This window comes from Haliotis rubra, unplaced genomic scaffold (assembly GCF_003918875.1).
Source record: "Haliotis rubra isolate DU_JTF1 unplaced genomic scaffold, ASM391887v1 Scf196, whole genome shotgun sequence".
Classification (NCBI taxonomy): Eukaryota; Metazoa; Mollusca; class Gastropoda; order Lepetellida; family Haliotidae; genus Haliotis; species Haliotis rubra.
In genome coordinates this window covers 1186587-1474944 of record NW_025765958.1, presented here as the reverse complement: position 1 = coordinate 1474944, position 288358 = coordinate 1186587, and the positions used below count along the sequence as shown (strand labels likewise).

Genomic DNA, 288358 nt, shown 5'->3' with positions numbered 1-288358 from the left:
TCACGTTTGGGGCTGATAGGGCATTACATGTAGCCCTGATCGTGCACACAATATTGTACATTTCTATGCAACTGTACTTAATATTGTTCCGTTACAAGGATTATTGTGGCTTGTTTTGAGAGACACAATTGCATGTCCCATGTGTATGAGATTGTGAAGTGATATTACAAAGGATATATGGCAGCGTGTAGCGACATATCGCAGTGTTGGAGGTAAACAGTCATGCTGAAATTATAACGCTTCAGTTGCATTGACAGTGCTGTCAATGAACTGTTACGCACATCGGTGGCAGATATCTCCTACGACGTGACGTCTTTTCCAGAGAGTGGTAATACTGAGCCGATTCTACGAATCCTGCATACGCCATGGACAGGGGACGTGGGAGGATCCTCTAGTGAAGGAGCTGATTATGATCAGGTTGAAGTGATGAATTCTCTCATATCTAGTGACTGTTCACGAGGGAATTGTCCTGGAACCTTCACACGTGGACTCGCGCTTTCACCGCTACACGTGGCATGTACAGGAGGCCACCTCACCGTCGTGAAGTCGCTAGTGGAGGATCATGGAGTGGATGTACGGCAAGGGGATGCTTTCAACAGGACTCCGCTCTACATGGCTGTAGTAAAGGGACATCTGAATATCACCAAATTTCTCATTGAAGCAGGTGCGCCAGCATACTCTGTGAATATTTTCAACAGAGCTTCTCTCATCCACACCGCAGTACAGAGCAAGAACGTTGAAGTATGTGAGTACCTGCTGACGTTACATCCAAACGTGGACGTCCGTGACAACAGTGGTAATACTCCTCTTCATCTGGCAGCCAGACTTGGATGTCTGGACGTATGTACGTTACTGTTGGACAAAGGAGCCAATATTAACACTGTGAATAATTTTGGGAACAGTCCATTCCTGGAGGCTACCTCCCACTGTAAGTTGGATGTCATTGAATACCTTAATACCCGGGGTGCAGATACCCGTGTGAGAGACAGGTTCGGCAATGGTGTTCTCCACGTGGCCGTACGTAGCAGATCATACGCAATTACACGTTATGTTCTTGTAGACATGAATCTGCCATTAAATGTCACCAACTATGATGGTCAATCGGTTTTAAAACTCGCAACCAACTTACAACTATGGGATATTGTCTGTCTTCTTCTCCAGGCTGGCTACAACCCAGGAGCAGAGACTGTGATACCAGATGAGGATGTGTCATTGAATCAAGGAAACATGACCGTCAGTTATATGAGACACATCGCATCAAATCCCAGAACTCTTCAAAATCTGTGCTGCTTCAGGATTAGACACTTACTTGGTACACGTCTATCACAAACAGTGGGTTGTCTACCTCTGCCAGAGAGAATAAAAGATATGATTAGACTGAAGCATATTTTGCTTCATCACTGACTTTATCAGCTCATTTTGAGAACGATGTGTCGCGTTTGACACACTGAAAATATTAATACCAGAAGTTCTGAAAGATGTGATTGGAAAAGATTATATAATTATGTATATGTACATAAATTAGTAAGTCTCAGGGTTTCTAAAGTGTAACCAGATCCGTCACAATGCCGTGTTGTATAAGCATTGTTACATACTGGTCCTTCGTTGAATACGACATGGGTATGAACTGACGTTGTATACAAAGACCCTCTTGGAGTGTCAACGAGTGGTCTACACACCTACATGTATGTTTGTGAATGAATGCTTCACCTGTCATGTATAATGCATGTGTGGGTGGTGATTTCTTTCATGAGAGTTCAAACAAATAGAACCCTAGTCATGTTACCCTGTTTACGACCAAGCCCTGTATTTGTGTACACTTTCTATGACAGCTGACACACCTGTCAACGTAGTTGTTCACAAGAGGAATGCCAGTAGCATGCAGGGACTTGACCGTTTCCTGAATCTGTCGTTATGTTGGGTAATGTAATTCTAGGTCCTGGTATGAATGACAACCTACTCTGCCCAACGCATCTTTGACAAGTCCCAACCAATTGTGTGCCATATGTTTAATTTAAATATATATGAACATGTAAATATAGATGAACACTGATACTGAATATACTATAATATATACATATCTTAATATACTGTTTATATGGACGTTATTATAAAATTAAAGTCGATAACTTCCATTGTTTTTGTTAGTCTTTGACATCACTCGGGGACACTCGTAACAGGTCATATTCCACTAGATGGAGTGCATTAGTGCATATTATTGTTGCCATATCCTGCCCAATGTGTAATAACCGTTGAGTTTGAAGACTACTGTTATTGTGTTCGCAACTAATCAATAGCACAGATGAACTGTTAACATTTCACGGTCTCCATATCCGTCAGGTTGTGTTATGTCATACGATAGTAAAAGTACGGAACAGGTTCAAATATGCCGAGATAGCTTAGGTAGGGAGTGTTTGTTTCTGTTGGGGACGGAACGGTTTGGATAGATATTTGTTTCTGAATAGTTTGTTCAGAAATATACCCCAAGTGAACTGCTGACGATGTTGTGGAAACATAAATATGATTTATATTGTTGAAAATATCCGCATGGTTGTGTTAAAAGTAAAAAAGAATAGATTGTTTGTTGATGCGCAAGAAATAAAAAAAATGTGTGTCAACTGGAAAAATAAATCGATCTACAAAAAGTCTCTTCTTCCCATACAATTTAAAGCGATGCTCCCTCATGGAATGTGGCGAGCTGAATGTCTAGAACAAGACATATTTTATAACTAATACAAACTAAGACGTCACCTGTGCTAGTCATTGCTCGAGTAGCGTATATTGCAGATCACACTGCACTGATTTGTCTTGTCCAGGGTTGATTATCTGCACCCTGGGTGATAAATATGTCACTCATTGTGACTGCTTAATTCCCAGTTGAGTTAACCCATGAAGTGCTAGTGATCTGTTTGGCCATGTCAGTCAATAAACACACCCTAAGGCCTTTCAAAAGCATGTATAAACAGGTCTCATATTTTCCATTTAAAAAAATAAAATAATTTAAATCCTGATTACTACAGTACATTACAAAGTACAATTAGAAGGAAAATGTGAAAACTTCCTCCACTCTATCAATGGCTATTGAGCATGCGTATCCCTATAATATTCACTATACCTGTATGAATACGTTTTTCCTCCTGATTCACTGTCAGGTGAACCTAATAGATACGCTGACTGTTCAACTGATATTTTAGACACAGTGACCCGACAACTTATTCTTTAAACAGAGTTACTCGACAACCGATCTTTTACAAACAGTGACATGACAACCAATCCTTTACGCATGGTGACAAGACAACTGATGCTCTAGACACCGTGACTCCACAACCGATTTTTTAGACAGAGACGACTGATTATTTTTTTATTATGCTAACGTTTGTATAGCGCCGATATCCAGCTCAGCTGCTCAAAGGCGCTTTGTTTTTTCCCCTCGAACACTGGATGTCAATCCCAACTCCCAGGGGATGAGAGTTTTTGTGTGAGTGGGTTTGTGTTCACATCTATGAGTTTGTGAATGTTTGTTTGTATGTGTGTTTTGTGTGCGTTATGTGTTTGTGTGTAGGTGTGTGCGTTATGTGTTTGTGTGTAGGTGTGTGCGTTATGTGTTTGTGTGTTTTGTGTTTGTGTGTAGGTGTGTGCGTTATGTGTTTGTGTGTATGTGTGTGCGTTATGTGTTTGTGTGTAGGTGTATGCGTTATGTGTTTGTGTGTGCGTTATGTGTTTGTGTGTAGGTGTGTGCGTTATGTGTTTGTGTGTAGGTGTGTGCGTTATGTGTTTGTGTGTAGGTTTGTGTGTAGGTGTGTGCGTTATGTGTTTGTGTGTAGGTGTGTGCGTTCATAAAATATCCTGTATATTTCCTTATATGTCATACACTGTGATGGTAAATAAATGTTTCATCCACCACACGTTGTCCACGGTGAAATTTCAACGCAACCAACATACATATATTATTACGTCCTGACTGACTGACTGACTGACTGACTGAGTTTGGTTTTACGCCGCTTTTTCAATATTCCAGCAACATCACGGCGGGGGACACCAGAAATGGGCTTCACACATTGTGCCCATGTGGGGATTCGAACCCGGGTCTTCGGCATGACGAGCCAACGCTTTAACCATTAGGCTAACCCACCGCCTAATTACGTCCTGAACGTTGACGGATTAGAAATTTAATCCTGAGCATTTCAAACCGGTCGCTGGAAGGTGGCCGTATTCGCATCTTTTCGTAACACTCGGCGTGTGAAAAGGACAGTTGTCAGGAACGATTAGCGTCATTTTTGGTTGAAGGCAAGCAGCCCCACTGGTTACAGGCACACGAGCATGCAGTATCTTGTAACACTAACAGCTGGCCATGGTGTGTGACATCAAGTCACACGTCTTTCAGCCTCACACACTGACGACAGCGGTCACGTACCAGACTCACCATACTACGGTGTACGTGATCGTCCACTGTGACCATTCTCCAGACACACATTCATGATTCATACGTACAAAACTAATCAATTGATAAGATCGTCTCTGCATGGCAGGGAGATTATCTCGTTATTACATCTATCAGCAAGGTGTCGGTAATCTGCAGTAGTCCACAGTCTATAGTTTCACTTTGAAGGTTTTTCAGTGTTTTGTGGTTTGACGGCCTTTGTAACGTTTAAGACAAAAGATGATGATGAACTTTGAAGCGGCAGTAAAATATTTTACTTACCCCTGCCTGCCTCTTGCTGGGATCACCTGTGAAGATCCGGTTACAATTGTTAACGCCATACTTATTTGTTTATAACCTGTGATGATCAGGGTTTTAATTGGTCTTCAGTAACCCATGCTTGTCGTAACAGGCGACTAACGTGATCGGGTGGTCAGGTTCGCTGACTTGGATGACACATGTCATCGTATCCCATTTGCGAAGATCGATGCTCATGCTGTTGATCACTGCATTGTCTGGTCCAGACTTAATTATTTACTGACGGTCGTGATACAGCTGGACTATTGCTGAGTGTGGCGTTAACAACTAACCAAAGTGCTGGGATAGTAAGAGGCTGTCGCGGTCTCAACAGCACCTCAACCACTACCCAACATGTCGGGCGGTGGGGTAGCCTAGTGGTTAAAGCGTTGGCTCGTCACGCCGAAGACCCGGGTTCGATTCCCCACATGGGCACAATGTGTGAAGCCCATTTCTGGTGTCCCCCGCCGTGATATTGCTGGAATATTGCTAAAAGCGGCGTAAAACTAAAAACTCAGTCAGACTCAGTCCAAACATGTCAGTTTGACATGGAGGGCAAGCCCCATAATATAGCGCCCAGAATGTTTTCACTTTGTTGATGAAGCCCATGAATCCGGGATGCTGCCGATGAACAAGAATACAACATTACGAATAGTACGTCTCTCGACCCATACATGTAGGCTTTTTACGCGCACAAGCGTTTGTTTCCAAATGGTTGGCCTCCAGGTTACCTTACTGACAAACCTACTCTATTGTGTGACTCAGAAGTTGTATTTCGTTTCAGTTTCAAAATACTAATTCACAGCTTTTAGTGTATCCCACCGATGGCATTCGATAATTCGGTTAAATAACAAACAGTGAGTGACTTTAGTTTTACGCCGCACTCAGCAATATTCCAGCTATATGGCGACGGTCTGTAAATAATCAAGTCTGGACCAGACAATCCAGTGATCAACAACATGAGCATCGATCTAGGCAATTGGGAACCGATGACATGTGTCAACCAAGTCAGCGAGCCTGACCGCCCGATCCCGTTAGTCGCCTCTTACGACAAGCATGGGTTACTGAAGGTTCATTCTAACCCGGATGTTCATGGGTCTAAATACAAACAGAAAAGGGGTCGTATATATTCCCGTAGGTACGTACCAGACACTTTTTATGTGTTGATTGCACGAAGTGTGTGTGCATGAACTGGGGTTTAACGCCTCCTTGACCAGTATTTCTGTACATTACTACTTCGATGTTGCAAGAAGCCCAAAGTGATATAGGTTTATAGTATACTAGTATTAGGAATGGTAAAGTTCCTGGGGATTTTCGCAGCTGCAACTCGGCGTATGTTTTACCACTAATGGTTTGGATTGGTTCTTGTTCAACGCCGCACACAGCAATATTCCAGCTATATGGCGGCGGTCTGTTAATAATGTGGAGTCCGGACCAGGCATTTCAGTGACCAACAGCAATTGGGGATACGATTTCATTTGTCAACCAAGTCAGTGAGCCTGACCACCCGATCCCGTTTGTCGCCTCTTACGACAAGCATGGGTTACTGAAGATCAATTCTAACCCGGACCCTCACGGGTCTCACCACTGATTGCGTGGACGCAGTGATACCAATATAGTGTTTAGATTGGTATGGCTGGAATATAGGATGGAGTCGCAGAACATTGAACTGAAAGTCAGCAGTGGAGTCGATAAGTTTGAGTAGTCCAGTCACTGTGTCTAAACATAATTTGTGGAGAGTCTCTGTGTCTACAGTTGTGGAGTCTCTGTGTACAGTTGTGGAGTCTCTGTGTCTCCAGTTGTGGAGTCTCTGTGCCTACAGTTGTGTCTCTACAGTTGTGGAGTCTCTGTGTCTCCAGTTGTGGAGTCTCTGTGTCTACAGTGTCGGAGTCTCTGTGTCTACAGTTGTGGATTCTCTGTGTCTACAGTTGTGGAGTCTCTGTGTCTACAGTTGTGGAGTCTCTGTGTCTACAGTTGTGGAGTCTCTGTGTCTACAGTTGTGGAGTCCCTGTGTCTACAGTTGTGGAGTCTCTGTGTCTACAGTTGTGGAGTGTGCCTTGTTGATTCAGTACCCCATAGGGAATAGGTGATCGGAAAAAAGTCATAGGAAAAAAAAGTCATGGAAAAAATGTCGTCTGAAAAACAACTATTATAGAACATCCTGTTTTCCAAATATTTACTTTGTTTATACTGTATTTTCATCTTCAAATAATCCTCAGTATTAAAAACATCCTGTTCTCCATTATTTGCAAAAACTCAACAACTGGTATAAAAACGTCCTGTTCTCCAGGTATTTATAAAAACTATTTCACTTTCAAGTTAATTATTATGATTATGTTCGCTCAGGCTTCACTGAACTGTTTTGTTCAGTACAGATGCTAAACAATACACAGTTGTACGTACAGAGCACCCAGTCGTGTTGGCTTCGCAACGCGCTGTGCAGAGTTACGCACATGGGTCGTGTCTTTGAAACCCGATTCGTCCTGATAATGATTTTGTAACTTGAGCTCGTGCGTTTCACTGAAGGCGTAACAGTCTCATTACAACTGGTGTTACTTCGGACTCTCCTCCCAAATCAACCAGCACGCCGCGCTATTTCTGAAATACCCTCAAACCAGCGATATACCAAACTCACTCACTCACAAATCCACCTTATTACCCACTCACTTGCTTCTTCAGACACTCACGCACCCACTCACTCACGCACGCACGCGATCACTCTCGCTTAATCACCAACCACACATTTTCAGGCACTGCTTACTGTACTAAACGTTGTTATGACGAACCTAAGTGTGCTTGTAAGCAAACTGCCGAAAGCTGAAAACGTTTAATCAAATCTTATTAACACATTCCGAGCCTACGTGAGGTATTCCCTTTTAAGTGAAAGCAATAGCTTCCATTTCATTGCTGAAATTGACCACGTCTTTGGGTGGTATTTTCGGATAGTCTCATCATTGATGCTTATGAGCCATTGTAAGGCGTAAGCTGCACGTCGATAATGGAACCAGGGCTATTGACCTTCGAAGGTCAGGGCCACGTTTCCGTCTTTTCAGGAAAGGCCTATTCTCCAAACCCACACATAGTTGTTATCAGATGAAAGCAGTTGAAATGATAAACGTAACAAAGAGATGAGTTATTATTATTAATAATATTATTATTATAGGATATATATATATAGCGCACATATCCAGGCAACTAGTGAATGCTCAAGGCGCTGGTATATTTCTCTCGATCATTGGATGACAATCACAACGGCACTGCGTATTATCAATCTCAACTCCATGGGGAGTATACAACTCTTGCAGCCACTAGGCGCACCGAGTTATTGTCGCTTTCTCATTCTAACGAGGTACCCATTCACAGCTGGGCGGACTGGGACACATAGTCACAGTACTTTGTCCAAGTTCACTGCACGTTGTTATACCCGCAACTAGGCGTTTGCACGTAATCATGTGGCCAACATCTGGTCATATACCAACGGATTCGTGGGTTCTTTTAAGTGCACGTGGTTGTGTACTGTACACTAGGGGTTGTGACAACACTGAAAGAGTCTGCACACAAAGTTGACTCCAAGGTTTTTACACCCGGTCACAGGTGGGCTCGATCCCGACACCTCAACCTCGCTGGATCACTAGCCACCGCGCCCCCACGCGAGTTACGTTTCTAGTGACGTGCACTATTTCTCCACAAATGTCCTTTTTTCGTTGTTAAGTTCACAAAGTAATTATTCAACACCTACAAAAAACCACATGTACAGCACCTTGATTAATTGTGCCATGCGGCCGTACACTAATGTGTTCATCATTATATGTTTTACCTTCACTAGCTTTACATCTCATAGACAAAAGTTATATTCATAAAGTGAAATGCTATTGGCGGTATGGTGTGGCTGAGTAGCCAGTGTGTCTGTCCTTCAGGTCCCATATATCAGTCATTACTTCTTTAAATGATTTAATCACGAGGTACAGGGGTGTGTATGTGTACATATAACACTGCCTGGTGGTTGTTTGGCAGAACACGGTGCGGTGGGGTAGCCTAGTGGTTAAAGCGTTTGCTCGTCACGCCAAAGACCCGGGTTCGATTCCCCACATGGGTACATTGTGTGAAGCCCATTTCTGGTGTCCCCCGCCGTGATATTGCTGGAATATTGCTATACATTATCGGACAAATATATGACAAACATGAGATGTTACCTGTCCTAGAACTCATCACAGGCCAAGAATAATTAATTCTTTAACCCAAATATATTTACTATTCTGAACACAAACATGTTGAATAAAATAAGTACTTTATTATGTCAAATATAATATGTACTTTGATATGTTTCATCACTGTTTCATCTTTACTGTTGTCACATCACATCACCGTGCTAATTATCACCACTGTTCTATGTATTTCTGATGACTTAGCTCACACCTGCTGATATGAGGTAAAAGACATCTTCACCCTTACTGTTGATAACTTGAGGCATTCGGAACGCTGAATTGCAGTCGTATACGACAACGCAACCGCCTCCTTGGTGTAGTGGACAGAGCGTCTGCCCGCAGAACAGAAAGTCGGTGGTTCGATCTGCTGGTCGTGATGTACCCGAATACGTGAAGAGATGGTACTCACATTGTCAGTAAGTCTGGTGCTTCAACAATACGGGGATTAAACAAGAACTGGGCGTCTTGGAGTCAGTATGCATGTTGGTCTGTCTGCGTCATGCTATGTCAGTGGTCTAACGCCCATGAATTTCCAGAATCCAATCATCACCACCTGAAAAAAGAATCACGAAATATCGCAAAGATTAATCAACGTAGTTGATCAGACGAAACAGATGCAATTGAGCGGAAAAAGAAATATTGTAAAAACCGGATCAAAGAAGCACTTATAATCAGTGAAGGCAGCAGGAGTTTGCGAAACACCTCGAGCAATGTTACATGCTACACCACTAACGCATCCTTGTTGATGCTCTTGGACAGCTTACAGCCTTTACTTTATTCCTTTTTTCAAGGAAAGGTTATAAATACCAATACATGCGCATCATTTGTCTTGGTGATTAATACTCTTCCGTGATTTGTGAGTTGACCCGATGGTGGTCGGAATCCTGCTGGAAATATGTCAAACACTAAAATACAGATGGTGATTGCTGTGTTGGCGCTGTTGGGTAACAGGTAACTGTTTGAAATCCTGAAATAGCTGAAAGGCCATCAGACATTTATCTTCTGATGCCTTAATCTGAGAAAGTGAAGTTCGATTGATGACAACCTGTATCTGAGCTGGGCTTTATAGAAATATTTCATGTGAGATTGTACATCATCAAGATGAGTGACTAAACAAATTTCTGTCCCTTGTCGTTACTTACTTTAGAGGAAAAAAGTGCTTCAGGGACTAGGTCATTCAGTGAAGATAATTTGATCCATTTCAAAAGGAACTGAATGTTAACAATATTTCATTTTCATTGGTTATAAGTCCGCAGGGGCTTCTTTTTTGTGTGTAATCTGAAAAACAGGAACTGACTGAGTGATCTTGTTAAAATAATCCATAGCATTGGCGATATGAACACCAGCTGACACTGATGTTCAAATGTGGGTGCGGTAGGAAGAGCAGACCTACTTTTGGCTGGCTTTATCTGCGCAATTTAGCACCTAATAGGACTTTTAAAGGACGTTAGACTGGCCCTTTTTGTACCAAGTATAATCAAACTGGAATATTAAGGGGACACTGGGTTGGCTTTATCTGTACCGTTTATCATGGAACAAGAATATTTAAATGCACGCCTTATCTGTACAATTATCACCTCAATGGACGATTTAAAAGGCATTTGGTAGGCATCATCTGTATCAGTTATCATCGACCAAATGTCACTGAACAGGACTATTTAAGGGACTTTTGTCTTGTCTTAACTGAGCCAATTGTAGGATCATTTATAATCCTTTAATTACCGTTGCGACCCTTAGACGTACCAGTCTTGATTAATTTCCTCCCGTGAAGGTTGATAGTGGATTTCTCCAAGGGGTAAAGCATTTAGATAACAAAGGGCTTTCCTCTCAAACCTAAAGCTGATGCTTCCTGACACCACTGTACTTGCCTGAACGGTGTTGAACCAGTGTCAGTGAGTCAACCATAGCCATCAAATGTTCAGGCGCAACCACGTTAAGATGTATTAATTAGCACTGAAAAACATAAACGATAAAGAATCAGTGGCAACATAGGTCAGTATCATAGCCTAATTATGAATACTAAGGGGATGGTCATATCAATATACATACTCGTACTTGTCACAAGAATCAGAATTCAGAAAAAATATCAACTCTTCAGGTGAACTTTCAGAAGTCTACTTAGAAAAAGGTGTATATGAGAGCAAAATTGCAGTTAACAAAATCTTACACCAAATAAAAACATTGACTTTATTTCTAATAATAAACACATTATTGTACACATTTCTGAAATATAGATTCATCACATGCCAATTACATAATCTGCAATGTTCTTCAAATATTTGTTTGCATAAATCTAACTCCTACCGTTTTTTAAGGGAAGGTGGGGTAGTCTAGTGGTTAAAGCGTTGGCTCGTCAAGCCGAAAAAGACCCAGGTTCGATTACCCACATGGGTACAATGTGTGAACCCATTTCTGGTGTCCTGCACTGTGATATTGCTGGAATATTGCTAAAAGCGGCGTAAAACCATAATCACTGACTTACTCAGACCGATTTTAGTTTTGGCAAATTCGTCTTGGCTCGAAATGAGCAAGAAATGGCTTATTTTACAATTTCCCATATAATTTGACATTCGGTTGTCACTATGTGACAATAGTCATTTATTTATTTCAGAATATTCAAAGATCATACCATCTTTTGGATAATGAATCGTCAACTACTGTATAGTGCTTCAATAACTAACAGATAAGGATCAGTTTGTAACATTGTGTATACTTGTACTGTGGACCTGTGGCCTTTAAATATTCTGAATAAAAGATTGATGCTATTCTTCTCAACGGTTACACAACACAATACTTATCGTCATTGTCCGCTGAAAAACATGTACCGTTACCCAAGCAGTCGACTAGTGAAGCACTCTTGGACTACGATCCATCTCGAACCACCGACATTCCTGTGCGTGGATGAAGTGCCACAGACTGCGTGTTATCAGTGGCCACCTATCTAGGCAGCATCTCCAGTGATAAAGGCGGTGAAAGCCAAAAGTGGATTAATAATTTAACACGGACTGTGATTTGCTATTTTTTGGGGACGAAACACGACGGTGGGACTATCTATCAAAATCTCACTTCTTTTATTGTGAAAATAAAATGCTTATGCTCCAAACTCCCACGATGATTCGGGCAGCAAGTAGTCTTGACAATGGTTACGAATAAATTCAGGGTGTTCTTTTCCATTGTGTCAAGCAGTCAAGTGCTGAGACTGTTTCACAATTTGATAAAAACAAATTCACTCATAGATCAAACAACGAACAAAGATTAGTGGACATTATCTTCAAATGTCGGAAAGCGATGTTGACATACGGCACAAGTGAGATAAAGTATTAATTTCCCCCGAGTTTCGACAAAACGAAACTTTAGCATTCTTAAGCATTTCTAATGATAGGAGGTGTTTTTGATGCATCAAAAATGCATAGCTTTTGAAAAGAATATTGTCAGCAACAGAGAAGCATAGGTTTAAAGCATTGCCCACATTGTAGCTGTACTGTTTAAGTTGCCGTATTGCCCAAACTTCCAAATGACCATTTTGTGTAATAGAAAAGAGATAAAGTGTAGAAATCATTTTTTTTCGAAGCAAATGGAGCTGAGATGAATGTCTATTGACAAAATTGCTGCCGCCTCAACAGAGCCAAATAATCTACCTTTATACATATCCGAAACAGCATAGTCACCAACCTTTGAGAAACAGTTTGTCGGATATGGCAGAATACATCACAACATGTCAGATATAACAGCAGACTCCACGCTCTACACGCAGAGTATAACAGACTATATTGCAAACCTTATGGTGAACTTTGTAATTGACACTGTCGATGTAAGTGAGCAACAATGAAGACACGTTATGGATGATAACGTCTATTTTATGTTTTCGGCACTTCCTTGACAATGGTTTGTGTAACTCTTCCGAGGGTTGTTATATGAAATATAATTTGCCTAACTGACAGAAGACGTAAAAAAGCGACAAAATATAATAGTCATATGCAGGGTCCGCCAAAAAGTACCTCCGTAATAATGTGAGAGAAAGGTGGAGAATAATCCCATCACTACATAAGGGGGAGAATAGCAGACGACATTGGTTTTGCTTGACTTCTAAATCAAGACAGACCAAACTGCATAGAAGCTTAAATGCCTCACTTACAAGACATAACAGCATGCCAAACTTCTTGGCAAAGGGCATGCCTTTCTACAAGGAAGAAAACACATATACACATATGAAGTCTTATACTCGGCGTTATTAATTGAAGGGTGAAGCTATTGGTAAAACTATTTCTTACAAATTGTAACATCTTCGTTTTTGTTTGAATGTTTAACAAACGTTTTTAACAGTATGGAAAAACACATCAGGCCGTTGAAATGTCATTATTATGTACGATACATTCTGTTACAAATGGCACATTATTTATTCAAATTGTCAATATGGAAATCCACTTGTCACTTAATGCCATTGATTTGCACGTGCAAGTCGCTCTATCCATGGAAAGTGGAGGTCAATACACATGCACTGATGCTTTTTCACTGTCGTTCACTGTTCAGGTACCTGTTGGAAAACGCAGCTTAAATTGAGACGTCTTTTTGACACTTGCTGAAAGGGGTCAGGCTAAAGGCCTTTTGGAATCTGGTCAAACGCAGCGGCAGGTTACTGTCCGCTTTAGTGTGAGTGAGAGTGCTATTGGTAGACTGTGGCAGAGATTTCAAGACAAGCTGGTCATGGTTTGGGCAGGGATAACTCCTACTGGACATACTCCACGTCTTACCGGACAGCGTTATCAGGACGGGATTCTGGCTCCTATAGCAGTACCATTCCTGCAAGCTATTCATGGCTTTTATGGTCGACACTCCAAACTGCAGGACGACAACGCCAGGCCCCACAGGGCCAGGATTGTCACGGAATTCCTTAGGCAGCAGGGTGTAGAGCTGATGGAGTGGCCAGCACGCTCTCCAGACCTCAACCCAATTGAGCATGCCTGTGATGAACTCGGTCGACGTGTGTACACACGTCACCCAGCACCAGTGGATCTCCTAGGACTCAGCATAGCTCTAGTAGAGGAATGGAATGCGATTCCGCAAGCTTTCTTCATGTACTTGATAAGGATCATGAGAACAAGGTGCACCGGTCTTGGAAATCCGAGGAGGGTACAAAAGATATTGAATGACCGAGTGCTTCGTGTTTGTCATTTTCATTTTGGGGGGGTTGGTCTATACAACTGATTTTTGCCAGTGCTGTTTGAACCTTTTGTCTGTGTGTCACGATGTGTCACGTTTGTCAACACATTAGTGAGTGAGTGAGTTAAGATTTAGAGTCACATCGACAGTATTGCAGCCATATCGTGACTATAACAATATATACAGTAATAATAAATAAAAGTTATTTTGTAAAATCTGTCAACAAAGGACAGTAAAACAACTAGGTTATCACAGATAGAAAGTTAAAACTAGCATGTAAGCATAAAACATGCATTACAATACAGGACAATGCAATATAAAAACCGGGCTATAGATCACCAACAACTGTTGGTAGATCACCATACTAGGGACCATGGGGACTTACAGCACGTTTGCTACCTACATGGACCCTAACTTGATTTATATCATTCCTTCAGTTGTTGGTGATTTGTGCACAATTTAACCATACTTTAAAAAATACACATATACTACGATTAAAATCACGGACAATGAAATGACACTGTGAATGAAATGGGACTTACATACCCTCTCCGGGGGGTCAACACATTAAACATTATGATGACAACAAGATGGAATCCCATTGCCGGTAGGTTGAGAAGGGAGGTCATTCTGCTCGACTAATCGAAAGTGCAATGTGAGGCCCACATTCGAAACAAGTATAACCATTTACCGTGGGGTCTTTTACGAATTCCTTGACTTTGAAATACACAATGCCATTTTAGAAAGTGGTCAAATGTAACATATGTTATATTTGGGATTACACTTTCTTAGTAAAGTACAGATTCTAGTACTTTTTGGGTTGAGTCCCATCCGGGATTCGAACCCACACCCTCAGAGTCAGGGTAAGAAAGTGTAATCCCAAATATAACATATGTTCCTTGACTTTGTCAGTATAAAGGGGATTTCCTGATATTGGCATATAGAATATAGAAATATGCAGAAATAACAACACCTCACTTCTACAAAAAATTAAAAGTCAGCCCGCAGAGTTATTCCTTGTTAAAGAACAAGGCTCGGGAAAACTATGTGATCATCGGACACAGGCTTGTCTCATCCCCGAGTTCCATTAGAGGGTTTGGATTTTATTAGATTAGTTGACAAAGCTGTGCTCTTAAAATCTAATTTGATGTAAGTTTCCTGCTTGGAGCTATTCTTGCCCAACTCTCGAATGAGAGCGATCTGCCATTGGGACGATTCAAGCTGAAATTTATTAGATTTTGTGTACCTTTCGTGGAGGTCAGGTCACACTTACTATTCTAAATTCCCCATCAATACGGATAAATGAGAATATATCTAGTGCTAAATATCCATTCAATTCCCTTCACAAACATCGGCCCCAAATGAAGGTTACACGTTATATGTAATCTGGTTTTGACCTTAGAAAGCCAAAGCGAAAGATTCAGTACTGAAGGATCGTTTTCTGGAAAGATTTACCATTCAAGCCAACGCTTGATTGCCACCAAGTAAAGTCTGTTAGAGTTAAAACCCTAACAAAGAATATTTTTTAAGAATGCCGTAAACGTCTTTCTAAAAATAGAAATACTTCTATGATTACATAGACAATTTGTCAACACGTCCAGTAGGACCCACAAATTAAATCAATGTCTTTGTGTTATTGGTCACTGTATATTACGCTATCTAACGCTTTAGCCTCTCTAAAGTTAATTTTCACAAAATATATGAGCTGCCACAATACCTAAGTTTCTGAATCGGCAAATGTTGTGGTTAAATGGTCAACTGTCACTGGCAATGTAAGTGTCCCTAAGTCTGCAGCGTGCCCATGCTTCAAGTTATGTATATACGTGTACATGTATGTCTTGGCTGGAGTCCTATAAAGGCTTCAGTTGTTGGCAATATATAGCCTGCTTTTATATTCTGTTGTCCCAATAGCTAAAATGTTTTAGATTTGATTACTGGTTTTACGTGTCTATCTGTGATACTTTAGTTATTTTACTGTCCTTCGTCAACAGGTTTTATTGTCAATTTATGACATTTAAGTCACGATATGGCTGAAATATTGCTGATGTGACTATAAATCTTAACTCACTCACTCGTTGACAGTTTAAATTTTTTTTTTTTACCTCTATTTTTAGAATTATTACTTGTGTTTTATGTATTCTAGAATTATTACCTTTATGTATTCTAGAATTATTACTTGTTTTTAGTCACAATATGGCTGAAATAGTGCCGATGTGACTTTAAATCTTAACTCACTCACTCACTCTCCTTTATAAAGGGCCTGGCTGATTGCCTGACAGAACTTACACGAGTGTTGTTTTATATGGCCAGGCAGATGATATCTTGTCATATAAAACAACAAACACAGTCTTCAGTCAGCCCAGCTACCAAGAAAGCTTTATATGATCATGAAGTTCACAAGCAGCACCTTTGAGCACGTTCGTAAACAGACAGCCAGGCTACACATTGTCACACACTGTCACCCACTGTGACCACACATTGTAATCCTCTCTTGTGACGAAAAAGTATATATTGAACAATGTGATCTAGAAGTAAGTGTGTTACTCAGGTTTGAATTCGATGAGCCGTGGGGCGGTGTGGGAGCCTAGTGGTTAAATCGTTCGATCGTCACGTCAAAGACTCGGGTTCGATTCCCGCATGGGTAAAATGTGTGAAGCCCATTTCTGGTGTCCCCCGCCGTGATATTGCTGAAATATTGCGTAAAGCTAAACTCACTCACTCGATGAGACGTACATGCATATTTCTATGTTACTTCACTGTTTTATGTTCATAGTTTACGTCATCCATAACTGCTGATTTGACAGTTACAACTGTTGCCATGATTTGAACGATGTCTTCAACCCCTACGTCAATCGCCTGATTTATGCAAAACACATGAGTTCCAGTCGGATAAGGCGCCGCAACCGCTTCCACAGTGTAGTGGATACCCGCAGAACGGAATGTTGACTTCACATACGTCAAAAGATGGTACTTGCTGTTACCCCGCCTGCTGCTTACAGGGTGATGAAGCAAGGAGCGATCATTTTGTAGTCAGAGTTTTGTATTTAGTAGTTATACTGCGTCCATGTTAAACTGTGGCATAGTAACAGACTGGGTCCAACATCGACGTAAGTATTAACAAATATGGGCAGCCACACAGACACGTTGTACGGTTTAAACACTCTTTATAAACACCGTTTCACTTCATCACACCACAAGGCGCATGTGTGTGTTGAGGAGGGATGTGTCCCACTGCATGCCAAACCCAAGGTCTGGGTTTCAGTTGATGGTGTCCAGGTTTAGTATGTCCAGCCCTGGCGATAGAGCCTTCCTCACACCATAATGCTTCTGATCTAAATGTTGTGTCACACAGGCAATATCTCACCTAGGAAGCGACTTTTCATGAAATACGTTACTTGAATATTGGTCATTAGTAATGCAACATTACTGTGTTGGATGACAACACAAATATAGAACCGTGCAATTCAACTGTCATGTTTCAGAACCTACGCTGTCTGTTCCTCACGCACATAAATGTTATTTTCTACAAATAATATGTTAACGATGCTTTTGTGACATTCTCTTGTACAACCAAATTCGAAACACCGTCGGCCAACTAGATACGTCTATACGTATACGTATTTGGATAAAATAATGTTTTAGAGGGTGGTATTCGTTCTGTGTATAAAATGTGTTGCTCATGAGTATCACGGCTTTAAATGTTAACTATGTTATATATTTAATTACTGACATGACAATGTTGATACCCATTGGCTGATTATAACCTCAACTTTATTTTTGTTTTCCAAGTAAAGGTCATCAGTACTATTTGATGGTCTTATCTCTGTCTATTATCACCAAATGGGGCTATTAAAAGGACATTTAAGAAGCCTTATCTGAGCCAATTAGTGCTGATAGTTACCACCGAAATAGTGAACGTCTACATCAACACAACGTCTCTAATCTCTCTCACCAATAAATAAGACACCCCTATATTCACGTGTTATTCCTCACCAAATTCAGTCAGCCATAACCAAAATGTGTGTTTTGGCGCAATAACACCAATTGTCCAGATTAATTAAGATTGAATCAATGGTAGTGATTAAGAGGCAATACTGGTTATCCTCATAGATTTCTGATGAAGACGAGGAGGATGGACATGATGTTGATAGCATAGCACTAGATATACACGTTTGAAGAATCCTTAGCAATACAGAAAGGGTACACTTGATGTCAATATGTATCTGTCTGTTAATTTCAAAATGTGTGTCAGAGCATTACGTTCAACAAAATGTTATTCGTAAAGATGTACATTTCTAATTTGAACAAAATGCGTTTTGTTTATTTTCGCTGAAATAAGAGAAATGTCACCTTCCAGTTGCAAATCTGTTGGCGTTTCTTCAGGTTTTGTATGTTTCAAACACATAAATGCCTTTAATATTTTACTCGGTATAATCGGTACAGTTCCAATATATTAAACACTTAGAAGTCGAATATATCTTACGCATCTTTCGTCCAAAGTCGTTCGATAGGACGTAGGCAACACTATCATTGCTATAATTATCATTTAAAATATATCTGAGCACTCATCAAGGAGCTAAAATAATACTGTGAGCCATGGGTGTGATAGGAGCACTTCATTCACGTTCATTGTCCATGAATCCAATATTGCTGAGTGCGGCGTAAACCTAAACTCACTCACTCACTCCATGAATCCATGAGTTGATATGGTGTGGTTACAACTGGGAAACCAAACGCATAATTTTATGATCATGGTTCTTATCATTGGATGAATTACCATCACGTGTAAAATACGCAACTGTATTAATTTAACATATGTTCATAATACAGATATAGTAAACATCCACATGCATCATTTTGACACGAGGGGTAGGATCACCGAATCGATTTAGGACGGCAGTTTTCCATGCAGAATTGATCTCGTTACGCAAGTATTGGCATCGCTTTCCAACCACATCCACACTTGTAAGCGTGACGGAAATACTGTTGAAAGCGGTATTATACCCACGTCACTCACATACTCTATTAGCATCACCAAGGCAATACTACATGGTACCGATTACTATACTTAACGCTGTCATGCCGAAATTAAGTCTGCGTGTAAGTGAATTGTGGAAAGCTTCAAACGTTTAATGAAAATTTGATTGAGCCATTCTTTATTGGAACACGTGAGAGATCCCCTCTCTCACAACTAAAACTGACTACCTCTTTGATTGGTATTTTTAGATAGCCCCATCACGGATGGTTATGAGACCCTGAAAGGCGCTGACTGACGGTCGATATTAACACCAATTATTGACCTTCTGTGGTCAGTGCTGAAAGAGCCATATATTTTCCCAACCCACACTTGCTTGGTATGGGATGAACACTGTTGAAATGATATATACGTAACGAAGAAGAGCTAGTTTATGTCTAGCCGATGTTTATAACCCACAGGTATTTTGTGAACACTCACAAGTACAGCACAATTATTTCTGTTAGAGGAACGTGCACTTTCATGTTGTTAATGGTCCCCCATTAAGATGTTAATGTGATGTTTTACATTGACCAACTTTACATTTCACAAAATTGTATCAACTGCTTCAATATATATAGGCTAATAAACTAACATCGTGCTATTTAGTGAAATGAGATACCTATAATCACAGAGCCTTCACATGAAAAGATTTGTGAAAGCTCGGTCAAATGGTATTCAGTGATGTGTAACAAATCCATTAACATATATCTTTACACGTGGTGTCCAGAGAGAAGAGCAGATTGACTTTTGGCTAACAAAATATTTTTAAAGGACATTTGTCTTTTACATTAACCCGCGCCAATCACCAAATAGGACTATTTTGAGGACTGTAGTCTTGACTTATCTGAGCCAATTAGCCTTGAATAAGAATGTTTCATTGGTTTTCGACTGACCGAACCTATGCGAATTATCACCGGATAGAGACATTCAAGGGACACTCAAGGGACATTCAAGGGGCTTGTTTTATCTACGTCAATGACATTATCTGTGTCGATTATCACCGTATCGGACAATTCAAAGCACTTGGATGAGCAGCATATTACCGAATAGAACTTTTCTTAGGCCTTTAGGCTTATCTCGTTTGAGCCATTTACATTCGAGTAGGATTATACAAAGGACATTTGGTTGACCGTATTCGTACCAATTATCACCGAAATAGACTATTTAAAGGACTTTTGCTTGGCCTTATTTGTGCAAGTTGTCACATTGCAGAATTACCCAAAGAAGATCCGAGGACCTTTCGCTGGCCTTATCTGAGCTAATTAAAGGACTATGTCATGGATTCAAATTCGGGGATGTTGTGTCCCATAGGTGGCGAGACACCAGTGATTGTGTCTTCGAATCCCACATCTAGTCAGCACCATGCAAGTATTCGTTTATTTCATTAAAGAGTTTTATCTCTCACATCAGAAGTTGATGCTCCCAAACACGAATATGCTTTTCAAAACGGCGTTTAATCAGACGCTTTGGGTCGGCCATTACCATCAGCTATTTCTCAACGCATAGAGGATAACGAAGAGGCTGTTACAGAGATCACCATCATCAGGCGCGCAGCAAGCCATTTTTGTGTGTGTAAGCCCGATAGGTTGCAAAGCTTTATATACAGATAGTATTGAGGGCTTGCCCAACCTTTTTAGCAACTATCATGTATAAGCTCGTGTATTTTTTATATAACGGTAGCTAGGCCCGTGATGATGGTTTAATAATTCCGTGATTGTTTCGGATCTCGTTTCCAAATGGATTAACAACCTTCTACTTGAGTAAAATTTGTAGTCGACTTGCAAACCAAACTTCATTAAATGCGGTTAGCTGCATATCCACTCATATAGTACACTCCGAATGAGAATTATATCCTAAATGGTCGATCAGAGTGATCCAACTTTGATAAGAAGTTCGTTAATGTTACAAAACAAATTACGTGTTGAGGTTTTACACCCTTTTCAATCAACCATTGTCATGGATCTTGCCCTCTGAACCAATGAACTTAGCTTTTAAATGTAACATCTAGAAGCAACTAAGCTTTTATCCAAATTAAACATGTGCTGAACACATTATTGACATTACACATCCTGCCAAAAACGTTTTCTCGTGTTGTAATAGTCTGACATGAGGTGACAACACGTAATGTTCGAGCTCTCAATGATTCTTCCCCTGAGATACGAAAGAGCATTACAGGCCAGTAGTTAAGCAGAACCAGCCAAATATATTCAGTCCATTATTCAAATATGTAAGAGGTTTTAACTTGAATACACAAATACCAAAGATGTCGTGTTGATTGTCATAGAACTGGTAGCGTGGGTGAATCGTCTTAACCGTCGTGGCCTCTTCAGCTTTGTCAAGACACAGATGAAACAAATTTTAACTCATTACAATAAGACGACATGATAGAAAAGGAAAAGTCCACTTCCTGCCAACTTCAAGTCAATATCAGAAGCTTGTGAATGAGTCCACACGGACAAGTTATAAAATAGATAATATTTCTGTTACGCTGTAATACTGACACGAGTCAGGGTGTCACATAAGACCTGCAAATTAAAAAAATATATCGGGAGAATACATATCGAGAAGATATCGAAAAAAACTTTATTAGACGATGTGGTGAGAAGAATTGTGAAGAAAAATGTGAGCGTAAGAGCATTTGCGTGGGAATGAAACCTGCCGAGCTGAAAATAACATGCTGAAAAGAATTAGTGAGAGGTGTGAAGCCCACATGGTGGCAAGGAGAAAAGGTAAGGAGACCTTGGCGACATTTTGTGAAGACGTGGTGATAAGAAATGAACTGTGAAAAGAGAATATCACAATAACATACCGTTTCTGATAGTTATGCAGCAGATCTATAAGACATGTGGATTTAAATGTCAAAAGTCGGATACGCAATTAAGATCATGGACTATGAAGGATATATCCAATTTGAGATTGAATTATATAACGTATGGGACACAGTTCACCGAAATATGTGCAAGTCTTATCCACTTTTAAACAGGTAATAGTACAATCCCTTACACTGCTCTTCATATTTCCTTTGAAGAGTATTCCCTTATGCCTGCTTGACGTCTTCATGTAAGAGTTGAACGTTCCAAAATCACTCAGTCGTGTATTATGCGATCTCGAATTTGCCCACGTTTCCTTGTATCTAACTCTACTGGAGTTTACTAACTCATGCAAGAGTATCCAAATTACCCTTATAATTGGAACAATCAGACAACTCACCGACATTCTAGAAATGCCACTCATAACAGGCCACCCCTTCTCTATTTAGCAGTGTCCTTTAGCTCGACAAATCAGATCATACAGTGAAGCATATTTCAAGTCAACAGCACTGTGTTGAGATGATAGTTCAGAAAGGTTTTCACCTTTTATGAAAGAAAGGCGAGAGGGATCTTTGTGATGAAATTAAGAGTACATCGAGCTGGCAGCACGGCAAGGATGGTACTGATCAGGTACGATGCTGAGAACAGCAGCAATTACAGCCATCCTGTTTCATGATTATTTAGAAACTGGGGTTTCTGAGAATGGTAACACATAAAGTTAAAAGGTTAAGGACTATAGAACGAGAACACGTAGTTACGTATAGTCCTGTATAGAGTTGATCGCCTGCAACCACCTGGTCAACATTGTGTACAACAGATCCCCATATCAGTGCTCGGTATTTGGGTGGATTGCATGTCATGGTAACCGAAGGTGTGGCCCGTTGCTAATGATATCCGTCACTGGTTTGCCCGGTCAAGATTTGATGACTTATAGCCGATATAATAGGGCTAGGAGATTCCTTCTTAGAGTAATAATGATTTATATATATCATATCAGGCACTAAGTGAAATTTGTTATACTTTAGCAACGTCACAACTGCTATATGTAATGAAACCAGAAACAACAACATGATGACAGATGTGTGTTTGTAACCTTTTCTTTGTCTGTTGTTTAACGCCGCACTCAACAATATTCCAGATACAATGAATATGGCGGTGGTTTGTAAATAGTTGGATGATGAGATGGCTCTCTCATTAAATGCATAAACTGTACGACTCAGTAATCATTGTCACCATGTTTTCCTCAGTGGATTTTCTCTAAGTTTATAGCCACAAAGCAAGAGAATATTCAGTCACCGTTATATGCCGATACCAATGGGCATAAAGTACAAAATAACATTTAAACCTAACATTGGTGTGTGTGTGTTTGAAGAATTTGAAACTAGGTTCACACACTTACACGTTGATATTATCTGTGCCATCTGTGTGTAAAAACTCATGAAAGTTTGTAGTGGAATTGTCTTTCGCCGGATCAAATACCATATTTGTCTGCCTCAGACGGAAATATCAAATTGTATCACTAGTCTCTTTTCTTCTGATATCAATTTAAAAGTTAGAAGAATTCTGACTTTCCATAAATTTGATGTTGTGGTATTTACTGTCGATCAAAATAAAGTTCACACGTCTGGCTGAAATGTAAATGGAATATGCAATCTGATTAAGACTCACAGAAGTCTGTCGCTAACATCTTCAGTAACCCTGGCACGTAGACGGAATCGACCAACATGTCAACCAGCTCTGGAAATTGTCAAATTATTATTAATACCTATCCAAACTGCCATGTCCCCCGTTACATTCTGATATACACTTTAGATTAGTGTCTTCAAGTGTGGAAAAGTTCACAATAATGTCCTCGTCCATCAAGGTATTTCCTCAACACGACTATCTACCTGAGTTCATTTGATGTTGTCTTGCTCCCTTTTGTCATGCGTTATGTCATGACAACCTGCAATACCTGGTGACAAAAAACAGCTGAAATATTGATATCGTAAACTTGGTTGTCTGTTGTAATCGAATATGTCACAGAAAGCATAGCTGGAATATTGCTGAGTGTGACGTGAACAAACAAGCAAACACACAAACAAACAAACCGTGCAGAATAGTGGCACAGTCAGATAGACTTTATGTGCTACGCTTGTTTATTGTTCATGGTAACTGCACATTACACATTCTAAAAATTGGGGAAAGTCTATCAACAATTTATGCTATCCATCATGGACAGATATCCTATTGAAGCCTGCTGATGCTTCATTTGATCGAAAATATTTTGTTGAGCCTACAATTTTACAGGATCGACTGCAAGAACACACTTGTGCCATCGTGGACCTTGACCATTGCTATGTAGTCAACCACTTAAAAACTCGTGGGTTATCTATCTACAGAACTATTTATGTACACTCTTATCGTATAGTAGGAACGCTAAAGCAGCTTCTCCTGTGTTGAAGACTGTAAAAGCTGAAAGTTAAGTAATATTTTGGCACTGACTGAGATGTACTATTTTTGTACCAAACAAGACCATAGCTTCATTTGAGTATCTTGTATTCTGAAAATATACGTTCCTGCTCAAAACTCCCACTATGATTTGGATGTCTGTTATTCTTAGATAGTGGCCACAATTAATTTTGAGTAGAGTGTTAATAGGAAATTCTTCCAGTGTGTCAAGAATCTCCCGCTGAAAAAAATCCACATTGCGATAATACATTATTACTAATAGATACAAAATGAAGAATACGATTACTTTGACATCTCAGAATGTGACGCTCACACACGCAAAAGTGAGACAAATTACTATTTTTGGAAAAGGAAAAACAAAAAACCACCAAAAACCCAAACGGTTAGGGGTAAGAGGATTTCGATAAGAGGATATTGTGAGCGTCGGAGAAGCCATAGCATTAATAGGATCTACAGACAGATGTTTCATTTCAGTCTCAACCCAATTCATCACAAAAACCTTACCTTGAACATACGCACATGGGGAATAAGGAGCTACACTTCTGAAATGATTTCACATGTTTACAAACAAAACAGAACAAAAATGTATTGTCTCATTGTGCTGTTTTGTTTGGGGTATTGCAGTAAATGCATAAACATTGTTTTCAGACAAAATCAGCGTAGAATCAACTCTGGAGGCAGACACAGTGGATATGCTTAATATGAACTTCGATTGAATAAACGGCGGATGTCTCAAGAGCGCTGAATGATTTATCTCATCTCAAACAGGCAGCTACCAGCCTCATGATAATGTCGCACAACATGGCGGAAGACAAACAACATGACTAAATGATGAACGACGTCAGACTACACGAGAGACGACAGACGCCGTGACGTAAAATAGACACGATAGGCCACACTGTAATATAGATAGCAGTTCATACTACATGGCAAACAGGAGGTCATGGACAGGGCAGACGACAGGTCATACTAAAGGGCAGGCAACAGGGAATGACAAACTACAGATCGTTAACAGGGCAGAGAACAAGAGGTCACACTACATGGCAGACGGCAGGTCATGCTACATGGCAGACCCCAGATCATATTACCTGACAGACGACAGGTCACATTACATGACAGACGGAAGGTCATACTATATGACAGACAGAAGGTCACACTACATGGCAGACGGCAGGTCATACTACATGGCAGACGACAGGTCATTAACAGGGCCGACGACACGCCAAGCTACATGACAGGCGCCGTGCCATGAAATAGACAAGAGTACAGAGCATGTTATGGCCTATTCGACAGCAGGCAAACATCATACTCGTAGCAAACGAGTTTTCTGACTAGAGAAGACAGACAACTTGCCTGAGTACACAGAAAAACATGCTCCGTACAGGTGGATGCTTGACAACCAGCCAACTTACGCTCGTGCCACTATCAAAATTCATAGATCGCCAGTGAAGACCAGGGTGCCGTTGTACAAAGCGATCTTTGCGCTAAGGTGACCGTAACTCCCATACCTTAACATAGACTTACGGTAGTCTTAGCGCTATGGTTGTTATGTACAACGCTTAGTGTGCTGCCAATACTGCCCAGTTCCTGTCGAACCTTTTAGCACCTTTAGGAAAAATGGTAAATCCTTCACCAGTGATTCATCATCGTTTGATAACAGACTTAAGGGTTACCAAACTAGTGGCACCATGGTCAGTTATGACGTGGTAGACTTATTCACTAACATTCCCCTAGAAGAATCCCTAGCAATCCTGCCATTAGAGTCCTGTATAGACCAGATCGACACAAAACTATCCATCGACAGCATCATCAGCCTGTTTTGAAACATCCTTCTTTACACGGTAAGATCAGATATATCATCAGATTCATGGTCTACCCATGGGATCTCCACTCTCACCTCTCATAACTGAGATATTCATGACCAACTTTGAGGAAATTTCTCTGGCTACTTCACCATTCCAACCACTATGTTGGCACAGGAAGGTTGATGATACGTTCTTAATCCTAGACAACCATCATGACCCCAATGCACTTCTAGACCACCTGAACAATCAACACCCTAGAAGTAAGTGTACGATGGAAACAGAGCAGCAGAACAAACTCCCTTTCTTGGACATCGCCGTTGACAACTCCAACAACCAGCTCACCACGTCGGTTTATTGCAAACCTACCCACACAGACAAAAGTATTCATCACCACTCAAACCACCATCCCAAATCAAGAGAGCAATTGTTGCCACACTTGCGAGATGCGCGAAAACAATTTGCACCCCTGACCTACTGCAACAAGAAGTAGACCACCTGAAGACAACATTCATCACATACCATGGTTATCCTAAGAACCTTGTAGAAACCACTATAAAGAAAACAATACAAGATCACGGTCAGCGACCTCCAAAACCTGAACCATCTCCCGTATGTTGGGCCCATCAGCCACCGAGTCAGCAGACTTCCAAGGAAAACGGCCAGCATTGACACAACTTTCTTGTCTGGCAAAACCAATAAAACTTTGTTACATGCAAATGGTAAGGGCTGCAATCAGGCTATCTCTAACCCCAAAGGCCGTGTAAACTGTAATGTGTACATTGGTGAGATAGGCAGACCAGTAGCAACACGTGTGAAAGAACGAAACCTTCAGTCGACAAATCGGATCTGAAATATGCAGTTTCTCAGCACATTGAATAATCCTAATCATGAAATTGACTGGGAAACTGAAATCCTCGCAAAAAACATTAGTGACTGGCAGAAACGCAAGTTGATTAAAGCTATCCACATCAAACATACAAAACCAGCAATAAACAGGGATCAGGGTGTGTACCTCCCGAATGCAGGGTACATAAAACAATAGACAATATTCTACCTTCGTCACTGTTTCATAAACACACTGTACCCATGTATAAACTATAATTTCTATGTATACACTGTAATTACTTTACATTCTAAACATGTATAAATGTATAAATATTTGTACATTTCTAAATCAATCCAGTAATTTTAGAGTAAACAATATTTTATATATTCATAATAACATGTATTACTATTAGCCCTGTTATAATTAGCGTCGTCATAGCATTGTGACGTCATAAGCATGGTGACGTCCCGGTCACAGTTAGCTGTTTATTAGTTTTACCTGATGATGGGACCGGAACAGTCCCCGAAACGTTGTATCGAAGAATAAAAGAAGATGAAATCCAGAAAAGTCTTTTTGTTCACCATTACGACAAATCACGTGAAGTTGCTTGTCTCCGCAAAGCAAAATATAAGGCATACCTGACTACATGTCAGAACCGCATGTCAGACAGCATGGCAGTTTTAATAGCAGGTGATACGTCTGAGTCTTAGAATAGAATATGCCAGACAACACGCCAGACAGCACGTCAGAAACAACATTGGGGATGGCACGAGAAGCGAACTAACTCAGCTTGACTAATCGAAAGTGCCAGGTTGTCCTCCATCTAAACTAAAAGCATTTGCTGTGGCGAATAAGAATTATGTAGAAAACACTATTAAAATGTCCTTGGCAAAACAAACATGGTTTCCTGACTGAATTGGATTGTGTAAATGTGTAGAAACTACCACAGAACTCATTCCCAAAAGCCTGGTTCTGGGTCTGAGTTCTATTCTTGTTTAGACATAATTTGCCTGTTCATATGACTCACGACTTCGATTATTAGGTTATACTGATGTATTATAACTGATAAAATATAATAATGCTTTTGGCTCTCAAAATTTAATTTGAAGTAATTGTTTTCCTTTGCAAATGTTTCTCTAATTCTGTTAGCGTCGTGACCACAGTTCAAGGTAGACAAAGGTAGGCATTTCCCACAATTTCCTTTCTTTTCCGAGATACATTGTGGCCCGACAATAGAGGATCAACTGATATTCACTGCTCTTTCCTTCATTTACACAATGCACTTTTGTTCCGCTGCAAGTTACGGACGGAAAGATGAAAATATAATAGTGTTTGTGTTCGAATTGTGTTTGTAATATTCTGTAAGGATTAGATGGCAAACATTGATTTTGAACATTGACAGCATGCAGCGTGACTAATACGAAAACAACGGAGACTGGAGCAGTTTGTAAGTAGAGTCATCCCCTTTCTTAAAATAAGCCACCAATAATGAGATTTCGCCGATAAAAAGAGTGACACGAGACTACATGGAAGATGACATTACTTTCGGTATGGCAGATTACATGGACCGTTTCTCCTTAAGTAAATATGGATCATTAAATGAGAGATTGTCAGGTCATTATATTTGAAATGCTATATTTCGTTTCCTACCTCAGATCTTTGGGTTGCATGTGTGAGCAGCGTTTGTCACAGAACGCACCGGAAGCAGTCTCTGCAGGTCGCCATTGTGTTATGAAAAATGTGAAGTTAATGAATGCATATCCATCAACAATGACTGATATTCAACTCTGATAGCTATATATGACGTCCACAATCACAAGAAATCTTTGCTAAATGCAGGTAATAATTGTGTTAACGAACGTGTGTATGAACCACTTTCAGGGAATTACGTCTGACATGATTTTGGACACTGGCGTCTGGAATATAGAAAGGCCTTCGACTCATTTAACATACAACTGTTTGAGGTCATTTCTGAGGCCTTGAATGTTGATCATTATAAAAGCAGGGTGGCTGGTTATAATTGTTTCTCGACCTTTGGTTATCACCTATGCATCCGTGATGGATAATGGCAGACTACGGTACTTCACTTTCGTTCAGGTTTTCAAGGTTTTCAAGGAAAAAAGAATGCCGATCGAGTTTCTTTTTTTTTCACCTGAAACAGAGGTGGCATACTCCAAATTAAAGCACGCCATTTGCCCCAAGTCCAATGTATGTTCATGTTTTCTAAAACTCAGACATTCTCTTTTTTTGCACGTATTAACAATGACATTTCGTTTCAACTTCCAATTAGACTCTGACAAGAAAACATCATTTCGATTTTTTGTCACTCCACTCGTCTCTTCTCACGAATCCTCATCAGTAAAGTTAAATTACTGTAATCCACAAAACGGAAACCAGGAGTTTACACTACAGGGACTCCTCCAGGACAAATATAGGTGTTTGACGGGGTAAGGTATATTTAGGAACTGGTAGCGTGTTTAAGCCAGGCCAACCCTATTCGTGATAAGATCTTCACATCGGTTGTAGAGTGACTGAAAGGCACGCCAGCACACGCAATCCACTGGAACCTCTAACTTAAAAAGCTCGGAAATGACACCTTTAAATCGCAATCGACCTTCAGGCTTATCGAGCGCATGAGCACAGAACTGCTTATCTTTAGCAGGAGTTGAGTTTGTACATGTATCAATAACACCAGACAAACCCAATGTCCTATGTGCCCATTATACAACGGTTCTGCTCACCAGGTGCAGTAGTTTCTAACGAATTCTGACATTGTGCACACAGGATCAATACGTTTTGTCATGCAAAAGGTTTGTCGACTAAATGATCCTTATTCTTTGTCAAAGCATAATCTGTATAGAACTTAAAGGAAATAATGTTTCACAAAACAATGGCCCCGGAACTAATCTCCACTGATGGAGTTAACTATTTTCCTTTCTTTATATAATCCGTTGGCCTTAACCTTTTAAAGCCACCGGTTAAGGCGGAATGACAATGATGTCTGATCAGGCTGTATAAAAACGTAGATTATAGGGTTTAATAGTTGGGCTCATATAATTACTCCAGGGGAAACTCCACGAAACAGTTTATGTTCTGAAAACACATTCATGCTTACTTTGAATATGCTACCAGAATACATGAACGCAACAAACATATAATTTCAATAACTCATATCTGTCGTAAATCAAACGTTAAATAGCCATATACCTATAATTGTCTTGTTTCATGAAAGACAATACGTTGTAATAGCAGCATCATTTCGTGCTTGACGTTCATATTTTTTATCACGTTCATTACAGTGACAGCACTCAAACATTTCTCTTTAAGTGTAAGCTCAGATTGCACTGGGAATGCCATAATTATCTGTACCCAGGGAATGAATATTTCGACCTGGCAAATTGCTTCTAAGACAGCACATATGTTTTGTCGAACAGGCTTGGATTCGAACCCACATTCATTGATTCCTGAAACCCCTAATGTCCGCAACTCTGTACAGCGACATGCAACTCGTACATTGAAAGAAAGACCATATTGAAAGAAAACCCTAAAGTTTAAGTTACATTCATGTGTGTTGAGAGATCAGTTACACCCATCCCGTTGCAATGACCACATTGATATCTAGTTCATTTCACTAATCTCTCATGGCAGTATGTAATACAGTGACCTCCTTTTGTGTTTTCAGTCCAAACACCGTGTCAGAGAAAAAAGAAGAAAGATCGCTGTATCTGTAAACGAGGGAGACGAGCGCAAGTCGACACTTTCTACACCCTGAAGTGCTAATTATCATCTTTTCCAGTGGGGGTGGTGTAGCAAGAATAAGACTTTTTGTTAGCTCCCAACAAGAATGGGACACGTGGCTCACTGACGAGAGTCCACATTTATGGACTTTCACAATTCTGGACATGTTTGAGTTCACTGACTTGTGAAATGGACCTGTGTTATCGTCATTGCTGCTGCCAGGTATTTCATGAGCGGGCGCTCTAACCGGCGGTAGGATTGCTTGGTAGAATATCTACATTAGGAACAAATTGTATTCTTTCATGTATAATATATTTTTAATAAATACAAATGCCGGGCAAGGAACAAGCAACAACCCATGCCTTCAGAACATGTTGTCACACAGGGCTGCACATTGTCACATACTGTCACACAGTCGTAAGGTGACCTACCTTCAGTTGCTGGTGATCTATGCATTATAGTATAAGTTTTAAATTACGTGTTAGTTTTATATCTCTATCTGTGATACCCTTCTAGTTTTACTGTTCATCGTCAACAGGTTTTTAATCTCTAATTGTATTGATCGTTAATGTAATGATTAATTGTTATCGTCATATTGCCGATGTGACGATAAATATTAACTCACTCACCCACTACTGTCAGACAGTGTCAGACAGTGTCACACAGTGTCACACATTGTAACCACTAATGTTAATCAGTTGACAAACATAAAATCTTACCAGCCCGGGAAACTAACGGAGGCAAAGAATAATTATATTCTTTAATCCGAATCTATTTATTACTCAGAACGCAAACATGTTGAATAAAATAAGTACTGTTATATTAAATTAAATATGTACTTTGATATGTTCCATCACTGTTTCATCTTCACTATTTTCACATGAGTGTGCTAATCATCACCACTGTTTACATCTTCTATGCATCTTCTATTACACCTGCTTATATGACTGAACGACGTCTTCAACCTTATTGCTGATAACTTGATGCATTCTGAACACAATGTTGCAGACGTAACAGACAACGCATCCGTCTCCTTGTATTGATGGTTCGATCTGGTGATCTGTAGGTACGTGCTCGCAACGCCAACATGTTGAATGAAATAAGTAATTTGTTATGCTAAATACAATATGTCCTTTGATATGTTCCATCACTGTTTCATAGTGACTATGTGCACATGACCATGCTAATTATCACTACAGTTTACATGTTCTATGTATTGCTGAGGACCTATCTTACACCTGCTGATATGAGGTTCAGCCACATCTTCAGCCTCACTGACTTGCAGTCGTATGAGACAATACAACCGCCTCCATGGTGTAGTGGATAGAGCAGCTGCCCGCAGAACGGAAAGTCGGTGGTTCGATCTGTTGGTCGTGATGTACCCGAATACGTGAAAGATGGTACTTGTATTGTCAGGCATTGTGGGGATTAAACAAGGTCTGGGTATCTTGGAGTCAGTATCCCCGTTAGTCTGCTACATGCTGTGTCAGTGGGCTAACGCCAGTAAGTTTCCGTAATCTATTCCTCATCACTTGAAAAATAATCACTAAATATCGCAAAGATAAGCTAACGTATAGTTTATCTAAACAGATTCAATTGTAAAAACTGTATCAAAGGAACACTTTATTATCAGTGATGACAGCTGGTTTGGGGCGAAACATCTCGAGGATATTCTTCTGTATTGGTAGTGTTCGCCACACACAATAAAGTCTTCTCACCTGAGAAAACATTTGATATCAAATCAGCAATTTCCAACATTTGTAAAGAATTTAAGTGGGAATTGAACTTTTGATAAGGGACATAACATGCTACTACCTTTGCTGACAACAGAAATATACATCCTGGCAATTTATCTGTCATGTTTCTGCTGCTGCTGAACATCTGACTCAGATAATTACCGCTCTGACATAGAATTGGACGTGTAAACTAAAAATATAGTCGACTAGATAACAGCATAAGAATAAACATCTGGCTTAAACGAGGTTTCAGGTGGTGGTTCTTGCGTTGTTTATCGAATTAATTATTCTTGATATCCACCGACTTCGGTATCACAGGTTAACGTAAAATATGTAGCTCTGTAACCCACGGCACCACTAACGCATCCTTGTTGATGCTCTTGGACAGCTTACAACATTCAATGTACCTCCGTTTTTCAGGGAAAAGTTATAAATACCAAACCATGCGCGTCTTGTGTCTTGTTGATTAATACTGTTCACGTGATTTGTGAGTTGACCCGACGAAGGTCGCAATCCGGCTTGAAATAGTTGAAACACTAAAAAATATGGTGATTTCTGATTGGCGTTGGTAAGTAACACGCAGCTGTTTGAAATCCTAAAAATTGCTGAAAGTTCATCAGACATTTATCTCATGACGCCTCGATCTGGGAAAGTGAAGTTTGCTAAATTGGTGACATTTGAAATTGTACATTGTAGATTTTCCACTTGAGACTGTGTGCATCAAGATCAGTGACTTAATCAATTTAGTTTCTGCCCCATGTCATTAGTTCCTTTGGAAGAGAAACGTGCTGCAGTCACTAGTTAATTCAGTGAAAAGCTAATTTGCACCATTTCAAAGGGAGCTGTGTTGAAAATATATCAATTTCCTCGATTATAGTCCGCAGGGGGTCGTCTTTGTGTGTATTCTGAAAAAACAGGAACTGAGTGATTGTAAAAAAACAACCTTGCATTGCCGATATCAACACAAGATGACACTGATTCAAATGTGGTTTCCGGTTAGACGTGCAGACCTACTCTTGGCTGACTTTATCTGTGCAAATTATCCCCTTATAGGACTTTTTAAAGGGCTTTCCTCTCAAACGTACAGCTGATATGTCCTAATGCCAATGTACTATGTAAAGCTGTGTTGAACCAGTCTCAGTCAGCCACAGCAATCTGATGTGTAGACGGGACCACATTAAGATAAATATTTTTTATCGGTGAACTACAAAGCCAATAAAGAATAAGTGGCAACATGAGTAATGCAGACTAATTAGACGATCATATTAACAATAGCATTTCAATATACATACTCGTACATGTAATTGTAAGAATCATTGGTAAAAGACAAAAAGATTACCTCTTCAGGTGAACATTCAGAAGTCTACTTAGTGAAAAGAGCAGTGAAAATGTTAAATATTTGTTTGAATGAATTCATCTCCCACTGATTTTCGACCACTTCGTTTTGGCTTGAAATGGTCATGTTGAAAGAAATGGTGTATTTTACCATGGACAATTTGACATTTGAATATCACTATCCTTGACAGTAGTCATGTATTTCATTCAGAATACCCTAAGATCAAATCTCTTGAACAACGACGGTGAATCGTTAACTAATGTATCGGGCGTCTGTTTCCACTGACAACATGCTCCTGTGTTCATGCAGTCGACTATTGGGCTACGTAACGTGCAATTTATCTTAAACCTTTGTACATTATGCTTGTATGGTTGAAACGCCACAGAATGTCAGTTATCAGTGGCCACCAAGGCAGCATCTCAAGGGACGAAGGCGGTGAAAGCTAAAAGTGCAGTAATAAGTTAACACTGACTGGGATTTGCTTTTTTTGTACAAAACACCATGATATGGCTGTCTATTAAAATCTCACCTCTTTTATTCTCAAAATATAAGTTTATGCTTCAAACTCCCAAAATCGTTCGGATATAAATTATTTTTAGATAATGGCTTCGAATAAATTCTTTTAGTGTGTTAAGGATTTCATGCTGAGAATATTTCACAATTTGATCAAGCAAATTCACTCATAGATCAAACAACGAAAAGGATTAGTGAACGGTTACTTTCAAATGCCTGAAAGCATACGGTACAAGTGAAATAAAGTATTAATCCCCCGATTATTACGAAACGAAACTATTCTAAAGCATGACTTAATAATAGAAGGTAATTTCAAGATACTTGATGCATCAAAATCAATTTTATTATGGCCATAGGTTTTCAAAAGAATATTGTCAGTAACAGAACAGCAGAGGTTCGAGGCATCTCCTACATTGTAGCTGTGCTGTTTAGTTGGGCATATTGCCAAAACTTCAAAATGATCAGTTTGTTTATTATAATGGAGATTAAATGTAGAAATTCTATTTTCGAGGCAGATGCAGCTGAGTTTTGACATTGACAAACTTGCTGCCGTCTCAACAGCGACAAATAAAACGCATCCAAACAGCATAGTCACCATAGTCAACTTTTGAGAAAACGGTGTGACGGCTATGGCAGAATACATCACGCAGCATGTTAGATATAACAGCAGACTACGCTCCACTCTCTACACGCAGAGTATATAACAGATTAAATTGCAAACGTTATAGTGAACTTTGTTGTCGACGATTTCAAAGTTAGTGAGTAGTGAGTGAGTGAATTAATATTTATCGTCAAATCGGCAATATTTCGGCCATATCGTGACGGGAATAATTAATTATCATTAAAGATCAATATAATTAGAAGTTAAAAAACTCTTTACGAGGAACAGTAAAGCTATATATCATATATAGACATATGAAATTAGCCTGTAGCTAAAAAAACGTATACTATAATGCAAGACAATACAATAGATCACCAACAACTGAAGGCAGATCACCTTACTAGAGACCACCGAGAATGAGACATATATATGCTAAAGAACTCTTTTATGAATCCCTAGACTTTGACAGTATCAAGAGGATTTCCTGATATTAACTTGACTGGAATATATAAATGTGCAGAAACAACAGCACCTCACTTCTGCCAAGATTAGTTTAAAAATCCTGGGTTCAAGAATATTCATGAGTTTCTCATTTCATAGAAAAAGGCTCGGAAAAAGTCACCGCACACAGGTTTGTCTCATCTCCGACAAGAATGGTTATTTAATAATGCCTTGAACGTCTTTATGATATTACGATGTTTAGTTCACATAGATATTTTGTCAACACGTACAGAAGGAACCACAAATACAAAATACATCAATGTATTTGTTCTATTGGTTACTGTATTTATCCTTGTTTGATGCTTTACCTTCACTAATGTAAATTTTCAATAAAAATATGTGAGCTTCCACAAGTTTCTGAATCAGCAAACGTTTGCTTTAAAACCAGGTTCAGTCAGGGAGAGCAGAGCTGCCAGGAGAGTATTTATATTATCGTGAAGTTCACAAGCATCTATTTCTGACCACGTCCGTAAACAAGCCTGTCCACACATTGTCACACACTGTCACACATTGTAACCACACATTTTATCATCTCTTATCATTAAATTTTAGATGCCCCGGAGGTAAAGAATAGTTTTTTCCAGTCCTGGTTGAATTAAAATATATTTAGGTTTCGGAACACAAACAGGTGAAATAATACACTTAGTGATGAATGTGAGTGAGTATTGTTTTACGTCGCTTTTACCAATAGTCCACCAACATAATCATAACAACACAATACTTAGATACTAGCCACAAACATACCTTAAGGAGAGTGTTATGGAGGATCTGAGGAAGACCACATGTTGATGAACGATTACTTTGAGAAGAGACGACTTGATATACATGGCAGACGATGCGATATTCTACATGTCAATGCAACTAAACATTCCACACGATGATGATAGCCTAGTGGTGAAAGCATCCGCCCGTCACATTGAAGTCCCAGGTTTGATTCCACGCATTCGAACAATGTGTAAAGCCCATTTCTGGTATTCCCCGTCGTAATATTGCTCGAATATTGCTAATGAGGGCGAAAAACTCAATCACCCATGGTGGGCCGCGGGTCCTTGATAGTAATTGTTCCTATTCTGCAGTTTCCGTCAACATTTATTGATAAATCATTGACATCATGACGTTTGTCATGACACATGTTCTAGTGAATTTAGAAGACACTGAAACAACACACGATATATAATAGATATGTATTTTAAAAATATATTTGAGCACTCACCAGGTTGTAATCTAATATTGTGAGCCAAGGGCCTGGTAGGCATAAATCATTACTATTCATTATGATTTGTGTTGCTTATGGTCCAACATTGAGACTCATGTGATGCTTTACATTCACCAACTTTTCACAAGATGTATGAACAGGCGTGCGATACCAGTGAGTTCGAATCCCGCCTCTTGGCAGCATTATACACGTACTCTTGGATTAGACTAAAAGCAATACGCGGGCTTTTCTCTCACATCAGGAGTTGATGCTCCCTAACACCAACATACCTTTCAACACAACGTTTAATCAAACTCAGTCAGCTGGCCATTACCATCAGGCATTCGATGATAAACACGGGCCACTGCCATGGATAAATAACTCTATGATTGTCTCGGCTCCCGTTTCTGAAAGGATTAACGTTCCACTTGAGTAATATTTGTAGTCGACTCGTGCAAACCAAACTTCATTAAACACTGGATGCCCACTCATAAAATACATTCCGAATGAGAATTATATCCTACATGGAGAGATCAAATTTAGATAAGAAGTTCGTTAATGTAACAAAAATATTACATTTTGAGGTTTTACAACCTTTAGTTCAATCAACCATTTTCATTGATCTTGCATTTTAAACCAAATGAAGTTAGCATTTTAATGGAACATCCAGAAGCATCGAAGCTTTTATCCAAATTAAACATGTGCTAACACATTATTGACATTACACATCCTGCCTAAAATGATTTCTCGTGTTGCAATAGTCTGACATGAGGTGGCAACACGTAATGTTCGAGTGCTGAATGACTCTTCCTCTGAGATACAAAAGAACATAATATCCCTTCAGTGTTCATACAGTCAGCAAAATATATCCGGTCGAGTATTCAAAGTTGTAAGAGGTTTTTACTTTAATACATTACAACACAAATGATCTTCGTGTTGATTGTGACAGCAGTGGTAGTGTGGGTGAATCATACTATCTTCTGTGGTCTCTTCAGTTTGGTCAAAAGGCAGACGAACCATTGCTTAACGCCTTACAATAAAACGACATGGTAGAGAAAGACCGATCCATTTCCTGTCCAATACAGGTCGATACCAGAAGCTTGTAAATGGGATAACTAGGCCACACAGGCATATAAAGTAATAGATAATATTTCTGTTGCACTGTAATACTGAGAGGAGGCAGTGAGTCACATTGTGATATAAACACAATATGGGTCTGCTAATAAGAAGATCGGAAGAAGACATATCGAGAAGATTCGGGAAGAAGGCTTATAAGACCATGTGGTGACAAGAAGTGTGCAGAAAACAGTGAGCGTAACAGCATTTTTGTGGCTATGGAACGTGATGAGCTGAAGATAATGTGCTGAAAAGATTTAGTGAGAGGTGTTAAGCCGACATGGTGGCAAGAAGATAACAAACGGATATGTGATGCTGTGACGAGAATATCAGAATAGCATACCGGTCCTGAAAGTTCACCAAATAATGGGCCAATCTTAAATTTTCAATGTTATTTTGGATAATCCTATTCTGCAAGTAGTAATATCCCTAACACTGCACTCCATATTCCCTTTGAGGTGCATTCTTGCACACCTGCCTGACGTCTTCATGTAAGAGTTGAACATTCCCAAATCACCCAATCGTGTTTCACATGATCTGAAAATTGCCCATCTTACCCTGTATCTAAATCCAGATGCACTTTACTAATTTCTGCAAGCTTATCCAAATTACCCTTATAATTGGAATAATTACCCCTCTCGTTTTTGCAGTGTCGTTTAGGGCACTAACCTGGATCATACAGTGAAGCGTATTCCAAGTGAACACCATCTTCTGTGATGGCATGATGGTCCAGGATGGTTTTTGCTTTTGTCGAAAAGGATCAAGGATGATAAGAGTACATCGAGCCGGCGGCAAAACAAGGGGATCATTGTGATTAAGTACGATGCCGAGGACAACGGTAACCACAGCTATCATATTTCATGATTTAGAAATGTGGTGGCACATTAAACTAACATGTTAGGAAAGCAAGAAAACGAACATCATAATCATTGTTATAAGGATTTTTACTTAGGTTCTCTTGGGATTCCTTTATGGAGTTGATCACCTTCAACCTTTGCACGTCAACATTGTGTACAACAGATCCAATATTAAGGCTAATTAATTTGGTGGATTGCATGCCATCGTAACCGAAGGGGTGGCTCATGATATGGGTGACTAGTTTGTCTGGTGCAAATTTGATGACTTAGTCCTTCCTTCATAGAGTAGGTATATAATAATGATTTACATATACATAGGTCGATATATCTATGATTACTCCAGCCAAGATCACAACTGCACCACTGTTGAACACGCAAAAGATGTTATGGAGAGCTGTATCGCTAACATCAAGATATGGATGACAAACAACTTTCTGAAACTCAACGACGACAAATCTGAGTTCATGATCATTTGAACTAGGCAGCAGCTTCGCAAAATAGGCGAGTGTAGTCTCACAGTTGGAGATCAGTCTATCTGCCCTGTGCCCCAGGTGAAGAATCTTGGTGTTGTTTTCCGTTCTTCAATGTCACCAGAATCACAAGCCCTAACAGCAGCAAGATCAGCAACCTTTCATCTCCGCCGAATAGGAAAAATCCGCCGCTATTTGGACATTGACACAACCAAACTTTTAGTACAGTCATACGTCATTTCACGCCTAGACTACTGTAACTCCCTCGTGTCAGGAGCAGCAGCAATCCAACATCTCCAGTTTGTACAAAACAGAGCTGCCAGGATCATAACCAGGACAAAATGTCAGGAACACATCACCCCTGTGCTGAGGTCGTTGCACTGGCTCCCAGTAAAGAGGAGAATACAGTACAAAATAATTTGCATCACCTACTCAACCCTCTATGACATCAATTCACCAGCTTACCTCAAAGACATCATCGAAATCTATCGTCCAACTCGTGTCTTGAGGTCTGAGAAAAGAGGCAGCCTGAAAATGCCAGCTACAAAAACATCCATGGGAGACAGAGCTTTCAGTGCTGCTGCACCAGCTTTGTGGAACTCTCTGCCAGTTGAACTGAGATCAGTATCTTCCCTGGAAGCATTTAGGAGCCAACTAAAAACTCATCTCTTTCTAGCTACCTACTAGTTTCTCCACTTTCTCTGCGCAGCGCCACTGAGCAGCACTGGTTGGACATTAGGCGCTTAAACAAATGCATTATTATTATTATTATTATTATTATTATTATTATTATTATTATTGCCGAGTCGGATCGGTGAGACCAGTAACGATCTAGGGCATGATTATATACATGTGATTTTGCAACATGAAAATGCTAATTCAGTTGGTTTGAAGGTCACATATCAGACAGTTCTTTCATAAACTACTGAAAATATGCGACTCAGTAATCATTGACACCATGCTTAAAATATAATGTAGCCATGTAATTATAGCATTTGATTACTATCAGTGGCATAAATAATCAAAACCTAATTTCACACCCTTACACGTCGATAGTATCAACTGAAAGATGCACATCCTTTGAACACATGGCATCTGTGTGTAAAAACAACTCAATAATGTGTAGAGAAATTGTCATTTGCCGAATGAAATATCCTCTTTGTCTGACTCAGACGGAAATATCAATCTGTATCACTGGTCTCTTTACTTCTTCATGCCGATATAAGGTTAGAAGAATTCTTACTTTCCATTAACTTGATGTTGTGGTATTTTCTGTGGATCGTTATAAAGTTAATGCGTCATATTAAGTTGACATATTACGATAACTCACGTAGACGGAATCGACCGATATGTGAACCTGCTCTGACATTTGTCAAATTGTATGCGAGAGTTTGAATATTAATATCTGTCAAAACTGTAATGTCACCAGTTACATTCTGACATACACTTTAGATGGGTGTCTTCAAATGTGGAATATTGCTCAGATGAATACTTTCTTCGTACATCAAGGAATTCAGCATTTCGAATTTGTCACATACCACATAGCTGTAATATTGGTAAGTGCGACGTGAATACACAAACAAACTGTGTTTCTCTGTGTTTATCTGATTATATGATAGGTATTGTCATCCATTGATTGTGATTTATATACATACTCGTATGCTTACGATAGTTTCGGAATCATACCCCTGATGTTGCTTTTGCCATAGATATATTGTGAATATCGAAAAGGTGTCCTTTAACACGTTTACTCTAATGCATGTTAGACAGTTTATTTGATGTTCTGTGTTAGTTTGATGTTGTGTGTAACTAGAACAATGTGAGTAACTTGGCCTCTGTGTGTCATTTGTTGTGTGAAACAAGAACAATGTGCGTAACTTGGCCTCTGTGTGTCATGTTGTGTGTAACAAGAACAATGTGCGTAACTTGGCCTCTGTATGTCATGTTGTGTGTAACTAGAACAATGTGCGTAACTTGGCCTCTGTGTGTCATGTTGTGTGTAACTAGAACAATGTGCGTAACTTGGCCTCTGTGTGTCATGTTGTGTGTAACTAGAACAATGTGCGTAACTTGGCCTCTGTGTGTCATGTTGTGTGTAACTAGACCAGTGTGCGTAACTTGGCCCCTGTGTGTCAAGTTGTGTGATTTTGTGATCTGGTAGCACATGCAGGAATTACAGGCCCGGTACTCCAGTGCATAATAGTGATACAGCCAGACAGGCATTATGTGATACTCTTGTTTATTGTTCAGGGCAACTGCACTTTACACATTCATTGGACAAATATTTCCTTGATGCCACCTGACACCTCTTTCATCTGAAACGATTGTGTTGAGCCTGCAGGATCGACTGCAAGAAAATGTTTTGTTTCATCGTCCGCCTTTACCATCGCTGTCCATGCAGTCATCCACTTAAGGACTCTTAGGCTGTCGATCCATGTACAGTACTTTCTGTGTACATTCTCATCGTATGTTTAGAATGCCACAACAGCTTCTTCTGTGTCGAGGCTGTGGAGGCTGAAAGTTGAGTAATATGTTGGCACTGACTGGGATGTACTATTGTACCAAACAAGACCATAGGCTCATTTGAAAATCTTTCATTATGAAAACATACCTTTATTCTCGAAACTCCCGAAACATCCACAATTCAGATGTCTGTTACTCTTAGATAATGGCCAGGAATTAATTTAGAAGAAAGTGTTGATTGGAAATTCTTACTGTGTGTGGCAAATTGCTACACTTTTCAGAGTTTTCAAAATAGAAAGCATTCTTGAACCACACTGTGTGTTGTTTTCTCCATATTTTATATCAAGTGAACATTATCATTATGTTTTCGATACGAGGATATTGTGAGCGCCAGGGAAGCCATATCATTAATCTAGGATATACAAACGGACAGATGTTTCATTTCACCCAATACATTTCAAAAACGTTACCTTAAACATACGCACATGGGGAATAAGGATATACATTTCTGAAATTTATTCACGTGCTTACAAACAAAACAGAACAAACTGTTTTATTGGGGATATTGCAAAAAAATCAAAAGGATTGTTTTTCAGACAAACGTCAGAATCACCTGGGAAGGCAGACACAGTGGATATGCTCTAATAATACGAATTTCGATTTCATAAACGGCGGATGTTCCAAGAGCGCTGAATGAAATATCTTATCTCAAACACGCAGCTACCAACTTCATGACAATGTCGCACAACATGGCAGATGACGAACATGACTAAATGAAGAACGACGTGCAGACTGCGCGATATACCACTCTACATGACAGACACAAGGTCACACTACATGGCAGACGCCAGGTCACATTATATGACAGACGGCAGGTCACACTACATGGCAGACGCCAGGTCACACTACATGACAGACTACTACATGACAGACGACAGGTCACACTACATGGCAGACGACAGGTCACACTACATGGCAGACGACAGGTCATACTGCATGACAGACCGCAGGTCACACTACATAGCAGACGACAGGTCACATTACATGACAGACGACAGGTCACATTACATGACAGACGGCAGGTCATACTACATGACAGACCGCAGGTCACACTACATAGCAGACGACAGGTCACATTACATGACAGACGACAGGTCACACTACATGACAGACGACAGGTCACACTACATGGCAGACGACAGGTCACAGTACATGACAGACACAAGGTCACACTACATGACAGACGACAGGTCACACTACATGACAGACGACAGGTCACATTAGATGACAGACGACAAGTCACACTACATGACAGACGACAGGTCATACTACATGGCAGACGACAGGTCACATTAGATGACAGACCAGTTCACATTACATGGCAGACGCCAGGTCACAGTACATGACAGACGACAGGTCACACTACATGGCAGACGCCAGGTCACACTACATGACAGACGACAGGTCACACTACATGACAGACGACAGGTCACACTACATGACAGACGACAGGTCACACTACATGACAGACGACAGGTCATGCTACATGACAGTTGGCAGGTCGTTTTACTTTACAGACAATATATCAAACAGTAACAGCATGACAGCACTATAGCATTAGTATTAGACAGGTGAATCACCATGCTACTGACAGATGACTCGCAATGCAAAATGGCATACGATAGGCCACACTACATGAAAACCGACACAGCATTCTACATGACGGACACAGTGCCATAAAATACACACGATAGAGCACAAAGCACGTTATGCGCAGAAGACTAAATGGCAGAAGACATCGAAGCCATGTCATTTTTTTATGGCAGACATAGACGAGGTTCCTGACTACATAGAAGATAACAGGCAAAACGGTACATTGGATATCAGACTAATTGCTCGAGTACAAGGAAACATGCATGCTCGGTTACAGGTGAGGTTGCCTTACAAATATCATGGCAGATCACATCAATTTGTGACAAACCAAAACATACCGTATACCTGGCTACATGTGGAATATATGCCCTACCACATGGAAGAAAACACACTAACCTGTATGTCAGACTGCATGATAACAGGCGATACGACTGTCTCAGAATAAGACATACCAGACAACATGCCAGATTGTACCCAGAAACACCATAGGCGATGGTACGACAAGGGAGCCAACTCTGCTAGACTAATCGAAATTGCAAGGTTGGCCCACATTCGAAACTAAACGCATTTGCTATGGAGAATAAGAGTTATGTAGAAAACACTAATATTAAGAATTACCTTGTGAATACAAACAAAGTTTCCTGACGTTCTTGACTGAATCGGAATGTGTACAGGTTCAGAAACTACAACAGACTCATTAATATCACAAAACCTGGTTCTGGATCCAGATGTAATTATTCCAACTCACATCCGAGTTCCGTTCTTGTTGAGACATAATTTTCCTGTTCATGTTGCCCACAACTTCGATTATTAAAGTACTGTCGGAAATAGAAAAAAGACTGTTTTGTCACATTTATATCTACAATTTATGAAGTTAATATGTGAAAGTGTGAAATATCTGTTAAACTAAGTTCGGCCCAACTACAATCTCAATGGTAGGGAGATAGGAAACGTCAAAAAAGAACTTTACTGAGGAGAGATTAGTGCAGAAATGAGCAATGCGGTTTAAAGCGACTTAAATTAGAAAGCGACGTAATTAGAACAGACAATGGCTTTATGCAAATTAGTGTGCGATGATACTGTATTCCAAAGGACACTTTTTAAATGCCTATTTTGAAACTAGACTTAGCTTCATTATAAACGATAGCTGACGTAAAAAAGTACTAACTTTAATACTGAAACTATTAAGGATGTAGCTACCATGGAGCATCACTATCACTACAAAAAGAAACAGGTAGGAGGGGTCGTCTCAAAAGCAAAACCAGGACAAGTGTCACAGACGGAGGTTGGGGTCGTACTGGGGAATAGAGATATCAGCTGAGATAAGATGATCCTTTAGGGAAATTAAACTGGGGGAAGTAAACGGCATGTATTAACAATTAACAAATAATATCCAGTCCTATCGATCTTGGGGTGGTCTTGCCACCTATATATTTTGAGACATTTAATACGATAGTTGATTTAAGCTTTTCTATGGGGATCATATTCTTTTACATATCTCAACATAAACGTTATAAAAGACACGTAAGATGATAATCAATAGATGAGACATATTCAACACACATGAAAAAAGCATAAGATATCTTTGAGATGACCCCTTGTGCCTGTAGGCAGCACGTGCATTTCATGCCAGGTGAGTCGACGATCCGTCGTCATACCTGGCTGAGCGACGAAATTGCCATCTATAGTCTGATCTATTGTTTTCAGCAGCTATTCGTATTTTTTCTAAGTTTTGACCGATTTTACGAGTAAACATGCATTTCTAGATATCCTATTACACATCCCACTGAACGCCCAGTTAGGCCGATGTGGGTTATTTCAACATATGCTACTTGAAGTTGTGTAAAGTTTAGGGATACAGAGTAACAGCCTAAAAACAGTTTTTGCCTATTCCGACAGTACTTTAGATTATACTGATGCATTATTATCGACAAAACACTGCTTTGGTTCTCGAAATTTAATTGAAGTAATTGTTTTTCCTTTGTAATTATTTGCCTAATTCTGTCAGCGTATGAGAGTCATCTGCTGGTGACGCTGTTCAAGGTGCATGTTGCATTGTCTTTTCTTTCCCGAAACATATTGTGCCTCCATAATTGAGGAAACTGATATTCATTCCTCTTTCTTTCATATACATAATTCATTGTTGTTCCGCTGCAAGTTACTGTTTGAAAGATGAAATGAAATTCGAGCATTTGACTTCGAATAGATTTTGTAATTTTCTGTAAAGATTAGATAGTGAACAATGATTTTGATCAGCGAAAAATGGAAAATGTCACCAACACCATTTTCCGTAAATACGAAAACAACAGCGATATGAGCAGATTGTAATTATGAGTGACCTCCTTTTCATTTGAATAAGCCACCAATAATACGATTTTGCCTATAAAATGAGTGACACGAGACTACGTGGAAGATGGCATTACTGTCAGTTAGGCATGGTGCATGACGGTTTCTCCTTAAATAAATATGGATCATTAAAAGAGAAATTGTTAGGTCAGGCATTAATTATTTGCACGTATTCACAGTAGCAAACGAGATTAAAAAACACCATTTGCCCCAAGTCAAGTATCCAATGCATGTTTATGTTTTCTAAAAGTCAGACATTCCCTTTTATTGCACCTATTAACAATGACATTTCTTTTCCGCTTCCAATTAGGCTTGGACAAGAAAACATCCTTTTTCGATTTTTCCTCACTCCACGTGTGTCTTCTCACGAATCCTCATCAGTAAAGTTAAATTACTGTAATCCACAAAACGGAAACTAGGATTTTACACAACAGGAACTCCTCCAGGACAAACATAGGTATTGGATGGAGAAGGGTATATTTAGGAACTGGTAGCGTGTTCAAGCCTGACCAACCCCAGCAGCGACAAGATCTTCCCATCGGTTGTAGAGTGACTGAAAGGCACTCGCAGTTCTTAAATCGCAATCACCCTCCAGGTTTAGCACAGAACTGTTCATCTTTAGCATGAGCTGAGTGTGTACATGCATCAATAACACCAGCCAATCCGTGCTGGTGAATAACAATGTCCTGTATGTGCCTATTACTCAACGGTCCTGCTCAACAGGTGCAGTAGTTTCTAACGAATTCTGACAATGTGCACACACGACCAATACGTTTTGTCATGCAGGTGATTTTTGTTCGGTGAATACTCGTTTTCTTTTGACAAAGCATAATCTGTATAGATCTTAAAGGAAATAATATTTCACAAAACAATGGTGCTGGAACTAATCACCACTGATCGAGTTAACTATTTTCTTCCTTTATGTAACCTGTTGGCCTTTGAAAGCCAAGGATAAAGGCGGATGTCAGATCAGGCTGTACAAATGCGTGGACTATAGGGTTTATCTTTAATGTTTGGGCTCATTACTCTTGGGGAAAGTCGACGCAAATGTGTATGTTCTGAAAATGCATTCATATTGATTGGATATGCTACCTGCTTACACGAACGCAACGAACAATATTTTCAGATGATACAACTTTCATAACTCACATCCGTTGTAAATCAAACGCTACATAGCCAGAGACATATAATTGTCTGGTTACATGAAAGACAATACGTTGTAATAGCAACATCATTTCGTGGTCGACGTTCATATTTCTAATGGACTTTCATTACCGTGACAGCACCAAAGAAAATTTCTCTTAAAGTGTAACCTCAGATTTGCACTGGGAATGATCAGGTTCTCTATACCAAGAGAATGAATACTTCGACCTCACAAAGTACTTCTGCTACTTAAGACAGCAAATATGTGTTGTCAAACAGGCCGCACACACCTTACTCATGGATCGTGATACTCCCTCTGCCCTGCACACTGACACTGTGTCACAATCTGCATTGCCGTCCAAATCACTGGACAAGTTAACATCTCTCATGCCTTTTTGTATCGACCTTTCATATTACATAACACAAAGGATGTATGTCATATTTCGGACATTTTAATGTAAGTAAGATTAAAATCCGACGCGATGACTCTTGATACTTTTTGAGTGAGTGTGTGTGTTGTGGTGGAGGACACGGGAAATATGCATTGTGCGCATACGGAGAATCGAACCTGGGTCTTCGCATGAAGGGTGAATACTTAAAACATTAGGGTTCCCCACCGCCCCTTACTTTCGTGAAATCCAAGACAAACTTGCAGATATCATCAGAGTGAGTCTGGGTTCGAACACACTATCATAGATTGCTGGAACCCCAAAGGGAAGCAACTCTGTACAGCGATACATTCTGGGCAACATTGAAAAGCCCTAAAATTGGAGTTCATCTTCACTATTTTCACATCACTGTACTAATGTGTTTACATCTTTTATGCATTGCTGATGAGTTATCTTACTCTTGCGTATATGAGTTAAATGACATCTTCAACCTTACTGTTGATAACTTGATGCATTCTGAAACTTTGTTGCAGTGGTAAAAGATAACGCAACCAACGCAACCTGCGGGTCTGCTGGTACTTGCATTTTCAGGATGTCTGGTGCTTCGACATTAAACGGGATTAAATAAGGACATGCTGTGTCAGTGGGCTAACGCCAGTAAGTTTCCGTAATCTATTCCTCGTCACTTGAAAAAGAATCACTAAATATCGCAAAGATAAACTAACGAAACAGATTCAATTGTAAAAACGTGATCAAAGGAACACTTATAATCAGTGATGACTGCGGGTTTTGGGCGAAACATCTAGAGGATGTTCTTGTCTATTGGTAGTGTCCCCCACACATAACGAATTCTTCTAATCTGAATAAATATTTGATATCAAATCATCAATTTCCAACATTGGTAAACACTTTATGTGTAAATTGGACTTTGGTTTAGGGACATAACATGCTACTACCTTTGCTTACAACACAAATGTACGAGCAATTTAGCTGACTGTGATATTTCTGCTGCCTCTGAACATCTGATTCACATGAAAACCTCTCTGACATAGAACTGAACGTATAAACTAAATATATAGTCGACTAGATAACAGCATAAGAATAAACATCTGGCTTAAGCGAGGTTTCAGGTGGTGGTTCTTGTGTTGTTTATCGAATTCACTATTCTTGATATCCACCGACTTCGGTATCACAGGTTAACGTAGATATGTAGCTCTGTAACCCACAGCATTAATAACTCATCCTTGTTGATGCTCTTGGACAGCTTACAACATTCACTGTACCTCCGTTTTTCAGGGAAAAGTTATAAATACGAAACCATGCGCGTCTTGTGTCTTGTCGATTAATACTGTTCACGTGATTTGTGAGTTGACCCGATGAAGGTCGCAATCCGCTTGAAATACGCGAAACACTAAAAAGATATGGTGATTTCTGATTGGCGCTGGGAAGTAACACGTAGCTTTTTGAAATCCTAAAATTGCTGAAAGTTCATCAGATATTTATCTCATGACGCCTCAATCTGAGAAAGTGAAGTTTGCTAAATTGATGACAACGTGGACGTGTGTCTGAACTGGACACTTGTAGATTTTCCGATTGCGAGTGTACGTCATAAATCTCAAATCAATTTAGTCCCTGTCACATGTCATTACACCTTTTGGAAGGAAAAAATGTGCTTCAGTGACTGGGTCATTCCGCGAGTAGCTAATTTGACCATTTGAAAAGGAATTGAATGTTGACAATACATCAATTTCATTGATTTTAAGTCCGCAGGGAGTTCTTCTTGTGTGTATTCTGAAAAACAGGAACTGACTGAATGATTTTACAAAAAAATACGTTACATTGGCGATATCAACACAAGTTGACACTGATATTCAAATGTGGTTTCCGGTGGGAAGAGCAGACCTACTTTTGGCTGACTTTTCTGTGGAAATCATCCCCCTTATAGGACTTTTTAAAGGGCTTTCCTATCAAACGTACAGCTGATACGTCCTGATACCAATGTACTATTGAGAGCGCTGTTGAGTCAGTCTCAGTCACCCACAGCAATCTGATGTGCAGACGGAATCACATTAAGATATATATTATCAGTGAACTACATAGGCGATAAAGAATAAGTGGCAACGTGTGTCAGTATCATGGCCTAGTTATGAAGACGAAGGGCATGACAATATTAACAATAGTACGTCAATATGCATCCTCGTAATTGTAAGAATAATTAGTAATGCAGACAAAAGATCACCTCTTCACGTGAACATTCCGAAGTCTACTATGTGAAAGGTTATGTGAATATATGAGGGAAAAGGTGAAGTGAACATAATCGTATTCCAAATTAAAAACAATTCGTCACTTTTATCGAAAAATTAACAAAGTCTTTATATATTTTTCTGAAATATATGTAAAGAGATAAATCATGTACTAATTACAAAATCTGTAATGTCTTTCAAATGTTTGTTTGAATAAATTCAACTCACACTGAGTTTAGTATCAACAATTTCGTTTTGGCTCGAAATTGTCATTTTGAAAGAAATGGAGTATTTTACCATTTCCCACATTCGAATATTACTGTCCTTGACAGTAGTCATGTATTGCATTCAGAATACTAAAAGATCAAGTCTCTTGGACAGCCATGCAGAATGTATGGGCGTCATTGTGCTCATAAAGTCGACCAGTGAAGGACTATTTGGCTACGTAATGTGCAATCAATCTCGAACCTCCGTAATTCTCGTTGTATGGTTGAAACGCCAGAGACTGAGATCTGTGCTTGGTATGCCACAGAATGTTAGTTATCAGTGGTCACCTGGGCAGCATCTCCAGCGATGAAGGCACTGAAAGCTAAATGTGCAGTAATATTTTAACACTGATTTTTGTACAAAACACAACGATAGGGCTATTTATCAAAATCGTCTTCTATTCTCAAAGTAAATGTTTATGCTTCAAACTCCTACCATGGTTCGGATACTAATTATTCTTAGATAATGGCCACAAATATATTTAGTGTGTTCTTCTTGTGTGTTAAGGATCTCGCGCTAAAACAATTTCACAATTTAACAAAACCAGATTCATTCATGGATCAAACAAGGAAAAGGATTTGTGAATAGTTTCTTTGAAATGCCTGAAAGTGATGTTGGCATACGGCACAAGTGAGATGAAGTATTAATTTCCCCCCGAATATGGACAAAAACAAACTATTCTAAAGCATGGCTTAATAATAGGGGGTACCTTCTAGATGCTGGATGCATCAATATCAATTTTATTATTGCCATAGGTTTTCAAAAGAATATCGTCAGCAACAGAACAGCAGAGGTTTGAGGCATCGCCCACATTGTAGCTGTGCTGTTTAGTTGGGCATATTGGCAAAGCTTCAAAATGATCATTTTGTGTATTAGAATGGAGACTAAACGTAGAGATTATTTTTTCGAGGCAGATGCAGCTGAGCTTTGACATTGACAAAATTGCTGCCGTCTCAACAGCGCCAAATAAAACGCATCCGAAACAGCATAGTCACCTTAGTCAACTTATGAGAAAACCGTATGTCGGGTACGCAGCTGGTCAGATATAACAGCGGAATACACTCCACCCTCTACACGCAGAGTATATAGCAGACTAAATTGCAAACGTTATAGTGAACTTTGTTGTCGACGTTTTCAAAGTTAGTGAGTAGTGAGTGAGTGAGCTAATATTTATCGTCACATCGGCAATATTCCAGCCATATCGTGACGAGAACAAGTAATTATCATTGAAGATGGATATAACTAGAAGTTGAAAACTGTTTACGGATAGGAAAACTACTAGTGTATCACAGATAGAGATATTAAACTAGCCTGTAGCTAAACACACGTATGCTTTTGCAAGACAATACAACAGATCACCAACAACTGAAGGCAGAGACCGTCGAGAGTGAGACACATGCTAAAGAACTCTTTTACGAATCCCTAGACTTTGTCAGTATAAAGAGGATTTGCTGATATTGACTTGACTGGAATATATTAACGTGCAGAAACAACAGCACCCCACTTCGACAAAGATTTTAACAATAGCTCCTGGATTCTTGAGTATTCATGAGTTATTCAGTTTATAGAACAAGGCTCGGGGAAAATGTGTAGTCATCGGACACAGGCTTGTCTCATCTCCGAGTTGCATTAATGTTTTGGCTTAATTAGACTGGTTTTAGTGGACAAAGCTGTCGCTTAAAATATAATTTGAAGTAGGTTTCCTGCTTGTAGCTATTCTTGGAAAACGCTGTTATCGAGTGAGAGTGATCAGACAGTGAGGCAATTCAAGTTGAAATTTTACAGATTTTGTGTACAATATTAATATTGTAATTTCACGATCAATACAGCTAAACATGAACATATCTAGTGTTATATATGGATTCACAAATGTTGGCCCCCAAGCAAAACAAATGAAGGTTACACATTTATATGTAATCTGGTTTTGACCTTAGAAAGCCAAGGCAAAAGAATCAGGAGCGTTTTCTTGAAAGATTTATTAATCAAGCCCACACTCGATTGCCACCAAATAAGCCCGTTTAAGTTATAACCCTAACAAGAATGGGTATTTCACAATGCCTTGAACGTTTGTATGATATTACGATGTTTAGTTCACATAGACATTTTGTCAACACGTACAGAAAGAAAAAAATAAATCAATGTATTTGTTATATTGGTTACTGTATTTATTCTTGTCTGATGCTTTACTTTCACTAATGTTAATTTTCAATAAAAATATGTGAGCTTCCACAATTCCTAAGTTTCTGAATCACCAACCGTTGGCGTCAAACATTGCAATATTGTGTCCCTAAGTCAGCAGGTGACATGTTTCATGTTATATATGTGATAAACTTTACTTAATGCATGGAAGGGTCTTGTCAAGAATCCCGTATAATCACGAGACATGGGTCTATCTACATATATTTATGGACGTTTGCCTGACAAAACCTTCACGGGTTGAATTTTACATGTTCGGTCGGCTGGTATTCAGTCATGTAAAACATAACAATCACATGGTTCAGTCAGGGACACGAGATATATGATCGTGAAGTTCAAAGGCATCCACTTCTGACCACGTCCGTAAACCAACCGGTGTCAACACATTATCACACACTGTCACACATTGTAACCACACATTTTATGATTTTTATGACAATCATTAAATTTTAGATGTCCCGGAGGTAAAGAATAATTTCATCCAGTCCTGGTTGAATTAAAACATATTTAGGTTTCTGAACACAAACAGGTTAAATAATACACAACTTAGTGATGAATGTGAGTGAGTGAGTGGGTATGGTTTTACGTCGTTTTAAGAAACACTCCATAAACATCGGGGACACCAGAAATTGGCTTCAAACATTGTATCCATATAGGGAATCGAACCCAGGTGTCTTCGGCGTGACGAGCGAACGCTTTAACTACAAGGCTACCCTCCGCTCCTGTTCAATGTGTATTTCGTTTATTTTCGAAAACGTATATATTCAACAATGTTATCTTGAAGTATGTGTATTACTGGAGTTTGAATACAATGAGTCATACATGCACATTTGTATGTTACTTAACTTTTTTATCCTCATAGTTTACATCGTCCATACATTACTGATAATTTGTCGCTTGCAACTGTTGCCAATGTGTCAATGACGTCTTAAATACCAATGTCGATCACTTGATAATAATAAAGTTCATATTTGTAGTGCGCCTAAATCCAAAATTTGCTCAAAGGCGCAGGTCATAGGCTCGTTTGAACAGGAGGGTCTTTGAATTCACTTTGAAATATGTCACAGTCATCACTTGATGCATGAAGAACACGTGAATTCCAGCTGAATAAGGCACCGCAACCGCTTCCACAGTGTAGTGGAGAGTAGAATGGGAAGTTTGACTTCGCAGCAATAGACGTCAAGAGATGGTACTTGTTGTTACCATGCCTGCTGCTTGAAATTAGGGTGATGAAATGGTCGATTTGTTGTCTGTATACTGCATTTAGGAGTTATACGCGACCATGTTAAACTGCGGCATGGTATCAGAGTGGGTTAAATTAAGTAGCCACTCAAACATGTGTGTACACTCGGCGATCTTTAAAAATAAGACTTTAAGCACTGATTCACTTCAACCCACCTAGCTCGCATATCTTTGTTGAGGAGGGACGTTTCCCATAGCGCGTCAATCTGACATAGGCTGGGTTTCAGGTGATGGTGATCATGTTTGTCGACCGGTGAAGTACATTTTAAATATGTGCCGATCCATGTAAAACATGTACATTCTCCTTGTGTGACTGGAACGAGATGGGCTGTCAGGCATCAACTGTGAGCTATCTAGACATCATCTCCTACCATAAACTTTCCGAAACAAAACAAGATGATAACACTTACCATCAAAATGTCATCTGCTTTATTGTAAAATATATGTTTCTGCTCTATATTCCCACAATAATTCGGAAGTAAATAATACTTAGATACTGGCCAAAAAACACAGTGTCACCTTCAAGAGAGCGTAAGGGTGTCGTGATCTGAGGAAGACCACATGTTGATGAACGATTACTTTGAGAAGAGACGACTTGATTTAAATGGCAGATGACGCTTTATTCTACATGTTAATGCAACTATTCATTCCACACGACTCGAAGGACGGTAGTCAAGTGGTGAAAGCGTCCGCCCGTCACACCGAAGACCCCGGTTTGATTTCCCACATTGGTACAATGTGTAAAGTCCATTTCTGGTATTTCCCGTCGTGATATTGCTTGAATATTGCTAAAGAGGGCGAAAAACTCACGTGGTAGGCCGCGGGTCCTTGAAAGTAATTGTTCCTATTCTACAGTTTCCGTCAACATTTATTGATAAATCATTGATTGACGGCACACTGGTGAAAAAACCCAAACATGTTCCAGCGAATTTAGAAGACACTGAAACAACACGAGGTATATAATATCTATGTATTTTAAAAATATATCTGACCAGGTTCTAAATTAATATAGTGAGCCAAGGGCCTGGTAGGCAAACATTATTACTAGTCATTATCGTTTATGCTGCTTATGGTCCTCCATTAAGACTTATATGATGCTCTACATTCACCAACTTTACATTTCACAAAATCTATGAACGGGCGTGTGAGATACCAGTGTGGGTTCGAACCCCGTCTCTTGGCAGCATTATGCACTTCCTCTTGGATTAGACTAAAAGCAATACGCAGGCTTTTCTCTCACATCAGGAGTTGATGCTCCCTAACACCAATATACCTTTCAACACAACGTTTAATCAAACTCAGTCAGCTGGCCATTACCATCAGGCATTCGATGATAAACACGGGCCACTGCCATGGATAAATAACTCTATGATTGTCTCGGCTCACGTTTCTGAAAGGATTAACGTTCCACTTGAGTGATATTTGTAGTCGACTCGTGCAAAGCAAACTTCATTAAACACTGGATGCCCACTCATAAAATACACACCGAATGAGAATTATATCCTAAATGGAGAGATCAAACTTAGATACGAATTCGTTAATGTAACAAAAATATTACATTTTGAGGTTTTACACCCTTTAGTTGAAACAACCATTTTCATTGATCTTGCATTTTAAACCACATGAAGTTAGCATTTTAATGGAACATCTAGAAGCATCGAAGCTTTTATCCAAATTAAACATGTTCTAAACACATTATTGACATTACACATCCTGCCTAAAATGATTTCTCGTGTTGCAATAGTTTGACATGAGGTGACAACACGTAATGTTCGAGCGCTGAATGATTCTTCCTCTGAGATACAAAAGAAAATAATATCAGTTCATACAGTCAGCAAAATATATCCAGTCGAGTATTCAAATAAGTAAGAGGTTTTTACTTTAATACATTACAACCCAAATTATCTTCGTGTTGATTGTGACAGCAGTGGTAGTGTGGGTGAATCATGCCGTCTTATGTCGTGGCCTCTTCAGTTTGGTCAAGAAGCAGATGAAACAATGTTTAACTCCTTACAATAAAACGACATGGTAGAGAAAGACCGATCCATTCCCTGCCAAATACAGGTCGATACCAGAAGCTTGTAAATGGGATAACGAGGCCACACAGGCCTATAAAGTAATAGATAATATGTCTGTTGCACTGTAATACTGAGAGGAGACAGTGAGTCATATTGTGATGTAAACACAATATGGGTCTGCTAATAAAAAGATCGGAAGAAGACATATCCAGAAGATACGGGAAGAAGGCTTATAAGACGATGTGGTGACAAGAATTGTGCAGAAAACAGTGAGCGTAAGAGCATTTTCGTAACCATGAAACGTGATGAGCTGAAGATAATATGCTAAAAAGATTTAGTGAGAGGTGTTAAGCCGACATGGTGGCAAGAAGATAAGGTGACATTTTGGAAGACGTGGTGATAACAAACGGATATGTGGTGCTGTGAGGAGAATATCAGAATAACATACCGGTTCTGATAGTTATGCAGCAGATTCCATATCAGAAGACATATGAGGCATGTGGATTTAAATGTGTTTATGTCGGATACACAATTAAGATCATGGGCTATCTGGGATATATCCAAATTGGGATTTAATTATCTAGCGCATGGGACACAGTTCACCAAATAATGGGCCAATCTTAAATTTTCAATGTTATTTTGGATAATCCTATTCTGCAAGTAGTAATATCCCTAACACTGCACTTCATATTTCCTTTGAGGCGCATTCCTGTACACCTGTATGGCGTCTTCATGTAAGAGTTAAACATTCCAAAATCACCCAATCGTGTTTAACGTAATCTGAAAATTGCCCATGTTCCCCTGTATCTAAATCCGGATGCACTTTACCAACTTCTGCAAGCTTATCCAAATTACCCTTATAATTGGAATAATCAGACAGCTCACCGACATTCTAGAAATGCCACTGATAACAGGTTACCCCTCTCGTTTTGCAGTGTCTCTTAGCGCACTAAACGAGGTCGTACAGTGAAGCGTATTCCAAGTGAACACCATCTTCTGTGATGGCATGATGGTCCAGGAAGGTGTTTGCTTTATGAAAGAAAGGCGAGAAGAATCAAGGATGATAAGAGTACACCAAGCCGGCGGCAAGACAAGGGGATCATTGTGATTAAGTACGATGCCGAGAATAGCGGTAACCACAGCTATCCTGTTTCATGGTTTAGAAATGTCGTGGCAAATTAAATTAACATGTTAGGAAAGAAAACTTAAGAATCATTCCTTGATTCCTGGGATTCCTTCATAGAGTTCACCAACTTCAACCTATGCACATCAACATTGTGTACAACAGATCCAATATTAAAGCTAGGTAATTTGGGGGATTACATGTCATCGTAACCGAGGGCGTGGCTCATGATATCGGCCACTGGTTTGTCCGGTTCAGATTTGATGACTCAGAGGCCGCTTTAAGGCTGTAGTTTACTAGCCATGTTTTTCCCATTGAAATAAATGTCTCTGAATTTAAAACGACAAAACAAAAGAATATTCAGTCACAATTATGTGCCAATATCAATGGGCTTAAAATATAAAATAACCGCGCAATTATAACATTTAATGACTATCAGAGATATGAATGATCAAAACCTAAATGCACACCCTTGCACGTTGAAAGCATCAACTGAAAGATGCAGATCCTTTGAATACATGTCATATGTGTGTAAAAACAACTCAATACTTTGTAGAGAAATTGTCAATTGCCAGATCAAACATATTTTTTGTCTGAAACAGACGGAAATATCAACCTGTATCACTTGTCTCTTTACTTCTTCACACCAATTTAAAGGTAAGAAGAATTCTTACTTTCCATTAACTTGATGTTATGGTATTCACTGTGGATCAATATGAAGTTAATGTGTCTGGCTGATTTCTGAATGAAATATGCAATCAGATCAAGACTCACAGAAGTCTAAAGCTAACATGTTACGATGACCCCGTCACAGAGACGAAATCTACCGAAGTGCCAACTTGCTCTGGATATTGTCAAATACTATACGAGAGTTTGAATAATCTATACATTTATCTATATATTTATCTATGGAAATGTCCCTATTACATTCTGACATACACTTTAGATGGGTGTCTTCAATTGTGGAATATTACCCAGATGAATAATTTCTTCGTAAATCAAAGCGTTCACCACTTTCTCCATATTAAAGCCGCCATATAGCTGGAATATTGCTGGGTGCGGCGTAAAACTAAACTCACTCACTCACTTTCCATATTAAGAACGACCTACCTTAGTATGATTTGATGGCGTGGTTCCCCTTTTCATGCGTAATGTCATGACAACCTGGGATACCTGGAGACAACATTCAGCTGAAAGTTTGATATCGTAAACTTTTGTCTGTTCTCCTGTTGAATATGTCACATACCGCATAGCTGTAATATTGCTGAGTGAATACACAAACAAACAAACAAATTAAACAAACAATCAAACAAACAAACAAACAAACAAACTGTGTTTCTCTGATCATATGACAGGTACTGTCATCTATTGATTGTGAATTATATACATCCTCGTATGCTTACGATAGAGTCCGAATCATACACTGACTCCTGATGTATTGTGAATATCGAAAAGGTGACCTTTCATATGTCTACTCTTATGAATGAGGTTATATAATTTATTGGATGTTCTGTGTTAGTTTGATGTTGTGTGTAACGAGATCATGTGAGTAACTTGGCTCTTGTGTGTCATATTGTGTGATTTTGTGATCTGGTAGCAAATGCAGGAATTACGTGCGTGGTACCCAGATGCAGAGTTCCTGATGGTGTCTCTTTCGTCTGAACAGATTTTGTTGAGCCTACAATTTTACAAGATCGAAAGCAATAAAATACATTGTGTCATCGAGCATTTTTAGCTATCCATGCAGTCAACCACTTGAGCTCTCTTGGCCTAATGTACGGGCCATCTACAGTGCTATATATATCTATGTACATACTTATCGTATGGTTGGAATGTCATAGCAGCTTCCCGTGCGTTGAAGGCTGTGAAAGCGCAAAGGTGAGTAATAGTTTTGCACTGACTGGAATGTACTACATCTGGACCAAGCAAGACCATAACTTCATTTGAAACTCTTGTATTCTGAAAATTAACGTTCCTGCTCGAAACTCCCACGATGATTCGGATGTCTGTTTCTCTTAGATTATGTACACGAACATTTTTTAGGAGAGTGTGTTAATAGGAAATTCTTCCTATGTGTTAAGAATCTTTGGCTGAAGAAATTCCTTAATGCGATAAATACATTATTACTCACAGATAAAAGAATGAAGAATACGATTACTTTGACATCTCAGAATGTGATGACTTAGGTGTTGTTCTCTAGATATTTGATATCAAATGGCCCTTATCATGCCACATGCTTTCGATACGAGGATATTGTAAGCATCAGAGAAGCCATAGCATTAATTTAGGATCTACAGACAGATGTTTCATTTCAGTCTTAACCAAATTCATTACAAAAACGTTACCTTAAAATACACACATGGACAATACGGAGCTACAATTCTGGAATGAATTCACATTCACAAAACAGAACGAAAATGTATTGCCTCCCTGTGCTGTTGCCTTTAGGATATTGTAAAAATCAAAAAGATCGTTTTTCAGACAAACGACAGAATCAATGTAGGTATCATCTAGAGGCAGACACACTACACATGCTTAATTTGAATTTCGTTTGAATAAACTGCATGTGTCGATCTCCAATGATTTATCTCATCTCAAACAGTAAGGTAACAACTTCATGTGACAATGTCGCACATGACAGACGACAGACATTACTGAATGATGAACGGTGGATGTCTCAAGAGCGCTGAATGAAATATCTCATCACCAACAGGCAGCTAATAACTTCATGACAATGTCGCGCAAGATGGCAGATGTCAAACATGACTAAATGATGAACGGTGTGCAGACTACACGAGAGGCGACACGCAACACCACATGACAGACGTCTTGCCATAAAATGGACACGATAGACCACACTACATGGCAGAAGACAGGTCACACTACATGGCAGACGGCAGGTCACACTACATGACAGACGGCAGGTCGCACTACATGGCAGACGGAAGGTCATTTACATGGCAGACGGCAGGTTATGTTACATGGCAGACGTAAGGTCATACTGCATAGCAGACGGCAGATCACACTACATGACTGACGTCAGGTCACACTACATGGCAGACGGAAGGTCACACTACATGGCACACGGCAGGTCAGACTACATGGCAGACGGAAGGTCATACTATATGGCAAACGACAGGTCGTTTTAATTTGCAGACAGTATATCGAATAGTAACTGCATGATATACAGAGCACTATAGTATTAGTTACACAGACAGGTGAAACATAGTATTAGGCAGGTGAAACATCATGATACATGACAGACGATACGCAATGCAACATGGCAGACGATCGGCCACACTACATGAAAAAGACATATCAATCCACATGATGGATTGTATTCTGTTCTATGTAAAATGACACCACATGATATATGACGGAAGCCGTGCAATAAAATACGCAGGATAGAGCACTGAGCACGTTACGCGCAAAAGACTAAATGGCAGAAGACTTCGAAGCCATATTATTTTTCATGGGAGACATAGACGAGTTTCCTAACTACATAGAAGAAAACACACAAAACGGCACATTGCATAGCAGACAACTTGCCCGTGTACAAAGAAAAACACATGCTCTGTTACAGTTGAGGCTGCGTGACAAATATTACGGCAGCCCATGTGAACTTGCTTGTCTGGACAAAACAAAACATATTGCATACCTGACTACATGGCGGATTATATGACCCGCATCGAACAAAACACACTAACCTGTATGTCAGACTGCATGATAGCAGGCGATACGTGTCAGTCTTAGAATAAAACATTACATGCCAGATTGCACGTTAGAAACACCATAGCCAACTCTGCTAGACTAATCGAAAGTGCAAGGTAGTCCCACATTCGAAGCTAAACGCACTTGCTGTGGAGAATACAAATTATGTAGCAAAAACACTATTAAGAACTACCTTGTCAATACAAACAATGTTTCCTGACGTTCTTGACTGAATCGGAAAGGGTACATGTGCAGAAACTACAACAGAACTAATTAATATCACAAAAATTGGTTCTGGGTCCAGGTTTAATTACTAGTGTTCCAACTCATCTCCGAGTTTCATTCTTGCTGAGACATAATTTTCCTGTTTATGATGCCCACAACTTCTATTATTAGATTAAACTGATGCATTATAATTGACAAAACATTGCTGTCAAATTGGCTCTCGAGATTTCATTGAAGTGATTGTTTTCCTTGGCAACTATTTTCCTAATTCTGTCAGCGAATGAGAGTGATCTGGTGACGCCGTTTAAGGTACATAACACATTAATTGAGGAAACTGATATTCACGACTCTTCCCTTCATGTACACTACAAGTTACGGAAGGAAAGATGAAATGAAATGAAATAGGAGCAGATTGCAAGTATGAGTGATGTCCCTTTCATTTTAATAAGCCACCAATAATACGATTTCGCCGATAAAAAGAGTGACACGAGACTACATGGAAGATGACATTACCTTACATGACGATTTCTCCTTAAATAAACGTGGATCATTGAAAGAGAGATTATTAGGTCATTACATTAGTGCTGTTCTTCGTTTCCTACCTCAGATGCTCAGGTTGCATTTGTGAGCAGCGTTCTAATCAGACAGTAATATGACGTCTATAATTACAATAATTTTTTGCTAAACAAGCAGGTAAACAGGATCATGAACATGTGTAAATGAACCATTTTCAAATTGTCAAACCAGGGAATTACTTTGCACATGATTTTGGTCACTGATTTAACATAAAACTGTTTGAAGGCATTTCTAAGGCCTTGAAGGCTGATCAGGACAAAAGCAGGATGACTGGATCTTTGCTCATTCTTTGAGTCACTGGTATGTCCGTGAAGGAAAATGGCAGACTACTGTACTTTGCTTTTGCTCACTTAAGAATCGTTTTAACGGTTTTCACAATAATAAGGAAAGAAGAGTGCCGATCGATTTTCTGGGGTTTGTTTTCACATGAGAAACGGAGGTGATATGCTCCAAATTAAAACATGCCGTTTACCCTTTTTCAAGTATCCAATGTTTGTTCTTGTCTGCTAAAGGCCAGACATTCTTTTCTTTTGCATGTATTCACAGTGACATATCTTTCAACTTCCAATTAGACTCTGACCAGAAAGCATCCTTTTCGATTTCTCTCTCACTCCACTCGTCTCTTCACTCGATGCCTCATCGCTAATGTTAAATTACTGTAATCCACAAAACGGAAACCAGGAGGTTACACTACAGGAACTTCCCGGGACCAATATTGGTGTTTGATGGGAAAAGGTATTTTTAGGAACTGGTAGCGCGTTCAGACCAGGCCAACCCCAACCGTGACAAGATCTTCACACTGGTTGTAGAGTGACTGAAAGGCACATCAGCACTCGCAATTCATACAAATCTCGGACGTAAAAGGCGCGGAGATTACACCTTTAAATCGTTTCAATAACACCAGCCAGTCCTTACTGATGAATATCAGTGTCCTGTATGTGCCTATTATACAACAGCCCGGCTCAGCAGGTGCATACATGTACGTTTCTAACTAATTCTGACATTGTGTACACACGATCAATACGTTTTGTCATGCAGGTGATTTTTGTTGAGCTAATAATCCTGTTCTTTTGTCAAAGTATAATCTGTATAGAGCTTAAAGGAAATAATATTTCACAAAACAATGGTCCTGGTACTAATCACCACTGATTTTCTTTCTTTATGTAATCTGTTGGATAAAGGGTAAAGACGGAATTGCAATGATGTCAGATCAGGCTGTACAAATGCGTGGACTATAGGATTTATCTTTAATGTTTGGGCTCATTACTCTTGGGGAAAGTCGACGCAAATGTGTATGTTCTGAAAATGCATTCATATTTGATAGGGATATGCTACCTGCTTACACGAACGCAATGAAAAATATTTTCAGATGATATAACTTGCAAATTAAACGTTAAATAGCCATAAACGTATAATTATCTTGTTACATGAAAGACAATACGTTGTAATAGCAACATCATTTCGTTGTCGACGTTCATATTTCTTGTTGACTTTCATTGCAGCGATAGCGCCAAAGAAAATGTCTCTTAAAGTGTAACCTCAGATTTGCACTGGGAATGATTAGGTTCTCTGTACCAAGGGAATGAATACTTCGACCTCACAAATTGCTTCTTAAGACAGCAAATATGTGTTGTCGAACAGGCCGCACTCACCTCATTCATTGATCGTGATAGTCCCACTGCTCTGCACACTGTGTCACAATCTGCATTACCGCCCAATACATTGGACAAGTTAACATCTCTGTGACTTCATGAGCATTGGAATGCCTTTTGTATCAACCTCTCATTTTTACATAACAGAAACGCTATATGTCATATTTCGGACATTTTAATGTAAGTGGAAATGTGATCAGAGATGAATGTTTAGTAGGAGTTAAATAGCAATATCATGGCGGAGGTCACGTGAAATGGGCATTGTACGCATGTGGAAAATCGAACCTTGGCGTTCGCATGACGGGGTAAATGCTTCAAAGATTTGGGTTCCCCACCGCCCCTTAATTTTGTTAAAAGAAGGAGGAAGGACACGGTGTTGCCAAATTTGCAAATATCATCATGGTGAGTCTTGGGTTCGAACCCACTATCATATATTACTGGAACCCCACAGGGAATCAACTCATACTAATGGGCAACATTGAAAAACCCTAAAATCGGAGTTCATCTTCAATATTTTCACATCACTGTACTAATTATCACCACTGTGTACCCCTTGTATGTGTTGCTAATGTCTTAGCTTACACCTTCTGATATGAGGTAAACGACATCTTCAACCTTATTGTTGATAACTTGATGCATTCTGAACACTGAGTTGTGTCGGTGGTTTCATCTGCTTATCTGCTGGTTCGTGCATTGTCAGGATGTCTGGTGCTTCGACATTAAGAGGATTAAACAAGGACTGGGTATCTTGGAGTCACAAGCTTTTCAAGGAACGGTTATAAATACCAATACATGCGCATCATGTGTCTTGTTGATTAATACTCAGCTTCATGTGATTTGTGAGTTGACAAGATGAATCCTGCTGGAAATATGTGTGAAACACTAAAAATATGGTGATCAGACATTTATCTCCTGACGTGTATCTGAGCTGGACTTTGTGGATATTCCACTTGAGATTGTATGCCTTAAAGGTCAGTGACTAGATACTCATATTCAAATGTAGTTTCCAGTGGGAAGTGCAGGCCTACGTTTGGCTGACGTTTCCTGAGTATACAATGGGATTTGTTAAAGGACGTTATACTGGCCCTTTTTTGGACCAAGTACAATTCAACTGGAATATTAAGGGGGCACTTGGTTGGCCTTATCTGTAGCATTTATCATGGAACAAGATTATTTAGAGGCAAACCTTATCCGCACCAATTATCACCTCAGTGGACGATTTAATAGGCATTTGACCTGCTTCATCTGTATCAGATATCACCGAACGAGTCTGAAAGAAATTTGGCTGGACTTATCTGTTTAAACTGTCATTGCACACGACTGTTTAAGGGACTTTTGTCTGGCCTTAACTGTGCAAGTAATATGACCACTTATATGGGTGAAATCTCCCCTAGCCATCGGAAGTGGTCGCTGCAATTTACTGTGTAGAATTGTGGCCCTTAGGCGTATCAGTCGCTTACAATTGTGGGTTCTGATCTCAGATTCGCTGTAATACTATTCTCACCCATGAAGGCACCATACACGTGATCGTAGATCTCACCAAGGTGTAATTAATGTTTACAATATAGGGCTTTACTCAAAACCTTAACCTAAAGCTGACGCATTCTAATACCAATGTACTATTCTAAGTGGCTTTGAATCAGTCTCAGTCAGTCAGCCATAACCATCAAATGTTTACACGCACTAACATTAAAGTACACACGTATATTAATTGCCAATGAACCATATAGACAATAAAGAATAAGTAACAACATAGGTCAGTATCACGGCCTAGTCATGAAGACGAAGGGGTGACCACATTCTACTCGTAGTTGTACTCTTCACCCCAAAATTAAACACATTTTCTGACTATTTTTTCGACTGATAAACCATGTGCTTTTAGTTTTCGTTCTGAAATACGTGCAAAGAGAGAAATCACATGCTCATAAAAATCTACCATGTCTTTAAAATCTTTTTTGGCTCACCGTGAGCATTTTGTAATGGCATATTTTACAATTTCCCACGGCATTTGGCTTTTGAATGTCACAATCCTTTACTATAGTCATTTACTTCTTTCAGAGATTCAGATCAAACCGTCTGTTGGACAACAACGCAGAATCGTCAACTGATCTATCGGGTGTCATTGTCCGCTGACAACATGCGCCGTTGATCATGCAATCGACCATGGAACCCTCTAGGGGTACATAATGTGCGATCTATCCAGAACATTTGTACATTCTCCTTGAATGGCTGAAACGCCACAGACTGTGTGTTATCAGTGGCCACCTAGTCTGCATCTAAAGCAATGAGGGCGGTGAAAGCTAAAAGTAGAGTAATATTTTAACCGGGACTGGGATGTGCTATTTTAGTTCAAAACACGATGATTGGGCTTTCCATCAAAATCTCACTTCTTTTATTCTGAAAATAAAGTGTTTACACTCCAAACTCCCACGATGATTCAGATAGCAATTATTCTTAGGTGATGGCCACGAATAAATTTAGGGTGTTCTTCTGGTGTGTCAACGATCTTATGCTGAGAATATTTCACAATTTGATAGAAACAAATTCACTCATAGATCAAACATTGAACAAAGATTAGTGGACGGTTACTGTTGGACAGCGATGTTGGCATACGGCATAAGTGAGATGAAGTATTAAATGTCCCCTGAATACTGAAAAAAGCATTCTAAAGCATGGATTAACAATAGGAGGTGCTTTTTAGATGCTTGATGCATCAAAATGCATTTTATTATTGCCATAGGTTTTCAATAGAATATTGTCAGCAACAGACATGCATACGCTTGAGACATCGCCCACATTGTAGCTGCGCTGTTGAGTTGGGCATATTGCCAAAAATTCAAAATGTTAATTTTGTTTAAAAGAAGGGAAAATAATGTAGAAATCATTTTTTTCCAAGGCAGATGGAGCTGAGATGAAGTCTATTGACACAATTGCTGCCTTCTCAACAGCGTCAAATAACTTAACTCAGTCGTAACAGCATAGTTAAACGCCGCATCATACAAGACTGAAGAAGTTTTTATCCCATGAAAACGCCAAATCATACAAGACTGAAAAAGTTGTTATCCCATAAAAACCCCGCATTATGCCAGACTGAAGAAGTTGTTATCCCATAAAAACGCCGCATTATGCCAGACAGACGCCGCATTATCCTGAAAAGTTGTTATCCCATAAAACGCCGCAATATACCAGACTGAAGAAGTTGTTATCCCATAAAACGTCATACAAGACTGAAGAAGTTGTTATCATACGCCGCATTAAGACTGATCCCAGAAGTACAAGACTGAAGAAGTTGTTATCCCATGAAAAACGCCGCATCATACAAGACTGAAGAAGTTGTTATCCCATGAAAACGCCGCGTCATACAAGACTGAAGAAGTTGTTATCCCATAAAAACGCCGCATTATGCCAGACTGAAGAAGTTGTTATCCAGACTGAAGAAGTTGTTATCCCATAAAAACGCCGCATTATGCCAGACTGAAGAAGTTGTTATCCCATGAAAACGCCGCGTCATACAAGACTGAAGAAGTTGTTATATAAAAACGCCGCCACTGAAGAAGTTGTTATCACATGAAAACGCCGCGTCATACAAGACTGAAGAAGTTGTTATCCCATGAAAACGCCGCGTCATATAAGACTGAAGAAGTTGTTATCACATAAAAACGCCGCATTATGCCAGACTGAAGAAGTTGTTATCCCACAAAATAATGTACAGAAAAGCACCCCAAAATTCGCTAGTCATATGTAGGATCCGCTAAATACTATGAACCAAACGACACAGACACATGTACGTGAGGATGTAAGTTGGTCATCTAACAATACGGGAACATATGGTATAAGTCAAGTTATGGAATTGCATCTGACATCACTTTTACCACTGATGTGTCAAATTTGGTGATGTCCTTCACATGTCTTCCCTGATCCAAACAGCACGAAAAGTGATGTCCCGCTTTGCTGTGAGATATTTTCAAACTGACACTTAAAGCAAAGATAAAAATATGAAACTGATGAGGCTTATATTCCTTTTCCCAGCGCATGTGAGGGAAAATGCAAAGACTACATAAGGGGTTGAATAGCAGATTACATGTTTTGGTGTGAGTTTCTAAAGCAAGACGTACCACGTACCAAACTGCAGGGAGGCCTCTTTCTACACAACATGAATTGTCAGAACCGTGTGCCACACTACTTGAAAAGGACAAGTCTCGCCACTAAGAAGAACGCACCAGCCTGTATGTCTCACTACACGACAGTGTCTGCCGAGCCATCTGCCTGAGAACATAATACAAACATATCAGACAAATAGGATATACCACGTGTCAGATAACAAGACGAAGTCCCATCACCGGTAGTTTGACAAGGGAGGTTACTCTTCTTGACTAATCGATAGTGCAATGTGGGACCCACATCCCAAACAAGACACATTTGCCGACGAGAATAAGACGTACACTAAAGAAGTATTTTCCGAATCCGTATACATTATCAGTGTAAAGAGGATTGACTAGACTGGAATATATCATGTACAGCAACAACAGCACTTTACTTCTACAAACATCCTTTAGTTATTCCTGTTATAGAACAAGGTTCGGGAAAAGTAGGTAGTCATCGCACTTGCCCATGTCTGAGTTCCCTCAAAGTTTTGACTTTCATTAGATTGTTCTTAGTGGACAAAGTAAAATCTTGTTTGAAGTAATTTCCGGCTTGTAGCTATTCTTGCAAAACTCTGTTATTGAATGAGAGTGATCTGTAGTGAGGCTATAGAAGTGGAAAATGTATAGATTGTGTGTACCTATCGTGGAGGCTAGGCCACACTAACTATTTCAAATTCCCGATCGATACAGCTACGCGAGAAAATATCTTATGCTAAATATCCATTCAATTCCCTCCATAAATGTCTGCACCCCTAGCAAACCAATTGTAGTTTCGGGATACATTTATATGTAACCTGGGCTTGGCCTCAGGCAAGGGGTAAGAATTAGGAATGAAGGCAAGTTTTCTATAAATATAATTACATCCCGTATTTATTGTCTCCCATAATTATAATGGTGATATTTAATATCTTTAACGTCTTTCTAAACAGACCGCCACCGTGGTGTAGTGGTTAGAGCGTCCGCCCGTAGAGCGGAAGGTCGCGGGTTCGACGTTAAAATATGGTACTTGTTGGTCCCTGCCTGGCACTCGGCATTAATGGGTAGAACAAGGACTGGTCGGATCGGTTGCGAAGTTTTCCGAATGCAATTCGAAATACCGGTTTTTGATCAGCGTATCGCAATACGTATCGTTTTCATGTCTGTACCGGTAAATACCGGTAAACCGGTTATATTGCAGAGCCCTAATATATTGCAATACATATGGCAATATATGCTTTTTCGCATCGCAATATATCGCAATATGAAAATTCTCTGCCATATCCACCCCTATTGTTTACATCGTCCATATATTGCTGATGATTTGTCTCTTACAACTGTTGCCAAGATGTGAATGACGTCTTCAATCCCAATGAATACACAATGTTATTTAGAAAGTGGTCAAATGTAGCATTTGTTATATTTGGGATTACAAGTAAAGTACAGATTCTAGTACTTTTGATACCTACGTCAGTCACTTGATGCATGCAGAACACAGAGTTGAAGTTGTATAGGCACTGCAACCGCTTCCACAGTGTAGTGGATACATGTACAACGGGAAAAAGACGTTAACAGATGGAACTTGTTGTTTCCCTGCCTGTCGCCTGAAGTTAGGGTGATGAAGCAAGGAGTAGTTGTTTCCTAGTCACTATATTGTGTGTAGCAGTTATACTGCTACTGTTAAACTGTGGTCTGGTATCAGAGTGGGATAGCATCGACGTAAGTCCTAACCAATATAGGAAGCCACACAAACACGTGCATGCACTCCGTTGTATGGCTTAAACACTCTTTAAAAAACCCGTTTCACTTCATCCCACCACACCCAAGGCGCATTTGTGTGTTGAGGAGGGATGTGTCTCACTGTATGCCCAAGCCACAGGCTGGGTTTCAGGTGATGGTGATCATACGTTTGTCTGCACTGTGCCTGTGGTCTTGTGTTCCAATGATAAACACAATAATTGATACATATCTAATTGCATCACACCCAACTTTTCTCCCACATTAAACGTACATGACCAGACTGTTCGAAGCGGCGTACAGCAAAGTGGGATCTGTGTGTATATGTATGACACATAATGGGTCGTTACTGGCATCACTGAACGGGTGTTCAAACTACAATGAAGTTATGATGGAAATATGAAAAATATACTATCATCACCAAAGAATAATCAAGTTTCAATTGCCAGATTATTCATGACATCAGATGTACGATGAACGTGAAAAGGTTAAGCTTGTCCAGCTCTGGCGATAGCGACCGCCACTCACACCCTAATGCGTCTGATAAAAACCCCCAAAACATGTTATGTCACATAGTCAATATCTGACCTATAACGCGATTGTTAATGAAATACATTGATTAGATATTGGTCATTGGTAATGACACATTAATGTGTGTGATGACAACACAAATATATACATCCCCGCAATTCAGCTGTCATGTTTCAGAACCTACGCCGTATCTAACTCTATTCCTCACATAAGTGGTATTTTCTAAAACTATTTTTTTTACGATGCTTTTGTGACATTTCTCTTGTACAATCAAATTTGAAACACCGTTGGTCAACTAGATACGTCTGTGTTTGGTGGAAATAATGTTTGAGCTGGTGGTATTCGTTCTGTTTATAAAATCTCCTTGAGTATCATGGCTTAAAATATTAACCGTGTTATATATTTAAGGATGGGCAATATGATGATGACATGACAACAGATATACACGTTTAAAGAATCCTTAGCAATACAGAAAGGATACTCTTAATGTGAACTTTTACCTGTTTGTTAATTGGAACTGTATGTCTGAGTTCCACTGTCAACAAAATGTTACTAGTAAGTATGCACAATTCTAATTTAAACAAAATTCTTTTCGCTTTTTACCGCAGAAATTGGAGAAATGTCACCTACAAATTACAATTAATGTCAACTGACAGTGTGATGCCACTGTCTCTGATTTGTTTCCACCCAGTGAAGATTCAGCTGCAAAACTTTAGGTTTTAAACAGAGAAACCCTAAAATGTCATACGTGAAACACATATAAAAATATGATGCCCTGTCATTGCTGTTCATCTATGTATTTATTGCAGAATCAGCTCGCTTGGCAAGAGGTTCCACAAGAAGACTTTGCGGATTTCACTAAAAGCGTTAACCGTCTGAAACCTGCATCACTTCAGATTTTCCAAGCAAATACTGTCGAAAGCAGCCTCAAACCGAACTCACTCACACACTCTAATTGCATCACCGACCTAATATTATATAGTACATTTTACTGTACTTAACGCTGTCATGCCGAAAGCAAGTGTGCGTGTAAGTGAATTGTGGAAAGCTTCAAACGTTTAATGAAAATTTGATTGGCGCATTCTTTATTGGAACACGTGAGTGATCCCCTCTTTCACAGCTAAATTTGACCAATTGACAATTGGTATTTTCGGACAGCCTTATCACTGATGGTTATGAGACCCTGAAAGGCGCTGACTGACAGTCGATACTAACACCATTTATTGACCATCTGCCTTCAATGCTGAAAGAGCCATACACTATGCCAACCCGCACATTCTTGGTATCAGATAGAAACTGTTGAAATGATACACGTAACAAGGAATAGCTATTTTATGTCTTGTCGATGTTTAAATCTTAAAGGAATTTTGTCAACACGCACTAGTACAAAACAATTATTTTACTAGTGGATCATGCACGTTTGTGTTGCTAACGGTCTTGCATTAAGAAATGTGATGTTTTCAGCAACTTTACATTTCACAAAGTGTATCAACCGCTACAACATATATATGTTGTTAAACTAACAACCTGTCTGCGCTTTACGGTATATATATCTTATCAGTGTTATTTAGTGTAAATAGGCCAAATTGCTTTTTGCACGAGAAGCCAATAATCAAAGATCGGTCAAATGGTGTTCAGTGATGTGCAGCAATACCATCTAACACTTATATTTACACGTGGTTTCCCGTTGGAAGAGCAGATATACTTTTGACTAACTATCAATACAAATTATAGTCCATTTTAAGGCCATTTGGCTGTTACCAGTTATCACATTACAGAACTACCCAAAGGATATCTGGCATGTCGTATCTGTCCCAATTGTCACAGAGGTCATTATGAGGAAACTGGCCTTACCCGAGCTACCGTAAGGACTATGTAAAGGATTCAAATTCGAGGGTGCTGCAATTCGCTAGGCGTGGGAAATATCAGTGATTGTGTGTTCAAAGCCCGCCTCTAGTCAGCAACATACATGTACTCGTCGATTTCCCTAAAACTAGAATAAGTGCCCTGGGCTTTTCTCTCACATCTTAGGTTATGCTCTCTAACGCGAATATGCTTTTTAAAATGGCGTTTTATCAAACTCAGTGGTGGATTTCACTAAGAATATAATAAGTGGACTTTTCTCTCACATCTGAAGTTGATGCTCCCTAACATGAATATACTTTTCAAAACGTTTTAGGAAACCCAGTTAGTCGGCCATTACAATCACTTATTTTGTTTACAGGAAAGTGAAGAAGTCGCAACATGGGTCATTATCATGGTTTGATAAGTCTATGATGGTTTCGGAAGCCGTTTCCAAGAGGGTTAATGTTCCACAAGAGTAATATTGCCGTCGACTCGTTTAACCAAAAGTCATTAAACGCGGTTAGCTGGATCTCGACTCATACTGTACACTCTGAATGAGAATAATAACCTAAATAATCGAACAGAGAGATCAACCTTAGATAAGAAGTTTGTTAATGTTACAAAAAATATTACGTATTGAGGTTTACACCCTTTAGTTCAATCAACCATTTTCATGGATCTTGCCTTTAAACCAATAACGTTTCCATTTAAATGGAACAACTAAAAGCATTAAAGCTTTTATCTAAATTAAACATGTGCTAAACACATTATTGACATTAGACATCCTGCCTAAAATGATTTCTCGTGTTGCAGTAGTTTGGCACGGGATGACAACATGTACTGACTGATTCTTCCCCTGGGATATAACAGAACATTATATTCCTTCAGTTCTTAGAGCCAGACAAATATATTTAGTCCATTATGCAAAGTTGTAAGGTTTATATTTTCATACACAAATACCCTGAATGTCATTGTGCTGATTACCAAAGAGGTGAGGTGAGGGTAGGTGAGGTGAGGTGAGGTGAGGTGGGGTGAGGTGAAATTGGGTTTAACGTCGTGCTTGAGAATTTTTCGCTCATATAACGACGTGCATGCGTATGTATGTGAATGTGTGGCTGCTTGTACTAGCCCAGACTTAAGCTGGTTTTACAGTGCTAGCCCACTGAGATACCATGTCGCAGTGAAGCATGAATAACCCACTCAGACACAGTATACTGACTCCGAGCCGACCAGTCCTTGTTGTACCCATTAATGCCGAGCGCCAGACAGGGACCAACAAGTACCATATTTTAACGTCTTTTGGTATGACGCGGTCGGGGATCGAACCCGCGACCTTCTGCTCTCCGGGCGGACGCTCTAACCACTACACCATGAAGGCGGATGATTACCAAAGAAGTGGTAGTCTTGGTGAATCATACCGTCTTGTGTCGTGGTCTCTTCAGTTTTGTCAAGAGTGCGTGAGTTTAGTTTAGTTTTACGCCGCATTCAGCAATATTCCAGCTATATGGCGGCGGTCTGTAAATAATTGAGTCTAGACCAGATAATCCAGTGATCAACAGCATGATCATCGATCTGTGCAATTTGGGAACCGATGACATGTGTCAACCAAGTCAGCGAGCCTGACCACCCGATCCCGTTAGTCGTCTCTTACGACATTTATAATGTCAAGCATGGGTTACTGAAGATAATTTTTCTAGCCCGGACCTTCACGGGTCCGTTTTGTCAAGAAGCAAATAAATCAATGTTTAATTGTTTACAATAAAACGACATGACAGAGAATGAAAGACCCACTTCCTGTCAACTGCTGGTCGATATCAGAAGCTTACGAGAAATGAGTTGGACCACGCAGACCTGTAGGCCTGCTAATAAACAGATCGGAAGAAGAAGATATGGGACGAATACTAATAAGACTAATGGTGACAAGAATTGTGGAGAAAACAGTGAGCGTAAGAGCATTTCGTGGCAATGAAACGTGCCTAGCTGAAGATAAAATTCTGAAAAGAATTAGTGAGAGGTATGAAGCCCGCATGGTGGCAAGGAGAAATGGTAAGGAGACCTTGGCGACATTTTGATAAGACGTGATGATAGCAAACCAAGACGTGATGATACTGAGACGACAATATAAAAAAAGCATACCGTTTCTAATAGTTCTACAGCAGATTCGACATCAGTAGATCATAGACATCTGGATTTAAATGTCAAAAGTCGCACACACAATTAAGATCATGGACTTATAGAATGAAATTATATATCGAAATTGAAATCGAATCATCTAACGCAAAGGATACAGTTTAAATAATGGACCCGTGAAGGTTCGGGTTAGAATTGATCATCAGTAACCCATGCTTGTCGTAAGAGGCGACTAACGGGATCGGGTGGTCAGGCTCGCTGACTTGGTTGAGACATGACATGGTATCTCAGTTGTGTAGATCGATCCAGATTCGAATATTTACAGACCGCCGCCATATAGCTGGAATATTGCTGAGTGCGGCGTAAAACTAAACTCACTCACTCACTCATTAAATAATGTGCATTTTAGTCCCATTTTAAAATACTAGTAGTAATATATTTCAAAATACGTCAATCGTGTTTTACGCAACCCCAAAATGTCCTGTGTTTCCTTGTATCTACTCCTGCGAACTTATCCAAATTGCAATATAATCACCAACATTCCAGAAATGTCACTGATGACAGGTTCCCCCCCTTTCAGTGTCGTTTAGCGCACCAAACCAGATCATACAGTGAAGCGTATTGCAAGTGAACAGCACCTTCTGTGATTACTTGATAGTTCCCTTTTATGAAAGAATGATCAAGGATGATAAGAGTACATGGTGCCCGCGGCAAGGCAAGGAGATCATTGTGATTAGGCACGATAAGTCTATGATGAACCGCGGTAACTACAGCCATCCTGTTTCATGATCATTTAGAAACTGGGGTCAGTATATCCACGAATGGTAACACATAACAAGGGTTGTTCAATAAGTAGTCGGCCTCATTTAGAAAATGATATAATGCAGTTTTGTTTATGTTTTGTTCTACATATGATCTGTCAACTTCAAGCAAATTGGTTTTGCTAGGTGCCCGCCTCACGATCCCCATTTTGTTTGACTTTATATATTGGTACCCCCAAAAACGAAAAATTTGCATCACAAACTTCAGGAAACAAAATATGCAAGAACGATGTTGTGTGTTTGAAATGGGTAGAAGCCCGCTAGAATCAAGCGTAGATATTACTATGCATAAAAAAACCAATTTCATGTTTACTGAAAGAGTTTGTTTTGGAGACACAACCCGACCCTTTCAGATAACGTAATTGTAAGGACATAACTTATTCTAATGATTTCACTTATTCATACATGAGGGTTCAAACTAAGTACTGAATGATCACACAAGTGTCAGCTCTCAATATATAGTGTAAACAGGGGCAGCTGGAATATCTGGACACAGTGGTTTTGAAAGACTAAAATGGCGATGTCTTTCAAAAACAGTCCCTGTCTAAATATACATCAAGCTAGCCAAATCTTTGTTGATTATGACGGGAAGTCATCCAATACTACACTGAACATATCTTATATGATATTATCCAAGGGCATACCATTATCCAAGAGGTACCAATTGACAGATCGGTTTTCATTTTCTGCAATTTGTTTAGACTGACTGAGTTTGGTTTTACGCCGCTTTTAGCAATATTCCAGCAACATCACGGCGGGGGACACCAGAAATGGGCTTCACACATTGTACCCATGTGGGGATTCGAACCCGGGTCTTCGGCGTGACGAGCCAATGCTTTGACCACTAGGCTACCCCACCGCCCTCATATTTTTTAGAAATATTATTATTGTGATGACTAATACCTCGTTAACCACATTACCCACATATGTGACATTTTGGATATCGCTTTGTTAATGATTCCTTCAAAATAAAATGGGATCTTTTAAAACATAGGACATTGAGAATATAGTTAGGCCGACTACTTTTGATCGACCCTCGTAAATCAAAACACAAAACCAATACCAGTATCATTATCATAAGGATTTTTATGTAGGTTTCGGTGGATTCCTGTACACGAGTTGTACACAAAACAAAATAATTTCCAGTCACAATTATCTGCCAATACCTATGGTCGTGAAATAACTATAACATTTAATGTACATTGGTATGCATAATCTAAAACTAATATCATACACTTGCACGTCGACAGTATTGACTGAAGGATGCACATCCTTTGAAAAAATATGTCAGCTGTGCCCTCGATCATCTGTATGTTAAAACAACTCAGGACAATTATCATCTTTGTCTGCCTCAGACGGAAATATCAATCTGCATCCCTTGTCTCTTTGCTTCTTCATATCAATTCAAAGTTAAGAAGAATTCTTACTTTCCATTAACTTGATGTTGTGGTATTTACTGTGGATCAATATAACGTTAATGCGTCTGGCTGATTTGTGAATGAAATATGCAATCTGATCAAGACTCACAGAAGTCTAAAACTAACAAGTTACGATGACCCCGTCGCGGAGACGGAATCGACCGAAATGCCAACTTGCTCTCGCCTTTGTCAAATACCATTCGAGACTTTGAATATCAAAACCTATCGAAACTGCCATTATTCCTGTTACATTCTGATATACTCGTTAGTGTGGTATCTTCAACAGTGGAATATAGCACAGATGAATAGTTTCTTCGGACATCAAACCATTCACCACTTTCTCAAAAGGTGTCAATATATATATATATATATATATATATATATATATATATATAATTGCTTCTTCCTCCTCTTTTCATGATTCGGATGTCTGTTACTCTTCGACGATATTAATTTAGACGAGGGTGTTAATAGGAAATTATTCCTATGAATTAGGAATCTCAGGCTGAAGAATTTTAACATTACGATAAATACATTATTACATATGGTTAAAGGAATGAGTACTTTGAAATCTCGGAATGTGATGCTGACACACAGTTAAAGTAAAACAAATTACTATATTTGTCAAAATGGGAAACATTCTTGAATCACACTTAGTTGTTGTTTTCTCGATGTTTTCGATGCTAGGATATTGTGAGCGTCAGAGAACCTATACCATTAATCTGTGATACACAGACGGTCACATATTTCATTTTAGTCTCAACCCAGTTCATCATAAAAACGTTGCCTTACAAATACACACACGGGGAAAGCAAAACAGAAAAGGATTGGATCCAAAAGGAATGTTTTTCAGACAAACGTCAGAATCAGTGCAGGAATCATCTCATAAGGCAGACACGGTGGTTATACGTAATAAAGCGCGGATGTCTGAAGAGCGCTGAATGATTTATCTCATCTCGAACAGTAAGCTACCAACTGAAGGAGACAATGTTGCACACCATGGCAGATGCCGAACATTACTAAACTGAGAACTGCATGAGAAACAGCACACAATGCCACATGAGCGACGTCGTGCCTTTAACATCGACACTATAGACCACACTCATGGCAGACAACAGGTCATTCCACATGACAGACTGCAGGTCATTCTTCATGGCAGACGACATATCATACAGTAACTACACGACATTCGCAACACTATATAGCGGTGAACAGGCGGCACTATATGGAAAACGGCATATCATTCTGCACGACAGACGACACGCCATTCTATGATGGAAGACATCCCGTCCTGCGTCCGGCGACACGCCACACTACATGACAGACCTCGTGCCGACTCGATAGACCACACTACATGGCAGACGAAAGGTCATTCTAGATGGCAGACGACAGGTCATACTATATGGCAGACGACATATCATACAGTAATTACATGACATACGCAACACTATGGTGGTAGACAGACGACACACCATGCTACAAGACAGACGACAAGCCACACTACATGAAAAAATGCATATCATCATCCTGCATGACACACGACAGGACATACTACATGACAGACGCCGTGCCATGAAATCGACACGATAGAGCACAAATCATTTATGGGCTGTACGACAACTTAAAGGTAGAAGGCATCCAGGCCAGCCATTTTCCATGGCAAATAACATAGCTGACGAGTTTTCTGACTACATAGAAAAAACATACCAGACGTGACAAAACAATGTGCCTAGTACAAAGAAAAAAGGCATGGGCTATTACTAGGCAGCCATTTCGGCAGATCACATGAACTTGCTTGTCTCCACAACATACCTGACAACATGGCGGAACATATTCACTACTGCATGTCAGACTGCACGACAACTTTAATACCAGGCTTAGAATAGTCTGAGTCTTAGAACAGAATATGCCGGACAACACGTTAGATTGCTCGTCCGAAACACCACTGGCGATGGTACGGCAAGGGAGCTAACTCTGCTTGACTAGTCGAAAGTGCAAGGTAGTCCTTCATTCGGAAATAAAGGCACTTGCTGCGGAGAATAAGAATTATGTAGAAAAAAATTATTCATAATTACAATGTCAATACAAACAAGGTTTCCTGGCGTTCTTGACTGAACTGGAATGTGTAAATGTACAGTGACTACCACAGAACTCATTAATAAAACATGGTTCTGGGTCCTTGGTCAATTACAATAACTCATTAAATTCTTGTTTAGATATATAGTCCTGTTAATGTGGCCCACGATTTCAATCATTAGATCATATTGATGCATTATAATTGGCACAATATTACTGTTTTGCTCTCGAAATTTAATTTGAAGTAATTGTTTTCTTTTGCAACTATTTTTAAATTTTGTCAGCAAATTAGAGTGATCTGCGAGTGACGATGTTCAAGGGACATATCGCATTTCCCACATTTTCCTTTTTTGAAATATATTGCGGGCCCACAATAAAGGAGACTGATGTTCACTTCGCTTTCCTTCATTTACACAATTCATGTTTGTTCCTCAGCAAGTTACGGATGGGAAGATGAAGACATAATTCGAGCTTTTGACTTCGAATAGTGTTTGCAATTTTCTGTAAAGATTAGATGGCAAAGGGTGATTTTGAACAGCGACAGCATGCAGCGTGACTAACACCATTTTCCGCAAATACGAAAACAAAGCAGACAGGAGCAGATTGTAATTATGAGTGACCTCCCTTTCTTAATTCTATAAGCTATTAATAATGCTATAAAAAGAGTGACACGAGACTACATGGAAGATGACATTACTTTCAGTATGGCAGATTACATGGAACGTTTCTCCTTAAATAGATATGGATCATTAAAAGAGAGATTGTTGGGTCATTACATTTGCAATGTTATATTTCGTTTCCTACCTCAGAGTGAGTGAGTGACTTAAAATTTAACGTCACCCCGGCAATATTTCAGCCATATAGTGACGAGAAATGTTGTACATACACAATAAATACAAGTAATTAAATACCCAGTCATCGACGCCTACCTCAGATGCACGAGTTGCATGTGTGAGCAACTTTAGTCACACAACTTACCGGAAGCAGTCTCCAAAGGTCGCCATTGTGTTGTGAAAAATGTGAAGCTAATGAATGCATGTCCGTCATCAGTGACTGATACTCAACTCTGACAATTCTATTGGCTCGGTGATATGATGTCCACAATCACAAGAAATCTTTGCTAAAAGCAGGTAATAGTTCCGACAGTATCAGCTTGTCAAACCAGGAAATTACTTCGGACAATTCTATGGGCATTATTTTGTTCACTGATGTGTCAAATTTAGAAATGCCTTCGACACATTTATCATGAAACTGTTTGAGGTCAATTAATATTCTGAGGCCTTGAATGTTGATCATGGCAAAAGCAGGATGACTGGGTATCATTGTTTCACGATCTTTGCACATGCTTTCAGTCACTGGTTAGTCCGTGATGGATAATGGCACACTACGGTACTATACTTTGATCACTAAAGAATCATTTCAAGGTTTTCAAGGAAAAAAAGAGTGCCGATCAATTTTCTGTTTTTCACATTCGAAACATATATGACATACAATTAAAAAACATGTCGATTGCCCCAATGTATGTTCATGTTTGTTAAAAGTCACACAGTCTTTTTTTAGGCATTTATTAACAGTGACACATCGTTTCAACTTCCACTTAGACTCTTACAAGAAAACATCCTTTTCCTATATATTCTCACTCCTCTCGTCTCTTCTCACGAATCCTCAATTACTGTAATCCACAAAACGGAAAGCAGGAGTTCACACTACAGGAACTCCTCCGGCACAAATATAGGTGTTGGATGGTGAAAGGTATATTTAGGAACTGCTAGCGTGTTCAGGCCAGGCCAACCCCGGCCGTGACAAGGTCTTCCCATCGGTTGCACGATGGCTGAAAGGCACATCAGCACTCGCAATCCATTCCAACGTAAAAGGTTCGGAAATTATACCTTTAAATCGCAATCGAACCCAGGATTAGCTTGCGCATGAGAACAGAACTGTTCGTCTTTAGCATGGGTTGAGTTTGTACATGTATCAATGACACCAGACAATTCCGGCTGATGAAGAACAATGGCAATTCTGACATTGTGCACCAAAGTCAGCCGCCTAACCCGCTCAGCCACCGCCACTTCCACAAAAAAAGTCGGACAACTGGTAGTCTAGACTGCTGACTTTGTGTAGCCCTCTGATAAGTGTTAATTGGCACGGCTCCCACGACCGAAAGCTATGATTGTGTGCTGGCGATTAGGTACCTGACTCTGAGGGTGTGGGTTCGAATCCCGGATGGGACTCAACTACAAAAAGTACTAGAATTCGTACTTTACTAATAAAGTGTAATCCCAAATATAACAATGTTACATTTGTCCACTTTCTAAATGGCATTATGTAATCATAGCTTTCGGCCATGGGAGCCGTGCCAATTAACCCTTATCAGAGGGGTAGTACGTTTTCCTTTTCGACGATAAACAAATTGTCTGTCATCAGAATGGAACATGCAGAACCTGTTCTCGCCCATCTCAGTCTTTGGCGACGACGTTACTTGGTCAACAGCGAGCCTTTGTAGGGTCTGTAGGCTCTGATACCGACTGCCCTTGGTCGTCTTGCTACTGTCTGTTTGCTGACCACACGACCCAACGCATACGACGCCGATGACAGTCAGAGGCAAGAATCCGTTACGTAGGTAGCAATATCTTCATGGGCCGTGGTCACTCTTGGTCTGCCTGTTTCTAGCCTGTCTGTTGTCCGACCTGTTATTCTGAATCGCTGGACCAAGTTGCCTATAGTTTTACGGTAGAATTTCAAAGTTATCGCAACATGGGTTTGTAGTGCTCACATTTGATGCATTCCTATGGCCCACTCACACTGTTCTTGTGCTAACGTGGGCATTTCTTTTCTGTTTTTTCTTAACATTGCACGTCTAACATGTGAACTGAACAGTTTTTAATCCGTTTGTGCATGTGCAATTTCTACGCACGCTAATAGCATGTTTGTTTGGCCAAAAGTTATTTTGTTCAAAACACCCGTGTTAAAAACTTCATTCATTACACGGATTCATATATTGTGGGGTTTGGGGATTGGATTTGGCTTAGTTACGTTTAGGTGAGAGTATATATCTTTCAAAAATGTATCTTTTTTAGTTGCCAAGGTTTTTTTTGACGTTAGTTTAGTTCTGTGCATACCAATGTCAGGGTTAACTTAACCATCGCGTTTCACCCTGAAAACAATTCGTAACAACAGTTAGTGCAAAGAACAATCAATTAATATGCCCATTGTTCCACACGCAGCTGAGTTGTTCATTTATCCGGGGCACGAATGTTTACAGCCATTATACAAAGCGAACGGTTCCCTACATCTATTTCAGGTCGTCGTCCAGACGGGGACTTGACTCTCTACATAATACATAGCATGACTCGCAGAACACTTGACATAAAGCCACTCTGTAGGCGACAACCCGTGAATAATCCTCAAAAAGGAAACCGGAAAATACACATGGCACTGGACACTGGAAGCCCTACTGGCCTTTACATTGGTGTTCAGACGGTTTCCGGCAGTCGGAAATCTATTTTGTCTGTGTCGTTAATCAACATTTCGTAAGATGTATTTTTCATGAGCGTATTTTCTCTTCTTAAATGAAATAGCATAAGTCTTCATGAAACGTTAATTGGAGGTAGTAAAACGTCTGGTTGTAGGACCATGTTTCAAGTTAACTTTAATGATTCATACAATGTAATTAAGATGAAGTAGAGGGAGACATCTGTTTCACGCCGTCTTGAACAGTATTTCCTTTATATCACTGTTTGTCCGCTAAATGAGGGAGGGAAGCTGGAAGCAATGCAAATCTTGGATGTTTACCACTCCTCAAACACGAGTATCGTGCTGACAAACAGACACAATCAGGACAAACCCACGATCTTGGGTTTCGAGCACGACGATTGTAACCACTGCACGGTAGTGTTAACAGCATGCAATATGCGCTCGTTAACTAATGCACAATATAATAGACCTTGTCCGCTCAAACTCCGAGTCGATATTTGGCTTTCTTCACATTTCCCAAAGGTTAATGACGTCATGCAGTTTCTTAACAGATTTATGAGGCAGTTTGATGTTTTTCTCGTTTTGGGACGTGGCTATTCCTCTGTCGTTGTGACCTACATGATCATGATGCTTTCAAAGATTAACAGTGAAATCACGTTTTTCCGGAAAGCCCATCCTCAGCGACAATTGCTGTTTGAAACGTGTTTATTAATGCTCCCACGTAATCAGGACCCCTCTAATAAGCTAATGCGGACATCGGTTAAACTGGTAATCCGAAAAACGTTGTTCGGTTTTTATGGTATTTCACTTCATAGATTATAACACTTTAATGATAAAACGTCACGTGCGAAATGCTTTTTGATCCATGTTTTCAGAAGCAGAGGAAAACTCAAAATATTCATTAAATGAAAACGTGACATCATAATTCTGCACAAAACTAATATATTATGTAAGGTGTACATTACAAAGACATGACAGTGATAAATACCTCCATTTTCAATCCAGAAAATTACCTACAATCTGATAGTCAAAAATACAACCTGATTCATGAAACTTTTAACCTCAGGGTCCATTCAGTTTGAGGAATACTTGTTGGATTAGAAAGGTCGCAGCCCGCAGCGACATTTTAAAATACAAACACATTAACGCAGCAGAACGTTTATCAACATTTTTATCTCAAAAATTAACTTTGTGGCTTTAAGAGCGGTGTTGAGTGCTTCACCCCGAGGGGACTAGTTAACACGAAGCACGCCTTCCTCCACGTTACCTTGCCAAGTAGGCAGACAGGAATAGGTCAGTGGGACTGAAATCTTCTTGGACAGCTGTGCCCAAGTATCACCAACTTTTCGGAAGAGTTGTGTTAACTCAGTAACTTTGGATGAAGAGGTTCTTTGAGGACTTCGGAGATGACGACTGTGCTGTGAGTACATACATACGACGTATTTCTGTCGCCTTTATGTCATTTGCGCTGACAGACAGAGCTATATACAGATGATGTGTGTTTTTAGACGATTACATAGGCACACAAATAATGTTTGTCAGACGTAATCACATTAGGGGAAGTTCTTAATATGAGTACTGTTTGGATGTCAGCATGTACTGTTTGTAAATTGATGAATCTGATGCCCCGTTCACCGTGACCCTGTGCCTGGGGGTTTGGGATAGTGATTGTGGGGAGGGGTGTGTTGTGTGAATATTTAGGGGGACTTGTATTACAAGTTCTGTACATATAGAATCTCGTGATCATAGCTCCGTATGTAACTGACAGACACCGACAATGTGAGCAGCTTTAATTAACAGTTTTCATTTCCTTACACGAGGTAGATGATTTATAATTCATCATTTGTTTTTGGTTAACATTCCACATTCCAAGTTGATTAACGTTTTAGGGCATGTCGACATTGATCCTGTCTGGAACGAACCGGCAGCCATCTGCAACGTTATACTGACATGTTATTTAATAGGGTTTTTTGTCCCATGAGAAATACAGATCATCCAACAGCCTAAGGAAAAGAACCCACTGCCTGTAGTTTTGGTGTAATGGTGACTTGTTTGAATATCAAGAGATCCCTTCAAAATGATACTTGATGGTTTTGTTTCTGAGTGGCCTCCGGCAACAAACACGTAATTTGTGCATTTTGTGTGTTAGTGGAAAGTTCTATCGGTAAGGCAGCACATACTTATCATATGGTGTTATCGTTGGTTGAGTAATCAGGTCATAATTGTTATAATTTTGCTATTGATGCACAGTTGAATTTGCTTCGGCAGAGGTTCGAGGGTTATATCATCCTCTGGGATTGACGGGTGTTTTTGCATCTGTTGAATATGAATACATTAAGGGACAAGGGTGCAGAATTACTTCCCTTATACGTACCGGGATCTTATGATCTTTGATCCCACATTTTCCTTGATTATATTTTGAGTTTGTCAACATCTTCGAGCTAAGTGTTTTCACCAAACTTGAAAGTATCGTCACCTGCAGCAGTTCGGTTTTGTCTGTGATATTAGAGAAAACAAAACGTATATAATTATTATTATATATTAAACCTACAGCGATCTCTTACAGTCCAACCTCACTAACTGTGTCTCCTCGTGCCACCCCTAGTATCCTTGGTTATAACCGGTCCAAGTCTCTCCCTTGCTTCTCGTCACAGCATATAAAATTCCCCATTAATGCATTACGACTCGATGCATAGCGATGCGAAGTATATAAAAGCGTTTAATGTCATCACAGCGACTAGTGTCAGTAGTAATGCGTTGTACCCATCGACCCGTTGAGAAAAACGTAAAAGAGTAAATAAGTCAACCTTTTTCATGTGAATGAAATAACTGAGGACATAATCTACTGAATTAGAGAACAACATAGAAATGTTCAGTCACGCCAGATATCCATGGATAATGTCGACCTCGAATGATTGAAAAGATGCCCGAAATACGTGAAGTCGAAAGTTTCTCTCAGCGTAGATGAATGACATAACCTTTAATTTCGTTCGGTCCACTCTGGTATTTTAGTTTAAACATCGCGTGAAAAATACAGATAAACGCCATTTCAACTAGACAGCGTCACGCCTCCTTAACTAAACATTAGTTTTAGAAGCTGTGTAAGAATCACATCAGGATGTAGATATCATTATCGTATAAAAATGACAGGGACATAAATATAAAAGTATAAAATAATGTACAAGAATATTTAATTAAGTTGACAGCTCGTGATAAACGAGTTTGTTGGAACAATACGATTTGGAGTACAACAACAAACAACAGCTGAAGTGTGTGTAATATATTTTGACGCTTGAAGCGACATGTATATACACGCCAGGCTTGTTGCCATCTCAGTGGGACATATCTATCATATCTGTTAATACATGTACATACTGTAGTTGAAATGGACAGCTGCCTTTGGGATGAAAAAACATGTTTATTCCATTTCTGTGTGTTTGGATATTATGCTGTTTATGTTTATAATGCATAAAAGGTCTGGGGAATCATTATTAAAAATAATGCCCATCAACTATTATTTCCGCCTTTTAGTAGGGCCTTTATTATAACCCTGGGGGATAGGAAACTACTGGCAAAATATCATGAATAACATATTACTCAAATCATCAGCTTAAACTCACATATACAAAACATGACATTACTTTTATTAAATGATGCAACGATTTAGAAAAATGTAACATTAACGAATTGCGCTTCCCATGATAGTGTCAGTATAAGTTATGAATCACGTGACTTTGCTGGATCCAAGCGAAATGAAAACAACACTTAGTAAAGGTTTTATTAAAAATAATTGCAAACCGGATTGCAACACACATCTATACAGTTTTTATTAACACGACGTACATATTTCCATATTTAGAATCGTTTCGGATACCAATTTATTTTGCATTATATAAATGCGCATGACGTTAATACCTTGTCTAGCGCTTCAAATGAACATTTGTTGGAGACTCGGGCCGTGTGTGAATACATACACTGATTGCGTGAACGAGTGCAAACTTTTGACACACCATCTAAACACATGTACGTCAAACCATGACGTATATGGTATATATGATTGATGTGACCCTCCAGGGACTCTAGTTCCTTCCCTGATGCTAATTTGCTAAAAGCATTCATTTGTGGGATGTCACAAACACCCGTTATCTTGATGAAATAGGATCCGCGGTGTTCACAGTGACTCTTAAATCGTAAGCTGTGGAGCGATAAACACATTTGTCATGCAACCCATGTATGTAGAGTTGGCTCAAATTACAAAGCTGACGTTTGTGTACAATCATCAGGATTTATACCCAAACTTTAAAATACAATTGAATTTAAAATTAGTTTCACAAGACGACATGTGTTGTTTAAAACGTTGTATACACATCACGAGAATTTAAGTAACGCCTATGCATATGCCTCTTGTACAATACAAGTATGTTTCTTTAGATGACTGCATATACCGGTTTAGAGATTTGTTTGAAGACCAATCTAATGCATTATACCGTACCCACGTTCCAGTTATATGCCTTAAGGTAACGAGCACCATCAATTTTAAGTGGACGTATTAGGGTTTACAAAGAGAGTGAACAATTTGACTGCAGGCTGATGTAGAGCGAATATATCCTGTGACCTAAATTAAAGCTCAATTTATGATGAGCTGCGGTTTACAGCACAACATGTTACGCTTGCTCAGGTCGTGATTTCGACACAGGGTTGATCGACAAATGTATCCTGGGGCAATATTGGCCCAGTCGTCTAAGGTCCCAACAATTTGAGTTGCGTCCCCTGGACACACCTGAAACTTATGCTAATGCGTGAAGGTCCGGGTTAGAATATTGATCTTCAGTAACCTATGCGTGTCGTAGGTTCTTCCAAAGGGGTAAAGGTCTCATTGCTACATCACTTCCGGCAATCCTTCGACACTGAGTTGACAGGCTGTGATATATCTGGAATACTGTAACAATCGGTATTAAATGTTACCTACTCTCTCACATTCGGTTTCTGGTATCCTGAAATCGGGTACACATAGGCTAACATGCAAGGGGTGGAGGAGAGGGGACAGCGGTATATAGCTAGTCCATTCGTAATAATAAGATTCTTAAGATATTTATCATCCCTAACACATACGAGTGTTCACTTTTCACATCTTCCGGTAAATGTGGCGTCATCTTATTACATCGTGATGTCTAATACTAAGATTCCTAAGATATTTACCATTCCTAACACACACGAATGTTTACTTTTCACATCTTTCGGTATATATGGCGTCACCTTATTATATCTTGATGTCTAATACTAAGATTCCTAAGATATGTATCAATTCTAACACACACGAGTGTTTACTTTTCACATCTTTCGGTATATATGGCGTCAGCTTATTATATCGTGATGTCTAATACTAAGATTCCTAAGATATTTATCATTCCTAACACACACGAGTGTTTACTTTTCACATCTTTCGGTATATATGGCGTCACCTTATCTTATCGTGATGTCTAATTCTAAGATTCCTAAGATATGTATCATTTCTGACACACACGAGTGTTTACTTTTCACATCGTTCGGTATATATGGCGTCAGCTTATTACATCTTGATGTCTAATACTAAGATTCCTAAGATATTTATCATTCCTAACACACACGAGTGTTTACTTTTCACATCTTTCGGTATATATGGCGTCACCTTATTATATCGTGATGTCTAATACTAAGATTCCTAAGATATGTATCATTTCCAACACACACGAGTGTTTACTTTTCACATATTTCGGTACATATGGCGTCAACTTATTACATCTTGATGTCTAATACTAAGATTCCTAAGATATTTATCATTCCTAACACACACGAGTGTTTACTTTCACATCTTTCGGTATATATGGCGTCACCTTATTATATCGTGATGTCTAATACTAATATTCCTAAGATATGTATCATTCCTAACACATACGAGTGATAACATATCACAACATTCAGTATGTAAGACGTCATCTGTTATGTCATGATGTCTAATACTAAGATTCCTAAGAGATGTAAATTCCTAACACATTACGTCATGATTTCAGTGACGAGCCTCACGTACAGTGACAACAGGCAATACGCTATTTGCCAGAGAGTGGCGTAACTACGTATACGCCAACAGGATAACGTTGAGTTTTACACATACTGGTATGAGAACTGACAGAGTTACGTTACTCGCTTAACTGTTTCGTAATACATGTATATATCTTTAATGACGTCTAGACTTGTAACATGCTTCATCGCTACGCCCCTGTTACACACTGACGTTTGGTATCTATAGACTATGATAACAATTAACCCAGTGAAGAATTGCCTTGCCTTTGCATGTGTTTTACAAGATGGGGCGAACCCCTGTCATTCTCATTTGATCATTAATCCATAAAACATGCTTATGATATTGTATGATTATGGAAATTTACAGTGATCAAGAATTTGTTTTCGAGATACTCGATCGTCAGTTCTGTCTCGATGGGCGATAATCATCGCAGATACTTGAAGAAGTACCCAGCTTATCTTGGTATTTGCATATGTAACACTAATGGCTCCAACAGATCCCGGTGTCAACCGTCAGCTTCATCCTGTCGTTATGGGATAAATGAAAGCAGATGGCTTCAAATAAGAAACATTTGAAATCATGCTCGGCTGAGACAGAATGTGAAAATAATCAGACGTGAGTGGTTTAAAATTCCTAGTATACATTTCCATAGGTTTATAATTCCGTGTAGGGTTGAAATGTGCAAAAAATAAATTTGCCCATGAAATCTTGATGTTTAAAATTGAATGCAAACCACGAACCATTCGCTGATGGGAAACAGATACACAGCGTAGGTTATCGGGTGAATAATATATCACTAGACTAATGCTTAGTCTCTGAATATACATAATTTGATAGTAACAAACAAGCCCATTTAAATTGAAAAGGAGCCCTAGAGAGACCAGAGATTCAGAACCTGAGGAAATCTAGACTTGCTTAATTTAGGGCTTTAGCACTGCAGAGAGGGCTTGGCAGTAGGGAAAATAATGTGGTTCGGGGACTGTGAGACAGACAATATATCACCGTGCAGACTTTGAAATATGAGACAAACATCAACGTGCGCAAGAGAAGTCATCAGATTTCACAGTGACAGAATGGGCTGTTAATTGCGTGAATCTGAACAAGCAAATAGGCACCTCCACTCCCAATAGTCATCGACGGGCTGTAAAGACCCATTTGACGCTGTCAATCTGTCTACTGACTTAATGACACGAATATCCGGCTCGCTTATGTGACACTAAATCAAGGTCCGACAAAGCATATTATTTCTGCCTGGGCTGAACCGAATTGGACTTGACCTATTAAGATACCGACGTATATTAGCTGTAAATGAAATCCCATGGGGATGAAATGCTAGTTTTATGTCCAATTTCGACTTCAGAATTATTGCATGGTTTCATGTATTTAGACCTGTACAGGATAGTTTGTGTCGATAATGATTGTCCACAATTTATGTTACCGAGGATGCTAATTTATCGCTCGCAGTAACACAGAGTAAATGTGGTGTGATAAAACGTACCTTAAATCCGGATGTGTTAACATTAGCGATTTTATTGTTGAAACCCAACTACTGAACTGTAGGTTTACAAGATGACAACACGCTGAGATGGAATGAGCCATCCGGTATTAATTGATACTGAAAGTCTACTTGAATACAGTATCTCTCATTCGCAAATACCAATCATAGAATATTCCGTCTGACATTTACAAGCAGATAGAGATGAATAGAGTGTTCATAAATTGTAAAGTAGAAAAGTATTTTGCGAATACCAGTCATAGAAACAAATGTGAATACAACCTTTAGACTATGAAATGTTTACAATTTTAAATATCAATGTCAATGTAAAACGCTCAGAATACACAGCAAATACCAAATCAACATTTGAAAATTTAATATAAATAACTCTTTCACAGAGAAATCGTTCAGATTTTGCGAAAACAAGAATCAGTCAACAATTTTCAAATGCCAATAGTAGTTAAGATTGTATACAATATGCGAATACTAATAATGGTTTATAATTACAATTTGAGGATATCTATAGCAGAAGATACTCAGATATTAACATATATCAAATATTGTATTAAGCACCCAAAACATATTGCATTAATCATCCCATATTGGCCAATTGCCACAACAGAATATATAGCAGCAGCCACCCCATATCAGCAATAGATCAATATTAGAAATTATCAGCAGTAAGGTACCTGTCCAATATTCTCGATAATGGCATACTAATCTGTCCTAATTTGGTGAATACCAGTGAATTTTTGAGGGTATACATTTATCGCAAAACCTACACCCCAAAACGAATGATGTTTGCAACGAGCCATGTGGTAATCAAGAAGACCCCACGTGGGTACAATGTGTGAAGCCCATTTCTGGTGTCCCCCGCCGTGATATTGCTGGAATATTGCTAAAAGCGGCGTAAAACTAAACTCACTCACTAATCAAGACGATCAATACCTGCATCAGTTATACAGTTTCAGGGTGTATATACAAACGCAGTGGCAGAAGTTTGGCCAGTTGCGTTGATAGAAGTTCATGGTGTCAATCACTTTAATGTTTGGCCCAGACACGATAAATTACAAACTGCCGTCTTGTCGCTGCTCTGCGTTAAAAGAACAAACGAAACATTCAAGCAGTGGTAAGCAACTTCATTCATCGTTGACGCTATAACAGTCTGTGTTAAACCCACTACTTATGAAGAGTACCTAAAATATCTCCAAATATGTATTTCACCAGCACCAGCACTTCATACTGGCCGTAAGAGTATTCTCAGCATCAGCCTGTTATAGTCATCCGTTCCTTATCCATGTGCATCGTGATTCAAAGAAGAATGAATCTGTGATCGAAGTCCCTACCTATTACCCACATCAGCCAACTAATAACTGAGTTAGTAGGTGATTTTGGTTTTGCCCCGCTTTTATAAAAATTCCAGCGATATCACAGCAGGGGACACATGAAATGGGCTTCACACTTTGTACCTGTGGACGAAATCGAAACGTCCTTTGGCGTGACGAACGAACGCTTTAACCACTAGGCTACCCCACCGCCCCTTACAGCTGCTAGAATGGGTTTGCCGGCCACTGGGGACCAAGAGGGGATACCTTCTGTTGCTTCTGCCTGGGGCGGTCCTTTCATTCTCACAACCTGATTTGATTACTTATCGCTCGACGCCATGTCCAGTTGTGCTAAAGTTATTACTGAGAACAGAGTCACAGCATAATGGCCAATCCTGACAATTGATGGTAGGACGGCATTAGTATAGCTTCTGGCAGGTGAATGTGGCTTTAACACTGCTTAATGGTGTTTCAGCTGAACATTTACATGTAGCACGGTCTATCAGCTTAATAAGGGAAAAGTGACTCAGGTATAAGACGTTAATCTTCTGGATGAGACCCATGAGCACTGGTATGACGATGGCAGAACAGGATTCTTAGATAGGAAGAACCTTAATCTACTTGGACTCAAACCTACAACCACAGAGTTCTGGAAGGTAGTGGAGGTAACTGATTCGGCCACATCAATACTATAGTTCAGTATATGACACAACAGTAAACTACGGTTATAGCGAACTCAGATGGACCACTAATTTTAGTGACCCGTGAAGATCCGGGTTACAATATTGATCTTCAGTAACCCATGCTTGTCGTAAGAGGCGACTAACGGGATCGGGTGGTCAGGCTCGCTGACTTGGTTGGCACATGTCATCGGTTCCCAGTTGCGTAGATCGATGCTCATGATGTTGATCACTGGGCTGTCTGATCCAGAATCGATTATTTACAGAGCGCCGCCATATAGCTGGAATATTGCTGAGTGTGGCGTAAAGCTAAACTCACTCACTCATTCACTCACTCACTAATCTTAGTTCGTTCGTACTGTAGTCCTTCAGATGAATTTCTAAAATACCTAAACTAAACTAAAACATACAGCCAGTGGTTGGACCATAAACAGTTCGTTATAGCCTTCAGTTTGTTATAAACGAGTTCGTTATAAAAGTAGTTTACTTTATTTCTTTTGGGTTAAAATAATCAACCAAGTCATCGAGCCACATCGGTGTAGTTGTTTTTGTTGACGACAAGCATATATTACGTGAGATGTAACCCTTATTATGTTTAACAATATACCCTTAAATAATGCCCAAAAGCATAACCCCCCACTCTCATGAATTATAGGTCCACTCTGGTTGTGATACACGTTTCTTGTCTTACAACATTATTTATTGTTCAGAAAATCTCTCATCACACTGAAGATTTTTTTATCTAGATGTGTATGTGTGGTGTTTGTTCTGTCAGACTGGAAACTTGAATAAGTGTCATTTCATTTTCTCCTCGAGTAACAACACAGATGACCTTAAATTCAGACTGTCTGGCTCGTGCACAGACTGTATGTGTGTAATGTTATCGCTTCCTCGATTAATTTGAATTCACTGCAGATATATAGGTGAATGCGGGCTTGTCTGTGCTTCTAAGAGTTAAATCGATTTTCATTCCAAGAAATTTGAAATCGATTTCCACAAGAAACTTTTTTCTCCAAATAGAAAGAATTTATTACGTCCTTTGAATAAGTTAACGTGTAGTCTTGCGTAAAATGGCGTCCCAGCTCTTGATTCCATTATTTATGCATGCCTCAGTCCTATCAAATTGGAATCGTGCTTAAGAATAACTTTCGATTTTATCGTGCCCACATACGTTCAAAAATGTTCTCCGATAAAGGAATATGCAGTCATGAATGTATCAAAATAGCGTTGGAAACGTCATTAGTTAACGTCATTTCGCCTTAAGCTGTCGTAACTAAATACGTATGATTTGATTCTTGGTAATTACATGTAATGGCAGAGAAATATTAATTGGAATCTTGGACCGCAATAATTGCAAGATCAGAATCTGACACTGTGCACAATGAATGGGTGCAATTAACAGTTTCTCTTCTGGAATCGTCTTCTTGGGACCAGCCGTTGACCAATGAACTCCTTAATTTGTTTTGTACGTGACACAGATAAGACGGAGAGAATCACGATAAAACTCAGAAGAAGATTCAATCAGCAACATAACCTATTATTCGCAGTAGCGCATGAATCATACAGAAGATGAATATTATAGTGTATTGATTTTTCGATGTACCTACGGCGATCTGTATTGCAATCGTGATTCTGAAAACGATTGGCAGTAATGAAGTCGTACGGATGACACCATTTGCAGGGTGTTCTCACATTCAAATTAACTCCCTGTGTTACGATGACATGGCAGCCCTAGGGGAAACACGTCATTAGGTGTTAACAATAAATAGGTAAGGGTTTCAATTCTCCTTCAAGTTTAGCAAAAGTACTGTAAGTCCCCATGGTCCCTAGCATGGAGATCAACCTCCTGTTCCTGGTGATCTCCAGCCCGTCTTCATATTGTATTGTCTGTACTATTTGTCTAATTTTAAAAGTGACTTGCTTGTATTAATTCTCTAACTGTGATAATCTAGTTATTTTACTGTCCTTTGTCGACAGGCTTTTATAATTGAATTGTGTTTATTGTTAATTTATAACTTTTTAAGTCACAATATGGCTGAAATATTGCCAATGTGACTGTAACTCTTAACGCACTCACTCACTCACTCCTTCAAGTTTGTTATACATGTACTTATGAAGTGACGTACATGTACGTGTTAGCCGCTGGTTTCTTCTAATGTTGGCTTCATAGCGCCAGCTCACGGATATACCATTCCGCAGTTTTACATTGATATCTCTCGTGGACTCCGACCGGTCTTTACTGAGCGCATGCTAAGGAGTGAATGAGTGAGTTAAAATTTAACGTCACAGCATGCTAAGGATAACACTAACCATCTTTAATGTCTTTATCGTCTAACGGCTAAATCCTTGATGCATACAATATCAGTAACCCATTATAGCGAATTCCTCAAGGATCCAGATCAGCGTATGAGGTCCCCATCGGCTCAATCTATGGCCAGTTTTGAAGCTGCGAGAGTTTAGTGGGCGAGTGAGTGTTTTTGGTTTGATGTCACTTTAGACAGTGATATGCTTATATTAAGGCATATACGTTTGGTGTGTGAGAAAAAACCCTAAGTGGCGAAGGTCCTAACTTTTATCACTTTTGGAACCAATGAGCACGGGTAAAGTACGGACAATACGGTACGGTACGGAAAATAATTTGGGCTCATCCAGGACTCGTACTAATCATATATGTTTCTAACACACTTAAGACGTCTTCAGAGTTGTCGCCGCGTCCAATTGTTAGATTGTTTCCGATTAAAAGGCGATGTATTTGAGATCTACCTGGCTACCCTGCATGACAGTTTTGAATGCATGTCTTGGTTTTTTTGTCAATGAACATTCAAAAAGCAAAACAGTGTATTGAGGTGAGGTGAGGTGAAAGTGGGTTTAACGTCGTGCTTGAGAATATTTCGCTTCATATGACGACGTGCATGCGTGTGTATGTGTAAGTGCGGCTGCTTGTACTAGCCCAGACTTAAGCTGGGTTTATAGTGCTAGCCCACTGAGATACCATGCCGCAGTGAAGTATGAATACCCCACTCAGACACATTATACTGACTCCGAGCCGACCAGTCCTTGTTGTACCCATTAATGCCGAACGCCAAGCAGGGACCAACAAGTACCATATTTTAACGTCTCTTGGGATGACGCGGTCGGGGATCGAACCCGCGACCTTCCGCTCTCCGGGCGGACGCTCTAACCACTACCACGGAGGCGGTCAGTGTATTGAGAAATTAAAGAGTTTATTATGTTGCTTTTGAGAGACGGATGTGTTGTATTTTACACGATTTGACCAAACCATGTTTATATTGCATGTGTATTTTCTGTTATAATGCAACTTAGTCATGAATAGTAATGAATGAGTGTAATAAAAAAATATTATGGTCTTACTCAGCTTTTAGCATTATTCCAGCAACATCACAGTGTGCATCACAGTGTGCCTACTTCTGGAAGTGAACTCACTGACATATTTGTTATCTGCTCTGGTGTATTAGTTACAAATGAAAGAGCAAATGACAAAGCAACGCGGTGGACAACAGAATATCCGTGTTTATTGCAAGTATGTATATGTTACAGGGAATGTGTGAAATCAGGGATTTCATGTAATCCCTAAAAGAGTCAATGATTTCGTGAAATCACTGTGACCCCCAGGGATTTCATGTATTCCCTAAAATTTCAAGTGACTTCATGAAATTACTGAAATATTGGCTCAGGGATTTCATGAAACCCCTACCAGCTTTTATTAAAATAGAGAACACCAAATGTGTGTAATGGAACACCATGAACATCAGTAATTTTCATGAAATCCCTTGGAATTTTAGGGAATACATGAAATCCCTGGGGTTCACAGTGATTTCACAAAATCATCCTCGGATAGAGTATTGCAACACAATAAACGTTTCTGGCGAAATCATTTGAAACAACATGTTATACACACTCACATATCGATAACCACAAGAAAACCTGTTTAATTTAGATACACGATTAGGAGTTTGTGCATGGAAAATTTGAATGCTAATTTAATTGGTTTGAAAGGCAAGATCCATTCAAGTGATTGATTGAACAACGTAAACACTCAACACTCTATTTTTTTGTACTCATTACGCACTTTTCAGCTAAGTTTAATCACTATGTTCGAGCATATAAATATGGTTCCAATTCGTGTTGGACTGTGTTATGTGAGTGCACAGCCTGCTAATTGTGTGTAATGAAGTTTAGTTTCCACGAATCAACAACGAGTAAAACTTAAGTAGAACGTAAATCCTTTTATAAACGGAAGCTATCACCTTGTATTTCAGTGTATTTCAATTTATTTTGAAACAGCGAACGGATATGTTATGGCAGCAACCACAGCACCAAAAGCCGGATAGTAAACCATTGAAATAAACGTAAATACAGTAGGAAATACATGCCATGACCGGATTTACGTATGTTTTCAGATATTTCCTAACTTCATATGAATCTATACCTTGAAACATACGCTCATCGGCACTTATTGTCTGACCGCTACTACTTTGCACTTGCATGTCGGGCATGGATTTGCGCGCGCGTGAGAGAGAGATATGTTTATTTGAGTCTCATTTTCTGTACATTGTCATATAATACAAACGTTTGGGTGGAGTTAAAAAGTACAGAAACCACCCGTTAGGTTATGAGAGACTATTAAAACCAATGGAAACATTGTAAACATATAGTATGTACACATATACAAACGTATACATTTGAAGTTAACAAGTACAAGTATGCATACATGCATAACATACATACATACAACAAACATACATACAAACATATAAACATACTTACACAGACATAAATACTAACATACATAAACACAAACACATGAACAAACAGCCATACAAACTCACATATTGCACGCACACACATACCTACCTACACTCATATACACATGCACACGTACACGTACGCACACACGCATATACACATACACTCGAAAATATATGCACACCTACATACAAACTTGCATATAACACGCGCACACATGCGTGTACCAACACAGACACACACACACATACATACACACACACGCGCATACAAAGACGCATACTACACGCGCGGACATACGCGTACCTACGTATATATACATACACACGCACACATGCACACACACAACACGCGCACACACACACACACACACACACACACACACACACACACACACACACAACACCACGTTCATCCCAGCAGTTTTACCCCAGGCTGTTTCACCCGGGTTGTTTTACCCCATTTAGAGTGAATGAGGGAGTTTAGTTTTACGCCGCTTTTAGCAATATTCCAGCTATATCACGGAGGGGACACCAGAAATGGGCTTCACATATTGTACCCATGTGGGGAATCGAACCCGGGTCTTCGGCGTGACGAACGAACGCTTGAACCACTACGCTACACCCCCACCCACCCACCCCGCGGCCCCCCATTTAGAGGTTGCTTGGGCAAATAATTATTATCATTATCAACTATAAATTAGTTTCAATATTATATTCATCTGTGTATAGTGTCGAAACAGCATATTCAGATTGTTTGAATAATTGTATCAGTTCATATTGCCTGTGTTGGATCGGGTGAAGTCCTTCAGTTTCAGTGACGATAGCAAGTAGCTGCCTTGGACAGAAATGAACTTGTGGAGAGTTAGTTGTCTGTGTACTGTGTCCAGAGGTTGAGAAGCTTCTCGTGGATCTTCTTGAATTTCTGCCTGTTGTCTCTTGATAGAACCAGGCGTACTTGGTCAGCCTCACTTTTCAAGAGTGACACAAGTACATAAAATGGCAATACAGCACCACCACACTTCTTGTTTAGCACTTACCTGATTGTTGTAAAATCATTGCCTAATTAGGATTAACAGATTTTAACATTGATACTATTCTCCATGTATACTCAATTATTTGGTGAAACAACTCTTGATTAAGGGTGAAACAACCCCTAATATGGCATGAATTGACCTAACTTGGAATTGGGATGAAACAACCCGGGTGAAACTACTTGGGGTGAAACGACCCGGGTGAAACTACTTGGGGTGAAACGACCCGGGTGAAACTACTTGGGGTGAAACGACCCGGGTGAAACTACTTGGGGTGAAACGACCCGGAATCCACTAAAATGTAGTTGCACCACCATAGCAATATTCCTGCTGTATGTCGATCAGCTTTTCGTAAATAATTTAGTCTATATCAGACATTTTAGTGATTCATCTAATGAGCATCGATCTACACGACAGGATAGAATCGGGACAGGATGACATTCATTAACGACGTCCTCGAACCTGGCCACTCGATCCCGTTAGTCTCCTCCAACGACCAGTATCGTTTATTTTAAAACCAGTTCAAAAAGGATCTTCATGGAAGAATCACATAGCAACACATAACACTTGGCGTAAAACTATCACACAGTCATATATTTCCGTTGTAGCAGGAATTCACAAGGCGCCAGATTGTCTAGCATACATGCAAAATGCTAAATTTTACTATTAAGATTTCATTTGACAAAATTAAGTTTTTAGCTATCTGTTTTTGACTGGTCGTTTTTACTGAAGAATCCTACAGAGGGTGTCATGACACAGCGTATGAAAAAGGGAATAGGTGCCATCAAATAAATCTTAGGGTATTAATATTCAAATCCTAGTATATCATTTGACTTACACATCTCGCCACACATTGGCCAGGGCACGTTGGCCTGTCGGTAGATGCAGTCTCTGTAACGGGGTTATCGTGACATGTCAGCTTCCGACTTCTGTGAGTCTTCATTCACATACAAACGTATACATTTGAAGTTAACAAGTACAAGTATGCATACATGCATAACATATATACATACAACAAACATACATACAAACATATAAACATACTTACACAGACATAAATACTAACATACATAAACACAAACACATGAACAAACAGCCATACAAACTCACATATTGCACGCACACACATACCTACCTACACTCATATACACATGCACACGTACACGTACGCACACACGCATATACACATACACTCGAAAATATATGCACACCTACATACAAACTTGCATATAACACGCGCACACATGCGTGTACCAACACAGACACACACACACATACATACACACACACGCGCATACAAAGACGCATACTACACGCGCGGACATACGCGTACCTACGTATATACATACACACGCACACATGCACACACACAAGCACGCACGCACACACACACACACACACACACACACACACACACACACACACACACACACACACACACACACACACACACACACACACACCAAACACGTTCATCCCAGCAGTTTTACCCCAGGTCGTTTCACCCGGGTTGTTTTACCCCATTTAAAGTGAATGAGGGAGTTTAGTTTTACGCCGCTTTTAGCAATATTCCAGCTATATCACGGAGGGGGACACCAGAAATGGGCTTCACATATTGTACCCATGTGGGGAATCGAACCCGGGTCTTCGGCGTGACGAACGAACGCTTTAACCACTACGCTACACCCCACTCCACCCACCCCGCGGCCCCCATTTAGAGGTTGCTTGGGCAAATAATTATTATCATTATCAACTATAAATTAGTTTCAATATTATATTCATCTGTGTATAGTGTCGAAACAGCATATTCAGATTGTTTGAATAATTGTATCAGTTCATATTGCCTGTGTTGGATCGGGTGAAGTCCTTCAGTTTCAGTGACGATAGCAAGTAGCTGCCTTGGACAGAAATGAACTTGTGGAGAGTTAGTTGTCTGTGTACTGTGTCCAGAGGTTGAGAAGCTTCTCGTGGATCTTCTTGAATTTCTGCCTGTTGTCTCTTGATAGAACCAGGCGTACTTGGTCAGCCTCACTTTTCAAGAGTGACACAAGTACATAAAATGGCAATACAGCACCACCACACTTCTTGTTTAGCACTTACCTGATTGTTGTAAAATCATTGCCTAATTAGGATTAACAGATTTTAACATTGATACTATTCTCCATGTATACTCAATTATTTGGTGAAACAACTCTTGATTAAAGGGTGAAACAACCCCTAATATGGCATGAATTGACCTAACTTGGAATTGGGATGAAACAACCCGGGTGAAACTACTTGGGGTGAAAAAACGACCTACTTGGGGTGAAACGACCCGGGTGAAACTACTTGGGGTGAAACGACCCGGGTGAAACTACTTGGGGTGAAACGACCCGGAATCCACTAAAATGTAGTTGCACCACCATAGCAATATTCCTGCTGTATGTCGATCAGCTTTTCGTAAATAATTTAGTCTATATCAGACATTTTAGTGATTCATCTAATGAGCATCGATCTACACGACAGGATAGAATCGGGACAGGATGACATTCATTAACGACGTCCTCGAACCTGGCCACTCGATCCCGTTAGTCTCCTCCAACGACCAGTATCGTTTATTAAAGACCAGTTCAAAAAGGATCTTCATGGAAGAATCACATAGCAACACATAACACTTGGCGTAAAACTATCACACAGTCATATATTTCCGTTGTAGCAGGAATTCACAAGGCGCCAGATTGTCTAGCATACATGCAAAATGCTAAATTTTACTATTAAGATTTCATTTGACAAAATTAAGTTTTTAGCTATCTGTTTTTGACTGGTCGTTTTTACTGAAGAATCCTACAGAGGGTGTCATGACACAGCGTATGAAAAAGGGAATAGGTGCCATCAAATAAATCTTAGGGTATTAATATTCAAATCCTAGTATATCATTTGACTTACACATCTCGCCACACATTGGCCAGGGCACGTTGGCCTGTCGGTAGATGCAGTCTCTGTAACGGGGTTATCGTGACATGTCAGCTTCCGACTTCTGTGAGTCTTCATTCACATATCAGCCAGACGCATTAACTTTTTATCGATCCACAGTAAATACCACAACAACACGTAAAAAGAAAGCGTTCTGTTAATATTTGAATTGATGTGGGGAAGTAAAGAAAATAAGAGTCTTTGATATTTGATCCGGCGAAAGACAACGTCTCCACAAATCGTCATGAAGTTGTCTTTTATCATGCATACATCTATTGCACATACGTAACAAACATCAATATGTGCATTATTTATTCGACACTGTCAACGTGCAGGAGAGTGAATTTAGTTTTTCACTCAAGGTACAAAATTCATGTTTGTCTTTGCATATATACATTTTCACAGTGTTTTGCCTTTTCCGTCGAATTTATATTATTACAGCAGATAACCAAGATGTAATATTCTTTAGCAAAGAGTCAGTGGGTCATACACAATAATCAATGAGAAGATTGCAATGAGAAACCGCTAACATTACAAAATCTGTAACCCGGCTCAATGGAAGTAATGATATTGATGGCGCATATCATCGCTGGTTTGGGCAATCCAACTCGATTTCTTACAAGTAGCGTAAAACAACATTCCAGACTGTCTCGTATGTACACCTTCATATCTACCAAAGTCACATTACAATCTGAATGAACTATTGAAGGAATGATCTACAGCCATACAGTGACTGCAGTCACTTAAACAAGTCCGGATGAGACAATCCAGTGGCTAATATCATGTGCAACGACTCATCCCCATTTATAAGATGACACACAGTCAACAAAATTATCCCACAGACCATCGGATCTACTCAAAACATCTACTGCATAGGTTGCAGAGAACCAGTTGCAATCCGGACTGCAACAGGGCGTACCCGAAATGTGAAATTCCAAACGATATAATTTGTTCCAGTATTCATTTTGTCCCTTATAGGTTCCACTACACTAAATCAGTATCACATGCTCCCTGCGCGAGAGCCGTATGTAAACAAGTGAAGAGAGACAGAGACATGTGACAGCTGTGATTGGATGAAATAGTGTACGATGTTTGTTTTTTAAAAGCACATCCAACCAGTAATTAAAACTGACCACAATTGTAAGTATTTAGTGCTGTTATTTTTATCACCATCACTTATGCTTATTGTATGTACAGATATGTTCCAGTAGGTGACATTTGGTGCGGAACTGGGGTTGATGTGTTCCGCTTCCTGTGCTCGCAAAACGAGCAGGACAAGTTGGCCTGATATTTTGTTTTATGGTAGTTTAAAGGCCAGAGTGTACCCATGTGTACATTGAATGGCTGTTGATATCCTGGATATTTTTCAAAAAAATATAAGGTTACTATAGAAGTCTATGGGTAAACATTTGGTGGTGTGTAACCTAAACTGTTGACCAAAAAGGCCATCATCGTACATCATAGGCAAAATAAACCTCGTTTCTAAATAAGCATGAACGAATATAGTTGTTGCTGTATGGTGCTTAATTGCAAGGATATACTTTTATCAACCTTGCAAAGATCCTTCAAGCTTCCCTTTCGTCAAAAGCAAAATGTTTGTGAACTTTTAAGACATAACAGAAAGCACCATGCACTTGCACTTGAAATACACTTTACTGCGTGATCTGGCTTGTTTCACTTAACGTTACTGAAAACACGAAAGGTGCAATCTTCATCAGTGGCAATTCTGGATAACGTTCTGCTTTTTCACGAAGAAGTCAAGTAGGTATAAGGAGAATACTCTTCAAAGTAAATAGGAAGTGCGGTGTTGAGGATCTTACTACTAGCAGTTTCAAATGAGAAGATAGAAAATAGCATTGACAATTTGCGATTGGCACTACTTTGTGGTTAACCTATGCGTTAGCTGAACCCCAGTCTGGTTATGTTCTGGATTGTAAAAAAATCTACTTTAGTCAGTTTGACTTTTATATTCGCATGTCATGCATCTCAAGTATCGAGTCTGCTGCTTAATATTTGAGAAGGTCATGTTATGTCTAGTTACTTTGTCTCCCCAAAATGTCGCCATATCTTTTAGCATGTTCCATTGTTATACCTCCTTATCATGTCTCCTTACCGTGTGTCCTAAGCATGTCTCCTTGTCCCTATTTCTGCTCACTACGATTCTCCAGGCCTTCTCAACTTATATTATCGTTAACCCGGCACGTATCATCGCCTGGAAAATGCTCTCGTTCTCATGTTGATTTTCTTTGTCTCGTCAGCATATCACCGTATAACACATGTCTCCTCTTCATTTGCCAGCACTTGTTTTCACACCACGATGTCTCACCGTACTACAGAAAAAACAGGCGCCATATTATAAATATTATGCCATGTACCTGTGGACTCAAGCTTAAGGTCACGACTCGTTCAGGTCTGCTATGAGTTAAACATTGTTTAACTGCTTCATAAGAAAATTGAAGAGGTCAAGACACAAGATGCTACACATGTATGCTTTACCGAGGCTACCACATCTGTGATGATCCACACGATGACATCCTGGGTATTTGTGGATATCACTAACACCACTTGTTGCTATAACTAAACCGACATTTCGCGGATATCCAAAAGGATGACTCAATCAGCAATGGAATCCGCAGAAAGAAAGAAATTTGGATAATGGAAAAATGATTATTTTTACTGATATATAAAAGAGTATTAAATCAGATATATAATCACTTTTTGGAGTTCTATCTACGCACACATGGTCTACGTTGAATCTTTCAGTTCGAAGATCAGCAATATATTTCCCATTCGGACTGTATTATGTGAGACCCTTCTTACCCTGTTCAATGAAGTATGCGTTTCCATGTGTCGACAACGATTAGAACGCAAGTGGAGCGTATATCCTTTTGGAATTAGGAGACAGTACATGATTAAAACATCTTGCATAAAATTACACATAGCATATATCACTGTATTCTGGAAGAAAAAAACTGATGTTGTAATGACAGGGATTTCATCATAATACAATGTAGTAGTGAGTGAGTGAGTTTAGTTTTACGCCGCACTCAGCAATATTCCAGCTATATGGCGGCGGTCTGTAAAGAAATCGACACTGGATCAGACAATCCTGTGATCAACAGCATGGGCATCGATCTGCGCAACTGGGAACCGAGGACATGTGTCAACCAAGTCAGCGAGCCTAACCACCCGATCCCGTTAGTCGTCTCTTACGACAAGCATGGGTTACTGAAGGCCAATATTCTTACCCGGACCTTCACGGGTACCATGATAGTAGTAATTAACCTAGATAACAAACCACGGAAAGCTTATCACAAATATCGTCTGACTGTGCCAATACTCTGCACTGGAATGTCAGTAATGTATTGCCCACATGTCCCATCAGATGACATATGCCCCATAACATATGACTCAAGATCCTATGCACCTTAAACACATTAGTAAAGTTGCACAACACATAGTAACGTATATGTAACAAAGAATATCCGTGTCGGTAGTGCGGCAAATGCAGAGTAATCCAGTCTCATATATGGAACTCAAGCATCAAGGTAAATAACACTACAAAATAATTTCACTCTCTCTGCAAACCGGTATCCCACTGGAGGTTGTCATTACATAACGTTTGAACAAAAGAAGCAAGACGCAACCAAATCAAACGCAAGTAGATCGTTCTTAATGTGTCACGTTTTGAGGAAGTACGAACCTTAAATGCCTTGTGTTCGAAGAAATGATTCATCAGTGCAATATTCCCCAGTAGAAGACGCCTATCTCCAGTGTATATCAGTACGTAATGGGGGACGTGGTAGTTTGGATGGGGTATTAATATTCAAACTCGTATATTATTTGACTTACAGATCTCGTCGCACAATGCCCTGAGCACGTTGGCATCTTGATATAATTCGTCTTTCTCACAGGGTTATCGTAACATGTTAACTTGTTCAGACTTCTGTGTATCTTGATCAGATTGCATTTTTCATTCACATATCAGCCAGACGCATTAACTGAATATTGATCAACAATATATACCACAACAGCAAATTAATAGAAAGTAAGATATTTTCTAACCTTATAAGATTGAAACTGATATGGGAAGAAAAGTGATACAGACTGATAGTTCTGTCTGACAAACATGATATTTGATCTTTTGAAAGACAATTTCTCGACAAATAATTATTGTCAAGCGTTGTTTTTATCATACACATATTAGCGGTAACATGTGAAGCAATGCATCAAGATTTTCATCATTTACGCAACAATGTCAATGTGAAAGCATGTGGTATAGATCCTTGGTACAACTGTTTGCCTTTAAATGTCATAATGTTTATGTACAACCATGTGAAATTTGCCATAGATCCTTTTAGTGTTATAGTAGTAACCTCTACTTTGTCTTTCTATTTCGCCGGGTAATTGTGACAGAATATCTGACGTTTGCGTTTCACATTTGAGGACACTATAGCGAGCATGAGGTCAAAATGACTACTGAATCGTAAATTATAATCAATCTCCAAGAAAGCAAAATCTGTGTCTGGCTGATCCTGCCTCATGATACTCATGGTGTGGATCGTGGCTTGTTTGCCGACCAGCTGTATTGCATAAAAGTAGCCATTATATAATAGTGGTTGTGCTGGAGTAAACCAAATTCCATTCGCTGCTTCATCTAGCCACGATATTTGTGTGTAATAAACGAAGGAGATATCTGAAATAGCCTACAAGTAACTGCCCACTCGATTTTCTACAATTAGCTGTAAAGCAGCTATGGCGCTCCGGACGTAAAACAACATTCTCTCAATGCGCCATCCGTCTCCCTATATTGTAACATAATCGAAAAACTGCTACAATAAGATTTGTTTACAGTCTTACACAACAATATTCTCGTGATGTTCCGGCTGCAACTGGACAAGCGGTGTTCAATGTAATGAGCAACGATCCATGCCTTCAGGACTAATTACAGAGTCAGACCATCGGGTATGTTGCACACACTATATACCGGAACCCTCACAGAAGCTTTTAGAACCCAAACATCCTGGTTATAACTGTTCCGGTATTCCTTTTGTCTCTAAGCCTGTTAACCTGATCAGCCACAATCTTAGAAATGATAAACGCATTTCTCAGGTCAACATGAAACAAAATGACTATAGTTACTGCTGTTATTAGAATCGTGCTGAAATACCTCGATTTGCCCCGGGCATGATGCACTCTTATGATCCCCACAAAGATCCCTCTCGCTTTCCTTTCGGCAGAGAAAACCGTTGTGAACTTACGAGACATCACAGACATTGCTTTTCACTTGAAATACACTGCACTGTATGATCTATTTTGTAGCGCTAAACGACACCGCAAAAATAATAATAAATAATAATAATGTCACTTATAAAGCGCAAATGTCCACACACTTATGAATGCTCAATGCGCTGAAAAGAACTGTGTAAAAGAGTCAGTCATAGGCACTTTGAAACAGGTGAGTTTTAACTTTTGACTTGAAGGTTGAGAGAGATTCGCAGAATTTGATTTCTAGAGGCAAAGAGCTCCAAAGAGTTGGTGCAACATAGGGAGAAAGCCCTTTTCCCATACGAAACTACATGGAATTTGGGAACTTGTAGTAGGTGCTGATTCTGGGACCGGAGTGATCTTGATTGAATGTATTCTGTGATGAGTTCAGTGAGATATTCTGGAGCTTGATTGTGGAGACAGCTGAAAGTGATGCAGAGAAGTTTGAAGTTCATTCTCTGTTGAATAGGCAGCCAATGTAAGGTTTTGATAACAGGAGACATGTGATTTAGTCTTCTGAGAAATAATTCTTGCAGATGTATTCTGTACTTTCTGTTTTCTGGAGATTTCTGTGTTTGCTGAGGCCAGTCAACAGCATCCTTGCAGTAGTCTAGTCTGGATAGCACTAGACATCTGACTAGGATGTAGGCACATTCCACTGTGATGTACTTCCTGATGCTTCCAATGGGTCTGAGATGAAAGTAACATGATTTGCATATTGTTGACTTGCTCCTGCAGTGAAAGGTCTACGTCAATCCAAACTCCAAAGTCTTTCACCAGTCTCGATGTAGACACTTGTGCTGAACCAATTGTGACTTCATTTCTGAGATCAGTTAGGTGATGCTTTCTGCCAACAAGTAGAACAGGTGTAGCGTCATTTCTGGAGTGTCGGTGTGTTGTAATCCAATTATAAGGGTAATTTGGATGCGCTTGCTGGAGTAAAGGAGTTAGTAAAGTGAACCTGGATTTCGATGCAAGGAAATAAAGGCAATTTTGAGAGTGAGTAAAAATGATTTTGTGATTGTGGAATGTTCAGCTCTTACACGAAGAAGTATTAGGAGAATACCCTTCAAAGTGAATATGAAGGGTAGAGTTATGGATCTTACTACTAGTATTTTCAAAAAGATGCGATCAAAACAAAATGAAAAATTTCCGATTGGCTCATTAGTTGGGTAACTGTGTCCTACGCGTTCTATAATTGAAACAGATATGATATATGCAATCTTTGGAATTAAGGCACCTAAACGTCAACACAGAAGATCTGTTAGTGCATCATTTTACTTTGGATATTTCAAGATTGATATTCGGTTGTCTGATATACATATCAGTATATATATTCTTGCCTGAATGTTACATATTCATGTCTCATCACCATGCCCCCTTCTCGATGCTCCTCTTCACATGTCTACATGTCTTCTGAACTTTGCCCGTTAAGATCCCGGTTAGAATTGGTCTTCAGCAACCCATGCGTGTCGTAAGAGACGACTAACGTGATTGGGTGGTCAGGTCATTTTCTTACTGATAGATTCCAACACGGTTAGGTGTTAAAATGACCGGGAATAGTGGGAATGAGCGTGAGGTCATTATAGAGAGATTAGTGATACGATGCGATCAGCGTGGTCAAAATTCGGACGTTGTCTTCCCGGACTCTCGAAATGAGTATGAAAAGTTCTGTGCAGTGTGTGAAAATGCCATTTGTCACTTAAGTCCTACTGTTTTTTACAATCTTTGAAAGACGTCTGTGAGCGTGATTGATAACAGTATATGAGCCTTTTACAATACATATATTGTGTAGCAAACCATTGCCAACATTCGATTAATGTATACAATAATTTATATTTGTTCTGAAGTAAACGTGTTTTGTACTTATTGACAATACAAAATGAGATAGAGAAATTTAACAATTATGATACTGTTTCGCGATGACAAAAACAGTATTTAAGTTAATGAGTTATGTCTTTTGGTCGTTCTAATTATGAAATGCAATATCGTATTTATAAATATTAAATGCATAGTTCACAAGATGTTTAACTTAACTTTCAGGTATTTCCATGATCTGATATCGTTCATTAAAATCATATATTGTCCTCTGATTTACCCCTTGAACTAGAAATAATAGAGGCAATTGCAGCCACCTCACCTGTTTGACATTTAGATCCACGCATGAAGGACAAATTAAGGAAAACTCGTCACAATACCGCATAACATGAAAGAAGACTTTCAATTTTCGTACAATATTCCATCAGCTCGAGCCTTTGATGTCTATATTAAACATATTTTGAGGTGCATTCGAACTCTTTGAACGTTGTATGATCGAGGTTACAAAATGCAAGTCATTAGTAAAGCTTTCAAAACGTTTTATGGTAGGCATGCTGAGGACATTTCTAATTTGTTCGACTCATATCGAGATTTCTTTTAATCACGTAAGGGTCTTGTACATTTCAAATAAGGGTAATTTCTTGTTAGTTCGTGGATAATTACTTTCCGAAAATAGACTCTCCATTTCAGCCTCTTACAGACATGGTGCAAAGACGTGAACATTTCTATGGTCGCCTGTTCGCTTGAGTAAATCTTTCAGAAGTTTACAAGCTGTTCAGAAGGAAGCGTCGTAAACCATGGCGCCATACACTGTTTAGATATTCAATACTGACTGTCGACGGGTGAATTCTGTTTGCGAATGCTTTGAGGGAACTCAGACCAAGTAAGGCCAACAGAAGGATGGATGTGGCAGTGGGTGTGTGGCGGAGTGATGCAACTACCATCAGTCTGGCTTCATGTCATACACCGCCTTGTCCCGCGTTACCATTAATATTCCATGGACACGCTGATCTATGACTATTCAGATTGATCATGTACAGATACAACCACCATGTTACATCATCCACTGACCATTGCTGCTCACTACCATGATAGGAGAGTGAGTGAATGTGATTAGACACATCCCTTTGTAACATCTGTATTTAAATAAACTTTACACTTTGTATATATGTTGGAATGACATGAACTTAAAGTTATTACTGGCCAAAAATCAATTTGTGTTTATGTTTAAGGGTGTAGCCCGGGTGATCCTGACATCAAATGTGCGATTCTCACCTTTCTCAAACCACATCATCGTTCACGTCATTACATTATGTGCGTACACTCCACACATGAGTAAAAGGCTGGAATTGAGAGTTTGTTTTCGGAGGAGGAATTAAACAAACTATTGGTGTTTTGTGGTATGACAATACCTTTTCTGTTGTCAATCAGCTCAGTTTAAGATGACAATTTCAGTCAATAGATCGTATGAATGTCTTGCTGCCTGTAAATGAGTTCTTTCTCAGTTAGCAAAAGAATCCCCAATGGAAAGTTGATTCAGATCATTGAACCCTCGTGGTTCCTGTGCTAAAACCTCTTTCATTATCATAAGAAATTTCTGCTGAAAGCAGAACCTATAATACATTTCCGACTATAAGCAATTGTTTAGATGTCACTGTCAGATGATACACTGTTTTCGCGAAAAGTGAACCTATCCAGCTCCACCGGTGCCCTCCAAACACATGCAAGGACAGTTCTTCACCTGAAAAAGGGAACATGGGTTCCAAGTCGAAATAGTAAATAGGACATGGACTGTGATGCTGTTTAAACACATATGTTCATGATATAGTCACAATTGTACAATCGACTCTGGTTTTAGCAGAGATTTCTTATAAATGTGGAAAGGGTTTTGTCGCTTCTGTTTTCGTAACATGTCGACGGTAGAACATACATGTATGTACATGTAGACATGATTTGTACACTGGAATTGATCTCCAATACATCGATATGTACATATCTCATAATGAATCAGTAATTGTAATGATGGTAATAACCTTGTCACAGAAGCCCGATGGTCAATAGTGACCTTTTCGACAGACACGTAAGCAAGATGATCAATATTGACCCGTTCCACGGAGAGAGAACAGTTTAATCCCTCACTTGAGTTACCAGACCGGAATAGGCACAGTCATCGGACCCTTGATTTAACAATGTAGGGGTGACCAGAGGTAATCTAATATACTTATTAGGGATGTCTGTTCCAGGCACCACGTGACGTGCAGTTTGGAAAATGTCTTTTGATCACGCAACATACTCTGACAGGAAATGACCCGGTTTGAATGCCACGATCGCCTTTCTTTGTGCACCAGTGCAAAAGCAACTTGTGAAATCAATAGAGGAACACGTGTTGCGTTAGATGGAAGTTACATACCATTGTGTAATGCAATCACGGGTCGTCTAGCTCGCTACGATCACTAATGATTGTATTTGCCATATAACTCTCTCAGACTCAACGCAATCGTATGCAATCAGGAATGGGAAACAAATCCAGAAAGTGGAAAATGATCATAATTAACCTGTATTTTCAGACCAGAGTCATTTGGACTATATCCAGTATCTGCACTCTATTAATTGACACAACCAGATGTCCATTCATTTGTAAATAATTCGTTTTTCCAAAAACTGACTTAAAACGCATTTACTATTGATATGATTACTGGCATAATCTTTAGTTTGGAAGAATCTCCGAGACAACTATTACTTCGTTAAACCGTCTTGTCATTGGTTATTTATCACAGTTACCCATGTATAAAGTTCTGTGAGGTATCATTTCCTAAAGTATAGGCGCATATCTTGTATACCCAGCATGGTTAATGTAAGAGTGATGCTTGCTGTCTAAAGACACATTGTTTGGATGAGAATCGTTAGTCAGTCACTGGTCACCTGAAATCTGGAGAACTTATTTCCATTTCTTGAAATTACCTATGTTAGATAATACATCTGAAACTATGCCAATTGTTTTATGTTACTATATGGGCGTTTGCGTATTTACCTGGGGACAGGCATGTCATCTTCTCTAAAATCTCCTGACAACCTCACAACCTCATTCAAACCCGTATCATACCCGTATCAGTTCGGAAATCCCGATGTGGCTCTCTTCAAACTTGTTTCAGCTCGTTTTAAAAACGTATTGGTCTACCCGTATTGGTCCTATGCAAACCTACTTGCCCTCTCACCCCTCACTGGCACTCTTCAAACACCTATTGGCCCTATGCAAACCCAAACAATTTATGCCCCTCTTCTACTGTATTTACCATCTTCACATCTGTACTGGTATTAAACACGTACAGGCCTTTTAATCTCATAGTGTCCTTCATCAAACACTTATTGCCTCCTTATGCTGTATTTGTAATCTTGAAAATTGTATTGGTTCTCCTAATGTTTTCCCTCTTCAAACACGTGTTGCCCTTGTCTCACGTATTGGAAGTCTCCCGGACCCAAACTGGAACTGGTATTCTGCACTCGGATTATTAAAACCCATATCGGAACTCACATTCTGTATTGGCCTTCATCAACCACGCATTGGCCCTTATCAAACACTTATCGTTCCTCTTATACCAAATTGTCCCTCTTTAAACACGAATTATCCTTCTTCCAATTCGCACTGCACCTGTAAGTATGTTTTGGCCCTCTCGCCTCAATGTACGGTGCAAGACGATATGTCTGGTTAATGGACAGTTGACTGATTTTGGCAGGATTATTAATATCCACTGTTTTTTGCATTGCGAGTTTCATGAAATCATGCCAAACAAATTAAGCTAACGCCAAAGTATTCACGTTTCTGAGATCCTCGAAATTAACATCCCATGAAACTATTTTTTATCTCAATCACAAAATAAAGAGCTATACATTACTATTATTCAAGGTGACTCCGTGAGCTTTAGTTCAGATCCAAGGGAGTTACACGCGCGCTTAAACGGCACTTATGTCCAATGTATACATGTATGTGAATACAAAACGCGAACGCCAAGGTATGTATTGTTGAAACCGATGCCACTGTGCGTAAATGGCAAAATAGCGGTCATAATTATGTGGAATCATCTTCATGTCGTACATAGATCCCCATATGGAACAACATTTGCAATAATATCTAATTAATGTCATAGCAAAGAATTGAAATGGGTATATGCGAAACAATAATGAACATATGGTGTCCTTTTCATTAACAGTATTCAGTGTGATGAATGATAAAGTCACCTTAATAAAATACCGCTAAGTAGAGTCTCACTCGTGACATTGACTGATTACCAGGATTTGGTATTTACACAAATGCCAGGGAAATGAACTGTATGATGAAATAATAAGGTAAAACGAAATGAGAAGGTGAATAGAAAGCAATCAACACACACTTCATGTAGTTGCTAAGATATTAGTAGCAAGAGCCTCTGACATTTAAGAAATGTATCCGCCATACTAGTTCACGCCTTCCTGTCGAAACATCATCAGGGGATTCTTAAATCCCGGAATAGGTACCTAGTGACAAAAGGCCATCTTGCTACACGAATATTTTAGCCTCGACATTGCTTCAGTTAATGCCGCTTGCGATCTAATCAACTTTCTGTGAAATATCATTGAATAACGACCCATGAGTGTTCTGCTGAAAGAAAGACGTTACGATATTCCGGCTGAAGATGTCCCTTATTGTGCAAGCAGTAAGTTTTGGTGTCGTATCATTGCTGGGATACTACTACAGACGTGAACAAATCCTGACTGATAGATTTAGAATCTGATGATTTGTCTGCACAAGTGTTTATCGGTTTTTAATCCGACTGATACTGTGATACTGTTTTTGTTAATGCACTATCACGTATGTATTCAACATTTAATTTTTTGATGGACAATGATGGAATGACTGATCTTCTGTGAGTCTTTTATCAGACTGCATTTTTCATTCATATATATCAACCAGACGCATGAACTGTTTATCGATCCAAAGTAAATATCACAACAGCGCGTAAATAGAAAGAGTTCACATAACATTTAATTTGATATGATTAATAAAGAAACGTGGGATGCAGACTGATAATTCAGCCTGAGGCAGACAAATATATTTGATCGGGCAAAAGACATTGCCCCTACAAATCATTGTGAGCTATTTATATCTCGCATACAACTGTTGTTTTACTGAGCATCAATATGTTCATCATTTATTAGACGCAAGTGTGTTCTTTTAACATATCCCCTTATCGTGTCTCCTTAGCGTTTCTCCTTGCCATTTCTTCTTGACATTATTTTTGCTTATCACGTCTCAACATGTCTTGTCAACGTGTATCAGCTCCATGTGAACACACGTTTCATTTCCTGGAAATGCTCTCATGCTCACCATGAGCTATGTCTGGTCAACATATCGGTATATCCTTCATATCGTTTCCTCATTTTCTCGTCACGATGTCTCACAATGTCTCCTTGCAATATTACAGAAAATCAAGCGCCATATTTTGGCGCGATGTGTCATACATAATTTACGCACACGAAGTATACATTATAAGTTGTTCACTGGTCACGATGGGGGCATGAGTTGATGTACTCTCGATGTTTGTTTATGTTCGGGCTCAGGGAACATAAACAAACATCAAGGGTACATCAACCCATGGGCCCCGAGGGACCAGTGAACAACGTATTTATCTTACCGAACACCTTAATGTTAATTTTGAATTGTTTGAAGAATTGTTTGAAGCACAAGTACAAACCTATTTGTAGCCATCGCTAGATTTTGCTGACAAGAAAAACAGATTTAGAGTTATCTCCCTTCCATCGATTTGCATTCGCAAAACATCGGTAATTTCCGAACATCATGCGTGATTCGATGTTATTCGAGATAAAGAATTACTACAACGAAGTACCAAATGAGTTGCCATTGACAGCGGGGTACATTGAAATGTTACTAGCTTGTAAGCGGGGTACATTGAAAATAATAGAAGAGCGCTCAGCCAATCAGAAAGCAACATTTATGTGTGAGCTAGGATAAATATACATATAGGTAATGTAGGTCCCGATCGGACTGTAATGTGATGCCGGAGCCTGTTTAATGAAGTTTTCCTTGCATGGATCGACTACAAATAAGCGCAAGTGGAACGCATATCCTTTCAGAAATATGAGATATTACATGGATAAAAATGTCATCTTATATTTCATTGTATGTTATTGTATTCTAAGAAAGGAAGCTGATGAGACAATAACAAATTGACTTCATCATAATACGATTTTATGCAGTAATTAACCTAAATAACTTCGGAGAAGCTCATCACTTCATTATATTGTCTGACGATGCCAATACACTGATATATGGGAAATGCATTGCGTCCGTGTCCTATCTGATCACAAAGGACAAAGCATGTATATGTCCCAAAACACAACATGACTCACAAGATCAAGTGCAAGTTACACACATCATTAAAGTAGCCCTATCCCATCTCAAAGGAGAAAGCATGTATATGTCCCAAAACACAACATGACTCACAAGATCAAGTGCAAGTTACACACATCATTAAAGTAGCCCTATCCGATCACAAAGGAGAAAGCATCTATATGTCCCAAAACACGACATGACTCACAAGATCCAGTGCACGTTACACACATCATTCAAGTAGCTGAACATATATGATCTCACAGTGGAAAAGATAAGTGCAATGTCCCAAACTCGCCAAAAATTGCTCACTTATCAGGTGCAAGTTACATCAAATCATTACAAAAGTAGCAAATGACAACTCATATGAGAAATGCATGTATATGTCCCAATGAACAACTGACTCACAAGATCAGTTGTCAGTTATTGTCATCATTAAAGTACTCTATCGAGCTGTAAGGAGAAGGCATGTATATGTCCCAAAACACAACATGACTCATTCAGATCCAGTGCAAGTCACACACATCATTAAAGTAGTCCTATCCGATCACAAAGGAGAAAACATCTATATGTCCCAAAACACGACATGACTCACAAGATCCAGTGCACGTTACACACATCATTAAAGTAGCTGAACATATATAAATATATGTTTCAGAGAATATCCGTGTTGGTAGTACAGCATATGGAGTACTCCAGTCTCATTTATGGAACTCAGGTATCGAGGTAAATAAAACAACAAAACAATTTCCCTCTCTCTGCAACCGGTATCCCTGTGGACGTTGTCGTTACATAACGTATGCAAAAAGGGTCAAGACGCAATCAAATCAAACTCATATATATCGTTCTTAATGTGTCACGTTTTGAGGGATTGCTTACCTCAAATGCCTATCTTCTTCGTAGAAATGATCTGTGCAATATTCCCCAGAAGACGACTCCTATGCCCAGTGTATATCAATACGTAATGGGGGACATGGCAGGTTGGATGTGGAATTGATATACAGCTCTCGTATATTATTTGACTTACAAATGTTGCCACACAATAGCCTAAGCACGTTGGCATCTCCGGTCAATTATGTCTCTCTCACTGGGTTATCCTAGCATGTTAACTTGTTCAGACTTCTGCGAGTTTTGAACAGATTGCATTTTTCTTTCACATATAAGCCAGACGCATTAACTTTATATTGATCCACAATAAATACCACAACGGGAAGTTAATGGAAAGTAAGAATTCCGCTAACCTTTAAACTGATATGAGAAGTAAAGAGACTAGTGATACAGATTGATAGTTCTGTCTGACAGACAAATATGATATTTGATCTTCAGAAAGACAATTTCCCGACAATTGGTCATGCGTTATTTTTATCACACATACATTAGCTATAACATGTGAAGCAAAGCGCCAAGATTTTCATCATTCAGACGACACTATGAAAGTGCAACTATGTGCAATTTAGTATAGATTCTTGGTACAACTGTTTGTCACCGCTACTTTTATACTCACTGGAATATATTTCGCCAGATAATGGTAACATTTTGAAGGGTTTTTTAATTTACAGACATGAGATATGGAAAACAGCAAAAATGATAACTGAATCGTATCACGACAAAAATGCTAAATCTGTGACCGGCTGATCGTACATCATAATACTAATGGTGTGGATGGGAGCTAGTACGTTGACTAAAGTAGCCATAATATTGACGTGGTGTTGCTTGAGTAAGCCCATTTCCCTAGCTGCTTCATCTGTCTAATGTTCGTAAATCCCAATGCCATTTCTAAAGTAGCCTAAAAAGTAACTTCCAATTCGATTTTTATAAGTACCTGTAATGCAGCTGTTGTGCTGTTAGCGTAAAACAACACACTGCCTCATCCTTCTACATACATATGTACCATAATCGAAAGAAAACTCCACTAGGATATGGTTACAATAGTCTTGCCATATTCCTGCTGCCGCTAAACAATCGGTGATCAATATCACGAGCAACTATCCATGCTTTTGGGACATGGAGTCCAAGCAAATACAAAGTCATGCCATCGGATCTGTTGCATATATCTCCACCTTCGACCTGATCAGTGCTATACTGAAACCTTCACAGAACCTTCTTGGAAGTAAAACATAATTAATTAGAAGTAATTATAATGGTTCCGGTATTTGTTTGGTCTCTTAACCCGTTAACGTACTAAGCCACCATCGTAGAAATAATAAGGACATTTCCCAGATGAATATGAAACAGGGAGACTGTACTTACCGCTGTTATTAGGATCGTGTCCCGTGCACGATGTACTCTTACCATCCCCGCAAAGATCCCTATCCCTTTCCTTTTGGAGAGAAAATCTTTGCAAACTTTCGAGACATAACAGACATTGCTATTCACTTGAAATACACTTCACTGTATGATTATAGTTTGGAGCTCTAAACGAAAGCGCAAAAACGAGAGGTGTAACCTGTCATCAGTCACATTTCTGGAGTGTCGGTGTGTTGTCGCATGTATCCTATTATAAGAGTAATTTGGATGGGCTTGCTGGAGTAAAGTGAACCTCGATATATTTCGATAGAAGGACAGAGGAGCAATTTTGAGATTGCGCAAACAGGATTCTGTGATTGTGGAATGTTCAACTCTTGCACAAAGAAGGTAAGTGAATACTCTTCAAAGGGAATATGTATTCAGGATCTTACTACCGGTGTTTTCGAAAGTATGTCATCAAAACAAAACCGAAAATTTCCGATTGGCTCATTAGTTGGGTAACTGTGTAATACACAGATAACCGATACAATTATAACATATGCTGTTTTTGGAATCACACCTACCATATATAGAACAGATTCTGTAGTTTTGTTTAGGTTGAGTCCCATCTGGTACTTGAACCTGCACTCTCAGCGTCGGACACCTAATTGCGAGGACAGAAAATGCTCAGTGCATCATTTTACTTTGGTTGTTTCAAGATTGACATTCGCTTGCCTGAAATAGCTTTCTAATATGTATTCCGATGCATAAAGGAAATAGTGTGTGAATGTAATATTCTTGCTTGAATGTTGCATATATGTTTCTCATCACAATGTCCCTTTCTCGATTTTCCTCTTCACATGTCTCCATGTTCTCCGAAATTCGGTCTAATCAGCAGGTCATAAATCATGGTCATATCTGCGTTTGGGCAGCATTCACCCCTTCTTCCAAGGTCCTCACCTTGTGTCATTACCAGTTCGCCACATATTTCATCGTTAAAATATGAGGTCTGTCTCGCCGTGTTTTCATCCATGTCAACTTACCATGTTTTCACACTCTAATAGTCTCGTGGCGGTCTTCTTTTAATGATTTTCTTTCCCCTTAAACTGTTCACAAACCATAATGTCTCCTCATAATGTCCCCTTTCATTGTCTGCCTATTAATCGTGATGGTTCCTCATTTCATCTCATTCATTCTCTACGCGACACATTTACAAGGCGTGCATTACCTTCTCGCCATTCCCTTACTGTGTGCTCAAAGTATGTGTCATCATACCAACTCTTTTGCTGTCTGTAGTTTCACCATGAAGTCTCAAATAGCTGCAAATATACCCACACTCTAATACACAAGTCTACATTGAGACGTTGTCTATTTTCTTACTGATACAGTACAACACAGAGGGCAACATTTGCTTCAGTCCTGTTAGTTACAATGGCCTCTGACATATCCGTTGATAGCGTGACAGTCCTCGGAGACACAGCTACGTGTGGTGGCCTAACGCATATCCTTTAACGTAATTGTTACATTGACAGCAAGATTCCTTCGCTGATAAGTACAGAGATTTAATATTGTACTCCACACAGAGATAAATAGACGGTGAAAATGATTGGGAATAGTTGAAATGAGCTTGAGGTCATAATAGTGAGATTATTGATACGATTGGATCAGCGTGGTCAAAGTCCGAACGTTGTCTTCCCGTATACTCGAAATGACCATGGATAGTTCAGTGCAATGCGTGAAGATGTCATCTGTCACTCAAGTGTTTCTGTTTCAACAATCTTGGTAAGGCGGCTGAAAGCATGATTTATAACAATATAGCATTTTTACAATACATATTTTGTTTGGTAAACTATTCCCAAAAAATCGATTAAAGCATACAATCTCATGATGTAAGTGGGTTTTCAGAGTTTGAAACATTGCATATGTTTGTAATTAGGGTATTTATCAGCTGTTAGATTCCTTAAATTTTATTATATTACATGCCGTAAACTACCGATACCGACACAAAAAAGGAAATCTCGTCAATTGACCAGTTGATCCCAGGCAGCATGTCGTGTCTGACATGATCAAGAATGCCAGTATAAATGGCTACATTTCGGCATGAATAAATTATTGTCCTCCTGAGAGGGTACGTAAGTCCCGTAACATTCAAGGTAAATTTATTCTTACCACCTATTTAGTCGTAGAATATGTGTCATTTTAATGTATGGCTAGATTTGATTGAATTGTTAACGGCTGAAGGGATGGTGTAAATCCAGCTTGGGTCCATGCAGGAAGCAAATGTGCTGTAAGTCGCCATGGTCCCTAGTATGGTGATCTATCTTCGGTCTTTATATTGTATTGTCTTCTATAGTTAAAAGTTTATAGTTTTTCATACTTGTTTTAATTGTCTATCTGTGATCCTCTAGTTATTTTACTGTCCGTCGTTGGCAAGGTTTTTTTAATTTGACGTAAATTATTGCGACTTTCTTTATTATTCAAATCCTCGTCACGATATGGCTGCAATATTGCCGATGTGACGGTAAATTTTAACTCACTCATTCACTCGGCATGAATATTATAGTATTCTCATACCTGCAAAACATGTAACATATGTGTAGTTACAGAATATTTGAAAGGGATTATGTTGTATGACACCACAATGCCTTTCAAGTAAGGGTAATTTCTTTCTGGTTCATGGTTACTCACTCCGTAAACAAACTCTCCGTTCCAGTCTTTTACATGCAATATCTGCATGCACACGATTTAAAAGACGTAAACTATTCTTCTCCTGTTTGCTGGAGTACAACTTACCGATTGCAAGCTGTTCAGAATTTAGAGCCGAAAACGTTCATGTGTTGGGTTGCTCAAACTGTGGCGCCAGATTCTATTTAGAGATTCAAAACTGACTGTAGGCGGATGAATTCTCAGTTTTCGAATGCCCGGTGGGGGTTTCAAGCCAAGTAGGACCAACACAAGGATGGATGTGGCTGTGGGTGTGTGACGGAGTAGGGTGCAACTGCCGTTAGTCTGGCTTTACTGTAAGACACTTCTAGCTTATAGTTCCCGCGTTGCCATTAACATTCCATGGACATGCTGATCTATGACTATTTTCATTCACTGGCCTATGCTGCTCATAACTATGATAAATGAGTCAACTTGATTAGACATATTCCTTTACACCATTTTATGTAAATCATATCCACACCTTGTATTTTTGTCGAAATATTATGAATAGCAAGTTATTCCGAGAAATTGGTCACACATTTATGTTTGGTGTTTAGGGGTGTAGCCAGAGAGATCTACACCCAATATGTCATTCTCACCATCGTATGTCACACCACATAATCATGCACGTCATTACACCATGTACGTACAATCCACTCATGGTGTAATGAAGGGAACTGCGAGTTTGTGGTATGAAATTACTCTTTCTGTTGTAAATCAGCTTCAGTTTAAGATGGCAATTTCAGACAACAGATCGTATGAATATCTTGTTGTCTGTCAATGCCTTCTTACTCAAAAAAAAAAAAGAATTCCCAATGGAAATTGATTCCAATTATCCCAACCCTAGTGTTCCCATTTTCATAAGAAATTTGTGCTGAAAGCAGAACCTATACTACATTTCTATATAAAGCAATATTACTATAAGCAATTGTTTAGAAGTCACTGTCAGAGGATACACTGCGTTCGCGAAAATTGAACCTATCCAGCTCCATCGGTGCCATCCAAATACATGCAAGGACAGTTCTTCACCTGAAAAAGGGGACATTCAAGTCGAAATAGTGAATCGGACAATAGATCGTATGAAATCTTGCTGTCTGTGAGTGAGTTCTTCCTCAGTCAAAAAAGAAGCTCGGTGCAAAGTTGATTCAAGTCATTCCAACCCTAGTTATGGCTGTGATTATGAGGTACATCAATGAGGTGCATGCTGCAACTAATTAAGCCTCTTTTTAAACATATCAATTCCAATGAAACTTATGTCTTTTGATGAAACATTGATAAAACATAATCATAATGGAATAATAGTAAATTTAGAAGATATGATGCAATACATTTACTTCCAGAAGTAAAGCAAAAGTGTCATTTACAAGGTCAATTTGCTCCTGGAGAAGATACTTCAGGAATAAATATACTTTGACTCTACCTCTGGAACAGGTGTAAATTTACTCAAGGAGTATAAATACTTACGTGAGTAAATTCGTTTTGTGACATTTACATGGTCAGTTTACTTACCATAAGTAAATTTCCTTACATAAGCAAATATACTCCTGTAAGTAAATGTGTGCATGTAAAACGGCTGAACATATCACAATGAAAATATACCATCATCCCTTTAAAATATGACGGGAAACCCCTTGCGGTTTCATAATAAATATCTGCTGAAATCAGAACCTAGAATACGTGTCCCTTTAAAATCACTGTCAGGTGGTACAAAGATTCGCGAAAATGGCCACATGCAAGGTCTACATGCAAGGATAGTTTTTCACACGTGCTACAAATCAAAATTGCAAATCGGCATGGCCTTTCGCAACTATTTGTCAACATGTCGACCGTAAAACATACATGTAGGCACATGTAGACTTGACTTGTAGACATGGTATTGATCTCAAATACATCGATATGTACATAACTCTGTATGGAGCAGGAATTGTAATGCTGGTAATAACCTTGTTAGAAAAGCAAGATCAATATTGGAGAGGATAGGCACAGTCAACAGACCCTTGATTTAACAATGTAGGTGAGGTGAGGTGGAATTAGGTTTAACGTCGTGCTTGAGAATATTTCGCTCATATGACGATATGCATGCGTGTGTATGTGCGGCTGCTTGTACTAGCCCAGACTTTAGCTGGTTTTATAGTGCTAGCCCAATGAAATACCATGCCGCAGTGAAGCATGAATACCCCACCCAGACACATTAAACTGACTCCGAGTCGACCAGTCCTTGTTGTACCCATTAATGCCGAGCCCCAGGCAGTGACAAGTACCATATGTTAACGTCTTTTTGGTATGACGCTGTCGGGGATCGAACCCGCGACCTTCCGCTCTCCGGGCGGACGCTCTAACCACTACACCACGGAGGCGGTCTAATAATGTAGGGGTGACAAGAGGTAATGTAATATACTTTTAGGGACGTCTGTACCCGGTACCACGTGACGTGCAGTTTGGAAAATGTCCTTTGATCACGCAACATACTCTGACAGGATATGACCCGCTTTGGATGCCACGATGGTCTACCTTTGTGCACCAGTGCAAAAGCAACTTGTGGATCAATCGATGAACACGTGTTGCGTTGGATGGATGTTACATCAAATTCAGACACCGTTGTGTAATCTCGGGGGTGTCTAGCTCGCTACGATTACTCATGATTGTATTTGCCATATAACTCTCTCAGACCCAACACAATCATATACAATCAAGAACGTTCCGGACAAAATCCAGAAAGTGGAAAAGGATCATGATTAATTTGCATTTTGAGACAAGCGTGAGTGGACTTCTGAACGAGTCATTTTCTTTACTCGGGGAGCAGTTTCATGCAGTTGTAAGGGTTAATAGAACATTCCTTAATAGCATCACATTTACACAAAGATTTGAAAACCAAAACATTCACATTGTAAGGTACAAGGCGATGGTTTCTTAAATTCACAATCACTTGGAGCATGCAAGAATATAAGCTATTTTAAATCCCGACGCATGTGTATTATCAATGATAGATGACAATTTCTAGTATATGGATAGCATAAATTGACAAAACCAGATGACCATACTTTGTAAATAATTTCGTTGTTCCAAATTTGACTTAAATGAATTTCATGTTGATAATATGATCACTCGCATGATCTCTTGTTTGCAAGACTCTCCGACACAACTTTTGTTGAACCGTCTTAATAACTATTCCCGTGAGGACCTGTCATAGTCTATTGATCACAGTTACCAATGTACACATTTTTGTGGGATTTCTTTTCCTGGACTCTTTGGCGCATATGTTACATGTCCAGCATGTTTCATGTAACAGCGATTCCTGGAGGTATACTTTCAGGATGAGCATCGATAGGCTCGTTGGGCAGGTCTTAGGTCTGTCATCTTCTCTAAATACTTGCCATTGTCTATTTATCACAGTTACCCATGTTCACATTTCTGTGAGGTATCATTTCCTAAAACCATATAGGCGTGTTGTATATCCAGCATGTTTCATGTAAGAGTGATGCTTGCTGTGACAGGCAGTCTAAATACATCTGAAACTGCCAATTGTTTAATGTTACTATATGGGCATTTGCGTATTTACCCAGGGACAGATCTCAGGTCTGTCCATCATCTCTAAATTCGCCTGGCAACCTCATAACCTCATTCAAACCCGAGTGTACACTCTCAACCCACATCGACCCTCTTCAAACCCGTATTAGCTTGGAAATCCCATATTGGCCCTCTTTAGACCCATTTTGACCTGCTTTAAAAAGGTATTGGCGTACCTATCCAGAATGGGCCATTTTCAAACCCGTATTGGTCCTGTTCAAACACGACCTACTTGTCCACCTATCCCTCACTGTCCCTCTTTAAACAGTTACTGGCAATCTTCAAACCGATATGCCTCTATCATACTGTATTGCATATCTTCAAATCTGTAATGGCCCTTTAACCCCACATTAAACACGTATTGGTTCTCTAATGTCATTTTGTCCCTCTTCAATCACTTGTTGCCCTTGCGTCATGTACTGTCAATTTTTTTAGGATTTCAGTCATTTTATGCTGTCTCACGTCAACTGGTCAACAATTTGATTGAAGTCATTTCCATTTTGTGTCTCTGTTGCTAGTTTATGGTACGTATTCTTGTAAGAGTTTAGTAATCTAGCAGCTGATTTAAGCATGAATTACACATATATACAATGTAACAGATTGAGACAACCCAATAACAACTCCCCAATGAGACTAAAATAGACCAGATCTTGTAAACCCTTACTTGATTATAAAAGATTTGGATAAAAGTCGATCAAATTTGGAAATGACTTTTTTCCTAATCGCACAACATTCGATCTTTGTAGATTGAGCAAATATGATTGCACCTCAAAAGATGTTTATGTTATACATCAAAGACTTGAGCTGATGGAATATTGTTCGAAAGTTGAAAATTGGAATCTTCTCTGATACCATGCAGTATTGTTTTCCCACATTTAATCTTTATGCATGTATCCGAATATGTGTTTAAATCAGCGGAACACAAATAGCTATGTGACCTTTATTGAACAATATCAGGTCATCGATATGCCTGAAAGTTAGGTAAACATCTTGACCAAATTGCATGGTTCCGAGCCGATATTGCTATTAATATTATTATTTCTTTGAGAGGCATTTAGAAGCTGGAGCAGTAAGGATGGATAACAATATGTGGATGAACAACTTCTTTACCTCTCACAGCAATAACAAGTTGTTCATCCACATATTGTTATCCTTGCTTATATTGTGTGTGTGTGTGTGTGTGTGTGTGTGTGTGTGTGTGTGGAGTTATAAAGCATTTTGTGGAAGAGCTTAAGTCGTATCCATGGGTATATTTGATACTTCGTCTCACACACGGATATTTCAATTTGTTATCAAAATCGCTGGAATCAGACAGATTAGCTCTCAGTTAATGTGAACAGCCAAACGTCTTTCCACATGAAATATAAAATTGTTTTGTCATCGCGATACAGTATCATTTCACAAAATTGTTCAAATTTTATATTCCATTTTCTATATGGTCAATAAATTGAAAAAAAAAATACCTTTACTGTGAAAAGCCATGAGATTGAACACATGCAAACTATAGTATATTTTAATCGATTCTTGGCAATAGTTGACAAATGTATTTGTATTTGAAAAAGGCTCATATATTGTTATCAATGACGTCCCAGACGTCTTTCAAAGATTGTAAAAACAGTAGGACTTAAGTGACAAATGGCATTTTCACACACTGCACAGAACTTTTCATACTCATTTCGAGTGTCCGGGAAGACAACGTCCGAATTTTGACCACGCTGATCGCATCGTATCACTAATCTCTCTATAATGACCTCACGCTCATTCCCACTATTCCCCATCATTTTCACACCTAACCGTCTATCTATCTCTGTGTGGAGTCCAAATCTATTTCTCTGTACACATCAGCGAAGGTATCTTGGTGTCAGTGCAACAATTACGTTAAAGGATATGCGTTAGGACTGTAGACGTGACTGTGTCTCCGAGGACCGTCACGCTATTAACGGATATGTCAGAGGCCATTGTAACTAACAGTACTGAAGCAAAAGTTGCCCTCTGTGTTGGAAAAGGACAACGTCTCCGTGTAGACTTGTGTATTAGAGTGTGAGTATAGTTGCAGCCATTTGAGACTTCATGTTGAAAAGACAGACGACGAATGAGTTCGTATGATGAGACACAGTCTGGGCACACAGTAAGGGAATGACGAGAAGACATGCACGTTATGTAAGTGTGGCGCAACGAGACATGAATAAGATGAAATGAGAAACCATCATGGTTGAAAGGCATACAAAGCAATGAAAGGGGACATAGTGAGAGGGCATGGTGAGGCAGTATGATGTGAGACGATGGTCAGGGGAATGAAGAGTATTAAATGAAGATAACTAGAAGATATTAGGTTGAGAAAGCACAGTAAGTAATATCGTGACGAGACATATAAAACATGGTGAGACAAACAGTACTTTGCAAAGATGAAATATGGGCCGAGCTGTTAATGACACAAGGTGAAGAGATATGATAAGAGGTGATGGGGCGAGGTGGTGGAAGGACAAGGCAAACACTGAGGTAGTGAGAATGATTTTACGCCACCTTTAACACTACTACACCAATATATCAGTGCAGGTACGCCAGAAAAGCCTTCCCTCATTTTATATATGATTAGGAATGAAAAAGTGAGAAAGGACATGGTGAGGAGAAATGTATAATTTCTATAAAATATTGAGGAAGAACATGACATTCACACACCATTTCTTTCATGCACAGAAATAGATATCAATAAGCTATATCAGGCAACCGACGATCGATCTTGAAATGCAATCTTGAAAGTAAAATGAGGCACTGTGTTGGCGCTTAGGTGCATTTAGTTGCCTTACTCTGAGAGTGTAGGTTCCAATCAAGGATGGGACTAAAACTACTAGAATCTGTACTTTTCTGAAAAGGGTGAAATCCCAAATATAATGTGAAATTATGTAACGCGTAGGACGACAGTTACCCAACTAACGATCCAATTGGAAATGTTCATGTTTGCTTTAACCACATCCTTTCGAAAATACTAGTAGTAAGATCCTTAACACTGCACTTTCACATTCCCTTTGAAGGGTATTTCCCTAATACTTCTTCGAGTAAACGTTGAACATTCCACAATCACAGAATCAGTTTTACGCACTCTTCTTTCCTTGTATCAAAATCCAGGTTCAAGGTACTGACTCCAGCAAGCACATCCAAATTACCCTTGTAATTGGATACATCGGACAACACGCCGACACTGCCACTGATGACAGGTTACACCTCTTTGCAGTGTCTTTTTTGCAGTGTCGTCTCGCGCTACAAACTAGATCATACAGTGAAGTGTTTTTCAAGTGAAAAGCAATGGATGTGATGCCTCGTAAGTTCTCTGCCGAAAGGAAAGCGAGAGGGATCTTTGCGATGATGATATGAGTACATCATGCCCGGGGCAAGACGAGGTGGAGATCCTTGTGATTCCGCACGATGCTAATAACAGCGGTAACTACAGTCATCCTGTTTCATGTTTATCTTGGAAATACGTTTTTTATTTCTACGATGATAGCTTATTAGGTTAACAGGTTTAGAGACAAAATAAATATCGCAGCAATTATAATTAGCATGTTTTAGTTCCAAGAAGGCTCAGTAAAGATTCCGGTATCGTCCTCCAACCTGGTCAAACGTGGAGATAAATGCAGCATACCCGATGGAATAACTCTGTAATTTGATGGACTGCATGTATCGAAGGTGTAGATCATTTGCTCATGACATTGTTCACCAATGGTTTAGTTGCAGCCGGAACATATCGAGAATATTGAAGCGTACAACTGTAAGTACAACTGTAAGCAAACAGTTGTTCCAAGAATCTATACCAAATTTCACACAGTGGCACTTTGATAGTGTCGTAGGGTGAGTGCGTTTAGTTTTCTCAGCAATATTCCAGCTATATGGCAGCGGTCTGTAAATAATCGAGGCTGGACCAGACTATCCAGTGATCAACAGCATGAGCATCGATCTGCGTAATTAGGAACCGATGACATTTGTCAACCAAGTCAGCGAGCCTGACCACCCGATCCCGTTAGTCGCCTCTTACGACAAGCATATCGCCTTTTGTGGCAAGCATCGGTTGCTAAAGACCTATTCTACCCCGGATCGTCACGGGTCGACAGTTTCGTAGAAATTGTGAATATGTTTGTGCTTTGCTTAACATGTTATGGCGCAGAGGATCAAATATCACATTTGTCTGCCAGGCTTTCAGTCTGTATTTCTAATCATATCAGTTTAAAGGTTTGCGGAATTCTTACTTTCCTTTAATTTGTTGTTGTGGTATTATTGCGGATCAATATAATGTTAATGCGTCTGGCTGAAATATGAATGAAAAATACAATCTGATCAAGACTCGCTGAAGTCTGAACAAGTTAACACGTTAGATAACCCCGTGAGAGAGACAGAATTGACTGGAGACAATTGTATGACGTGATTTGCAAGCCAAATAATATACGAGAGTTTGAATATTATTACCCCATGCAAACTGCCATGTCTCCCAGTACGTACTGATATATACTGGAGATAGGCGTCTTCTACTGGGAAATATTGCACTGATAATCATTTCTTAGAACATAAGGCTTTTAAGGTAAGCACTTCCTTAAAACGTGACACGTTTATATACCTGAGTTTGATTTGATGGCGTCTTGCTCCTTTCTTCATACTTTATGTAATAACAACATCCATGCAGTGGGTTACATTTTTGTTTTGAAGAGAGAGAGGTAACTTATACTCATGGACACGAATAAGGGAACACATGAACGTACAAGTGTTCCTTTATTCTCGTCCAGGTTTCTTCACAAGGTATTTATTGCACTGTGAGTGAAATTCTGGAAAAATAAAGGAACACATGTACTTTCATGTGTTTCCTTATTCGTTTCTATGAGTATATTTTGTCGTTACCTTGATGTTTGAGTTCTGTGTATTAGTCTGGAGCACTCTGCATTTGTTGTACTACCGACACTGCTAATTCTGTAACATATAGGTAACTTCAATAATGTGTTTGACTTGCATTGGACCTTGTGATTCATGTTGTGATTTGGGACACACAGACTATGCATTTGTGATCGGATAGTACATACAGGCAATGAATTTCTGATATATCAGTGTATTGGCACAGTCATGCACTATATACGATAAGCTTGTCATTGGTTTGTTATTTAGGTTAATTACAAAGTGAAATCTTATCATGATGAAATCCATATCATTACTACTTCGGTTTCCTCTACAAATGGGGCGGTGGGGTAGCCTAGTGGTTAAAGCGTTGGCTCGTCACGCCGAAGACCCGGGTTCGAATCCCCACATGGGTACAATGTGTGAAGCCGATTTCTGGTGTCCCCCGCCGTGATGTTGCTGGAATATTGCTAAAAGCGGCGTAAAACCAAAACTCAGTCAGTCAGTCCTCTACAAGAATACAATGAAATGCTTTGGAATATATGATGACATTTCTCTCCATGTAACGTTCAACTTGTATTGGACTTATGCAAAGAAAACTTCATTAAATAAGGCTCCGCCCTCACATTTTACAATCCGAACGGTAATTATATCAACACTATTTGTATATGTGTAAAATCCATGTGCGTGTATTATGTATAAGAAACATCGAGCCAAAATATGACCCCTATTTTTCAGTTATGTTGTAAGGAGATATTGTGAGACATCGTGGTGTGAAAATAAGTGTTGCGAATGAAGAGAAGACATGCAAGGTTCACCGAACTAGTGGCGAGACATCATACTGAGCATGGGAGCATTTTCCCAGGAAATTCAACGTGTGACGACCCGGAGCTGAAACATGATGACAAGACCTTGTGAGACGTGATGAGAAGAAATAATTACAAGGCGACCTGACAAGGGGATATTGTATGGAGACATGACAGTGAAATATGTTAAAATGACAGACACGTGCGCTTTGATAGTGTCTGATTAATGATGAACATCTTGATGCTATTTCAAACATGTTTGACTATTTGTATGTGGGATAACAATAACCATTATTTGTAGAGACATTGTCTTTGCCGGATCAAATATATTTGTCTGCCTCAGGCTGAACTATCAGTCTGCATCCCTCGTTTCTTTACCTTTTCATATCAATTTAAATGTCATCAGAACTCTTTCTATTTACGCGTTATTGTGGTATTTACCTTGGACCGATAACCAGTTCATGCGTCTGGTTGATATGTGAATGGAAAATGCAGTCTGAAAAAGACTCACAGGATGTCAATAATCCCGTCTGCTATGGAGAGACCAGATGTGACTGGATACAGTGTCCACCATCGTCCATCAGAAAATTAAATGATGAAGACCTATGAAGTAGTGCATGACCAAAACAATATCAGATTTAGAAACCCATACACACATGTTCATTCACGTCAACCCATTCTAAACCAAGCAATAATTAATGATACGAATAGAATGTGTAACCAACAAGAATACGTAATCTGTGACCTGGTTCAATGTAATGTCAACATACCCGTTGGGTATATCGTTTCTGGCTTATATAGTATGACCAGAAATTATTGAGAATTTTAGGAATATGTTTAATTGGATTTCTAGTATAAACAACCTTGACCAGCTATCAAGTGCTTGGTTTCATTAATCCTTTTTCATTAGTTTGTGAAGAGTTATCCCCCTTGTTTACTTGCTAGCAGACGACATTTTCAGTGATCCTCAGTATGGATGATTTAGAGAAGAGGAAGTTGATTTTAGAGTATTATAACAAGGACATCAGATCAGCTAAAGTGATTTCAAGTAGAACAGGCATCCCTTTGTCCACTGTTTATCGTGTTTTGAAAAATATTGCAAATTGATATGGCATTGAGCACTAGGGAGGCGCAGGTAGGCCCAGAAAATTGACTGTCGGTGACAGGAGGCGGCTTCGTATTCTTGTTTCTAAAAACAAATGAAGGAATTTAGAAAACTTAAGGCTGGATATGATTGATAGAGAAACTGTGGCTGTCTGGAAGGAGACAATTAGAACTGAGCTGCATGCAATGGGTTGGCAGAAAAGTCGAGGAATTCCATCACCGATCATGAAACCTGAACAAAAGGAGTGAAGGTTGAACTGGTGCTTACAGCATAGAAATTTTAACTGGGACAATGTGATTTTCTCAGATGAAAGTTCTGTGTGGCTGTTTCCTAATACACTGAAATTCTGGACCAAACAAACTGAAAAACCTTTGTATCAGTCCGGAATTTAACGTGTGGGGTGGCATATCTGTGTTAGGGGAAACGCCCCTCTGTGTATTTGAAGGGAATATGAACAGTGAGCGGTACACAGATATTCTCGAGGGACATTTACTTCCATCTGCTCACGTGTTCTATGGAAATGTTTGGATTTTCCAGCAGGACAAAGACCCAAAACATCGTTCAAAGCATTCACAGGCCTGGTTTTGGACCCAAAATATGACATTATTAGATTGACCAAGCTATAGCCCTGACCTAAATCCAGTAGAAAATGTTTGGGGACTTACGAAGGAAAGTGTCAATAAGAAATCGGACAATTATTGCTGAAATGAAAGAAGAGGTGGTCCGATATTGGGACAGCATGGACCACGACTTTCTAACTCTTTGATCAGTAGTATGCCCCGCCGCATTGAAGCCTGCATTGCTGCCCATGGTGACTTGACAAAATACTTACTGTTCACCTGTCTTTGAATCTTGAATTATGTTCTGCTAATATTCACATTTAATACGTGAGTAATGAGTGAAAAAAAAAATCATTATAATCTTTAAATTCTCAATAATTTCTGGTTGTACTGTATTTGTTACAAGCAGCCATAATGCCGTCTTGGTACTACATGCGTTAAACAAAATTCTCTCACTATCTTAACTGTCCACCTTTATATGCATCATCATTTAAATACGCATCTGAGTTAACTCTACTAGGCACTGTTTACAGCGGTAATAATCAATTAATTTTCGTTCCAGACTGTCTGATCAATTCAGAACATCTCCTCTTGCGATCTGGATAGGTAGCAGAGGAACAGTTGTATCCCGGAGTAAAACAGGGTATTCCAGGAATGTCCAATTTTTAGAAAAATCCATAAAAATTGTTTCTGATATTCATTTTGTCTCTTAACCAGTTATCCTTATATGCCACCGTCGTATGAATAATAAATCACATTCTAAAGTAAAATAAACATGACAGAAGATGGTTGGAGTTGCTGCTGTTCTTATACATTGTTTAACTGTAAGTATCTCCACCTTGTCTGGACCCGGGCTTGATGTAGTCTTATCATTCTTGCAAAGATCCGTCTAGGTTTGATAAGATAACAGAAGATGCCATGCACTTGAAATACATTTTACTGTGTGATCTGGTGGTTTGGTTCGCTAAACTTTACTGAAAGCTCGAAAGGTTTAATCTTTCATCAGTGGCATCTCTGGATGATGTTCAACTCTTTCACGACGATTCTAAGAAGGTGTAAGGAGAATACTCTTCCAAGAAAATGTGAAGTGCAGTGTTAAGGATCTTACTGCAACTATCTTACAATGGGAAGATAGAAAATAACATTGTACAATTTGCACGTTTTGGGGGTTAAACTATGTATTTACCTGAACCCAATGTAGGTATGTTATGGATTTGGCATAATTTCGACAATATTGCATCTTCATTTCTTGTTGCCATGTCTTCCCAAAATGCCGACATGTTTTTTTCATATATTCCATTACGATGTCTCATCATCGCGTCTCATTGCCAGTACTTCTTCTCATCACATCTCACCAGAACTTATCAATATGTATCATCTCCATGTCGGCATCACCTTGAAAATGCTCCAATGCACAGTAATAGTTTCTGTCTCGTCACCATATCACCACACATGTGTCCCCCCCATGTCACACAACGATGCCTCACCATGTTTCCTCGCAATATTACAGAAAAACAGGCACCATATTTAGTTAACATATGTAGTATATTCATATAGGCTTTTTCCGCAGGGTTGTATGCTTCATGTTTGACTCACCGACTTCTGGGATGCCGATATCACGTGTAAAGATAAGTGAGTGAGTGAGTGAGTTAAGATTTAAAGTCACATCGGCAATATTTCAGCCATATCGTGACTAAAGCTAGTTCTAAATTTGTAATACAGACATATAATATATAAAACCCTGTCAACGAAGGACAGTAAAAATACTAGATAATCACAGCTATCAATATAAAACTAGCGAACAAAGCTAAAACATTCCAAGTAAAGATAAGTAAAAGAGTGTATAAATAGACACCTAATTATGTTTTGGTGTGCAAAATACGCATTTATTACCGATGTCCTCTCAATTAGGTCACGTTGTGATGGAACTACTTTCTCATTTATAACAAACACGTGAATTTATTCATTCTACAACTTTTCCTATGTCAGTTAAGTTAGACCAGACATCTCACGTGAACGTGATTACTTGAAAGTATTACAATTGGTAACAACCACTCTCAGGTAGAGGAAATGCGTGAGAATTCAACTTCACGTCCAGTGACCGTCCCGACTTAAATGCTAAACCAGGCTAACACGTCAAGTGTTAGATCAGAAATGGGCTTCGCACATTGTACTCATGTGGGGAATCGAACCCGGATCTTGGGCGTGACGAGCTAATGCCTTAACCACTAGGCTACCCCCAAACCCTCTCACAAGATCATATACAAGTTTAAAATATTATTGAAGTTGCACACCACATATAAATACATGCAATAGAGAATATCAGTGTGGATAGTACAACAAATAGTCCAGTATCATATATGGAACTCAAACAACAAGGTTACGACAAATTTATTAACCTCTCTCCGCAAAAATGTATCCCAGTAGAGGTTCTCATTACATTACATATGAAGAAAGGAGCAAGACGCCTCCAAATCAAACTCGGGTATATCGTTCTTAATGTGTCACGTTTTGAAGAAGTGCTTACCTTAAATGCCTTCTTGTCCGTAGAAATTATTCGTTTGTGAAATATTTCTTAGTAGACGTCGCATATATCCAGAGTATATCAATACCTAATGGGGGACATGGCAGTTTGGATGGGGTATTAATATTCAAACTCTCGTATATTATTTGACTGACAAGTCTCGCCACACAATGGCCTGAACACGTTCGCATCTCGATCATATTCTATCTTTCTCACGATGTTTTCGTAAGGTGTTAACTTAGTTTTCTTTTCACATATCAGCCAGACGCAATAACTTTAAATTGATCCACGATAAATACCACAACAACACATTATGGAAGTAAGATTTCTGCTAACCTTTAAACTGATATGAGAAGTAAAGAGACTAGTGATACAGATTGATAGTTCTGTCTGACAGACAGATATGATATTTGAACCTCTGAAAGACAATTTCCCGACAATTTATCAACCGTTGTTTTTATCATACACACATTAACTAAACATGTGGAGGAAATCACCAAGAGTTTCATGATTTACTCGACACGATCAAAGTGCAACTATGTGAAATTTGGTATAGATTCTTTTTGTCTTGGAATGTTATAATTTTCCCCTCTATTTTGTCTTTTACGCCCATTGAAATGTATTTGGGCTGATAAGTGTGACAGAATATTCTCTGTCGTTGGCGTTTTATATTGAGAGACATTAAATAGGAAACATATGTGGTCAAAATGATTACAGAATCGTAAATTATGACAAATCGCCAAGAATGCAAAATTTGAGACCGGCTGATCATGTCCCATAAAACTTATGGTGTGGATTGTAGGTAGTTTGGCGACCAACTGGAATACATAAAAGTAGTCATAATTATGCCGTAGTGTTGCTAAAACACGTTTCACTTACTGGTTCATTTTGTGTGTAATAAACGAATGACATATCTGAAGTAACCTAAACGTAGCTTCCGACTCGATTTCTCAAGGGTAGCCGTAATGCAGCTGTGGTGCTGCTGGAGTAAAACAGCATTCCCATCCTGACTCATCCGTCTACCTATACACGAACCATAGTCGAAGATTTAGTACACTAGGATATGTTTACAGCCGCATATTCTCACCATTTTCCGGCTGCCACTAAACAATCAGTGTTTGATATCATGAGCAACGATCAAGTCCACCCAATTACAGAGTCGTACCTGTTCCTGTTGAGTACATCTCCATGTTTGACCTGCATAGGTTAAAACGGACCAGCACTATACCGGTATTCTCACAGAGCGTTCTTGGAACTAATTAATTATAATGGTTCCAGCATTCGTTTTGTCTCTTAACCTGTTAATCTAATAAATCACCATCGTACAGAATAAGAAGCCATTTCCCAGATAAACATGAAACAGGATGTCTATTGTTATCGTTGTTCTTAGCATTTGGCAGAATCGCAAGGACCTCCACCTCTTCTAGTCCTCGCAAAGATTCCTCTCGCTTTCCTTTTTGTCAGAGAAAACCTTTGCGAACTTTTGAGACATCACAGACATTGCTGTTCAACTGTAATACACGTCACTGTATGATCTAGTTTGTAACGCTAAACCACAGTGCAAAAACGAGAGGTGTAACCTGTCACATTTCTGAAGTGTCGATGGGTTGTTTGATGTATCCAATGATAAGGGTAATTTGGATGAGCTTGCTGGAGTAAAGGTGTTAGTAAAGTGAACCTGGATTTTAATACAAGAAAATAAGGGCAATTTTTAGTTTGCGCAAAAATGATTCTGTGATTGTGGACTGTTCAGCTCTTACACGAAGACGGTATTAAGAGAATACCCTTCAAAGGGACAATTTGAAACCCAGTGTTAAGGATCTTACCACTTAGTATTAGTATTTACCAAAGGATGTACTCAATACAAACATTTCCGATTAGCTTATTAGTCGCCATGTACGTAATCAACACTTACACAAAGAATAAATTAGGTGAATACCCTTCAAAGGACATATGTGTTAAGGATGGTACTACTGGTATTTTCAAGAGGACGTGATCACAACAAACATGAACATTTACGATTGCCGGATAAGCGGATTAACTGTGTCCTACACTGTCTTCTTTTAATAACCCTTCATTCCCATCAACATAATCTCCAACCATAACACTCGTGAAGATCTGGGTTAGATGTGGCCTTCAGCAACGCATGCCAGTCGTAAGAGGCGACTATCGGGAGCGGTGGTCAGGCTCGCTGACTTGGTTGACACGCTTGGTTGTCATCGTCTCTCAGTTGTATAGATCGATGCCCATGATGTTGAATACTGGATTGTCTGGTCCAGTCTCGCTATTTACAGACCGCCGTCACATAGCTGGAATATTGCTAATTGCTGCAAAAATGACAACTCAAAAAAATACCCAAAATCAAACCATAATGTCCCACCATGTCTCATTGTAATGTCTTCTCTCATTGTCGGCTTTTTAACCATGACGGTGTCTCATTTCATCTTATTATTTCTTGTCGCACCACAGTTAGTAACATAAACTGCGTGACTTCCGGTCATTCCCTTACTGTGTTCCCTACCTTTTCTCCATGTAATGTCAAAATGGTTGCACCTATTCTGTATTTGAAATGCCTTTCAAATAAAGGTCATTGTTTGCTAGTTCATGGTTACCTCCTCCGAAAATAAACGCTCAATTCTCTTAGCTGCATGCACATGATGTAAATATGGTAGCGTATTCGCTGGAGCACAACGTACTGCAGATTTCAAGCTGCTCAGAAGGAAGCGTCGAAAAAGTTGATGCGATGAACAGCTCAAACCATGGCGCCATACTCTGTTTAGAGATTCAATACTGACTGCAAAAGGATGAGTTCTCTGTTTTCGAATGCCCGGTGGGGGATTCAAGTAAGACCAACACAGGGATGGATGTGGCAGTGGGTATGTGACGGTGTTGGGTGCAACTGCCGTCTGTCTGGCCTCACGTAGCACACCTCTTAGATTCCCCGTTACCATTTATACTCCCAGGTCTCGCTGATCTATGACAATTCAGATTGATCATGTACAGGTACAACCACCAAGTTGCATCATTCACTGACCATTGCTGTTCACGTCTATGATAAATGAGTGAGTATGATCAGACATATCCCTTTGTTTTGTAAATTCACACTTTGTATATATGTCGGAATAATAATGTAAAGTTATTCAAATTTCATTGACCAAAAATCAATATGTGTTTGTGTTTAAGGGTGCAGCTAAGTGATTTAAGTGAGACCTACACCAAACATGTCATATTTCCTTTCGTATGTCAAACCACATAATCGTGCATACAATCCATACCTGGGTAATAAAGAGGCTGGAATTGAGGGTTTATATTCGGAGGCGGAATTAGGCATGCTGTTAATGTTTTGTGGCATGGAATGTCTCGATCTGTTGTAAATCAGCTTCAGTTTAAAGGGCAGTTTCCGACAATGTGAATATCTGGTTGCCTGTCAGTTCCTGCTCCGATGAACAAAGGACACACACTTAAAATTTATTTCAAACCATTCCAGCCCTTGTGTTGTCTGCGATTGTGTGGTATTAATGGGGTGAGTGAGTGAGTGAGTTAATAGTTAACGTGACATCGGCAATATTTCAGCCATATCGTGACGAGAACATTTGATATTGAAATGAAATATATGTATATTATAAAAAACCTGCCGACGAAGGACAGTAAAACAACTAAAATATCACAGGTATGTATGTAAAACTAGTAATTAAATCTAAAACGTTTTAACTATAGGGGAAAAACAATACAGTCTAAAAATGGGCTATAAATCGCCAATAACTGAAGGTAGATCACCGTACCAGGGACCATGGGGGTACATAAAGTATGAGGTACATGAGATAAAAATATTCGAGAAACTGCCCTCATGCAAGGATAGTATTCACCTGAAACAGGGAACATGTGTTATAAATCACAATTGTAAATCGTCATGGCCTTTCGCAACCATTTGTCAACATGTCGACCGTAAAACATACACGTAGGCACATGTATATTTGACTTGTAGACGTGGTATTGATCTCCAATACATCGATATGGAGCAGTGATTGTAATGCTGGTAATAACCTTATCACTGAATCCAGATGATCAATATTGACGTGTTCGACAGAGAGAGAACATTTCACACCGTCACTTGAGTTACTAGACGGGAATAGGCACAGTCAACGGACCCTTGATTTAACGGTTTAGGGGTGGCCAGAGGTAATGTAATATTCTTATTAGGGATGTCTGTACCAGACACAACGTGGCGTGCAGTTTGGAAAATTTCCTTTGATCACGCAACAAACTCTGACAGGAAATGACCCTCTTTGGATGCCACGATGGTCTTCCTTGTGCACCAGTGCAAAAGCAACTTGTGGAATCAATCGACGAACACGTGTTGCGTTAGATGGATGTTACATGAAACTCAGATACCGTTGTGTAATGCCATCACGGGGACGTCTAGCTCGCTACGATCACTAATGATTGTATTTGCCATATCTCTCTCAGACTCAACGCGATCATATACAATCAGGAATTTTCCGGACAAAATCCAGAAAGTGGAAAGGGATCAAGATTAATCTGCATGCTGAAAACCTTCACATTGTAAGGTACAAGGTAATGCTTTCTAAAATTCACTGTCGCAAGGAGCGTGCAAGTATAGAAAATATTTCAACTTCCACGCATGCGTACTAACAATGATAGCTGACTATTTCTCGTTTCCGGACAGTATTAATTGACAAAGCCAGATGCGTATTCAATTGTACATAATTCGTTAATCCAGAATTGACTGAAACGAATTTGATGTTGATATGATTACTTTCTTGATCTTTGGTCTGCAAGAATCTCCGGCACAAGCTAACTTCACTAAACCGTCGTAATTACCATTCCTGTAAGGACTTGCCATTGTCTATTTATCACAGTTACCTATATACACATTTCTGTGCGGATTCTGGAATCATAGGCACTTATGTTGTATATCCTGAATGTTTCATGTAACGGTGATGATTGCTGTAACAGGAAGACCAGGGGCAGATTTTATTGAACCGGTTTTCTGATGTTATGTTCGATAATTCATCTCAATCTATGTCAATTATTTTGTTACAGATGGACGTGTGTCTATCTACCTTGGGAAAAGTTGAATCTGTATTAGTTCGGAAATCCCCTATTGGCCCGCTTCAAACCCATTATGGCCCGCTTAAAAAATGTATTGGCCTACTTATCCAATCATAGCCATCTTCAAACCTGTATTGGTCCTGCTCAAACACGAGGTCCTTGCCCTCCGTTACTGGCATTCTTCATATGCCACTAATATGCTCTATTGGGAACCTTTAAAATTGTACTGGCCCTAAGATCCCGGATTAAATACGTGCTGGCCCTTCAATACAATACTATCCTTCGTCGTTAAGCACTTATTGCCTTCATATACTGTAATGGTAAACGTGAAACGTCTATTGACCCTTTGATCCCGTATTAGGTGAGGTGAGGTGAAATTGGGTTTAACGTCGTGCTTGAGAATATTTCGCTCATATGATGACGTGCATGCGTGTGTATGTGTATGTGCGGCTGCTTGTACTAGCCCAGACTGGAGCTGGTTTTATAGTGCTAGTCCACTGAGATACCATGCCACAGTGAAGCATGAATACCCCACTCAGACACATTATACTGACTAATGCCGAGCGCCAGGCAGGGACCAACAAGTACCATATTTTAACGTCTTTCGGTGTGACGCGGTCGGGGATCGAAACCGCGACCTTCCGCTCTCCGGGCGGACGCTCTAACCACTACACCACGGAGGCGGTCGATCCCGTATTAAGCATGTACTGGTTCTGTAATGTCATAGTGTCCCTCTTCAAACACGTGTTGCCCTTGCACCACGTATTGGCTATATCCAGACACATACTAAAACTGATATCCAGTATTGATCCTTTTGAAACCCACATTGGAACTCACATTCTGTATTGACCTTCCTCAAACACGTATTGGCCCTCTTCAAACACGTGTTGGTATTCTAATATCATATTACCCCTCTTTAACCACGCATTGGCCCTCTTCCAACTCTTGCTGCCCTCAAATGATGTATTGGCCCTCTAGCCACAATGTAGGGTGCAAAACGATATACGGCTGTATGACGGATAGCGGAATGATGTTGGCAGCATTATTAATATGTTCTCGCGTTCTCGATGAAACACTGTTCCCCATTGTTTTTGCTACTGGAAGAAGAATGTACCTTGGCGTTCTCATTTCTGAAGAGTAAAATAATGCCTGACATATTTAGCTTTCGCCAAAGTAGCCATGTTTCTGAGAGTACCGAAAATACTATCCCATGAAATTTGGTACATGTTTTATCTCATCTTATGAATGACCGGATACACACCACTGACATTCAAGGTAATCGAGTGACCTTTAGTTCAGATTCAAGGGAGTTTCGAGGGATTTACCTATGCGGGCTTAACCTGCACGTCTGTACAATTTTTTATGTATATACCAAATGTGAACGCCAGAGTATAAGTTGTTGAAGCAGATGCCATTGTGCGTAAAAGGCAAAATAGCTGTCAAAATTATATGCAATCATCAAATCTTTGAAGGGCATATAGAAGTGGAATGCATAAGAAAAGTAAGATGTATGGACGCCAACTTCTTTATTGTGTATTCTTTCGGAGTGTATGCTTGCGCCTTCATCAGGACACTTCTTTATTGTGAATAACACGAGGTTTCGGAGTGTATCCGTAGTGTATGCATGCTCCAGGTCACTTTATTTATTATTATTATTATTATTTTCCAATAATCTCTTGCCCCGTGAGCCAGTTCAACCCATAACTGATGCCCGTCAGGAACTTTTGCATGAGCAGAATGCTCAAGTGGCAGCAGACCCAAAACTTCTGATGGACGTCCGCGATAACCTCTCTCCTCTTCCTGGTGGAAACTCTTCCGGCATAGAGCCAATTGGCCCCGAAATTTCGGATCCTCACTCTTCCTCTTCTTCAGTTGCAGATCTTTCCGAAAATCCTGTGTTTATTTTGTTTCATTCTATTTATGATGAAATATCTGATTTACCTTTAGAAAAACGGCGGCCAATTAAACAAGCAACTGAATCTTTTCCCAAAAATGAAATTAATTTATCAAATGACATTATTTCTATGAAACTTTCTGCGGACTGTTCGTTACATGAAGTTAATTGTTGTGTCTATACTGCCGCTCGAACCTTGGAGGAACTTCACACAGTTTCAAAAGAAAACACATCCAGTACTAAGAACAATACACCAAAGAAAAACCGGTTTCAAGTGAAACTAACAGAAACTAGAAAATACATTTCTCGGATAGAGCTTTGCCTGAAGTTTAGATCATCAGGGAATCCCATGTCTAAACGACAAAAGGCAATTTGGAGAAAATTAAAACTGAAATACAAAACAACGAAAGAAATGATACTTCTCCAAATTGTCGATTTGGTTCTGGAAACAGTTGTGGTCTGTACCCGGCAACTGTAACCTGGAGGCACCATGGGTCCGTGATTATAACCATGCAATGCATGAGAAAGTTACTAGGTCGTTTGTCTGTTACATCTCACCAGATTGCCTGAAAATTGTCATCAAAAAGTCCAAATCTAATACAGCTCCAGGGCCTGATGGCATTCGAAACCGGTACTGGAAACTGTTCCCCTGTGTCCAAACACCATTACTTCACTGTTTCAATTCTCTTGTGGACACAGGTGATGTTCCTCCATGGTTCTGCAAAGGTAGCACAATACGCCTTCCCAAAATAGGAGACTTGACTGATCCCAAAAACTTCCGCCCTATCACATGTTTGAATACTCAGTATAAAATATTCACAGGGTGTTTAACAAGTCTCGTGTCATCTTACTGCTCTTCCAATGATATAATTTACAGAGAGCAGAAGGGGCGAGAAAGGGATGTTGGGGGTGCAAGGATCAACTTCTTGTACAGAAAATGATTTTGGAAGAGGCTAAACCATATCACCGGAACCTCTCCATGTGCTGGATTGACTACAAAAAAGCATACGAATGGATACTGAAGTCTCTTCGTTGTATTGACCTTCCTGAGCGACTACTTGATTTACTCAAGTCTTTAATGAGTTGCTGGTCGACTCAACTTGAGATGTACTTGCAAGGGCAGGTGCAGACTTCGGAATCTATTCCAATCAGAAGTGGAATTTTCCAGTTGGGACTCCTTCAGTCCTTTGCTTTTTTGTTTGTCTCTAAATCCTTTGAGCTTTCTGCTCAATAAAGAGGAGGGTTACCATCCCGGACCTCCTCAGCACAGATCCCCAACACCGCTTACCCATCTTCTTAACATGGATGACATCGAGCTCCTTGCCAACAGAGATACCAATTTGAAAAAGCAGGTTCTCCTTGTCGAGTCCTTTTCTAATGATATTGGCATGACATTTGGGCTCGACAAATGTAATACTCTTCATTTGAAACGTGGAAAGGTAGTTAATGGTGGATCGGTCAAGTTACAGGGGGGAGGAGTTATTGAGCATCTTGTGGAAGATCAGGCCTACACCTATCTTGGAATGCAAGTTCGAGACAAGCTCCAGAATGCCCAAATTCAAGACAAAGTTCGGGCCGAGTACAAATCTCGCTTAAAGAAAATCTGGAGCTCAGAGCTAAATGCTCGAAACAAGGTCAAAGCCACCAATACTTTTGCCGTGCCAGTCCTTTCCTATTCCTTTGGTAGCTGACTGGACAAAACAAGACATCCAGAGTCTTGACCGCCTGACCAGAAGGATCATGTCTGATAACAGAGCCCACCACCCTCGTTCTTCTCTTAACCGTTTATATATGCCAATCAATTCTGGAGGTCGGGGTTTGATTAATGTGGAGGCTCTTCATGATAGAATTTTATTGTGTACTTTTGCACATATTTATTTATCGGATGATCCTCTGGTGATGCATGTCAAGACTCATGATGAAAGCAGGGAATTCAACAGCTATTTTAAGCGTGCTAAGGTTGTTGGACAGAATCTGAAATTTGATGTTGATTTTGTTGATGGCGATGTACTGCTGGACGGTACAACGATGGGAGTAAACCAGGTGAAGTCCTTCACCAAGTCTGCCCAGAGTCGGTCTTTTGTGGAGAAGCTTTCTGAGAAACCATTGCATCGTGTGTACATGCAGTGTGTGGAACAGAATAGCAATCCAACCGACTCCTTCGCCTGGATGAAGTCGGCTGGTCTCAAATGTGAAACTGAGGGCTTCCTTTTTGCTGCTCAGGACCAGTCACTTCCCACTCGCAATCGCCTAAATGTGATTCTTAAGGGAATATTAACATGAAGTGTCGACTTTGCAATGAATTCACAGAGACTGTCCAACACCTTGTCAGTGGATGCCCTTCTTTGGCACAAACAGCATAGCTTAAACGACATGATGGCATGGCTCGTTGCTTTTACTACCGTCTGTGGCTTTGACTCTGAGGTCCATCCATGGTACGACCCTGAACATGTCCAGGGCGTCATGGAAAATGATGCTTTCAAACTTCTGTGGAATAGGCCTCAGAAGAATTCCTGCCAACAAACCTGATCTTGTCCTTTTTGATAAAGCCAATGAATTTATTTATATCATTGAATTTTCTGTCCCTTTTGACAGCAACGTGATTGGCAAGCTTCAGGAAAAGCATGATAAATATGCGGACCTCGCCTTTGAAAGGTCTCGCTTGCATCCCAAGTACACTGTCGTCAGGCTCCCCATTGTTCTTGGTGCCCTTGGTTTGGTACCTCCTGGTACCTACCTGCTGCGTGTAGAGGGGGCTAGGGCCCTGAACTGATGATGAGCCTTACCAGCCTGACTGTGCCAGGATCACCCGAACCCTCTCTGCTGCCTTTTCATCTTTAATCTGTAAAACATAATAATAATAAATAAAGTGACCTGGAGCATGCATACATATTCACACACTAGTGCATCCTCAAGGCGCTGGTATTTGTTCCCTCGACCATTGGATGTCAATCTCAACGGCACATCTTATGATCAATCTCTACTCCCTGGGGATCATACAGCTCTTGCTGCCACAAGGCGCACCGAGTTATTGCGGCTTTCTATCCTTACGAGGTACCCATTCACAGCTGGGTGAACTGGGACACACAGTCACAGTACTTTGTCCAAGTTTACTGCACATAGCTGTACCCGCAACTAGGTGTTCGCACGTATTCATGTGGCCACCATCTGGTCATATACCAACGGATTCGTGGGTTCTTTTAAGTGCACAGGGTTGTGTACTGTACACTAGGGGTTGTGACAACACTAAAAGAGTCTGCACACAAAGTTGACTCCTAGGTTTTTACACCCGGTCACAAGTTGGCTCGATCCCGGCACCTCATGCTCGCTGGATCACTAGCCTGGCGCCTTAGCCAGCTCGCCCACCACGCCCCCATTCACTTGATGAAGGAGCAAGCATAGACTCCGAAACGTCGTGTTATTCACAATAAAGAAGCAACCTGATAGAGGAGCAAGCAAAAACAATGGCGAACGCGAGAGCATATTAATAAGGCTGCCAACATCAACCCGCTATCCGTATTCTTTCGGAGTGTATGCTTGCTCCTTCATCAGGTCACAACTTCATTGTGAATAACACGACGTTTCGGAGTCTATGCTTGCTCCTTCATCAAGTGACCTGGAGCATGCATACACTACGCATACACTCCGAAACGTCGTGGTATTCACAATAAAGAAGTTGACATCCATAAATCTTGCTTTTCTTATGCAATCATCTCCATGTCGTAAATACATCCCAAGATGCAGTAATATCTAATTAATGATACAGAAATGGGCATAATATAACATATGCTGTCGTTTTATTAACTGTATTCTGTGTGATAAATGAGAGAGCCACCTTCTTGAAATACCGCAAAGAAAATTCTCAATAGCGACTTTGATAATTATTAAGATTTCGAATTTACACAAATGCTAGGGAAACGAACAATATGATGCAATAATAAGGCGAGAACGAAAAATTAACGGAATTTGATGAATAGACACTTCCAGTCGCTAGGTAAGATATTGGCATCAGGACTTACTGACATTTAAGAAAGGTATCCGTCTTACTAGTTGGCATTGTCCTGTCAAGGTATTATCTTAAGTAGGCCGAGTTTATATAAGCATATTTAGACAATCAGATTTACGTTTTCACAAGATAACTTCGTTTCTAGAAGTGAAAGTCCAGACCGTATAGTCACGCGTGGTTGTGTTAACTTCATTGCAAATAAAGGGAAACCACTCAGTTGTAACATTTTTTCGTTTAGGCCTGTAACGAAGCGATCTAGTTTTGACACAACGTTTAACAAAGAAAAGACAAAGGAGATTGGCACCATAATCAGCCCCATAAGTTCCATCTATTCCTGTAATATCGGTACAGGAGTGTCTGATTACTTGTGAAATGGTAAATGCAAGGGACTGAGATTGCTATTTACACAATGCTGGCATGTCAAATTCAACGTAGCTTTGCGAAAGTTTTGGCAAATTTGTGCATGATGTGAATTAAATGGATACATCTCGAGGAAATGAAATTGACTCTTTTTCCCAAATGTAACCATTCCTGTTTAACAAATCGGTAAGGTATATTTGCTGCAGGACGCCCTTCTTGATTCTTAAATCCCGGAATAGATACCTTGTTACAATTTAGCTTCCCTAAATATACGTAATCTGTCTTCCGACACGAATGTTTAGCCTCAACATTGGTTCAGTTCATGCCGATCACGACCTAATAAACTTTCTCCGAAACATCTTTGAATAACGACCCATGAGGGTTCTGACGAAAAGAGACAATTACGATATTCGGGCTGAAAATGTTCCCAGTAGTCATGACCTTAGCGTTTGCAAGCAATATATTTGGGTAAGCGTATGTTGTGAATATTCATTACAATTACGAAACATTACCTAAGATGTTAAAGTGGGCCCCAATATATTGAAAAAGAAGTCTGGACATGTACACCGAATTTGTATTCAATTACAACACCTTAAAGGAACGGTTTGTTAGAGCAGTTGAGGCTCTTAATATACTCCTTTTTTCCCCATGGCCCGGTACTTTGGTTCTTAAGTGGCAGACAGCTAAACATTAGTCGTGTACACGTCGTATGCAATAGCAATGGAGCTTGACGTGATCGTTCCTGGTGTCCCCTATCGTATCAGTTACGGAATACAACTTCAGACGTGAACAAATACTGACTGCTGGATTTAGTGTCGGTTGATTTGCCTACATATATGTGTTTGGGTTTCTAATCCGAACCGTGATAATGTTTTGGCCATGCTCTGACTACTACGTCTCCAACATTTAATGGTCTAATGGACAATGATGGGCAATCTATCCAGTAAAATCTGGTCTCTCCACAGGAGAACGGATCACAGGCCTGCAGTAAACACAAAGGACCGTTAGTCGATCGAGCCTGGAGATTTGTTAGTGTGAGAAATCGGCGATGTAGGAATTATGTTTCTGATACTCCGACTAATTGACTAATATGATGCGGCAGAGGTTGTCTCGCCGTTTCGCTGGCAGCGTTCCTAGCGCTAAGCGTTCACATAGGGAGTATCCAAAACTTTATAGCGAACATATGTCCATCAAAACCAAGAGAATACTTGGTCAAGCAAGAGCTGAAACTGAGTTCAAATTCGTCTTCAAGGAGAGCATTGTATGTCCTGCTGAAGATAGAGAAGGCGTGTATCAGGTGCACTCCGTGAAACACAAGTATCTTGATAAGATTGTCAGTAAATATTTTAATCCACAGTTCGTAACACCGGATACACCAACCTTCTAACCCATAATATAAAAGTGTCCAGGGTTCCCCTGTCTAGTCACATCACATAGGTCAGAAACACTCTTCAATTGGAAGATTTCTTGAAATTGCAAAGATGACCTCCTTAGATAAAGTCTTGATCCCTCCGCCGGCGTCTTTCGGTATCAAGTTGAACGAGAACGTTTTCAGTGAATAGGAAGTATTTATCTATAAAGCTGTGCACTAATAATGATATGGAATTGAGAGGCAGAGTGACACGGGCGCACTGTCTTCCCAGATGAACTACACGTAGGTGTCATGATAAGGTCAGAGTGACCAGCTACTGTTAGATGTGTTTGCAGATTCTTTTGGGCTACAATACATAAGGTTAAAGAGCTTCCTTTACCATAAGAAATGCATCGTATAAAAATCACATTTGCAAGACAACAAGTACAGCCAGGTGGCATCTGAATCCTTTACATTGCAGACGGTAACATGAAGAGAATAGAATATAAAAGATTAATTATAAAGCATTGTAGTCAAGCTTCTTGAAATTGTGTCTTCGTCCTCAGCAAACAGAACGCAAGAAATATGTTGTATTTTAGAACAATAGTGTTCTTAGTCGTCTTGCTCAACCGTATAGAACACTGTGTGTATCAATATTAGAAATGGGCCCCTGGGGTGCAAGTCGATGAGTATAGGTGCGTCCCTTGTGCCAAGCGTATCAATTCATGTCTTCACAATACCTATTCATTCACGTGACGAGTCGCGGCCCGACGGCGCCTTTTGTGGGCCTCATCAATGTTGTAGGCGTCTTTCACCTGCACCTGTTTGTCTTCAATACGTCGTGTAAATAAAACGCTGTGATGTAATAGAAATACAGTATCGAAATTCAATCTAACTCACTCAAAATACACTAAATCTCATACAGTGCATGAATGTATAATGATTATCATTATATCCACTAAGGTTAAAACTAGGTTTAGCTAAGACAATTATTTACAGTTTGCAGTTTGATTAATTTGACCTAAACAGTGTCTCGCCATGATAAAAATAATTAGCTGTCTATATATTTAGCGCTCCATTACATTTAATACCGTAACGAAATTTAACACAATTTGCCAATTCTGTCTGTTTTAGTAACTAAGTCTGCGTGTGTCTCTCCCCTATCTCTATTTCTCTCCCCCTCACAACAACCATGTATGTATTGGGAATCGAACCCGGGTTTGTTGGGGTATACACCAATGGCCTACTCGACTTCATGTTGTGGTATCTCTCATGTTTATTTCATTGAAAATACAATATTCGAAGTGTTTTGTGTGTTAGAGTGAGGTCGCGTTTATCAGCGTCCACGTGCACTGTGTCCTAGTCCGTGACTCCTATCGAATTATTGTAACAGAATTCCGAGTAGTGCATCATGTTCACATTAAAACTTGTGCTTTTCCATCATCCTTCGAAACTAATATTTTTCATCTCCGAATAATGTTTAGTGTTGGATTAACAATATAAAAAACAACTTAAGTCCTGTCTTCCGCATCGTTGGGTAGAATTACACTTCATTTAAGTACGAGCAATTTCCTCCAGCCATGGAAGTGGGTGAATTGGGATCTGAAACTGACGGTCACGTGACGCCATCGGCCTTGGACAAACGCTACTGGGGAAAGTTGTGGTAGGCCTGTCTACATCTGGCTGCGAAAACATTGAGCTGCAACACACACTGCGCCGAACGTCCAGCTCTGTGAGGTAGGTGATAGATCTACTCCTTAAAGGAGATACTTTAATGACAGTTCGCTATGACGTCCAGAGTCCACGGTAAATTTAATGTCTTCTCTAGTATTCATTCTTTGATTGCAAGCTATGATATTTAAGCCCGATAGGTATAGGTGTAACAACTTCCGTGTGTTCATGTATATATTTTCTGTTATGATTTTTTACCAGTAAGCGATATATGGTGTTGTAGGTGGTGTGGGTGTGTTATAATAACGCATAGATTCACATTGTACATCTCAGTAAGAACTTACACACAATTATAGAATAAACCTGGTCTTGTGTTACAGTAGGTGCATAAGTGTATATAGTGTTTGAGTGGTGACCCCGGGCCTTGTTTGCAGGTGTCAGTGATCAGAGGTATAATCTGTTATCCTTTGAACTGGGCGTGCCCGAGTGTTATGCTACATTACTTTCGTTTGATGACAGGTCGTTTAGATAAGAATCAATAACATGTCACAGTAGTGCGGGCACTCCATGTACAGCTGCAAACCTGTTCGGATATATGTAGGTGGTATATGCATTTCAAGTAGGGATGCAACCCTGTTTGTTCGGCTTAATATACAGGTGGTATGTGTAGCTCGTGTACTGTGTAACACGTTAGGATCTATATACAGATGATATATACAACACGTGTTCAGTGTCGCCCTATACGTTCTGATCTATATACAGGTGATATATGCAACACGTGTTCAGTATAGCTCTGTACGTTTTGATCTATATACAGGTGGTATATGCAACACGTGTTCAGTGTCGCCCTATATGTTAGGATCTATATACAAGTGATATATGCAACACGTGTTCAGTATAGCTCTGTACGTTAGGATCTATATACAAGTGATATATGCAACACGTGTTCAGTGTAGCTCTGTACGTTAGGATCTATATACAGGTGATATATGCAACACGTGTTCAGTGTAGCTCTGTACGTTAGGATCTATATACAGGTGATATATGCAACTCTTGTTCAGTGTAGCTCTGTAAGTTAGGATCTATATACAGGTGATATATGCAACTCTTGTTCAGTGTAGCTCTGGAAGTTAGGATCTATATACAGGTGATATATGCAACACGTGTTCAGTGTCGCTCTATATGTTAGGATCTATATACAGGTGATATATAGGACAACATGTGTTCAGTGTAGCTCTGTATGTTAGGATCTATATACAGGTGATATATGCAACACGTGTTCAGTATAGCCCTGTACGTTAGGATCTATATACAAGTGATATATGCAACACGTGTTCAGTATAGGCTCTGATATATACAACACGTGTTCAGTGTCGATCGTTAGGATCTATATACAAGTGATATATGCAACACGTGTTCGCTCTATACGTTAGGATCTATCGCCAGGTGATATATACAACATGTGTTCAGTGTCGCCCTATACGTTAGGATCTATATACAGGTGATATATGCAACACGTGTTCAGTGTCGCCCTATATGTTAGGATCTATATACAGGTGATATATGCAACACGTGTTCAGTATAGCTCTGTACGTTAGGATCTATATACAGGTGATATATACAACACGTGTTCAGTGTCGCCCTATACGTTAGGATCTATATACAAGTGATATATGCAACACGTGTTCAGTATAGCTCTGTACGTTAGGATCTATATACAGGTGATATATACAACACGTGTTCAGTGTCGCCCTATACGTTAGGATCTATATACAAGTGATATATGCAACACGTGTTCAGTATAGCTCTGTACGTTAGGATCTATATACAGGTGATATATACAACATGTGTTCAGTGTCGCCCTATACGTTAGGATCTATATACAAGTGATATATGCAACATGTGTTCAGTGTCGCCCTATACGTTAGGATCTATATACAAGTGATATATGCAACATGTGTTCAGTGTCGCCCTGTATGATAGGATCTATATACAGGTGATATATACAACATGTGTTCAGTGTCGCCCTATACGTTAGGATCTATATACAGGTGATATATGCAACTCTTGTTCAGTGTAGCTCTATACGTTAGGATCTATATACAGGTGATATATGCAACACGTGTTCAATGTAAGAGTGTAAGTTAGGATCTATATACAGGTGATATATGCTACACGTGTTCAGTGTAACAGTGTACGTTTTGATCTATATACAGGTGATATAAGCAACACGTGTTCAGTGTAACAATGTAAGTTAGGATCTATATACAGGTAATATATGTTAGGCGTGTTAAGTGTACACGAATAAGTTAGGATCTATATACAGGTGATACATGCAACACGTGTTCAGTGTAACAGTGTAAGTTAGGATACACGTGATGTATGCTACACGTGTTCAATATAGTCCTATACGTTGGGATCTATATACAAATTGTATAGGATACACCCAGTGTGGTGTCCTGAAAGCGCTCGATATAACGACAGAGATAAAAAAATACATTTAATGCACATTTTGCCCTGCAGATATATATGTTGTCACTTTTAGATCATGTTGTCGTGAATTGTGATAAGAACATGCTATATATTCCCTTTGCATTACTTGCGTCATTCTGTAGAAACGTGTATTTGCGGAGAATAGCTCGTGTTTAAGCTTTGCATCTAAACAAACTAGTCATTGTGGTCAATACCAACTTTGAAAGCAAGCTTACGGGGAAATGAAATTCGAATGAGGAAAATGTTAACCAATGAATACACAAACATCGAGTTTGCTATCGAATTCACAATGCCCCTGTATCATCAGACTTCATATTGTTTGCACTAGGTAGGCCACTCAACTGAATGTGTTGTGTCCCTCAGGCGTGCCGTAAACGTATGTTAGTGAGTTCGAATCTCCTACTCGGTTTTATTATGTTTCTTGGTTTGTTAGTACCATGCTCATGCTGAAGTGTTTTGCCAAAGTGATAAATTTCCATACCTATATTACTTCGAGATTTCCTCCCACATAAACGGGAATAGTCTAAGTGGCGGTAAACTCAACTAAATCTATGTATGTGAAAAATACCTGTTATCGAGTGTGAAATAAAATACGAGTCATACAATATTTCTGTTTTGTCAGGCACATGCATTTATAAATGAAAAATGTCAGAAACTGTCCCCAGACCATGTGAATGATGACTGTGCCTTACTAGGGTGTAGGTTGATCAGTGGAAGTAGGTAAGATAATCCAGGAAATGAATTTTTTTACGATATCCAAGTTGATGAACCCCTGTTGATATAGTTCTCTGACCTCATAAAACATCCTGTTGGAAGTGATATTAAGTTGATTACGTGAACACGAAAGAGCATTAAGCAATATTGCTGTGGTTCGTGCCAGACCAATCAGTTAGCCTAGTTAGGAACCGCTTGAAGTTTTCTCGGAGACAAACTATTTATGTATATATAATCAGCGATGTAAGACCAGAAACACAGAGCCTAAAATACGCCCCCTAATTATGAAATGTTCTAAAGGAAATACGTACGACTGTCACACGTTAGCAACAAGTTTAGACTAACAACTAGTCTCTGAAATGAGCATATTTTACAGAAAAAAGGCTCATAGTGAAAAAAATCAAAATATAATAACAAGGAGCCTTGATACTTTCTTCATTTTCAGAAGCTGTGGAAATCTAGACTTGCCACATTTTCTAGACTTGCGTGGGATTTCTTGGATATATTTGCTTCAGGGTCTGTATGACAGACTACAACAAATTGTCAAGCCAAAGTTATATAACTGGTTTGTAATAATAATGAGTGAGTGAGTGAGTTGGGTTTTACGCCGCTTTTAGCAATATTCCAGCAATATCACGGCGGGGAACACTATAAATGGGCTTCACACATTGTGCCCATGTGGGGATTCAAAACCGGGTCGTCAGCGTGACGAGCCGGCGCTTTAACCATTAGGCTACCCCACCGTCCCGCAATAATAATGAAAACATCAAGATATGATATGTTTCAGCATTGGCGACAGCGTCTCATTACAGAGTTCTGTGAATTTGATTTTGTATTTGACAGCAACAAATGGGCACCCCACAGTGTAGATATACGTGGAATAACACAGCTGTTGTTAACATGTAGCCGGCTGACCATGCCTCCTGCTTCGACGTTATCTGAATAATGCAACCTGTGTTTTATGTTCGTACCAGGAACGACAATATTCGGTGGGTTTTGTTTCCTAGTTTGCTACTCATTTAGGTCTCATCGACCGTGTCATATACATTGTTGTGGAATGGTATTTGTGTGTTAGTTTGTCAAGCGGTGGTAGTTCATTGAACGTGTGGAAAAATGATATTGGACCGTGTTATGTCCAGAGTGACGGAGTCACCGATATTATCCTTGATCAATATATCTAGTCATCCATTGCAAACATGTGTTCGCTTGCAATAGAATTGTATTTGCTCGTAATGTTTCAAGCTGAATTAGGTTATTGAACATTAGGACAAAAATAAGAATAATATATTGTGTCTCAATACATCAAGGTTACTGCGACAGTAATTTTTAATCAAATCACATCAGTGTCACATGGATGTAAAAATATAACAGACCATTTTCCGACTTTCTCTGTTCACATTTTTCATATTGTTCAAATGTCTCATAGATTCTTTTAGGTTACTCATATCGAGGCAATGCAAACTTTATTTTCTATGTGTAGGTAGCTAGAGCTCATTCAGAAATAGTGTTTTTTTGCGAAATAGGTCCAAATTACTTATGTTTTACTCACTTCAGTACATTTCAAAATTTCGTCCAGATATCGTTATGCAAACACCTGTATAGAGGATATTATATGAGTGCCCATGTCATACTATGTTTACGACACGAGTGCCTAAATGTTGGTATTGCCCGAGCAAGAGCGAGGGATATACCTATATTTAGGCACGAGTGTCGTACAAATAGTATGATATGAGCACGAATATGATATTCTGTTTATTACCGAAGTCGTCAAATTGTGGAAAATAAACCAAAATCAACTTTCAAACATAGGCTGGCTACCCGCCGTCGCCGCATGGAGGACGCAATGTCACAGAAGAAACGTGAAGTCATAGCATTGTTCATGACGTCACGTCACCATGCCAAAGTGATATTTTGCCCTAGGGCATCGTATGAAAAATATGAACCCCGATATTTTAGCCCTCGTAGGTAATAATATGAAATACTGACGTCACACGATCTAAATATTTGTGACACTAGGTATTTCATGCACGGAAGATTGTGGAAATATATTTGATGCTTTACGTTTGAAACGAACTTGTTAAGATCTATCATTTCAAATCTGACAAGATGAAATTATGTCTTCAAATTTTCTTCTCTTCTTAAAAGTAAACTTGCATAAAATTTAGTCATCTGGTCCGCATATTGTGTAAATTCCGAAGCCTGGGCCATAAGTTAAATATTCAACAGCATCGTTGTTATGGAAAAATATACTGAACAACATTGATGCGCATATCACTTTCTGTTCGGATGTCCATATTATACAGGAAGAAAAACACTTCCCATTTCAAGTTATTCTCCTTATGTTAACATCAAGATCGCTGCAATATGTAATGGAAATTACTTAAAGGGTCTTGCAATATAAATATGCCTGTTTAGGGATTATTGAGATATCATATCGTCTTGAGTTGCCCATTTCAGAGGCAATTAGGAAGTGTGTCATCAACATGAATACGATTGCTAGGATGAACAACCTTTAAATTACAACTGTTACAAGTAAAATATGAATTCATGATGCTGGTGCTTATCACTAATTTTCGATTATCTATTCATAAAATTACCAACGCTCTTTCCAGTTTACGTCCATCGGAATCTTTTTTGGACGATTATCGGGAAATGTCTCCTGCAGAGAAGTTTTATATTTATTGCTACAGCGAAACATAGTCTCAGTTATCGGACTATGGAATTGTTTGACCAAGCGCAAATATCCATATATTTGTTGTCTTGGCCATTACTCTCATAATGCCAAATTTTGTGGCTTTCAGTCTTTTTCTCAAGAAAGTATTATTGTCATCACAGGTGACACTTGCGTTTGCTCCGATTATGATAAAATACAAGTTATAAATAGAGATACACCATTTCCATAATCATATAAAAATCTCTGTTGCACATTTCCGCCAAAATTTACAGCATTTGAATCCTAGTCACTCTCCAATAGTGTGATGTTAACAGGTGTTCCTAAAAAGGTGAACTTCTCCTGTCACACCATGGATACCCGTCTCAAACACATTAAAACGCACTGAAACGAACACTGAAGCCAATGGCACACAGTCTAATAATACTTTCTATGTGTAATTTATTAGACTATAAATACGCCCATTACACTATCTACAGAGTATATGCACATACCAGATGGCACAAGAGTAAATGAAATGACCCTCATCTGATTGGAAGAAGAAACAACAGGTGGGAGCGAATAACGAGGTACGTTAACGTGTTTCTAAGGTTTGGTGAACACATTTCGGTAACGCATATGAGTTGTTTTCATATTTCTGTAGTTAATGTCAGTTTAACCACACCTGTGAATGGCTCTTTGCAGGGAGCATGTTGAGATTTTAAAGCAAGATATATTCCCTTTTGTTATGATATAATCGTATGTTATCACTTATACCACTGGGGACAGGAAATAAATGTAATAAGGGTATTAATGCATTCTAATAGGAAGTACATGATAACTAGGATTATATTCGAACTTAGATTAATATATGGAATAACAATAACAGTTGTACTGTATTCTTATTATGTTAGTAGCAACGCTACGAACATGTTCCGTAATGTATGTGCATGAGTGAAAACGTAATTATGTGTCTTAATACAATGACATAGCGTTCTGTGTTTGGAATTGTTTGGAATTTATTGAAACAGACAGCGTCCTCAAACCCCTAAATATTTTAATATATGTCATAATATATACCTGCATATTAACAGTACCTAAACTATTTAACCAGAGAAGATCCGGGGTAGAATAGGTCTTCAGCAACCCATGTGCTTGCCATAAAAGGCGACTATGCTTGTCGTAAGAGGCGACTAACGGGATCGGGTGGTCAGTTTCGCTGACTTGGTTGACACATGTCATCGGTTCCCAATTGCGCAGATCGATGCTCATGCTGTTGATCACTGGATTGTCTGATCCAGACTTGATTATTTACAGACCGCCGCCATATAGCTGGGATATTGCTGAGTGCGGCGTAAAAAATAAACTCACTCACTCACTCACCTAAAATATTTCCATGTCAGTATTTTCCGGAGATGTTGAGAACCTGCTGCAGAAGCATCTAGTTTCATGTCATTGTATGCGAAATGACTAACAACTATGAAAACAGAGAATAGCATTTTAGCAGCGTGTTTACGCGAGGATTGATATCAGCAACAGATATATTAAAATACACAATTTTTATGTGTAGCATGGTATGTTTCAAGGTGTGAAATGAAACTGGGGCACATTGGCTGTTAACTGATATTAAAGAAATCAGTAATATTTTGTATCCCTGTCAGCGATAAACTAAGTCATACCCCAAGAGGGTCTGGAAACTATTGAATTACGTAGCCCAAAACGGTTTATCAACTAGAAGATAAACATAGTTATAATTTAGTTTAGCAACTATCGCTAAAATAAACATTGGGGAGTTTGTTGTGCAAGTGCGTATGAAAAATATAAAACCCAAACCATTTGCTTCTTAGACACATGGTAATCTAACGCTATTTGTGCTCACTTGTTGGTCCATTAAAATGGGTTAGAATGAAACAAATATCGAAAAGCGATGACGTCAGAATCGTAAACAACGTCAGAGGAACTGTTGGAACAGAAGTACACAATGTAAACATGTTCTAAATACTTTTGAGTAACATATTTTAAACTCGAATCTCTATTACCCCTGGGCTTTACGTCAATAACCATTATGGAAATTAAGTTGATGCATAGCCTCACAGAAATGTGATATTTTTTCAGAAATCCCCACAAAACGACAACAACAAAACAAATCCAAGCTTTCAAAGGAAACATCGGGCTGTTGATTATGATTTGACTTTGCTGATCTAATGTTTTCCGAATATAGCTTCGGTTTTTACATGGATGTTTTAAGGCATTCTATTGTTGATAAATGCATGTGCCGGTTATGAGAGAGCAGCCATGCGAAGTCCAGAAATCATCAAATTATTGCGTGTACCAGAATTATCCTGCCAACAAACTGATCTGCATATAAAGTACGGAACTGAGATCAAGTGGCAAAGTAGGCAGTTGCAGCTGCTGTTTATATCGTGGGAGTCGATGTCGTGGCGGAGGCAATGCGGACATGAATTGAAGAAGCAGGCAGATTCAGGTCGACTCGGGCCACGGGCCACCTTCTCGCACTCATGAAAATGTGATCTCCTTGCCCTGGTTGAAGGAGATCATGCAGTTTTAATGGTTTTCCATCGGTCGTGTTTGTGTTTTCTACAAGCAAGCTTCATCGAGCGCTGTGAATGAGGTCGTTGTCTATTTGCCCTCAAAACACTTTCATTTGTTTAACACCGCTTTGAATGACATTGTACTTACATTATATCCCTGCCTGTCAGTTCTACGATGGTTTTACCAAGTTTCCGTAACACACAAACACGGATAGTGATTTAATAAAAACAGTCAACGTCATCGTGGCGAATTTGGGATATGAACCCGCGATGATTGAATATGGTACACCCAATGGTGCTTATAAAGGCGACAAGGCCACCACATGTTATAAAAGACAGACATTTAAAAAGGATTTAGTCAAGCCAACAATGCTTCAGTTCTATAGGAACGATCAATGTCATTTTAACTGTGTGGCGTATGTGGTTCAACGGTTCGCAGGGACTAGTCCACCCAGAATGGTTTCAAACATCTGTTACAATGGTCACTAGTATGGTGATTTACCTTCTGTTGTAGGCGATCTCTAGCCTGTTTTTATATTGTATTGTCCCAATAGTGCTATTAGTTTTAAACTTTCCACGCTATTTTTAATTTTAATTGTGATATTCTAGTTGTTTTACTGTCCTTCGTCGACAGGTTTTTATAATATATATCTATTCCATTTCAATGTCACATATGTTCTCGTCACGATATGGCTGCAATATTGCCGATGTGACGTTAAATAATAACTCACTCACTCACTCAAGCATCTTTTAGTCGGCACTTACAACATGATACTACAAAAAATGAGTTCAGTAGCATCCGATTCTTTCATTCTGCTGTAGTTGCCTGGACGACAATTCATTGCAGTGATATGAAAGAATTGAAAGAATCTGAAAATGAATGAAACCTCATTAATCCGAACGGTCAGTAATATATCAAGAGCGTAATGTAAGTCCGGAATAAAAAGTGACCCGTCAATGTTTACATAGTCGTTCTACAGTATACGAACTAAAGATGCTTCTTTTAGATCAAAGGGGATGGACCCCGGTGTTTGCTTCAGGTTTACCTTTATCCTAATATTTGATAAACGATGAAAATATATTGCCTAGAGGATACAGACCACATGGAATACATCTGGTGTGTATATCTCGCGAGACCAAGGGGAATCCAGTGTTGTATAGTGCATCGATAAGGTGCCTCATTTCCTTGTTTCCCTTGAGAACACGCAGATAACCTTTAACAGGTGAGACAAAATAATCGCCCAGCAGGTTGGTCAATATTGCCACAGGGCTGGGTGTTTTTGTGATCTTTCACAACCAATTTCAAGACAGTCATCTAATTACCTTATCACGTTGAACGCTGGGTTTTCATAACCATGGCCCGTACAATGAAATCCGTACCTCCCAGTATTGATGCATGTAAAACATTTTAACATTACAGGTTTACAAGTTACACATTTTCAATTCAAACAGCAACGAATATTGACATCATGACCTTTGTAAGCCATGATGTTAATATTCGTCACGCCCAGCCGACATGAATGTCTATATGAAAGAACTCTTAGAGCGAGCATTTTTAACAAGCAATGAGAAAACACTCAACAGGTGGGTTAAAATTATTGCATAATAAGCAAGTCAATTTTGCTTGGAGGGTATGCATTCCTGAGGTCTTTCAGCCAACTCCGAAACAGATACCCAATTATAATTACTCACGTACCTCGGCATTGGACCCTATCTATTTTGGGGTACAAAAATAGATTCTGGAGTTAAATAACAGTCTTTGTAATTCGAGCATCATAAAGTTACCCAACGCTACTTTGACTGAATAAAATAAAATCAATATTCCCAACGAGAACAAGTGACTGAAGAAATGCATTCGACGCCACGCATTAACAAGCATTTGCGTACTGACCACGGTTAATTTTTCTTCAGATTCCTCATTACTGTTAAGATTCGTAGTTATTTCCCTTGAGAGTACGACAAAATAATGAGTAAAACATTTCTGTGTACTGCACATTCGCAGCTATTAAAAAATCATGTCGAGATTGGTCTTGGTTCCCTCGGCAAGCTGCATGTTTTACTATTTGCTATATAATTAAATTATGTGTCTATATTTGTTCAGAGCAGTAACACCAAAGTCCTCTCTAAAGCTTTGAACAAGTGTTACTGCAGACATAAGGAAGACAATTCGAAATTCGTCGCGTTAGGGACAAAACGTATATTCAGTGCAAGTCGATCTTTTGACTCGAACCATAAGGTACTTTATTTGTTAAGGTGAAAGTTCAGAAGCCTTTGTATGTGTTTGTGATGGGTACCACCGGTGGAGCAGGGTATACTCACCCTTTTGCGAAAACCTGGTACCATACAATTTGACAGTGATTTATACAAAACATGATTATTAAGCTACTGATATTGGGCTTTTACTGTTATTTTACTGTTATTTTTGCAATTAAATATTAACATTGCAATACATCCTTCTGTTTGCAGCTGATTATCTAAACTAACACATTATAGGGCATATAAGGCGTATATTGATATACGTTGCCTTTTGCACTAATTTGCTTGGAACATGTTTAACAGGTACACAAATTACTATTTGCATTCAGTAAGTTACCTTAATTGAACTAGATGCACATGCTATATAATAATTTATGCAGACAGGGAAACGTCGTTGAATCGAAGACCTTTCTTGAACATTGTGTCGATAGTGCTAGGAACAGAAATGGATGTCGTCCTGGCAACGATGGGTCGAAGGACAGAAACTGGCGAGTTTTAATGTAATTATATTGATGTAATGACATGCAAATTGTGACGATATATTACGTCTAGGGCTGGGACGAGTCCTAATTTTCTACCCGGGTGCCCCACCCCCTATTACCCTTCTCTACCCTGATCCCCGTTATGTTTATTCCTGACATCAAATTTGTTTTTATATTCTTCAGCTCGGAGGCTTAAATTTCGATTTTTTCAGTGTCTTAACCATGTATTATATTGAAAGCAGGTAACTGTAAATTATGTCTAAATCTTCAAAGAAAATACAACCTTTTAATCATTAAAGAATAACATATTACATTGTTTAATCTATTAGTCACATGATCATAACGGGTCCGGATATTGAGACGGGTACCCGGGTCCAACTCATTACCCACCCGTCCCGGGTATCCGGGTTACCCGTCTCAGCCCTAATTACGTCTGTATATATTTACTGGTATGTTTACAAAACATCCAAGGATTTATTGGATGTTATGTTCATTAACGACGCTCACCTTTGTATTCAAATATGATGCATTTTCGAATGAGTGTAATGCTTTTAGCATGCCGGATGGAATATTTGTCAAATATTTGTTTTGAATTACAATCACTGTTGGCAGATATCATTTCCGCTTCTATACACAAACCGAAATGGTGTGATGCACTCTGACAAAGTGTTGAACACAGGACACAATAACCAACTGACATTCTTTATGGCTTAACCACCAGTTCCAATACTGACAAATACTACAAATGGACTTTATACGTTCTTATCATCAGTGTAACAAAGAACATCTTTTTGTGGCTAAAGTCGTCATTAATTTCCTACAATCACGCTGCTTCTTCCGATTACTTTATATTTACATAGCAGCGTTGTGTTTTAACTTCAAAGATGGTCAGAGTGCCAAAACCGATTCAGTGAATGCGGGTGACATTGTGATTAAGACTATGTCGTGCAATATCGCACTGCCGCAGAGGCGATCCATTAAGGGAATGTTCAGTACAGTTGCTATTCCTCACGGACAAGTAGAGAGATTGAATTTAACAGATGGGATAATCTGATGAGCTTTCTCGAGTCATTTAACACGATAGAAATGATCATATCTTAATTCTAGTATCCTAATTCACTGAGGGGAGTGGGGGCTTTTCTGATATTGATGCTGTCATTGGTATGCGCAGTTGCTTTTCTGAATTGGTTACACTTCGCAACGGACTACGACGTTAACAACACTGGTTATTATTTCTAGGAGAGTTGATTGTTGACTCACATAAGCTCACTCGACGCGACAAGCATATGTTGCTGTGGACCTCGTCAACCTATAACCTCAATGTTTATACAGGCATACAGCTTAATGTTCATTCAGTATATGCATATGTTTTATGTGACACATATAGGGAAATAAGGAAAAACACTGGATACACTAAAGTGAGTATGGGAGCAAAGATAAGTATACCTTTACCATGGACAAAATTTCAACACGGTGGAAGACGGCAAACCGTAAGGGCTTACTACGAGCCAACGGCATGTGTCTGATGATAGCGGTGAGATTTATCTGATCATGATTCGATTTATAACATGATATTCCCATACAGTAGTCAGTACGTCATCGTGTGGAATCAAACACGGTCTGTTTGCGTGACTGTCAATTTAACATTCTCACGTATACAGTTACACAATCTTGTACATATACAATCTTCAATGTCATGTTCAAACACTAACCACATACGTATAATGATCTAAACATTTAATCCCACAAGTTTTACCACAGCTAAAGGGAAGAAAAGGAGTGTGGTGACATTAAACTATCTCCGTGTTTTAGAAGACCTGCACGTTTGCTGCCTCAAATACATCCCTCAAAGAGGTCACTCGACTTAATCGTGAGAACTTTCCATGGATGTTGTTTAATACCACCTTTCATCTTGTACTGTGTGGCACCTTAGATGTAACATGTTCTTCCCCAACGTGATTCTTTCGTTGAGTTAATATCATTTTCACGCATCCTCAGCGCCAATGGGATAGGTGATAACGTCCGTACCTCTCAGTGTAACTCGCATGTTGGAATGTGGCGAAAACATCTCCATAAAGTGGAGGAAATTGAACCAAACATGTGACGCGACTGCTAAGGGAGATAGGTAAACATTTCATGGTAACCTGTGACTGTAACATGCGAATAAACATACTTGTGTTTCCCAAGATCAGAAGTTGAATTCGTGTCGACTAAGAAATATTTAATGTTGAAACAAGAATGTCGACATGGTAGACTACTTAGCCTCACAATCTTTATTGGCTCTTATCTCAGCATAGGCTGGCATTTGGCAAGTTGATCTGCAATAACTGACACTGTGCCTTATCGTCATGTTCTATCTGGTAGCATAAACACAACGTCCAGCTGGGAGGGTCGCCTTGGCGATAACGGTTTCTTTTAACATATTTATATACCTTACACACATTTATAAGGTGTGTGTGAGTTTGGCTGGAGTGCTTGGGTGGTAACCCCAATCACCTCTTTGAACTATTTCCAGTTTATATAATCCGGTACCTGCAAATTGATTTGCGGATAAGGAAGAATAGACTTCAATCGGTACTTGTGCTATACATGTACATTACTTTCCTCTTTGAACTCTTTGATTGGCAGTTTTTAGAATTTGTAAGTCAAAGTGAAGCAAGGTGTTTTATTGATGACAACTGCTTGGTTCTATTATGACGCGACGTTTACCCCAAAATACGTCACTCTTGGTTGACAACGGTGTAGGCTTCTATACCGAAACGTTGTATTGAAATGTAATAAAGTTGTCATCCCTATCAGAAAGCAAGTAATTGCCCCTATCCGAATTACTCCGTCCCCCAATCATACCCAAAATTGTCAAAAGAGGGCACCGGCTGTAACATTTCCTCGTGCCAGGGACTAGGTGGATAAAAGAAGTACTCGTCGCCGGTGAGGTATCACACGGTAATACTGTGCCTGAGTTCGGTATGCATGCTAAACGACACACAGAGACACACACACACACACACACACTCACTCAGAGCCACACAGACAGACACAGACAGAGCACGCACGCGCACAGAGACACACAGAGAGACAGAGACTCGTCCTAACGTTGGTTTGAACCAATTCTAACACGTTATTCCCGCTGGTGGCATAGAACTAACATGTTAACTTATTCTGACTGATTCTTTTCACAGGCTGTTCAGGGTGTTTTCAAACATTTAAAATGGTCTGTCATGTTCCTTTCATTATCCTTCACAATGCTGGTCCATGCTAAACGGTTGCTTGATATCCTGTTGCAAAAACCGTCATTATTCTTCCGAACACACGCATACGCACGCACGCAAACACACGCACACACACACAGGCACGCACGCACGCATCCTTCACAATGTTGGTCGCGATGGAAGATTCAAACCTTCTGGCATGGAGTCCAAACGTGTGTGGTAATCCTGGAGACCCTGGAGAACGTGTAGTCATCATGTCAGTGTGTACTGAAGCCTTTTTGTCAGCGAGTGGTGATTATTACCAGCAAAAACATCCAGCTAATGCAGATGTGTAATAAATGAGATAGCGTGCGGTTTGTAACTCAGTGTGGCCTCTGACAAGCAGATCCTACAGCGGAGACTGGGGAAACAACAACAACGGTAGAATGAGGTTAATACCCCTAGCTCTGGTATCAAACTGGTTCAGCTGATTACGTGAGGGATGCAGTTCAAACATTGACGGGGGCGTCTGGGATAATACAGGGAATATTCATTCACTGTCCACCTTTAATACAGTAATCGTTGCTAGTAATGCTTGAATGACATTGAAATGCAAGTTTTTAGAGATTTGTGTTTGTTCTTAAAGTAACAATACCTGCTTTAAGGATTAGGCAATTCTATTGCCATAAGCCATTTCCTGGATGGTATTGAAGTATCAGTTTTCAGGGAGTTCCATGATTAATAGTTCCTGCTATATGTATAATGCAAGACTACTGTCGTAAGTAATACTTGTTCTGATTTGAACTCAGGTTCAAAGATAAATTCTAGAACGTCAGTCTATGAACAGTGGCGAATGAGGATCAGGAGGACAAGTTGAAACGCATCACATAGCGGGTCAGTGTCTATGTATCCGGTTGACGTATACCTGCTTTACGTATAATGCAATGCTATTGCCATAAGCCATTTCCTACTATACATGGATGGTATTGAAGTATCAGTTTTCAGGGAGTTTCGTGAGTAACAGTGCTATATGTATTATGCAAGACTACTATCAACTACTGTCGTAAGTATTACTCGTTCTGGGTCTCCTTTCACGAAGCAACCTTTACTAAGGTTGACCTTAACTCCCATTCTTTAACATTGCACTAAGGTGTAAGTCACTAAGGTAACCTTAGTGCAATGTTAAAGAATGTGAAATTAACCTTAGCAAACACCCTGATTTGAATTCAGCTTCAAAGATATATTCCAGAACGTCATTCCATGAACAGTGGAGTTTGATGATCAGGAAGACAAGTTGAAACGCATCTGATAGCGTATGAGTGTCTATGTATCCTGTTGACGTGATGTGGATCATAATTGAAGAATGTTCCACCGGACGTACTTTGTTACTCCGTTAACCCAGCGTCATTTTCCACCCAATGACTCTACCCCGTACTTGTGTTCCAATTGGCATACACTACAAAGGAATCTCGAACGGCGACCCCGATTTAATATGTAACTATATGCAATTTTGCATTTAGTATACTTCCTACAATTACATTATACTAGTAGACTTTGCTACTATTACAACTAAGAACATTTCAACGAAAATATCGCGCCTTGTCTCGTCTGTGGATGGGAGCGTATTGTAAAGATAATTTCCTTTGAACAAAAGCTATCCTGTGTGACTTAAGTCAGACTCCCTTTTTCTATTATACGATTGGCGTCCAGCAGAAGACGAAAATGGTGTCTAACTATCACAGCAATATATTTATTCACCACTGTGATTTCTTAACTACATTCTTTGTGAAGACAGCGTTAATAGTTCCACAGAATTAGACATTTGCTAGGGAGGGACACTGATGTATAGTGTCCAGACACTGCAATTCAATGGATATCGTTAGCGTTCTGGAGACAGTCAGTCCGTTAGAGAAAAGAACAAAGGAGGCGTCTATTTTGAGTGCATTTCGTGTTATCAACTTCAGATTAATCGTTATAGAAATCAATGGGGAGTTTCTTTAGATCAGCACATGAGAAGATTAGCTTCTAAAAGTGCCTTTAAAGAACAATTTTCAGAATATGCAAAAAGCGAAAATGTAGTATTAGCGAAGAGATCCGGATATGTGACGATATTATGTGTGACGTTTTTATATGTGTGACGTAATTATAAATATTACCTTGAAAAGGAACAAGAATTCATACCGACACTATTCATAAACATACTCATTTTTACACATATTGGAATTGGGGGAGAATGTCAGGCAGAGACTGTGCTTTCTTATATTCCTCACAAAGCTGACATCAAATATGAAGCTGTGACCGATCATAATGCATTCCGACGAAGAGACAATCCCATTTAACAACGTTTAACAACCAATCGTATTGCAGCAAATGCACTCAAACCCTTGCGTAGAGTTATATGTAGGAGGTCGAGCTGCCCACCTCTACGAACAACTGCAACACCAAAGTACCATCTGGTCTGGGCAATAATTCTGATATCGACCATGTGGATCTTTACCCATATTGTTGATAACTGGCATGCTTTGTGTTGACCAGATCCTATTAACCACAAACCACTGTGATACCTTGCCTGAAACAAGATAAGCTCAGGATAAAATGTTTTTGGTGAGTGCTTCTTTCTTTTTATCTGTTAAACCCTCCAAATACGTGATTGTAAATTATAATACCACCGATCCACCATGCACAACTCACAATTACTTCCGATCAGAGTGATGTATCGTTTTAAGGCGATTTGAGATTGTGGGAAAGTGATTACGTTTATCGAACGATTAACAGCTTTTCTTTAAGAATCCTCCGAAAAAGGGACTTTTTACAAGTCAGCGCTTACCGCTTTTAATGAAATGCACTCAGTGCTCGGCAACTTAAGCTCATTTTATTGGATTGTGACTGTGTCCTTCATTCTACTTTGTTTTCTTTACAAGACTTCCATTCTAACAGATCTTCTATGGGGTTTCAATATTGATCCGTCAAAATGAGTTATATTTTTTTCGCGGTTTACAAGACTATGAACCCACCAGAAAGAGAAATACGGGTTCTATCATTAACTTCTGCTCTCGTATACTACTCCCTTGACTACCACCTGTGTCGCGTAGCGAGAGGGTTTTGTGGATATTACCTTTTCATTTCAATTTAATCATGCATTTACGACCATCTATAGCAGTCAGTGTCACCCAGAGTCATGCCGTTCTGATCACGTGTTCAGACAAGTGTTCGTACCTCGATGGTCTAAGCAGGCACTAGTCGTACCCAAACAGCCTCTGAAGTCTGGTTGAAGGGTGCCCACGGGGGTTATTCCCTGCCCGGTACCGCGGAAAGACTCATAAATGGAAGTACTGACAGCTTCCGACGACCATACAGACCAGATACATGTGATTGATCGTGTATTGTGACAATAAAGACGTGGGTGTATGACCCTTTAGAACCATCCCCTTTATTTCTTTTAATTAAAGTTATAATCTTCATGTCATTTATTCACACCTTGTCCGACGTCGCAGTTGCACACACGCTTTTAGATATTTCCATCGGCTAGTTTCCACGAGAATTCTTAAGCCAAATTGCTCACTGGGACATGCATTTGTATTGCTTGTGTCTGAGTGGATGGAAAAGGAATTGTGTGGTTACAGTGGTTGCTGAGAGTGAACTTGGTTGGAAAGATCAGGGAAGCTGCAATCAGGTTCTCACACTTTAGATCATTAGTGACGTTTACGAATTACTGGTTACAGCAATACATTTATTACCTTAACGGAAACCTACGGACTCATGCTTTCCAAGCCGAAATAATACTGTAGGCCAATTGGTGGGATTAATTAAGAAAGAAATGTCCTTTTATTGTCCTTTCAATGGTGTTCAACCCTACAGCTCCTAACAACCATGATGGAAAAAGCCTGTTTGCCTGAATAGTAGTAAGGAAACAAACCGTCATGTATTAAATGTTACGTTTGCATTTGACTTTCAAGTGACGTTTTCCTAGCTTTAGTTAGATCAACACATCTGAGTTCATTCGTCGTCACACATGTGTGGAGTCCTTGGAAAAAAGACCCCAGACTTTCTAGTTTTACCCATGTCCTCATGGAAAATTAAAAACGTTGTAAATGCCTTTTCAGACGAAAACGGTGAAACACTTTAACCTGCTTCGATGAAGGAGATTTTTCCCAAATGAGTGTAACAGAAAATCGGTTGACATTCTTTAAGATCTGGTTTCTTAACACTGGCAAAAGATGTATTAACTTTTAAGTCGTAAGTACATACACGCGTGCACGTATGTATAAAGTACACGACGGTAAGAAAGCGTTGCCGACTTCAAAGGGCTTTTAATTCAATAACATTAAGTTACATTTTCCATGTTTCTTTTTAAACGAGGGTAATTCCTTTGCAACATGTCACCACAAGACTAGGATTTCCTCTGATGATAATGATATCTAATACGAGAACATTACAAAATTGTTTGATGTGAAATGTTTTCCTAAGAGAATTGATAACAGAAAAATGCTCTATTCCTTCAGGCATTTGAAGACAACGAATTTCTCATTTTGCATTTCGGTTAGGCCTTCAACACTCTTGAGTGAGATGCTTCTTCAAGGCAAGTGGGCTCCGTGGTGACTGACAGGATGCAAGTTTGATAAGGCATGTCAAGAAACAGGGCAGGCAAACATCCTGGTGCTGTAGTTTTTGAGAAAAGTAATTGGTTATCTGCAAATGGTGTCATTTGTAGCAAATTTAGAGTCAGGTTTTCTGATCAAAGATCTTCTGTTGGATGTTATCCTTGTTGTCAGGCAGGCCCAAAGGGCGATAAATCTGACAAGTACGGGGCCAAAGATGATGACAGGTTGACGTCGTCTTCTTCGGAGGCGCTTGACTCTGGTATTTCTCTTTCGATTGAGAACGGTTTTGTTGTTCTAACAATATTTCGCCATTTTGTGGTTGAAAGTTCTTTTTATGAATGCTGAAACTGTAAAGGTGTATATGAAAATTATACGATAATCAACTATTTCGAAGACGCCTATTATGTACGTTATAAAAATTAAGACTGGTGCTGAAATTCGTTTAGATTTTGAATGATATTCTGAATTAAAGTGATAGAACTTGTATCTCCTTTGAAATCAAAACCGGAAGTACGGCAGGCTATTGCTAGTGATGGCATAGTATTTTACACTACAGCTATTCGAAGTGTAAAGGGCGGTTGGGTAGCCTAGTGGTTGAAGCGTTCTCTCGTCCAGCCGAAGACCCGGGTTCGATTCTCCACATGGGTACAATGTGTGAAGCCCATTTCTGGTGTCCCCGGCGTGATATTGTAGGAATATTGATTAAAACGGCCTAAAATTAAACATTCATGGCAGTCTGTAAACAATCGAGTCTGGTCCAGGGAAACCAGTGACTGGATGAATGACATCATGGAAGTACGTTGACACCTAATCGATCAAATCAAAAGGCATGACGACCTGATTCATTTCAGGTTCCAACTAGGAGATAAACATCATGTGTTGGCCAATGTCCGGGTCTTATTGAGTATTTGAAGCACGGGAATTCATTTGGAACCGACGGCGTTAGCCAACACATGATGTTTATCGACATTGTAAACACAAAAGTAAACCAAAAGGTCCACCACGTTTTTGTATCTGCACTCATTGACATTGAGTACGGGTACAGCAGTGAAATGCCATCAGCTGGCCGTATCAGCTGTCTCCCATGTTAGCATCTGGAACAGCTCATTTGTGACGTCATTCAGACTGTACGTCACAATATGATTTGAATGACGTAACAATACAATGGTGTGTGCGATGTTTGTATGTATTAATACGCAGCAAATGGTCTTGCAATTTCCGGGAATCAAATACCATTCGATCATGTTTTTCAACCAATCAGATAAAAGAAGTGACTTTTGGTTTACAATGATGTTCACAAATACTGGGGACCTAGTCAGACCTGCTGCTCCTTTTGGGGGAATTCTGCTTGTACGTCTAAATCCGCATACATGAGAATAGAATTACTACTTTACAATGATGTGTTATTCAAGCAAATTAAGCACATCAACATAATGTAACCATTTAAACCGAGGCGATACTTACGGACAAATCAAGATTAACTGACAATGTATGCTTGTTGTTGCATGTACCATTTGTGAAAAAGTAGCTTACGTCAGAAAAGTGAAATATTGCAGGGCTGGTTGACGTGTGATGTTTCAAGGTTACCCCGACTACTTTAGACGTCAACATCTGTAGCACTTACACGAGAGACGGCAAATAATTCCAAAGTGTCTAAAAGCCTTGAAGAAGTGTTCAATTAGGCAGACTAATTTCATCTATAAGGATGGTGAGAGATAGACGTATTCGAATGGTTCTCAAACTCTTTGAACTTTTCAAATGGTATTTCCTGACTAAATGGGACTGTGAGATGACCAGGGCAAGTTGTCCGTCTTTCAGTTATCAATTATGTAGATTCTTTCAGCATGCAGGTTTTAAAGAGAAACGTGTCATTTCAAGTTGGGAACTGCAAAGTAAAGCAGAAATGATGATTCCACACAATTAGTTATATTTTAGAAAATCGCCATCCATTCGGTTCCAAGGCCAATGTAGGCAGTCCTGCCATTGTGGTTAGATCACTTTAGTACTCGCAGACATACGGTTAGGTTCGTCAGACATCGTCAACTCTCGTTGCCCTTTCTGGAATCTAGGAAGCAATAAATGGGCGTCTGTTCCCAATTTGGAAACGTTAGCCAGAACCGATGTACTTGTCTCGGTTACTACATTTTTCATGAAGAATTAGATTACCTGTATTTGTCTGTTGTGTGGTGTAACTCGACATCTCAAAATGGACCTTAGCTTCTAAAATCTTATTAGCAGTTAAAATCGACAAGCATTTTGTTCATGTCATTTTGTGTATTGCAAGCTACACATGGATCTTTGTTATACTGGCATGTATTTGACCATTTACATGGGCTCAAACATCGGTCCCTAGATGCTCGTGAAAAAGATGTCTCATTCTGTATATAACATGACGCCGTCGTATGTTATTCGTAGATAAACGCGATGGAACCGCTAACGTATTGCACCGAGTGTACCCAGCTCGTCATAATCACAATCCGCAATGTTATTATCGAAGCCTGTTCCGCGTCAGGCAGTATTTCAACTGTCAGTGGCTTTAGAAAGATGCACGTTGTGACGACAGGCATGTCAAGTTGCTGCTTCTGATATGGTCGGCTCACGTCATGTATACGGTTGTACTCTGATACCTCCGTTACATATGGTCTCTTAGAATGTCCCACAGATTCCTAGTATCAACATGGCATCAGTAATTTGCAATATGTTGTGCTTCGTATGAAAGAAATATAGTTTACGATAAGGATGTTTAGTTATCGCCATTTCACATTAGGCATCGGTTGTTGTTATTTTCCAAAGTATAAGTTTGTGAGTGAGTGAGTGAGTGAGTGCAATGACATTTCGAACCGTTTTTCAGTTATATCATGGCATCGGAGAAATCCGAATGTGATGCAAATGTACTGTACTGCTTTGACGAAATTCAAAAGAACGGACACAATACTGACACACTCGGAACCGTAATTAGGATAAGTCTAGGATTCGAACCCGAGATAGTCTGTAGCACTCATAGAGGAACAAACTAGGTACAATGTGTGAAGCCCATTCCTGGTGTCCCCCGCCGTGATGTTGCTGGACAATTGCTAAGAGTGGCGTAAAACCCAAATCACTCACTCACTCACTCTTATTTGACAGCATGAACTAAACAGGGAAAGGGAGTTTGGTATTGATATAAATACTTAACTTTGATTAAAAAAACTGTAATGAACTAAATATGATAGCAATTATTTTGATTTATGAAATAGTTTATCTAATTGATTCGAAAGTATGGACAACTTGTTTGTTATCGTTGGCAGGAAATGATGCATAATTTCGTTTGATTATCTTTTCGAGTGATTTCTAATAGTGATAGGACGCACAAGGGATAATGAAAATGTTGACTCATGAAATATTCAATACAAATGTCTTAAAATTGTTTTTTTATTAAACGATGCTAGTTACATGTTCGTTACTTCTGTAGTGCACAAACCTAATCGTTATAAACTTTCGTAAATCATTGCGACAAGATTGCAGGAAAATGTCATCTAAGGAACTTAAAAGCAGAATGAACGTGCAATATGTGACAACTATGAGTAGTGAAATGGCTTTAAAAAGGGAAAACGTTGGTTAAGGTTTTGACATGCGTTTGGTGACTTACTGGAACCGGCAAAATGCCGAGATTGAATGTTGCCCATAGGACATAACGATGCTTAAGAGTCACAGTCTGCAGTTGCACGTCATTTCAACGTACACCAGAGCCTCATATGTTATTTATGGCCATGGGATCAGCATACCCGCCTCAATTCAACCCACGATCGTCCGAGAAGTGTTAGACCAAGAGTACTGGTGCACTCTGTAAACCAAAATCACCCACACACTCATTATTAAAGCTACAGAGAATGTGTTTATCCAAGAATAATATCCTTTACATGATCTGAATGCTGTAATTAGACCCACATGCTTTACAGATTCCAGATCTGGGTTCATCAAGAAACACGTTGTCACACCCATCCGCATCTCCGCATCTCCACAATCACACGTGAATTACTTAGTATATGATACCGTTCATCGCCCCCATGAGAAGCATTACATTATTCATGTTCAACAAAGCGAGATGACGATTTTTTGCACTACGATCCATCTGAAAACCACGCTGGACTTCATATATCGCATTGCCATTACAGTTTCTTGTGGGCGATGTTAATTATGTAAGATGTTATGCTTACCTTTGGGAATACAGCGTCTGGTGCTCTTTATTATGCATGTTATGTTTAAGTGTTCTCAGCTCACCAGCAAGTGATGAAACTGCTCTAATATATATACAAAGGATGCTGAGGATACTGCAGGTATACATGGGGTATAGTTAACGGTGCCACTTTGGGCATTGTTATAACAAAACTATCTACCCATATTTAAAGTGTTTGGTATGTACAGTGTTCTCAAATGACAGATGTTGACAACAGTACATATATTGCAAGGAAGTTTTACTTCTGTACTGGGCTGTGGGGTGGTCCATTCGGCTCCTCACTTATAAGAAACGGGTTCGATTCTTCATATTGGTACAAGGTATGAAGCCCACTTCTGGTGTAACAATCGTGTGCAGTCACTCACGCAGGTTCTGGTTTGTCTGTATATCATGGTTGTAGAGTGATCGATATAAAAGAAAAAACCTTTTTCTGTTTTTCAGGTGCTTTATGGTGTACGTTCAAGTATGAAAATGTATTTCATTAACTGGGAAATATACGCGTAGCCTGAACGGCTTGGAGGAAAATCCAAACATTCATATTAAATGGATTAGATTTACTTAAGCGCTAAATTATTTCTATTTATATAAAATTTGAGTGTTTTGAGTGTTTACGTTCGAAATGTATCGGCTTAATCATAGGCGTCATAAACCATGAGAATTGCCAGTTTTTTTTAACAGGCTGAAGTACACGAACAGTTATCTTCCTACCAGTTCTCATTTACACATATTCCTACCATACTGAGATGGTGGCTCTCTATTCACAATATCCCACTGAGCATAGTTACCTATTCATACCTATTCATACCTGAGATTGAAAGCCCAGTGTTATCCTAAAGGGACACGCGTTATTGCCGGTGACGTAACACACATGATTAACATGCTTGATACTTCGTGTTAGAGTCACGCGAAGCGGCCATTTATCACAAAACTACCGTCTTGTTTAGAACTAAACAATGTGAAATTCCCCAATTCATCCTATAAAAGTACGATGTGTATTCGAGTTCGAAATTGAAATGATTGATGCGCCAATTAGTATTAGACAGCTAATATCCAGTTACCGGGCATTTTTCCATACCGTTTGGTCGCTGCGTTAACCATAATCTTACATTAGAATGCTTCCTTGTTCAGTTTAGTTTCAAGTCACGGACTCCTAAGCTCTGGGGAAGCCTTTGCGTTGAAGAACTATTGCCAGAGGGCTTCAAACACGACGTATTAGTTTTCGATAGTATTATAATTCACTCTTCTACATTGTGGAAAGCTCTGTCCTTGTTGTCCGTCATGTATTTTCAGAGCTAAAAGAAGACCGATATCTTGTTTGATTACTGGCGCTGAAATTATTCACTTATTCCGTGAAAGCAGTGTCTCGTATCAAATCAGATTTCTCCCTGCCTTGATTACCAAAAGTGCCAAATTCAATCTTGAATCAAATAAAATTACAATTTCCAGACACCAAACGCTGAAACAAAACTGGATTACTTACAGTGTCTGTCACATCCATGAGAAAGTCATTTTGCTTATGTCCTGGTTGGCGTCATAGCAACAAATTGATCGTTAATATATGAACAGATGCGTCAATAGTTTTTCCATGATCTGTTATAAAAGTAAGCAGTTGTACCATTACGAAAAACTGTTTTGTGTTGTGTTCTGTTGGGCTGTGTTCTGTTCTGGTATGGTATGCCATGGTATGTTACCCCCGTGATCACTTGGTATCATCAACCCGTGAAGGTCCGGGTTAGAATGAACCTTCAGTAACCCATGCTTGTCGTAAGAGGCGACTAACGGGATCGGGTGGTCAGGCTTGCTGGCTTGGTTGACACATGTCATCGGATCCCAATTGCGCAGATCGATGCTCATGCTGTTGATCACTGGATTGTCTGGTCCAGACTCGATCATTTACAGACCGCCGCCATATAGCTGGAATATTGCTGAGTATGGCGTAAAACTAAACTCACTCACTCACTCACTTGGTATCATCACTATATGACAGTAATATTTTAATGCTTATAGTATAGTCGGAATCGTAAACTGATTCTGCTTTAAGTATAGTTTTCATACTATTGTAAGGAAATTTTTTTTCCGCTTTTATATTATTATATCAGTGTATTAGTGAATCACTGTCAGTTAGTGTATCAACCATGTAGAATGGTTTGAAATTTCACAAGTTGTTCGCCAGACACAAATGTCTGAAGCTGCTGGAATATTGGGGAATAGGGAAGCCAAAGAGTCATGTGGATACTTAATTGTCACTCTGAATTTTAATGTTTGAATATGAAACAGATAAGGCGATTTTACTGCACACCAAACCAATTTAGTGCGGCCTATGTTCCATCTTTATATACATTATGTCTCAGAGTTGTAATCTGTCGTACAGGAACCAGTGGTCATCGTTTTGCATCACATGGTATTATTATCTTGGTGTGTCAGCTAAAGTACTCCTTGATGCATCTTGATGCAAACTGTTCATAGCGGCGTTAGACCCAACACACACTCATTCTGATTCACCAAAATTATTCACCAAAATGGTGAAATCCTCTGCGACATCCTTTGAATTCATGTGCTCGTTTTGCCATTACTTCCGAGCAGTGACCAACTTGCAAACGCCAACCGTTTCGTTTTGCATTTATCATCGATTCTCATCAACGTTTGAAATGTGCACAAGCCATCGAGCTACAACAAAATATGCCAGTAGTTATTTCAGTTTGTGCATTTATTAATGACAAGCGTTATAAACTGACAAGCGAATTAAACTTCTGGGAAAAGTATCTGAAAGGCTTAATATTCATTTATTGCTAAAGTACACTAACAAATTTATCATCACCAGGTCGCATATCTTCTATTCTCTTCAACAATATTTGTACTTCACTTTCTGCACCGTCCACTTATTTAATGGTGATTTATTCAAACGTTGCTTTCAGGATCGGAATGAAAACAAAACTTTCCAAACACATCAGTGATGGATCTTTCAAATGAACTTAAAATGGTTTATTTAATACTGTTCAGCGACTTCATTTCACGATCTTTTTTCCAGTCGAACTCATAATCTTATTTCAAATTCTTAATGCAAGAAAGGGAGATAATTACGGATGTCTAGAAATAACATTCTCTCAGTGGATTTAACAGGGCACGTTCAATGTGGTGGCGTTTGTCTGACATGTATAGAAAATCCATGGGATATTGTGTAGAAGTAAACGTTTAAATATCGCCAAGAGAGTCAACAAAATTCCGTGGCTAGTCTCATGGATTTTTTTCGTTCAGACACCATTTTGAGACTCTTTACTTTGAGTTGCGTATTCAAGGAAATATTGTTGAAAGGATCCATTGATCTGCAGAGCCCTGTGATATTTACCACAGGGAACTTGATGAAATGTGCTATTTTTCTATTGACGAATAACCCTTAAACCTCTGTAATCAAATTATTGGCGAACAGTACAGCTTCATATTTGATTAACAAATTCAAAACGTATTGATCCTTTTAAGATGCAATGTCAATTTTTAATCACATACTGATCGATACTGAGGTAGTTTGATGGCACGATTAATCTCAATATTTACATCAAGGAAACCTTCTGACAAACATTTTCAAGATTGACAGAATAAACCCGATTCCTCCTTGGGCAAACACAAGTTAATGTGAACGGTAAATGCTAATGAATGATTCCAAAGCAAATCATGTGAAGAAAAATGCGTCATTATTCGCCTTATGCCAGTTCGGTTCCACACATCGGAAGCAATCAAGGGAACCTCTCTAAATCTTTCCAAGTGTCAGTTATCTCCGATATCAGCTTCGACCATATGCTATTTAAGATTATTTTATAATATCCTAATACACAGGGTTTATACATCGCCTTAAGGATGTTAATCACATATCTTACACGTGTGAGCAACCAGTTTTAATGTAACTAAAAATAACAACAATTAGCTAAACAGCAAGTACACGTCTGTTGAAAATGTATACCCTGACAAAATATGTATGCGAAATAAGGATTTCAACAGATGGTGATAGGATTTCATACTTCTTGTCGGTAAGCTCTTAAGGCATTGAAAGATTGCACGTGAGGTTTGTCATGCCTGTAAGGATCATTAAGAACTTCAGTCTTGTTATTTACATCTATACCCGTACAAAAATCATAATTTACTGTTTTGGTAAGCCGTAAGAACCACATCAGCCGAATATGAACTTTAAAATACTTGAAAATAATGCACATGTATCAAAGGCTGTTTCAAACCCGTGAAGATCTGGGTTAGAATTGGTCTTCAGTAACCCATGCTTGTAGTAAGAGGCCACTAACGGGATCGGGTGGTCGGGCTCGCTGACATGGTTGACACATGTCATCGAATCTCAGTTACGTAGATCGATGCTCATCGTTGATCACTGGATTGTCTGGTTCAGACTCGATTATTTACAGACCGCTGCCATATCCTGACTACTCGACCTCTTCACAACAAACATGTTCTGTTGAAGACCATAACAGTGATCTACCAAGCTGGGATCTTCACGAGAAATTTGTAATGTTAAAAACTGAAACAGGACAAAACAACAACACAAAAAACACAGTAATATGGAAATTGTATAGATTACAATCATGTCACCATGCATCTTTCGAAACGTCATTGCAAATGCTTTCGTATGGATACCACCATCAAAGAAAAAAAGTACAGTGCACAAGTTGCGCGCATAAAAAGATACACAGACGCGTTGGTTGTTCAGGAAGAAAAAACCCATACATGCAGAAATGACATAAAAATACAACTTGGACTCGGTTGTTTCTCTAAAAAATACAAATTGAATCGTGTATGTGTGTGAAACAAGAACATGTATTGAGAACAAAAATGCCATGTTCAGGTTGGTTCCTATATGCTTACTTTTGTATCAACCTAACGCCATTGCTGATAGGGTTAACATTAACTGTCTTGAATATACGATGCCAAAATATCGCCGTTGTGTCTGTACTGCTTCACGCTGACAGTTTCATGGTCCATAAATAACGATGTGTTAAAGACAGATAAGTCTATTTTCAGAGATAGCCCCGATGTTCTCTGTTTCGCCATTAAATATTGTCGTCATGCAAGCATGCCATCGTAAACTTTGTGCGCTGACATGACGATCGAACTCAGGATTACCGTGTAGTGCTGATACGCTGGTTAATAAGAAGCAGTAAAAACATAATCACATATAGGCGTATCAAATATCCATTTTAATTTTCGAACAATTACCTTACATCAGATTTCGATTAACTTAATGGTCTAAAAATCTGGCATGGCTTCGGGCGAACAGAATGGTTCACTGAAGTTCTCCTCTACTAGTGATTATTTTAAGTGTCGTATAACACATTTGGAATCCACACCGGGCACTAAAAATAGGGGACATTGAATGCAATAGATGCATTTCAGGCGCATATTCACGTTCCAAATCCGTTTTGTGATGAAGCACAAGTTTATCTCTTCACAATAACTAAATTCAATGTCGTCATGGACAATCTCAAGCCAGCACGAAGAACTTTGTACATTTGTACATCATTTTACATTGAAAACAAGATTTATGTGTACATCTGTCAGTGATAACATTGAGTTGTAGTTGCTGTGAATTCTCTTCAGAAAACGTTGCCATACGTATGCTTTATTACCTGAGCAAATAACCTTTTGTCAACTATTATCCACATCACATGGTTTATGTCTGCATCCCTGGCAGTACTTCACTTTGCTGATCCTAGGATGAGAAAGGAACATTGGTATACCGCTGACATGCTGACCGCATGCCGTGCCCGGAGTTCGAAAACCGTTCGATCAGCTGTTTTTGTGTTCACTTTGTACAGATTTATTTTACCGACTTTCATTGCTTTATTTAAACTATTTTACACATTGAGTGGTTTGCACACTCAACTTAAACATAATTAACCATTTTTATAGGCGTTTTTAGCTTGTCAGAATATGTTTCACTGATTTTAAAAATCCAGTCTAGAGGCAGACGCCTTTGGTTTAAATGTCATATAGTCGGTCGCGATCTTTAACATGAAATAAAATAATGTTTTGTACATTTAACATGGCGGTAAGATAAATACGTTGTATGCTTCTCCCTCGGGTAATACGGTCTGATGTACGACTCTTTGTAGCAGTGTCATCCCTCGCCTACCCGTTTGGGTGACACTCCTACAAAGAGGCGTACATCAGACCGTATTACCCTCGGGAGAAGCATACAACTTATAATTTACCACGTAGGAGCCGGTTCACAACAAACTTATCTGATTGTATGTGTAAATTGTCTTCATCGGTATCGCCAGACAACAATTTCACGGACTTGAATTTCACGTGACAGCTATGCTTCTAATATGTAACCTCTTCAACACTTCGAATCAGAATGCCAGGAAAGCTTTGCAAAGTGTTCACACTAACAGAGACTACGTCGTTCATGACAACGAAGTACTTCTTTCTTACTTAAAAATTGTCCACTGTTACGGATCGACGTTCATGGAATTGTTCTTTCCGTCTTACCGTTAGTTCATTGGACCCTAAATGTGATCGAAGACATTACCCAAGTCCGATTGATTTTATCGACATGAGACGAGATTATGCTGTTTATGATTGTACTCAGTCATGCTGACTGATGTGCCAATAAGCGATTGCAGGCCTACATTACATGGCTTAGCGTCCAGAGTTTCGGAGCATGAAAGGAAATTTAAATGTCAATCACTCTGCAATGGATTCAAGACATCCTCGCATCAAAATGTCACATGGAACCCTATGATAAAAAGCTTTAATGGATTAAGCCACTTTCTGGTCACAAACATTGATGTAACCATGACACATGTCTATAATGCTTTTTTTGCTTGTGTAAATCACTGATGTTGTTGTCGAATAGGTATCGTGTATCACATCCTGTGGTTATCATTTTGACCACTGCTTCCCTCCCGCTGAGCATGCAGTTATTCTGACCATGATTCAGGATTCAAGAAGAGAGAATAATCACAGACTTTAAACAGTTTCCAAAATGGAAATCCTAAACCCAGTCGGTAATTGATCGTTTGTACGCGAATTTTATGTGCAGAGTCTGGGATTATTCCGAATTACCTTAATTTGTCGGTAATTCTGTCGCGGAAATTATTTATGCCTGTTTTTACCCCAGCAAGCAATTATGGCAAATCAGATTGATTCTTCATGTCAGTTCGGTCAAGATATGTATATAAAGTTTGAAATTGTATTGCAGAATCGATGTGCATTCCTTTCTTTTTCCCAGTTATTGGCTATTAAAGAGAATACGTATCATTAATGAAACTTATTTTATTGATACTGCTGGGTCGATGATAATTAATTAAATGTTTTCTAATATTTTTATGAAAGTTTCGAAAGAGTTTCGTTAAACTGAAATTCTCGTGATCGATAAGGTTTCATATGAAGCGAATGACACTTTCATACTTAGGTTTCGTTCACAGGTATCACATTCACACAGGCTCCGACTACACTATACTGTGGGAAACACAAGTAATTCCAGCCGTTACCAGAAACTGGCTAAATCCAATAGAGTGCAGACCTGAAATGAAAAATGTGCATGACAAATTATTGTAATCACTCGTAGTTTAATTTAGCAGAAAATCAGTAAGAAGGCAACATTTGAGAATGTTCGTTATTCTGTAACATCTTATTAACTTCGGTAAACTTTGTTTAGCAAATTTAATTGAAACTCGTCAGCTTTAATTAGTTTTGTTTGATAATATAATGCTTGTGACATCGATGACTGCTGGGCAATTGGAATGGATAGCTGATGAAAGGTTTTAAGCAGGTGCTATTTGCCATTTTTGCGGATCACCGATACAACTGGACCCAAAGGGTGAGTAGTATTGATTGAAATGTTCATCATGCATCAAGGCAATGTTGTTAACGAAAGTGACATCATGGTGTTTGTATAACCTTGTCGGAGGTATACACTACATGAATGCTTTCGGGAGGTGAACTGCCTTGGCTGATATATACTGTTTGTTTCCAAATGAAACACTCAATAATATGTGCTCTTCGCTACCTTTATACCCATCACTGGAGAGAAGCTTTTAAATAGCTTGTTGTTATGTGTACAAGTTGACGTCTTCTAGAAAGTGTACCCTGTGTTTTTAAAGTATAAAAGGAGAGATATGTTTAAAGGTTAAGAAAGGTGTTTTAAATGAGAGAACACACGCATACCTTGACAATGCTATTGTCGGTAACCGTTGGCCATTGTCAGGAACCGATAGTTTGTACATACATTAACCGAAGTGAGCTGAGTGTTTGTATCGGTCAAGTCATTTAGTGTTGTTGAATCACTGAACGTTCCATCGGATATAAATTAAAGTCAAAACCACCTTTTACACGCACAAGAAATCTCTGCTAAAAGCAAAACCGATTGTACGATTCCGACTGTATCGTGAAAAAGAAGAATCACTATTATATAGTTATGATAACATGTTTTCGATAAACCGTGAACATATTTTCACGTACTGGTGGTGCCCGTCAACAAATCACTATTGGACTTGAAAAATACACTTCAACATATGTTACAGGATATGGCATAGCCCTTCATTTTTGTCAGTGATTTGGATGTGGAAACCTCATGTCTACCATAAGTCGTTTTGATATCTTTGCTGAGACCTTGATGTTTGTAAATCATTGAAAGCACGAGCGGTAATCCTATGATGATCATGCCCATATCACATCATTTAAGTCATATTGTCTGCCATGGAACACATACAATCCGCGTCAACTCATGGTGTATGTTGTTACGATACGTTCCCTCAGGTAATCCCCTGCAAATACACCGCCATATCTAACGCAATGTACTAGACTGCATCAATCATATTACTGACGAAAATGGCTGTTCACACTTACAATGATGCTAATTACGTAGGATTAAGTCTCTGGTTTGTGTAAGTTCAATAATTGTATGAAGTGCCTCGTTAGTTCGATGTGACCCTTTGAAATGCTCGGATGTCAATATTGGGATACTTATTGGGAGGACGACAACATCATTCATTTACGTATGGTTTGTGGGTATGAAGTTTAAGAGAGAGAGAGAGTGTGTGTGTGAGAGAGAGGGGGGATGAGGTTGAGAAAGAGTGTTTATGTGCGTGTGTGTGTGTGTGAGAGAGAGAGGGGGGGACGAAGTGAGAAGAAGGGATGAGGTGGGAAGAGGGTAGTTAATATAATATGGGGGAACAATCACGTAGTCTGATAGGAAGTCTGCAATGATAGTGACATATATATGTAAAGTTATATACAAAAGTCCTTAGGAATATAATTCCCCATAAATACGAACATCATACCTGCAGAAATATAAATCCATGGGAATTACATCAATTACGTAGTTAATCACGAAGACAGAATATGCATATCCCGCGGAGCGCTGCATTTCAGATGTATGCATATAAACCATGTTTATTGCTCACCATCAAACGAAATCGCCTAATATATTATGCTTCTGGAATATACTGAGGACAAACAAGAACAATGTAAATTATGGGTTCTACATTCTACATGGGTTCTGTTATTTTGCTGCATGTCAGAGACTTATGTTCCTGTCAGCTGTTGGTAGATTCAGTGGCATAATAACATCCACAGTCCATATATTACTCCACATTATGAACCACTAAGGAAACATTCAGCGGCAACATGCTGTGATTCAACAGCCGTCCATGCCAATCCTATGGTTTATATGCATTTCAGTGATTCATTTGTGCGCTGTAGAAAAAAGCCGTATGATTTGGCACATATTTGTGTAGAGGACTTGTTTGGGTCGTCTTAAAGGAGGTCACCGAGTGATACATCAAGGCTGGAGAGCTCAAATATAGCTGACCTAAAAAGTCAAAATGGCTGTAGCTATCTGGACTAGACGTATAAAACTAATGTATTATAATTATCAAACAGACCACGATGTTACAGATACATTTAATGACACCGTCATTGGAATGTGTTTATAGAAAGTAGAAAACTTGGCCGATTGCAGCTCAAAGTCGTGAAATGTAGAAACCAATAAAGGCTGCGATAGTTGGAGTATTCTTCGATGTAAAGGGAAAGCTGACGTTTGACAACTGAAGTAGTCCCTACTGCCATACGGCCTTGTTGGTATTGTTTCTGGAATAGACAGCGGTTAGAATAAACTTTCGAAGACGTCACTTATTTCCGCGTGAGACCGTTATTCATGCGATCAATCATTAGTTTTGGCTGGCTTAGATAAATTAATTAAGGAAGTCATAATATTGCATTGCTGCATGTAATTAAACGATCAATGTGCATCACATGCATTGTAACGAATATTTCTTTGCTTGAAAATTAGATCCTGTTTGGGATATCTGCAATACATGCATGAGAAAAAGAACTTAATGTTGTTATGTTCAGATCGTCTTTAGCAATGCCATGAATACTGTATACTGTGCTGTCATAGAAATGCATACGTGACATATTCATTGTTCAATTGGTACCAATTTCAGTCATTGGTTATGCTCCAACTGACGGACTGCCACTAAATGATGAATGTTTGTAAATGAAGTCTAAAAAACATCTCCATGTCGACAGACAAGCTGCAAAGACGTAGGTGAAAGCTGGTCCTCTTTTGGTGCCATCTATGCAGAGACGCTTCCTTTAGACCTGTCAGTAATCTTTGGTCATCGGTTTCAATCTCAGATTTAACCTTGTTATGTTTCAAATTGTGTCGGCATCGTGATCGTTCTGATTTGTAAACTATAAGAAATTCAGCACCTGAGGCTTTCATCCAACATCAAACTGACACACCGCAATGTGCATGTATGCTTGTGTGTATGTCTCCCCCTTCCCCCTTTCTCTCTTTTACTCTGTGTGTGTGTGCGTGTGTGCGTGTGTGCGTGTGTGTTATGGTCAAACGTGATCCTCCTTTAAATTAATCAAGGACATCATTAAATGAATTCCAACACTGTGACAAAGTGTTGAACACAGGACACAATAACCAACTGACAGTTTTTTGTTCCATATGGTGTGCAGAGATTATGGGCAGCAGGTGTGTTCAGTTAATGCGAATTTATTTTGCACGATTTGACATAATATATCAATTTAACTTTAACAAAGGTTGTATAAGCAACGCCGACTCACACAATACGTATTACCATTCATGCTACAGGATGGCGTTCTGTAATAATCCAGTCTGGACCGAATAACCGAGTGACTGATATGAGCATCCACTTATGCAATGAGTATAGATAACGTGCAGCAACCATGTAACCGAGCGACAAGCATGGGTTGCTGCGGACCTGGTCAACCAACAACCCCAATATTTAAACAGGCATACATCTTAATGTCCATACATAGTATGCATATGTTATATTATATTGATACTAGTCATAATGTGCACACATTAATATTGATGTGGGCCACTAAAGGATAAACACTGGAAACACTAAAGTTGAATATGGGAGCAAATCATGTGGAATCAAACACGGTCTGTTAATTGGCATGACTGTCAATCTAACATTCTCACCTATACAATCTTGTACATATACAATCTTCAACGTCATGTTCAAACACTTACCACATACTTATAATCATCTCAACATTAATCCCACAAGTTTTACCACAGCTAAAGGGATGAAAAGGAGTGTGGTGACATTGAACTATCTCCGTGTTTTAGAAGACCTACACGTTTGCTGCCTCAACACATCCCACTCGAGTTAATCGTGAGAACTTTCCATTGATGTTGTTTAATACCACCTTTCATCTTGTACTATGTGGCACCTTAGATGTAACATGCTCTTCCCCAACGTGATTCTTTCGTTGAGTTAATATCATCTTCACGCATCCTCAGCGCCAATGGGGGCGCGGTGGGCGAGCTGTCTAAGGCGCCAGGCTAGTAATCCAGCGAGCTTGGAGGTGCCTGATTGAGCCCACCTGTGACCGGGTGTAAAAACCTTGGAGTAAACTTTGTGTGCAGACTCTTTCAGAGTTGTCACAACCCCTAGTGTACAGTATACAACACAACCCTGTGCACTTAAAAGAACCCACGGATCCGTTGGTAGATGACCAGATGGTGGCCACATGAATACGTGCAAACACCTAGTTGCGGGTACAGAAGCGTGCAGTAAACTTGGACAAAGTACTCTCACTATGCGTCCCGGTCCACCTAGCTGTGAATGGGTACCTCGTAAGGATGGAAAAGCCACATTAACTCAATGCGCCAAGTAGGCAGCAAGAGTTGTATGGTCCCCAGGGAGTTCAGATTGAAAAATACTATGTGCTGTTGTGATGGATATCCAATGATCGAGGGAAAACATGTTGGAATGTGGCGAAAACATCTCCATAAAGTGGAGGAAATTGAGCCAAACATGCAACGCGACTGCTAAGGGCGATAGGTAAACATTTCATGGTAACCTGTGACTGTAACGTGCGAGAAAACATCCTTAGTTGAATTCGTGTCGACTAAGAATCATTTAATGTTGAAACAAGAATGTCGACATGGTAGACTACTTAGCCTCACAATCTTTATTGGCTCTTATCTCAGCATGGGCTGGCGTTTGGCAAGTTGATCTGCAATAACTGACACTGTGCCTTATCGTCATGTTCTATCAGGTGGCATAAACATAACGTCCAGCTGGGAGGGTCGGCCTGACGATAATGGTTTCTTTTAACACATTAATGTACCTTACACACATTTATAAGGTGTGTGAGAGTTTGGCTGGAGTGCTTGGGTGGTAACCCCAATCACCTCTTTGAACTATTTCCCGTTTATATAATCCGGTACCTGCAAATTGATTTGCGGATAAGGAAGAATAGAGTTCAATCGGTACTTGTGCTATGCATGTACATTACTTTCCTCTGTGACCTCTTTGATTGCCAGTTTTTAGAATTTGTAAGTCAAAGTGAAGCAAGATGTTTTATTGATGACAACTACTTTACTCTATTATGACGCAACGTTTACCGAAAAAAACGTCAATACGTTTATACGGTTCCTTGATATCCTGTTGTAAAACTGTCATTATTCTTCCGACCACACACAAACACGCAAGCACGCACGCACGCACGCAAGCACGCAAGCACGCATCCTTCACAATGTTGGTCGGGATGGAAGACTTACACCTTCTGGCATGGCGTCCAACGTGTGTGGTAATCCTGGAGACTCTGGAGAACGTGTAGTCATCATGTCAGTGTGTACTGAATCCTTTTGGTCAGCGAGTGGTGATTATTACCAGCAAAAACATCCAGCTAATGCAGTTGTGTAATAAATGAGATAGCGTGAGGTTTGTAACTCAGTGTGGCCTCCGACAACCAGATCCTACAGCGGAGACTGGGGTTTACAAGACTATGAACCCACCAGTGAGAGAAATACGGGTTCTACCATTAGCTTCCGCTCTTGTATACTACTTCCTTGACTACCACCTGTGTCGCTTAGCGAGAGGGTTTTGCGGATATTACCTTTTCTTTTCAATTTGATCATGCATTTACGACCATCTCTAGCAGTCAGTGTCACCCAGAGTCATGCCGTTCTGATCACGTGTTCAGACAAGTGTTAGTACCTCGATGGTCTAAACAGGCACTAGTCGTACCCAAACAACCTCTGAAGTCTGGTTGAAGGGTGCCCACGGGGGTTATTCCCTGCCCGTTACCGCGAAAAGACGCATAAATGGAAGGATTGACAGCTTCCGACGACCATACAGACCAGATATATGTGATTGATCGTGTTTTGTGACAATAAAGACGTTGGTGTATGACCCTTTTGAACCATCCCCTTTATTTCTTTTAATTAAAGTTATAAGCCTCATGTCATTTATTCACACCTTGACCGACGTCGCAGTCGTACACACGCTTTTAGATATTTCCATCGGCTAGTTTCCACGAGGATTCTTATGTCATATTGCTCACTTGGACATTGTATTGCTTGTGTCTGAGTGGATGGAAAAGGAATTGTGTGGTTACAGCGGTTGCTGAGAGTGAACTTGGTTGGAAATATCAGGGAAGCTGCAATCAGGTTCTCACACTTTAGATCATTAGCTAGTGACGTTTACGAATTACTGGTTACAGCAATACATTTATTACCTTAACGGGAACCTACCGACTCATGCATTCCAAGCCAAAATAATAGTGTAGGCCAAATGATGGGATTAATTAAGAAAGAAATGTCTTTTTATTGTCCTTTCAATGGTGTTCAACCCTACAGCTCTTAACAACCATGATGGGAAAAGCCTGTTTGCCTGAATAGTAGTAAGGAAACAAACCGTCATGTATTAAATGTTACGTTTGCATTTGACTTTCAAGTGACGTTTTCCTAGCTTTAGTTAGATCAACACATCTGAGTTCATTTGTCGTCACACATGTGTGGAGTCCTTGAAAAAAAAGCCCCAGACTTTCTAGTTTTACCCATGTCCTCAATGAAAATTAAAAACGTTGTAAATGCCTTTTCAGACGAAAACGGTGAAACTTGCAACACTTTAACCTGCTTCGATGAAGGAGATCTTTCCCAAATGAGTGTAACAGAAAATCGGTTGACATTCTTTAAGATCTGCTTTCTTAACACTGGCAAAAGATGTATTAACTTTTAAGTCGTAAGTACATACACGCGTGCACGTATGTATAAAGTACACGACGGTAAGAAAGCGTTGCCAACTTCAAAGGGCTTTTAATTCAATAACATTAAGTTGCATTTTCCATGTTTCTATTTAAACGAGGGTAATTCCTTTACAACATGTCACCACAAGACTCGGATTTCCTCTGATGATAAAGATATCTAATACGAGAACATTACAAAATTGTTTGATGTGAAATGTATTCCTAAGAGAATTGATAACTGAAAAATGCTCTATTTCTTCAGGCATTTGAAGACAACGAATTTCTCATTTGCATTTCGGTTAGGCCTTCAACACTTTTGAGTGAGATGCTTCTTTAAGGCAAGTTGGCTCCGTGGTGACTGACAGGATGCAAGTTTGATAAGGCATGTCAAGAAACAGGGCAGGCAAACATCCTGGTGCATGTAGTTTTTGAGAAAAGTAATTGGTTATCTGCAAATGGTGTCATTTGTAGCAAATTTAGAGTCAGGATTTCTGATCAGAGATCTTCTGTTGGATATTGTCCGTGTCACACAATGACGGGGTAAGGGTTACAGGCAGGCCCAAAGGGCGATAAATCTGACAAGTACGGGGCCAAAGATGATGACAGGTTGACGTCGTCTTCTTCGGAGGCGCTTGACTCTGGTATTTCTCTTTCGATTGAGAACGGTTTTGTTGTTCTAACGATATTTCGTCATTTCGTGGTTGAAAGTTCTTTTTATGAATGCTGACACTGTAAAAGTGTATATGAAAAATATATGACAATCAACTATTTCCAACGCGCCTATTATGTACGTTATAAAAATTAAGATTGGTGCTTAAATTCGTTTAGATTTTGAATGATATTCTGAATTAAAGTGATAGTGCTTGTAGCTCCTGTGAAATCAAAACCGGAAGTACAGCAGGCTATTGCGAGTGATTGCATAGTATTTTACGCTGCCACTATTCGAGCTGTAAATTCACGCCGGTCTGTAAATAATCGAGTCTGGTCCAGGCAAACCAGTGACTGGATGAATGATGTCATAGAAGTACATTGACGCCTAATTGGTCCAATCAAAAGGCATGACGACCTGAGTTCAGGTTCACTGACAAGCATTCAAATTACTATCACACATGTGCCGATGCGATATTTACGAACAAATCAAGATTAACCGACAATGTATGCTTGCTGTTACGTGTACCATATGTGAAAAAGTAGCTTACGTCAGAAAAGTGAAAGATTGCAGGGCTGGTTGACGTGTGATGTGTCAAGGTTACCCCGACTACTTTAGACGTCAACATCTGTGGCACTTACACAAGAGACGGCAAATAATTCCAAAGTGTCTAAAAGCCTTGAAGTAGTGTTCAGTTAGGCAGATTTCATCTATAAGGATTGTGAGAGATAGCCGTATTCGAATGGTTCTCAAACTCTTTGAACTTTTCAACTGGTATTTCCTGACTAAATGGGATTGTGAGATGACATGGACAAGTTGGCCGTCATTCAGTTATCAATTATTTAATTATTCTTTCAGCATGCAGGTTTTAAAGAGAAAGGTGTCATTCAAGTTGGGAACTGTAAAGTAAAGCAGAAATGATGATTCCACACAATTAGTGTTATTTTAGCTCTTTTAGAAAATCGCCATCCATTCGGTTCCAAGGCCAGTGTAGGCAGTCCTGCCATTGTGGTTAGAACACTTTAGTACTCGCAGACATACGGTTAGGTTCTTCAGACATCGTCAACTCTCGTTGCCCTTTCTGGAATCAAGGAAGCAATAAATGAGCGTCTGTTCCCAATTTGGAAACGTTTGCCGGAACCGATGTACTTGACTCGGTTACTACATTTTTCATGAAGAATTAGATTAACTGTATATGTCTGTTGTGTAGTGTAAATTGACATCTCAAAATGGACCTTAGCTTCTAAAATCTGATTAGCAGTTAAAATCGACAAGCCTTTTGATCATGTCATTCTGTGTATTGCAAGCTACACATGGATCTTTGTTATACTGGCACACGACCATTTACATGAAACAAATGCTGTCTCATTTTGTATTCTAAATGAATTCGTATGTTATGCATAGATAAATAATTTATAATATAAGTGATAAACAAGTGTACAAAGACCGCCAATAATACCAATCCACAATGTTATTATGCTATGGGGCTACATGGATTTTGTTTTGTAACATATTTCAACTGTAACGAACCTGTCACTCACATATCTAGTATTCATTTTATGTGTCGATTTCAGAACTGTAAATAACACCGTCTACTGTATGTATTTGTAAGATCAATGCAACGGTACTTGGGCTCATTCTTTACCACATTAACATCGGTCCCTAGACGATATCTAGAAGATGTCGTTTTCTCACTTTTTCTTTTGAAAGGGTCTTTCACAAGGATCGTGATATTGAGCTGATTCTGACGCTGTCGGAGTGCTTTCGTCCTTTAACACGATGGAACCGGTAACGTATTGCACTGAGCCACTCAGCTCGTCAGGTCACAATCCTCAGCCTTATCGAAGCCTGTTCCGCGTCAGGCAGTACCGGGTCAGTGGCTTTAGAAAGATGCACGTTGTGACGACAGGCATGTCAAGTTGCTGCTTCTGATATGGTCGGTTCACGTCATGTATACGGTTGTACTCTGATACCTCCGTTCCATATAGTCTCTTACAATGTCCCACAGATTCCTAGTATCAACATGACATCAGTAATTTGCAATGTGTTGTGCATCGTATGAAAGGAATATAGTTTACGATAAGGATATTTAGCTACTGTCATTTCAATTAGGCATCGGTTGTTGTTATTTTCCAAAGTATAACTTTGTGAGTGAGTGAGTGAGTGCAATGACATTTCGAACAGTTTTTCAGTTATGTCATGGCATCGGAGAAATCCGAATGTGATGCAAATGTACTGTATTGCTTTGACGAAATTCTTAAGAACGGACACAATACTGACACACTCGGAACCGTAATTAGGATGAGTCTAGGATTCGGACCCGAGATAGTCTGTAGCACTCATAGAGGAACAAACTAGGTACAATGTGTGAAGCCCATTCCTGGTGTCCCCCGACGTGATGTTGCTGGACAATTGCTAAAACTGTTATTTGACAGCATAAACTAAACAGGGAAAGGGAGTTTGGTATTGATATTGATATTAAACTTTGATAAAAAAACTGTAATGAACTAAGTATATTATAAACTATTTTGATTATGAAATAGTTTATATAACTGATTCAATTGTTTGTTATCGTGGGCAGGAAATGATGCATAATGTCGTTTGATTATCTTTTCGAGTTATTTCTAATAGTGATAGGACGCACAAGGGATAATGAAAATGTTGACTCATGAAATATTCAATACAAATGCCTTACAATTGTCGTATTTTTATTAAACGATGTTGTTACTTCTGCAGTGCACAAACCTAATCGTTATAAACTTTCGTAAATCATTAGTACAAGATCGCAAGAAAATGGCATCTAGGGAACTTAAAAGCAGAATGAACGTGCAAAATGTGACAACTATGGGTAGTGAAATGGCTTTAAAAGTTAAAACGTCGGTTAGGGTTTGACATGCGTTTGGTATCTTACTGGAATCGGGAAAATGCCGAGATTGAATGTTGCCCATAGGATATAACGATGCTTAAGAGTCACAGTCTACAGTTGCACGTCATTTCAACGTACACCAGAGCCTCATATGTTATTTATGGCCATGGGATCAGCATACCCGCCTCAATTCAACCCACGATAGTTCGAGAAGTGTTAGACCAAGACTACTGGTGCACTCTGTAAACCAAAATCACCCACACACTCATTATTAACACTACAGAGAATGTGCTTATCCAAGAATAATATCCTTTACATGATCTGAATGCTGTAATTAGACCCAAATGCTTTACAGATTCCAGATCTGGGTTCATCTAGAGACACGTTGTCACACCCATCCGCATCTCCGCATCTCCACAATCACACGTGAATTACTTAGTATATGATACCGTTCATCGCCCCCATGAGAAGCATTACATTATTCATGTTCAACAAAGCGAGATGACGATTTTTTGCACTACGATCCATCTGAAAACCACGCTGGACTTCATATATCGCATTGCCATTACAGTTTCTTGTGGGCGATGTTAATTATGTAAGGAATTATGCTACCTTTGGGAATATAGCGTCAGGTGCTCTTTATTATGCATGTTATGTTTAAGTGTTCTCAGCTCACCAGCAAGTGATGAAACTGCTTATATATACAAAGGATGCTAGGATTGCAGGTATACAGTGTTAACGGTGCCAGCTCACTATCACCCATATTTAAAGTGTTTGGTATGAGTGTTCTCAAAACTGACATATATTGCTAATATATATACAAAGGATGCTTATAAGAAACGGGGATTCTTACTGCAGGTATACATGGGGTGTATAGTTAACGTAGAGTGCCACCTTTTCTGTTTTTGGGCTTTATTGTAATGAAAATGTAAACTGGGAAATATATCTACCCTTATTTAAAGTGTTTGGTATGTACAGTGTTCTCAAATGACAGATGTTGACAACAGTACATTTATTGCAAGGAAGTTTTACTTCTGCCATGCTGAGCTGGTGGCTCTACATTCACAATATCCATACTGAGGATAGTTGCCTATTCATACCTATTCATACCTGAGATTGAAAGCCCAGTGTTATCCTAAAAGGACACGCGTTATTGCCGGTGACGTAACACACATGATTAACATGCTTGATACTTCGTGTTAGAGTTACTCGAAGCGGCCATTTATCAGAAAACTACCGTCTTGTGTAGAACTAAACAATGTGAAATTCCCAAAATTCATCCTATAAAAGTACGATGTGTATTCGAGTTCGAAATTGAAATGATTGATGCGCCAATTAGTATTAGTCAGCTAATATCCAGTTACCGGGTTTTTTCCATACCGTTTAGTTGCTGCGTTAATGATAATCTTACATTAGAATGCTTCATTGTTCAGTTTAGTTTCAAGTCACAGACTCCTAAGCTCTGGGGAAACCTTTGCGTTGAAGAACTATTGCCAGAGGGCTTCAAACACGACGTATTAGTTTTCAATAGTAATAATTCACTCTTCTACATTGTGGAAAACTCTGTCCTGGTTGTCCGTCATGTATTTTCAGAGCTATAAGAAGACCGATATCTTGTTTGATTACTGGCGCTGAAATTATTCACTTATTCAGTGAAAGCAGTGTCTCGTATTAAATCAGATTTCTCCCTGCCTTGATTACCAAAAGTGCCAAATTCAATCGTGAATCAAATAAAATTACAATTTCCAGACACCAAACGCTGAAACAAAACTGGATTACTTACAGTATCTGCCACATCCATAAGAAAGTCATTTTACGATTACGAAAAACTGTTTTGTGTTGTGTTCTGTTGGGCTGTGTTCTGTTCTGGTATGGTATGCCATGGTATGGTACCGGTGAAGGTCCGGGTTAGAATGAACCTTCAGTAACCCATGCTTGTCGTAAGAGGCGACTAACGGGATCGGGTGGTCAGGCTCGCTGGCTTGGTTGACACATGTCATCGGATTCCAATTGCGCAGATCGATGCTCATGCTGTTGATCAGTGGATTGTCTGGTCCAGACTCGATCATTTACAGACCGCCGCAATATAGCTGCAACATTGCTGAGTACGGCGTAAAACTAAACTCACTCACTCACTCAATCGGCATCATCACTATTTGACAGAAATATTTTTAATGCTTATATTGTAGTCGGAATCATCAACTGATTCTGCTTTAAGTATAGTTTTCATACTATTTTAAGGAAGTTGTTTTTCCGCTTTTATATTATTATGAATCAGTGTCAGTTAGTGATGATGCAAGGTGTTCGCCAGAAGATGACCGTATCATGTGACCCAAACAACGTATCAACCAGAGTAGGATGATGTTTGAAATTTCACAAGTTGCAGACACAAATGTCTGAAGCTGCTGGAATATTGGGGAATAGGGAAGCCAAAGAGTCATGTGGATACTTAATTGTCACTCTGAATTTAATGTTTCGATTTGAATATGAACAGATAAGGCGATTTTACTGCTCATCAAACCAATTAAGTGCGGCCTATGTTCCATCTTTATATACATTAGGTCTGAGAGTTGTAATGTGTCGTACAAGAACCAGTGGTCATCGTTTTGCATCACATGGTATTATTCTCTTGGTCTGTCAGCTAAAGTACTCCTTGATGCATCTTGATGTAAGCTGTTCACAGCGGCGTTAGACCCAACACACATTCATTCTGATTCACCAAAATTATTCACCAAAATGGTGAAATCCTCTGCGACATCCTTTCAATTTGTGTGCTCGTTTTGCCATTACTTCCGAGCAATGACCAACTTGCAAACGCCAACCGTTTCGTTTTGTATTTATCATCGATTCTCATCAACGTTTGAAATGTGCACAAGCCATCGAGCTACAACAAAATATGCCAGTAGTTATTTCAGTTTGTGCATTTATTAATGACAAGCGTTATAAACTGACAAGCGAATTAAACTTCTGGGAAAAGTATCTGAAAGGATTAATTTTCATTTATTGCTAAAGTACACTAACAAATTTATCATCACCAGGTCGCATATCTTCTATTCTCTTCAACAATATTTGTACTTCACTTTATGCACCGTCCACTTATTTAATGGTGATTTATTCAAACGTTGCTTTCAGGATCGGAATGAAAACAAAACTTTCCAAACAAATCAGTGATGGATCTTTCAAATAAACTTAAAAATGGTTTATTTAATACTGTTCAGCGACTTCATTTCACGATCTTTTTTCCAGTCGAACTCATAATCTTATTTCAAAGTCTTTATGCAAGAAAGGGAGATAATTACGGATGTCTAGAAATAACATTTTCTCAGTAGATTCAACAGGGCACGTTCAATGTGGTGGCGTTTGTCTGACATGTATAGAAAATCCATGGGATATTGTGTAGAAGTAAAGGTTTAAATATCTCCAAGAGAGTCAACAAAATTCCGTGGCTAGTCTCATGGATTTTTTTCGTTCAGACACCATTTTGTGACTCTTTACTTTGAGTTGCGTATTCAAGGAAATATTGTTGAAAGGATTCATTTATCTGCAGAGCCCTGCGATATTTACCACAGGGAACTTGATGAAATGTGCTATTTTTCTATTAACGAATAACCCTTAAACCTCTGTAATCAAATTATTGGCGAACAGTACAGCTTCATATTTGATTAACAAATTCAAAACGTATTGATCCTTTTAAGATGCAATGTCAATTTTTAATCACATACTGATCGATACTGAGGTAGTTTGATGACACGATTAATCTCAATATTTACATCAAGGAAACCTTCTGACAAACATTTTCAAGATTGACAGAATAAACCCGATTCCTCCTTGGGCAAACACAAGTTAATGTGAACCGTAAATGCTAATGAATGATTCCAAAGCAAATCATGTGAAGAAAAATGCGTCATTATTCGCCTTATGCCAGTGCGGTTCCACACATCTGAGGCAATCAAGGGAACCTCTCTCAATCAATCCAAGTGTCAGTTATCTCCGATATCAGCTTCGACCATATGCTATTTAAGATTATTTTATAATATCCTAATACACAGGGCTTATACATCGCCTTAAGGATGTTAATAACATATCTTACACGTGTGAGCAACCAGTTTTAATGTAACTAAAAACAACAACAATTAGCTAAACAGCAAGTACACGTCTGTTGAAAATGTATACCCTGACAAAATATGTATGCGAAATAAGGATTTCAACAGATGGTGATAGGATTTCATACTTCTTGTCGGTAAGCTCTTAAGGCATTGAAAGATTGCACGTGAGGTTTGTCATGCCTGTTAGGATCATTAAGAACTTCAGTCTTGTTATTTACATATATACCCGTACAAAAATCATAATGTATTGTTTTGGTAAGCCGTAAGAACAACATCAGCCGAATATGAACTTTAAAATACTTGAAAATAATGTACATATATCAAAGGCTGTTTCAAACCCGTGAAGATCTGGGTTAGAATTGGTCTTCAGTAACCCATGCTTGTAGTAAGAGGCCACTAACGGGATCGGGTGGTCTGGCTCGCTGACATGATTGACACATGTCATCGAATCTCAGTTGCGTAGATCGATGTTCATCGTTGATCACTGGATTGTCTGGTTCAGACTCGATTATTTACAGACCGCTGCCATATCCTGACTACTCGACCTCTTCACAACAAACATGTTCTGTTGAAGACCAGTTCTAAGCGGGATCTTCACGAGAAATTTGTAATGTTAAAAACTGAAACAAGACGACAACAAAAAAAAACCCCAACAAAACACAGTAATATGGAAATTGTATAGATTACAATCATGTCACCATGCATCTTTCGAAACGTCATTGCAAATGCTTTCGTATGGATACCACCATCAAAGAAAAAAGGTACAGTGCACAAGTTGCGCGCATAAAAAGATACACAGACGCGTTGGTTGTTCAGGAAGAAAAAACCCATACATGCAGAAATCACTTAAAAAAACAACTTGGACTCGGTTGTTTCTCTAAAAAATACAAATTGAATCTCCTATGTGTGTGAAGCAAGAACATGTATTGAGAACAAAAATGTCATGTTCAGGTTGGTTCCTATATGCTTACTTTTGTATCAACCTAACGCCATTGCTGCTAGGGTTAACATTAACTGTCTTGAATATACGATGCCAAAATATAACGCCGTTGTGTCTGTACTGCTTCACGCTGACAGTTTCATGGTCCATAAATGACGATGTGTTAAAGACAGATAAGTCTATTTTCAGAGATAGCCCCGATGTTCTCTGTTTCGCCATTAAATATCGTTGTCATGCAAGCATGCCATCGTAAACTTTGTGCGCTGACATGACGATCGAACTCAGGATTACTGTGTAGTGCTGATACGCTAGTTTCTTGCAGATGAAACACTGCTACAAAGAGGCGTACATCAGACCGTATTACCCTCGCGAGAAGCATACAACTTATAAAATACAACGTAGGATCCGGTTCACAACAAACTTATCTTATTGTATATGAAAATTGTCTTCATCGGTATCGCCAGACAACAATTTCACGGACTTGAATTTCACGTGACAGTAATGCTTCTAATATGTAACCTCTTCAACCAAGTACAACCAAGTACTCCTTACTAACTTAAAAATTGTCCACCGTTACGGATCGAAGGTCATGGAATTGTTCTTCTCGTCTTACCGTTAGTCCATTGGACCCTAAATGAGATCGAAGACATTACCCAGTTCTGATTGATTTTATCGTCATGAGACGAGATTATGCTGTTTTTACGTACTCACTCATGCTGACTGATGCGTCAATAAGCGATTGCAGGCCTACATGATACAGCTACATTACATGGCTTCACGTCCAGATTTTCGGAGCATGAAAGGAAATTTTAACGTCAGTAATGGCGAACGTCTTGCAGGCCACGGTGACAGGAATCACGACGTGGATATGTACTTGACTTTTAAGAACATCATGATGTATCATCTGCAAGAAAGGCGATAACATTCACTCAGCAATGGATTCAAGACATCCTCGCATCAAAATGTCAAACGGGACCCTATGATAAAGAAAGTTAATGGATTAAGCCACTTTTTGGTGACAAAATTTGATGTAACCATGACACATGTCTATAATGCTTTTTTTGCTTGTGTAAATCACTGATGTTGTTGTCGAATAGGTATCGTGTATCACATGCTGTGGTTATCATTTTGACCACTGCTTCCCTCCCGCTGATCATGCAGCTGTTTTGACCATGATTCAGGATTCAAGAAGAGAGAATAATCACAGACTTTAAACAATTACCGGAATGGAAATCCTAAACCCAGTCATCACTGGTCGATAATTGATCGTTTGTACGTGAATTTTATGTGCAGAATCTGGGGTTATTCCGAATTACCTTAATTTGTCGGTAATTCCGTCGACGGATGCCCGTCAACTTTTGAACAGTCGCGGAAATTAATTATCCCTGATTTCCCCGGCAAGCAATTATGGCAAATCAGATTGATTCTTCATGTCAGTTCGGTCAAGATATGTATATAAAGTTTGAAATTGTATTGCAGAATCGATGTGCATTCCTTTCTTTTCCCAGTTATTGGCTATTAAAGAGAATATGTATCATAATGAAACTTATTTTATTGATACTGCTGGGTCGATGATAATTAATTAAATGTTTTCTAATATTTTTATGAAAGTTTCGAAAGAGTTTCGTAAAACTGAAATTCTCGTGATCGATACGGTTTCATATGAAGCAAATGACACTTTCATACTTAGGTTTCGTTCACAGGTATCACACTCACACAGGCTCCGACTACACTATACTGTGGGAAACACAAGTAATTCCAGCCGTTACCAGAAACTGGCTAAATCCAATAGAGTGCAGACTTGAAAAGAAAAATGTGCATGACTAATTATTGTAATCACTCGTAGTTTAATTTAGCAGAAAATCAGTAAGAAGGCAACATTTGAGAATGTTCGTTATTCTGTAACATCTTACTAACTTCGGTAAACTTTGTTTAGCAAATTTAATTGAAACTCGTCAGCTTTAATTAGTTTTGTTCTTCTTTTCAGATTGATAATATTATGCTTGTGACACCGATGACTGCTGGGCAATTGGAATGGATAGCTGATGAAAGGTTTTAAGCAGGTGTTATTTGCCATTTTTGCGGATCGCCGATACAACTGGACCCAAAGGGTGAGTAGTATTGATTGAAATGTTCATCATGCATCAAGGCAATATAGTTTGTTAACGAAAGTGACATCGTGGCGCTTGTATAACCTTGTCGGAGGTATACACTACATGAATGCTTTCGGGAAGTGAACTGCCTTGGCTGATATATACTGTTTCGAAATGAAACGAATGGTAAAACAACTAAAAATTGTGAAAAGTCAGTCAAATTTGGTACGGACTCAATAATATCTGCTCTTCGCTACCTTTTTACCCATCACTGGAGAGAAGCTTGTACATAACATGTTGTTATGTGTACAAGTTGACGTCTTCTAGAAAGTTTACCCCTGTGTTGTCAAAGTATAAAAGGAGAGATATGTTTAAAGGTTAAGAAATGTGTTTTAACACACGCATACCTTGACAATGCTATTGTCGGTAACCGTTGGCAATTGTCAGGAACCGATAGTTTGTACATACATTGACCGAAGTCAGCTGAGTGTTTGTATCGGTCAAGTCATTTAGTGTTCTTGAATCACTGAAACGTTCCATCGGATATATATTAAAGTCAAAACCACCTTTTACACGCACAAGAAATCTCTGCTAAAAGCAAAACCGATTGTACGATTCCGACTGTATCGTGAAAAAGAAGAATCACTATTATATAGTTATGATATCATGTTTTCGCGAAAACGTGAACATATTTTCCCGTACTGGTGGTGCCCGTCAAAATACATGGAAAATCAAATCATTATTGGACCTGAATAATACATGTACACTTCAAGATACGTGGGTCGATCAGAAATTACGTAGACTAACTGTATTCTCGATGTCCAATGTTTGCAAAGCTTCCATTTTGTTTTGAAGGAATCTTAAGCAAAGTCATATCCAAAATTTCATATATGTGGGTAATGTGGTTAACGAGATATTAGTCATCACAACACATTGGGGTATAATATTTCTAACAAAACTGCAGAAAATGAAAAACGATCTGTCATTTGGTACCCCTTGGATAATGGTATGCCCTCAGAGTATATCATATAAAATATGTTCAGTATAGTATTTGATGACTTCCCGTCATAATCAGCAGTCAAAGATTTGGATTGCTTAATTTATGTTTAGTCGAGGGCTGTTTTTTACGGACACCCCCATTTTAATCTTCCTAAAACATTGTGTCCAGATATTCAAGCTGGTACTGTTTACAATATATTGTGAGCTGACACTCGTTTGACCATTCAGTGTTTAGATTGAACCCTTGGCATCATGTATGAATACGTGAAAACATTAGAATAAGTTATGTCCTTATGATTACGTCGTCTGAAAGGGGATGGGTAGTGTCACTTTAACAAGCGATTGTCATTTCAAATTGCATTTATGAACTTTAATATCTAAGTGTGATTCTAGGGGACTTCTATCAATCTCAAACACACAACATATTCCTTGCATGTTTTGTTTCCTGAAGTTTTGATGCATTTATTGTAGATTTTGCGTTTTTTGAGGGTACCAAGAAAAAGGTCAAACAAAATGGGGATCGTGAGACTGGAACATAGCAAAACCAAATTGCTTGAGGTGACGTGAGGTGAAATGGGGTTTAACGTCGTGCTTGAGAATATTTCGCTCATATGACGACGTGCATGCGTGTGTATGTGTATGTGCGGCTGCTTGAACTAGCCCAGACTGAAGCTGGTTTTATAGTGCTAGCCCACTGAGATACCATGAAGCATGAATACCCCACTCAGACACATTATAGTGACTCCGAGTCGACCAGTCCTTGTTGTACCCATTAATGCCGAGCGCCAAGCAGGGACCAACAAGTACCATATTTTAACGTCTTTTGGTATGACGCGGTCCGGAATCGAACCCGCGACCTTCCGCTCTCTGGGCGGACGCTCTAACCCCTACACACGGAGGCGGTAAATTGCTTGAGCTTGACAGATGACATGTAGAAAAATAAAATATAAAAATAATTGCATTTGTATCGTATTCTTGGTGACTCTACATACTTTTTGATCGCCCCTAGTATATTACAGGATATGGCCTAGTCCTTCATTTTTGTCACTGATTTGGATGTGGAAACCTCATGTCTACCATAAGTCGTTTTGATATCTTTGCTGAGACTTTGATCACTGAAAGCACGGGAGGTAATCCTATGATGGTCATGCCAATATCACATCATTTAAGTCATATTGTCTGCCATTGAACATATACAATCCGCGTCAAGTCTTGGTGTATGTTTTTCAGATGTACGATACGTCCCCGAGGTAATCCCCTTCAAATACACCGCCATATCTAGCGCAATGTACCAGACTGCATCAACCATATGACTAATGAAAATGGCTGATCATACTTACAATGATGCTAATTACGTAGGATTAAGTCTCTGGTTTGTGAAAGGTCAATAATTGTATGAAGTGCCTCGTTAGTTCGATGTGACCCTTTGAAATGCTCGAATGTCAATATTGGGATACTTATTGGGAGGACGACAACATCATCCATTTAAGTATGTTTTTTTGGGTATGAACTTTTAAGAGAGAGAGAGAGAGAGAGAGAGAGAGAGAGAGAGAGAGAGAGAGAGAGAGAGAGAGAGAGAGAGAGAGAGAGAGAGAGAGAGAGAGAGAGAGAGAGAGAGAGAGAGAGAGAGAGAGAGAGAGAGAGAGAGAGAGAGAGGAAACGGAGTGAGAAGCAGGGATAAGGTGGGAAGTGAGTAGTTAATGTAATGTGGGGGAACAATCACATAGTCTGGTAGAAAGTCTGCTCTGAAAGTGACAGATATATGTAGAGTTATACACAAACGTCCTTAGGAATAGAAGTCCCCATAAACATCAGACCAGGAGAAATATAAATCCATGGGAATTATATCAATTACATACTATTATTAGTTAATCACGTAGACAGAACATGCATATCCCCGCGGAGCGCTGCTTTTCAGATGTATGCATATAAACCATGTTTATTGTTCACCATCAAACGAAATCGCCTAATATATATGCTTCTGGAATATATTAAGGACATATGAGTTCTACATTCTCATCCTTGCAATTTATTCAACGCCAAGCACGCACAATCCCCATTCCAGTCCTGTGGTTTCACGCTGATACACAACACATGAGCTGTTATTTTGCTGCATGTCAGAGATTTATGTTCTTGTCAGCTGTTGGTAGATTCAGTGGCATAATAACATCCACAGTCCATATATTACTCCACATTATGAACCACTAAGGACACATTCAGCGGCAACATGCTGTGATTCAACAGCCGTCCATGCCAATCCTATGGTTTATATGCTTTTCAGTGATGCATCTGTGCACTGTAAAAAAGCCGTATGATTTGGCACATATTTGTTTAGAAGACTTGTTTGGGTCGTCTTAAAGGAGGTCACCGAGTGATACATATAGGCTGGGAGAGCTCAAATATGGTTGCCCTAAAAGTCAAATGGCTATAGCTATCTGCACTCGACGTATAAAACTAGTGTATTATAACTATAAAACAGAACACGATGTTACAAATACATTGTAACGACATCGTCATTGGCATGTGTTTATAGAAAGTAGAAAACCTGCTCGATTGCAGCTTTAAAGTCGTGAAATGTAGAAACCAATAAAGGCTGTGATTGCTGGGATATTACTCCACGTAAAGGGAAAGCTGACTTTTGACAACTGAAGTAGTCCCTACTGCCATACGGCCTTGCTGATATTGTTTCTGGAATAGACAGCGGTTAGAATAAGCTATAAATAAACACGTCACTTATTTCCTCTTGCGACCGGTATACATGCGATCAATCACTAGTTTTTGCCTGCCTTAGATAAATTAATTAAGGTAGTCATAAAATTGCATTGCTGTATGTAATGTAGAACATTAATCGATCAATGTGCATCACATGCATTGTAATGAATATTTCTTTACTTGAAAATTAGATCCTGTTGAGGATATCTGCAATAAATGTGTGACAAAAAGAACATAACTTAATGCTTTTATGTTTAGATCATTTCATGCAAAGACACGAAGGCTTTTTACCGTCCTGTCATAGAAACCCATGCTTGACATATTCATTGTTCGACTGGTACCAATTTCAGTCATTGGTTATGCTGCAACTGACGAACTGACACTAAATGATGAATGTCTGCAAATGACGTCTAAAAATATCTCCATGTCGACAGACAAGCTGCGTAGACGTAGCTGAATGCTGGTCATCTTTTGCTGCCATCTATGCAGAGATGCTACCTTTAGACCTGTCAGTAATCTTTGAGTATCGGTTTGAATCTCAGATTTAACTTGTGTGTGTGTGTGTGTGCGTGTGTGTGTGTGTGCGTGTGTGTGTGTGTGTGTGTGTGTGTGTGTGTGCGTGCGTCTCTCTCTCTCTCTGTGTGTGTGTGTGTGTGTGTGTGTGATTCTGCATCTGCCTGTCTCTGCGTTTAAGGTCAAACATGATCCTTCTTTAAAATCAAGATTCTGTTAGCAGAGATTTATTACATCGAGGATATCATTAACTGAATCAGTACATTATTCCAACAATTTCAGCGAAAGTTGGTCCCGGAAGACCTTCATTGTAATCCTTGTGAATAGGCAAGATATTTTCTGCCCCGTGTGCCAAAGTTATGACGCTTCTGACACCACATTCGCTAGGGATACGCTGAATTATGTGACAGGAAAGAACGTTACTCAGTAATTAGCAAACGAAATGGGGAGAAAAGTCGCCTGAACCCAATCACCTGTCATCATAATATTTAATATTTATATCATACACTCCTTGCTCGACCTTGGCGCCCGTATTTTTGCAAAAACGAACGATGGCATGTGACATCTTCTGCAATATTTCAAATCTGTTATGAATATCTTACAGTGAGATAACTTATTCATAACCATTTCTAGTCATTGTATACATTGAACTATGAAAATGTCCCCAATTTGTTTTTTGTCTCTTAACTGACGTCCTGCTCATCTGTCAATGCTTGATGTTTTCATTTGTACATGTTCCCGCGTAAATACAGTTCCAGTTCGTGAGAGAACAGCGTAATATCGTTTTAGCAATTTCATAAATATGCTACGATTCAATGTTTTATTTTCTCCCCACTTCGTTCATAAATAGTAATTGTAAGTTCGTTTTTACATGGCATGAATCCAGGTAATAACCATAAATATGTCACGTTGCATTCTAGATGTTCTTTTTTAGTTATATTTCATTGCTTTGCAAATTAATCTTGATAACGTTTAGTTAAGGTCATAGATTTGTCGGAGATAAATTGTCCATTGTTCACATAACATTGTCGTACATAATGATGGACGAAATGAATAGATATTACACTGTTACAGATATTGATCCTATGCATGTGTACTTTACCTGCGTTATTCGGTAACAATGGCGATACCAGGCCCTATTCTCACAAACTACAGTCATCATGACCAATAGAATGTGTGACTGAGTCAGTGCATTTGGTTCGAAGCCGCTTTCAACAGTTGTTCAGTTAAATCACGGCGTATCAGTGAGTGAGTGAGTTTGGTTTTACGCCAGTTTTATTCCAGCAATATCACTAGAAATGGGCTTCACACATTGTACCCATGTGAGAAATTGAACCCGGGTATTCGGCGTGACGAGCGAACGCTTTAACCATTAGGCTACGCCACCGCCCCCACGACGTATCAACTAGATGGGAGAGGAACATATAAACATTTAAAACACACTTTCTGCTTGTTAAACAAGCATCAAAAACTTAATCATTGCGAGTATGAGATCTGAACAAACAAAAAGAGTGACTGAGAGTGTATGGTTTTACACCGCTTTTAGCAATATTCCAGCAATATCACGCGGGGGACACCAGAAATGGGGAACAAACAAAAAGAGGTTTCTGTCACATCTCAGTCTCGATGTCAGATAGTTAGCTGTTGTATTGACAAGCATTAACGCAGGTCTTTCATTCTAAATTCTCACAGTACATGTTTTATAATACATATGCATAGAAGCTAAAAGCTATAAGGTATCTGCATTTTGCTTATTTCATTAAACAGAAAAAAAAATAATATATCTATATTTAGATGACAAAAACCCTTGTTAGTATTTTTAGTACATACTAATAAATAGTATGATTCCTGACACGCTGACTGTGAGATTACTTAGCGTACACAGTATCTGATTTATTGGTGTATGTTTGTTACTGTAATTCCTCCATTAATCTAGGTAGATTACATGTGATTTAATACGTCTCAACGCAGCAATGGTGACTTAATGCTCACCTTCCACGAGGGGCTTATGACGTTTGACGTCATTTGGAGTGCACCGATGTCACGCAAGATTATTCGGTCCATGTAGGTATGTGTATATAAACTGATGTGCAAAAGAAAGTACACCGGTTGTGTTTCTTCCAATAAGATAAAAATAACAAAACCTTTTGATGAAATGGAAAATGTATGTTGAAGCACACTGCAATACACGTGTTTTATCAGCAAAATGACATTGTAGCAATAAACAGCGATGTAGTGATGACCACTGCAGACGGTTCCTACGATGCTGGAAGGTCAAGGTCATTCCACGCAGCGGTCGGTAGGCCCATACATGCCAGCAGGACGAAGTCGTCTTGTCACTGTGAATCGGCTTACGCGATGACCTAATGATGTGGCTGCTGATGAGGTCACCGTCAACATCCAGTTGCATAGGTGAATAACCCGCTGATAGCGATCCTCTTGGGGTGTTGTGACTCTGGAACGTCCACTTCTGCGTCGATCACATGTCTGGCCTGTCGTACTGAAACGGTTAAACAGCCGAATTATGGTTTGTCTTGTGCAACCCAATGTCCTTGCAATATCGCTGTTGACAGCACACATTTGTGTCATTTCATTTGGCCCGTTCTCGTTGCGCCGACGTCAATCTTGGCATTTCCTCGTGAGATTTCTGTCAAGTGATTGTTCAGTCTTCACGACAAACAGGTTTTATACTCTCTGTCAGAAAAGTGCTGGTGCATGGGACGATAATCACAATTTTGCAAATATTCGTGCAAAACACGTACAAATCTTTTTGGTTGCATTTTGGCAAATGAAACATGATGTTTGCGTTCTATACAATCAATGCGTTTCAATAATTTTATTAGTTAGAACGCATATTTGAGATTGCAACAACAATTACACCTGTGTACTTTCTTTTGCTCGTCAGTTTATATATATATATATATATATATATAGACACACACACACAAATACACACATATACATATATATACATAAATGTATTATCTAAATGTCATTTCAGTATATCCGATATAATCCAGTGATAGATCTGTTGTTACAGCCTGATAATTTAAATGGGTGCCTGAATAGGAAGTGTGAACTATACATAATTGTGCTGAACATATGCCTTCAAAATGTAACACATACAATAAATTGTTTGAGTATTTGCAGCTTGTATGAACTTCAAGAAAGCGACTTAGGAACATGTATTTTTACAAGCGATCAATGGATAATCCTTCTTTACGTATTTTGAAGACAGGCTTAGGGAATTTATGTTGAACAGCAAACATGATGCGCAATACTGATATACGGTTCATCTGTGTGTGAGTGAGTGAGTTAAAAGGTACCGTCACATCGGCAATATTCAGCCATATCGTGACGAGAACAATTAATTTTATACATAGTAATTAATGGTAAATTGTAAAAACCTGTCAACGAAGGACAGTACAATAACTAGATTATCACAGATTCGAATTTAAAACTAGTAATTAGATCTAAAACAGTTTAACTATAGTTGCCAATACAAGGTAAAAACAGACTATATATTGCCAACAACTGAAGGTAGATCACCAGGTTCATCTGTAGTTCCTGAATCATGAGTAGTCATGACGGCAGGATTCAGAAAATAGTCTCTCCTTAAGTAAAGCATTTAGTCTGGTGTATTAACTGACCGTTTGTATCCGCAGGCCCTCCGACTTGATAACAGAGCAACTGTAAGCTCCGACAGGCGCACAGGGGAAAATTAAATAAAAGAAAGTAAACACATCTTCTGTTGAATTCTATCTTGGCGGAAGGATACTCCACAACGATAAAACGTATTTAGCCTGATACACAACTAAGTATGCCAATCCACTGAAGCGATTGACTGATTGGAAGAGCATCTGGCATTCTCGACTTTGTCTTGAGGATCTACCGGACATAGGAACTAATGAGTAGGAATTAGTCATCATTTGTGTGTCTGGCCGTGACACTAAGGGGATCCCTGTTACCCAATCGTGTGAAATCGGCGACAGGTAGATAAAGCTGACCCACACAGGAGTAAGACTGACTGAGTATGTGGAAGTTCTTCCCTAACATTAGGTGGGGAGATGGATGATCATGACGTATGAAAGACGAGTACACTTCCTTAAAGATCAGCGCTACTTACGTGAGATACATTGTGGATTAAATTAGAGTTTCACGTTGCACTCTATTTACAATGTGTTGTTGCTCTCCTTACAAAATACAATGGACGGGTATTCGTGGTAATTATTCATTTAGGCGGTAAAGGTGTTCCCAAAGTGACAAAATATTCCATTACAATGAAATTACACCGAGAAGAAAGTGACTGATGGAATCAACAAAGCGACACTATTATTGGTATTCGACAGCATGTACCGCCTTTTAGAGTGGGTGTAAAAGTCAGATCAAACCCTCGCTTGTATCAACTATACTGCGTGCCATGCTATGCACGTAGTGTCAATTTGATAACGAACTATTCATATCATATCATTCTGAATATTCAGGGACACGAATCTTCTATTGGGGAAGCTGATGCTTCCTTCTTCCCTTCAAAATGTCATGCTCGTGTCAAACTGCCCTGGTAATAGCCACGAAATATTCGACTGTTTCTGGTTTCTCTGGTATATGTATAATTACCAACGACGCACAGTTGCACTGTCCAAATACAAACGGTTTCATCTGGAAAAGTACATACTTGGAAACCACAAGACACCCGTCTTTTAAGCCCAAGTTTGCAACGACCTAAGTGGTTGAATCCTCATGTGATTGATAATTACACAGTTCAATAAATAGCTTGAGCTTTCCAAGGTGTTTGAGTACACACTTTTTAACGACCGCAATCGTTTGATCAGGGTCCCTCAAGTTACGCTCCTTCAAATTTTAACCCTCCCAGATTGGGTGCAAGATCACAGCCTAGCCTGCCCCATCTTATCAGTGTTCACGTTATAACTGCACTCTGTCACAAGGGACTCAATAGCCGTGTCCACACATACCATCGCCTGTTTATCAGATGTGACTGCGTGTGCTGGCATTGTCTGCAGATCGATGTCTCATTGTCCGTTCCTGTCAGGCATCAGATGAAGTTCCCCAGAGAAAGAACCTGCCATCATTATAAGTAGCATCTTTGAACTGCTCACTTTTGTACCATTAAACTCTCAAAACCCAGAGCTCATCAGAATCACCTTCTGTCAAATGTACAAAGTGTATCTATTAACCGACCATGATGACTGGTTGTTTGAACTGACATTTGCTAAGCATCATTCACTGGTAACTCATGAATCCAAGAATGCGACATGAGTTATATCTCAAATATCTGTAAGCCCCTGTAGGGCAGAAAAATATAATTGGATCGTTTGTCTGCAAGGGCTGCAAGAACACAGTGTCTAAAAAGATAAAAGTCGTCAATATTAGAGACATACATGAACAATAATTGATTATATTTCTTGAATTATTTCCATTTCATCATACTAAAACGTTATTACTAAAAGCAACTTTCTAATGAGATATTGTTAAAATAATTGAAATCGACAGAACGCTTGCTATTTTAATAAGAAATCTCTACTAAAACCAGATTTGTTAAGAGCAACGTTAAACCAAACAAATATGAATGTCAACATACATGATGCATTTCCATACATTCACAATATTATAAAGTTAATATACATTAATATAAATTCTATTTTCAACTACTGCTTCTATGCAACACTTTTATTCGTTTAATGCGACCTTCTCTCACAATAACGTGGTTATGTTTTCAACAGAAATGCAATATTACAAAAATAACAAATCATTGCAGAAGCTATTAATGTCCATTGTGTGTGGTAGTGGACTTGTGATGCATAATATTCCTGGAATACGAGGACACTTTTAAAACAAAAAGCTATATTTTCATCCCATGGGAACAACACCACAAGACGTTATTGCAACTCATGAAGTTTTCTGCCAAATAAAGTAATTGCCCTTCCTGCCAGCTGCTTTAGCTGCTATGTATACATGACGAAACTACAGAAAGCTTCACAACAAATAATTATTTTTAAGGGAAAGGGACGGAATATATTGTCAATAGAAAATTCAGTTAATATGGTATGATCATATGGACGTTGCTGCCACATTGTGTCCTCTTGCCCTGACGTCGTGGCTGCGGGTAAGCCTAGTGGTTAAAGCTTTCCCTCGTCACGCCGAAGACCGGGTTCGATTCCCCACATGGGTAGAATGTGTGAAGCCCATTTCTGTTGTTCACCGTCATGATATTGCTGGAATATTGCTAAAAGCGGCGTAAAACTAAATTCACTCACTCACTCACTCTTGCCCGGACGTCGTGGCTGCTAAGGGTAGCCTAGTGTTTAAAGCTTTCCCTCGTCACGCCGAAGACCGGGTTCGATACCCCACATGGGTAGAATGTGTGAAACCCATTTCTGTCCCCCTCCGTTATGTTGCTGGAAAATTGCTAAAAGCAACGTAAAACGTCACTCACTCACAACGTCACTGCTACCATATATCATCTCACCTTTTAAAGTATTCCGCATCTAGTCTGAAAATAAGAAAAATATAAAATATACATTCGTATAAGTAATAATCAAATACAATCCAATTCGCTAACGACATGGAGATTAATGAGCATTGCGTAGACTTGAGTTATATATCAAATCATAACCCCACACAATTTGTGACACCTACCAGCTGGGCTAACACTGGACGCATTGATTACAGACATGTGGTGTTTGTTTGTACCGATGATGTATGACTGCATCGAAACATAGGTTAACGTTGAGATGCCATGTCGATTGCATCTGCCGCACACAGCACGGTTCATTTAACGACGTGTTTCAGGAGCATTCTTAGAATTCTCCCGGACGGGAAATCAACGCGCTACGTGCCATCAGCCTGATGGTAACACTTCACCAGAATCTCACTCAAAATAGCAATCGTAAACATGACATGAGGAGACGTTAAGAAACTCCCCACGTTTGTTGTAATATAGCTCCTTCTTTTGAATCAGTTCACTCGGTATGACCACTATATGAAAGTGTTTGCTAAACACGTGCTTATGATACAGTCGGAATCGTAAATCGACATTGTATTTATAACCCGTGAAGATCCGGGTTAGAACTGGTCTTCAGTAACCCATGCTTCTCGAAAGAGACGACTAAAGGGATCGGGAGGTCAGGCTCGATGCCTTGGCTGACACATGTCATCGAATCCCAATTGCGTAGATTGATGCTCATGCTTTTGATTACTGGATTGTCAGGTCCAGACTCGATCGATTGTAATTTTAAAGATATGTAATCGGCCATTCGTTTGGAGAGACTTTTTTCTGTCATCAGGAAAGTATCTCTAACGCAGATTCTATTGTATGATCCCAACTACATAAAATATGTTTATAATACCCTCGCGATATGAAGATGTTCATCTTAGATAATAGCTGGATTGGAACTCGTTTCGGTAACACTAGAAAAAAATAATACACATTATGAAATTATAACATTTCAGATACAATAGCGTCCCTGCGAAATGTCTTCGAAATCTCAACATGTGCGATAAAGAAGACCAAATATTCTTGTATGAAATTTTCCCACCCCATCGTTCTGCAATATTGACTTTAATATCTGGCATGAAATCTCTGAGGCCGAATGTGCCATTTTCCAAATCTTTCCCCTTTCATTACTCAGCTTGCAGCAATTCTTAAAGGCAGTTAGCGACTGACACTTGTACAGCGAATGAACTTCAATAACTTTACAATCTTAAGACATGCACTTTGAATTAAGTTTAAGAAACTTGCTATCTTAATCCAGTTGTGAGACAACATGCTCTTTAAAATGAGCTTGCATTGAAAGACTGAATTCCTCTATCTTGGTTGTTCAATATTGGATCAGCTTATCTTGGCGACTCAACAATGGGAAAATGAATCGTTCGTGCTCAGAATGAGAAACGCTTGGGAAGACGGAAATCTTACACCATGTACACGTATGTGGAAGAAAAACATGACCTTTGGGATCCTGAAAAAACTTAAGTAACGTGATCGTGTCCAGATTGAGAGGATGAGTCAAATAAAGTCTACTCCACACTCATCACAAGTAATAGACAGACTGATCCACGGTAACTGCAGTGAATGGACTAAGAACTGTCTGAACTGAGCTGGTTACTTCCAGCTCTCAGTCTGGTGCTGGGAACAGGATTCGGCAAATAGTCTGTTCTTTGAAACATATTAGCAATCTGTCAAATTCATTATGAGATTTTACCGGCCATTATGTCCATATTTACATTACTGATGGATTATGCGAAAACACGTTTACTAACGGAGCAATTGAAGATATATTTATGCAGGTCAACACAACATTTCAATGTGTACTCTCAAAACATGTAGGGGATTATGCAATATAATTTTTAATGCCAAATATTTGAACAAAGATATGTTGTGGCGACACATATCACATGAAAAAACGTTTATATCTGTAAAACATGAAATCGAAACGTATCCTTTATTTTGTTCAGGGTGACTTTCCTGTTAGTAGGTCCATTACCTCTTGATTTCTATATTTTTGTATGAAAAGTCGATGTGGTACCTAAAACGCACGGAGCGTTTACGGGTTATTGATATGCTGGAAAGTGGCGGCAGGTCGTGTGCGCAGGCCATGGTTTCACCATCTGTGATTAACAAAACATGGAACAGGTGTCCACGAACCAAAAATGTTGACCATTGGCCCAGACCAAAGACAAAAGTACAGCTTCCATTCATCCGAAACCAGACTCTACAAAACCGAGCTCAAACCGGGACTCAGGCAACTAGAGTACAAATTACGGGTCAGGGCCCGATCCACAAAGCGTTCGTAACATTACGACATGTCGTAACTCTATAGTTTATCATGTAGGCTTACGAATGACGTAGAGCATGACACGTTGGCTTAACATGACATAAACATCACTCGAAACTAGTATCTCTTACATGTGTTTAACTTATTCCCGTGTCCCCCTACCTTCTTAAACAGTGCGTTTACACAAACCCATACAACAGATACTAGTGCCATTTATAGCACAAAAGTCACTGTTCACAAGATGGGTCAGTAACTGATGCAAAACCCACGGTGTACAAGAATATTACCTATATGTATACAGGGAACCGTAATACCAATATCAATCTTGAGGTAAACAATGTTTATCACAAACCATAGGCTTTCTGTTTGTAACAAAATGGCCACTTTATGAAAAATAACCGTCGATGCTTTCCCGCGAATTTCAAGGAGTAATCATATTTACACATCCTTCAACAATTCATTCCCAATCACATTCAAAGCTCTAAATCAATTCATGACATCCTTCATTCAAGTCTAGTTCTATAACTAAGATCTTACATTTGTTCAATTCAGTAAGTCAACTGGGTCTGTGTGTGCACATGGCCGCAGCTTTGGGGACAAGTGTTTTGTCTCTGTATTAAAGTTTACTGAGCAGAGATCGGTACACGCCTACGATTGTACTGTAAAGAATCGAAAGGGCTTTCGAGGAGACTTTCCTGAAGCTTTAATACTGGAAACAGACTGATTGATCTGAAGGAGGAAATCTGCCTCAACGAAATGTCTGGTATTGCCAATATTTACATACCTGCAAGAGCTACCGCCAACATATCTTGACCTTCCCGTTTCTGACGGGGCACGTCTTTTTCTTGCAGCAATGATGATCTGACCTTGAAAATGTGATGGTTGCCAACTGTTAGAGTGCAGGGGTGATTGATGAAGATAGTATATATCATTCTGTAGAGTGTACATGAAGTATGAAGCAATGTCTAAATTGGCTATATCAAATAATTCCTTCATAATTTATATCCGCTCTTGGCTATTTGAACCTTTCATATTTGGGAAAACTGAACATCATCATTAACAGGCACGTTACAAATTAAAACGAATTGACTTGTCTTCCCTTTAAAGATAATGCCTAACTTTGGAAAACTAAAAAACGAAAACACAAACAATGAAAACAAAAGGAGTCCCTTTAAATCTACTGGTACCCAATCTCTATTTTGACAACACGGAATGTTTATCTCAGCTGAAGTCTTATGTTTTTTGTAAGTAGTAAGTGTGAATGCATTCCACTGTAGATATTTAATAGTGTATATCACTGATACCCTTAACTTACAAATATGAGAACTCGTTTGCTAAGCATGTGATATCTGAAACGGAGTAATATACAGCGGAGATAAAGGTGAAGGGATTGAAAGCATGATAAAAATCCCAACATTCTACATTTATAGATATGACGTCATATGACATTCTACGCAAAAGATATGAGGTCAAAATCTGAGCTAAACTCTACGATTAAAGTTGTTGAATTTTATCCACATTAAGAAGAATATTCGCCCAAACACTGCTCGGAATATTTTGATATGAAACTGTGTTTATACACGGTATCAGTATTGGACTGAAATGCATGGTAGAATGACCGATGGCACGATTTCCAAACATAAGAAGAAGGATAACTTGACTCAAAAGTACGGTGTTTTTTTATAAAGTTTTTTCTCTCGCTGCTTTTTATAACGTTTTACAACTCTCTGGAGAGAGGCGGCAAACGGTTTTTTTATGTCTACAATACATTTTTTTCTGGGAACCTATTGAATGTTTTGTTTCTGAAAATTGAAACAAAACTCTTTTTTCAACAATTATGTATACCTAAAAAAGTACCAAGGATGGATGAACGTCAGTGCGTAATTGAATAGTACATCCACTTGTGATGAAATACACGTTTCTTTAATAAATCAGGAAGTGACTGAAAAACAGTCTAATGAAATAATAATGTGTCCATTTATATGAGCCAAACTCAACACGAGGTATGCCCACAGCGCCTACAATCAATAGCACATCACATTATTACCCCGGATAACCCATGCTGCCTGTGAGGCGCTAGAAGGTTACAGTCACGTGCCCTTTTCCACCGGGTACCCATTTTCGGCTGGGTGAACAGAGGCAAGTTTGAAAAAACTAACTTGCTTAAGGTGAGACCACATGTATCACATGTACTGAAGTCCTAGAAACTCACAGGAGTCAGCTGCCAAACACGGCCACCTATCCAAGGACTCTCCGAGCTCGACGTTGCTAAACTTCAACAGATTTGTGACCATATATTTACAGGAAGTAATATTTATGTATTAACGATTGAATTTAAGGATCTATCTTACTTTCATATGGTAACGTTATCAGTGTCTTAAATGTACAGTATTGTTATAATTACCATTTAAATAAGAGACATGACATTGTAATGTATAGAACCTAATCACTTTTTATAAGTTATCCTTGAAAATTGGCTTCTTATAATGATTTCGCAGAGAACACTGTAAGATTAACCGACTGTCCCTGCATAAAAATACTAGAAATCAATGTCGACGTAGAGAGTTCATTTGCTGATGAACAAATGTGAAGAAGTGTCTCATACAATAGGGCCAATTAGCTAAAGAGTTTTCACATCCCACTGAAAATATGATCGATGTTTCTATCGTTCACTGAGACAATCCTACCAATCATTGCATCTTTCCACTTAAAATAAAAAAAAGTATCGAATTGTTATAGCAGTTTTAATGGTTCTAATGGTTTTAAAGGTTGTCAGTTTCCGAAATCCATTACAGATATGTCATCTTGTCGGATAAAAAATATCACAGTTTGAAGAGATAAATATTTTAAGATCACATTCGGTTTTTCATAAGGTGAGGTATTTTCCAATTATATTATCCCCTAACGTCGTAGGGTTTATTGATTTTAATCGCAGATTTCCAGTACTGACCCAGGGTAATTATTAATCGTATTTCATTGTGACGGTGTGGACATGTGCTGTGATAATCTCCACTGCCATTCAAAGTAATCACAGACACAGTAAACTTATATTTAATTAACAAGCAAAGTGTGGGTTTGTTTTTGACATCATGCTGAGACATATGGTTGCGTCCAGAGTCACATGGCTGTGGGTATTCCTGCAGTATACTAGCTTCCTTGAAATCACCAGTTGATGTCATGCCTCTGGTTGTGCAACACCTTTCAGAAAGTATCTCATCTAAAGTGATATGTACGACATTCAGGTATAACGAACAGACCGATCTCCGAATAAAGCGACCAGTAATAGTAATCGATGGATGTCTTGAGTTCAAATGTGTTAACATATAAAATAACAGATATTATCATCTATTTTTAAAATCTTATTGATAAAGTCACCCGCATTATCTTATGTGTCAGTATGATCTTCATTCGGACTTGATGTTATGTGAACATAAGAAGGCATTGGCACCTCCTGTGAAGCTATGAAGGTACATATTGATCGTGTCACAGACGTCATGAGTCGAAGGTTTTCTGGTCTGTTCTGAATCAGACGCACGTGTGCATGGTGTCACAGTTACGAGGACGTTACTTGGATATGTTACCTTATAGCCAGATAAAAAAATCTATCGTGTGATGATTTTGATCATCTTGTCTCATGTTGCAGTGATGGTTGTATTCGATATCAGACATAATTCTGCTTCCTTATTGGGTTCATTGTTTCATCAACTTATAGTATTAACTTTCAACTTGGTAATGGTGGTCTCATTGACATTTTCAATATGATTTCCACAAGGGAACTTTGTGGAGTAGGGACATTTATTCGTTCATTTCTATACTTCAATGTTTTGTTTTAACTTGGGTCCCCATAGTAATATCCTACGGTCCAAAGAGCGATACTTAGAAGCTTGACGACATCGCGACACGTGACCTCAATACATAACAATGAACTGTCCTTTCCTGTGTTATAAACACCGATTCCATGATGCCTGAATCCCAGAATGCAAGAGAACTAGTTAATGAAACCCTAGTTCGGAGAATTCCCCACGGGTTGGAGGCGCATTTGATTACTACCTGTTACCTCATAAACACATAAGCAACCCATCCGAACTCATGCATATTATTATCAATATATATAATTGTTGATTCCAGTGTCTGCAAACAGTGCCTGCAAATGTGCTTCTTTTTATACTGATAATAAACCCTGCATTGATCACGTTTTGAGGACGGATATTTTACCCCTTTTTGTCGGACACCCATATATTGAGTTGTATGTGATATGATGCCTCAGTCTTTTCTTCAGAAACATAGCATCGTTAGAATTAGAATTTAACGCGCATAATGTGATTTAGGAGAGCAGCATATTGGGTCGTGAAACCAAGATTTAATGAAAGAGTTGCAGTGTCATCTGTAACAGGTACCAAGTACAGGACCGGTACTGACTATGATCTCCGAACACATACAAGCAGACACACCCACGCACACTCACACATTAGCACAGATACGCATGAACACACTCTCGCAAAGGGACAAAACAAATATCCATCTTCGAAAGTGATCTGGTCCAGATGAAAAACCTGTGTTGTCTTCATAAATGGGATACTCCTCTTCACTATTTGACCCGTGAAGGTCCGGATTAGAATGAACCATCAGTAACCCATGCTTGTCGTAAGAGGCGACTAACGGGATCGGGTGGTCAGGCTCGCTGGCTTGGTTGACACATGTCATCGGTTCCCAATTGCGCAGATCGATGCTCATGCTGTTGATCACTGGATTGTCTGGTCCAGACACGATTATTTACATACCGCCGCCATATAGCTGGAATATTGCTGAGTGCGGCGTAAAACTAAACTCCCTCACTCACTCTTCACTATGTCAAGACAGGTTGAATGACACAGAATGAAGTCCTAGTTATCTAACACTTAATACTTAACGGGGTTAGTCACTAGATCAGTTCACAGCGACTGCAGGACATGTAATTTCGGAAGTGAATTTATTCATATGGCGTTGTTGACCTCACAGACCCCTCACATCAGGATTCGCCACATGTTTGCAGCCGATGAAAAAATCTCCACACGTACTTTACATCAAAAGTTCACTTTCAGCTTTAAACACAAAACAATCCAAAATTTAATTAAGTCGCGTTGGTAGTGGATGCCAACTGGCGATTGGAAGTATTCCCTAGACAGCAACAACAGTGTTGAGATTAAACTGATGGCGATGGACGGATTTAACAGGTACCACAGAGCATCTCGATGTGTAGTACTTCGATTATAGGCCAAGCACCACACTGTTCCCTTTACCATTAGTCAGAATGAGTGAGTTGGGTTTGATGACATTTTGAACAGTATTCCGTTGGTATCACGGTGTGTCAGTTTGACGTAGGAAGACGACTCAGGCCTTAAACGTTTACCACGTTCGTGAAACCAACGAGCACATCATTTACAAAAGCAATCTGCTGTCATAAAATCTGCTGAGAGGATTTTCCAGTTTATGGATGATACCCATATAATTACATCACCAATAGAGCGAGATATGTACGCTTCGTAATGACAAAGACATTGACATGATATTGAATTACTGTAATTAATTTTTAGTATCCATAGATCTCCTTTAATGGCGAAGCACCGCCTCAACTCGTTGAGTCAAGGCGTATGACTGAATGCTCAACTGCCATTTATAATCATATGGCTTTATGGTAGCAGTCTGTCCCTGTAGGCCGCTATTAGCATATATCGCGTTGTGCTATCTGTTCGGCCATTCAGTACTTTCTGAAAGGTTTCAGTTTGCTGAAAACTTCATGATATGGTTGACAGAAAACATGTGTCATGGACGCTGACATGCCATAAGCTGATATTGCGTGTTTTTAATTGGATTGGGCCAAAACAATGGACTCGATTTGGCAATCCGTAATTAATATTTGGCAATACTGAAGACTGACAATACGAACATTTTGCTTTCTCCTTGAACTGAAAGTATAGATGTCTAGGCTTTGTGTCCTTGTCCTTCTCTTCAACAGCGAGTTTGAATAAATATAAACATACGAACACATAAATACGATATATAATAAACAGTGTCCTTAAAATATTGCCATGCAGGTACTTCCACTGATTTAACATCAGTAGGAAACAGTTCTATGTTCCTGTTCTATTAAGTTGGAAATTCAATCGAGTTAAGAAAGATCGATTTATATAAACAAGCCATTGGGCAGAAGGGGTGGACGAGATTTAGCTTTTAACGCATGGCTTGATGAGTCAATAAAATACATAGAAATAGTTTGCAGTCATTGTGCAGCGAGGACAGTTACGGGGTGTACCACGAGTGATGAACTACTTGAAAACAAGGCTTTTTAGTGGCAGTAATGCATGCTGCTGTAACACATTGTAGGAAAAGTAGGTCTGCATCCTTAAAAAGATACTGCTGTATACAGGTCGGGGTTTATCAATACCGTAACATTTGGCTGCTACTATCGTTCTGGTATCGATTAATCTTGGAGACAATTGTTCCTTATTGTCACACTGTAATGGCTGTCCTATGCTTTGGGGGCTGTTAATAGATTTCAGTCCTCCGTGACATACAGGCAATGAATACAGACACATTAACAAACATAGACCGATAATAGAAAAATATTTGATTGGAGATGTCATCTTTACCTTCAAAAGAGTACGGATACAACATATTGACATGCTTAAATCCCGTTACTTTATTGATTGTTTCAAAGGAAGCTATTTGTTAACATTTACATGAATTAACTGGTGCACGCTTTGGTGGGGCTCTAGCTCAATTGGAAGGTCATGTTGTTGTTAATTTGGGACAAAGACAATATCCTGCTGATTCTGCGTGTAGCATTAGAGCAACCGTACAACATAATACCTCATTCCATGTGAATTGTGCTTTCGTGACCACATGCATGTGAAACTGATTTGTATTTATTGCAGTAAAGTAATCAAATTGTATAGAGTAATGATCAAATTGGACCATTGTTTATTAAAATAGAAGCGACAAAACCCTTTCCACATCCATAAGAAATCTCTGCTAAAAGCAGAGTCGATGGTACAATTGTGACACTATCTTGAATATATTTTTGTTTCAGCAGTATTGCAGTTGTACGATGTTGTTTGTAAACAAGTCGAGTCGTGACCAGACAATCCAGAGATTGTCACCATGCAAAACAAATTCCTTGTATAAGACGAACATATGACATTAATTACAGACCTTTAACAAAGCGAATGAATGTAACTCTTGTGTTGCCTTGTACAGTTTTTTACATTATAAAACAGCCTATCGAATTCAAATTGTTGAGCTGTTCTATTGACAGCACTGTGTGAAACGTCTCGACTTTCGGGTAATTTATGTGTTCGAATATCATCAAGGAATGAAAGACGTTGCTTAAACTTCGGGAATGATTTGTGAACATATCGTCAGTTCAAGCTGGTATGAACTTCTCAACAGACATCTTGACAGTAACCAGAACTAGGGATGATACTTATATCATAACATCATATTTATGTGTTACGTGTTTCAAAGCTTGGTCACCCGTGAAGGTCCGGGTTAGAATGTGCCTTTAGTAACCCATGCTTGTTGTAAGAGGCGACTAAAGGGATCGGGTGGTCAGGCTCGCTGACTTGGTTGACACATGTCATCGGTTCCCTATTGCCCAGATCGATGCTCATGCTGTTGATCACTAGATTGTCTGGTCCAGACTCAATTATTTGCGGACGGCCGCCATATAGCTGCAATATTGCTGAGTGCGGCGTAAAACTAAACTCCCTCACTCACTCAAAGCTTGGTTGGGTTCGAATCCCGATTTTTCCACACCATACCACTTCTCGTGGGTGTCATGAAAGCGATGAACCTTTAACATTTGCTTTACTTCGAGCTCTTCAAAACATATGAAATAACATACTGTTCAAAAGACCATTAACACAAACCAACTATCTCCTTTTGTTATACTTAACGTGGAAACGACATGACGTTGGTGTGAGAGAAATGTTTTTCGCTTCTTAGAACATAATTTCAGTTCATTCATGCCATGCAAGCTTAAAGTATTAAGTAAGCCTGATGTCACTCAGATCCTGGGCGCGTATCAGTTTGGTAAAGCAACTGATTGATGCTCAATATCAATATTCAAGAGATAATTCCTTCTCTGCGGGAAATGTGCAAACACAGTGTCATGGTCCCAATGAAAATAAATTCATATGATAAGGACTGACATTACTATTTTCGATACCGATATTAGCAGTAAGGTATTCTTCAATGCCGGGATGCACGTGCACTGGCTCCTTGATTGGTTAACTCACTTGGCAAACAAGTGTAATGAGGTACGCAATATTATTAAATCATGCCCTCCCTGGAACCATCCCGCCCTGGAGGCCATGCAGTGTTTCTAAGCTGCAGTTAAATGAATTTTGTTTTTTTGGTCCTGGAGGCTATGAAAACATTTCTTGTCGTGGCATCCTCTTGTCGTACTTAGGCTTGGTGTAAATATATCTCGCTCTGTGTTTTCTTTGCAACTGTTTAACATTTTAAATTTGTTTTTCTTACTTCATCTTCTACGTTTAGCTCAGTTAAAGTTGATTCTAAAGGTAAAACTGCTTTCAGTAAATGACGTTATTTCAAATTGCCTGGATCATATAATTTAGCGCACGGTTTGAATAATGTTGTCGAAAGTTCTAGTCTTCACGTTTGTTAACTGCGGTTTGATTGTTGGGGTAGCCCTTCTGATGACATTGTTGCTGGAAATGGATGAAAACTTGTGTTTAACAAGTGTGTATTTCTACGGGCATATGATGTGTACAAGATTCAGACAGATGTGGATTAACAAGACAGACAATCGCGCTTTGACATTCCCAAAGGTGACGAAGTCAGACTATGGACATACCGCGCTTCAGAATCTATTGGTTGTAGTTGAGAAGGAAGATATTTGTTTCATAGTATTTGGCGGGTGAAGATGAAATCTCAACCCTATTTGATGGCCATTTCGATATCTTTTACTCGACAGTTCTTTTACAGATTGATTATAATTTGTATTAGTTTTAGTTGGTTATGAGGAATCATATATACGTCTGTCAGATGCAGTTTTGTCACTGAAACCTCTTCAGAAGTCATGTCAATGGAAACTGTCAGGGAAACGTTATCCAACTGGTTGTTGACTTTGTGTCGAGCTATCCAAGTTTCGGTGGTTTCGAATGGCTTTCAGTCGCTAATAATTTATGAAGAGACTTAAACATGATTATGCTATACCACTTAACGTATTGGTTCTACAGCAGATCTACACAGGTCATTTCTCTTGTTGTCCTGAGACAATCACGTCAGTCTGCACATGGAGGAGCGGCGGCTGTGAGGAATCAAGACGTCTAATTTACTGTTTGAATCATGCGTTATTCATATAAATCCAGTCTGACAATGCCCTCCGACATTCAAGCCTCCCTAGAGACTAGCAACATGGCGTCTACCATGTACCTGGTCTGACACTCCACAGACGAGTTCTAATTACTCTTTCAGCTTATAAGATAATTAATCTGTCGTACATGGTTTGCATGTGGCAAAACTAAACTGGACTGGGCATAGTGAAACGTCTCACGTTGTCTCCCACATTTACCATTGATATATAAAATTGTTTGCTTTTCATTCAGTTTAGAGATTTAGAGAATTGAAGTGTTTTACGTGAGTGAGTTTAGTTTTACGCCGCACTCAGCAATATTCCAGATATACGGCGGCGGTATGTAAATAATCGAGTCTGGACCAGACAATCCAGTGATCAACAGCATGAGCATCGATCTGCGCAAATGGGAACCGATGACATGTGTCAACCAAGTCAGCGAGCCTGACCACCCGACCCCGTTAGTCGCCTCTTACGACAAGCATGGGTTACTGAAGATCAATATTCTAACACGGGCCTTCACGGGTGAAGCATTTTACGCCGCTGTCAGCAAGTACTAAAATGGTATACCCACGTATCAACTTTGATAATTAAACATAAAACAAATGCTTTAAACACTACACTACTCGAGGGGCAAAACCTATTTGTTTGGAAAGGAACATATGTCATCTATAGTGAGATTTCCCCAGGTCCATGTAGTATTGCTAATCCTAACGAACCAGTGTTGAACTGCCATGAAACAGGTTACAATAACCGTGGCAGCACTTAAGAGTGCTTATAGACCTGTACACTATTCCTCAGAGGAAGAACAACCGATGAAACATAGATTGAAACAGGGCGCTTTAAATCTTTATAAATGGTACAGCAACGACCTCGTTGAAATCTGTTTGGACGAGAATACACCGCGAACCAAATCCCAAGGATTATTTATCAGAATAGCAAAGGGAAGATGAATATCTCTAAATCCGTTTCTAATGATTAAGAGGTCCCCTGTGATGCATGGCTGACCAATATCCCGTTTGGAGGACATGCTTCCTAAATCTAACCCATTAACTAGTTAATGTGTTCGTTAACCTGGAGCTGAATGGTTCTCTTGTGGGAACGGCACTAACGTTTCTGTAACGTTCACACGCCACAGAACGTTAAGTCATCACAAAGAGAACTCTTCGGGACAGTCGTATTGGCTGTATCAAACCGAATGTAGCGTCCGTGCAGAAGCACTGGGAACTTTGATATTATTTGTTTAGGAAATATTGATAAATGCTGCTCATGTGAATCTGACTGGCTATTCATCACAGAATATTCCTTGGAGAGATTGGGCTGCAGACACGAAGGTCAAATGCCTTTGGGGGCAAGGAAGTCATCGTGTTGTCTCCAGAAACAGAATGATCCTGTCCATTCCGTATGCAGTATTCCACCTTATTGATTTGGGATGACACTCTTACCAGATATAAGTGATATTGCATGGGCCTTCGTTGAGGATCTTATGTTTTCTGGAATAAGAATCAGATTGCCTTTCAAAGGGTCAACATGTATCACTTCGAATTGCGTCTTTGTTGACAGTCTCATCGGAACCGCGTTCAGGTTTGGTATTGTAGACCGAATGACAAATACCCACCGAATTCGCACAGACGAAACATTGTCTAATGTCATTTTCTTTCTTTGACCCTAAGTGTGGCTTAGCATAATAGAGACAAGCATTATGGAGTGAATGTTGTCGATGATGTAGTCATATCAGATATAAACCGCATATTGCATGTCGACAAATACAGGAGATTTACAGTGTTAGCATTAAGCCACTTCATCAGATGAAGTTTCCAAGCGGTCAGCAATCAAGAACTAACACTCAGATTCTACATTTTCTGTTCCTATTCCAGGCAGCTGAAAGAACATTGTCTAAGTTTACACTGGAATGGTACAAAGGTCTGGTACCTTCACCACTAACGCTTTGATTGTGTGAGTAGGGAGTGCTACTGTACATAAAAACGTACCTTTTTCGCTGACAAGTGGTTTCAGCAATGACGTTTACGGCCAACTAACTGTTTCAGCGGACTATCAAGACTGATTATTCAATGACGTTCTATATTTAGCCTTTATAGTTTGTAAATGCCAAGAATCAATAGACTCCTTCTTGTCGTTCCGAATTAGTCTGAAAGATCATTTGCTTAATGATTATCTTCGACGGTTTCAATGACGACAATACAGGAATTAAATAGAAACTGAAATGCTGTAAACACAGAAATGGATGTGATTTTGCATAAATGACTATTTTCATTTCAGCACCATCTCTACTCAGCTATTAGTTCCGAGTTTTAGGACAGTCTTCAGGGCCATATAAACAACAGCCTTGGTTGTCCAAATTCACACAATATGTGTCAGACACATATGCAGACGCCCTCGCTTCTTAAACCATCAGTGTTGATTGCTTAAGGTGCTCTCAGGTGTCATGGATCTTCTAAGGCAAGTACAATCAGCTGCGTCATCGATTGCACATTGAACACCTGCCGGGCGCTATTTGTTTGTGGAAAAAATGACACACGTGTGGCTTTTAGGGACTGAATTACCAAACCTTTCCCTCCAAATTAGGCAGGAATCTATTTCCGTGACAGTAATGAGCTGTCACAAAAGAATATACTGTTAGGCAACAACTGGACGAGCGTCACACTGTTTTATATCTGGCGGAAACGTACAGCTACTCTCCTGTTATCGAACGATTCTGACAAGAGTGTTGTTGAGCCAGAGGAGTTAGAATGTCATTGTGGACAGATGGGAATTGTAGCCAGACAGGCTTTGGGACCTAAAGCACAAATGTATTGAATTATTGTCAATTTAGTCTTACATTATTCTCGATTTTATTGCTAGAGGAAATATCAAGAATGACACTGCCATGATATTGATATTTGTTGAAAGAGATAACTTCTGAAGAAGATTATAGTCGTCATTTTTTGCATTAAAATTAGAGGTTGGCCTTCATCTCAGTCCTACAGTACGCTTTGCATATAAAATCAGATTGTTTTCATAAAATGCTCTCATCATTTTCATTGAGACATTCTCGACGTCTGTATGCAAGATAATACGTGTTCATAAGAATAAGACTTAACCACAAACCTTTTATGGACATTATATTGTTGCAGTAATGAACGCTGTGTGTCAATGAACAGTAACATCCCTAAATGAAAACCTTAATCGTTAAGGTAGTGTATTGTCTGACCTGTCAATTACAAGACATTAACAAAACAATGGCCACTTATTCCTGATATCCCTTTTGATACACCTTCTGTTAGTAAGCTTATCACCTTATTAATGGCTTTCTGGGACACTAATTTACGAGATCAGGTAAGGACTACCTTGTGAACTACAGATCTAAGACCAAGTTTACAGTTTCCATCGGTCAAGCTTTATTGGCAATGGTGAGGATACCTCAAGCCTGTAATATAGTCACGAGATTGGTAGAGAGTTATCCGTGTGGCATACTTTTGGATACATTTCAGTAAGTGAGTGAGTGAGTTTAGTTTTACCCCGCTTTTAGCAATATCCAAGCAACATGACGGCGGAGAACACCAGAAATGGGCTTCACACTTTGTACCCATGTGGGGAATCGAACCGGGGCCGAACGAGCGAACGCTTTAACTACTAGGCTACACCACCGCCCCATTTCACGTGGACTTAATATCACCACTGCATCGATATCCTCATAGTCATGACATGAAACATGTGCAGCATGCTGTGGCAGTTGTCATCAATGTGAAGAATGAATAAATATGAGGATCAATGCTGCAGTATCCGTGGTATCAATGTTTGCTTCTGAAATGAACACGGACAAACAAATAGCAACCGTGTCTTCCATGTGACACAAACTGAATATCATGGTTACTTCTACTCTTAAGTCTTGTGTCAATCACAGGGATGTGCTTTAACAAAGATCTAGAAAGTCATGCATTGTAAGCGAGGCCATTTCGATGACATTATTTTATTGTGAAATGACGTTATTTACCATTCACCAGTATTTCGTAAGATTAGGTTAAGTCATTTCGAAAAGCTCCCCTCTGTTAGGACCAGCAGTTTTATAATACAACTCCCATGCTTCATTTTATACTATTGTATGTATGAACGATTATTTGTTATATACATGGATGTACTTAATCAGTGTTAGATCACCTGTATGATCAAATGAGGAGCGTGTTTCCTCAGAGAGGAAGGTCATCACGCCAAGTGGCGTTATAAGATGAAACGTGTTGTTACCGTGCATATATGACAATAATGAGACAAAACTAGGATGGGTCAGCTCGGAGTCAGTAAGGTTCTACGAGGTTCATTCTTAGGACCGCGAACAATGAATTTCTAATCAACGACCGGTACGTCGTGCCGACCTTTCTCGAAATTAGTCATGTTGGTTCGGTCTTTATTTCAGAAAAGAAGGGCGTCGCAGAGCAAATGGTAACTAATTCAATGTTCATCAAATTGGATATATTTTATACCTCGCATGATGTGTACATTGATGCACAGAATAGATAATATTTATTGCAACAATATTAAACAATATGCACCCATAAACGCAATGTTATATAGTTAGCAAGGCCCCCATGGGAGAGGCATTCTGGGTAAATTTAAATGTCAATAAATATCTCGTGTGCTCGCAGTGTTAGGTAATTCGATATGCGTTCTTACTGCTAAAAGGATTACAGACGCACAATAAAATTGTGGTGCAATTCACATAGGAAGAACACGTTTAAGTGCAATTGAAGAGATCACTGTCCCATATAGATCGTATTTCAGTCATTCAAATGCTATGAATGCAGAACGTATTCAGAGCTCATTTGTTCTTCAAGTAGTATCATGGCGATGTGCCACCATCATTTTTTGCTTTGACAATGGAGAATTGAGAACATGTCGAAGTTCGTGTGAAATGTGACTCGTTGAAATGTAGCATGTTTCTAAGTTTAGAGGAGGAAGGATTGATTTACAGCAACCAATACTTAACTGACGGGATCGGGTGGCCAGGCTCGTTGACCCGTTCCCGACGTGTGTGATTTGTGTCACCCGAGTGTCTTTTGATATCAAATATATCAACACGAGTTGATAAAGTTACTAATATCCGAGGCTTGTCAAGCATATTTGTACTTTTATCAACGAGTGTTGATATATTTGATATCAGAAGACACGAGGGTGAGATTCTATTTATCATCAAAAATCACTCTTCAGTTTTCAATGAAAAATGTACATCTCCGAACACGGTACTGCCATTAGACTTGCAGAGCTGCGATGTCATAGCACGTGACGTCATCAAGTTCACGACGTCATTGTCAGGGCATTGTACAACATCTACTGTCAAAGCGATATCTCCAAGGAGATATCGTTTGATCTCACTCAAGCAATATCTCCTGTGGAACATAGTTTGGGATGATGAATGATGCTATGGTTATCATAAATATTGATTTTTAGTTTGTTGTGTAGGAGATTTTGTCACCGTAGTAAACGTAGTAGTAGTAGAGGTAGTTGTACGTATGATAGCACCACCTGTGACAATCTGGGTATCTATACATGTATGTCAGTTTGAGACCAGTGTATATGCATCGCCAATAAAATCTCTCACTGGCTAAGGTTGTTTTCTACCTTTTGTCGTGCAAATAACTTTGGATAACAGGTCGACATCATCAGGACACCTCATTTGTGACGGTATCCATGTTGAACTGCGGCGCAGCCGAGAAATAATCTCTCTGGGATAGCAATGGAGAACCGGAATGCGTCCGGACAGACATAAATGTTTCTCCACACACCCATCCTCTTAACAATAAAATATCAAATCTGTCGTCTTCAAAGAGAGTTATTTTCGTGTAAACGATCCTTAAACACACTTTTATATAATCATCGCCTTCATAATTGATTTTAACGAGTGTATATGCGTATTTTACTGTAGTTCTTATGAAACAAATTACCATTAAGGATTTGAAATTGAAGTTTTGCATGTTGGAAATGATTAAATTTCATCTCTCCTCACGCCTAACGTCTGGCGAAGAATCAGCTGTAGGCGGCGAAACAAAAACTACAATCATTAAAACAACAAGTATAGAATATGGTTCCTTCTGAAAAACGTATTTCTGCTTCACCATAGACGTCGTGGAAGTTAAGTGATACTAAAAGTACAGATTTATCGCTGCACGGAAAGAGCACTTTGGTTTCCATTTCATCACGACACCGCACGGGGACCAAGTGTTGGTTTAGTTTTTTTATGATTTATGTGTTCTAAAACATCGTATTTTATCCTTTTAACAAGAGCTACTCCAAACTAAAATTGCATTCGTTGAAAAATTTATTCTATATTTCGGGAAATGAGACAGTGGGCTCGCGTAAACAGCAATATCGTAGCTTCACCCGAGGAAAGGAAACGTGAAAACATGCATGTTTGATAGATGACGATTTATTGTTTGTCTCCCTGTTTTCTTGCCCGTTTATCAGGTGAATGACATTGAGGCGAGAAGCTTCACGGAAGAATCGTGAGAGACGCTAAAGAAGATGTTTTCCTTTGTATGTCTTCATGCTGTTCAAACCTCTAAACCGTCAGGACACATTACTAAATTTACTAAATCGACAGGATGTAATAAACCATTTAGTCCGATTTTGAAGTTAAAGTGAAACAGGTTGAATTAGTCTGTCAGTGTCGGTGGTTTTACCCCGAGTTTAACAAACTGTAAATCACGTCGCTGCGAGGAAACGAGCATCACACATTTTACCCATCGGGGAGTCGAAGCCATGTCTTCCGTGAGACATGAGTGAGTGAGTTTAGTTTTACGCCACCTTTAGCAATATTCCAGCAACATCACTGCGGCGGACACCAGAAAGTGGAGAATCGAACCCGGGTCTTCGGTGTGACGAGCGAATACTTTAACTATCCGGCTACCCCACCGCCACCTTCGGTGAGACGAGCATTCTACTCTGCTGCACCGAGCAATATATACTAGAGATTGTTACTACCTAAACAAAGGTATGTTCTGACAACAATGTACTAATAAATGGTTGTCTGCAAAGCTGCATCCCAATGATTTCAACTGCATCTTCAGCAAAAACACCCCTCGTAAATGAAAAGGTTAAATGCTTAGACATTGTTTAAAACCAACACTCGACCTAGCCACCGAGAACAGAATTAATCCGATCCACGGCCTAATGCAGCGTTACCGTACTGTCTGCACCGCTATTGTTAACTGACTAATGATCTAAAATCACTATCCATGCCTCAATGCTTTCGTAAACAGATTTATGATTAACGGTGCAATCCAATGCCACACCACTGAAGTCCAAATCTAACATCAAACTATTAGTACAGGCCCCGATTTCTCGAAACAAACTTAAGTTTTTACTCAAATTTCAAACTGAGTTTGACTATTTGAAACAGCTGAATTTTAACTCAGCTGCATTTTTAAAATACAAAAAGCCCAAACAACTTCAGTATTCGGTTCACCAAACTTAAATTATCTACTATGTTTGAATTAAATATCGATTTCAGCTCATTCTGGAAAATGCGTTTTCTCAAATTTGAGTAAAAACTCTAACTTAAGTCAAAACTCAGACTTAAGTTTGTTTCGAGAAATCGGGGCCTGGTGCCATAAATGACATGTGCGTCATGCAGCTGACATGATAATGAATGTCAGCATCGCCGTCACTCGTCATCTATCAACGCCTGTACCACCAATAAGCTGCAACTAACGACCACTCATTTCACAGTCTTGTCGGCCCTTTCATAGAGTCCTAACTCGGTATTGATAGAGGTAGCCATCCCGGAGCCTATTTCCATCGTCCGCAATATGTTGCCATATTACATTCGATCTGTGCCAGGCGTCAATTCACTCATCTCACATTCATTGGCCTGTTTCAGAGTAAGAACCGGGCTATGGGGCATTGAGATGGTTATTGGAATCCGGATCTACCACATTGCTGATGGTTGGAAACAGATATGCAGTCCTTCTCTGACTCAGTAAATGATACGCAGCTGCAGGTGAGTGTATTCATTTAGTAGATTGATTATTTGACCACAGGTAGCCATTCGGACTTGGGTCGTGTTAATAATTTATGCGCGGTGTAAGGCGTCAACAAATATTTCGTATTTCACCAGAATCATTAAGGTAATAATTATACCCTGTATGTACACAGTATGCACTGTTTACATGCATGAAGGCATTAATTGCTAATTGCAAGTTTTATGTGTGTGATAGTTGAGTCAGTGTATGCACGAACAAGAGTACATGCAATGGTATATTGTTCCTAGAAACAGAAACTGTTCGTATTGAATTAATGGAATGTTGACAAATCCATATTTTATGGAGATCAGATGAAATTGCTATGAAGATTGGTTTTATGATAGAATGTTTATGGTAGCATTAACGTACAGTAACCAATGAAGGTCCGGTTTAGAATGAGCCTTCAGTAACCCATGCTTGTTTTAAGAGGCAACTAACGCGACCACCGCCGCCATAAAGCTGGAATATTCCTGAATGCGGCGTAAAACTAAACTCACTCACTCACGTACAGTAACCTACGGTTATAACGAAATCCAAGGGACCATTAATTTCAGTTTGTAATAACCGCAGTTTGCTATACGCACTTCTACTAAGATATACAGCAAGTGGAATGGACCAAATGAAAGGTTCGATATATCCGTTGTTTAGTTATACGCGTGTTCCTTATAAACCTCGTTCTCTGTAAGTCTATACAGTGTACATAAAGAGGATTGCATTACCATCGTTCTTTTCCGCAGAGCAGTCAAAGATATGCATAGACAAGCATACATGTTAGTGTTTATACAGAAACAATACCGGTATGTATGAACCTGGTGTCTGTTGACAGTAGCTGAGGCATGTCGGACTATCACGTTACATGTATGCATGTATCTTCCTGTTGACATTTACCGTTTTAATAGCCACCCCCTTCTTTGGTAACAGAGATTGCATTGCAAAATTACTGGAGAGTTAACTATTGAGGGAGACTTAACATGTAGTAGCTAGACGAACTGGTAGACATTTACCCATTTAATGGCCGACCCATTGTTTGGTAAACCAGATTGTGTTGCGCAATCACTGTGCGGGAGTAAACAACCAATGAGGAAGTTCTTATCACGTATAGCCAGTCGTACTCATAGACATTTGATATATGTTATAATGCGGCTTCTACAAGAATAGATTTCAGACAAAAAAAAGGCTTATTGCGTGTTCTCCCAGCTTGTTAATGCATATGCTATGTTGAGTTAACACACTCCTGGCACTGAACCGTTACAGCGCTGATATGAAGTGAATTACATTCATATTTCATATAAAAATTGCACTACGATTAGGCTGAGAAGCTAATTTTAGTTTTTATGATGTTAGTGAGTTGAGATTAACACTGCACTAAATTTGATCTATATCCGGACCTGGTAGGTGTACATAGAAACAGACCAAAGATACTTGATGTAAACCATTTTGTGAAAACTCTGGGTGTCATGTTGACTGAAAATGGATTCAACCTCGTCGAATCTTTGATTTGAACACCCACTGTGAATTCTGTAAAGGTACGCATCTCTGAACCCCGTTATTGTGGTATTTCCTGCCCCTAATATGTGGCCATTGAATTGAGTAGCTAACCATAACGCAACTGTATCATCACTTGTCATTACAGACTTAATACTGAAGTCGTCTAGTAAATATAGTCGCTCTTATATAACCAAACGTTTAATTATAGTATAATATATACTGTGAGAGTCTAAATGTTTTAGAAGGTGATTGTCTCTTACGATTCCTCCGAGACAGCATCGTATTAAGTAGTGGGCATATGTTTCATATTAATTTATGTCCAGGAATACGATTAGGGATTAATGTGTGTCTTTTGCCAATGGCTTTAATGGTCAAACTGCGTTAATCAATCAAATTAATGTTTTCCAAATTGCAAATCGATTAATAGGAATGATTTGTAAGAAGAGTTTCCTCTTGATAAGACAGCTTTTGCATTTTTGCTAATAGAAAACGATAACACTTCGCTAACGCACAATTTAATCAGTCAATTAAGAATTGCAGTTTTGCTGAAGTAATAAGATACCAGCATTAACTAATAGGACCACCGCGCCCAATCGAAATGTCTGCATCATGAGCTATCGTGGGATTCGTGGCATATGTCGCTGTATATAAATGCCATACATCAAACTACCTCGTGTTGACAGTAGCTCAACTGCTCTCTCGCCGGAGAGAAGTCCCCTGATATCCCAAAGCTTTCTGTGTAAACACGAAACGTTAAATGTCTTGAAAGCGACACAAGGGACAAAGTGAAGTTGATTAGCATTGTACACTGCAGTGAAACCCAGATTTACTCGTCTTCGCCGTTATCGGCTGATCTGACATCAAACTGTCAATTGGATTATTTCATAGCTACTGTAATCTAATTTCAAAGGAACCCTTTGGACGAGTACAAATTTAAATTTTAGATTCCACTGTGACATGTGCCGTTGTAATTTCTTGAGCAAATTACGATCTTAAGGTACGAGGTCGGAATTTCAATCAATCCAATCACGACCCTACGTTCTCTGTGATGCTTGCTCAGACAATTCTACTCCTGGAATGTGTTTCTTTGAAATAGCGCTGCACATCACTATTCACATTGCGCGAAATTGACAGTGAGTGCTGTAGTTTGAAGTTTACTTCTTATTGGGATAGCAGTGTAATTAAATGACATCCGCTGCCTAATATAGGACGTGCAATTTGTAAAATTTGATTATAAAACATAATCTTGTGGACTGCAGTAGAAGGGTAAAGGATATCAGTAAATGTTGGAGGAATACAGGGGATCTGGGCTCCCTGACGAGTACTTGTTCACATTTTGATAACCCATCCAGATCTTCGATCTCATAGCTGTGTTGCAGATACGTCTTCACGTAAATCAACACGTTCCTGTGATACAACATGTTATCAGGGCGGTCAGATTGATTTAATATCTTATGAATGACTTATGACGTCAGATATATCGAACAACTCTATGGATTTAACGAAAATAGAATTAATCAAGGAGCCGAATTGGACAATGCATTACCATTTCAATGAATGAGTAAATAAACATATATGGTTTGGACACACTTTAATACTATCGAAGACCACTTTATCTTACGTAACACCCATCTAGCGCAATGTAGCATTGTTGTTTAAGTATTAAACCACACGTAATTAACATCAAACGCCCACCTAACACCATGTGACACTATTTGAGACAACGTAATACGTACGTAACATCCACCAAACACCATCACTAATACATGTAATGCCATGAGGCACTATGAAAGACCACGTAGCATGCACCAACCTCCCCCGACACCCCCACCCAAACACGTAACACTATGTGAGACAACGTAATACACACTTAGGTATCATCCAGAATCTTCATCCCAAAAACAAGTAACACTATGTAAATAGAAGGGACAAAAACCCTTTCCACATCCATAACAACCCTACTAAAACACGTAACACTGTGTAAGACAACGTAAAACACACGTAACACCCACCTACCGCCATCCCCAAAACGCGTAACAATATGTGACACTGTGCAAGACCACGTAATACACACACGTATTATCCACCAACCACGTAATACACACGTAAACCCCCAAACCACGTAATACACACGTATCATCCACCAACCACGTAATGTACACGTATCATCCACAAACCACCTTATACACACGTAGCACCCACAAACCACGTAATACACATTATCATCCACCAACCACGTAATACGCACGTATCATCCACCTACCACGTAATACTCATTATCATCCACAAACCACGTAATACACACGTATCATCCACCAACCACGTAATGCACACGTATCATCTACCAATCACGTAATACGCACGTATCATCCACCAACCACGTAATACACATTATCATCCACCAACCACGTAATACACACGTATCATCCACCAACCACGTAATACACACGTATCATCTACCAATCACGTAATAAACACGTATCATCCACCAAACACGTAATACCGTTATCATCCACCAACCACGTAATACGCACGTATCATCCACCAACCACGTAATACACACGTATCATCTACCAATCACGTAATACACATTATCATCCACCAACCACGTAATATGCACGTATCATCCACCAACCACGTAATACACATTATCATCCACCAACCACGTAATACACACGTATCATCCACCAACCACGTAATGCACACGTATCATCTACCAATCACGTAATACGCACGTATCATCCACCAACCACGTAATACACATTATCATCCACCAACCACGTAATGCACGCGTAACACCCACAAACCACGTAATACACACGTAAACCCACAAACCACGTAATAAACACGTATCATCCACCAACCACATAATATACACGTATCATCCACCAACCACATAATACACACGTTACACCCACAAACCACGTAATACACACGTATCATCCACCAACCACATAATACACACGCATCATCCACCAACCACATAATACACACGCATCATCCACCAACCACATAATACACACGTATCATCCACAAACCACGTAATACACACGTAAACCCACAAACCACGTAATACACACGCATCATCCACCAACCACGTAATACCCACGTTACACCCACAAACTACGTAATATACACGTATATCTACCAACCAGCATCCCCAAAACAAGTAACACGATGTAACCCGATGGACACCACGTAATTTACAAGAAGTACCCACAAAACATATTACCCTTTTCAAGACCATGTAAATTGCATGCAATACCCATCTAACACCAAACTAACCCCACGTAACACCTACATCACGCCAACAATTGTCCTACCTATCATTCAAAAGCACAATCCTAATCCCCACAAAATACCTACCTAACACCCGAATATATACACGCATAATCCTTGGGTGACCCATGTAAAGTCAAACCATACCAATATAACACAATTCTCACACCAATAAACTAATTCCACGTCAGTGTTTCCGAGCAACATGCTGATATATCACCATTAGTGACTCATGGGTGAACATAACGAACATCCCCAACACATCATTGGCGACACTGTAATTGTCATCCGAGCTAAAGGCAGATGAAATTGGGTTTAACGTTGCGATCGAGATTATTGCACTTGCATAGCCACTTGTTTATGCATCTGTTTTTACTACTCCTGTTTTATAGTACTAGCCCTCTTACATACCATGCCACGGTTAAACGTGGACACCCAACTAAGAGGGTGTCCAGTAGGCAAGCAGAGCAACAACAAGTACTGCCCTTAATTGTCTTTGGTATAACACGCCGGGAATCGAACCAAAGACATGCCACTCCCCGGAGAAACACTCTGTCTACTAGACCTCGAATGCAGTGAGCTATCATCTTGACACTGTATAAAATGGGTTAAGCTTGTATACCGTTGTAGTTATGAGCTGTACCACTTATATAGACTTAGTCGTGATGTGTTATTTCACAAGTGGTTGATAATCAATAGAGACTCACAACGTCTCGTTATCGTTTATGTATATATTTCATACCAACATACAAGAACAGTCATGGACATTTATATTTCGAAAATCATATAGTCTACCTGACTAGAATTCATATCTCACACCTTGAAGTTCCTTTGTGCGGGATAAATTGATGTAGACATGTTTTACCTTGTCGAAACATCAGTAAAATTCCATCTGAGACTTTCAGGCTTGATTTACTGACCTCTAAATTACTGAGTGATCCTCCTTCTGACGTTGATGAACTTGTTCAACTCTTCTGTGATACTCTTACATCACTTCTGGATAAGCACGCTCCTACAGTTGAGAAGAAGGTTATCCTTCGTCCTCATGCCCCATGGTATGACGAGGCTGTACGTCACTCGAAGTGTCTACGGCGCAGAGCAGAGAGAAAATGGCGCAGTACTCGGCTAGAAATACATCGGCAAATATATCGGCAGTGTTGCAATGATACCAGACGACTGATTATTTCGGCTAAAAGGAACTATTGTCTCAAGAGCATAACCGACAGCATGGGTAAGCCAGCATCCCTTTATCGGCTCATGGGCAAACTGCTTGGAAAGGGACGAGAACAAGATACTCAGTCTCCAGCAGAGGAACGGAAGGAACTGGCAAACTCGTTCAATTCCTTCTTTATCGCAAAATTGAGAAAATTCGTCATGGTCTTGCCTGTGATGGCGATTACAGTGAACCAATGTTTGCAGGTGACCCCCTGTCACATTTCAGAACATTTAGTCCCAAGGAAATAGAACAACTCATTCGTTCATCAAAACCCACTTCTTGTGACTCTGACCCCATTCCAACCAAACTTCTAATAAAGCATCTGGACCTACTGATTTCACCCATCACTAAGATTGTCAATATAAGTCTTCAGAACGGTCTGTTCCCAAACAGTTTCAAGGGGGCGGTGGTCAGACCACTATTGAAAAAGTCTGGCTTGGATCCTCAAGATCTGAGAAACTTTCGGCCTGTCTCAAACTTGTCTTTCATATCCAAAATCATTGAGAAAGCAGTTCACTCCTGTCTCAAAGAACATCTGTTAAGTCATGATCTCCTTGATTCATTCCAGTCTGCCTACCGGCAGTACTACAGTACAGAGACAGCACTGCTTCATGTAACTGACAAACTTCAACGTGCCACTGACGAGGGTAAGATTTCAGCTCTGGTCATGTTGGACTTATCCGCGGCTTTCGACACCGTTGACCACCCTAAACTCCTGACTAGATTGCAGCATCATTATGGACTGAGTGACCTTGTCCTTCAGTGGGTTTCCTCTTACCTGACAGGTCGGCATCAATCGGAGCGCTCTCCAACTGCGGCTGTCTCCTGTGGAGTGCCCCAAGGATCGGTTCTTGGCCCGGTTCTGTTTGTGTTGTACACAGGGCATGTTGGATACATTGTCAGTGATCATGATATGTCTCACCATGTTTATGCTGATGACACCCAGCTTCTGGAATCGTTTCACCCATCAGAGTTGAATGAGTCTCTTCAACGCATCGCTGACTGTACACTAGACATAAAGTCATGGATGACTACAAACAAGCTCAAGCTGAATGACACGAAAACCGAAGCACTCCTTGTGGGCACAAGACAACAACTAAGCAAGGTGGATGCTGTCACCCTCAAAGTTGCAGATGCGGATATCCGTCCATCAGATGTTGTGAGGAATCTTGGCGTTCACATTGATTCTTCTTTGACGTTCAATGCCCATGTTAACCAAGTGAGCAAAACATGCTTCTTCCATCTCAGGTCGATCAGCAACATTCGCCAGTACTTGACTTCTGCAGCAACTCAAGCCCTTGTTCGAGCTCTAGTAACATCCAGGCTCGACTATTGTAACACAGTGTTCTTTCTGGCATCAACTCCAATCTGATTGATAAACTGCAGAGGATTCAAAACACCTCTGCCCGCATTATCAGTAGAACTTCTAAACGTGTCCACATCACTCCTGTCCTTAAAGAACTCCACTGGCTTCCAGTCAAGGCAAGAATCGATTTCAAAATTCTCTCCCTGACGTACAAATGTCTCCATGGCTTGGCCCCTTCCTACCTCTCTGACCTGCTTCACCCATATGTACCTGCCCGCAGTCTCCGTTCCAACTCTCAGAATCTTCTTGTGATACCCTCCTACAAACTGAAATCTTTCGGACACCGCAGCTTCTCCTACACAGCACCGGCCCTCTGGAATGTTCTTCCATATGACATCAAAGACTCTGACAGTTTTGATAGTTTTAAAGCAAAACTGAAAACCCACCTTTTCTCAGTATACTTCTCATCACTTCACCCATCTTCATCTTTGTAGCGCTTTGAGCATACCCAAGGGCGTGGAAAAGGCGCATTATAAATGTGCATTATTATTATTATTATTATTATTACGCTCAAGAGTCTTGCTGTCCCCAATGCGATAATTGTGATGTTTATTGTGATAACTTGGGAAGGTATCATTACTTCATTCTGGTATTGCAATTTCTGTTGTTATGGATAATCATTACATTTGCTTACAGCAAGCTTATTCATGCACACGCAGTGATTAATCTCAAAGGATCCGTGTATCGATGTGACTGTGTCGGGGAATGCATTCGTCAATCGCCCTCTGGCGTACGTGTCCCAAAGTGAATGCAAATCACAGAGGTGGTTCACATGATGGTGACAGTTATGTTATTTTGCATGCTGTTTAACGTCACATTCAGCCATAGCCCAATAATGTGACGATGATATAAATATAATATTCTGGACCAGACCACCCAGTGATTCACATCACTGTCCAAGCAAATATGATATAGTGATATGCATGAACAAATCGCCGAGTCTGACCACTCGACCATAGGACAATCATAGGTGTCTGAAGATCGGCTCTAATGCGGATCTTCACGGGTGTAATGGTAGTAAGTTAACAGTTGATATTAATGATTCACAACTCTTAAAGACTGACTTTAATCCAGATGCTGACTTAAAAGGATCTGCAACCATATCCTAGTTTGTAATCATATACACGTATCATGGTGTATGGCATTTATACACAGAATATATTTCAATATGCTTTGCGATAACCGTCTGATAAGACAGCGGTCTCCCAATATACAAAGACATATTAATCACCTTTTATAGCTCCTATACCCTTATCAAATGTGACCGAGAACAACGAAACTATTCTGTAAAATCTGCGAGTGTTACATGCAACACATGTTGCTCTGGCATATACATAACGACTCTTTACAACTGTTCATCGTTATGACCATACATCCATGCTTCAGAGGCAATATATGCGCTGTACAGAACAGAAAGGTTAGTATATTCACACATCAATATGCAAGCAACAATGTACAGTCTGTTCGTGGGATTATTGTAGACCTTGGTGTGTGAAGCGAATGTGGTAATGATATCACTTCACGGTTCAGATAGCCATATGTCATGATTAAAGTTGTCAAGTCACCACTAAATCATAGAAAGGGTATCGATTGTACTAGCAAGACTATAGATACCAATACTCATACACGTAAATAAAGGGAACAGCTGTTTGCGAAAAAAGTACCAACCAAAGTCAGTGTCTGCAGAATATTGTTATTGCTGGTTTAATAAAGTACCTTTATTCACACGGATATATATTGTGCGTTAATAATCATTATTTCTTTAGTGAATCATAACGCGGACTCCAGTATTGCAGGCAGGGTAAAACACGTGTATTCTGGAATATAGCAACAAATATGCGGTTGCATATGCACTTGACCTTGATGGGGTTTGTTTGATTTGATGGATGCATTCGATTAATCTGTTCGAAAGGCAATAGAGGTCGGTGATTCGCATGCTTTGAATATCTAGTGTGTATTTGTTTTGGTGAAATATGTTTCAATTTACCTTAAAAACTCGGGTAAAGCCATAGTCTCCTGACTGGCATGGTATTTTTGTTAGTATGGTTTATAGGTGTCAATTGTGGGTGATAAAATAGATATTAGCCCACCAGACGGAAGGTCCAAGGTCCAACGTGTCCTGAATATAAAACCCACACATCCAGCTGGTGACAGTTCCAAAGTCACTAGGGCAAAGCCTGTTACAATCGATCTGTCTTGTGGCCAAACATAAGTCTTTAAGTATGGTAACTCAAACCTCTGTCAGGATCAATTATTACTTGACATAATGACGCCAAGATACCCTTTCAGGCTGCCCAAATCGACTGGTATGGATTTGCACAACGTGGCTAATGGTCAGCAAGATAGCGGGTCTCATAACGAGCAATAACAACATTGTTTCCGGGGTAGCCTTGATGACTATCATGAAGGTCAACCACAACGACAGCAGGTTGACATTTCTAGTCAGTCAAGGGGACGTACCCCTAACTGATAATAAGATGAATGCAATATATGATCAGTAACATCGATGTAAAATATCCTCTAAAGAATGTCTTGAGAAAGAAAAGTATTCGTGATCATTTGGTTCAATCGTTCCTGTAGAATTTCCGTTGACGCCGTTGCAAGGAATTATGGTTTATATGCCCCACAGAAACAACATGTAATGTGAAAAATCTACTCACGACACAAGATAAGGTTAACAACATGTAATGTGTTAAAACTGCTCACGACACAGGATAAGGCTGTATTTATACTATATCACTCTCTTTGGAGTACCAGGTTCTAAACAATAGATACCATGCTTTGTTTGTTCAATATATCTATATTCTACTATATGTATGGAGATATTGTCACTTTTGGGGTCGATAATTCATACAAACTTCGTGATTTTCGTTACTCATTAGTTCAAGGTCAAGAAGGTCAAGGTCATCTAATGGATCACAAATGGATTTGATAATTCAAACAGTAACTACACAGACTGTAACGTTGTCCTCCAGAAGTTAGTTGACATATCCACCGCTGCAGTACAGTGATTGTCGTATTTGCCACTGCATCAGTGGATGTGAGAATTCCATCACCATCCAGCATCACTTCGTGCTGAAGACACCAGGGGTTCGGCGATCGAATAGCCGAGACGACTAAAGTGTTAGTTCCGCGGACACAGCAGAACACAGATGATCGCTCGCAGTGACTCATTATGATGTGATGAGTGCCCTTCTCTGTGTGAAGTCGTATCCCTACGATATTTGTCAATTTGCCCCCAGGTTGCTGCCGACTCACCAGATCTCATTGATTCAGTGAAGTAACACTCACGACTGTTACAGTTGGTGTCTCAGCAAAACCCTTGTAATCTCCATAGGCGTATGTGTAGATGAGAGATTGTTTTTGTAAATGGTGGTAAAACACAATAGAGGAACTTTACGGAAACATGTAGTAAACGTATCGCAAATCAGGGATTGCGCTATCGTGGATGTTCTGGTCCATCATCTGATTGCATGGTCTGTTTCTAGGCCGAGGTTGCATGTCAGAGTTGAGGTGTCAGAAAACAAATAACACATAGCTTTTTCGCAAATTGTGTGAATGGTAGGTGCAATCAGATAGGGAAGGCCATAATTGCTCTTTCTACTTGATGTCATCAATGTTGGTCAGTAATCAGTTCATGTTGTTTTCTCTACTACGTTTCTCTACGTTATTCTTGTTTATGTGAAGATTTCTAACCCAGAGAAAATACCAGGATACACGTCAAAGGTATCTTTACAAATATGGAAATACTCACACTTCCATTGCCAAATTTGTGAAAGTTATAGCCCCAAAACTCTAGATTATCTACAAAAGGTCTTGGTGAGAAATTTCTGTGGATATTCAGTGGAAAGCCTCTGTTGTTGCAAAACAATGGAGACCAATCAGGAGGAGCACTCTGACAGCTTGGGTACAGACGAGAGGACAGAAGACGACAGTGAGGATATACACCTGACACAGCCGAGTGACGAGACAGACCAAGCTATCTACTTAGAGATAAAAAGGAAATTTGGGAACAAAGATAGACAGAGCTTTGCTGATAGTCTGCTTGACACCTATGATCACGATGCTAAGCACATTCATCATACCAGGGCAAGCTTGTATGATTATGCAAAAGAAAGCTGTCACGACTTCCCGGAAGGACAGCTAATCAGACGTAGACTAACCAATGGGACAACAGTGACAATGCTGGATAGATACGCCCATGACATCTACTATCTCTATCATTTCATCGAGGGCGGTGTTCCCGGTCACGTGATTCAGAATAAGGTCCTGAGCAGAGCAAATATCAAGTACCTGTCAATCACTGGTACCGGTGGTGAAGAAACAGAGGACGAACACACAAGACAACAGAACAACACTCCACAGAAAAGACACCAAGGTGACAAAGATAAACTTGATCAGTTATTGACTCATATTATACAATTAAAACAATGTGTCTCACAAAATCAGGATGCAACAAACAAAAGTCTTTCGAACTTAGAAGACAAACTAAATCAAGATCTATCTCGGAAAAGCAAAATAATTGAAGAAAAAAATAAACATATTCAGGACTTAAATCAGCGCTTACAAGATTCAGAAGCTAGAAGGGCTGAGTTAAGAGCGGAAATCAAGCTGAGTTCCCAAGACAACAAGATATTGAAAGATAAAGTCCATGACCTTGAAGATCAAATCATTCGCCTTAACTATCAGGTGGACAATAAACTCAAATCGATCAGTAGTAAGCTTGATAACGTTGGTAAGCAGAAGTCAACGTATGCGAGTATTGTTAAATCACCAGTATCATCGTACAATTCTGGCAAACGGAACACTGACACTCCAGCTTCACCTGTAACCATCACTGACTCATCCAGTAACACTCGTACCTGTGCTGTGAACAGTACTGAACAGAACTGTAATAATGGTACAACCGATACCGTGTCTACTCAACCCACCAACAGCTGTAAGGAGACTGTGTCAAATAAGAGCTCGAGCGTTAACAGAGCCAGTGACAGAAACAATATTCTCACAAACAAACAGTCTGACATGGTTGATCTCTCCGACAGGGAAAAACTGAGGATGTACTATGCAGATAATGTCCATGGTCTTGTGTTTCAAGGTGACATGGATACGACCCAAGAAGTACAGCCTCATCATCATGTACAACATACAGCACAAGCTCACCACACTCTCCAGGATCAACGCGCAGACAAACCACAGACAACTACAACGTACCAGATAAAATCCCTGGCGAAAACCTACTCTACGCTGGAAGGTGTACCAAGGATAAAGACTAAACGTGTAGTCTTATCTAACATCAAGGCCGATAAACCGTTTGACAGTGTGAAACAGCTCATTCACGACTATGCACATGCTCGCTATGTGCGTGTGACGTACACAAGACTGCTACGCAAGCGCTCATACTATGACGGAACAGATACCTACACAGTGCAGGTCAATATGGCGTGTGACGACTACACTGGTGATATGAACGATAACTTCTGGCCAGCTGACATCACATGTCGTGACTATGTACCACGACAGAGGAAACGGGACAATTATGGGCAATATAGTGATAATGGATATTCATATCAAAATGAGTAAGTTTCTCCTTGTTTCCCTATATATCATGGCTTTAAGCTTAATATCATGGAATATTCGTGGCTTAACACATGATTGTAAAGATATTGTCAATAATATTCCAGATGATGTTGATATTGTTGCTGTGCAAGAACATTGGCTCAATCCAGATAATGTCCGCAGTCTCAATGATATTAATGGTTTTTCACTTATTTCATCTATACACCTGGAACTTAATTAAGCACCCCCCCTATTTTCTGGATGATGAGAAACAAAACTTGCTGTAACTCTCTTACTATTCCAAAGATAGTGGAACCTTAGCTATTGTGAAACATACGATCTATTGGCAAATGAAAAACAAGACAATGATTCCAATACGTGTTGTTTTAATAGCGTAACCAATGTGATTTGGCCACTATTGATTCTTGATGAAAATAGTCAATGAACAAGTATGGTCGTAGCATTGTCAGTGGCTGACTATTACAAGAAATGATACACAAGGAATGTCACATGTTAACATCTGATGGGTCTGGCATAAGTATCGGGTGTATCCCCCACGTGCTTGGATGACAGCTTGAATCCTCCTCATCATGCTACTGGTAAACCTTCTGATACGATCAATTGGCAATCGCCGCCATTCTTCATGCAAAGCAGCTTTCAGCTGTGCAAGATGCTGGAGAGGGGGTTCTCTCAACCTCACAAGGCGTCCAAGAAAGTCCCAGATGTGCTCCAAAGGATTCAAATCGGGGCTCATTGCTGGCCAAGGTAATGTCATGATAGCCTCATTCTGGAGATGTGCGGTCACAGCACGTGAACGATGCGGCCTGGCGTTGTCATCCATGAATATCGGGTGAGTAGCCAACGGGTGGCTGTCAAAGTGAGGCACGACAACTGGATGGGGAATATCCCGGATGTACTGCTGACCATCAAGATGTCCTCGGACAGTCACCATTTGAAGTTTACAGTCGTGTGAAAGACAACTCCAGACCATAACCGATCCTCCACCATATCGAACATTAGGGTGGATATTCCTGGGCACGTAAGCAGTGTTTTTATGCCTCCACACTCTCATTCGACCATCTGTAACGTGGAGGAGGAACCTGCTCTCATCTGACCAGTGGACCATGCTCCATGTCCTCAGGTTCCACTGGCGACGGGCCATACACCACTCCAGACGTCGTCTCTTATGGAGATCAGACAGAGCAGGACGTTTGATGACTCTTCTGGACCTCATACCAAGTGCCCTAAGGCGATTTCAGACGGTTCTGGTGGATAATTGTCTGTAGGGTAACCACAGGCGCTTCAAAACCGAACTTGTGGCAAAGGGTTCTCGCCTTACCAGACGTGCCAGGCTGCGATCATCACGGGCCGTTGTCTTCCTGGGTTGTCCGGGCCTTGGACGATCTCTCACATCTGTCATCTGATGTTTTCGGACAAGTCGGCTGATGACCGAGTGACTGTAGCCCAGTTGTCGTCCAATAGCTTTGAAGGACATGCCTGTTGCATGCATGCCGACAATTTGCCACCTTAGTGCTTCAGAAAGTCTTCTCCTCGCCATTTCAGTATTCATTAATGGAGACAGTTACAAATTTGTCTGCTTTTATACCCATAAATTGCATGTCAGAGAAACTGAATTTTGGGAAAAGTGTGGGTTGTATGCTTCACGTGCACAAGGGATGCGTTGTGACGAGTGCAAAGGAACTGAAACACCTTTTTAGACTACTAGAGATGTGTTGTAATACAGAGATATCATTCATGTTTAACGATGGTTAACAGTTGCTCTACTATCATGAAATATATCAGGGGGGTGCTTAATTAAGTTCCAGGTGTATATATGTAACAAAACAACTTCTTCTCGAGGTGCTGGCGGCGTTGCCATACTGCGTAACAATAAGTCCACCTGGAGGCTGCGCAGAATTGCAACCAAGACAGAATTTTTTGTTGCTGCAGTTGTATATGCACATGGATATCCTGATATGTATGTAATATCTTCCCGACTATCTTCTACTAATGTTCTGCACTCTGTGTATGTAGATGCAGTTGAACAACTCTTTGATATGTATGATATCCTTAGTCAAAAGGGTGATACTTTTATACTGGGTGACCTCAATGCAGATATCTGTAAAAAACATATTATCCCCACGTGATAGTGTGCTTTATAACTATATCACAGAACGGCATCTTATACATGCTGTTAGTACATTACGCAACCATGGGCCTGACCATACATTTAGAAGTAAGGACAGCAGATTTAAATCGCTCATTGATTACATACTCCTCCCGTCACACCTGACCGATCAGCTTGCCTATTGTTGTGTAATGGATGATTGTAGCTACGCTGTATCTGATCATTACCCATGTCTTGTTACTGTATCTAGACAACAGGAACATGTACGCAAATCTGATAGCCTCTATTTTCCAAAATGGCATAAAGCTGACCAATGTGACATTAACGTATACAGCGAGGAGAGTTCCCGACTTCTCTCAGAAATTACTATCCCCTCTCATCCCCTACCTCCCCATGAAATTGAATCATACACATGTAATGTTATAAATGCTTTACAATCCGCCAGTTCCCGGTGTATTCCTTCGGGTGTTTTTAAAGCACATTTAAAGCCATACTGGAAATCAGACGGACTAAACGATTTGCATTACAATATGGGTGTAGCTAGACGCGAGTGGTTGGTTGATGGTAAACCAAGGACAGGTAACTCGCCTTTGTATATTAATTACAAATCAGCTAAGCGGGAATTTAGACGATTACATCGTAAGTCTAAACGGAAACAGCGGTCAGACTTAATTAGTGAATTAGAAAGGTGCTCCGATGCTGATATAGGTACTTTCTTTAAATCAGTTCGCAAAATGAGGGGACAGAGTCCAGTTGTTAAAGAGCTAGTATTTGGTCATAAATGTGCAAACACAGCAGAAAATATTTGTGAACTATGGGGTGATTACTTTGCAGATCTCGCCAAACCTCATTACTCTCCGTTATTTGATAACTTTCTAATAACAGTTGACAGGAAGGTTAGAAATATAAGCCAGAAACAATCCTCATGCAAAGAAGATATTTTATGTAAACATATTGAAAGTGATGAAGTAAAGGAACATATCAGTAATCTCCACAAAAATAAATCTCCTGGCCCGGACTGTATTCACAATGAACATCTTATTTATGGTGGTGATGACATCGTAAATACATTAACGGCACTTTTTAACTCTATTTTAGGATCTGCATATGTCCCTAGCACTTTCAGAAGAGGTGTAATTATCCCAATATATAAAGGTAAAAAGGCGAAAAATGATCCCAAAAATTATAGAGGAATAACTCTAACTTCTTGTATTGGTAAACTTTTTGGAAAAGTCTTATTGGCTAGACTAGAAATCTGGGTACAAGAATACATACCCTCATTTCCAGACAAGCTCCAATTTGGGTTTAGAAAGGAACATGGAGCAACCACTTCAGTCTTTACTCTAAACGAAAGCTTATCATATTATCTAAGCAGAGGTTCTCCAGTTTATACAGCCTTTATGGACAATGAGAAGGCGTTTGATCGCATATGGCATAATGGACTCTTTTTAAAGCTATATCAAATGGGTATAAAGGGCAAAATGTGGCAGCTCCTATATCAAAGTTATACATCAAGCTCTGCTTTTGTGCAATATTGTGGTCTGAGATCAAATGAATATGTTATCAAGCAAGGTGTTGGGCAAGGTAGAGTCTTGTCTTCCTGGTTTTTCCTTGTTTTTATTAATGATTTGATATGTGAACTTAGAGATTTGAACAATGGCATTTGTGTAAGTGGCATTAATATCCCATGTATTCTATTGGCTGACGACACAACACTTGCTTCCACTTCTCCAAAAGGTCTTCAATCATCACTTGATACTGTTTATAGCTATGCTTGTAAGTGGCGTCTAACGTATAACGGTTCTAAAAGCACTTGTGTCATTTTCTGCAAATATAAGAAACGTCTGGGTAATTATTCTTTCAAATTTGGTGATTCAGACATACCAATAAGTGATTGTGTTAAGTATGGAGGCATTTTACTTTCGTCTGATCTATCCCCAAAATCTAGAGTATATTCATACTGCCAGAAAGCACGGCAATCTGTAAATTCTCTAAAAAGTCTTGGTTTAAATGGTAAAGATCTCCACCCTACTTCTTCTGTTAAAATATGGAAAAGAATGATACTTCCAACGAGCTTTTACGGTTGTGAACTTTTACCCATTCTTCGAGGTAAAGATTATGACTTGGTAGAAAGTACACAGAGATATTTTGCCAGATGCATTCAGGGTTTCGGTAAGCGCTTTTCCTCTGCTTCAGTGCTAGGTAACCTTGGATTGTGGAGCATGGATGGTTATATAGATAAATGTAGACTATTATTTCTCGGCAAGCTGTGCAACAGCAAGTGTAACTCTTCATTTAAGGATATTTTCTGTGTACATTTAGCCACCTTTCAAAACAGAACAGCTGTCTTACACAGTATATGTGACACACTTATTCAAACCAGTTTAAAATACAATCTCTTCAATTATCTTAGTGACTATCTCGATTTTGGAAGGTTTCCATGTAAATCGTCATGGCGAAGAATAACTATTAATTGCATAAATAAATCTGAAACTGAACGATGGGTTTCTCAAGTGTGTGTAAGGCAAGATATGAATAGATATCGCTTGACCCACAATTTCTTTGGTGTACATAGATTGTATTGTTTGATGTATTTTTACCCACAGTTTAAAGATATATTACAGTTTTGTGTACAAATCAGCTCAAGGGGAAAATTCTCAAAACATTGTGAACTCTGCAAAAGATATTGTAATGATTATGACTGCCATGTAATTCTACACTGTGAACACTATATGTACAACAGAAATAATTTCTTTTCAAAACTTATAGATCTCTTTGATGTGGATGTTTATGTACAAATAGAATTATTATCTGAAGATGAAATGTTATCACTATTTTCTGGGGGTGAACTACTAGTTACTAACGATATTGATGAAATGTCATGGAGATGTATGATTGTCCTCTTCTGTAAATACCTATATTCCTTGCTTCCCTCACTAAACTGTGCATTCTAGACCTTTCATGCTTTTTCTTTGTACATGTATATATGACTATATGAATGTGTTGTGAATATATTGCTGTGATTATGTTGCTGTAAATATTTCATGTACATGTTTATAATGATCTTCGGACTACAATCTGGAGGAAATAAAGAGATTCATTCATTCATTCATTCAATCGATCTGTCTTGTGGCCAAACATAAGTCTTTAAGTATGGTAACTCAAACATCTGACAGGATCAATTATTACTTGACATAATGACGCCACGATACCCTTTCAGGCTGCCCAAATCGACTGGTATGGATTTGCACAACGTGGCTAATGGTCAGCAAGATAGCGGGTCTCATAACGAGCAATAACAACATTGTTTCCGGGGTAGCCTTGATGACTATCATGAAGGTCAACCACAACGACAGCAGGTTGACATTTCTAGTCAGTCAAGGGGACGTACCCCTAACTGATAATAAGATGAATGCAATATATGATCAGTAACATCGATGTAAAATATCCTCTAAAGAATGTCTTGAGAAAGAAAAGTATTCGTGATCATTTGGTTCAATCGTTCCTGTAGAATTTCCGTTGACGCCGTTGCAAGGAATTATGGTTTATATGCCCCACAGAAACAACATGTAATGTGAAAAATCTACTCACGACACAAGATAAGGTTAACAACATGTAATGTGTTAAAACTACTCACGACACAAGATAAGGTTAACAACATGTAATGTGTTAAAACTGCTCACGACACAGGATAAGGCTGTATTTATACTATATCACTCTCTTTGGAGTACCAGGTTCTAAACAATAGATACCATGCTTTGTTTGTTCAATATATCTATATTCTACTATATGTATGGAGATATTGTCACTTTTGGGGTCGATAATTCATACAAACTTCGTGATTTTCGTTACTCATTAGTTCAAGGTCAAGAAGGTCAAGGTCACCTAATGGATCACAAATGGATTTGATAATTCAAACAGTAACTACACAGACTGTAACGTTGTCCTCCAGAAGTTAGTTGACATATCCACCGCTGCAGTACAGTGATTGTCGTATTTGCCACTGCATCAGTGGATGTGAGAATTCCATCACCATCCAGCATCAGCTCGCGCTGAAGACACCAGGAGTTCGGCGATCGAATAGCCGAGACGACTAAAGTGTTAGTTCCGCGGACACAGCAGAACACAGATGATCGCTCGCAGTGACTCATTATGATGTGATGAGTGCCCTTCTCTGTGTGAAGTCGTATCCCTGGGATATTTGTCAATTTGCCCCCAGGTTGCTTCCGACTCACCAGATCTCATTGATTCAGTGAAGTAACACTAGGCCGAGGGTGCATGTCAGAGTTGAGGTGTCAGAAAACAAATAACACATAGCTTTTTCGCAAATCGTGTGAATGGTAGGTGCAATCAGATAGGGAAGGCCATAATTGCTCTTTCTACTTGATGTCATCAATGTTGGTCAGTAATCAGTTCATGTTGTTTTCTCTACTACTTCTCTCTTTTAACAACCAATTGGCATCTGTTTCATCGGATAATCAGGACTGTTTATTCTCTGATTGTTTCATGATTATGTATTTATGACATTTTGACTTGACGTGTCGTCTTCTGCGACTGCACAGTGATTAATACCTGTTCCAGTCTGGTTTCCAAAGGATCCTCCTAACTGTTTATTACAAGTGTTTTTGTTGATAGTGTAAGCCCCGGGGTAGTAAAGACGATGTATATTAAAAATTTAGAAAGTCTGGTATGCCATTGATAGTATCTGAAACTAGGAACTCGGATGAGTCTCCAATTTTAAATAATGAAACGTCCACCTACAATGTCTTAACACAGATGTCACATAAATAACCAAAGTCCTTGATGCAGACGGATATGACACTCGATCAGTCGAAGGAAAAACGGCCAAAACAGCTAAAGGGGGATGTTATCATGAATTTGAAAAATACTCAATTCCGATTGGTAAAATTACAATAACCTCTTCTGGTTGGAACAGCAGATAAAGCAAATATCTACAGGAATGGGAAGCCAATGTCGACAACAAAGTTGGTTGAAGCTACTTAAGGATAGGGGTCATTATACATAATAGGTACAGCTATATGTTACAATGATGCGAATTCGCTGCCATTACATTATTCAAGGTATATAAGGAATCATATCTGGGTTAAATGACAACTCAGAAATTTATGACGTCATTATTTGGACGATGAACTAACCTTATAATTCCTGCTTTCTGTGTGGCCTTGAAGTTCTTGACCTTCACACTTCCAATCAAATTTAAACATAGTGAAGAAAATCAAATCCTTGTGCGAAATCGACACCATAAAATAGGCAGTTAATCAGCGTATCCTCAATGACATTGATTTGGGGAACAATTCAAAACATTGGCTTACCAATACCACTTCAGTAATATCTTCGTTTACTCAAACATAGTTCGTGTGCTATTTGATCATGTGTAGAATATAGATAAACGTACTGTTATACACATACGCGCGTTAAATGTAACTTTCGAAATCTCAGTTTGTCCGTTTGGTTCCAGATTACATTTAGCGTTGTTAAAGCTACAGGTAGCCTATCTCTACACCGAAAACGCTGGTGTCTTCACTTAGGCTCAGGTCAGCAAGGTTAAATGACAATCCTGGTACTACTTCATACCCATTTTTGCTTGTCCGCTGACTCAAACCAAACACTCATTCTTATACTAACAATTTCATATTGCTCTAATGACACAATGACAATGTCTCAGTTAAATACTGGCTGCTAATACGCCTACGTCTGAGTTAGATCCATGTTAGAATTGACAGCAACCCATGTTTGTCGTAAAAGGCGACTAACGGGATCGGGTGCTCAGGCTCGCTGACTTGGTTGGCACATCGTATCCCAATTTCACAGATCGACGCTAATGATGTTGATCACTGGATTGTCTGGTCCACACTCAAATATTTACAGACCGCCGCCATACAGTTGAAACATCGCTGAATACGGCGTTAAACAACAAACCAACCAAAAAACGTCTGAGCTGAACATGAGGCCAGATCGTTGAGGACATCGCCCTCATTTATACCACAGACTCCATACAGAGACTTGGGAGTTGTATCCTCAAGCACAAATTCGAATCCGGTATATCTCCGTCCACTACTTGAAATAAATAGTGTGGCGAAGTCATAGCATCCGCAGACGTTTGTCTCTAACACATCAATCAAGGAGTCGAACACTTGTAAATCCATTAGACGATAAGCTGACATAGCATATTTAATTAGCATTTGAATATGATCCCGGGACAGCTAACTGGATTACACTGGCCACCACAACGAGGAAGTACCTAGACGGATACCGTGGAGAGTCGGAGACTGATTGCCTCTAGGGATACAATTAATATCATGTAAATTGAGCTGAAGTGTGTACATTATAACAGATCTGTCTATCCTGTCCAACATTTGTTCTCATAAATGGATTTTTGTGCGGTACTGAACTGCTTGTTTCATCTGTGGATGCACAAAGGCAACCAGTACGTCCTCGACCATGTTTTGGAAGACACTTCACTTCCACTTTTTGTGTGTAGTGGGAACTGAGAGGGGTTGACAGAACAACGGACGCCAACATAACCTTTAAGATTGCTATTCAGTGCTTCTAGAATGGGAATTTACTAACGTACAAGCTTTATCTCCATGGCATAAGGGGCTAATTGAAGAATAAGAATGCTGTATATCGAGGGCAAAAGCCAACATGATCGGATGGCACCCTCGATGTACAATTGTATATTGTTGGTACATACTAATAATTTAACATTTTACATCCATGAATATGGTGATACGTAGATGACTTCCTATGCAGTGTTGTGTCCGTTCGTCGTGACAGGATCCTCAGATTGTGGATTCAATTCTAGATTCTCCCTGCTTTTAATCCTTTTCTGTCAACTCTCTAGTTGAGCTCGAAGCTTAACCAAAGCGGTAATCCTCCACGAACTCCATCCCCAGAGTCTTTCTTCCTGAAGCTGATCATAACAGGTCGTGATATCTTTAATTATATGCAATTCTGCTCTGGCAATAGACATCATTATATGTAGACAGGAATGATTGTTAGGACCCCGACTGCTTCGACATCAAACTCCAGGGTAGGATATACATCTATGTAAACATATCAAACCATAACACAGTGGTCGATAGTATGGCTATCCAGCTGCAAATGGCCTTAGTAGTGAGACATGTACACACTTAGCAGTGCTACCTGATCCTCTATCACAGTGCATGTATCCTCTCAGGAAAGAACACTGTAGGCATCCCGATTGGCTACAAGAGGTTTCAGCAACATTCCAGCGCTACGAAGGCAGCCCGTAAATATTCACGTGTGGACCAAACACCACAATGATTGATAATTTTGGCTACGATCCACGCTTTCCAGGTACGACGAAACGTCATCAATGTCCTCAACGTTTGACCACCCAATCCATTAAGCCACCTTTTACGGCCAGAAGAGGTTGCTGGGTCCTAATCTGACGCGGAATCCCCGCCGGTTGTGGCGTGCTGGACTGGCCCCGAGGACTCATTTGCTTAAGGAAGAGAATTGCTTGAATGTCAATTTCTGCCTTGGCTGATCGCACGGCATCGTATCCCGATGGTATGAAATGCCGTTCATGATGTCAATCACCGGATTGTCTGGCCATGCTTATTTGCACAGGCCGTCGTGGTTCTTGCTGACTTCGGCGCAAAGCAGAAAACACTCAGACATAAACAAACATTGATGTCTGGTGGCTTTTATCTGATCGTGACACAGATACTTTCCCGAAGACACGTTAGAGACACAGGCAATTCATCAAAGGTTTCCTTCTGTTAATGAACTTCTTAAGTTAGCTTCTCCTGCGATGACCACCTGCACGGGAAACGTGTTATCAGTTATAAATATTTACTATAGCAAATCAATTGAAGGAAATGCATCAACAAAGGTCCAAGGACCATGTGTTAGTTACATCACCGCTAACACACAGCACTCCTACCTGTGAATGTAGACAATAAGCAAAGACGATATACAATCTCAACTTCAAAGACGTCTCTGAATGGAAACAGTTTGCACGCTGGGAGGTTGTTCTTTATCTGGTTTTGTCTTTTATCTCAAGTCGATCAATGGTTTACTGATCATGTTGACTCTGGACGCCTGTATGTCAGTCCGCTTTCGGATCCAGATCTAGCGCAACTTTTGTTTGTTTTCAGGGGCAATTTTGACGACTCCCATATGCGTTTGTGTTTTTGTATATCAAACTGAGTAAATAGGAGGCCGTATTTTGTTTGAAAGGGAAAATATCCCCCTTGATATTGCAAACGTAGTCTACCAATTACCAGAAAGTACTGTGATACATTGTTAACTCGGGTACCGTGGACAGCCGAATAATACTGTGTCGATACATCATTGAACATTTGGGGTACCTACCAATGCAGTAACTCCTCCTCCTCCCCCCTCCTACAACAACTACTTCTACCACTTCTACTAATACTGCTACTGCTGCTGCTGCTCCTACTACTACTCTCCGTAAAGATCCGGGATAGTACTGGTTGTCAACAACTCATGCTTGTAGGACGCGACGGACGGGATCAGTGAGGTGAGGTGAGGTGAAATTGGGTTTAAGGTCGTGCTTGAGAATATTTCGCTCGTATGACGACGTGCATGCGTGTGTATGTGTATGTGCGGCTGCTTGTACTAGCCCAGACTTAAGCTGGTTTTATAGTGCTAGCCCACTGAGATACCATGCCGCAGTGAAGCATGAATATCCCACTCAGACACATTATAGTGACTCCGAGCCGACCAGTCCTTGTTGTACCCATTATTGCCGAGCGCCAGGCAGGGACCAACAAGTACCATATTTTTTCACATCTTTTGGTATGACGCGGTCGGGGATAGGGATCAGTAGTAGTAGTAGTAGTACTACTACAACTACTACTACTAATACTACTGTTCCGAGTACTATTACCACTACTGCTGCTACAACTACCACTACTACTAACAGATTAAACATCGTATGTCTCAGAGAGAGGTCGAGAGGCCCTGACACACTGAGGCCGGTAAGGCTCATCATCAGTTCAGGTACCATTGCCCATTATACAGCGAAGACCTCTCACAGGAAGCGTTGCCTAGTCGAGCACACCACGAACTTTCCGGAGAATATGGAAAATCCGGAACATTGCAGCCTTCTGCATTACCCAGGGCCCTCACCCGACAGCAGGAGGTACGAAACCAAGCGCACCGAGAACAATGGGGAACCTGACAACAGTGCACTAGTGATATTTGCATATTTGTCATGTTTTTCCCGATTCTTGTCAATCACATTATTGTCAAACGAAACATAAGACTCAATGCTGTTAGTAATGTCATTAGGTTTGTCCAAAAGAACAGAGTAAAAGATGTTGGCTTGGCAATTTCTTAGGCTGTATTTGGGTCTATTCCAAAAGTAAATGGTAATTTTCATTTTCAATGACACCCTCTACATGTCATACCATGGATGGACCTCGAGCTTAAAGTCACAAATATGGCTAAGACCGAGCAACGCCATCATGGCGTTTAAAATACTGTATCGGAATTATCATCATCAATAAAGTGAGAATATAAATTACATGATGATATTGATAATGTTTTCATTCAGCAGCATCTTGTTATCATATACCTTTACGATCAAAGGGGTGACCTTTTTGCAAATGCCAATTAGATTGGCATATTCTGCACTTAAACAAGTCAATGCCTTTTGATAGAAACATAATTATTGATTTTGTTCAAGTACAAAGTTTTAGTTGTATGTTACCTTTAATTACGAAATTATATATACTTTGCTCCTTATTCTATTCAGAGCACGAGTTGAGTGTGCATTTGCAAGCAGAATATTGTATTCTCGTGCAGTTCAATGTGGACACATATGAGACAGCGGAAATTAATTTCGATCATTCTGTAGAATGCATTGTTCACAGTTTCAGTTACGTATGCAGTCTTGTGTGTACGCAGTAAATAAGGCGCATTTAGACGTTAGATGTTCAATTATGCGCATGTTTTCCTATTCCTGCCTGCTCTGTTAACGTCCTTTTATGATTTTCTCGTCAAATACAAGCCACGCATGCATCAGAATGTACATTATGTTTTGCTTTTAATCTGCTTCCGAATCGGTACTGAACCTTCGTCGTAGGTGGTCGTTGTTTTTGTCAAATGAGTAGACGGATGTTTGATTTAAACATTGCTGCTTAGCGACGTCCTGTTTATAATGTTGCTAATATAGAACGACCTATTCCAGGCAGGATCAGTTAGGATGCTGATCCTCGAATGTCCAGAGGCAACAATGCCCTTTCTTCAGTCATAACAAAATCCATTTTTCGATTTCGAAGATATGATGAGCATGTGTTTAATAGGGGTGATATCGAGCGTTTGAGAAAAGGTGTATGGGTGGTACCTGTCACAAACACATGGACAGACAAGTCAATTGTTCATCTTAAAACACAGGAACCTTTCGAACAAGTCAAAATAGGCAACTGCATCACTTTTGTCACTTATGCCATTGTAAACGGCCTCTGCATAGGTACCATTAAGCTTTTGACAGCTTTACTGAGGTATTGAATTTTGAACTTCGCCGCAGTAGTGTTTTTTCGCTTTATGAAATCCTGGTACAGGAAGCGTGCTTTATTGGTGATGAAGGAATATTGCTCGACATGTAGATAAAGTTTGGGCTCTACCATAAAACTAAAGAAAAATGAATTACATATATCATCAGACAAAATACCTTGAATATAACATCTTTACACGCATCAAAAAGCAGCTTGCAATACTTGTACAAATGTCTCTGAATGACGTCCAACAACACCGACCATGCAGTGATAGACACTACAAAAACGTTTCAAGACAATTTGTTGCAAATATTTATGTTTCAATGATCAGAATCACAAGCGTTTTTAGTAGGATTAAAAGTTGAAAAAAATGATGTTGACCTTAGACATCAATGTGACTTTTAATATTTCATGTAGTTCAAGAAAGGTGTTAAGTGAAATAAATTGCTTGCTGCCAACTTTAGCTGTTTCTTTACAGCTTTCATCTTCATATCATGTTATTTTACCACTTAAAAATATAAGGAAAGATTTACCTTTTGAAATGGGTATACGTGCAAGATTTGGCAATATGTCTAAATCAATTTTAAGGCTGGCAAGACTTCAACTATATGAGCCCCATTAGATCATTGACAACACTTTGGGGATCATTATAATGCAATTTCTGCACCATTTCTATTCCGGCAGGCGGTTACTGCAGGTCGTTTTATGCTACAGGTATTACCGTAGGTCGATTATTATATGAGAACAGTTTAGATATCACACGACACCATGGACTTTGCATATACTTCCATGGTTTCATTCAGAGTGTTTCAGCCTTTTTATAACAAACAAGAAGTTTAATATGAAACCAGGCCTGTGATTGTAAACGAAAAAATTGTGTTTTGGTTTAAACAATTAAACTTACGTCAGTCACAACTGACAAGAAGATAAATTGCTCTCTCTGAACTGAATGATAATAGTGACAGTTACACGAATAGACCAATCCCCTGTCGCTCCTATGGTTGCTGTAACAATACCCCATGCTGTAGACGACAACGACGAAGGTGTTGTCATGCCTCGTGTTTATTTGAAGATTATGCAATGCGTCCAATAAAGATCGTCGTTGTGAATGGCACTAACCAAATGGCCATCACATTATCCATGCGAACACTCGTTAGTGTTGGAACTATTATGTTATAATCCCAGTGTGCAGTGTAGGTTATCGTTCTCGCGGTTCCCAGGTAACTAACATTATGTAGTGTCTGAATGGACACCATTCACGCTAATTTAGGAGCATTCTGTTGTTCGAGATACATCGATGTACACCAGGAGATACCCATTAGCCTGTCCTGCGATTTCTTCGAGGAATTTTAGTAGGGTAGGTGGACACCGCTTTAAACTGTATCGTGACCTGTCACTTTGATGTTGAAGATAACCACTCGAAGTTGTGAAGATCTAAACTATTGCAAAAATTAGGCACAAGTGTAATGCTGACCAACCTGGACAATATTAGTCAAGGGACCAGGAAGCGTTAGTTTACACAAACACGCACACACATCAGATATTCCTCTTATTCAAAGCTCTAAGAATTTTTTGAGACAAGAAGGAATATCTGGTGGGTGTGCGTGTGCGTGTGCGTGTGCGTGCGTGCGTAAAATAACGCTTCCTGGTTCTTCGACTAATTATTTCCAGGTTGGTCAGCATTATATGTATTTATTGCTTAAACAGCTCAAGAAATCACTTGTTCATTATTATATAAAACAGAAACAGATAGCAGAAAAACTTTCCTTAGTCATAAGAATTATCTCCTTGATCAAGAGTCGATTTCGTATGCATCATGTGTTTACGAAATATTGATAATACTTAAGTAAGTTGCTAGTTAAGTGTTACGGCAGTGTGTTTCATGGGTGTGGCAAAAAGGTGAGCGTATACGGTTCCAGTAGTACTGCTCACAAACACATGTCAAGTCAGTTTTTCACTTGCAAAATTATCTTGGGGAAAATATGTCTGTGAACAAACAGAAGGAACTAAATCGGACACCATTTGTGTCACTTCAATTGTGGAACTTTCCTCCACATGCCTACCATGAAGTGGTAGAAAAAGAGACCTGGAATGCTGTAACCTTGACCAGACAACGTTTGGGCTATTTATATATGACCCTATATATGTTTCCAAGTACATGGTGTGGTCATTAATCCGTAAAAGAGGACTTGAATGCCGTAACCTTGATCAAACATATTTAGAGCTATTTGTATACGGCCCTCAAGGGTACATTTCCCACTACACGGTGTGGTCATTAATCCGGGAATGGAACTGGTCTGATCGAACTGTGAATCAAACATTCGACCAGTTGTTATTCCTTTGTAAAGTACATATTCTATACATAATTCCTTGTCAAGCGAATGAATAGTTAGCTATATCAACATTCATGACATGTTCCACCACCATACCTACGAGTGCACCGTCGCCATGGTTATTTCAGCTTTTTTATGTGCAGAAAAACATCGACAAACATCGACTCATGAAACATTAAACACTTGTAATTATTTTCTCTTGAAGGAGTACTTCAGACCACCAGTAATATGTGGGAAACGAGAAACGTTATTGTTTGTATCATTTTCGAGTAACGTATAACTCAAATAGCTAAAGCACCGAGATTGAAAGAGGCATTACGTTACATTGTATTCAAGTGGACGACAAGGCCCACACGTATCTGTATGTTTGCGGTCTGCGATGTAATCACTTTATCTGTGTGTGGGCCGGAGAGATGTTCATGGAGTCGACTCACGCTGCCAGCAGCAGTGCATTCGGTTGCATTCATCACGAGTGGTCGCTTGCTCCACACCGATTTCATTGTCTCACCAGTAATATAGGACCGTCCGGTATATAGCAGCTCTGCAACAGATGTGTTTTGAATTGCTACAAAACGTGTGTTTGACCGCTGTGGAATTTTGAAGGATTGTATATACTTTTAAATACATCACTCATTGTTATGTCAATTAACATTCCACGAGATATAAAAGAAAGGAAGACGCAAAAACCTTTTTTGTCCGGTGTCTTTAGGTTAATTATCTAAAACTGTGTCCTGTTTTTTTTTTGTGTGTTGTCGTTGATGCTCGTCTAAAGCTCCACGTCTATGCTATTAGTGTTCTTGAATGAGTGATTTCAATTCAAGTCAGATTAAACATGGATGGTCTTTGAACATAATCCTTCAGTATGTTGGAAGTAAATCCTAGATCACGACCATTATAACAATTGAACACGTAATGTTACTGTCGACCATTTTGATCAATTCAGCACGTAATGTTTCACTAGGTAAAACATTTAGGGATAAAATATTAAGACAGAGAGAGATGGTCCACGCACGTTATTGTGGGGATTATAGCGAAAGTGGTGATATAAGATATGCCCACGTCTATATTCATCAGATATGTCGTTTTCACAAAATACCTGGATTCAAAGTTTTATGGCTTATCGTTTGTTTGACAAGACACAAAATCAGATAATGGCCTTTTCTACTTTCGAAAATGTCGTGATGAACAAACGAGATTTTCGGGACGCATTGATCACCTTAGTCACCGAGGTGAAAGGAAGATTGATCGGCTTGCATGTGTTATAGGTGTGACATGTGATCGTTTATACAGATAAACGTTCCTACTAACATATCTCCCAAATGTCTTTGTCGAAGCTATAACTAACAGAACACATTTGAAATCACGAACTCGACACATTCATCATCTGTTAAATTTCACATTTGCCATCTCCTAAATATTCGAAAATAACCAGGGATTGACAGGACATTTGTTTCTTTGCAAAACATCATCATATCAGTGATGTATAATTTAAATATTTTTTTTATGAAACTTTCATTAAATGTCGTTCGTCAATCGAACTGAGATGGAATCTGTTTCAGATAATGTATCAACAAATGCGTCAAGAAATCTGATGGATTTCTGTAAACTGAGTTGTTTAATATCAGTCCACTGTATGTATCTAACTCACTGATTCTAATCATAGAACCGTCAGAATAGTAATATGTACACAGAATCATTAGAATAGTAATGTATGTATGACGTCTAGAGGAAAAGTGTGTCTCAGCATTCAAATATTTGTCAATGAGCGTGAAGGATGTTGTAACTCTGCTTTGAACAACATGTATGTCATATCCTAGCCAGGCTAGACCATTGGAACAGTTCATAAATGTAGTTTTTGGCACGGGTGTTGTAAACCCAGACTAAGTATCCTAATCCAGGGGCCCCTCAAAGACTGGGGAATCGAACCACAATTGAGGAAGAGCAAATGCTTTATCTGCTTGGCTACTCCATTGCCTAGCTCCGTCGGGGACAGCTCAACGTTGATATAGTTTGTTTTGTACAGCTAGAATGAAGATGAGTTGCTGAATGATCATTCCGAGTGTATCCCGCCAGGCATGATCCGCTCACCTTTTATTTGATGATAGCATCACTGTTTAATCGTGCTCGTGATATAGTTGGAATGGCACATCATCAACCTTTGCCTTCTCATAGTTTGCAAACATTCGATAATAACCAGGATTTGACATCAAATAGTTCACATGGATGTGGAAAGGGCTTTGTCCCTTTGGTTTGCTGATGGCCAAATTGAGAATCCTCATGCATGCATGCACATGAATAACAGCGTTAAACCTCACTCAATCACTCACTCACTCACACACCTAAACAACTAAAGTGACGTAATACGATATTTCGGTGAGTGGATAGGTGGTATATTAAAACGGGTTTGTGATATTGTTCGGGAATGCATAGAAGTATGGATTGCATAAATGCAAGAGAAAAAGCATTCAAATATTGCCATTTCAGTTTCAGGATTAATTTCACATCATGTCTTCTTGAGTGCTCATAGTCTCTGAGCAGAGCGTCAGCATTGCAGCACACGGATTTATCGGATTTTGGAGTGGCTATATTTCTTCATCAGGTTGAGGTCATATAGAAGTAGAAATTGTGAAAAAAAGCTAAAACACGAGAAAATACCTGAAATAGCTAAGTTACATTAAAATCGATTTTGAGAATGGATGTTTAAATTCGGTTTGTCTGGGAGATTTCATTACTAATTGTGTCTGTGTCAATATCAAAGTTACAACGGAATTAATATCTCCGCCACTTAAAGATATTATTGGTGAGCATCAGCCTAGCTCTCTCCTGTATAACTTTCAAGGTTCCTGCAGTGAAAGTAATATAAGCACCTCAAATCAAACTCCTTATCATCGAGCTGCACAACCACGTCATCAGCCTCACACTTATGGCAATATGCGTTATCTCAATAGTCTTGAACTATCCATAACTCGATACCACTCAATGATCGTCCGACTCGTATTTTACAAATATTCCGATGTATCACGTGATCTGAAGGTCCAAATATTATAACATTCAATATATTGTATAAACACAGGTGTAAGACCTGTCGTTTTGTTTCGGATTGTATGGAACGTATGCTATCTTGATCTTGAAATGCGTTAATTTCAAGGATGAGGTCTAGTGATAACAGGCAATCAGGCTGCCTGGAGAGGCTTTATACCGCTTTGATTAATAATTATCATAGTATTTGATACTGTATTTGATATGTCCTTATGCATAATCCTCTTGGAACAGATATTTCTGAGGATTATCAAATGCTTTTGTCGCTTTTACAAAGGAAAATGTCATATATATTCATGTTCACAGCAACCGTAACTATAGAGCACAACTACATTTAATCACATAATGCTTCCTACAGTGAGGAAATATAATTAGTTGAACTCAGTATGCCTATCAATATTGAAAGTTAGTGGTGGAATTGTCACACTATTTTGTCCGACCTCCCCTTCTAACCAATAAGCTACATGTACAGAGTTCGTATAACGAAACGTATGGACTGGCTGCTAACCCTTTTGTAACTGCTTGAACGCTGTATTGATTCTCCCAGTCAGACTGGCGGTGGACGATGGTAAGCTGGACAGTCGGTTCCTCTCTGCCGTCGCTGGAGGACTCAGATGGTCTCTTGTGATGTATTTATTCCAGTGCCTCGCATTTACTCGCACTACTGATTTAGCATGATCAACTTGCTTTAGTCCGCTATATTGGGAACGATCTGAAGCAATTGCGTTGGTGATGCCAGATACTTGTGATTGGTTGTTTTGACAAGTTGTAAGGTATGTACACTTCACAGACTGCTGTGATACCTCAATTTTATATTGGTTCTGATATGTTTGAACTGAAATATATTGACCATTTCGTGGAAACCCAAGCTCATTAGTTTTGCTACAATGACGATAGACTGAATTCATCCTCAAGAGCACAAAACGCGATGACGATAATGATTGGAAACTTTTGATATGCCGTTCTCATTCCTGCTTGTTAAACAAGGTTAAATTCAGCTAACTTTAAAATGTATTGAAATTGTTTCAATCAAAGCGTTAAGGTAGGTATTCTGTTACCTATTCTTCATTTGCTAAATAAGCAGGATAAACGAATTTTGTCAGATCAATTTTCCTCTGATTCCAATCCAATATGATTGATTTAATTCAAAAGTTAAATCATACATCAGTATTAATTTTCGGGTTGTCGTAAGAGTATTCAATATTTGGTCGTGAGCTGGATTCATCTTCCTTCAATAGGTGTATAAATCAAACTGTCTAGAATATATTTATCTTCTTGAACATACAGTCAATGTAGTATCCTGAAGTCAAATATAAAGTGAATTTGTCTTTTCATACGTCATAACATGTCATGCAGCAACAAAATTGAGAATAAACTTAGAAAAGACTAACAATCCTTCATTCATTAGTTTCATTTTTGAAATTATTCGTTTCCATTTTGACACCGGGTGATGATGATAGTGTATTTCAATAATAGCCACCATCACAATAAAGCATCATATTCAAAACTAATTCACATATTGAAAATGTTTGTTTAATCAGACCAGCCTTCAATTAATTCCCTCTGATGCCTCTTTATAATTAATACTTTTATTCCTACGTACAAGAAAAGAAAATATCCTAGATTTTAGATTGCCTTGTCTGAGAAGATCTGAATTTTAGGAATATCAACAGCTCATCTCAAGCACTAACAAACCTTAGAGCTATTTCATCAGTGGTTTCCAAAGAAATAAGATAGAACTGTCCTGGCCGATTATACTCAATTGCCCCTAACGACAAGAAGAGACGAATAACAAGAACCTGGTATTAATCAACGAGGCATGTGTACTCTCGTTAAACAGCATAGAACTTCAGATTCCTTTTTCGTCACGATTCCACCTGAAACATTCACAATTCAAGAAACGCTGTTCTACGCTGAGCCTTTCACCTACACACATGCAGCAAGCATTTAGATATTTAGTGTAAGACACATTGGGAGAGACAGAATTAGTTTGTAGATTCCATGATCAACCTCTTTATTCTTTCAACCTGATGTTCTAGGGCAGATGCTAATACGTTACTAAGCATGCCATGCTTCAGCTTCTGAAATGCCACTTAAAGATGTTAGCTGACATGATGGACGCTTTTGTAATGGGCATATAATTTTCATTTTATATGTGTGCATATTTGTGAATCAATTATGTTTCAACACCAACATAAATCAACCTCAAATCTAGCAATGTGAATAGTTGCAGTGAACAAATCATTAGACACAGGAACCAGCGACAGCAGAATATGACAAGGGACGTTGCTCTACTACTTGGAGTCAATTTGCAAACTGCGTCTAGACATTGTAATTAGGCCTTTCTGTGAAATTCTGTACTTTGGGTAATGATAAACTTATAGGTCGATCTATATACCAAATTGTCTGAGTTGAGAAAGTGAGTGAGTTCAGTTGTACGTAGCTTTGTAGCAAAATTCCAGGGTACATCATAAATGGGCTTCACACCTTGTACAAATGTGGTGAATCGAAACCAGGGTCTTTGGCGTGACAAGCAAACGCTTCAACCACTAGGCTACTCCACCCCTCCGGTCAGGGTTGACAGACAAGGCGCATTTTAAATGACTAAACCGAAACACACATAAATAAGACTTGTCTCTCCCCAAAATAACATGCTAATAATAATGATAATAATGGTTTGTCAGATATAGCTGTAAGAATTGCTCCATTTTTTATCTTTATTGTTTATGACGTCAGGTACAGAACATTGACGTTATATCATTTGAATAATAAGTTCACTTCTCAGTACGGTTGATAGGGTTGAACTTTTGTCTTCATTTTTTATATGGCTGAGAAAATAATGAATATAGCCCATAGCACTCGTGGCCCGACACGTAATTGTCTGGCCCTGACATGATTCTTACAGACGCCCTAATGTGCTTCGTCAGGCATGAAACATTTACTTTTGTGTGTACATTATGTGATGATGGGTGCTAAAGTTGACCAGCACATGCTTACCATTGTCACAGACACCTGGTGTCTTCACTGATTTCTAGTCATCCATTCATTGTTATTTTGCCGGAGTGGAATCAGTCTCGGCAGATAATATACACTTTTCAAAAAAAGATACGCATAGGCCAGAAATAAGGAAACGTATTAAACGTATTCAAGTGGACATAAGTCGATTAAGGTTAAACATAGATGAAGGAAATTCGACACACGGATCAACATATGTATTTTTGTCATTGTCAGCATTAATTCAGTTCACTCACTGCACATGTGTGGACACAAGGGGGCGTTCTGGTCAGTACCCGGTGACACCACCCCTTGCAGCCGTCACTGCTCGACACCGCCTTGGAAGGGATTGCACAAGTCGTCGGATTTTTGCTTGGGGAGATCTTCGGCATTATTCCCGCATCGCGTTGGCATGTTCGGGGACGATGGTGACGTTTACGGACGCGTCGAACGCGTCGATCAAGTTCGTCACAGTGATGCTCGATCGGGTTCAGATCAGGCGATTTGGAAGGCCAGAGAAGGACACTGGCGTTTGCATTGGCGAGATAGGCACCTGTTTCACAAGCTGTGTGGGGTCGAGCGTTGTTGTGTTGAAACAGCTCCCTCTGGTGGTTAAAAAGTGGGAGGAGGTGAGGTCGCAATATTTGGTCGATGTAGCGATTTGCTGTAAGATTGCCTTGAACCACCACTAGCTCTGATCTACTCGTGTAGGACATGGTTCCCCACACCAGGACGCTATCTCCACCAACTATGTCTACCTGTCGAACGCAGTTAGGCGCAAAACGTTTGCGTTGATGTCGATAGACACGTTATCTCCCATACGGTCGTTGAAGAAGGAAACGCGATTCATCGCTGAACCAAACGCGTTCCATCCGTTCCCGAGGTTCCGAATTAAATCGGGTATATCGATGTCATAATCGAGATATCGTGCTCTGGTGGACGTTGGAGTGTCTTGCAACGGCAGACTGGGACTCCCCTGCTTCCAAATGTCCAATGGCTATATTTCGGTCAGTAGCATTCAATCTTCGTTTACATCGTAAATTTCGTAATGAAATGATGAATTTGTGTTGGCCTTTTATGGTCGATGTCTCTACTCATGTGTCCGTTAAATTATAGTAATGTAATGTGAATAACGAACTGCTTACGTTCGAATTTGGTGCTATAACAATGTTAATAATATATATGCTTTTGAATAACAACCCATTTGGACTTTGAACTTAAAACGTTTATTAATTCAAACTTGATCCCGTCACTATATGGCTGGAATAATGCCGATGCGACGTAAAACCCAACTCAACTCAACTCATGTGTCCCACACATTGCTCGTGCATTACGTGGAAAACATTTTCTGCGTGCACTTTTAATGTATCGTTTTCATATTTTATGATAACCGTTTACAAAAACATCTTGGGATGCGTTTGCGCGCAATACGCAACAGCCACTACATGATTAACGGGATTGTCTTAATGACGATTGCTGTCATTGCTATCGAAATGAACTGCTGAAAACGCCTAAGCGTTTCTTTGAAGAGAGTAGTTATTCTCAGGCGTTGAGGTTTTTGATATACCACTGTACGTTAGATGGTTTAACGTAACATTATGGGATATTGGCGTATGCGTATTTGCATTCAGTAACTTGTTAACAAAATAGATGATGATATTTTGAAATTATACATTTTGGTCGAGACAAAGACGTAATTAGCAATAAGGGGCAAACTTAGATATACCACAAAATCACCACGTTTTGAGAACGAAGGAGGTTTCCTTCCAAGATCAAGACTACCACTACGCGTTCACGCTTATCTGTGCAGTAACGTTGCTTTGTATAAATCTAAAGATAGCATCTACTTTGACAGAAGTCCATCTGTCACGGCCTTATTCACTTAGAACATCGCGTTCGTTAATAGATTCAACAAATACGAATTAAGGCCACTTCAGTTGGCGCAGACTTTCAATCTGCCAAGCACTTGTACCACACAATGCTTTGCGGGAGGTCAACTCTTTCAACAAGCAAGTACAAATGCGTATTCAGGTTTTAAAGTTCATTTAATCAAATTAAGATTCTTTGAAATGAAAAGCCATTCATGCTCTCTAGACTACCCGTTATGTACAGCAGCGAATATCAGAATAGGGACCCCCATGAGTGAAAGTGGAAGCCATGTTTACCAATCGTGCCCTTCGTCGACTTCCGACTGAATGTCAACAAACGCAAATGGGAGTCATAACTGTAAACAGTGTTGGCTAAACGATCCCATTACCCATCTATTGGAAGTCTGTATTTACTGGTCTCTAGAAATCACATATCATAAATCAAACTGTTGTTATCACAACATCTGCAATGTAAATATCCTTTACGTGTATATGCAAGGAATATCTCTTGAACCAGTGGATTTATTTAGACAACCATTAGCTTTCACTTCCAAAATTGAATTTACAAATGTTATCTAAAATAAAACAAAACAAAATACTTACCCTCAATTGTTTGGATTTGGGGGGGCTATTAAGTTTAGACGTGGTCATTAGAATGTGTTGGATGCCTAGGTTGACAGAGTCTTGTTTATAGAACAGAGAACATGACTGAGATAGGCTATGGTTAGACATGGGATATACAGTGAGTGATTGAGGTTAGTCCTACGCTGCTTTTAGCAATATTCCAGCAATATCATGGCGGGGGACACCAGAAATGGGCTTCACACAGTGTACCCATGTGGGGAATCGAACCCGGGACTTCGGCGTGACGAGCGAACGTCTTAACGACACGGCTACCCCCACCGCCATTGGGATATACAGGATGTGGTATGTTGCAGACTAAGCTTGAAGGATCATGTTCTCCTTAGATCAATGCCTTTAATATTGTTCTTACGGAATTATACAGGTATATGTAAAGGTCCATCGTTAATGGTAGGGGTGGTGGGGTAGCCTAGTGGTTAAAGCGTTGGCTCGTCACGCCTAAGACCCGGGTTCGATTCCCCACATGGGTACAATGTGTGAAACCTATTTCTGGTGTTCCCAGCCGTGATATTGCTGGAATATTGCTAAAAACGGCGTTAACCCATACTCACTCACTCACTCGTTGATGGTAACTCTATGTTGCAACTTAATTTAAACGTAATTACTTGCCGTAAAATTCGCTTTTTATACAAAAACAAAACACTACATAATTTTTTTTATACTTTGTTATTTCTGAAATGATTACATGTTCTATGAACACTACTAAAACCTAGTCACAATGTAATTTTACACATAACCCACAGGTTAATTGCCTTGCAACAGACTATACACCTGAAAATTGGATTTGACCATAAATTATTAACATTACTAGGATGAGAGCAGCCGGTTGTTAAAGGTAATCACTGACAGGATGCACGTGATATCACCTTGGGAATAATATAAAATACATCACCATCGATTAACTATATTTTTTCATCAATACAACCACGAATGTATACTTTCCTTTGTCCAATAGTGTAAAATTGATACTTTCCAGAAGCACAGTTAATATTATTGTAGAATTATAAACCTGTACTTGCGCCTTTTCAAGTAAGTTCAACAATAGCGTAGTGAACGGCATTCATGTTAAGCCATAGGCCAGGGTGTGATATCAATAGCTCTCTTCTTCATTTACCGATCAACACTGGCTACAGTCCCTATAAATCTACTACTTGAAACCCATTTGTCCAGGAACTTACATGGGTGGACATCTTCATCGCTGCACAGTTTTCTGAACCCTTTTTAAATTGACAGATGCTATAACCTTCTTAAGGTATAGCAACATTCTGACAGTGCCAAGTATTTGCACCTTCGATCGAGGACACGACACTTACCGTCGTAGGCGATGTAATGACAATCAAATCATGTAATGTATATGGATAGTCTAGCCCGTATCCATTACTTTTATTGATCCAGGGATGCAGATGGTCGATATATTGGGTAAGACTCTGTTGTATTTGCCCCAGGCGTTATGACAGCAATACTCAAATTTGCACAGCTTGATTCGCGAATGTTATACACAGGTTCAACATCAGATAGTTATTTTGGGATATACACAAACACGAATATGTATTGGTATTAGAGGTGTTGCCGATACTTCCATTTTCTATCGACATGAAATGTTACCTAACTCACTCACTTATGTGTCCATCCTACAAACATGTTCAGTATCATGATACTGTTTATCGAGATACGCTCTATTCGAACATTTTTCGGTATATGACGGAGACCTGTACACATTGTTAATCGAAACATGACCAGACTATCCAGTGATTACTAATACCATCTTCGATCCACGCAGTCGCAGTACACCTAGTCTAACCAGGCCACTGCGTCAACCACAACCACCCAATCGATTAGGTCGCCACGCACAGGTCGATAGGACGTGATTATAGCCCGGGTGTTGGGGTCAATTCACAAGGTGCTCTATTTTTTTTGACAGCCCTTGTCAGTAATGTGCAGTGAAGTTTCGTCTTTCCCACACTTGTTTGCATACATTATCTTAGTACAATGAAATTCAAAGTAGAATGAAGGTAATTATGTATTTGTCGACCTGACACTTCTAGTACTATCGTATTACTGCTAATGCAGTCAATTATTCGCAAATCATATTGAGCGACTCGCTGTTGTAGGTCCCTGATGTAGGTCAGCGGTCACACAGCTGTCCAGAACCATATTTGCATGAATGTGAGGTCAGTGCACTTTACTGTTGTTACCAATTAAACAGGTCTCATACATATGTGAGATGTCATTTTGTTGCTGTGTCTTGGCAGAATATCTTGCACTGTCAATACCCCACGTTTGTAGAAATGCGATCGGGTGACCTACATGTAGCTATTTGCATGTTAAATGCCCCAACTGATAGTTTCACTAGTATGTCTGGTCAAGGTTCGACTACTGACATGCTGTACGGCTGACATATTGTATACCTACTCACGACACTCACTTCTTTGTACAAAGAACATACTTGCTAGTAAGTGAACATGAAAGTAAGTTGAACTGTCGAGAGGTAATTTGCCAAAAAAGAGAACAAGAGTTTGACAAAAAGGATCACAGAGCAATGTCTATTCAATTTATGGTTTGTTTTGCAAGGAACGAGTAATCGAAATGTGCTACTCGAGTGCGCAGAAAAACGTATTTTGATGATTGTAGGTTTTGGTATCCAGCCTATTACTAAACTACAATACAAAACTGCACAAAGCCCTATCGTATATTAATACCTACATGTATACCGGTCATACAAAATGTTAGTTTGATGCTTTAAGGTCAGGTATTACGTTTTGGCTTCCAGCCTATTACCCAATCACAATACAAAACTGCACAAATCCCTGTCATAAATTGATAATCCTATACTGATCATACAAAATGTTATTTTGATGCTTTAAGGTCAAGTGTTACTTTTTGGCTTCCAGCCTATTACTCAATCCCAATACAAAACTGCACAAATCCTTGTCGTGTATTGATAATCCTATATCGATACTACAAAATGTTATGTTTTATCATTGTTTTTATCATTTTCTAGAATCGTTGTTTCTGTGGAGTAGTGAAACAGCCAGGTTACTTTTTCGAGATACTAACTCACCGACAGCTGGTAATGCGGCTATGAGATGTTCAGAAAGGTTAGCCTATGCTCATGGTGTATGTCCGAAATGGTAAACCCTCGCAAAGTCTTGTTCCTTCCGGCAAGGTTTCAACATGATCCGCCCCACCGTCAGAGAAGCAAATAATATTTATTTTACCACGAGCGAGATCCGTTACGAAACCACATATAGTACAAAAACAGGACAGAAAGATTCCAGCGGGTATTTTTTTCTATCCATGAGGTACTAATTGATATCCTAAAAGTTTCTTTTTTCGTCTGTGCCTTCCAAGATATATTTGTAATGGTGTGTGCATTTGGAGCCTACCGTTGTACATATTGCTTTGATGTTCGTAGACGTCACAATCGCAATGGCTTCTTACTTTCTGAACCATTCTTTTAGTTCCAATTTGTTATTGTGTCATCGTTGCAACCTTCTTAACTGGCGCTTGCATAGAAGTGAATGGTTCCGATAATTTTCCTGGTGTCCATTTGTGCCTTAATTGTCTGTGTCATAAATAACTTCAAAAGATTTCCAATTTAGCTGACGAAATATTTTGAATTCTCACATAAATACAACACCTGCCGCAAAAATAAGTAAAAATAACATTATCCAAACCATTATACATAAAATAAAATAAATCAGATTCATTATTTATTTCTTTACAAAATTTGGCTTACAAATAAAGTCCCTTGGTTTATATTTGGGTATAAAGAAACTCCAGTTCCCCATCTTTGTCAACAAATAATTTCCGATGGAAGATCATATTGTAACAACACGCGATCTGGTTAATTGTATGTCATAATGCTCAAATAAACAGGTTTCGATGGTATAGCTCGAATGTTGCAGGCCTGGGAAAGACTAATATGCATTCCTATTCTACAATGCAATTTCGGGATTGTGCATTTTGTAAAATAGAATACGACAATGCAAAAGATTATCTGGTTTTAAATATCCCAACAAACTGATGAAGTATGTTGTAAAGGGCACACCAGCAAAGCAGGTTGGTCACGTATGACAGTCGTCATTGAATGAGTCACATCCTTTAGTTTTGATCTTTGATATATAACAACTGTAGCTGTTTTGGCGCATTTCACCAAAGGTTGTTGCAAAATATATGCAGCTTCAGCTGAAGCCGTGCCACTGGCCAAATGTCCAGAATCTGATATTATGGTCTGTTTTGCCATTGTTCTCCTTGTGTGACGAAATCAAAGAGCCTCATACACCCAGCTTGCACCAGAAATGTGACGACAGTTGGTCTGTGCTGCATAATCTGTTTGTCAGTCATCCTTCCCCTGTAGAGTACATAGGCTCCTCAACAATGTCGTTTCATCTCGAGGGAGTAACAAGTGTCACATAACGGATGGTATTCAAATGTTAATATTTAAGTAAGATGTCATGACGAAAAACGAACCGGACTGTTAAAAAGGTTTCACATATGCCTGAACTACCGACGAATTACAACAGATGATTGTTTGGTATGATGATAACCGTGTAAAATCCACAAGCACATTAATGAATTTCTGTTTCAATAGTATGAGGTTCAAATCTATGTTAGCGGTCATGTACAGACTCGTCAAGTTTCCTTACGTGGTTTAAGATAGTAATTGTATATATGTCGCCTATATCAATGCGCTGTATACTCAAGTAAGTGGAGACCAGACAAACAAGTGACTGGTATTATGTGCAGTCAACGAGCCTAAAATCAAAGTCGCCTTCTACGGCCAGTTTACATGGTGGCTAATTAGCACTACATCGGATTCCAAATGAAACATCGGATAATGATAGAAATATGATGCGAATGCAGCCGTAGCACACTTATACTAGCAATATAATAAACTATAATATAATTCATATTTTATGTATAAGGTTCCCTTCCATGCAGTATACCCTGCGTCACATGGTGATATCCTCCCAGATTAAGTTATCTGACACATCGTCGTATTACAAAAATATTGTTCAAAGACGAGTTAAACTCATTTACATTTCACTGACGGTGTAATGCAGCATTTTGGACAAGCAAATCCCACTGCTAAGCGTGCACTTCAAACAATAGTTCCCTTCTCTAAACACAAAAGGTTGATTCTAAAGGATGTAATTGAATGCCAACGTTTCAACGGCCACGCATCTATATATCCTTGATTGAATTAATGCATCGATAACGCAGGGATGCAAGTAAGTAGATTTAGACACCCTATCATCATTTGTACATTACATCAGCAGATACCGTACATTTAATGGTTACACATTACCCTTGAGTAATGGTGAAGTGAACTTTACATTCGACTGCAAGAAAAGCAAGATAACCTAGACGCAAGATTTCATTATGGCATTGTCCAACATTCAGGATCTATGCGAGCGTTTGCTTTCTGTATTATTTAATAAGGGGAAAAGGACGGCATCATATTCACTGAGAAATATGACGAGGACGCACCCTAGGGAGAAGCGAAATCTAGAATAGACTTCCCGTCACAACTCCCGACCTCAGGGTCCTTCATACGACTTTCCTTTGGCACCTTGTGGGCAGCAGTATGTCCGGCAGGGCCACGCGTCACATGTCCTCTGTCTGAAAGCATTGTCTGTCTGACCGTTGGTCACCTTGGTCGACGAAATCACGAGTCACACAAATACCTGGCTTATTCTCTTGGGAGAGATAATAGCATAATGGCCTTGTAAGCTTAACACATGCCCACCAGTAATCGTATTAGAACTTCTCTGGATATATATATTTTGTTTTCAAATTATGTCTTCTTTGGTACGTTGGCAAGGTTTTGATTTCCTGTTCCAAATATAATGTTTGTGGAGGTGGTCAGACTCAGATAGACGTAATGCGAGTTTGAAATATGAGTTTGTGACCATTTACGGGAAGTACCAAAAATATAAACCATAAATAAGTTGGAATGAATGAAATAACCTTTTTATAACTTCGTAATATGGTTAAAAGTCAGTTATATTTAAGCTGCATGGTTATTGTTGCACTTATATTAATGACTAAAACATATTCCATTATTTATTACAGTTATTAAATTACACGTGGGAAACGGCATTGTGGGATACTGGAAGTGCGTGCTGCCTGGTTAGAATTGGTCTAGCAGTCTGTTCTTGTCGTAAAAGAGGAGGTGGGGTAGCCTTGTGGTTAAAGCGTTAGCTCGTCACGCCCAAGATCCGGGTTCGATGCCCCCATGGGTACATTGTGTGTAGTCCATTTCTGGTGTCCCCCGCCGTGTTATAGGTGGCATAATGCTAAACGCGGCGTAAAACCATACACGAAGCCGAAGTCTTGTTTTGAAAGGTGCCTTAACGGATCCAGTCCGTGATTAGATCCAGTACTTCAGCCCACGCTTGTTTCGTGGATCTTTGCTCGGAGTATCTGTCACTAGTTTGTTTACAGACATGCTTACGCATTGGCTGCCGTCAAAGCTGAGATTTGCATGCAAACAAAAGCTAAGCATACACACAATATCGATATCTGCCAGAATATATCCACGACAGGATAACATATCGTATAATGGATTTCCTCAGTGAGAATCACTAATTACCTACTCTTCCGCACTATCATCAAAAGCAATTTTCTACTTTTCTCATCAGACCTTTCAGAAACGAAAGGCATTTTGCAGCCATGAGTTATTCTAAACTCCAATTATACACCTCAGTTGGTACATATATCAGAGTCGTCCAATTAGTTGTCTTGTCTGTGCGAGATTTGTTGTCTGGAGAAGACTGGTGTCAAGTCGTGTCTGTACCATGTCAGTGTACGTACCTTACCTACACGTGGACGGACTGTTCCATCCGACACCAGTCTCCACGTCTCGATCGCACACCTGTAGACTATATGTTCTTACGAGTGAAATATATATGTATGGGACGAATACAGATCGTGTTTAATTTGTAAAGAGCAAAATGGCATTTCACAAATAGCACTTCAAAGGGCAGATTAAGGGTATTATCTGCTTGTGAAATAGAAAATGGATCTCATTACAGAAACAATAAGTCTTCTTTCTCCTTGTAGATTTTTGTCCTGGCTACAATACTGGTGTGTTTTTACGTTGGTATTCTTGAGGTGTGATACATTCATTTTGTTCATTATTTATTAATAAATAACATCCTGAGTTCGTCACTGATTTTCTTTTAAAATACAAAGAGCTTCTTTTAAAAAATGAAATAGGGTTTACGCATATGTGTCATAAATCTATATGATGTAACATATAAAATACACGCATATGGGATGTTAAAAATACTATCCTTCTTCAGCAAGATATATTTTCTAGTTTCGGAATTTCTACTTGAATATTGAATTCACTACTTTCTCTATCTAATTGATATTTGGTTGCCATGGACCTCCTGCCAACCGCCATCTGATGACGCGATTGCACTGCGGAGTGATACCTGGACATTCATTGGAAAGCATTATAGCTCTGAGGGGCCTATCAAAATCCAGGATTCTATAATGTCATAGTGGAATTACGAACAGCTTTCTTACATTTAGGAATGCTAGTTATCGTTCACTGGTATTACAGCTTTAAAGTGAGTGAGTGAGTGAGTGAGTTAAATTTAAAGTCACATCAGCAATGTTGCAGCCATATCGAGACGAGGAGTAGAATAAGAATTAAAGCCGTAATTCATAAAGTCAAATTATAAAACCATGTCAACGAAGGACAGTAAAATAACTAGAGCATCACAGATATAGATATAAAACTAGTATGAAAAACTAAAACCTTTTAACTATAGAAGACAATACAATATAAAAACAGGCTACATATTGCCAACAACTGAAGGTAGATCACCTTATTGGTACAGATTTAAAGTGTTTCACCTGGCATGAAATACTCCATAATCTTGTAACTACAGCAGACCTGACATATATGATGGTATTTTATTGGTAGGAATATAATCATGACTTAGAGGACAAATGTCTTTTCAGATTACCAGAAGAGTATTGATTTTTTGTGAACCTAGGAACAACATGAATTCATAATAATATATCCTTAATTGTTTCAGGAGATGAGTAACAACACAACAGATTCCCCGGCGGAGTTCGGAAGCATAGTGTTCCACAGATACAGTACTGCTGAACTTCTTGAAACCTTCGCCCCTCTTGGGCCATTGTCAGAAAAGTTTATCCCCCCTTTGTGGTACGCTATTGGCTTTGTGTGTAATCCAGCCTCTGCGGTGATATGGCTTGGACGTCGTATGAGGCGAAACAACTCATCAGCTATCTACCTTGGAGCACTATCTATCTCGGACTTAATATTCTTGTTTCTGCATCTGCTGTACACTCTCCACGTAGCGTGGGGCTATCGGACGTATAACACATCCGCAGCCTCGTGTGCGATCTTCATGTTCTTTTATTACACCCCACAGTACCTGAGCACTCTCTTGGTTCTTGGATTTACAGTTGAGAGGTATGTAGCCGTGTGTCATCCTTTTCAAAAGGAGAAGTGGTGCACTGTCAGGCGTGCTTGTGGCATAGTTTGTGTTCTGTTATTTTTCTCTGCGGCTGTAGCGTCGGCTCAGATATACATTTGGACATATGCTCCCGAACATGGCGCTTGCAACTACCGAGAAGCTGCTATAGAAGGTCAGGACTCCAGCTTTGTGAACATTTGGAGTTGGGTTTCCGAACTGCTGATATTTGGAGCAATTCCACTGATTGTGTTGTGTTTTAACGCCCTTGTTTTAAAAGAAATTTGTAAATTAGCCAAAAATGGTGTGGTTTCTCGTCAAAGTGGAAGTGCAAGCACAACAGCTTCAACAGTGACTCTTCTCTCAGTGTCATTCTTCTTAATCATTACCCAACTTACTGCAACCATAGTGGTGTGCTTGCAGACGCTCTTCCCGCACGGCCATATCATCATGACGGACGACCAAATTCGAGAAGACCCAACGTGGAGTAAAATGTTCAGCTATCTGGAAAGTCGTAAAATAATCGAGTGTTTGTGTCTGTCGCATTACGCTCTGTATTTTGCTATATACTGTCTCACTGGAAAACACTTCAGGAAAGAGGTGTTGTATATGTTAACGTGTTGCGGGCGTTTTCGTGCCTTTCAGGATTCAATTTCGAGAAAGCACAATGGCGAGAAATATTCCATGGTATCCAGTAATGGCCACCTCATGTCCGAGACGTGTACAACCACGTTCACAACTAACTTTTGAGCGTCCATGGCTTACTGACAATGTCGATGACACGTGTTTCAAAGGTTTTGAGATGGTCAGTTTAGACCCTGAACAACCCAGAGATTAGACCGAAGTAATTACATCGGCCAAAATGTGTGTGTTCGTTTGTGGTTGGTGGTGCCGTGGATAATGTGACCGAGCGCGGATTTCTGGACACAACAGATGAACCTCGTTAAAACTAAGTCCCTCGTTACACTGGAGAAATGCGGAATGCTGATATTAGATAATCCGATAATGATTCTGCAATCAATGATTTGCGCCATCTTCAATGATATTTCGAAATAGAGGCGTTCGAGTTAACGAGGACTGGTGGTACTGTATATTATTACATGTTGTAAACATTTTAAATTGGTATTTATTTACTGACTATTACTCAAACATGATTATAAACTGCCACACGGATGGATGTGACTATGGCTAAAATGAAACACGAAATTGTTTATTGAATGATGATCATGATGAAATTGATGGTATCATCATTGACAGGTATCACAGTTGTGTTATGAACATTAACTTTGAAATATTTCAAGGTGTAAGATGTAAGATTTCCTTTTATCTCGTAATGTCCGTGACAAAGTGTAACACGAATAGAAACCGAATAATATGTTACTGCATAATCCTCTTGTATTGCCAAAGCGGTACAGATGGGAAAAGTATACGTTACTTCAACAACGAACTAGATGACAGCTTCCTCGAAAAGAGGACGTCTTGTGTGCAAACAGTACACTATAGGGCAGTCACAAAAATACATGTACTGGAATATGCTTAAATGATAGCAGGTTTTTACCGCTGGTCGGAGTTCTCATACTGTATATGGTGAATGTGTTTTAAGGCTAATCTGACATTCATTTCAACACTCATCACTCATTTATGATTACGTAACTTTTCCAAACAAAGTAATTATCAGTAATTATCAGATCAGTAGCTTCGAAAAAATGTAATTCATCAGAGCAACGATGTTATGTCTCGGTTGATCTCTGCATGTACTTGTATGGCAATTACGATAAGAAGGTCAATGCAATTATTGCATATGCTCCATCATTGAAGATACTCAACATTTTCTTATGTAAAAGAAAGTTAAAGGACAATAACCATAAAGTGTGCAATGCCGTAACTTTCTATTACAGGTGGCTGTTTTATGTTGGTCTTCTGATACCAACTTTACGTCACAGAGTTACTGTTACCTTCCCATAGTACTGACAATTGTCAGTTAATCCTTAACACACATCCATCAATTTCTGACACCTCGTTAAAAGAAGGTGGATACAATGTTTTACAGGTTTCAACTTTAGCAAGAGGACAACTATAACTCACACCTTGCCCAATTTCATTTCTTACACTATCGGGAGGGGTATCGATTTAAAATCACCTTATGTATCTCTATGTATGTATAAAATACACATTTTACCGTGGTGTATAATGGTGATATGGCCGACTATGTTACATGCATAATCCTAATATATATATACTACACCACATGAAGAAAGTAATAATTTCGATGCCAATTCAAAACCGGTAGGATTAGCAGGGGATGACTTTACGCCCAATGGAATTTGTGTCTGATGATAGTCATGACTGGTGATTCTTTTCATTGCCGTTTTAACTATCATATACCAGGAAATATGGGTATATCTGGAATTTAAGTTCTGAGCCTGAGGGAACATGTTCAGTATTGCTTTACAAGAGTCGGATAATCTGTAGGTCCGTGTAGATCGTACTTATTTCTTTGTATCAACCATTGTATACTGTATGTGAAAGGTAGAAACATATAGGTTTCTTGGTCTCAGGTAGAGGCATTATCCATGGGCCTCTCTGTAAACAAGGAAAACAAACCAAGAAGAGGAACAAAAATACGAAGCTCTATGAAGGTCAATTTGTATTCTGCAAAGCGATCATTGGATCTGATAATAATTAATATGCTCATCGAAATACAGAATGCTCAGTGAGAATGACTACAAAATACAATATTTTCATTTGTATCGGTGAACCTAGTGGTAATATTCTACAATAGTAAATATGTGTTGACATTTTGTACATCGTTAAGACATAAAGAAGTGTTGTAAAAGAATTTATCATTTTTCGTGAAACTATATTTGCAAAATTATTGCTTATGTATCTTGTGTTACATGCTCTAAAAAATGTAACGGTATATGGGAGAAGGTCGATGCGTCAAATGAAATGTTACGTCAGTTAAGACAGTAGTATGTGACCACGTGTCATACCTGTAGGCATGGTGTTCCTCCGTGACCGTAGGACAAAAGTGATGCATGTTTTGTCAATATTTGCCAGTGTCTCCAAGTCCACTATAAGATCAAAGTGGTACATTTACACAAATCCTATCAATGCTTTGAATATATCTTCCTTTGTATTTTATCCTTCCCATTGTACAAAATGACAACTTCCTGATACCTGTGATAAATTGTATGTATTGTAACCATTATCTGATCATGTAACTGTCTAATGTTGATCTGTATTCATTTTGACACAAGTATCTCGGTGTTCCAAATATCATGAACATATACTTACGAATATGTATATGCATGTGTCAATGTGCTGTTGTTCACGTGTACATATATTTCTACAATATTCACAACGGCTTACCACATGAATTATGGTATATTATTTAATAGATTTCAGTGTTATACCATATATATGCTGTAATTATTTTCATACCTGTATGACGCCGTATTAATGAGTAAGACACTATATTTTGCTATGCCATATGACACATATCAATATTTGAACCCGTCATACTGTAACCGCCGTGCTCAACCTGTACATACAAAATATTTCCTGTAAGATATTTCTATCATTATTATGGTGATAACAAAGTGGAATTTAAAATGCAATGCAGACGTGCATCGTTATAATGTTACAATGTTAGATCAATATTTATCCACTGTTCATCCATTGACACCTGCTCTTGTGTAAACGTCTTGTATCGTGCCATCTCTCAACCCCTACCTCCCCACGTCCCCTTGTCTTGACTATAGTTCACCAAAGTGGTAAACAGTTACGAGCGTTGATCTTCCCTCCGCTACTACGTTAACGTGCCACTAGTTTACTGACAGGATGGCTTTAAGCACACCCACACTCCCTATCTACTTCATGTACCACTTAGAAAGCGTATTCCTATTGGTATCAATTTCTCGCAACTAACCAGAAACAAGAAGATCCTAGCGTTCAGCTCTAACATTTAGGGTGAGGCATACCGGTGAATGAACACAACCTTGATAACATATTTCCATTATGTCACACCAGATCACACATAGCGAATACACCTGCCATTGACGTGTGTATCTTACATCAGCTTCGTGTAACCGTGATGTAGACACACGCCAAGGTAGATACATATTTGGACACGAATACCCTGATGTGAGCGTCAAAAGATTCACGTCTCCTACTCATTCAACATAGACACTCTTGGCACAAGTATATCTTAATCCAACAACGATATAATGTCATATAAACTACTAGAAACAAATCTAAGTGGTAAAAGTGTTGTTTTGCATTTCGGTCTTGTACTGTAATACAAATGCGTATCTTATTTCACTGCCTGCAATGTGATCTGGCCCCGATTTCTCGAAACAAACTTAAGTCTGAGTTTTGACTTAAGCAAGAGATTTTATTCAAATTTGAGAAAAAGCAGGAAAATGTATTTCCCAGAATGAACTGAAATCGATATTACACTCAAACATAGTTGACAATTTGAGTTGGGTAGATAGGCTACTTAAGTTGTTTGGGCTTTTTTATTTAAAAAAATGCTGTTTCAAATTGTCAAACTCAGTTTGAAATTTGAGTAAAAACTTAATTTTTTCGAGAAATCGGAGCCTGAGCGATATTTCAGTCTCGAGGTTCGTGTGCTTAATCTTAGTAAGAATGCTTCTACACCTGAAACATCGAGGGTAGCGCTGAGAACCAGTTTAGGAAGTGTTACAGTGTAAATAACGTTATTTGCTTAAACACTACAATAATAGTTGATGTATATATCAGAGTGATATTACTTGCATTAATACCCACTGCGACAGTAACTATATCACGAGCAGTGTAATTTATGTGCAGCTGTGTACGACATATATATGAAAGTGGCAATATCGGACACACCTTACACAGCGTATGTTATCGATTCATCTTCCATTATGTTACGAGTGTTAGAGTTATTAATCGAAATTGTTTTGGAAGTGTTATTTTCATCGCTAAAAGTGACGTTGGTGGTAACTGGTGGATCTGTGAACTGTTTTGTTAATTTTAAATCTTATTACTGGTTTAACCGTCACATTTAAGCTTACTTGAATCGTGTGTTGTTTTTGTTGTCTGTTCTGAGGAAGGAACGTTGTCGAATTGGAATAAAACATGAACATTGAACTGGATATTGTGTTGTCTTTCCGAATAACTGGAAATGTGTTAAACCGTACTTACAAGTTCATCAACTTCACCTTTATCTACAGGAGTGAAAATACTTGACATTCTGGTACATCTCTTGTCGTCCATTCTTTTCAGTTAATCAAGGAGGGCTGAATTAGAATTTGGATCAGAAACTCAAGAGGCGACATACAAGATCGGGTGGTCAGGCCCACTGACGTGGTTGATGCATGACATCATGTTCCAGTTGCATAGGTCGATGCTCACAATGTCAACCATTGGATTGTTTGGTCCAGTCTCGATTATTTACAGTCACATTATAACGCTAGAATAATCCTGTGTGCGGCGTTAAACATCAAAAGGCCAAGCAAATGTTTTAAAAATATCTTTTACGAACCTATCCTTTAAATATGACTTAGTGTGCAGTTTTGAAGAATATTAATTTTGAACACTTCGAAAACGATTATATTAGCTTTTGAATGAAATCTGAATGTTGATTTGATGTAATCTCTCACAACTTTGCATGCAGGAAGAATGTTAGAATGTGCCCAAGTCTACACTTGGGAGATACTGAGTCTTCTCGACACGACAAAAGCACCGGTTCCACATGGATGCAATAGAAGCCCGTTTTTGGTGTCCCCCAGCCGTGATATTGCTCGAGTACTGCTAAAAGCTCACTCTCACTCATTTTCCATCCTCAATCAGAACATCAATGCCCGCACGATGCTTCAACCAAAAAACAACCAAACCACAGATCAGACAGATATAATGTACAGCCGCCAGAATACGTTATGTGTATACCACAGATCAGACAGATATAATGTACAGACGCCAGTAATACGTTATGTGTATACCACAGATCAGACAGATATAATGTACAGCCGCCAGAATACGTTATGTGTATACCACAGATCAGACAGATATAATGTACAGACGCCAGTAATACGTTATGTGTATACCACAGATCAGACAGATATAATGTACAGCCGCCAGAATACGTTATGTGTATACCACAGATCAGACAGACATAATGTACAGCCGCCAGAAATACGTTATGTGTATACCACAGATCAGACAGATATAATGTACAGCCGCCAGAATACGTTATGTGTATACCACAGATCAGACAGATATAATGTACAGCCGCCAGAATACGTTATGTGTATACCACAGATCAGACAGATATAATAATGTACAGCCGCCAGATATAATACGTTATATCGTATACCACAGATCAGACAGATATAATGTACAGTGTATACCACAGATCAGACAGATATAATGTACAGACGCCGCGTTATGTATACCACAGATCAGACAGATATAATGTACAGCCGCCGTAATACGTTATGTGTATACCACAGATCAGACAGATATAATGTACAGACGCCAGTAATACGTTATGTGTATACCACAGATCAGACAGATATAATGTACAGACGCCAGTAATACGTTATGTGTATACCACAGATCAGACAGATATAATGTACAGCCGCCAGTAATACGTTATGTGTATACCACAGATCAGACAGATATAATGTACAGACGCCAGTAATACGTTATGTGTATATACGTTTCTATTCCTACTTTTCTGACGTTGTAAAACGAACTATTTTAAATTAGAAAAGTAAAATCGTTATTTCAGAAACCCGAATCAGCAGATCACATTTATATCACATCATGACTACAGGCCAAATGAGGGATTAAATTCCTTGACAGCAGCAGCTCATTCATACAATATGTTTACTCAAAGGTCTGAAGTATCACGGATGTATTTTCGCGGTGTCGAGACTAAACGCCAAATCGTGTCCATGCTTATGCAACATGAGAAAGATGTCGTTAAGCTCCAACATTCGACCCGTTTGAGAGTTGTATATCAATATCAAATTTGCATCTCCTCTTTGATGCGACTGCAATCCCCGTTAAGTAAGCATCACGCAATTACTGGCAAAGTGAGTTGATGAAACGCCATGTTACAACTTTTTCCGGGATGAAAAGACAACACTTTGACACGGGTTAAAAGTTTGTTCCCCATCTCCAGACCGCTCTAAATTCGATTACATTTTTCATTATTAGCTAAGAATTCCTTCACTACCTTTAATATATTAAACCTTGGAGGCATTCCGGTACATATACGATAGTATTTAACTTAGAAAGTAAAGCATGTTTGATTATCCCGAGTCATATCCTATTGGCCATGCTCTGTGAGCTTAATGCATACCCGTCATTTAAATTCCATTATTTTCTAGTTGTTCTGGCGTTTGAGCGATTAGCAGTTCTCTAACTTCATTTTACTTTCATTCAACGGAGATCAAATGTTATGAAGACATGGATTCCGTTCATCTATAATGTTTGGCATTCATTCGCTATGCCCTGTGGGAGGGGATATATAAATAATAGATCAACTCTACCTTCGGATCAGCTGCACAAATTATTTATATAAACCTACTCAGACATAATCAACAATAATGTCAAATTTCTCTTTATGCTTGTGAAGTTCAATGCCTAAAGCCGAGAAAGAATACGACTTTAAAGGTCAATCTAGTTTCAATAATGCATGGATAGAACAAATACAGCATATTGATGATAGATATAAAGGTCAGTTGGCGCGTACATGAAAATGTGTAGTCGGACACCCTTTACAACAAACCATCAGTATTTATCACAAGATGTTGATGGTAGTGATATGTTCAAACATATCGTTTCATATCGTTAAGTAACGCTTCATGTAAATCCTAATCCTTGAATCAGTAAATCCGCCAAAAGAGAATGCATCTGCTCTGGAGGAGATGCAGCTAGATGTTTACCCGTCACAAGGTTTTCGGAAAGATTGAACCCACTAATACGATGTTTAGACCATTTGTAAATAATATGTGGGTGGACGAGCAAACGAACATGTACCTTGCGTTGGAATGATGTGAGGAAAAATGGATGTATGAAGTCAGGTCTGACATTTACAACGTCTACAGTGTCGGTATGCAGACAGTTGATGTGACGACAATCACTTTAAATGAATAGATCAGCCTGTGATTAAACTTCCAGACACATGCGATAATGAAAATATTATCACAAACGTAAACATGCAGTGTTTTAAGACGACCATGGTCCATTCTGCTACGACCAAGGCAAGTGAGTGAGTGAGTTAATTTTTAACGTCACACCGGCAATATTTCAGCCATATCGTGACGAGAACATTTGATATTGAAATGAAATATATGTATATTATAAAAAACCTGCCGACGAAGGACAGTAAAACAACTAGAATATCACAGATATATATGTAAAACTAGTAATTAAATCTAAAACGTTTTAACTATAGGGGAAAAACAATACAGTATAAAAATGGGCTATAAATCGCCAATAACTGAAGGTAGATCACCATACCAGGGACAATGGGGACTTACATTACTTTTGCTACCTGCATAGACCCGACCAAGGCAAGTTAGCGTATGTATATGCGAATGAATCCAACATAGGAAGCTGATGTAAGCAGTGTTCGTTTTGTAACCAATAATCGTTAAAGTCAGAATAATAATATCATATACCGCGTTAATTTTACCTGGTGAACTTACCAGTGAAGATCCGGGTTAGAATTTGTCTCCATCAACCCATTCCTGTGGTAAGAGGCGACCAACGGGATCGGGTGGCCAGGCTCGCTGACTTGGTTGACACATGTCATCGTATCCCAATTGTGAATATCGATGCTCATGCTGTTGATCACTGGGTTGTCTGGCCCAGACTCGATCATTCACAGTCCGCCGCCATATAGCTGGAATATTGCTGAGTGCGGCAACCAACCAAGCAGCCTGCTGAATGAATCTTATGCAATCTTATTCTTGTGCACCACCAAACATTTATTCAACGACTACGATTTCAATGAAGAAATTTATGAAATAAAAAAGATGCACATTAATTGGCTCCGACATCTTTCTAGTTTTGTGCAAACGGAGAAAGAACTTTGCAAATGGTACTTGTTTAAGAGATGTTTCATCTGAGTGGTGTCACATGAATCCCCGATAGATTTGACAACTAATGTCAGTTTATACAAACAATGACAGTTCGTGTCACAATTTATCAGCAGGAAGATGCAGAATGATCGAAGTCTTTGTCGAATATGGAGATGTGATTATACACACGCTTCAAGTCAAATATAAGCAGGCATTCTATTTGGAAGAGTTTTGTGCAGATTTAGTCGACGAAATCTATCTATTATGTCTTTTCACTAAACATACCATCGTTCATATTAAATATAATCAGGGGAAAGGGGGCAGGGTAACTGGTGTCAACTATGTACAGTTGCCAGGATCAGAATATCCGTGTGCCGAATCCCAGATCAAGGGAATTATGTTTCTAGCTATATCAACACCATATTCGTGCTCACGCGGTTCATGAAAGTGTAAAGATCGAAATGTAAAAGGTCAAGGCGAGAAAATGACCAGTCTCGATTAACTGATGTCACTGATTCCTGTCATAATAAAAGACGTCAAGATAACGTAAGATATGCGTCATCTCGGACTTGCATCCCACGTCTGCAGGGTGACACGCCGGAACTTCATCAAATGACGATGAAACCCAATCTTCAAACATCAAGTACTACTACTAAGTTTCTCACATTGAATATTAATCGCGTCGATATGTCCTCTTTGCGTGTTCTACTTGTGAAGGTCCGGTATAGAATTGGTCTTCATTAACCCATGCTTGTAAGAGGAGACTAACGATCGGGTGGTCAGACTTGGTTGACACATGCCATCATATCCCAGTTGCGTAGATCGATAAGGAAGCTGCTGATAACTGGTTTGTCTGGTCCAGACTCGATTATTTACAGACCGCCGCCACATAGATGGAATATTGCTGATCGCGGCGTTAAACGACAGACAAGTAAACCAAACGTTTTGTGTTTTCATGAATATATCAGATTCTATAATGCGTTCAGATTAGAATATCGTTATGGAAAAACGGGTATGATAAAATACGCCTGGACGTGCAATTTAGCAATGGCAGTGTCAGTTCTTCCAACAGTAGTCTGTCCCACAGTCCCTGAACAATGTTATTTCCCCTACTGCCAAGCCCTATCTGCAGTGCTAAAGCCCTAAATAAAGCAAGTCTAGATTTCCTCTGAGTCTCCCTGAGGCTCCTTTTCAATTTAAATGGGCTTGTTTGTTACTATCAAAATTATATAAGCGTTAGTCTATTCCAAAGGGAGCCAATACCTTAGACACGACTCTTCTGGACAATATGTATTGTTAATGTATCATGGTTCCAGGCTAAGTGCAAAACACAAACTGGAAGTCAAATCAATCAGGTCAAAACAAATAGTAGCCGAACAAAAAGTAATTATACATCTTGATTCAATCGTGGACGTCATGCTGTGTAACGTGAGCTCGTTTTCATGATGGAGTTAATTATGAATTGAAAATATATGTCCCAGTCAAGACAGAATCGACCGCAGTAGTCCACAAGGACTAAACACATTCTTCGTGTGTTACTGACCATAGCAATACGTTATCGATCGGCTTTCAATTCTGACCAAATGCCTGTAATCCCATATTAAAGCACCACAGTGATTACGGTCAAAGCTACACCTTAATCAAATAAGCTCAACACGTGGGCCCACTCGAACATTCCAAGAATATTTACAGAGCTGTAACTTGGACAAATTAGCTTGTAGATAATTTTTCAAAATCGAGTAAGACGACCAAACAGTCGTTGGGCGTGCTCACACACTTGTGAAACCGCGGTAATTCGATTGCAAGTAAAACATTTTCATTATGAACAAATGTATCTGTCATCTAAAAGCCAAATTTCTGTGGGTATTATTTTCAGAGAACGATTATATTTGATAAGATGACAACTTCCATACTTGTAATAAAATCAATAATATTTGAAAGTAAATAATAGCATCGTGGGAACAAACTTGTGATCTTAACAATGTGAGAAATCATTACAATTCATACAGTTCCCAAACCAAACGTGTAATATTATTGTTCAACACTCTAGATCATTGATGTCAGGTCGATATCTTCCAGAGGCGGTGGGTTCCATTGGATAGGGCGTCTTCCCGAAGAGTGAGTGAGTGAGTGAGTTTGTTTAGCCATATTCTTGTAAAATCACGGTGGGGGACAACACATTCTACCCAAGTGGGGAATCGACCCGGATCTTCGGCGCGACGAGCGAACTCTTTAACCGGCTAGCCCACCGCCCCGGAGAACACAAACGTGCATGCACTTCTCTCTTTTTATGCAGTTATCTTCATAGCAACGTTAAACGACAATACACCCCAACGTTGCTCTCCTAGAACATCAGTATGGGCAGATGCGTGTGTATTGAACATCGAAAAGCAGTTCAAAGTCTAAATAGGTAAAGTTTTATTTTAACGTTAACTTTTGTCTACAAATATATACCGTCAATGGTTACATGTACATGGAATCGGCATAATACGAGAAAGTAATAAATATCACAGAATTTAGAAATTACCGTCATCATTTCAGGAAATGTTATGCCGAATATAATATGTGATACTCAACCTAAAAGCACATCTGTGACGTTGTTTAATTGTCGAAACGATCAATTGTTATTCACAAATGGCTATCACTATTTCATGATAGCTACAATATCAATTGATATTCACTTGAAATTAATGAAATTGTTTATTTTAGACAGTAAAGTGAACAGCTTTATGTTTTTGGGAAAGCCTGTTATCAACGAAACTAGAACTCTTCCGAAAGTGTCATTCCGATTCCCAATCTAGCTGTGTTAACAAACAGCGCCGGGAGCAATCACTTGGTGTTTGGAACTGTGCGCTATACAAGACAACTTATTATTATTATTATTATTATATGATTTGTGGACACAGAATAGCCAATTTTCAGCTGAGGCAACACGCTACAGAATGGTGTTATATTCTAACCGTTAACTATAAAATATTTGTATACGATTGTTCATTCTTTACGGCTCAGAAAATATTCAGTATTAAGTGATGCTACAAAGTTTTTGTGTTCTCCTCAACGCGTGTTTGTGAAAAATGAGATATCACGTTGATGTCTAAAAATAAACTAGAAACACAATACATACATTTACTGCTGTAACATCTCCCATAATTCCCGTCATCGTGAACTCAGAACGTCATTCTATTGATAATTGTTATTGATTACGACGTAAAACACTTTTGTGACGTGCGTTTTGAAAATATGTTTATTGTTTACTCTCGACGGAGCCAGCAGAAATATATTTTTTCCGCAATACATCATTTTCTTAAAGTCTACAATAAGGGTTGTGTCTCTAATTTAAGAATGTGTTTTAATTTAAGGAACTTGCTCGTAGCCTTGTAAAAAATAATCATTTGGCCTTAGTGGACAGGTGAAGCACGTACACGGAAGCATGTAAATTTCTTCAAGGAATCGTATCAACGACGAACGGAAATGATGTTCTGTCGACGCAATTTCTTAAGAACTACTTAATGCTCAACCCAGGGTCCAGATCGCTCGGCAATAATAAGAAATCATGGATGCATTAGAAAAACAGGGAATATATGCGCACCGAACCACCGTTGAAGTACGCTTGTAATTAAACTCTAAATGATATGCTGTTCTGTCACTACCAGTCGCTCAATGATCCAGCAAAACGGACTTCGAAAATATCAAAACAAACAGCAAAGGATTTGCAAGCTTGAATTCACAGTGATTTTATCAAGTAAAAAAACACATCAGACAGTAAATCACTGTCCAAACTGAAATCCTGGCACTCAATCAAAGAGGTCAAAGAAATGTTTTGTAAAAAATGGCCGGTAAAAAGATATGGACACGAGATGCATGGTAATTGAGATGGCAGTTGGGGCATCTTCAGAAAGGGATTTGATGGCCACTGTGTACCGCTCCCACGATGAAAATGTGTCCAGCTATGCTTGATTACTGAGGAGAGGAAACACTTCACACAGAGCGTAATAGGATGATCAATCAAGACAGTCCCTTTAAAATTCTATCAAATCAATCCCAGCCCATTCTCGTTGCCAGAAAATGTAGGTTTGCACAAGATGATTGCCTGACATTACTGTCAAACCAAAGTCAATAGAAGGATGACAGTTGTTGATTTATACCTCTTGGCATTAGTAATGACAAGTCCACACTTTTTTACTTTGAAAGCTATGCGGTTTCTATGATATATCGAGTAAAAGATCATAATATTTCGAATTATCAAAGACAACAGTTTTACGATTTAAAATGGAATCTCCAACAATATCATCAAAACAAATACCATTTGTATTACAGAATATATGTACTAACGGCACTATGTCTGCAGTAGATGTCTTGGGTAATTGTTTCTAATAGTTACAGACATGTAACAGATTGCTGATAACTCAATGACATTGATTGCACTGTTTATAATGTTTTGCTGGAATTGAAAACTGATATAGTCAGTCTTTGATTACCTGGTGATGATCAAAGACAACGGGAACGAAGATTCGTGATTTTTAGTCGGATTACTGCCAAAATGGTGTCACTTTTCGGATTTAGCACCAGGCTCTACAGCTCCAAAGCCAGTAGAATGCCAAAACAAAGAGCAGAATGAACATGATACTCTTTGATCGCATTCTGTTAAGATAAATGTCAAAAGCGGAGAAACACAAATCAAATTTAAGTTTTAAGATTCCTGTACAGATGAGAATTGATAAAAACGTACATGTTTTGATATTATCAATAATACTTTAACATGTGGAAAGTACTGACATGTGTTACTCTCACATGAACTATCCACGGGCAGTGATAAGATGACATACGGGACGGACATAAGCGAAATATCTCTCTCTGAATGCCAGTAATAATAGTATTATTATTAATATGCTTGTGAATAATTGATAAACAAAATCACATTTGAGGTGACAGATGATGATGTGAACATGACATATTCATCACTAATTTGTTTTCATTATCAACTGTAGAACACATCAGATAGAAATCATTTAACTGAAGGTAAATATACCAAAAGAAATTCATTACATTTCATAGTGATAATGTACCCATTTCCTCATTAGTGCATCTGAGTAACACAGCTAATCAGTCACGTATCAAAAGGATTCGTTAAAATCACATGACCAAGAAGATGTTACAAAGTCAAATATGATTGCAAGATAGTGATCGTCAATACATGTGTATTGAATTTTTTGCAACACATCACTGGTTCAATTTCAGGTACTGCTTCTGTGAGTAAATAACTTTCAACCACGATTCTGAATTAATATTACCGTCATGGAATTGCTTCGGAAGTACATTCTGACTATTAACAATTCTGAACATAAACTTCCTCGAAACCTCCACACACAGGAATTTAACTGATGTTTTTGGCATTTAATTAAAACACTCACAAAACTAACCACCTTTCACTGCGTACTAATTTCACTTCTGTACGTAAAGTACCCTCACGTTGAGGTTGGGATCGTAGATGTTTAAAGCCTCAGCTGATGTAACCTTATTGAACCCCTTAAATGTGCCTTATATTTCAAACATTTCTCTTTCGTGTAACATTCTCTACATACAATATATATTATATAATTCAATTTTTTAAAACATTCCTTTAGTTTGTTTCATGCTTCTCACGTGTGGCACATGTAACAGTTACCGTGAGATCTGGTATATACTGGAGGTATGAATGTATGAGACAATTCAAGAAACAAATGGGTATTTGAGTTCAATGTCTTTCGGTATATCTGGAATGTTTTATTCTTTACGAGTATACTTTTCACTGAAAGTTTGTTGGACACAGAATTTATACATATACGTTACATTAGCGGAAGAGTTCCAGTTGTTACCTAGACACATCGAAATATTCTTTGGAAGGGTTATCGTCAGGGAATATTTTAATAAGATGAAAATATATAAGCATTTCATTTGGTGTTAATATATTAATCAGTTACATCCGTAGTGAAAAGTTACACCAGCAACACCTGGAGTGAAATGGTACTAATCAACATATAGGGTCAACACGTATATCAGAAACTTCAGATACATAAGCAACATACTGAGTGAACGAAGAAAATATGAAACATCTTGTGAGAACAAGTAAATCAGCTACATCTTGAGTGAGCAAGTAAATCAGCAACATCTTGATTGAACAAGTAAATCAGCAACATCTTGAGTGAGCAAATAAATCAGCAACATCTTAATTGAACAAGTAAATCAGCAACATCTTGAGTGAGCAAGTAAATCAGCAACATCTTAATTGAACAAGTAAATGAGGAACATCTTGAGTGAGCAAGTAAATTAGCAACATCTTAATTGAACAAGTAAATGAGGAACATCTTGAGTGAGCAAGTAAATCAGCAACATCTTAATTGAACAAGTAAATGAGGAACATCTTGAGTGAGCAAGTAAATTAGCAACATCTTAATTGAACAAGTAAACCTACAATATCTTGAGTGAACAGGTACACCAGCAACACCTGAACTGAATAGGTATGGCATTGTGAGCCATGTAGTTCGTCAAAAGCATTATTTCGTGCAGCCAGTTTCAGATGGTCAAGAGAAAGGTATAAAAAATATTTCCATTACGCTCCACGTTTCAAACGGCCCAGGGATTTGTATGAACCCTGAACTGTGTCAACCAATAACATTACTCCCACACAAATACATTACTTGTGGTTATCTTGAGGGACCTATTCATTTATTACATGATACCCATACAAATCAAAACCTCCACCTGTGGACATGGTGGTTTATACTTAATGGGAGAGCAGTATATCTCTATTCCATTTCCACAAGTATCGTAAGCGTGACCAAAATACCAAATAACCACCTTCCCTTCTCAGATGAATATTTCTTCATAGTTCAAAACCGTTTTCTATAAGCACTCTATTGATCGCATATACAACAGGTAACAGTAAGTCTTCATCCTTCTCTAAGTGCTTCGACCAGTCTCCAATGCACACAAAACGCGCTTAATCCGTGACCATAAAGGCACACTCCAGATTAGTTATACAGAAGTCGCCTAATCCAGTTACATGCCCTTTAGGAAAACACGTCCTACTCGTGCAGACAAGTCCTTGACAGAAGGACGTTGTACGGCTGTAGATGTCATACATTTACTCAAGCATCAAGATGAAAGATACCATGTGCCAGAGCCGTTCTGTGAGATTCATGAACCATCACTTAAGGCGTAGGGAAACACATATTCTTCTAACGATAAATGTGGGAAAACCTTTCGTTGTGATGTCTGAAGGATCAAATGTACAGTTGTTTTGAAAGGAAGACATTAAAGAGCATCTTTCTGATGAATGCTTCCGAAAGGGGTTTTGGGCGACCTGAAAATAGACATACTTCGATGTCTTGTGCTGGAGGCATTATGCGAACATACGGGACAAGATGTTTCCAATTCTTGGGTTATCACCAAGGATCGGCATTCATATAATGCATTGACCTTTGAATAGTGAATGTTGAGTAGCAGTGAATCTCAGAGTATATGCATACGGAAATGATCCCATGTTTTACGATGGTGTTCCTTGACGCAAATTGAACACAGGTTATATGACGCAAGATCGGTGATGCATGGACACATTGAAGAATGTCATTGCTCGTGTGTATGTTTGCTTATATGTTGATAGTAAATGCAACAGAACGAACCTCATGTTTCCTGATGCAGGCAATCGTTTCCCGAAATCTAGAGTCATGGGTGAATGGAGATGAATAGCAGAGAACAACATCCTGCAATCTGCCAAATTCAATTCTCAACGGGAATACTGATGACCAAAAACGGAAAACTGCTAGGAGCGCTACAAGTATCTTTTTCAGAGTAGAGGGTTAATGAAAGCGACAATACACTTTCACACACAACAGAATGTTATAAGCAAATCACAAGCACACATTAATCACTAACCAGAACATGCTCCGTTATACCTAAACATTGCGAAGGGTAGGCGCCAAAGCGTGGCACTGCTTTAACACTGCTTAAAGTAAAAGTTTCACTATGAGAAAATTGAAATCCCTCTTGTCTACAGTCTTTTGAACACTTATTGTCATTTGTCCCTCAGAATAATGTTTGGATAGATCTAAATACACTTCGATGGGAGAGGTTAATACAGTAATCAAAATAATCTACACGGCACTGATCCACAATGTGGCAAAGAGAAAGCTTTATGTTCAACTTTAGTAATTATAATACCGCGCAATAAGTGGAAATATTTAACTTAATTAAACTGTTAAAATACACATTTGCTATTACAAAAGCTGTGGGAGGCAAGAATGTTGGGAAAACAACGAAGAAAACGAAATGTAACAGATGTTATATTTGGGATTACAATTTCTCAGTTATGTACATATTCTAGTACTTTTTTACTGAGCCCCATCCGGGATTCGAACCCACGCCCTCAGGCATCTAAACGTCAGCACACAAAGTCAGACGTCTAACCCACTCAGCCATCGCAGCTTCAACGAAAATGGAAATTGTTAGTCTAGGCAACGGACTTTGTGTACCCCTCTGACAAGTCTTAATTGGCCCGGATGGGACTTAACCCAACAAAAGTACTAGAATCAGTACTTTACTGAGAAAGTGTAATCACAAATGTAACATGCGTTAGGTCTATATACATATTTTCATAATTGCTGAAACCTGTGTGAGGTCATTTGCTATGACAATACTTTTGCAGTAGTCTGAACTATTGAGAACTTTCGGTTGAATACTCGGGACAGAATACATATTCTCATGCAACTGATATTCTAGTTTTGTTGCTACATGCAAGCAGTTAAGGCTAACATGTCCAAAAGTTATATTATCCAAAGGACAACCAACCACCAAATTAGATCAAATGGTTCTGAAAGACAAATAATCCCTACAGTAAGGTCTAAAACAGTCCCTATTCTCAGATCAGTCAACTTGACGTTGGCCTGAAACACGGCTTACTTCTCTTTCATGTATCAAGTGTACGTGTAATCGTCAGCGATCAATAGAAGCGGATACTCTGATATTATCCAGTCCTTTGTGAGAGACTTTCAGTTCGTCACTGACTTGTCAGCTCTAAACGAAAACCTGTGTTGCAGATTACTCAGCTTCGGAAAGTATAATTAAACTTAATAAGATGAAGAGAATAGTGTTGTTGGAAATATCAAGATCAAATTTGTATCGTTGCTTTTATGTTTGTGAAATTTGAAACTCGATAACCGTCATGTGACCACAGGGTGCCAAGTTTTATTTCTGAGTTACCCTAAGTCAGTGTGAGGCTGGTAACTCTACTTTGGATCTCAGAACATTTTGACTGATGTTTTGGGAAGATAGTCATTCTTTACGATCATTCTTAACACGGGATTCAGCTGTTTATGATACATAATCATGTGATTTTAAAACGCCTATGTCTCAGAAAGACTGGCAAATAAATGGTAACTTTGGAGGAACTGTTATTGTGGTACTAGTTTTGTTTAGCATCGGCTAAATGAAATCCTTTCTGGTGAGCATTCAATCAAAGATTATCGAATGGGCCTTTTTTGCAATGATTCTGATGGTCAATGTACATAGTGAAAACATTAGGCTACAATTACCATGGTGCATGGGTGCGTTTCACGCCTTGTTTCAAACACGCTGTTTCAAATAGCATTTCACCCTTTCACAACATGAAAGTGATTTATACCGACTTCAAGAACATTCTCCATTTACCAACTGTTTTCGTCCGCATCATGTCCCACTGGATAACCGTAATGGATCTATTTAGGATGAAAGAATTCCAAACCCAAATTAACCCACGCGTGAACAATAAAATCACCGTACATGTATTAGATTATTATCAGCTTATAACAAATTAAAAATTAGATGTCCGTTTTCAGGTTAGATTCAGAGATGTATTTTAAGAAAACTGATTGTAGAGAAAATGCAGTGATGTGTTGGTGAAATCTGCAGAACCGGTAGCGTGAAGGGCTCCTGGGTTGTTTCATTGGGCTATGTATTTATTCCTTGTGAAGCGGAGGGGCACTTTAAATATTTAAAATGTATGAGGTAACTCGAAAGAACAGAAATCGTTTCAATTCGTCCATGTTGAAAGAAGAAAATAATAAATTAAATTTATAACAGATTAAGAATGTTGAAGCATGTTCAAAATAAACACATGTGTCAGTGTTCCACATGGGGTTTGTTTGATAAGAATAGATACTGAAGCGAAACACAGCTGTTGTGTGAACGTGGGCCATCGTACAAAGTGGATACGTAAAGAATTTGTTCAAGTTTGTCAGTGATATATTACATTGTGTACGAGTGCATGATTAATGTCTGTTGGTGTCTACTCTACACGTATGTGGCACTTATATAATAACACAACTGCCTAAAACATATGTCATGTCAATGCATATCTTTGCTTATCAAGGGCATTTTCATAACTCATTAAGAACTAGTGTTCGTGGCATAACAGTTCCAAATGGTTCACATACAGCCAGGTCCCATCGTGTTTGAAGGCCAAGGTGTTTCAGTCAGCACAACTCTCACATGTGGCAAGTCTCTGAGTTTATTGCATTCATGAGAACCTCTGATACTGATCCAAGCCTGTACAGCTCATGCTACTGTACCCATACCGTTACACCTTCTCAGACTTAGCATTTCTTATCTCAGCTCCAGCGTCAAACGTGTATTTGATCCATGGTGTTGTCGATTCTTCTGGGTGGTTGTGAGGTTTGGGGATTTGAAAATACATCATTA

The 288358-nt window shown here is 39.3% G+C and overlaps 3 protein-coding genes across 6 annotated transcripts; all 3 read left to right on the top strand.

Moving 5' to 3' along the window:
• The first annotated feature begins 1 nt into the window (after position 1).
• On the top strand, positions 2–2115 carry LOC124274926 (death-associated protein kinase 1-like). Its single transcript, XM_046710291.1, has one exon. The coding sequence runs from the start codon at positions 427–429 to the stop codon at positions 1402–1404; it is 978 nt and encodes a 325-aa protein (XP_046566247.1). The 5' UTR covers positions 2–426; the 3' UTR covers positions 1405–2115.
• Positions 2116–26436: 24321 nt separating this feature from the next.
• LOC124274916 lies at positions 26437–39741 on the top strand. The gene is made up of 2 exons (XM_046710284.1): positions 26437–26510; positions 39066–39741. Exons 1-2 carry the CDS (start codon positions 26437–26439, stop codon positions 39739–39741), a joined length of 750 nt encoding a protein of 249 aa, XP_046566240.1.
• A 105218-nt stretch (positions 39742–144959) lies between these two features.
• Positions 144960–272798, top strand: LOC124274929 (growth hormone secretagogue receptor type 1-like). 4 transcript variants are annotated; one of them, XM_046710295.1, is made up of 5 exons: positions 144965–145028; positions 175808–175936; positions 193189–193312; positions 223539–223658; positions 268161–272798. In XM_046710295.1, exons 4-5 carry the CDS (start codon positions 223617–223619, stop codon positions 269313–269315), a joined length of 1197 nt encoding a protein of 398 aa, XP_046566251.1. In that variant the 5' UTR covers positions 144965–145028; positions 175808–175936; positions 193189–193312; positions 223539–223616; the 3' UTR covers positions 269316–272798. The 4 variants fall into 4 exon arrangements, with proteins under 4 accessions (XP_046566253.1, XP_046566251.1, XP_046566252.1 ...); XM_046710297.1 differs by lacking the exon at positions 175808–175936 and having other exon boundaries at positions 144960–145028; XM_046710296.1 differs by lacking the exon at positions 193189–193312.
• The last annotated feature ends 15560 nt before the right edge of the window (positions 272799–288358 follow it).

What these genes read in the sequence shown, in the direction of transcription:
- LOC124274929 (XM_046710297.1), top strand. Translation starts at nt 223,617, where the DNA reads ATGCAGTCCTTCTCTGACTCAGTAAATGATACGCAGCTGCAG. An exon ending in TAAATGATACGCAGCTGCAG is followed by an intron (nt 223,659 to 268,160) that starts GTGAGTGTATTC and finishes TAATTGTTTCAG; the next exon opens with GAGATGAGTAACAACACAAC.
- LOC124274916 (XM_046710284.1), top strand. Translation starts at nt 26,437, where the DNA reads ATGGAAACAGAGCAGCAGAACAAACTCCCTTTCTTGGACATCGCCGTT. An exon ending in TCCAACAACCAGCTCACCAC is followed by an intron (nt 26,511 to 39,065) that starts GTCGGTTTATTG and finishes CATTTGAACTAG; the next exon opens with GCAGCAGCTTCGCAAAATAG.
- LOC124274926 (XM_046710291.1), top strand. Translation starts at nt 427, where the DNA reads ATGAATTCTCTCATATCTAGTGACTGTTCACGAGGGAATTGTCCTGGA.